General features: G+C 47.5%; 17 protein-coding genes across 23 annotated transcripts; 16 read left to right on the forward strand and 1 right to left on the reverse strand.

The window, feature by feature from the left end:
* The first annotated feature begins 15,244 nt into the window (after positions 1–15,244).
* Positions 15,245–75,403, forward strand: UBE2R2 (ubiquitin conjugating enzyme E2 R2). Its single transcript, XM_064437829.1, has 5 exons — positions 15,245–15,559; positions 61,287–61,373; positions 65,481–65,578; positions 70,657–70,791; positions 72,243–75,403. The coding sequence occupies exons 1-5, from the start codon at positions 15,383–15,385 to the stop codon at positions 72,460–72,462; spliced, it is 717 nt and encodes a 238-aa protein (XP_064293899.1). The 5' UTR covers positions 15,245–15,382; the 3' UTR covers positions 72,463–75,403.
* Positions 75,404–78,425: 3,022 nt separating this feature from the next.
* On the reverse strand, positions 78,426–236,641 carry UBAP2 (ubiquitin associated protein 2). 7 transcript variants are annotated; one of them, XM_064437758.1, is made up of 28 exons: positions 236,564–236,641; positions 209,739–209,878; positions 205,665–205,742; positions 203,924–204,034; positions 199,954–200,107; positions 198,046–198,123; positions 182,295–182,349; positions 181,004–181,107; positions 174,762–174,814; positions 169,463–169,530; positions 166,929–167,118; positions 166,035–166,248; positions 163,179–163,450; positions 161,896–162,068; positions 160,610–160,820; positions 159,375–159,414; positions 156,469–156,652; positions 151,541–151,607; positions 150,030–150,225; positions 148,659–148,750; positions 147,730–147,780; positions 85,880–85,958; positions 84,538–84,752; positions 83,067–83,166; positions 82,876–82,983; positions 81,328–81,395; positions 80,215–80,406; positions 78,426–78,648 (listed from the first exon to the last, which is right to left on the reverse strand). In XM_064437758.1, exons 2-28 carry the CDS (start codon positions 209,835–209,837, stop codon positions 78,553–78,555), a joined length of 3,348 nt encoding a protein of 1,115 aa, XP_064293828.1. In that variant the 5' UTR covers positions 209,838–209,878; positions 236,564–236,641; the 3' UTR covers positions 78,426–78,552. The 7 variants fall into 7 exon arrangements, with proteins under 7 accessions (XP_064293828.1, XP_064293825.1, XP_064293827.1 ...); XM_064437755.1 differs by having other exon boundaries at positions 236,527–236,607; XM_064437757.1 differs by lacking the exon at positions 236,564–236,641 and adding an exon at positions 236,317–236,447.
* LOC135310582 (interferon-like) lies at positions 95,469–96,212 on the forward strand. Its single transcript, XM_064438704.1, has one exon. It carries the CDS (start codon positions 95,469–95,471, stop codon positions 96,210–96,212), a length of 744 nt encoding a protein of 247 aa, XP_064294774.1.
* On the forward strand, positions 102,744–103,323 carry LOC135310583 (interferon-like). The gene is given in 2 exon segments (XM_064438706.1): positions 102,744–103,079; positions 103,081–103,323. Coding segments are annotated over 2 exon segments (579 nt in total).
* LOC104050721 (interferon) lies at positions 105,855–106,433 on the forward strand. The gene has a single exon (XM_009511634.2). The coding sequence runs from the start codon at positions 105,855–105,857 to the stop codon at positions 106,431–106,433; it is 579 nt and encodes a 192-aa protein (XP_009509929.2).
* Positions 109,062–109,640, forward strand: LOC135310584 (interferon-like). Its single transcript, XM_064438707.1, has one exon. The coding sequence runs from the start codon at positions 109,062–109,064 to the stop codon at positions 109,638–109,640; it is 579 nt and encodes a 192-aa protein (XP_064294777.1).
* LOC135310585 (interferon-like) lies at positions 112,179–112,757 on the forward strand. The gene has a single exon (XM_064438708.1). It carries the CDS (start codon positions 112,179–112,181, stop codon positions 112,755–112,757), a length of 579 nt encoding a protein of 192 aa, XP_064294778.1.
* On the forward strand, positions 115,350–115,928 carry LOC135310586 (interferon-like). Its single transcript, XM_064438709.1, has one exon. It carries the CDS (start codon positions 115,350–115,352, stop codon positions 115,926–115,928), a length of 579 nt encoding a protein of 192 aa, XP_064294779.1.
* On the forward strand, positions 118,497–119,075 carry LOC135310587 (interferon-like). The gene has a single exon (XM_064438710.1). The coding sequence runs from the start codon at positions 118,497–118,499 to the stop codon at positions 119,073–119,075; it is 579 nt and encodes a 192-aa protein (XP_064294780.1).
* On the forward strand, positions 121,674–122,252 carry LOC135310589 (interferon-like). Its single transcript, XM_064438713.1, has one exon. The coding sequence runs from the start codon at positions 121,674–121,676 to the stop codon at positions 122,250–122,252; it is 579 nt and encodes a 192-aa protein (XP_064294783.1).
* On the forward strand, positions 124,779–125,357 carry LOC135310590 (interferon-like). The gene has a single exon (XM_064438714.1). It carries the CDS (start codon positions 124,779–124,781, stop codon positions 125,355–125,357), a length of 579 nt encoding a protein of 192 aa, XP_064294784.1.
* Positions 127,914–128,492, forward strand: LOC135310591 (interferon-like). The gene has a single exon (XM_064438715.1). It carries the CDS (start codon positions 127,914–127,916, stop codon positions 128,490–128,492), a length of 579 nt encoding a protein of 192 aa, XP_064294785.1.
* Positions 131,019–131,597, forward strand: LOC135310592 (interferon-like). Its single transcript, XM_064438717.1, has one exon. The coding sequence runs from the start codon at positions 131,019–131,021 to the stop codon at positions 131,595–131,597; it is 579 nt and encodes a 192-aa protein (XP_064294787.1).
* On the forward strand, positions 134,154–134,732 carry LOC135310593 (interferon-like). The gene has a single exon (XM_064438718.1). The coding sequence runs from the start codon at positions 134,154–134,156 to the stop codon at positions 134,730–134,732; it is 579 nt and encodes a 192-aa protein (XP_064294788.1).
* LOC135310594 (interferon-like) lies at positions 137,265–137,843 on the forward strand. Its single transcript, XM_064438719.1, has one exon. It carries the CDS (start codon positions 137,265–137,267, stop codon positions 137,841–137,843), a length of 579 nt encoding a protein of 192 aa, XP_064294789.1.
* LOC135310596 (interferon-like) lies at positions 140,400–140,978 on the forward strand. Its single transcript, XM_064438720.1, has one exon. The coding sequence runs from the start codon at positions 140,400–140,402 to the stop codon at positions 140,976–140,978; it is 579 nt and encodes a 192-aa protein (XP_064294790.1).
* Positions 143,511–144,089, forward strand: LOC135310597 (interferon-like). The gene has a single exon (XM_064438721.1). It carries the CDS (start codon positions 143,511–143,513, stop codon positions 144,087–144,089), a length of 579 nt encoding a protein of 192 aa, XP_064294791.1.
* Positions 236,642–256,849: the final 20,208 nt, after the last annotated feature.

The raw sequence follows: 256,849 nt of genomic DNA on the forward strand, positions 1-256,849 counted from the left end.
GCAGTGAGCCTCGAAGTCCTCAGTCTCGCTCTGCAGCCATCTCCAATGTTAACAAAATGCTGCTGGCTGCATCACGCACCAGACACGCACAAAATACATAAGTGAGAAGCCTCTTGTTTTCTCCTGCCTTGCCAAGCCTTTGGAAATACCTCAGCGAATGAGAGCAGCCGTGAGTGTCACAGGTTATATGTATTTCCATGTCCTGTGTTCTGATAAAATATTACTTGAATGTTTTTTATTATTTATTAATCATCAGAATATTAAGAGTAACAGAAGCACATGTACAATGAAATGGTATTTCATTGTGCTATTTTATCAAATCCTTCAGCAGCTTTTGCAAATTTTTAGACAGCAAGTACATGTGAAAGAAGCATATATCTATGTATATTTCATGTATGTGAAAGAAGTGATGTTGCTGAGTGTAAACAAAAAGGAGTGTAGGGCAGCAGAATCAATGGGACAATATATTTACATATATGAGAACAAAACCAGGAGAACGTCCTATGATCAAGTCAAGCTGAACTGGAGACATCTCTGGAAGGAACAGCTTTACACTGTTAGAGGACGAGCTAGGCATGAAGTTACAAACCCTCCCTTCTAATTTCTTTTGCTCACAAGTGATCAGGTAAATGAAAATATGTCTCACTCTAGGGCAAAACTCTGCATTACTGAAGCTGAGCATGTGTTCTGCTGCCAAGGGAAGGATCTGAGCACCCTGGCAATGCTCACCAGCACTGTACTTAAAGAAAGAAAAAATAGAAATATATTAAAAATGCATGCTAAGAGAAGAACATGCTTGAGATGGAGAAAAGCTTTTTTCCAAGTTGTGTGGCCTTCACAGTATTTTGGCTGCTTCTTTGCAAAGGGAAGGATTTGCTCCCTGTAAGGTGCTTGCTACTTCCTCCAGTTTCCATTTCACAGCTCCTGCTTCATATATTTTCTCTGTTGAGAGGAATGATTTCAGGCCTCTACTCCATGGGGCTTCCCTGCTTTGCCCCGCTCGCTCGCCTTTCACACCAGAGGGGCAGCTGGAAGAGGGAAATAGCAAAAACTTGCCCTTTTTTGTCCTTCCTAACAGCCAGCAAGTACATTCAGCTTTTTTTCCTCCCCAGGGTGAGAGCAAGGAACAGTCCTTTGATTGTCTCAGAGATACAGAGCATGCAGACCAGACAGGACTAGGCTGCAGCCAGCTTACCCAGCTGGATGCCTGCAGCACCAGTGAATACGTTGCCCTTTCCCACCCATTTCCCACCCCGTACCAGAGACAATAACAAGACATTGACTTGTGTTGGCTTTTAAACTCCTTCCCTCCTACTCTTCCAGACCCTGAGGACGTCCATGCAAAGACAAAACAAAAGCATTTGGGATAAAATCCACAGTTGATAATTTGGGCAGCATCAGAGCCTTCTCCACCTTTATAATCGGGAATCTTCTGCAGGGGGTACTGGCCCTGATGCACACCCAGATGCAAGCATGCAGCCTGCCACTGGCTCCCTTTGCACTCTGCCAGCCCTTGTGTCAACAGCCAAGGTTCAGAGAAGAGGAAAAATCCATCTACAGGCCAAGCAGAGTATTCTGAGATGTGCTAAATGGCAAAAACATGGGATGTACCAAACCCACCATTCATTGAGAGGTTCAAGTTGGTGTGGCCAAGGGGTTTCCTGCAGGATGGAGAAGCATGTGGGTGATAAATGGAAATCTCTTGGCAGGTAAACAAGCCTGGAGGAGACTTACGTGGCCCTGCGGGCAGCTGTAGGTGGGGATCGAGATGGTGGCACAGCAAAGCACTGAGGAACAGCACCTGTAGGGCACAGCCACCCTCTGCCTCATCCACAGCTCCCCCAGGGACCCCATTGCAGGGCTGAGCCCTCCAGCCACAGCTACAAAAACTAGGAACAGACATACGGGGGTTGCCCCTAGGTCTGCAACAGGATGCCGGTGGAGCAAGGAGGACCTGCAAGGGCTGGAGGGAACATGGGTGCAGGGGAGCTGGTAGGGTCGAGGGGCTGACGTTCAACCTCCAGCTATTGCCTAGGTGCCCATCCCTCCACAAGCCTCTGTTCTCCATGACAGTGCATGAGCACTGCTCTCCCACATGGACAATGCTGGAGGCTTTCTGCCTTGTGAGATCAGACCAGTGGTTTTCTGGCTGTTTTTCCCAGACCCCTTAGAAGCTCTTCCCAGATTTCCATGGGATGGCAAGCCCTGGGGTAGAACTGACTGTGCTGCTCCATGCATTCTGGCCCAGGCAGTGAGGCTTCTCCAGACTTGTTCATGTCTGGGAAATTTGCATTAATTACCCTCCTGGTGATCCAGGCTCCCACAGAAAAGTTCAGCCTCCTCCTCACCACACTCAGGTACACAGGGCAGTCTGCAGGGCTGGTACAATGGTTCTCCACTCTATCCAGCCCAATGATGCTAAGCAGGGCTTCACACCCACCACAGTGTGGTTTCCAGAGCTCATAGCCTACCTGTGCATACAGAGGAGTGAGACACTGCATCTGCCACATGAGCTTTGCGAGCATTTTTGCAGAGGAACATCTCATTTTTAGGACACCCAAGATGGAGACTGTAAGGGAACGTCTCCCGCCCCAACCCCTCTCTGGACCTTCTCACCCAAGGGAGTCTCTCTGCCATGCAGCCACCGAAGCCCGTTGCCTGTGTCTGGCACTTGGTGCTTACACTGCAGTTTGGTTTCCTTCCTCTGAATCTGTCATATTTACTGTGGGAAGGGTCGTGAAAAGGCCAAATTCAGACTCAGCAAAACAAGGTCCAGCTCAACTCACTTGGCCCTCCCTCTGTTTCCTAATGGAAAATCTTCTTTGTGGTCAGTTTTCAAGGCCCTGGGCAGGACGTGAGCTCTGCATCTTCAGCTAATCCTAATTGGCCATGTATTTTAATTGAGCTACGGGGAGAAGATGACTGCATCGCTGCTGGAGACCAGACCACAGAGACCACCAGAGTTACAGCAGCAAGTAAGACCACTCGTAAGCTCAGCTAATAGTGGCTGATAATGTGCTGGAAGTGAAAGGTCTCAGCTCAGCACAGATCATGGTGTTGATGTGCACCCAGTCACTGAACCAGGAGCAATGTGAGACCCTGAGGAGCTTTCTCCTCCCCCTTGCTCTGCAAAATACTGTCACTTCTCACCATGGCTTCTGCCCAAATACAGGGAGCTGGCTGGTCTGAAGGTAAAACCAGGGTCTGATGGAGCCACTCAGGAGTGCACCAGGCAGCTGCTCTGTGGGCTGCAGATCCTTCACCCCGCTGCCAGTGCCTGCCTAACCCAGATGGCTCATCCCCAGGAATAGGAACAGCCAGGAGTCCCTGCTTGATGGTCACCCACTCTCAAGGGAAGGACAGTCCTGCAGAGCAGACAATGCAGCAGAGGTGAAGGTGAGAAGCTGTAGATGTCAGCTTAGGCTGGTGCCTCTCCCAGAGTGTACCCAGGGTCCTATGCCAGCTCATACCAGTGATGCTGATGACCACACCATCTCAGCCATGCCATAATGCTCAAGACGGGTGTCTTGTGCCGCAAGAATAACCTAAAACGCCAGTCCTCAAAACAGAAACTACGGCTGGGACCAAAGCATATGGATATCTCAGTTACATACCCATCAATAAAGCATTATGTCCCCCAGATCACTGCTTTGGAAGGTGACAACAGTCACTTCATGCTTCAACAGAAATCAGTTCAGGAGTCCCTGAGGACCATAGGCATTTACCACCACTGCTGTGTGCAGCCGGAGGCCTGTCCCCATAACTGGTAGGTTGAACAGGCTCAGATATTTCTGCTCACTGAGCCCAGAACAGGAGTTGTAAGATGACCTGAACAGTTGGTTACACAAACTGTTTGCAAACCACTGTCTGACAGGCATAAGGTCACAGCCGTCACATTCCCAGGCCCTGGAATCACACCTGAAATAGCACAGAGCCATAGAATGTCCTGAGTTGGAAGGGACCCACAGGGATCATCGAGTCCAACTCCTGTCCCTGCACAGGACAACCCCAAAATTCACACCATGTGTCTGAGGGCATTGTCCAAATTCTTCTTGAATATTGTCAGGCTTGGAGCCGTGACTGCCTCCTGAGGGAGCCTGTTCCAGTGCTCCACCCCACTCTGCGTGAAGAACCTTTTCCTAATATCCAGCCTAAACCTCCCTGGGCACATATTCCTGCCATTCCCTCAGGTCCTATCATCGGTCACCAGAGAGAAGAGATCAGCACCTCCCCTTGTGAGGAAGCTGCAGGCTGCGATGACATCTGCCCTCAGTATCCACTTCCCCAGGCTGAACAAACCAAGTGACTTTAGATGATCCTCATATGGCTTCCCCTCTAAACCCTTCACAAACTTCGTAGCCCTCCTCTGGACACTCTCTAGTAGCTTTGTATCCTCAGTGTACTGTGGCACACAAAACTGCACACAGCACTTGAGGTGAGGCCGCACCAGAGCAGAGCAGAGCGGGACAATCCCCTAGCTCCACCAGCTGCAATGCAGGGCTTGATGCACCCCAGGGCACGGTTGGCCCTCTTGGCTACCAGGGCACACTGTTGGCTCATGTTCAACTTGCCATTGACCAGAACCCCCAGGTCCCTCTCTGCAGAGCTGCTCTCCAGCTTCTTGCTCCCCAGTCTGTATGTACATCCAGGGTTGCCGTGCCCCAGGTGCAAAATCCGGCACTTGCCCTTACTAAACTTCATACGGTTGGTGATTGCCCCGCTCTCCAGTCTGTTCGGATCCCTCTGCATGGCCTCTCTGCCCTCGAGAGTGTCAACAGCTCCTCCCAGTTTTGTGTCATCAGCAAACTTAATTCCTATTCCTTCCAGTCCTGCCTCCAAGCCCTTTATGAAGACACTAAAGAATACCCGCCCCAAGATGGATCCCTGCAGAACCCTGCTAGTGACTGGCCACCAGCCCCATGTAACCCCATTTACTACGACCCGTTGAGCCCGGCCCATCAGCCAATTGCTCATCCACTGCGTCACGTGTTTATCCAGCTGTCTGCTGGACATTTTGTCCCACAGGATACTGTGAGAGACAGTATCAAAAGCTTTACTGAAATCCAAAAAGGTCACATTGACTGGCTTCCCTTGGTCAGCTAGGTGGGTGACCTTGTCATAGAAAGAAATTAAGTTTGTTAAACAGGACTTTCCCCTTGTAAACCCATGCCGACTGGGACCAATGACTGCGTTGTCTTTCAGGTGTTTTTCAAAAACCCCCAGATTAATCATCTTCATAATTCTGCCAGGCACAGAAGTGAGACTGATGGGCCTGTAGTTACCGGGGTCATCCATCTTGCCCTTCTTGAAGACTGGGACAACATTTGCCAGCTTCCAGTCAACTGGGACCTCTCCAGATTCCCAAGAGCATTGAAAGGTCATTGAGAGAGGTCTCACTATGACACCAGACAGCTCTTTAATTACCCTTGGATGAATCCCATCAGGCCCCAATGACTTACAGGGATCCAGCTGGAACAGCAGTCCTGCACAGGTTTGGGGTTTATTGGGAGTTTATCATTCCCACAGTCATGGTTCTCTAGCCCAGTGTTGAAGACGAAGGCGAAGAAGGTATTAAATGCCTCTGCTTTGTCTATGTTCCAGCTTGTGAGGCAACCATTCTTATCAAGCAATGGGCCAATGTTATTTCTGTCCTGCCTTTTGCCATCAATGTGTTTTTAAAAGCCCTTCTTATTGTCCTTCCTTCACAGTACTGGCCAGCTTCAACCCCAACTGAGCTTTAGCCACATGTATTTCCTCCCTACAGTGGTGAACAGCATGTCTGTAGTGCTTCCATGTCATCTGACCTTGTTCCCACTGGCCAAATACTTTCTTTTTTTGCCTTATTTGTAGAAGATCCCTGCACAGCCAAGCCAGCCTTCTTCCTTGCCTGCTTGACTTCCTACACTTTGGGATTGCCTGATCCTGTACTTTTAGGAGGTGGTACTTAAAAAATGACCAGCACTGATGGACTCCAGCACCTTCAGAAATGTTTCCCCAGGGGACCTTAATAACTAGTTCCCTAAGCCACCTGAAGACTGCTCTCCTCATATCCAGGGTCATGCTGGCAGTTTTCCTCCTGTTACAATAGATTTTAAACTTGACTGCTTCATGGTCCCTGTGGCCAAGTCAGCCACCAATCACCACTTCACCTATGAGACTCGCTCTGTTAATAAGGAAAAAATCGAGGAAGGCACCTTTCCTGGTCTGTTCCCTTAATACCTTTACCAAGAAGTGATCGTCCAGATGGCTTAAGAATCTTCTGGACCTGTTTGTCTCACCCGTGTGGTATTCCCAGTTGACATCTGCTAAGTTGAAGTCCCCCATAAGGACAAGGGCAGGTGTCTTAGAGGCATCCTTTAGTTCTTTAGAATAGCTGATCAGTATCATCATCCTGGCTGGGTGGCCTACAGTAGACTCCCATGTCAACACCTGCTTTATTTGTCTGTCCCTTAATCCTTACACAGAGGCTCTTAACTGCGCCACCACCAACTGCAAACTTGGTGCATTCCAGCTCCTCCGCTACATAAAATGCCACCCCACCACCTCACCTGCCCTGCCTGTCCCTCCTGAAAAGCCTGTAACCATCTATCATGGCACAACAGTCACAGGACTCATCCCGCCAGGTTTCACTTATGCCAGTGATGTCATATCTCTGGGACTGGGCCAAGGCTTCCAGCTCCTCTTGCTTGTTCCTCATGCTGCATGCATTTGTGCAGAAACACTTCAAGTGCAGTTCATTGTGCCCATCGCCACATGGAGCAGTCTGAAGAGTCTCACTAGCACGCAGCTCCACAAACTTTGGTGTGCACCCTGTTGCTCATCACTTACTGGCCTGGTATTTTCCCTTTCCCCCTTCCCGTCTAGTTTAAAGGTCTATCAATCAGCCCTGCTAGCTCCTGAGCAAAAAGCCCTTTCCCCTTCTGAGAAAGGTGCATCCCATTGGATGTCAGTAGACCTGGTGACAAATAGACCATCCCAAGAAAAAAACAAAGTTCTGCTGAACCACCAGCCTTGGAGTCACGTATTGATCAGCTGTGTCTGCCTGTTCCATTCAGTACTCTTCCCTGCTACTGAAAGGTTTGAAGAAAAAATCCTACCCAAGCACCTGATCCTTTAACCAACCACCCCAAGGCTCTGAAATCCCTTTTGATAGCCTTTGGGCTTCTCTTTGCTACCTTTCTCTTCTGACATGAAGAACCAATAGTGGGTAATAATCTGAGAACCTGACCAGAGTAGGGAGTTCCCTAGTGACATCTCTTACCTTGGCACCAGGGACGCAGCAGGCTTCCATGTGGGTTGGGTCCAGACCCTCTGTTCCCCTCAGAAGGGAGTCACCTATGACAACTAAACTTCTTTTTTTCTTAACATGAGTGGTTGTGATACAGGGGGTGGGCTGCCTAGACGACCGCTCCATCCCAGAAGGACCTTTGTCCACATCATCAGCTGTCTGTCCATCCAGTTGCAGGGCCTCATACCTGTTGTGTACAGGCACCTGGGAAGGCAAGGCCGGTCTCCTGGGTCCCCTCCTTCTGCCTGGTGGTGAGTGGGTAGGGGCCCTTCGTCTCTTGTGGCATGGTTGGATGGTGCATCTGTGTCAGGGATGGTAGAGTACCATTCCACCAGTCAATTTCCTTCTCTGACTGCCTGATACTCCTCAGCCTGGATACCTCCTCCTGAAGCTCTGCCACTGGGCTGAGCAGCAACTTTACCTGGGCACATCTCCCCCTCCAGGTGAGCTCAGCATTGCCATCAGATACTGACCTGAAACACAGGCACACCCTGCAGCCCAGGACCTGGATGGCTGCATATTCCCTTGAAAACTCTGTTTGGGTGGCTGCATCAGTTCTTGCAGCTGGAAGGGCCACAAGGGGTGCTGAGGGCACAGCTCTTGGCCAGGTGGGTACCATAGCTCCTGTTGTTCTCAGCTCCTTGCGAGTGTCTTGCAGCCTCCGTTTGAAGTGGTGGGGCCCTCCCTGCATGTCCTGCCTGTGTGAACTGCCACGCCACGCACTGGCTGATGCACCACACCCTGTTTGCCCATCCTGTTCACCACACTCCTGGTCGTGTGTTGTAACGTGCTTACAATTTATTCATCGGCTGAATGACAGCAGCAGGCAGCATTTTGATGGCACTCTTTTATCAAACCCCTGTGATGGACTTCATCCATTTTAAAAGAGCAAACTAGAGTAGAAAGGCAAACAAACAAAAAAGACTACTTTATTCCATTCAAATTTAAACAAGCAAAAAGGGCAAATCAAAATAAGGTTAAAAAATAACATTAAAGATACTTTTTTCTCTTCATTTTTCTTCTGCTTTGTCCTGAATCTTCCAAATTTTGCATTTCTCTGCTGGTGGCTACTTTGATGGAGTAGGCTTCCTGTAACCCAGATGCTGCCAAATGATGCTCAAAAGCATCTTTTCATCCCTGTGATGACTTCTGCCTGAGGATCACCTTGCCCATTTTTAGGTGAAAGAAAGCCAAAAGGTGAATTTTGGACAGGCCTTTTCCTCAGAAATTCACAGTCACTTTCCTTGAGCACTTGGATGCTCTGATCCCTAAATATAGGAACATGCATGGGTGCCAAAGTAAAGGCGAGAACTCTTGTACGCCCACTCTCTTTTTTGGGAGGTGAGGATAACCTTGTGCAGTATTGCTGCATTGACTGCTTGGGCAGCAGAGCAGTGAATTGCACTTTGATTTCCCTCACTGAATGCTTGGGGAGTTTTTCTGGGGAAATCCTTCCTTCCCAACAGGGTATTAGTGCCTGGGCTGAGATCCATCACCATGGTGGTTTTCTGCCCTCTGGTCTAGAACCGAGGTATCTTGTGTAAAAAAGAAGAGTCCCCTCATTCCTCTGTCACTGGTTCCTCCAGTTCTGAGAAACCAGCCTGCAAAGCTCCAAGTGGTGTTTCCCCTCAACCCACAGGCAGCATGTGCTGCTGCAGTGGGAACGATGCGCTGCCAACACCAGTTTGGCCTTGGCTGGAGATTTACATGCAGCATGGGCAATGGCTCTCCAGGAAGAAGATGGAGGAAATAATCCTGGCCCCTCTCTCTATCTTCCATATCCCCATAGTGGTCTAGACAAGAAGAAATGGGACGACATTTGGGCTGGGGATGCACCTAACAGCAATCTAACAGGGAGGTGAGCTGAGCCCAGAGACACTTTGACTTAGCAAATCTCTACTTTGGGCAGTTTGAAGGACAAATATTGAAGAACTACTTAGGCAAATATGCCTTGGGCTGCTTAGGACAAGCTGATACTGCCTTGGGGCAGGAGGGTGATGAGGTGGACCTCCAGATGTCCTGCTCTGCTTCAGTACAACCCAAGGAACAGCTGTCAGTGGTTTGAGTTACAGGGAGCTTTGGGTGGGGCTGTAAGCAGTATAGGAGAGCTGAGCAGGGTTCCTACCCCCTGCCTGATCTTCTCCATCACAGGAGCATCCATCTGACATGCCAGGGGTTGAGAGATGGTGTTAAAGTCCAGCACAGAGTCCCCTGGATCCCTGCTGATGCCTTGCCAGAGCAGAGGAGCAGGGAGGAGGCAACAGGAGAGGACATGGTCATGTCTTTTAGCCCAGGCTAGTCCAGTTTCCTAAAGAAAGGAGCAGATGTCTCACCCTTCGAGACACTCAGGAAAGAAATTGGATAAAGGACTGAAGAATATCATGTGAGATGATCCTGCCCTAAGAACAGAGTAGCAGAGGTGGGACCTGCCCCATCTTCCCACCTCTTGTCCCCTCTCTCTGGCAGGTCATGGGACAGTAACTCTAATGTGACACTGAGATGGCATTTGCATTTTCAAAGCTTCTGCTGTTGCTAAGCAGAGGAGTTAACTCTCAGTTTGTCATCCTTCATGAACATGGCTCTCAGGAAGGAGGAAAGAGAAGAGAAAGAGAGATATTAAAAATAGATGATGAGAACAAATCAGAAAGGACTGGAAGAGAAGGTTTCACCTCAGATTTACATAAGGCACTGGTGGCATCTTGAGGTCCAGTTTACAGTGACAAGTTCCACTGCTGTGGGCTTGATTAATGGCACATGTAGCCTTCTCCTCTCCTGGTGAGAATTTTCCTTCCTGGAGCCACACATTCCTACACCAGACGCTATTTCTCATTCTTTGAGCTGAAAGAACAAACTGATTCCTTCAGGTGAAAAAAAAATGGAGATGAAGAGGGAACAATATGGTTTGTGGCAGAGCACACCTGTTGTGGTTTAACCCCAGCTGGCAACTCAGCACTACACAGCTGCTACTCATTCCCTGCCCCGTGGGATGGGGGAGAGAATTGGAAGAGAAAGAGTGAGAAAACACAGGGGCTGAGATAAAGACAGTTTAATAGGTAAAGCAAAAGTAACACATGCAACCAAAGCAAAACAGGGGCAGGCAGGTGTTCAGCCATCTCCAGGAAAGCAGGGCTCCATCACACGTAACAGTTACTTGCGAAGACAAACACCATCACTCTGGACACCTCCCCTCTCCTTCCTTCTTCTTCCCCCAGCTTTATACGCTGAGCATGACATTTTATGGTATGGAATAGCCCTTTGGCCAGTTTGGATCAGCTGTCCCAGCTGTGTCCCCTTCCAGCTTCTTGTGCACCTGGCAGAGCACAGGAAGCTGAAAAAGCCCTTAACTAGTGAAAGCACTACTTAGTAACAACTGAAACATCTCCAAATTTCCAACACTGTTTTTAGCACAAGTCCAAAACATAGACCCCTACTATCTACTAAGAAGAAAATTAACTCTGTCCCAGCCAAAACTAGGACAAGACCCCACAGAGAGCCCTGCTTGCAAGCAGGCAGTGACCATCCATGGGAGAGCAGCTAAAGGAGGAAGAGGACAAGGCTTCATCCTTTTATTGCATTATATCAGCCCTGATTAGGGGGGAGAAATGCCATATGGTAAATCAAAAAGTTACATCAGCTGCAGGGCAGCGTGGGCTAGGGGAAGGGGACACCAGGCAGAGTAGCTGAGCCTCTCCAGTAGCATGGGTGGAAATGCAGGCGGGAGCCTCGTAGGGGGCAAAGTGCTCTGTTGCTTCAATGGTTTCTATTTTCTGTGAGCAGTGGATGTTTGGGGGGGGGGGGGGGGGGGGCGGGAAGTTGTGGGGGAAATGACCAATATTATCCCTAAAAGCAAGCCTGATGGAAAAATTTCAGCCAGCCCTATTCAATACACCAGGGCTTTCTTGCATGATTACCTCTTTCGTTAACATTTGAGACAGGCAGCAGGTGAAGATAAGTCCTGAATAGTTCCAAACTTTGCTTCTCCCATCTCTCCCAGCGTTAGGCTGGTTCAGGCAAAGCCTGCACTGGAGGCTAGCTGCAAGGAAAGGTGTTTAGATTACCATGGAGACAGGGGCGGCACAATCCCAAAAGGGCGCAGCTCCCACCTGTTGAATCAACCCAACATTTTCCTCTGAGCCTGGGCAAAGCCATGTATCACCAGTGAGATGGGATGCCACGTTAATGGAGCAGAGCAGGCAGGTCCCTGCTGGCTGGCATCGAAGAGGAAGGTCACAGCATGGCCCTCCATGTTGGATGTCTTATTAGACTCATTAGCAATGAAAATGGGGCACATGGAGGGGCAGCTGGAAGTGGGCACTGGGGCTGGGACATTTGGGAATGATGGTGGCCATGACATTAAACCTGGGTGTTTGGGAGGTGGGGATGGAGGTGTGAATGGGGCTGATAAGGCTTGCTGAGCAATGAAACGTGGGCAGCTGGGACTGGGCTCTTGGCAAGAATTGGGATGAAGCCAAAGACTAACTGCTGACCCCTGTTGTGGGGCTGGGCAGGACACGGTGGGCAGAGGTGGAGTGCTCTTTCTCTCCTGGAGGAAGTACTGCTGAAAGCATTGTGTCTGGAACCCTCCCAGATGTGGCCCAGATGTTGAGGTACTGAGAAGGGTGGCCGTACCCAACAGTGACATAAGAACCTGCCACCCAGGAAGCCTGGCACCAAAGCCAGACCTTGGCTCCCACCCACATGTCCTGGCAGTCAGCTTGATCCTGTATTGCTAAAACACCGTATCCGTCAACCCAAGTCATAAATAAGAAGAACATGGGTCTGAGCTCTGGCTAGAAAACACACTCAGCACGGTACAGCCCGGCTACCAAGAAGTTCTTCCAACAAACAACATTTTGGCCATGCAAGTGTTTGTGATCCAGCCCTCCAGTGCCCAGGCTGAGGATGTGAGAGCAGAATTAAGCAGCTTTCTGTAAGTCTGAGCTCACTGTAGGGTGGTAAGGAGTGAGCAACGGCAGCTGACCTGTGCCTGTATGTACAGGAACACATGCTTTTTTGCAGCACAGCCAGGCAAGCTGGCAATGGATGAGGGATATTCCTCCAGATTATTCACATCGCAGTGAATGAGAGCTCATCCCAGCTCACAGAAAACCCATACCAGTCTCCAAAATGACAGTTTCTGGGGTGAGGTGGGGTTTTGCCTGTGCCCCTGACATGTCAAGCTGGAGTATTTAGAGTCATAGAATCATTTAGGTTGGAAAGGACCTTTAAGATCATCCAAGTCCAACCAAGTACAGCCTGGAGGCAGTCACAAGCCCTGGAACTGGTACCAGTGCTGGTTCTGGAGCATCTTTGGAGGGGGTGATGGGGGCCTCCTTGGGGAGAGTCTAAGAGGCAGGAGGAGGGCAAGCAGACCAGTCGCAGGGATGAGCAGGAGGATGCCATGCTTACTGCCAGGCTGACACCAAATTTGTCCTGGTAACAGCTGGTGCTTGGGGAAAACTGTCTGCCTCCTGCTCTTCTCCCTGGGCAAGGCTCTGGAGAAGGAGCGGTGGCTGCCAAGTGCCAGGTAGAGACTTCACAGTCCATCTGCAGCACAGGCTGCCCCAGACACACAATTCCCCACTAATGGAAGGAGCCCCTCCTGTTGGTCCTGTGCCTTTAGGAAAGTCCATGGCTCTGGAAAAGGCAGATCAGTCTAACCAACCCAACCTTTGCCCACAGGGCTGTCCTTGGGATGTGAAAGCAGTGCGTGATGATGGAGGCACATGTCCTAGTTTTAGCTGGGATAAAGTTCATTTTCCTCCTAGTAGCTGGCACAGTGCTATGTTTTGGATTTAGTATGAGAATAATGCTGACAACAAACTGTTTTGGTTGTTGCTAAGTACTGCTTGTACTAGTCAAGGACTTTTCAGCTTTCCATGCTCTGCCGGGTGCACAAGAAGCAGGAAAGGAGGGGACACAGCTGGGACTGCTGACCCAAACTGGCCAAAGGGATATTCCATGCCACAGGACGTCCTGCTCGGTGTATAAACTGGGGGGAGTTGGCCGGGGGGCAGCAGTTGCTGCCTGGGGACAGGCTGGGCATCAGTCAGCTGGTGGTGAGCAATTTCATTGTGCATCACTTGCTTTGTTTATTATTATTATTATTATTATTATTATTATTATTATTATTGTTTACTACTGCTACTATTTTACTTTTTTTATGACAGCTGTGGTTTAACCCCAGTCAGCAACCAAGCCCCACACAGCCGCTCACTCCCTCCCCAAACAGTGGAATGGGGAAGAGAATTGGAAGAGTAAAAGTGAGAAAACTCATGGGTTGAGATAAGAACAGTTTAATAATTGAAATAAAGTAAAAAACGCACTTGGCAGAGCATGGGAAGCTGGAAAGTCCTTGACTAGTGCAAGCACTAGTTAGCAACAAGGGGCAACAAGGGGCAACAAGGGAGGGGGTCAAGGCTGCACAAGGGTGTAGGGATGATGGGACACATCCTCCAACCTGTTTGTCCAGGGAGCAGTGGACTAAGCCCTGCCATGTGCAGAAGGATGAAAGAAATGCCAGGAAGAAGTGGTTTAAGGTATCTTAAACAGGGGGTGCCCAGCGAATCCCATTCCTTTCTACGTCGTAACTGTGGCACTATTTTAGGGTCTACATAAATGTCCTGCCTCTCTGACTGTCGCTGAGTGGTTGGACAGAGTAGCACCAGGCAGCAGTGAGTCCCACAGTCTAACGAAGTTAAGTATTCCCTGTTATTAGTTCCTACTTTCTGGACAGTCCCTGTTGACTCTCCCCTTGTTCTTGCTGTCTGTGATCTCTTTGTTCATTTAATTAGTCTCTAAACACTCCTCAACCCCTCTCTATACAGCAGCACCTCAGGGTCTTTTCCCATTTCATTCCTGGACTCCATGTAATCCAATGCCACAGATTTGTGTTAACACCTTACACAATTTTTGTTTGACCACAAGTCCACAGACAGCAGAAATTTCTTTCAAGTAACTCTGACATTGTGGGGGAGACTTTACAATTAATTCAGAGCTCATCACTGCCGATTAGTTATTTAAATTATTCCTGTTAGAACCACATTAATTCTTTAATTCAAGGAATATACATCAGCTTTTCTGCCAGGACCATTACACCCTTATCGTTTCTCCTCTCCTGGCTGAGGTAAGATGCCCAGCTTGCAAGAGCATCCATGCTGGGGATTGCCCAAGCGGCTGGTGGTCCTGCGTGCTGACTGACGGGCAGGAGCATGCATTCGTTCGCTGACATGAAACCCAGATTTGCACCATCTGGGGCTGTGCTATGCTGTTTGTCCTCCTCCCGGATAATTGCTTTGCTATTTTTCTTACAAATAATATTTGTGTTACTCGTTACAGACTTGCTAAGGAGCAGGTGCTTGCTCACGTTCACAAGTCGATGTACCCTGCAAACATTTTTCCGACCTAACCAGGTCGGGGAACGGGAGGAGGGATTGAAACTGCCTGTAGCAGCTCGCACATCCACAGAGCCCGTGAAAATAACACCCGCGGGGGCGGTGTGTGAGGGGTAACCGCCTGTTCCTCTCCTAGCGCCGCTTGGGGGTTGCTGCGGGATTTTTAGGGGTCGCTGGGACGCAAGGTGGCTCCTCAAAACCCATCCTTTGTACAAAACCGGCTCTTTTTTGACCGTGGGTGCCGGTCAGCGCAGCGGCGTGGGCCGGCCGTGCCCCCGCCTCCCTCCGACCCACTCGCAACCCAGCACGTGGCCTCTCCCCCGCCCCACCGAAGGGCTGGCACGCTCCCGCCCCGCGCCGTGGCAACACCGCACTGACGACAGCGGACGCTGCCCTTTTAAGCGCTCCGGTAGGGGCGGGGCGTGCAGCGGGGAGGTCAGGCGGGGCGCGGGTGCGTGGGCGTGGCTTTCCGTGCGGCGGGGCGTGGCGCGGCGTGGCGCGCTGAGGTCAGCGGCGAGCGGGGCGCCGTCACAAAAGGAAGTGGCGGCGGCGGCGGCGGCGGCCGTCAGCGCGGGGAGGGGCGGGGGCCCGCGGGGCAGCGCGGCGGGACCGGGAGCGGCGGGACCGGGACGGGGAGCGGGAGTGGCGGGAGCGGGACCGGCACCGGGAGCGGCGGTGGCGGCGGGGGCCGCGCCGCGCCATGGCCCAGCAGCAGATGAGCAGCTCGCAGAAGGCGCTGATGCTGGAGCTGAAGTCGCTGCAGGAGGAGCCGGTGGAGGGCTTCCGCATCACCCTGGTGGACGAGTCCGACCTCTACAACTGGGAGGTGGCGATTTTCGGGCCCCCGAACACCCTCTACGAGGGCGGGTACTTCAAGGTACGGCCTTTCCCCGCTGGGCCGGGCCTCCCGCCGCCGCCGCGGTCCCGGGGAGCCGCCGTGGGGCCTGCGCCCCCCCACAGCCCCGTTCCCGGCCTGCCGGGCCTCTCCGCAGGCTCTGAGGGGCGCCGGCGGGCGCTGCCAGCCCCCGCCGGAGCGGGAGGGAGGAGTGGGGCTCGGCCCCGCGGGTGGTGCCCCGCGGCTGCCCCTTCTTCTCCCGCCGGGCCGGGCTGGGGCTGGCGGGGCCTAGCGGACCCCGCTCCCGGAGGAGAGGGGCTCTGGGGAGAGGGGCCGCCCCTCGTCGGTTGGCCCCGGCCCCGGGGAACGGCGGGTGCCCCGTGGCGCGGCGCAGATCCTGCCCTTCCGCCCCACGCCGTCCGCTCGCTCGGGTCTGTTGTAGGTTTAGCCCCACGTAAGGGGCTTCCCAGCCGTCCCTCGATCGCTTCCGTCGGCACACTGGAGCATCCTGAGTAGGATGACTAATTCAGGGTAAAGACTGTTTTCCTCAAAGCTGCTAGGTGTTTCAGGGCTGTTTTTCGCAGTTTCCTTCCCCACTCCCCATTTTCCTTTTCTTCTTCTCCAAACTTTTAGAGGGCATCCTTTAGAGGGCTACGGCAACGCTTAATTGTTGAAGGTAGATAAATTCTTTCAACTCCTCTCTCAACCTTCCTGTTAATCCAAAAAAACTTTTGTGGTTGTTATTTCCCCTCTTGTAAATACACTAAGTGACAAATCTAGTGCTGCTGTCCCAGAAAGGAACTGAAGGGAGCAGACTTAAATTCTCACAACAGCTGGAGGAGTAGGAGGAGGAGGCGTTGCACATTTTGCTTAAAAGAAGCAATTAAGAAAACCTTGGTGCCTGCAGAAGGTATGTCTCATTGGGCATATCCCTTAGCACTTGATGTCTGCTTTCTCTCTGGCAAAATATTGTCCCCTTTGGCTTGCTTCTCCCAGGAGTTAGCGTTTTAGTGGTGGCTCCTGCATCTCCCTCTTCATGCCCTTTGGCTTCTGTCAAACTGAAAAAAAATTTTGGATGATCTCTTTGCTTGGCTAACATGCATCTTCGGTGCCTTTTGGCCTCTCCAGGTCAAGGTTTAAGTGCTTTGTTCCACAAAATCAAAATAACCTGTAGCTTGGGGAGTAATAGATTTGAGTCACGTTCTGTTTGGCCTCATTGTTTTGAAGGAAGGGAAGGCTTTGGCACAAGGCTTGCCTTTTGTAATGAGTTGGCGAGCTTACTCATGTAGGTGTGATAGGTATATTCTTAGACTCACCTCCATTACTACTTATTCAGGAAGTTACTCTAGTCTTGGGTTGGTAACTGGGTCATTTTTACATCTGAATGGTTTGGTGACCTCTTCCTGCACTTACATTACTCATCCATTCTTTTTAAAGAAATCACAATGGGTCAAAATATTTTTTTGTTTGGTTGGGGAGCTCTCTGGACTGTATGTTTGTAATTGTTCCTCGAAATACGCTGAGGCAGCCTGTGAAATAATCTGGGGATGTGTGTTAACAAGTGTAGATTTGGGCAACCTTGCAAGCTGCCTTGCTTCTGTGTTATGAATCTTTTTTGGTATTTGATGTTCTTGAGCTGTTGTGTGTTCTAAATTCTTCTGAAAATCATGTGATACATTTTGAGCATGGGAGACTAGGGTTTCATGATGCCTTCACCCTTCCACAGCAGAGGGATTCCCTTCAAGCAGCATGGCTGGAGTCTGCCCTATGTAGCTTCTGTCTCCTCTTTTCCTCATGAGGAGCCATGCATAGTTTTTTTTTGTTTTGGTAGTGCTTGATTTTTGGTTATGTATCCTCAGTTCTCAGCTACTGGAATAAATCATCTTAGACCCTCATTCTATCCCAAGGGAGAAGGAGTCCTGTTGTCCTGAGGAGTGATGTTCTTGGCTTTCTTTGTATTGGACCTTCAGGCAAACCTTTAGATGGGTTAGACTTGGCTTACTGAATCATTTAGAGATAAGATTAATACCCCAAACTTTATTTGGTGGGATGACTTCTGTGATATATTCATAGTACATGTAAGGTGAGCTCTGGTTCAGAACAGGATCTGATCTATTTTTCAGGTTTATAGGCCTGATGAAATATCTAGCTTCAACTTGGTTTGTCTTTCTAGTTTCCTCCGATTAGGTAAGTGGGATTAGAAATATGCCATTACAGGATGGAACTTTTTAAAAAACATTGTGGTGATGAGAGTTTGGCAATTTTCTTTGACTTGAAGTGTGGTTTGAGGAGGAAAAGTACAAAGATTTCTAGTTAAGCTCAGGTATAAATATTTTGAGGAAAATGTGTGCTTAATGTGACCTTAATAAAGAAAGCATTAACGGTGTTTGTTTGGGAATACAAATGCTTGATTTGTGCTCATGGAGCTCTTGGAGCTGGTAACATCAGCTTTTGGCACTTTGTTTGTTCTTGGAGAAATATGACCCTTCTCTCTGGGCTGTTGAACTAGCTGAATAAACTGAAATGAGGAAACTGTTCTTTTTGCACCTCCGTGACAGGAGCTACTGCTGTTAAAAGCTGGTTCAACATTTCAGCAGATTCTGGTTTCAGTTGCTCATCCTGTAAGGCTAGCATTTGGTAAACTGAAGCAGAAAAAAAGGTCCCTCTGGATGTTTGTTTAAATGGTAGGTTATCAATACCTTAGTGCTGGCTATAATGAATTCAGGGACTTCTTAAAAATTCAAGCACAGCATCTAAGCATATTTTATCGACTGATATAACATGCACAGATCTGCTGCAGTACTTCACAGTTTTGGGCCTCCCAGCTAGATGGAAAGGGCAGTGGCCTTCAGAAGCAGCTGCTTTGTGAAGAGCAGCTTGAATCAGCGAGGGATAGGAGCAGTCCTGAACTGCAAGCCCCTGCTGTATGATCAGCTCAAGGTGCGCATCTGTAGTCGAGGTCATATCAACCTTCGCCTTAACTAGTGACTTTACACAGCTATGCAGTATGACCATGAATGATGTTTTGGGCAACTCTTCACTTAAGTTCCAGATAACGACCCTCAAGGAAGGACTTGAGCTATTCCATGTGCTCTTTATGTCTCATTCCTTGCTGGCAAGGCAAAAGTAGTTCAGGGTCAGTGCCGTTAAGTCCTCCAGAGAGGTCCAGTAATAAGAGCAGATGTTTGACCCTCAGCTGCTGCCAGCAAGAAATTGCCAGTTTGACTAAAGTTTCTGGCAGAATCTGCTGTGTTGGGCTACAGGTATTTGATTGCAATAGGTGAACTTCATTTTTGGTCCCTCATTCGGAGTTTAAGGGTGAAAGGCAGGTAGACCTTGTGTGTTTAAGATGTTGATTTGCTCACAGCTGGTTCAGTCAGTGAGGTTTTTTTGAGTGACAAAGGGAATATTTTTTCCTCAGAATGAAATGCGCCACGTCCCGGTCTTAGATAGTTCCAGTTGCTTCTTTCTTAGGTCAGCTGGGAAGGACATGGTGTGATAAGACAGGTCTTTAGATCTGACAACACTGGGCTGTGGGGTAGTTCTGAAGAGCTCTGGAAACAATGTGAACGTGTTGGGTTTTTTTCTGGTTTTGCAGGCAGTGCATGAGCAGTAGAGAATGAGATTGTGCTGTAACCTGCAGAACTACGTGCGAGCGGTTCATCGATGCCACCTTTATGCCATAGATATCTTCTGTTCAGCTGAGCGAGTTCTTCGCTACGTGGCAGGAGAACTTCACCTTTAATTTTGGCAGCTGATACTTACATGGGGATCACAGCAACAAAGGTTATTAAGTTGTAACCTGGTGATGATAGGTGCTAGTTGGGATAGATGTCAATGCCTGAGGGTTGTGCATGGTGAAACTTTGCCCATCTCAGTTGACTGTTGATTGGTCTCTCTGTCTGCCCTGAAATCCAGTGTCTTTACTTCGATGCTTGGGCCTTCAGAGCCTGGGTGTTGATAAACCTCTCCTGAATGCTTTGATCAAGTGATGTTTTCAGGATACTTGCAGAACTCTCAGGAAGTGTTTCCTGATGACTTAAAGCTCTGTGTGTTTGTTGCAATTGCACCTTAGTGTCACAGCTTTTGATGGTTTTTAAAAAAGGAATTTTTTCTCATTTTTATAGTTGAAGGGTATTCTTGTGCTGGGAGCCAACCTTTCAGGGAAGGTGAGAGTGAGAAATTATACAAATAACTCCATTATTAAACACATAGTGCTGCCCAGAAGCATGGTTTGACCAAGTATGCTGTGTCAAGAAGTGTATTTAATGTTGTGCAAAAGTCAATATTAAAACTCCTTCTGAGGTAGTTTAGGCTGGGTAGATAAAAACGGATACACCTAACATGAAAGGAAACAAGAAAAATTAACTGCATTGTTAGAGCTGTTATTTGATAGTTCTTAAGGCAACTTAATTTGTAAAGTATTTTGCTACTGAAGAAGCAAGTCTTGAGACATAAGGTGGGGGGGGGGAAGAAAAGCATTATGCTTAGTTTTCTCAAGTAATTTGGGGGCTAAATACTTGTCAAGGCATTGTTTTCCTTGCTTTTTGTAACTCATTAACCGTGTGCTGTTTAGGGCTCTGTATTACTGGATCTCAGCTTCTTCCAAGTGATTTGTTGTGATTTCAAAGCTATTTGCAGCATGTGGGAATAATTTTTTTTTTTCAGAGCAGGAAATCCATATGTTGCTTACTTGCAGGTAACTGATGGCAAGAATGAACCCCATGTTTAAAAGTTAGGTATTGTAGGCTACTTCCCAGAAAGCTTAAAATTAAGCAAATAGAAGTTTCTTAAGCACTTAGAATTATGTAACTGGTAGAACATTTAACTCCACAAAAATATTCCTTGATGTCAAAAGCTGCCTTCTGCAGGCCTCTGCGTTGCAAGGTGCTACAGAGCTTCTTTCTCAGTGTACTTAATCTTGTATTTTTTCTTGCCTTTAGGTATCATTGATGCTAATAAGCACAGGTTTGATGCTGCAAAGGGATATGGAACTGTGGGTGAATAGAGCCTGGAGTTGCTTGCTCTGGGTCTGAAGAGCTCCTGTTCAGAGCAGGCTATTTCCAAAGCAAAAGAGCTGCTAAGCTGTCTGCAGGCAGGGAAGCAAGAAACCTCTTCTGACGTTGGTTCACTGATCGTAAGCATGGTTATGCTCTCTGACTCGCAGGCCTGGGGACTACCTGACTGACCCTCGCTCTGCTGTTGCACATAGTTTTTTGGATGTCTACCTTTATGGGTCCCACAGAACCCCCCCAGACAACTCACCAAGCCTGTAGTCTGTTTTGGACAGCAGTCTGTCCTCAGGAGGAAATGGGCAAGGTACTGATGGTAGCCAACTCCCAGTCCTTTCCCTAGGGCTCCTCAGATCTTGTATGACACAGATTATGTTTGCTAAAAGCAGAGATAGTGTTTTTCAGTTCTGATACTGCCTGAAAATACAAGATCATGTGCAATTAGGTCCTGTTCTTGTATGGCAAGAGGAGAGCTGTAGCACAGCCCACCTGTGCCATTAGAATAAAAATGGAAAGCTTTCTACTTGGAAAGATTGAGCACAGTTGGCTTGCATAATTTTTCCATTGTTTGGCTCTATTTTCATGAGTTTGCACAGAATGAACCTTGGATAAGGTAAAATACAACATGCATTTTTTTCCTTGGGTAACAGTGCAAAGAGCTGTGGCTCCTGAAATGTCTTGCCGATCTAGTTCATATTATAGGAATCAGTGGAAGTTTTTTACTCTACAGTGTTGAAGGGTGTTGTTCTTTTTTTGTGTGTGTGTGTAAATCCTTAGGATCTTCAGTATTGTAGTGATGCTATGCCAGTTACTGAGCGTGGGATCACATCTGTAACTTTTCAAAAGCTCAAACATGTTTTTACCGCTCTGTTTCTGAAGTCATGCTTAGGCTGCCTGCTATTTTACATAGTGATTTATTCATACTGGGTATCTTCTCTTTAACAGCATTTTAGGTCTACTGTATGATGCTCGTTTTGCATCTAGAGGGTAGGAAATGCCAGAAAAATATACTTGCAGAACCATAACTCTGATCTTTGACTTGAAGCTTGGCTGTGCAGTTTATGGCCATCATCAAGTGTTCAGTAGTGAACAGTATGGACTAAATGGTGGACGTGATAGGTTGAAGTGTAGCTGAGTTAAAGTTGGAAATGTAGCAGTGTTACAGCTGGACTGCAGTGTGGATGGGTAGAGGTTATGTGACTCATAATACAGCAGGTCCTTGTACAACTTGGGCTGCACCTGATCAGACATGTGCATACACATGCATGTGCAAAAAATTAGCTTGCTGTTTCCAGAGTGCTACTGCATTTTTAAAACCTTAGTGTTTTATCCAGCATCATGAGTTAGAGGAATTGCAGTTAGTCTTACTAAGCTTTTACAGTAGCGACTTACAGAGAATGTCTCATCTCACTGGGCCAGTTTTATAGTAATAACTTTGGCATTGTTTACCCTCCTGTGAAGCACTAGTAGCCAAGATGACCCACCTGATTGATTGTCCATCTCCACACTTGCTGTAATATTTAAAATGCATAAATATTTGCCCAAAGTGGCCTACAAATAGGAGAAAAATTATAAAGCTGCTGAATTGGGGTACATGTAGGATATTCTGAAATCTTGCTTGACTTGAACAAATATAACCTTAAGACTTCCTGGGTGTTTGTCTTTTTTTAATGAAGGCTATCACCTGGAGAGCAAGAGGAACATAAAGGCACTGTCTGAAGTGGGTGAAACTCTCAGATATAATAGTATTAGTGATTAACCATGAGAAGGCTGCCTGGCAGGCAGGCTGTGTCTTACTCAAAGTTTTAGCACTAAAGCATGACATGATGTGATCCCATTGGTCTGTTTTGTTGCCTTAAAATTATGCAAGTAATATAGAAATTCAGGTAAAGAGCTTTTGCTTGGGAGATGAAACTTAAGATGATGGTAGTAGGGACATGTTTGCAATAGGTATGTGACTCTTCCCCAAGTTAAGGTATGTATCCTAGTTAAAGTATTTAAAACTTATCTTTTAATGTTCATTGTAGCAAAATATTTGGAGGGGTTGAGATGTACAACCCTTTGCCAGAGTGTAAGGACCAGTGTTTAGCCAGTTGTGCCACTGGGTTAATTCTTGTGCAATAGACACTTGTCCGTCGTGCTAAAATTCTTTATTTTAAATTAATCCTTAGACATCTCTGCAGCTAGAAATATTTTGCTGTCAGACCTAGGCAAAGGCTGAAATTATAATCTCTTTTGCAGCACCCTCTTTGTCCTTGTCGAAACAGAAGTCATACGATGGAGTAGCTTAAAATACGTACTGTGAAGAGGCATGTGTTCTTGCATGAAGTCTGCTTGTATAAGCCTCTAATTCATGGGTGTAAACTACACTGGTGTGCAAGTGTTTGCTTATATTGTCTGGAATAACTACCTCTAAAAGCACTCACCTTTGTTTAAAGAATGGGCTTCTTAACAACATATTGAAGAAAACTGAATTTCATCTCAGTGCTTCTCTTGCAGAACAGTAACTGTACCCACACTTAGTAGCTCAGTGCCTTTCAGTGGTGCAGTAAGCAGCATAACTTGGGAGGCTAGCGTCTCTTCTGTACCTTTTAAATCTCTTGTAGCTGTTATCTAAATCTCTTCTAACTTGTCATTCATGTGGTAACAAAATACCCATACCCAAGTGTTTCAGGTGAAGGTGTGTAGCACTTTTTGGTTAAGGTGACAGAAAAGGCCTGGTAATTCTTAATGATATTGCCACTTCGGTGGGATCTCTGCCTAATCTAATTTTTTGTTGTGGCCACATTACTCAAAAAGCTAAGCAAAAAAGGCACTGAGGCTCAACTCTTGTTGAAAACTTAGTGTTCAAATTCAGTGGATGATGGTAATGTTTCTTCTCTTGTATAAATCTATGTCAAGTGGCTCTTTCTTGAGACAACCACAGTCATGTTTAAACAATTCTCTGTAGAGGACCTGTTGTCACTTCTTTGTGTAAAGAACTTTTAAATGAAACTAGGCATTTTATATTGCTGTATGATCTCCATTGGAGCATATAAAAATGAAAGCTTTGAGACCAACATATGGAATGATTTCCATTTCTCAGTGTCTGCCAGAAACCTGAAAGCTTATGTGCTTCAAAACTTGACTAATATGCTTTCTGTGAAATTTAACTGATTTCTGTCCATACACACACACCCCCCTGCCCTGCCGCTGGTAGCAGTATTTGATTTGTGTGGAAGATGCTTGGCTGCCTTTGGCCTGAAATGCAGTAATAGCAGCACTTCTCAGGGAAGCTGGATAGGTGGGGTAGACTTCACTGAGGCTGTGAACATTTGGGCTTTTACATCTTCTAATTGGTTGGATTATTTTTGAAAATTTGTTAATACTGAAGTTTGTTTTGACCCTTGGAGGTTTATGGGCAGACTCCTCAGGAGCTGAAGACCAGCCTCAGCAGGGTCATTGTGACACGTCACTCTGGAGATCAGTTTTAAACGGCAATAACAGCTGAGTTCATGGTCTTGAACCCATTATCATCCATGGCTATTCTCCAGTTGGAAAGAGCTATATTGGCTGCTACTAAGGAGGGATGGGGTAAGAAGGTTGCTGGTCTTGGCCACTTTCTTCTAGATGTTATGGAGTAAGTCTTGCTTCTGGTTCTGTTAGAGGTGATACTCTGATTTCACTGATTTGAAGCAGTCCACTTAATGTTCAACTTGGACAAATCATTGTTAGTTTTAATCCAGTTGTCAGACTTATCCTTTGCCTACTAAGTATTTAGTTGTTCACTTTGGTTCATGTCTGGCATGAGTGATATGCTTATCCTGGGGCTCTTCAACTGGGAACTGTATTTTGTCTGCAAGGGACAACTACGTAACATGCTGGCAAACAACAAAAGCTGTGAAGAGCTGTGCTGCTTAATGGTAATGTCCATGGAGACCACAGTTGGCCTGGCGGCTCTAGGTATGTGGTTCCTACCTTATCCAGGGAGTTGCCTGCTGGGAGTTATAAGTATGTTGTGAAGTGGTCGATCACGTCAGATTGGGGTAAGGTTGTGAGTAACCATCCCAAAGCATGGCATTGCCAGTTTCACAGCCTCATGGGGGTGCAGCGACATGTCACATGGGGATATCTTCAGTAATCTTCATTATATGCACCATACATGAGATCTTACCTGCTGTCCAGGTAGGTAATGCTGCTGTGGAGTCAGCTCTCTGCAATGGCAGAGGCATGGAGGAAGGCTCTAGTATGCTTGGCCACAAAAGACCTGTCATTGTTATGCTACAAGGTCTGTTCATCTGTCTTGGGGTTTCTGGGAATCCCAGCCTGTCTCAGGTACATCTTTCTTCCTAGCCTGGACTGACTGTACTTTGGGTAATGAATGAGGGCTGACATAGGGTCACCACGTGTGACCTGACTAGAGCTCCTGGTGTCTTAGAGCCTTGTTCTGTTTCATCTTCCCCTCTGCAGCTATCAGCTTTGAGCACGTGGATGACTTTCACCTATTCCCAAGAGAACAGTGAAGTGTTTTTTGACCAGCCTACTCCTAACCAAAATTTCTAAGATGGCTATTTTCTGCTATTAAAACAAAAGTAAGCTTGCTAGGGAGGGCCTGTGAGTTATACTTCAGCAAAGCTCTGGATTGAGGTTAGTGGATACAAAGAAAGCCTTGAGCTGTTGGAAGGCTGCATCAGTTCTGTATCTTTAACTCTTTTATGCACCAATTTATTTGTGATCTCTTAGCTGTTTGTTCAGCATGCATTAGTTCATAGCTGGTGGTATAAGTTTTGGGGTTTCTCATCCCTTCTCTTGTTAAGGATAGAGCAGGCTTTCTACTCTAGAAAGAATAGGTGCAGTATGTTTCCTGGAACAAACTCTTCATAAACAGTGGGTTTTGCATTGTTTTCATCTAAACTCTATTGCAAATCTCTTTATAGTAAAAAAAAAATTTTTACTGTGAAGGAAGTGTATTATGGTAGATGAGCATGATAGCACTGGGAACGAGATTCCCTATTCTCAGAAGGGACTTCAGTTTTGTTAGACTGCTTTTATGTACACATAACTTGTGCAACTGCAGTAATGCAGGAAAACTGAGGATGACAGAATTTAGGCTGAGCCCAAAAACTACTATTAACACTTGGTTGGCGTGTTGAATTTGGATCTTAATTTGCAGATTAATAACTAGGTGATGTCAACTTGAAATAAGAGGGTTATGGGAAAACAGCATCTTCCTTCCAAGAAAGGTTTGTGTCTATTTGCCAGATGCTGATACAGTCAACCAAATTCTGTCTTCTGCTAGGTAGCAGCCAACAGGCTCTCTTTGGTACATGTTTAGTTGAGCTTAGTTTGGTAAAGCTGTTAAATATTGCTGCGTCACATTTACTCTGAACGTTAATTGCTATGATCTGATGTTAGACTGGGTGAAAGGGATGCACAATCCAGAATTCATCATCTGTTAGGCCCTTTGTGTGGGTGAAGCATGGCACTTGTCGAGAATAGTCTGTGGATGCTACGCAAACAGGATGAGAGTGCCAATGCAATGCTTTGTTCTAGATCTGTTGGTGAATGTAAGAGGTGCTCAGCTGAAGGACATAGGGCTAGGACTGGAAGAGTCATGTAGACATGTGGGGGCTTTGTACACCTTTGATTAAATGTAAGGTAGGGCCAAGATGTTCTTTGACAACAATAAAAGGCAGTATAATTTACTGAACAAGATAGGGACTAAAAGTCTTATCTGTAATGAGTTTGTATTCATCATCCTGGATTAACATTTTTATATAAAATGGGTATATCTTATAATAGCACTGTTGACTAAATCTGTAGGTAGAAAGCGTTTTGCTTTTTATAAATGGCACATGGGAAAGCTTTCTTCCAAAACAAATTCAACTTGTATGTTTACAAGTACAGTATTTAAATTTGGAATAGCTCAAGAAATTGTCAAGTGAATAGCTTTCAGGCTGCTTAAGCACAAAAGCAAAAAGATTTTTGGAATAAGAACTTCTGCTTATGCCTGATTTTCAAAAATAAAAACCTGAGCAGTTTCCTGAAGCACTCCAGCATAGATCCTGATGTACTGACAAGTCGCACTCCTCTGCACAGACTTTGTCCATGAGGCAGCTGCAGCAATTCTCTAAGAGCAAAAAATAAAGCTGGGGTTGTGTAACCTGGGGGAGGAGGGGGACATTCCTGGTGTTGAAGAGAAAGCCATCAAGTCAAGGCCTGGATATGTAGGCTTGCTGGGGGAGACATATGCTATGCAGACTTCACAAATAGTTCTCAGAAAGAGTGTATCAGGGACAATCTGAGTAAACTTGCTCATTGGAGGAGGCAAAGCTATGCCTTGGCTGCCTCGCTGTTTGAAATGTCAGAGGGATCTGCGCTGATTTCAGAGCTACCCAGCTTTTTTTACCTCCCACCTCTGGGATTTCTTTCTTGTACCATCTTAATTGCTCCAGCTCTTGTGCTCTTCTACTACAGCTACCACGGGTCTTCCCTCCTGTGCTTTGAAGATTAGGTTCAAAATAAAGCCTCTCAGCATAGTGAAACCAGCGTGCAGGATCTGATGTTAAGCATGGAAGTGTGGAATGGCTTGCAGCTCCGCAGCATGGCCAGGGAGAGAGCCTGGTGTAACGCTTCACGGAGCCAATGCGTTCGTAGGGCAAGATTTAGTTTTATTAAGTTAAGGTGAGGTTTAAAGTATATTACTGACATGCCTCTGAGTTCTGTTGTGCTTGTCACCTGAAGTGCCATTACCCAGGCTATGCCACAACACTGAGCTTAAAACACGTGGGCAGAAAGCCAAATTCTACACTTAGCAAGCACTTTAAATAGAAAACTACAGCACAACTGACCTGCAAGTACCTTTCCTTTTATAAGGGAAGCTGGTGTTCCTAACTGCCAGAGGCTTCTTTGCTTTCATTATAAGTGCATTGATAAATGCCATCATATAATGTTTATTTGCTAAAATGATGTTTGATCACAGCTTAATGTGATTGCCATTTAGAGTTTGAGTTTCAGGCAGAAAGTCTTTTCCTACCCTAGGTTTGCTAACCTTGTATTAATAAGAATGGTGAAAGGAATACTCAGGGCTTTCTCCCGTGACGCTGTGTCAACATGGCAAACCACCAAAGCTCGCAGTACTAAACTGTTGAGATCATTTTATAGTGTTTAGGTATGTATGCATCGCAGCAATGGCACATGCGACCTGTCTCAGGCACAGTAGTTGTCTGGTAGCAACAGCATGATATTTAACACCAGTTATGAATTGACCCAGCTTAGGAGTTGATTTTGCAGCCCATGCTTAATCCCACATTGCCATGGTTAGACCACTACCAGTAACTGTGCTAATGGATGCAAAGCTAGTACAGTTGCAGCTGTAAATCTGTGTGAGTCACGCTGTGAGGGCCGTGAAGACATGAACTTGGGAAGCTGCTCAAATGGCTTCAAATGCTGACGGTACAAAGACACTGGTAGCTTTGGTGGTGGTAGAATTTAATCAGACCTGGCTTAACTGTTATGTCTTATCCTGTATTCTATAAGATGTAAATTCTGATCAAACCTCCTGTTGTGATTGACGTTGTGATGCCTTCTTTTTTGGGTCTAAAATAGATGGATTGGGTGAAGGGGAGTGCTGTGCAGTGTCTTATTTTCCTACTTTTACTGTTGGATAACTCCTAGACTACTAGAAACTCGTTTTGTATCTTCTGAGAAGTTTCATTAAGGTTGGAAAAGACCTCTAGGATCAAGTCCAACCGTCAACCCAACACCACCATGTCTCCTAAACCATGACCTGAAGTGCCATGTCTACATGTTTTTTGAACACCTCCAGGGATGGTGACTCCACCACCTCTCTGGGCAGCCTGTTCCAATGCCTGACCACTCTTTCAGTGAAGAAATTTTTCCTAATATCCAATCTAAACCTCCCCTGATGTAACCTGAGGCCGTTTCCTCTCATTCTATTGCTTGTTATTTGGGAGAAGAGACCAACCCCCGCCTCGCTACAACCTCCTTTCAGGTAGTTGTAGAGAGCGATAAGGTCTCCCCTCAGCCTCCTCCAGGCTAAACAAACCCAGTTCCCTCAGCTGGCTGTTCCTCCTAAGATCTGCTCTCTAGACCCTTCACCAGCTTCATTGCCCTTCTCTGGACATGCTCCAGCACCTCGATGTCCTTCTTGTAGTGAGGGGCCCAAAACTGAACACAGTATTCAGGGTGCAGCCTCACCAGTGCCGAGTACAGGGCCACGACCACTGCCCTGCTTCTCCTGCCCACACTATTGCTGATACAAGCCAGGATGCTGTTGGCCTTCTTGGTCACCTGGGCACACTGCTGGCTCAAAGTTCAGCTGACTTCGCTGCTTGCAGAGCTCAGATGAATTGGCCACCAGGTTTCAAGGCTGCCATGGCAGGAGAGTCTGACAGCTTAATCCTCACTTAGTTAAAAACACGCATATAGTTATGTGGATTATCCACTTAATAGTTTGTGGGAGTTCTGTGATTTTTTTTTTTTAAAAGACACATATGGGTGTGCATTTCAAGGCCTAGCTGAGTTTGATAAATATTATAAGAAATATTGAGTCACTCTCTGCTTCTCTTGGTAACAGAAAACAAAATAGAAGGATGGTTCAGTGAGTTACTGAAAGCAACAGCATAGGCATGCATAAACCTGGTATGGATGTATATATCTGTGATTGCATCTTCCCCTTCATCACCTCACTGCCTTGGAATTTAAGCTATCGGACTTCTTCCAGCTTTACAGGAAGCCTTGCTTCTGAGGGTATAATTAAAACAAATCTGTTCCTATGAAAGCAACTTGAGATTCTCAGGACAGAAGATCTCAAAGGCTACTAAAAGTTTAAAAAAAGAGGAAAAAAAGGAAAAGCCAGATTTCAAAATTACTGTTTCTGGCAGCTGATTTCCTAGAAGTCATGGTGAACGGAAGGGAAGCCCAAGATAGATGAGCTGAGGTGCTGGTGTTGATGAAGCAGTTGTCTTGGCAACTGCAGGCACTTAAATATCTCTAGGAAAATAGCTAGCAAATGTTAAGATTGAGAAATGGCGACAGGTTGACAGAGAACCAGGAGCAGCGAGGAGCTTGTGGTTTACACAGGGAATTGATTTGACTACAATAGGAAGTTGCTGTTTTCAGTGGTGGGATTCTTGAGTGATGCAACCCTGATGGTTCTTCTCTTGTAATGACAGTGTGTCTGGCTGCCCTCTTGCTGCATGAAGCAAGATCCTTAGCAAGAAACACTGACCTCACAGAGTATATTCATTGCCAGAACAGTGGCAGATGAATGTGGTGTGAATTCAGGTACTACTGGAGCACTTCATTTTGCAGCCCTAGAGTTTGATAGAGTCATACAAATATTGCGGAAAAGCCAGTGCAGAATAAACCCTGCATGCAAGGAGATATACTTGTGAGGATTGTATTCATGTCAGAGCTAAACTGCAGAAGCTGCAACTGTGTCAGGGATTGTTTTGGGCCCTTGTAGCGCTTATGTGGTGAGAAATTGAGATGCATTACCGTGTGTGTTTTGCTAATCCTGAATGTGCATGCTGTTCTGTGGTTCTGTAGGTAAAACTATAAGTTTTAATCTTTTCCTTTTCTTATGGAGCACTTAATTCTCTTTCATGTTGGCACAAAAAGCAAACTCCAGAGAAAGCCTGACTGAATAAAATGAGCGGAGTTTGAGCCAATTGTTTCCTGCTGCCACAAGCATATTTGTAACTGCCAACTATGACAGGTATTTCTACAAGCACTGAATCTTAAGCAGAACACCAGGTGCTTGGAGAAGTTACGGAAAACTAACTGTTACGTTTTCTGCCTCTCATCTAATAGCTGGTTTCTGAGCTTCTTTTTGTGTAGTAACCTGTGAAAAGTTGTGGTCAGAAGCTTTGTTCAAATGCAAGTGGAAAACCCATAAGCTACTTCTTGCTGCAAAGGGCAGTAAGTGGTGAGAATTGGTGGTAGGATCAGTTTCCTATCACATTTTCCTCTTTTTTTCCTAGGAAGAATCCTAGTCTACATATAGAGGAACCGTACTATAGATACACATTTTTTTTTTACCTAAAGGTTTAAAAGGTAGCTGGCTCTACTGGTAGTGGTCAGGATGCTAGGCAGATTTGATGTTTCTGTGATGGAGACCCACTTTGGTACTTCAGTTATGTCATTCAAAGCTTCAGTCATTTGACCAGCTGTTTCTGCTTAGCCACTTGTTTTAGCACAGGCAAAAATCTTTTCTAACTTTCTGTACCAGCAATGTAAGCCAGTGTTACAATTAATAGTTGATTGGACTTCTGAAGCCTTGCCAAATTAGAGGGAAGTTTTGGTTGGCGAGTGACATCAGCTTCTGCAGTACTGAAATGTTAAAGTAAAAAACTGCGGTCCCTGGTGTAATGCAGATACTGATGGTGGGGTTTTCTGTATTTGTGAGTTGCTTTTGCCAAAGGAGCAATGACAAAAATAACTTTTTAGGTTTTTCCCCCTTTCTGTCTTATAAACTTTTACCTTGTCTCCCATCTACCTCTGACCCTTTAAGGTGTTCTTACACTGAAAGTTCTAATCTCATACAGGACTTCAGACTTCTTAAGGCTTCTGAAACTTCATCTGACACTGATCAGCAGACCAAGGTTCACAAATAATTTCTGGAAGTAGAGTGATACATTTTCAAAGTATTTCCTATCATGGGCAAAGAATATGTAATTACACAAGTGAGGGAGTATGGGATGAAACCTGGATCACCAGGTGTAAACTCTTCTGTACTTACAGTGGGCTGCTCTGCTGTTTGGATTTGCTGTTCTTTATCAGTATACTTTCAGTATTTTAACAGCAAAAAGTTCCAAAAAGGCCTGGTAAAATCAAAACCACCTTCTTGTCAAAATGAAGCTTGATATAGGGAGCTTTATAAAGCAGGCACATGAGTAGTCTGGGTTTTCTGAAGAGAACGTATGGTAGCTGACACTTCAGCGGGAGATGACTTGGTAATTACAGCTCCTTTGTCTGAATCCCTCTACCATTTCATGGGGCTAATGGCAAATTAAGCTGCTCTTTGTAGGAGCAAGGAAGGCATGCTGCTAAAAATATTTGGTTTCTGCACATTTTAAATACTCTATCAGACTTGCCCTGGGCCAAAAGCTTGGAGTCTAAGGTGTGAGGTGAAAGTGGTTGGTTAAACTCTTCTAAAATGAGTGAATAGTCCTACCACTGGTGACAGACGTCCTTCTGAATGGAGAAGGCTCTCGATTCTTTGGTTGATCTGGTTTAGGACAGAACAAGACAAGCCTGTTTTTAGAGACTTTTGGTTTTTATTTTTTTTTTCCCTCTAGCTTCAGGTAGTAGCTGGTTACTGATTTCAGCAGAGTTGCTTACTTAAGTATTTCATTGTGGTGGTCTGAGTGTTTCATTGTGATGATCGGTCTTTGAGGGTGTGTCACATCAATTTCTGTGACTTAAATGTCTCAATCCTAGTTTAATGTATTGCAAGCATTTGTAAATATAAATCAGCTAAAGTTTGGCTTGAGTTGCTTTATTCCAAGATAAATGTAATATATAGTTGAACAAACTCACTAGGGAAGCTTGAACCTGAGCAAGTGAAATCTAGTCTGATTTTGGTTTTTGTAGGTTGATCCTTGGTGCAATTTAGCTAACGGTTGCTAGAACAAGGGGCATGGTTTCCTCTGCTCTATGCTAAGCAAAACAATCAGAAAGAACAATTCATCTATGCGATAATGGCTGACTCATGCTACAAGGCTTGGTATTCCTTTAATCCTTTTATAAACTGTTTTATCCTAGGTAATGTAATTGTGGATGTTCTTATTGCCCATATAATGCCTAATCCCTTTTGAATTCTGATAAACTGTTGGCCTTAATGTTGCTTAGCAATAATTAGCAAAATACAGGTGGTTTGTGTATTGTTTAATTCTTGAGAAAACCTTTGAAATTTTGTTTGTGCTGACCTATTACGCTTTTATGGTGGTGATACTTCCACTGCTGAGCAGTGAGTGGGAACTCATTCAGATGAATACTTGCATCAGGCTGATTACCAGCCCCGAGCTTGCATCTTTTTCTTAAGCTTGTCTGCAAAACTCTGTGTTGTGTTCCCACTTGACATGGCAGGCTTGAAGAGTGCTTGATAGCCTCCTTCCCAAAGGATGGAGTATTTTGTAGACAGCTTCATATTCAAAGAAAACAAAGCATCTGTGTCCCTTTTTATGCAGATTTGTGAGTTGCAAGTTGTGGATCCCATTCTACTACTCTCAGTTTAACCATGCTCTTCTTACATTTGGCTATGATAAAGGAGGAATGGTAGTTAGCATTCAAACACTTCGGGTGTCTGATCTGGAGGTTGTTTAGCTTTGGTAAGATATGGGAGAGGCCTTCACTTTGTGATTTTGATTCCTTGTTCCTCCTTTCTCTGATGGATTTGTTCTAGGCAAATTTGGTTGTTCAAGGTCAAAGTTCTACTTAAGGAATAATATAGGCTTCTTAAATAAACCCTGCTGTGCTTCTGCTGCAATATTTTTATCCCATATGATATTGCCTTGTAACTCTGTCACAGTTCTAGAGCAATCTGTGGTAAGTAGGGTAAAGAGCTAAAATTGTGCAGAGGTGCCCGAAGTGTCAACAACTTCAGTACAGAAGAGTGGTGTTACGGGCAGCCCCAATTATTTTAAGTGTCCAGCTTTGTAGTGGTAGTTGGAGGGGTTCTGCAATGTCTTGTCCAGGGTCTTCCTCAGGGCCTTTGGCTTGTGCAAGAAGTTTAATATATGGCTTAGCCAAAAGTACTGGCCAGCCTCGTCTTAATGCTTGGAGATGGGTTAAGTTCCCTCTTTACCTTGAAGAGACTAAGCCCATATCTCCTGGGTTTTTTTTGTGGGTTTTTTTTGGGGGGGGGTGGTGGTGGGTGGTATTGTAGTCATCAGGCTATGAGTTTACTGAGGAATCCTCCTTTCCCTTGTTGAAACTTTTGCCTCCTGGGCTCTTGGCTGCATAGTGGGGTAGTGCCAAAACCCAGCCAGCAGCGAGGGAACATGCATCTGTAGGCTAAGGTGCTCAGCTGGAAGGAGGGATTGCTCCTGTTTATCAGCTCACTTTCCAGTGTGAAATATTTATAATCCTGACAGCTTTTTCCAAGCTCTGAGCTGTCAGCCTCCTTTTGTTTTCTGGCTTGGGCTTTTGCATTCCTGTCTGGGCAGTGGCCTGATGCCAAGGCGAAAGCTGGAGAGCACTGTGCTGAATGCCCTTTAGGGTATGGCATCCACCCAGAAGGTGGAGGATGCAAGTTAAAGTGTCTTTGGGCCAAATGTCCTAGTGCCAGATGACTGAATAAGGTGTCCCAATTTAGCTTTTTTTTTTTGAGGAAAATAGGAGAATCACTGAATGCATGGTAAGAGTGGTCATGTACAGGATTTCAGGCTCTGAATCAACCTCGTGCACATACCTGCACGTGACTTTGATTTCAGTATTAAATACCCAGAGTTCAAGACATGTCAAGGCATTTCCTTGTCAGTTCTGTTGGGTAGGTCACCAAGCTCTACTGAGAAGGAACATATGGAGAACACTGGGTTTAGACCTGGAGTTTCCCAGGGTGGGTCCCTAGTGAGCACTGGCTCCTGAGATGCACTTTGCAAGCACCAGACTTGTCATGCTCACCCATGCAATACTTACCATGTCGCTCCTGTTCTAGCAGAGTCTAGAAAATCAAAAGATAAACTACTTGTAAGTAGCTATTAATTAATCTCTTCTGGAGGGTGCAGGATCCTTTCTTCTTGTTTAAACTTCTGTTCTTATCTTTTTACAGGGCACTTCTGTTACGTATGGATTAAGGAGGTAGCCTCAACCCGTACCTGTTCTGTGCTCGGTGCCTAATCATGTATATATGGGAGAAAATCTTTCAGTGTAACAGGAAGATTACTTTAATCCCTCCTTATAAATGCTTGTCATTGGCTGACTCTTCTTTTGCATATTCTTAGGGGTTTTTCTGGTGAAATTTTCTCATTAGTTTGCTGTAGTCAGTTGTCTTTTGGATGAAGCTGTGATTTTTAAAGACATCATTTCACATTGGAAGCAACTGTAATGTGCTATGATAACACATACAAGAATGTCAGATCAGTCAGGGTTTAATTTGCAAATTAAAAATGTTGCTGTTGTGGCTTTTTGTGTTAAACTACTTGACTGTAAGGATAATGAACTAGTGATGCAGATCTCATTAATCCGATATTGCACTAGCTGTGTTTAAAGCTAACTGTTCACAGTAAAAAAGCAAATGAGCTATGTGTTACCTTAGATATAATTAGATATGCTGCCTTGTATGTTTATTTTGGAGATAGAGCAGAAGCATAAAAAACCCCCTACAATACAGGCTGCAGTGCCCAGTGCAGAAGGATTGCACAATGAATTCAAGCTCTGCAGCACATATGGCTTAGTGCACAGTATGGGTTACCCTGCTTTGGATTTACTGAGAAAATTTACTTTTTCTTTCCCTGCTGATAGGAGAATGACAGCCTTTTAATGCTGATGGCTGCAGCCACTAAGATGGCCCTATGTGAAACATGAAATCTGGTGTCCACAGATATAGTACCCTGAAAGGTTGGGCAGCATTGCAGCAGGCACGAAGGAGCCTGTGTTGTGTATGTCATTGCTTGGATATTCCTGAGGTCACTTCCCCAGCATCTGACTCCTCGATTTTCCCTCAGAGGAAGATCAGGACTGTTGAGCCTGAAATGCTGTCCCACTTGCTGTTGTTACAGGCTGTAAACAGCCACTGTCTTCAACCTTTGTAACTCTGCAGGCTTTCTGTCTTGAAAAATGACATGACTTCACTGAGCAACACTAAACAATTATGTAGATATCTTCCAGAGATTTGTTTTGAAACACTCTGAAGCCATAAAATATACTGTATCTGCAGCAAAGCTGCCAGAATATTTGCTTCTAGCATGACAGCTTTCTTGCCAGCAGAACTACTTTTGCCTACAAAGCCTAAATTGTCTCAAAGGGTTTTGGTTGGTTGTTTTTGGTGTGGTGTTTTAAAAGCACCTGAAACTGATGTTGTAGCCAGTGTTGTAGCTGTTTGTTTCAGCAATGATTCTTCTTTTTCTGTTTTCATATGTTGATATTTGCTTTGCGTGATGCCCTGTTGGGAAGAGGCTAACTGAAAATATTGCAGAGTAACTTGAGCAGCAAACAATCTGGTATCAAATAGGCTAGTCTATGCATGGTGAGAGTAGAGGAGCATACTTTGAAATTTGTCTCCTTTTGCAGAAGGCAATCAGTGCTGTTGGTGTGTTTTAGGGACAAGATATGTGTTACTGCTTGTGTCGTGTCCAGTACAATGAGGCTGCGACTTGCTAGGTGCTTGCAAATGTGCAAAGTGAGTGCAGCCCACAGGTGCAATAAGGGGTTTGTGGATACTAATGAGCTGCAAAAATGATGGGTACTGTACAGCTTGTGGCATGCAAACAGAAGTAAATTAGAGCTCTCTTGAAAGCCCAGCATACTCTGAAGGGTGGCAACAGGTGATTCCCCTCCCCCCCCCACTCCCCCCCCGCCCCGCTGTAACAAGGCTGTGTAAGAGCTAGTTTCTGGTGAATACTTGCTTCTTCTGCAGTCCCAAAGAGTTGAACATGGGACTTTAATGACATGGTCTGTAGAAGTACCTGTGCTGCTGAAGCTGTAATTTTAAAATCTACATTGTAAATCAGGTGATCACTAAGTCTGGTCAAAAATTGCTGGCTTGGCTATCTTTATTACAAAACAAGCAAGTAGGTCACTGATTTAACTTGCTTAGATTATTTGTCCCTGCTGCCATCCCCCTGTACTACAGCTGCCGAGATACTGCTTGGGCATTAGGATGGGAAAGGAAGGAAAACCCTAGCTGTGTATTTTTTCTTCCCAGAGTAGAGAAGTACTGATAGAGTATATGTATGCATGTATGTATGCAGTCTTCAGATTATCAGTAGATTATTAACACATTAACCCCCAATTGACAGAATATAAAATTGTCCTGCCGTCAGTTTTCTACTAGGAGAGGTATTTGTGCAGGATTTCAACAGTAGCCAAAGGCTCCTGGTTGGGATTTTTCCTGCATGTGCAATCCCACACTTACTGAAACAACCAAGTGGCTGCTTGGTCTAAGTGTGTCCTGCCTCAACTGTTGACGCTTAACGCCAGGAATAAAGGTCTAAGTGGTCACTTCTCCAAAGTAAAGCATTTAAGTTAAAAATTAGGGACTTTCTGGCTAGTTTGTTACCTGGCTGCACAAATGGTGCTATAGTGCCAGGAGGGGTGGGAAGAGGAACCTCTGCTGTGACTTGTGCTGGTTTGTTCTTTACTTCTTGCTTAGGGCTTATAGTGTTGGCATGCTGAGGCATTTCTTAAGCTATGATACTGAGGATTTATCAGACCCATAGTTCAGTGGTAGGAAACAAACAGTTTGTTTTTTTTTAGTTTTAGGGGGTTCAGATGCTAGTGACAATCAATACTTCTCACACTGTCATTATTCATCTGGTTCTTAGTAATCTGTTTGACATGGTAGTTCTGATTGCCACTTGTGTCCTAATGTGACAACACATTCACTGTGGTGCTTGACTGCGATCTGACCTGTCCTGCTCAGTGTCCAGCTGTTAGCTGCTCTTACAGTACCTGCTAGCCCTCACTTTTTTTAAAGGCTATAAATCTAACAAGCTCTTGGACTGTTTTGGCATTGAGCTTCCAGTGCTTTGCTGTTTCCCTTAGTGGTTGGTATACTGCAGCTGTTTGTGCATAAGCATAGCTGTACATGTGAGCATTGTAATAGCTGCTACTTCAAATGTCTGTAGCGGTGGAGAGAAGGCATGTCGATAATGAGCAAGCTTGATACTGAGAAGATACGTGATGTTGTTCAAAGATAGCTGGGGAGGGAGAGCATATTTATTAATGGGAAAATATAGACACAAGTTCATGTTTCTAGAGATATTTTGAACTTAGTTCAGTAGAACTTTATCAGATAGCGGTGTGGAGACTTTCTATCATCATTTCTCCTGGACAAACGTAACAAGGAAGCTTACAAGGGTGCTGCCTTCTCTTTGCAATACCTTGTTGGAATTGAAAAATCTCTCCAACTGAGCAGTCCAAGCCATATCTTTAATCTCCTTTTAAAACTAGTTTCCATCTGTGTCCACCATCCAGTACTCCTTGAGCTTCCTCAGTGCCTTAATGAGTTCACTGTAACGTTTTCGGTTACATTGAAATGCCTCCTTGCTGTTGACAGGCTCTTCATGCTACAGCACAGCGAAGGTGACTGGATGGAAAATCAGCCTGAAAGAATCTCCAAATCTGGTTTTGGCACTAATATGTGATTGCTTCCAAACAGCTCATATTTTAATCAAGCTCTTATATTTTAATGTTTGATCCTTCCCAGTACTGATTTATGGACTAAATCACAATTCATTATATCTGCTCAGTCCACTGTTTTGTCCCTTATACTGCCTGGTATGTTCTAATAAAAAACACTTAAGGCAGCTGGACTTGCATTGTGTATTTTGGTGGGGAGGAAGAGAGTGACAAAATAAAGGCTTTAAATAAGATTTGGTCATACCTTGTAAATGTTTATATGCAGTTGTGTGAACAACTACTTTCAGTACCTCATCTGCCTGTGCCGTTAATGTGTAGAGTGGCAGCCTGTTCCCCAAAGGTGTACACTGGAGGCTCGCCTGGGGTCTCTGCAGAGCATTTTGGTTGAGAATACCCAGTGCAACTTAGTACCTCTAATCTTTCCTGCTAGCAGGAAGATTATTCTCTGAATTTCTCACTTAATCTTGTAAATCTTATTCACCCACAGCCTTTTTTATTTTGCATTATAACAACTTGGTAAGTACCACTTGGACTGTGTAGCACATAGAAAAATAATGTTGTACTAAATACAGCTTTCTGAAAGCATCCTCTGAGAAGAATCCAGGAGTCTAAATGCTGACTTCTAGAGCGTGGGTAGTCTGTTTCGTGTCTTCTTTGCATCTTTCCTGTACAGATAAACACTTCAAGGCTATGAAGTGGCAGACTAAAACGTCACACATAGTACCTGAAATAATTTTGGATTTTAGACTATTCTAGACTATATAGACTATTCTAGAAGCCAATGATCTAATAGTTCAGTTGGAGGAGACCAGGGCTGTTAAGACATTGAAATTACAAACTAAACACTACCAGGTAGAAAACCTTCCAAGTGATGCTTTTTGATTACGTTTTAGGGAAGGGCTAAATGTGGTTAAGGAAGTTTTCTTGAGTTAGATGACAAGGAGTTGCTGGGGTCAGTTCCAAGGAAGGGAAACGAGTGATCATCTACCTTGTGATACCCTGGAATCCCAAGCTCCCTTACTTCATTCGGCAGCTCTGCAAGTGAGCTGGGTTTTATATTAATGTGTCTGCAAATCTCACGTAGTAAATGTCTGCTGACCTAACCAAAACATTTCTGAGAGGGGAGTGTCCTGACTCCCCAGACATACTGTGCTTCTGCATGTACAGTTCATGCTCCACATTTTATAGAGGAGCTGCTGCTCTGCTTCATAAACACTACTTAGCAGTTGTAGAAATGCTTGTTATTAGAGCTGGATTGCAGACATTTTTGCCATAGTACACAACTTGAACCAAGCAGCTGCAGCTGGTTTCCTGGGATACCCGAGAAGAAGCCATGAATGTATTAGATGTTGTTCCCCTTTTGCTCTTGGACTCATTGACTATGCTGTCCGTGTCTAATAAACTTACCTCGCAGGTTTGCTTGAAGTGTACAATATTTGGAAAGGATTAGCAAAATCATTATGATGTAGTTTATTTTGTAGCACGTGAAGGTGAAGGCTGGTGATGCAGTCAAAAGTAGGCATTGTTATCATTCACTCTGGTTTCTACAGTAGATACAGGTCATCTACTTGTGTAGCTCTCAAGTATCCTGTTAGGAAGGATTCCTGACAATGCTGTGTATTAGTGTAAATACTGTCTGTCTTAAAATGAGGTATGGGGGATAACTTGTTGAGCACTCTGATTTTTGTTTAATATTCAGATGAGTTCTATGAATTCAATACTGATGCTGAAATATAGCAGGCTTTGACCTGAGCACTTAAAATGTTGGAATATCAAAAGGTCTCTTGAAGAAAAGTGATCTTTTTTTAGAGCTTCTCTTTCCACATAGTGAATACTGAACAATAACCTTCAGAAAAAACTTCCATACTTTGTTACAGGTATTTGTAGGAAATCTCTTGCCGTTTGTATTCTGGTGAATTGCAAACTGTTTGATACAGACCCTTACCTTACTACTAAAACCTAATTTGGTTTGAACACATATACAATGTTGGTGATATTGATAATGGAGCAAGTGAAAAATACTCATGCCCAAGTCATCTCCATTTTACCAGTTGGAGAAAAATGGGCAGCCAATAACAGAAAAATAATGCAAATCAACTCTTGGCTGTGTGACTGGTGCTGTTGCAAGGGTTTTGGCCTTTATGGCAATGGGATATTCCCCAGAAACCATAGCCTGTTAGGGAGGAATCGAATCCACCTGTCTAGAAGGGGCAAGGCAATCTTTGTCAGCAGCTGGCCAACTTGGTGAAGTAGGCTTTAGACTGAAGGACTCGGGGGGGGGGGGGGGGCAGGGCCCAAAGTGGCAATGTTAATGCTGTCACATCCAATGGGGGAATAAGCCAGGCCAACCAGAGCAGTGACAAAGGTGTCTGAGCTGCCTCATGAGATGACAATCAGAAGACCAACCACCTCAAGGGTGTGCATGGCTATGGTGGATCCTTGTGCATCCTTCCAGGGAAACCTGTGTGCCCAAGTACCTCTCTGAAATGCCTGTACACCAATGCACGCAGCATGGGCAATCAACAGGAGGAACTAGAGATCTGTGTGTGGTCTCAGGGCCATGATCTGATTGCAGTTACAGAGGCATGGTGGGATAGCTCACATGACTGGAATGCTGTCATGCATGGGTACATACTTTTTAGAAAAGACAGGCCAGCAAGGCAAGGTGGGGCAGTTGCTCTTTATGTGGGGGAGCAACTGGAATGTATCGAGCTCTGCCTAGGGGTGAAGGAAGAATGAGTCAAGAGCTTATGGGTAAAAATTAAGGGGCAGGCAAACATGGATGATACTGTTGTGGGTGTTTGCTGCAGGCCACCTGATCAGGAAGAGGAAGTTTATGAGGCCTTCTACAGGCAGCTGGAAGTAGCCTCACAATCACAGGTCCTGGTCCTCATGGGGCACTTCAACCACCCTGATATCTGCTGGAAAAGCAACACAGCAAGGCATGCATAGTCCAGGAGGTTCCTGCAGAGCATCAGGGATAACTTTTTGACACAGGTGGTGGAGGAGCCAATGAGACAAGATGTGCTGCTGGGTCTTACTGATGACTCCTTGGCTCTCCAGTCGACAGATGAGCTCGTGGATGGGAATCAGGGAGTCTCTGTTGGTGTGATATTGCCGCACCACTGTTGTGGTGGCACCTGTTGTTCTTTGACCCTCAGCAACCCCACAACAGAAGGGTCCTTCAAGAGACTGGGCAAGGTAGACAGCTGTTTAATTTCCTCCATGTCCAAGGCAGCTACACCAAAAGCCCACCTGTACCCTTTTGGGTCCTTGAAATACCCTCTCCTGAGGCAGTCTATGCCAAGGATGCACGGAGCCTCTGGGCCAGTCACAATGGGGTGCTTTTGCCACTCATTCCCAGTTAGGTGCACTTCGGCCTCCAATACAGTTAGCTCTTGGGATCCCCCTGTCACTCCAGCAATGCTGACAGGTTCTGCCCCTATACAGTTTGATGGCATTAAGGTGCACTGTGCACCAGTGTCCACTAAAGCCTTGCACTCCTGTGGGTCAGACGTGCCAGGCCATTGGATCCACACAGTCCAGTAAACCTGGTTTTCCCTTTCCTCCACCTGGCTGGAGGCAGGGCCCCTGGAGTCCTGATCATAGTGTTCATCACTGACTTCCTGTAACTACGAATCACAAGTGTGTCTATTAAGATCAGAGAGGAACTCAGTGCTTCTGCTCCTCTGTCTGGGGACTTGCTCACTGGAAACTGGAGCAGCAGCTTTTCTGGAGAAACCCCCCGCAGTGATTGTTTTCCCTTGCAGTTCATGTACCCGTGCCTCTAGGGTCAAGGTAGGTTTTCCATCCCATTTCTTTGTCTTTTCTGTGGTCATGCAGGTAGTAACATAGGGTGGTTCATGGTGTGTATCCTTTCTTTTGAGCAAAGGGATGCTTACTCCTAATGGCTGAGATACTGGTCCATACTGGTGGGGAGTAGGACATATCTTCTTTGAGTTGCTGGAACTCTGGGACAGTTTGTCCACAGCAGAGACGAGCGAGGACGAGATATTTGCTTTGTACTCCTAGAGTTTATCAATCAACTCCACCACTGTTTGTGCCTCATCCTCTCTCCAGGACACTACTGCCAATGAGTTTGCATACGAGGATGGTGCAGTCTGTACAAACTTCTGCCACATGGGTTGTGTGCACTGGGTTTCATCTGTGTCTTTGGATGACCGTTGATCGTCCAGGTCACTATAAATCACCTCAAGCATGGCTAGTTCCCTCAGGTACTGGATACCTTTCTCCATGGTCGTCCATTTTCCTAGGTGATATACAATATCTTCTTTGAAGGGGTACCTTTCTCTCACATCTGACAGTAGTCACCTTCAGAGGCTGAGGTCTTGTGTGTCTTTTCCAATTGCTTTGTCAATGCCCCCTTCCCTAGAGTGGTATCCCAGTTGTTTGGCTTCCTTCCCCTCTAATTCCAGGCTACTGGCCCCATTATCCCAGCATTGGAGCAGCCATGTGGCAATGTGCTCACCTGAACGACAGCCAAAATCTTTTCATATATCCTGCAACTCAAGGATAGGGATCGGGTAGTTTCCATTTCTTGTACAAGTTTTTCCTCTTCCTCCTCCTCTTCTTGTGATGGCCTTGGTTCTTCCTCATCTCTTTCTAAATGAGTTCACTTTCTCTTCCAAGATTTCTTCTTGAGTATAGGGGAGACTGACACTGGCACGGGTTGGTCCTCTCATTTAGCTGCAACGCTTGTCACCAGGGTTTGAGTAGCTGCAGTGTCTGTCGTGGGGGTTTGAGTGGCTGCAGTGCTTGTCGCTTTCCTTGCCTCTGGATCTAAAAAGACAATGACCTTCTCTTCCCCTTGGGAGTACTGAATAGTGTTAAACAGGCCTCGATAGGCATGGGCCAGGCCCCAGCACATGGCAGTGATTTGTATCTCTCTGGAATTGCCTGGGTGACAGCATACTTCCTCCAAATAGTCTACTAATTTTTCAGGATTCTGCACTTGTTCAGGGGTGAAGTCCCACAACACTGAGGGTGCCCACTGTCTTTGGCATTTGCCCATACTATCGCACATACCCTGCCACGCATAGCTATCGAGCCTTGGGGCAGATCTCTGGATGATATTCTTAAAATCCTTATTAACCTTAGACAGAACTGAAACCATCTGCCAAAGCAATACCAACAGATGTATCTTAACTACCCAAGGACGTTCAAGATATTGAAAAGTTGTTGTAATGAAGGAGGAGACATTATATAACATGGGAGCTAAGGTGCCGTTCTGTATTTCCTCCATAAAAAAACCTCTCGGAGGAGGTAAAATTGCTAAATGTCTCCATGAGGTGGTAGCCGAACTACAGTAACAGCTTCCATGCAAGACCCAAATAACCAATAATGCTTAAGGCCAGGGTTTTAATAACAAATCTCCTAGGCAAAACATGTCTAATCACTGCAGAGCACAGCAAACTACAAAAACCAACAGCAATTTTTAACACGTACTTTATAATCAGCACCAGGACTGGACAAACTAATATTGAGAACAGATGAATCAATGCTGTGGCCAGCAACTGTTATTATCTCAGACCCTTTGTGCCCCACGTTGGGCGCCAAAATGGACTGCGGTGGCTCAGCCTCAGTTGGCAACTAAACACCTGTGGGACGTGGGGGAGAACTGGAAGAGCAAAAGCACAAAACACCAACAAACTTGTGGGTTGAGATAAGCAGAGTTTAATTACAATAAAAATAAAATAATGATTATGATAATAACAATAATGATAATATAATAAAATGGAACAGGGAAAAAAAAAAAACAACAAACACAAACAATACAACTGCTCACTAATGCTGCCTGTCCCTGACCTGCGATTGCTGCCTCCCTCCCCCGGCCAGCCCCTCCCAGTTAACATACTGGGCATGATGTTATGTGAAATGGCATATCCCTTTGGCCAGTTTGAATCTGCTCTTAGCTGTGCCCCTTCCCCTCCAGGCTTCTTGTGCACCAGGCAGTGCATGGGAAGTACTGCCCAGCAACAATGAAAACATCTGTGGGTTATCAACATTGTTTTCATACTAAGTCCAAAGCACAGCACTGTGCCAGCTGCACTGAAGAAAATTAACTCTATCTCAGCTAAAACCATGACATCTGGACTTCAGAAGAACTGCCTTTGGCCTCTTCAAAGATGTGCTTGGAGGAATCCCACGGGTTAGGGCTCTAGAAGGTGGGGGAGCCAAGAGAGCTAGTCAATATTTAAGTAACACTTTCTCCAAGATCAGTACATCCTTATGAGGAAGAAGTCAGGCAAAGGAGCCAGGAGACCTGCATGGATGAGCAAAGAGCTTCTAGAAAGAATGCTAGAAGGAGGTTTCCAGTATGTGGAAGAAGGGATTGGCCACTTGGTGAGGCATACAGGAACGTTGTCAGGGTATGCAGAGATGCAATGAGGAAGGCCAAGGCCCACTTGGAACTCAGTCTGGCAAGGGGTGTCAAGGATAACAAGAAGGGCTTCTTCAAATACATCAGTAGTGAAAGGAAGACTGGGGAAACTGTGGGCCCACTGCTGAATGTGATGGGTGCCCTAGTGAGGCAGGATGCAGAGGAGGCAAAATTACTGAATGCCTTCTTTGCCGTGGTCTTTACTGCTAAGGCTGGCCCTCAGGCGTCCCAGCCCCCAGAGGAGAGAGAGACAATCTGGAGAAAGGAAGACCTCCCTTTGAGGAAGATTGAGTTAGAGATCACTTAGGAAAACTGGATCTCCACAAAAATTCATGGGCCCTGATGGGATGCATCCACGAGTGCTGAAGGAGCTGGCAGATGCTGTGGCTAAGCCACTCTCCATCATCTTTGAAAGGTCATGGAGGACAGGAGAGGTGCCCAAGGACTGGAGGGTAGCCAATGTCACTCCAGTCATCAATAAGGGCAAGAAGGAGGACCTGGGAAATTATAGGCCAGTCAGCCTCACTTCCATCCCTGGAAAGGTGATGGAGCAGTTTATCCTGGAGGTCACTTCCAGGCATGTAGAGGAAAAGAAGGTTATGAGAAGTAGTCAACGTGGACTCAGCAAGGAGACATCATGCTTGACCAACTTGATAGCCTTCTATGACGGGGTGACTGGCTGGGTTGATGAAGAAAGAGCAGTGGATGTGGTTTCCCTTGACTTCAGCAAAGCCTTTGACACTGTCTCCCATAGCATCCTCATAGACAAGCTAAGGAAGAATGGGTTGGATGAGTGGACATTGAGGTGGATAGAGAACTGGCTCAATGACAGACTCAGAGGGTCGTGGTCAATGGAGCAGAGTCTGACTGGAGGCCCGTAACTAGCGGTGCTCCCCAGGGGTCTGTGCTGGGTCCAGTCCTGTTCAACATATTCATCAATGACCTGAACGAAGGGACAGAACATCCCCTCAGCAAGTTTGCTGATGATACCAAGCTGGGAGGAGTGGCTGATACACCAGCAGGCTGTGCTGCCATCCAGTGAGTCCTGGACAGGCTGGAGAGCTGGGCCAAGGGGAACCTAATGAAATTAAACAAGAGCAAGTGCAAGGTCCTGCACCTGGGGAGGAACAACCCCAGGCACCAGGACAGGTCGGGGGTGACCTGCTGGAAAACATCTGTTGATAAGGCCCCGGGAGTGCTGGTGGGCAGCAAGGTTACCATGAGCCAGTACTGCGACCTTGTGGCCAAAAAGGCCAATGGTGTCCTGGAGTGCATTAAAAGGAGTGTGTTCAGGAGGTGGAGCGAGGTTATCCTGCCCCTCTACTCTGCCCTGGTGAGGCCACATCTGTACTGTGTTCAGTTTTGGGCTCCCCAGTTTAAGAAGGACAGGGAACTGCTCGAGCAAGTCCAGCAGAGAGCTACTGAGATGATGAGGATCCTGGAGCATCTCCCTTATGAGGAAAGGCTGGGAGACCTGTGTTTGTCCCGCCTGGAGAAGAGAAGACGGAGGGGGGATCTTATCAATGCTTATAAATATCTGAAGGGTGGGTGTCAAGAGGATGGGGCTGGACTTTTTTCAGTGGTGCCCAATGATAGGACAAGGTACAATGGGCACAAGTTGGAACATGGGAAGTTCTACCTGAGTATGAGGGAAAAACTTCTTTCCTGTGCGGGTGCCAGAGCAGTGGCGCAGGCTGTCCAGGGAGGTTGTGATGTCTTTTGAATGGAGATGTTCAAACCCTACCTGGACACATTCCTGTGCCCCCTGCTCTGCGTGTACCTGCTCAAGCAGGGGGTTGGATGAGATGATTTCCAGAGGTCCCTTCCAACCCCTCCCATTCTGTGAGTCTGTGACTACAGTTAATACGCTATAAAGTCCTTCAGCAGCAGTGTGGCTGAGAGATGAGGAGACTGAACATTGAGAAATCAGTAGCTGAGGGTACCCTGTTTGGGAGAGGGAAATCCTTGTTGAGAAAACGTTTTTCACTTCCTCTGATTCTAAATCTGACTTGAATCAAAACCATATATAATTGATGTTTTAGATACTATGTGTGGATTCTGCTATTTCCTGGGATGGTAATGGCTTTCATTTCCCCTCCTCGATTCATATGACAGCGGTTAAGGGAGCTGTCTTGCTCTCTGGCAGATTTCAGAAAGCACCACCTTCTGCTGACCTAAATGATGCCAAAGATGATAATTAAGCTTTCTAAAAAGCTCTGAAGGCAGTCATATTAGAGTAGGTATTCATGGCTGTACTATGGGTGGGTGCAAAGTGGGAGTTAAAAGGGATTCTCTTATATTTGTGTGATTGCTTAGCTACTGTTACACAGTAGCTAACATCTCCCTTTAGTAAGGAGATGTTCATAATACAGGTGTTGGATCTGGGTGTGTTCAGGTGCATTAAAGTGGTGTTTTTGTTTGTTGTTTTTTTTTTTAAACCAGAGGATTGGAGGTTTTATTTTTTTACTCCAAGAATCTTGTCCACTTATAAGAGCAGCTTGAGGATTTTCTTTAACAAGTTCAAGATGGTAGTGCTTGTGTGAACATTAAAATGAATGCTGCTGGTGTTTCTTGTCCATGGGTTTGGTGCATAGGAAGAGATGCTGTGTTAACACGTGTCATTTTGTTGAACTGCTTTGTCCTCTAAAGGTCTGAGGGTTGTTGAGTTCAAGGTGCTTGGCATTAAAAAAAGTAACCTTGAGCTTGTTGGCTTTAAGGTTTGGGTAGCATGGTGTAAACTTCTGCTTCCAGTGGGACGGTTAAAGGCTAAGTAGTTTTGGACGTAGTGCAGGACATTCTGTATTGTACCAGCGCTAACAATGTTGGATATAAATCAGCATAATGCTGAGTAGGCATGAATAATTTTAATGGTCAGATATGCAGAAGTCTTCAGAGACAGTTGTGCTGCTTGCTGGAGCTCTTCATGTGCTTGATGCAGGAAATGAGCGTGGTGGCATGGCCAAGGTCACTGGCTGTTGATCCTTCTTTGCAAGGGGTGTGTAAGTGTATTTTGCACCTATCACCCAAACCCCTGCCTTGGTGTACTTTATAGGCATTGATGGGGCTGTTCCTAAGAGGTGCATAATTGTTTCACAGGACCTGTTCAGGGTTGGAGGGATATGGAGGCAAACTGTACTTTTCTGGGAAACATGTAACCCTTTTCGTACAGCAAGGGAGGCTCTTGGATCTGATACTCAACTTCCCAGACTGCCTTCAGTGCCAGCTAAGGTTACTGCTGTTGCAGTCTCTGATGGAGACCATTTTGCTCGGCTGAAAATGCTTTTTGTTAGAGGCTACGAAAACTGGAACAAGATGGGGGTAGGAGGGACTGAGCGATAGTTCTAGTGGATAATGCTGAATGTCCAAGAATGGGAACAAAGGGAACTTAGTGGGTAGGGTTTTTTTTCTGGGAAAGCGCTTGGAATCAGTTCCTGCAGTTGTCCCCCATGCCACCACACTTGTAGTGCAGGTACTTCCTCCACATGTTTCTTGAAACTCCTTGCAGTATGACAAGGTGCATAACCTGATGCGTTTTGGGTTTTTTTGAGCTGTTGTGTTCCATTATTGCCCCTTGTATGGCTAGATACTTTTAAAACTGAAAACATAGGTATAGCAGAAGGCTTTTCTTCCAGCATGTAGCTGCTCCTGTACAGAAACACAGCTGAGAACCGCAGAGTGAAGTAGCTAGAAGAAAGCAGTTGACTCCTGTTCGTCACCTTGCAGTGTTCTCCCATGTCAGTCAATACTGTGATCTCCCCCAAAATCTGCCAGGACCTAGAGAGCTCTTAAGTGCATGTCATTGCATGCTTGCTCCACAGTGGCATCTGGAGAACCCTGGGTTTTTTTTCAGGAAATCAATTCCATGCGGAAATATAATTGGAACCAGGTAAAATTATAGCTATTTAGGCTACAAAGGGGGGCAATAAATTGTGTTTGACTTCCAATCAATTTGTGCTAGAATTTTCATTCAGAGATCTAACAGAGCAGCATGGTTCATTACATTTATTTATAATTTAAATAATATTTGATGATGCTTAGCTTTTTATATATTATTTATTAGGCAGAGAATGCCTTAAGGTTATACTTCTTATTTTACTATACCCAGGTTTTCTAAAGCAAACCCTGACAAGTGGCAATTACTGTGAATGTACCTATCACGCATCGATGGCTTTTAAGTTAGTTTGCAAACAGCTGTATAATTTTTGGTAGTATCTGAACAAGAAATTCAACATCAATTCTGTTAATGATCTGATTTTGGGGAAATTTTACTCTGCATATGACATGGAGTCATAAGGAAGATAGAGACCTATAGTTGTCAGACAAATCTTAAAGCTGCTAAGAAACAAATCTCTTAAATACTTGACAGTGTCTAGTCTGCAATTGTTGCAAAGTACCAAAACATCATCGATTTTTTTCAGTGGCCGTATCTTTTAACTACCAATAAAAGCTGGTTGTTTTGTTCAGTACCTGATGCCAGATGAGCCTTTAACTCCTTCAGTTCTTTAAGGGGTCTTGCTGGAACCTAAATGGTATGTGTGTGGATGCAAGCAAATCACCAAATGTGGTGTTTCTTTGCTTTTCTCTTGTGCTAGGCTAAAGAAAGCATTACATCAGAATTAATACTTATCAAAAAGTGTAATGCTTCAGGACTTCCTGAAAGAGTGAAGCTAGCTTTCCAGTTTTTATGTGCCTCATTGGTGTGGCTGCAACAGGTTGCAAGATTGGAGAAACTGCATAGTTAATGATACCTGCTCTTGGGCTTGCCGAATGGAGTGCAAACATAACTACTTCCAGTTGATACTGTCAAACAATGCTCATGCTCTGCGGAAGTCCTTTTCCAGCAGCAGAATGTTCTCCAGTCTTGGTACCTATGGAGGATACTACTCTAATATTTGTGTAAGGTTGTTCAAAGGGTGTGTTTCTGCAGTGCGAATCTTAAATATCCTTGCTTTCTCCGTGCATAGACACAATTTATTTAAAAAGAGTGGTCTACCTGTGTCAGTATGTAACTTGGTGCATAAATCAGGTACAAACACTGCTCCCTGTTCTAGGAGGCTTTCAGAACTCTACTTGGTTTATGTACTAAATGTTATTACCCACAAGCTGAAGAGGGCAAGAAGCAAGCTGTTTTGTTCCATTATTTGAATCAAAGGAAGGTAAAACTTGTAGGTAGAGCACTATTTAAATTATCTTACTTGGTAAGTGTGTGTGTGTGGTTTTCAAAGGCTGATCACTGGTAACCTGACTAGGACTAATGCATCTGTAGGCTAGGGTGAATACCAGCAAGGCTGTTAGCCTATAGCTGAGCATTTGTTAATTCATAATCGCATCTACTTTATCACCACTAGAGGCTCCTCCAAGTCACACTTTGGGTACGTTTCTGTGTCAGGAAGCAGCTCATGCTTTAAGTAGCATCCAGATGTCTGATTCTGTCAGAGTAACACCTCTTTACAAACAATGAATTAATTTTTAAAATCAAAATAATCAGTTATCTTCTTGATGGTATAGTTAAATCTGAATCATCAATTTGAAATAGTTGCTGGTCATTAAAGGTTGGACTAGACGATCCCAGAGGTCCCTTCCAACCTGTGATTCTGTGATGTGGACGAGAAGCTTGTAGTGTTGCTTGCTAGTAACTGGAAAAAAACAAGCATGAAAATAGTTATAATAATGAGTGTGATATTTTATCCCAGCATAGATAAGGCTATAATTAGCAACACTTCCATGTATGTCTGGGGTGAGTTACCCATAACATGGCTGTTCTTATGCTTGTATTCTCAAAACACTGTCAACTTTGGCTGCAAACTGATTATTACTGCACTGTAAGATGCCTATACCCTATCAAATTACATAAGGTACAGTATGTCTGAAATACAGGTTCTGATCAAACAGCCTAACAACATTAAGGTGAAGCTTTCAAGAATTAAGGATTGATTAAGAATTAAGACAGGAACAAACATCATCATGGGATTGTGGCTAGCATACAAATAAGGATTCATTTTCTGTTCTTTGCCATTCCTGGGTTCTGGTAGCTTCATCTTATTCCATATACAAGCAAGCAGGCAAGTCCTGTGCTCAGGTCTTAGGTTTTTGCAGATGTGTGGGTATCATTTTTCTCCGAATGGACTAAGAGAGAATGCAGCTCCCAAACTGACCATGTGGATGCCACAATTTTTGAGCATGGTAGCGTGCTGCAGCACTGGACTGGAGTTATTGGAGACATAGTGTGCATTTTTGTAGATTAAGCATCAGTGATCTCTGTAGTCACAGATACTTATATGTGATGTTCCTATTATTTAGAAAGTGGGAGAGCTTTTAGATGAGTCTTTGCAGGAAAGCAACATGACTTGTTTCTGTGGAGGCTTCAAAATAAGAAAGTGCTGTGGCATACACATGAGGACCTACTGGAAGGTTATTTTTTACTATCTGTTTCTCCAGCATTCAGCTGGTGTTCTTAAACTTCAACACCTCAAAAAGGAAGGGCGAAGCTGAAAAATAGGTTATTCAAAATTCACCAGAGGATAGATACCGAAACGGTCTAAGTACAAAGTGATGTCTCACTGTAGAAAACTTGTTCTGTCTTGAAGTTCTGTACTTTTTTTCTTGAGATATCACCTGTTCCTACAAATCTCTGTAGCTATAGATGCAGCATGTCTTGCAAGAGTTCCTACTGTCAATCTGCTACGACAGTTTATCCTGTTGCTCAACTTAGACTGCTCTGGGTTTTTTTCCCACTGTTGTGTTTGGAGGCTTTTCATCCACATTCCAGTTCTCGCTAAAAGCAGACTGCCGATCTATCATAGATCTTGTCATCTCTTCCCTGGTATGCCACTAATGGGTGGTTGCTTAACTTTAGAAGAAACTTGTGTGACAGATAAGTCAGATATGCCACTTCAAGAGTAATACCTATGACATGCTTAAATATAGGAAGAAAAATGAAGTGAGTTTTAATTTCCCCCCAATTCGTTCTTCGCACTGGTAGGCAATACCACGTATTGCTAGAGCTATTGAAGGGTTGCTTTTAGTTGCACAGTTGTACACGTTTCCTCTGACTTTCCTACAAGATCCAGCTTTCTCTGTCCAAATTAGATCCCTTGCCTGTATTCTCATCTTACCTTGGTCTCATTAAATTTCTATCTTGACCTTGAAATCCTCTTGACCTGTGGTAGCCTGAAGTGGCTCTTCCTAACTACTGCTTTTATCCTGTAGGCCTTCAAACTTAATGTAAATGGCTACGATTAATTAGATACAAGCTTCAATTTCAAGGATTTTCATTCATGTACTGAGCTTGGCTTGTTTGCACTCATTCTGCTTTTATCAGAAATATAAAGTGTACCTTAAGTATCTGTGCTGCACTGCAGATGAATCAGCCTGCTTTGCACCCTTTTGCTGGCTCTTTCAGGAGTTATTTCAGCAAACTGAACATTCTGGTTTTATCTAGATGTCATATTGACATGCTGTGTAGTCATTGACATGGCAACTAGTTGGAACATAGGTAGAAATATCAATGCCAGCTTTCACTTCAGTGTTGTACTTTCTCTTGCATATCTATCTGGCCTGAAAGATGTCATTTTAAGTACCTGTTTATTAATGATGATCAGAAGCGACTATTTTGTAGGTGGTTCTAGTCTAGCCATGTCTAGCTTTTTAAATGGAGCATGGTTGTACAGCAGGGAGATGAGTTCCTGGTGATCTGCGGGAGATGAGGACTGTATGTGAAGGGACATGTTCTTCAGTAGCTGTTCCTTAGGGTCACGTTGGGAGTGTAAAGTCTATACGGCACCTAACGCAAGGCAACTTGAGATGCAGTTCAAACAACAGTAGTACTTCAGAGCCACTGAAGGCCAAAGCAGCTGAATATACTGTCCTTGTGGCTACAGCAGCAGTGCTGTCTGATCTACTTTTTTTTTTTTTTAAGCAGATGTTTAGTCTAAGAGTTAGTCTTCTTCCTGGTGTAATACAGCTGTTAAATGTGTTGGCAGGAGCTGGTACTGTGGCAAATTTGGGCTCTGCACTCACTGCCCAGCCCAGGCAAGAGTACTTTGTAGTGTGAGAGGTAGCAGCTTAGTACTTAGCAGGCCTCAGTGTTTCCATTTTTGACTTAAGGTGGGTGTCTCTGTTTTGAAGTCATTAAGTGAATTAAACATATCATTTGACGGGGCTCCCTTTCCTTAGTAGGCCAAAGCTCAAATCGAGACTTTAGCACTTCAATAATATTGCAGAATCTGGTGGGGGACACACACACGTTGTCTTATTCTGAAAAACTAAATCTGAGATCTGAGTTAGAATTCGTCTTTCTTTAATTTTGATCTCTTGCAGTGCAGTTTACAGGCAACCAAGTCATTGCTGTTCATGAGTAAAGCTACGCTGATTGTAATGCTGTGAGCTCCAAATCATCTAAAGCATGAGATGGGTGAAAAGAGGTAGAGAGTGACAGAATGCTAAATGTCTCTTGAATTTGGCTCCTCGCTAGCAAAAAAACACCCAAAACCTGTTATCGTAGAAACAATAACCTTAGGAGCAAGGATGGGTATATATCAGCTAATGCACTTATTCTAGCTTAAATTTTAAACTTGATTGGTTTGAAGCAGCCTGTGGTAATGGAGCTAACGATCATTATGCAATAATGTGAAAATATGCTTTTGTGCCTCAAATGTAGGCTTCTCACTAGCGAATATCTTCCAAAAGAGTGCTGGTTCCAGCAGTGAACTGGAGGACACTGGTCGGTGAGGCAGCTTGCATAGGTGTATCAGACCTCACTGGCTCACACAGGATTATAGACACTTGCACACTGGGACTGTGCATAATATACTGTGTCAGTATAGGATTATAAATCTAGGCTAATACAATGCTGATTGTGTCTCCACACTAGGAGATGGTGCCGCTGTACTTAGCAGTTTGGTTGCAAGCGGTACAGCCCAGCAGACTTGCTTATAACTGCTGAGTAAGTGTTACCCGTGTCTGCCTAGATTTACTGCCTGTGACCAGCTCCAAACAACAGGGCTCACAATCACCAATGCAGTGGCTGAAAAGTAAGTAGCAGGGCTGCATAGGTGCTTAGCTGGCTTCTGTGTGGCAGTCAGCGTAGGTGAGATTTCGACTGCACTTCCTAGGTGCCGCCGTTCAGTTTCTAGAAACCTATATTCCTTGCTTAAATAAAGGCTGTTATGCCAGCTTCAGAAGTCTTGTCAGAAGAACTGCTGCCTGCCGTGCTGAGAAAGGTGGAGTTGTGTAACACTGCAGCACAGTGCTATGGTTTACACTTACAATGCTATAAATATTCCTTTCCCCTTGCTGCTTATGAAAGAGGTGACTGCATCAAGACCTGCCCAGTGTTTTTAGCAGAACATGTGAGTGGCTGTCCCTTGAGGAGAGCTTTCCTCTTGCATCCTGCCTGGCTTGTACATGAAGAGAATCAAGGCAGTTAGTCATTCACTGACTCATGAATGGTGCTTGTTTAAAGAAGTGTCTAAAAATAGTTAAAACAGGCTGAGGCAAAGGGTGTTTGTATACTGAGCTAGCTTGGACATTTTTTTACTCAGCAGTTGCAAACAGTATGGGTTGCTTCACCGAACAGCGAAGCAATCTGCTGTGTTTTGGTGAGTATGCAAATGGGGGAATGAATAGGTGAGTTCACGGAAACTCTCTCAAGCTTGATGTAAAATGCTGTGAAGGTGGGATATGCTTTAGTTGTGTTCATTTGAATTTGAGCATACTATAAAAATGACCAGGATGAGTTTGAAGTATATCATATCATACACTCGCATGCTCTACCATTCCATAGACATGCCTGTATGTAAATCTGCTTCAAACATGTAAATTACTTACCCAGGAAATGAAAATTTGAAACATGAGACTGAATAGGATGCTGAAGGTGTCATAGGCTAATGGAGTTCTTAATAAAAGGGACAATCTTCTGGTCCCTGAAGCCTAGCAAGTGGAGGCAGGTGCCCAGAGTGTCAACCCCCATACACATGTAACTGGAGGACTTCCACACAGGCTACCAGAGATGCCAGTAATGTAGCATGATATTTTGAATAAGCAGCTTCAAATATTCCCAGCAAACCTGTTATTTTTGCAAATAGAAAGACTTGGAAATTGCTTCTTCTGAAGTGGTCGCAAACTGTTTCTAGAATAACTGCACTAGCATTGAGCTTTACCGCTTCAGGTACCAGCATCCTCAGCTATACCTGGAGGAGGACTACTTCAAGTGCCAGCTTCTCCTCTAAAGCAGAGACATAAGAGGAGATGTATGATTTGGAATAAACTTTAAGTGTAGTATCTCCAAGTATCTTTGGCTCCTTCAGCAAATATTGGACACTATAGGCAGATAAGTTTCACACGTTTGGAATGATTCGTCCTATTTTGCCCAAATGGGGAAGTCAGTGTGTTTGTACAGATATAAATAAGAACTGAGTCATCTCTGTTTCTGCCCGGAAAATAGTCACACAGACTAGCCTCTCTGCATAACACATACCCAGTGAGCCTGATTTCAAGCCATACAACTCATGTAGAGTCTGTGGGCAACCAGAAGCCATCAGATCCAAGAGCTCAATCTCAACATGAGGCATTCTGTGATGAAGCCTCCTCACATCTGGCCTGTCACGATCTCTAATATATTCAATCTTTATTTTTTTCTCTTAAAATCTGGCCTGATCCTGGAGTGAGGGTTGAGTCGGGGCAGAATCTAGTAATACTTCAGCATGGGAATTCCCAGGAAAATACAGAAACCTCAGTATGATGTTAGCTTTCTTGAATGGGAATCTGAAATTGCTTTAGTGCTTGGCTCCTGTGGAACTGGTGGGCTTACCATATGAAAGAGAACAGAGTAGTTCTGTTTGGTGTTAGGCCTTACACAGCTGCTGGTAGTTGCCTTTTCTGTGATGAGATGGCAGACAAATGCAAAAACTGAGTGAAAATGGACAGGTTATAGAAGAAACACTTGGATGGCTCAGGATGCCACTGTTTCCAATTCAGTATCTCTTGCTGGATAATACACCTCCTGCAGCTGTTGCAGTGATGTTTTCTGTAGCATCATGTAAAGTCAAACTGATGGTAAAAGTAATGGAAGTGAATCTGGCTGCTGTTGGCCTTATGTAGGTGAGTGGTCCTGTAATCTCCTCCTTCATGTGAGCTCTGGGGGCTTTGCCCTGCAGTTTTGGATAAAAAACAACCTACCCAGAACCCAATCCTTTTGTTTCTTTTGAGTAATAATGCTAGAGGGAAAGGTTTGGTTTCCAGGCACTGCTTGTTCTAATGTCATTTTTTCAGAGCAGTTTTATTTCTTCAGATCCCTTGAGAGATGGCCCAGGCAATAGGAAAGTGAATGTACAGGATAGCAGAAGCTTGGATGCAAACCAGCTTAACAGGGCAGTAGTGAATCCCCCCTTTTCATTCAGCCTAACCCTGGTTTCATGTCTGTTTTTAGTCCTGATTTCAAATCCAAGGAGCAAAGGTGTAATTTGTAACTTTGACCATTGTATTGCAGGCTTTCTGCTTCGGTCCAGGTTGGGTGATGTAGCAGCAGTCCCAGCTTTATGAGCCTAGCTATATGGACAGAAATATTTAATAACAATTTACTATTAAAAGAAGTTTTGGTAAAAGGAAACCTAGTTTATATCAGAGGAGTCTTCCATTGGAAATGACAGCTTTTAGTGATGCCCTAGATACCTAAATTAGGAAGTGTGTACAAGATATCATTTGGTGTGAAACAAGAATGGGCGCCTGCCTGTCAAACCAGTCTCTGATTTTTCTAAGTTAACCTCACTTCTTGACTCATCTTTGGCCTAATGGCTTGTGGCTGTATTTTCTTGCTTAGAATCTTCCTGTCCTTTTTATGAGATCTAGTTCACTCTTCACATTCAGGTCTTTGCAATTAAAATTCCTTATGAAACAGCGTAGGTAAAACAGAATATAAGGGGTTTGCTGCTGTTAGTATTCATATGGCCATTGCCGCAGCAAGGGATTGTTCAGGACTTGCATGAACTAATTTACCTGGTCACTCATCTTCTAACTTGGATCAGAGATGTGGCCCTAGTTCTCTCAAAGCAGAACAAATCTCAATAAGCATTGATATGTTGATGCTGGGAAATGAGGCCAGAACTGGGGCTAAATTACCAGGCTGGTGCCCAGCTCTGCTGCAAAAAATTACTTATATTCTAAGTCATAGTGTCTGGAGCTGAAACAGCAATGATGGTCCTGCATTAATTTTTACCTTGTCAAATAGCTGACAGTGCAGTGTGCTTTAGCTTGAATGCTGTCTTACAATTCTGAAGCTGGATGGTATCAAGGTGCTTTAAACCTCATTGGTGTGAGAAACAGGCTGCTAGTACTTACTGCTGACCTCTACTGAATGTGTTTTCCAGCACATAGTATTTAATTCTGCATATACTAATCCAGGCTTAATGTGGAAGAGGAGAATCCATTAGATGAATTGTATAAACGCTTGATGTGCTAGAAGCAGTAAAGGACTTGTGGGATTAGATAGTAACACTTAAGCCCCAGTAGTGGTCTGCAGTTCCTGTTCTTGTTGGCTTTCCTGTATGTTAAATGTACGGTGTTGTTAGCAGCACGATGGCAGGAGCCATTCATTAGGTGTGCAGCTACGAAAAATGATGATGTGCACAGCGAAGAGCCTGGTTATGCCTCTTTCTAAGAAAAATGAGGAGGCCTTGTGCTGTCTGCAAGTGCTGTAACTGTTACTGGGTCAGGGTGGGTGATCTGTAGGAGACCTTGGTGGTACCTGCACACTGAGTCAGTAGCAGCTTGTCTGTGGTCTGTCTGTAGCAGATAAATTACTTTATGCTTTTTTTTGTAATTAAAAACTTGACCACTTCCTTTGTATCTGATCTTAAATAATAGAGTTTGCACAGGATGCTTAGTTTCACTGATGCTGTTTTCATAGGGCTTGCATTAAGCTTGTGATGTTTTAAAATAGAAAGTACCTTTAACTGGCACTTCTAGAAACACCGAGCAGCTGCAGTTTGGCCACCATAAAAGCCGCCAGTGTTCCTGATTTCCCCAAATCAGGTCAGCTGTGATGCTGGTGGCTTTCTAGGAAATGTGTGCTCTTCCCCCATTGCCTTTCTGCAGTGGGCAGATAGGATGAATTCACCATTCCTACCCTTGCTGCCTAAAAATCAGGGATCTAGGTTTTGTTGGATTGAGAGGAGTAGAAGAAATCAGTGTCAGACTATAGAAGTACCGTATTCAGCTAGGCTGGAATAAATACTGAATTTCTAGACAGCTGAAGCTAGGAAGGAGTTCTGCTTGTGTTAGTGCTCCTCACTGAGAGGGAGATGATATTAATATGTAAGCATTGAGTCAAGTATATGGCAAGACCTCCAAAAACAAAGTTACTGTAGTAGTTATTCATAGCAACTGAGTCAGGACTTAATTCAGCAGTTGGTAGAAACATTAGGTTTGTATTTTGATAGCATGGTATTTAGTAAGACTTTATTTTTCTGGCTTACATATATTTCACTATGGCTTTGCCTTATCCAAACAGAAGAAAAATAACAAACGTGAAGTGCAGTCACTAATGAGGATGCCAGGGAGCAAGGCAGTAAACTAGGAAACAAATTGACCATACTAGTAGCAATATTCTTAAAATGTGTGATGGTGTAACTTAGTGATTGAAGTTCTTGTGCAATAGCTGTAAATTACTATAAGGGGCTGGATCTTCTGCCAGGCCGGTCTATTCAGTGTAACATCAGAGGAGTTTATACTTTTTTTAGGGACTATAAGTATGACTAGTTGTAAACTGGGGAAGGGGGGGAATGGGTTGTCTCCACCTTCCTGGCTGTGAGTACATTCAGTGGTGTCCAAGAGCCATGGTGAGCAGGCGGCTAAAATCAGGACACTGAAATATGATTGTTTCAGTTCAGTTCAAGCTCAGCTAAGCGAGTCAGACATATGGTGAATGCAGTAATGGTTGGGTGCTTGTAGGTGCTTGGGGGACTGAGCTGCATCTTTAGTCCACATAAATTTAGTTTAACAGCTAATTTAACAGTTTAGTTTAACAGTTAGTTTCGAGCTAACAACAAGCTGCCCTAACACTCTGCCACTCTCTAGCACCTAACAGTGCTTGGTTGAACTTACTAGGAATATGCTAAGATAACTGATTTGCCTTACATCAGTGAAATGGTAGGGGTGAAGCCTTTCTGAGCTACTGCTTCATTTAGAAAAGTTTATTGCCTAATTTGGTCTTTTTGTCTCTTAACATGTTTAGAATTGGCTTTTCTTGAAAACACTGACCTGTAATCATGGCTGTTGCTGCATCTTTGAAAGCAGTCTTGCAGTTTGTCTTTGGAAATTCTTGGCTTGCTTAATCCACTCAGAAACTTGAATAGCATTCAGTGAGAGCAGAGTGGGTTTACATAATTTCCTGTGATTTCTTTCACAGAAGAGATGCAGAGTAATTCTCTGGGACCTCTGTTTAATGCCCTGGAAGAGCATTTGGTTTCACTTCCAAATTCTGAATGATCTCAGCATAGAGACCTGAAAGTGATGCTTTTGTTTTTGTTTGGAAAAAACCCTGCCTGTAATGTGGGGTTTCCTAGTTTGGTGGCTTTTGGCTCTGAAATCGGTCTGTAGAGAGGCTTCGCTTGCTGTATGCTCCAGTACAGCACCTCCATGTGCTAAACACTAACAGGTTAGTTAGAAATGGCTTATCAACAAGTAATGTGGCTCTGATTTCTGTAAACATGTGACTGATTACAGGCAAGCTTGGGTCTCAGCTGCTCCCATGTGAGAAGAAAAAGTTTCTGTAATTTCTTTCCAGTTGCATTTCCTGACACTAGAGCTCAAGAAGCATCCTTCACGTGGCAAAACACCAGCTTTAATTCCCTAAGGATTGTTATTGCAGGCAGGTAGCCTTTTTCTATCAAAAGAGTTGTGGCTGCAAAAAAGGATTTAGAAGCCTGAAACAGGCTTCCAGGATCCTGCAGCTTCTGCATCAGAGACCATAACTGGTGCTCCAGGCTCAGCATTTGCGGTGGTCTTCCTGAGACTAAACTCTCAGGGTTAGACAACTTGAGAGCAGAGGGCTTTTACTGAGAGGAATGAGACCTGCTTCCTCAGCTCCTTGACCATGAATGTGGGATATAAACACGGTAGTGCTGGTACACTACTGGCATTATGGTTTTTTGACTGCCTAGAAACTATACCTGTGTAGAATACACAGGTTCTGCCAAGAAATCTTGTAGCTAGCTCAGCCCTGAGTTTTGTTGTCTCTTGCATTTTTAATCTCAGTCCTTGGGCTGTTTTGTGTCTTAGATCTTGTGAAACTGCACGTAAGCACAGGAATGGGCTTTCTTGGGAAAACCCCAGTGGTCCGGGGGAGTCTGCAGCTATGTGATGCAAGCACTTGAGCTGAAGTGAATCTGCTCTGCCCTGGGTAGACCTCTGCTCTGCTCCCAGTGCAGGGTGGCATGATGTAGAGCCACGCATGTCCTTGCTGCAGTAGCCGCTCTCTTCTGTGACACTGTGGTAACAAGAGGCATTTGCTTGCTCTTCTTGGAGCAGTGCTGTTCGTGTAACTGACCTTAAACCGTGGGTTAAGATTGTTGAAGAGGATCATAAATCTTCTGGTTGTGTGTGTGCCATGGCAAATGACTGTGGGATAAGGACTCGGTGCTGCTGTAATATCCCCACATACCGTCAGTAACATGAGTGGGCAAGTGCAGAACGTAAAGCCACATGAGATGCTGATTTTGTTTCACAAAGGTGAACAGAAGACCTTCTTTTCTTGGCTACCTGGCACTCTGGCCCCGTAAAATTTGGGTTGCAAGGCAAAGGCATATGCCAATCTATAAGTAAAACTGTAGCTAGTTACTTAATCACTCAGTAATCCAGTTTGTTTGGTTGCCTGCTTCTGTTTCTGGGAATAAAACTTCACATAGTCTGTCCTGTTGAATGAGGTCAGCACCCCATGTCCAAGTGTCATGGTCAGATGCTTAAGTGGAAGGGGGGGTGACCTGGGATTCTGCTGTCGCCATGTGCACCTTGCTTTTGGCATCTCTTCTTGCATTATCAGTCTCACACGAGCCCAGCGGTGGTGCAGGGGCCAGGAGATGACCCTCTGAGATCCCATGCTAGACTGGTGGTGGGACTTTCTCAGTGGGTCGGGCAACATCAAGGGAAGGGCTTGTGCTCTACAGTGCAGCAAGCAATGTGCGAGTCGCGCTGTTAGAGGGGAGTGTTTTGGTATTTAACCAGTCCAGATTCAGCCATCTTTCCTACTGGCTGGCCTTTCTGACTGCTGTGAATGGCAGGACAGTGCAGAGAAGTTAATAGCCAGTGCTGGGATCTCTGCAGTCTTCCCACAACTGACTCAGCTCTGAGAGTCTTGCCCCACAGCTGGCTGCTGATTTCCGAGGCACTGGAAGGAAATGTTTGCTGTCATTGCCCATTAATATTTGGTTCATCAAGTTGCACTGATGTATTAAACAGACACAGATGGTGTTCAGACTTAGGAAATGCTTGTGGTAGCAAGAAATGTAGTGTTAGTAACACAGGTAGATGGACCAGCTTATATCTTGCACAAGAGGGGCAAAAAACCTTCAGATTTCAGTAGAGCAAGTATCTAACAACTTTTTTTTTCTGCACAGAAAGAGTAATTTAAAATATTTGTACTGGCAAATGTAAACCAGATCTCTTCAAATTAGCAGGCATTTTTAGTGTGCTTCTGAACCCAGAAAGACAGCAGCGGTATCTTGAGTTCCAGCTTTTTAAATCTATTTTACCCTGTTTAACAACAGTTGTTGGATAGTGCTTCTAAAATTTGGATGCAGTAGATGCCTTTTGGTTTTCTGAGCATTACCATCCCAGGTCAGTCCTGGTGTTTAGATTTCTCTTGTTCTGTTAGTGTTTTGCTCTGAAGAAATTGTGTAGTGTTATACTGTGGTGCAACATGGGAACTGGTATGTAAAATGAACAATTTAATGGCTTTAATTGCAACAGTTTTTTTTCCAGTTTTTCACTGGAATGGTGGCTTGTTGATCTTTTTTTTTGTTCTGTTTCATAACTAAAATATTTTGCTTTCTTCCAGGCTCACATTAAATTTCCTATTGACTATCCATATTCACCACCTACCTTCAGATTCCTGACCAAAATGTGGCACCCCAACATTTATGAGGTAAGGTGTTTTTCAAATAATAATTTTCTCAGGCATGTGAGAAGGCTTTTTACTTCCTTAAACTTCTGGAAGTACTGAGGGTAGTGAATGTCTCTAGCCATAACTAAAGTGGTTAGCCCTTGATATTAAATACCAGCTTTATGGTTGAACAGTTAAATCTAAACATTGGCTCCATCCCTGCCTACAAGAACAGCATTTCCTACATCCTCCTCCCTGCAAGTGCAACAGGCAGCTCCAGCTGAAGTGCCATGCCATGAGTGTTGGCAATTTTAGGGTATTCCTGGATCAAGGCTAGTGGGGGTTGTGTCTCTTACCCTACTGTGATACTTGAGCAACTAGTCATTGTTTGTACACAGTTCAAGTACACTTTAATTTAATTTGAGTATATCCTACGAAATTGTGTGCTGAGACAAGAAATAATGGCAAACAGTCTTCTGCAGCAGTCAGCCTACAAATGAAGGGATTTGGACTTGGGGTGCTCTGCAGAAAGAACCAGAGCTGGGCTGGAGTCCAGCTTCAGGAGTTGTCACCCTGGGACAGAGTGAACAGATAACTCCAGACTTGATGTCTGTTAGCCAGTTTGAAGTAGCCTTTAGTTCAGTGTGTGTATGGGTCACATTCAGAGGGTAGTGCTCTGGGCTGTCAGGTCCATAACTGGGTCATAGTACAACTACATAACAAGTCCAGAAGGGGAATGGTTTTATATAGAAGCAATCTGTTCAAAATTACTAAATTTCATAGAGCTGTATTTGAAAGCTGAAGGCCTGTTTTGGCTCAAAACTTGACTTCTAGTGGAGGCCAGTCAAATCCTTGCTAAACTTCTAGATATCCTAGACAAGTGTCAGCCTGCTAGCATTAGTGGTTAAATAGTTTGAGGAGTGTAAAGACCTTTAAAAAGATTCCTGTTGGTGCAGCTTTGTCACCTTACAACAGGTCTTCCTGTGAGAGGCTCTGCAGGTTTCCTTTGGGCCCACTTCAAAACAGGAATATCACTTTTCTTCCTTGCTGTGAACGAACGATGGCTTCGGTTGATGCCTTGTGCTTGGGAGGCCCTTTTCTAATAAGTTGTTGCTCCTAAAGGTCCAGCCTGAAATGAGCGAGCTTCAAATGTCATGGTGAAAACCTGCACTGATGGCTTAGTAATAAATGGCCAAAAGCCTCTCCAAACTTCAGTGCAAAACAGGATGGTAATCAGCTTTAATTACTGGATACGCAGGAGGATTGTCCTAAGCTCAGGGACACCCTGAAATCAGTCATCTGGCAGTCTTCCGTCTTGAGTTTTGACTTCGCACAGCATCTTGCACATAGCCAAGGATGGTGTTTCTCTTTAAGGCTCTGTTTCAGTTACATAGGAGTTTGATCTATAAATAAAGACAACTTTGAGACCTGCAGGTTATTGCAGATCCATACTGTGGATGTTGATTCTGAATCCAGAAACTCTCATGCAGGAGGAGAGTGGGAAAAGGTTAGCAAAATGATATGTACAAAATGAGTCTTGGAAAGGATGTCTCCCAGTCCTGGTGGGAAAGATGAAAAATTGGCTATAGAAACAACTGAAGGTAGGAGGAGAAACTAGCACAAAACTTGATGGGTGTATTTTGGGGTTACTCTTCAAATACTCCAGCTCTCAGCTTTGTACTTTGTATTTGTAGCAGTATTTCTTGGAGCTGAGGGAATCTGAAGCAGCTTGCAGGCTGTTTTGGAAACAACACTCAAGCAATGAAGATGAGGCACTGGGATAACTCCAAACGAAACTGAGAATAAATCAGCAAAGGGCTTGAGGTTTGAGGGTTTGTCAGGAGGAGGGGAAAAAAAAAAGTCTTTCACTGTAAAGAAGATGAAAGAAAGTACCAGTCTACAGAATCTGCTGGTGGGACCAGATGGAGAGGTTGGGGCTGATGTTCCAGTTCTGAGCAACAAGACCTGAGTAACTTCTGTGTCTTCCACATCTCCAGCTTCCTTGGGTCATCTAATTGAATTTTGGTAAAACTGCATTCACTTGGGTTTTATTTTTATTACATAAGTTCCCAGTCCATATATATATAGCCTAATAGTATAGGTTGTTTCCCATTGGCAGATGAATGCTCCATCCTCCTTGTTTATATCTTTCAAAAATTATGTAGGGAAAGGCTCTCCCCTTGACTACACTGATCCCTAAAAGTTTGTGATGACCTCATCACACCCCATGACACCTTAACCCTTCCAGACTCTCTAATGCAGTGCTGCCCTGGTTGAATTTCCTAACATGTAACATTTACTGTTGCAAGAGGGAAGCTTCTCACATTCTTGCTTCCCTCTGTATTTTCTATTGCCAAGTACCTGCTCGTCCACACACTGCTGACCTGATCAGTCAACAAACTTCACCCAAGTGCTGTGGTGCTCTCTCCTGGCCACCAGCACTGCCTTCTCCCAGGAGATGTGTAAACTCCTGGAAATTACTAATAAAACCAGAATAGGCTGTGAACATTATCTAACATTAGTATGGTTAACTTCACCTTAAAATGATAAATTTCTATGGTGCACAAGCCTGTTGGAGTCCTAAAAAAGAAACTGCCTTGTTACGGCAAACTATTCCAGCAACATAAGTGCATGCTTTGGTATTCAGCGGCTCCAGGTGCTATGTTGTTGTGCGTAGTTGTGTTCTTGACAAAAGCCTGCTTCAGAATGATGAGGACTTGCTAGATTAGCATACCTGGCAGGGTTGATGAGCCGCTGAAATCTGGATACTGATCACAAGCCTCCAACATTGAAGTAGAATCTTGTTTGGCTATAAAACAAATGCCATTGTTAATCAAGGTGAGTTGAAATATTTGGGAGGCCCTTCGGGTGAGTTGCTGCTATCTGTAGCTGTGATCGCTGGCTCGGGCTCAAAGGCATGGATGGTATCGCTGTGAGCGGTGCTGCTTTATGCTCTGGCTCCTATATGTTTAGCAGAGTTGGAGGGTCCTCAGGATGCAGCTGAAACCAGGTGTGTGGGGAGCTGCCAGCCTGCAGTCTCAAACAAAAATGACCTGCTGCTCCTCTCTTGTTCCTATCATCAACCTGTACCTTGGATCAGGGTGACAAGGGGTAGTATGAGTGCTGGCCATCAGCTGTGGCTGTGCCACCTGAAGGTGTGCGGCTGCCTCAAGGAGGTTGTAAGTGATCCCAGCCGCCAGCTGCAAGAGGCAGCAAGCCAGCAGGGCCTGGAGAGGCCAGTATCTGCTGGCCAGCCTCAGGCCCCATCTGCACCTTCACCCCATCCTGCAGGAAGGCATTGGGACCCCACGAGTCCCTGGAGTCAACTTCAGTGGAGAATATCAGCTGTGCTGGGTACTGCTACAACATTCCTACAAAGCAATAATGTCAGAGTGCTGTTGCTGATGGAGAATTGGTTTTCCAGGCTTCTTAAAGTGTTTATAAATGGTAGGCATTATGGAACTTTAAATGTATATTCAGGCTGTAATGCTGGTGAGTAAAACACAGATTGAAGATTACATGGCTGTATGGCTTCCATATGCTGCCAAAATATTCTTCCTCTTGCATGCTGGAAGGGATTTTCAGTGAATCCTTCAGAGAGTATCTCCTGGTTTTTCACCTGATACTTTGAGCAGCTCTGTCCTAGGGGAGTGGCGTAAACCTGCCCTGCTCCATCTGTTCAGCCTGCTTGTGTCCCGGGAGAAGCATTGTTTTGATACCTGAGCTAGCAGAGTGTGCTAAACCCTTCAATTCAAACATTCCTGTAGCTAACTCAGCTACCACTGGGAACAAAACTTTTTTAACCTTACTTTGGGTCTCCTGTGACCAAAGCTCATTTCTGTCACTGTGACAGTACTTGCTATCGGGAGAGCCATTTAGTTCTGTGTGACTTTATTACTGTTTTTGCTTGCTTTGCTACATTCTTTAATCCTCTTGAGATTATTTTATACTAATATGCAGACTAACTCTGTTTAGCAAGGGAAACTTTCGAACATATACAAACAATTGAGAATGGTTTCCAGTTCTTGCATAGTTTTACTTGAGGTGTTCATATCAACAGGGTTGAACTACTCAGAACGTTAGCTAGATCAGTGGATTTGAGTTGTCAGACCTCTACTTCTATTCTCAGCTTTTGTTTCTGTCTTGCAGAATGGAGATGTATGTATTTCAATTCTTCACCCACCTGTAGATGACCCACAAAGTGGAGAGCTGCCATCCGAGAGGTGGAACCCTACCCAAAACGTCAGGTAACAGTGTGAATCCCTGATGCGCAACGGTGCCCTACAATGCCTGTTGTCTCTTTCAAAAACTAAGGCCTGTGTTGGGAGAGGTTTGGAAGGGAATTTAAGACTTTGAGGATTTTAGGGCTTCAGTCGAGTGGGAACCAGACTTATTAAGCTGCATAAAGCTACTGGAGTGCTGCGTGTCCTGATGCTGGGCTAACAATGTGGAGACTGACCTTATTCACAGGGTTTCATGTTCTTAAAGCAAATGTTCTCAAATGTTCTAGCATTTCCCAGTCCCTACTGTCCTACACCTTGGTTTTTCAAACTCCTCCAAGATACCACTAGTGGAAAAGAACGTTTTTGAGTATTCAGGCCCATTCAGGTAGGCATAATTCTACCTACTGCTTGCCTTCAGCAGTGTGCCAGGTGGCATTCTTCCTGCCAAAAAAATGGTTACTAACTGCCAGAGGCATTCAAGGCTAACGTCTCCACTTGTTGAAACACCAGCTGAAATTTCATTCTCATTACAAAACTCATCAAGTAGCAACTCACTCACGTATGCAGCTGGAGTAGTGAGTGACGTAGTGGAAAACCTTTAAAGTAAGGTGTTTCCTGTTCTAACTCCTTATTTGGATAATTAATCAGATTAAAGTTAAAGTAATTGCCTCTAGATTTTTAGCATATCATATGCGGATTATTGCTGCTTTCACAGTGGTTTATTAGATCTTGGTTCCCCAACTTGAAGTCTTAGTTATTTATTGATAAACGCAGTTAGGGATCTCAGCACACATAGAATCATAGAATGGTTAATGTTGGAAAAGACCCTTAAGATCATCGAGTCCAACTGCTAACCTATCACTGCCAAGTCCGCCACTAAACCATACCCTCAAGCACCACATCTACCCTTCTTTTAAATACCTCCAGGGATGAAGACTCCACCACCTCCCTGGGCAGCCTGTTCCAATGCCTGACAACCCTTTCTGTGAAGAAGTTTTTCCTAATATCCAACATAAACTTCCCCTGGCGCAGCTTGAGGCTGTTTCCTCTCGTCCTATCGCTTGGTACTTGGGAGAAGAGACCAACCCCCACCTCACTACACCCTCCTTACAGGTAGCTGTAGGGAGCGATAAGGTCTACCCTCAGCCTCCTCTTCTCCAGGCTAAACAACCTGGCTCTCTCAGCCGATCCTCATGAGGGAGTGCAGTGATTTAGAAAAGGTTGTCTGGTAGTTTGACTCGTCTGTCATCTAACTTGGCATCCTGAAATTAATTTGAAAAGGGCCTTTTGTCAAAGCAAAGACCTACAAGGGGGATTTACTGGATTCTTGACCCTTGGAATAGGATTGTAACACACACACTCTGCAAAGTGCGGAACTAGAGCTAACATGGCAGGAGACTAGGAATTGTAACAGTCAGCAAATTACAAGAAATGGTGTTCCTCCTGGAATGTGTGCTTCAAGGTTAAAAAGGCTCAAGAGATATGGTATGTCTTACCTGTGTGAGGTCATGAAGGGCTGGGAATCTGACCTTCTGAGCTTGAGGTACATGTTATCCAATCAATCTGAACCAAGTACAAGAGAGTGGGAAGCAATCTCTCAAAGTTCTAGTTCAGATTTTTTAAAAAATGAAAAAAGCTTAAATACTACTTTAAGCCATATATTGCTGAGTTATGTTCACCGGTCCCTATGCTGACATGGCTATTAAACTTTTTTTTCATACGTCTGATATGGTTAGGACTAGGTGACAAGCCTCAATAGTTAGGAAACAGCTGGAGGCATTAATTACTTACATCACACAGACATTTTGAATATTGCATTATATACAACTCTAAAGATTGACATGAAACTTCTCATGGTGCTAGGTCTCTGATTTCTGCTCTCCCTTACCACGGTGCAGTTTTTGGTGCTTACTCTCTTGGAACATGTTGGACTTAAGGGTGACATCTGGGGAGAAAACATTCCTCAGCTGTATCAGCAAACAGAAATAAAACTTGTCCTTAACTGGTAGCCTGCTACCAGCATCACCCGTTGGGCTAAGTGCCGATAGAAGCGCATCCTGCTGGGACCCCATCTGGCTTTGCAGGGCTCCAGAGTGTCGCATGGGAGGCGGCAGGGCTGAAGGTGTGGGAGGGGAGCATGCCTGTGATGAGCTGGACGTGTAACCTCGGGCTTCTCTTAGCTGCTGAATTTTGTAAATCCTGCTAAGTATTGACTGTTTACTACAGATGACTGTGGTTGATGTGTCTGAAGGGAGGAATGTCATTCTTCAACTTGGAGAGCAGCTGTGGTTCCAGCTCTAACAATGTCAAGCATGCTCATTAATTTTTTTAAACACTGTCAATATGGACTTTCCGATCACTCAGAGCTAGATGAGGCAGGCATAAGTAAATATGGCAGACATCCTGCGAGATGTGAAGGAATGCAGCTGTGACCTGTGTGGCAGAGAATACTGCTTTTCTTACATGTTGAGTCCCATAAAGCTGAGGAATTGGTGGTAGCACCCAGAGTTGAGGCTCTTTGATCATTTTACTTGCCCTTCTCCATATCTCCCATCTCCCTTCAGTCCTTCGAGGTGCACAGGCCAGAACTCTGCACAATATCCAAGATGTTGATACATCTGTATCTTGCAAAGATAGGTGATGCCCTGTCTCAATATTGCCTTGTTTCCTGAGGATGCCCATTTTTGTTGGCTTTTTTGGCTGCCTAAGGTCTGGACAGTTTCTGCAACCCGCTTAATGCGCTAACGTGACTGTCAGTACAGCCTAAGCCAAAACTTTTTACTTTATACTGGAGAGCAAAAATATCCTAGGACAAATGTATACCTACCTCTAAAGGTGGCTCTGGGAGGCTACAATATGGGTAGAAGCTGGAACAGAAAAAAAAACAACAAACCTTTTCCAACAAAGTATATAATAGGATGTGCTGGTTGGGAGCCCCAGCCAGCCTTCATAATGTCTGTTTTGGATGAAATACATCTGCGTCTGAGGCTTCTGTTAATACATGGAGAGAAAAAGGCACTTAACAGGTCTGCTTCCTTGAGCCTCTGCCAGCTGCCTCTCCCCTGCTGGTAGAGGGGTGTAGAGAGACTCACTCTGAAGGCAACAGTGCCGTGAACACTTAAAACAGCTCACTGTTCCCCAGAATGTAGTGGGGGATGTAAGAAAGCAGAGGGCAGACTTGAAATCCCCACTCTTCATGTAACCAACTCGCATGAAACAACATACTACAACAACCTTGCCTGAGAGAGAAACGCATCCCTGACAATATTGCAGAAGGTCAGTCTGTATCCAGTCCAGTGCAGTGAGGGTGTTTTCAGTCCCACGTAGTTCAACTTTTTGTGATTTTGGTCCCGCCAGAATGCTCGTGCTGAGATCCCTTCCTGTTACTGTACCTTGTCCACCTTGCTTACTCACAATAGCAGGGTTTAAGTCAGAGCAGGCTGTCCAGCTCTTAACACATTGGCAGTGATGGAGCTGATCTAACGTGCTGGTTGGGAATGAAGAGTGCACAGAGCCTCACCTCTAACAGACAGTTGCCTTTTGTGTTTAAGTAGCTTTGCAGTGACTTTGGAGTCTGGGTCACCACAGGGAAATCAGCTTCTCCTCACTTTGTTGATGGAAGTGTGGTAAAGTAGATGCTAAATCGAGACACAAATTCCTGTCCTTGACCTTCCCTAGACTTTGCTTGCTCTGACATAAAGCTGCTGCAATGATGCTGGAGCTGACATGCTGGCTTTGCAGCCTGTTTGCTGAGAATCAGAGGCTTTTAAATGAATTCTTGAGATGAAGTAGAAGACTGTCTCTCTTCTGCCCATCAATCCAGTCTGACCAGTGTTTTCCAAAGCTGCTGCTCTCTTTTCCTACTCAATTATATAATTTGAAAAATAAATTGTGTAAGACTGTCCTGATAGCTGAGCTGAACAGTCTGGCCAGACACAAGTGTTTAGTTTCAAAACCTTTCAAGAAACTGAACATCCAAATGACCAAGCACTTCCTGGAATTGTGTCCTAGATGTATGCTCTGGTAGATGTGCTCAGCATGCGCTGCCCTGAATGTGCCCCTAAATCAATACAAGAACAGCTGGGGCTGTAGTCTTCTTTAATCAAGTTCTGCAAAGCAGTTGCCATATACTGCTGTATTTCAAGACTTATTCCATGTCTCGTCTGATAGGACCAGGACCATCTCGGACATGTGAAGCTATGGTGGTGGTAGCTACAGCCAGGTGGCTGGGTGTGTAGAGCTGCCTGATGTGACGCGCTGTTGGGTTTTGTGCTGGTTGTGGGTCTGTGTGAGGAGCAAAGGGCTGAACCTCTGAAGCACAAAGGGTTGTAGGAAATGCAGAAGGGTCTGGGTGAGGAAGGTGGTATTTGCCCCTGGTAAATGCTAGCAGAGTGGGGCAGCGAGCAGCTCTGTGCTCCTGCTAGAAATCCAGGAAGGCCCTCTGTCTGCTGCAGGTTACATGACTGGCTCATGCTGGCTTTGCTGAATACCAGCAGCCGAATGCTGCTGGACCCTTGGCGCCTTGCCTGGGTTTTGAAAAACATCTGCACTGTCCTCCCCTTGCTGTGCTCATATACTGTTACAGCAGCCTTAGCTGTGCGTGGGCTGAGGGGAGACCCAGCCAGAGCTCTAACCTTCTAACAGCCAGCGGGGCAGGGAAGGCAGTGCAGCCTCATCTCATGGTCATGGGTCGTAGTGGTTGCCCTCCCTATGCAGGGGGCAGCCGGAGAACCTGGCTTTCTGCTGGGGTGTCAAATATCACCAGGAACAGGCTCACCATGCAGGTTTCCAGCCCTGCACCATCCGCAGACTGTGTGGACAAGCTGAATTCAGGTCTGATCTGAGCTTTAGCTGCCACCCCTTCACAAGCATGTGCGTGGTCAGATCAGATCCTTGATGTTTGTACTGTGCCACCTTCCCTATGCTGATGGCTGGGATCTGAAGTTCATTTAACCTGCTCTCAATTCAACTGTTATCCTTAGCTATCCTTAGCTTGTTTTGACTTTAAACAAGTTTCTGATGTATCACGTAAAGAAGCTGTCAGCATCCAGAACCTGTGAATGCGTTAGCTCTGACTCTGCTGTTGTGGTTACCTTTTTCAGGACTATCTTATTGAGCGTAATCTCTTTGCTTAATGAGCCCAACACATTCTCTCCTGCTAATGTGGATGCATCAGTCATGTTCAGGAAATGGAGGGACAGTAAAGGAAAAGACAAGGAGTACGCTGAAATCATAAGGTAAGTTTCATAATGTGTGATGCTGTGCTGCCAGCCTCCTGCTTTGAATCCTATAGAACAGGCTGCTTGCAGAATTCGCTGTAACCAGCTTCTCACTGTAGTTGCTTCTTTGGCAATGAATTTAACCATTTTATTCCAAGTCCACACTTTGGACCCTCTTCTTTTCAGCACACAGAAGCAGTGCAAACTTCTGGAGCATGAGGACTGGGCTGATCTGTCTTTAAATTGTTCTTTTTTCAGACTAATCTGGCATGATGTTCTGCAAAACCTATTGACTGCTAGTAAATCCCAGCTGAAGTCCCTGCTTGCCTTTCAGTGCTGCCTGCATTGCTTGGGATGTGATTGAAACTGACTGCATCCTACTAATTCTGTGCTTAATGCACTCACGAATCATAATCTTGTCCCTCCAATTCGGAGGAATATCAGCAGGATTTGGCAAGCATTTGCAAAGCTGGATTTGATTAGCTGGAAGCACGGTTCAATCTTGACTGTCCTTTGCTGAGAAGTTCATGGTTCATCAGGTGCTGTAGGGAGATGATGTAAACTTGAGCCAGGGTTGCTGCAGAGCAGTGGATGGGCAACCCATACTGCAGTGGGATTGCTGTCAGGCTTGGCTGGCGAAGGACCACATCTGCATTGACTCGGCTAGCTGCATGTGCAGGATATACCCCTGGTTGGAGCTACACAGGGTAGTCAGTCTGTCAAAGAGCCTCGCTGTGAGGTTATCTTAGTCCCCTCTGGCTCCCTTGGCCTCCGCGGAGCTGGATGTGCTCCATAAACAGAGTGTGGCAGACTGACAAGCAGGCGGGTGGGGGTGAAGGGGCAGGCTGCCATCTGCTCGCCTCCCGACAGGGAGGCAGCACAGGCCAACAGCAGTTCACAGCCTGCGTGCTGCTGAGAGGCAGCAGCCACAGCCTGTCTTGAGGTGGTGGGAAACACTTGTCTCCTGCCAGCCGCAGGCAGCCCTGGGGTTGTCGCTGTGTCTCAGGCTGCAGCCACGTGCTCCAACTGCTCTTACCCTCCAGTGGGAGCTCAGAGCCGCCAAATGTTTGTGGGAATTGCAGTTCTGAGCATGCTGGGGAAGAGTCATCCGTGGTGGAGTCAGTAAGTCATCTTAGGAAATCCCTGACCATCCCTTCTGCAGCAAATTTAATGATACTTGCTCTGAGCTCTGGCAGGGCTCTAATGTGCAGTCCTGTAGAACAACAGATTTCATATGTTGCTGAGAGCGTGTGTGCTGCTAACACTGTTGGAGTGCTCCCAAGCCTGGGGCTGCAGGAACTAAATCTGTTTCTAGTGCTGCTGTGGTGCTTCAGCCAAACGTCAGCTCTCCTGAGCCTGAGCTGCCAGGAGGGCTGGGCTGGGGCTGGGGCTGGCCAGGAGGTGGGACTTGAGCCACGCTGCTGCTGGCGCACGGCCCTGCTCACGCTGCTGTGTCCTCCTCCCTGCAGGAAACAGGTTCTGGCTACCAAAGCCGAGGCAGAGAAGGATGGTGTGAAGGTCCCCACTACGCTGGCAGAGTACTGCATCAAAACTAAAGTGCCTTCCAATGACAACAGTTCAGATTTGCTTTATGACGACTTGTACGACGACGACATTGATGATGAAGATGAGGAGGAGGAGGATGCCGACTGTTACGATGACGATGATTCTGGCAATGAGGAGTCGTGACCTGCTCCCTCTATGCCCCTGTACTGCCCTGCCGACTCAGGCCAGAAGGGAGCAGTGGTAACCTAGCAGCAGTCCAGCAAAAAAGTGTGGGGGGGGGATCAAAAAAAAACTTTTTGTCTCCTGCTGTCTCCTGTTGTATGGATCTGTTCGCTCCTTTTTTATGGACCTCTTAGAGACCCTCCACAGAATGTCTGAATTCTTGCATTCTTAACCCTTTCATCACTGTATTACGATTTCTTTTTAAAAAAGAAACTCCCCTTTTCACTTCTACGAAACGCTCACAGCGAAACAGGTTTGCTCGCGTTTAGATTCTTGAATTAAATACAGTCTTGCATTGAGGTGTTTATTGTATTTAAAGCTGGAACAAATCCATTGGAAGCTGGGTTTTCAGGAGCTCAAGTGCTGCATTTACTGGGAAGAAAAAAAATCCACACAAAGCAAATTGCCAAGGTTTAGCTGCTCCATTTAAAATAATAGCGTGTGTACATTCGTTTAGCTTTGTGGTGGTGGCTTTTCCTTTATAAGGTGTGGGGCGGAGAGTGTAAAGCTAATGTGTGTTGAGCTTGATGGGATGTTACTGAAAGGTACAGTATTCCTTTTCAGCCTACTCAAGTTAGGAAATAGCTGGCCCCTGGAGCCCCAGAGGGCACAGCTAGCTTTGTCGCTGAAAAAGGCTTGTGATATGAACCCTAAAATAAACACTTAACACTTCATGTCTGTACAACTGACCCCTGGGTTGCTATTTATTTTTTTTTTTTCAGACTAAGTTGAGGTTCAAAAAGTTCAGTTTAGCCATGCTGCTGAAATCTGCCGCATGCTGCCCCTCTCCAGCAGGCCAGCATTCCTCCTGAGCTGCTGTTTGGCAGTGGGAGAGTCCAATGGCCTCCTGCCCCAGTGCTCAATTCCTGCAGCCCAAATCCAGTACTGGCTTGAGCCCTCTTTCTGTTGGTTTTGTAGGTCACACACTGGTAAATGCAGCTCTGCTGCAGCCCTCTGGGCTCTGCAGGGTTGGCAAAAGTCAAAGCTGCCTTTGGTGCTTACCGGGGGTGGCCAGGCTGACCCTGTGCCCACAGTGGCTGCTGTGGCTGGGGCAGAGGGGGGATGTATGTGAGCCCTGCCTGGCTGGGGCATGGCTGAGTGTGTGCAGCCCCCCAGGAGGGGGGTACTCAGTGCTTTCAGGATGGCAGAGAAGGCCAGGGGCAAGGTTTGACAGGCTGTTGAGCAGCATGCTTCAGCCAGTGCACTGAGCTTACCCTCCTGCATGTTTTTGGCAGCTCTTGGCAGAGCTTAGGGCCTTCCCTTGTGGGCAGGGGGGATCCTGCATGCTTGTCTCTGCAGAACCTTCTTTCTCAGTCCCTCAGTACCCTCACCCTGTTGCAGTGTGCTCTTGTTCAGCTGTGGTGCAGTGGCCCAAATTCATCTTTCGCATGATCCCTTGATCAGCAGCCAGCCCAGCCCTCCTGTGCTGAGCCCTGGCACCTCCAACAGGAGCAGATCTGAGGCGCTGGCCCTGCTTGGGCAAGGCCCGCCCCTGCCAGAGGGTACAGAGGCAGTTACCCTGGAAAGAGCTGTGGGCTTGGGCATTTCTTCATGCCTCCCCTTCATATATCTCAGGGCTTTCAATGGTACGTCACCAGCTGTGGTCCCTTGAGGGGTACTTGGTGGGAGTAAAATTTGTTCTGTGATCAGGTCTGTGTCTGTGTCCTGGGGCGAGAAGTGGGATAAGACTGAGCAAGCTTGAACTGTGCTGCCTGGAGGGAGAGGAGGGGAAGGCAGCCCTTGGGACAGGGAGGAAGGCTGGTGGGGCTCTGAAGTGAGCAAGGCAGATGTGTTTTCAAAATGTTGCTTGGCTGGGATTTGCTGGAGCAGGGCCAATCCCTGCTCCTCTGCCCCAGGGTGTGCTGATGCTGCATCCCTCTGCCCCCGGCAGAGTAAAGGCAGCCCAAGTGGTGATACCTTGTCCCCCAGAGCTCCCTGCACTGGTCTGCCCTCCTGCTTGCATGTTACCTGGGGAGGCAGCTGGACCCCGCCTGAACTGTCCTGCATGGGCTGCTTCAGCTCGCCCTTCCAGCAAGGACTGACTCAGCCCCTGGCAGCGGGGCTCCCCTGCGCCTAGTGATGGCGTGGGGCACCCTGCAGCGTCACTCCAGCCCTGGGAGGGCAGTGCCCTAAGGTGGCACATGGGTCCCTGGGCCTGGGGCTGCGGGACTGGTCTTGGGGCTGCACCAGGACAAGGGCACCAACCCACAGCTTTCAGGGGGCTGTTGGGGGGCGGGGGCTTGAGGAGTAGCAACATGGCAATGCTGGCTGTGCTGATGAGTTGGTTTGAAACGAGGATACTGCATCTTTCAGGATTTCCCTTGTACTTTTGACCGTCTTCACTGTATACTCTCCAGTGACTTGTACTTTCAAGCTTGATGTTGTAAGATGCATTATCATGACTTTTCTGTTACCCTTTTTTAAAGACAAAAGCACCCTATTTTGAGAGCTCCTACAGTAACCAGACTAATTTCTCTTCCCCACTGTCCTGTGCAGTGTCATTGCTTGTTGACTTGCTGGTTTCCTTTTTTTTTTTGAGCTACAAACTGAAGGTATAAGGGTTTTTTGAAACTATTTAAGATATTGCAGGAAAATGTTTACCTGATCTGGGTATTCTGGATTTTTTTCTTAACCTTTTTCTCCTGTCTCAGCCAATATTAGCGTTTACATTTGCAACGACACACCCCCTTCCAATGCAGTTTTCAACCATTCTGAAACCAGCAGGGTACACTAGATTTCTTAGTAGTTTTCTTAGCTGAAATCCCAGATGTTTTCCTTTTTTTCTTCAGTATAATTTACCAGAAAGAATTAACTGATGCATTTTTGTGTTGTCTTCCCCTTCAGTAGTTATATTTTGTCTTTTCTGCACATCTGTCTACTAATAAAAAATGTGAAATGAAAATATCCCTGTACTGTTACTTCCCTGTTAATTGAGCTGCTTTATTTGCATGGGTTACTTAAAGCTTTGAATAACAGCTATTCACAACTTCTCCAGTATCATTGATGTAGCGGCACTAAGAATATTGGAACAGAAGGCTGCTGTTTGACAGCAGCCTGCGTGAACCCAAGACTAAAGCGTGAACTGATTTAGAGAAGTGCTTTGGCAAAAGGCTACAGGCTTTGCCGTTATAGTTAGTCTTCGTAACTGAGGAAGGGGGAGCTGGTGGGGGGCAAGGCGGTTCCTGGGCTCATGACCACAGCAGGGCTGCAGGACTTGGGCCAGAGCTGCTGCCACTGGGGGCTGGGGGTGCTGTGGGCGGCTGGTTCCCTGGCAGAGCACGAGCACAGCGCTCCTGAAATGGTCAGACAAGGCAGTGGGGGAGCTTGTGGGCTGCGGCAGGGGCTGTGCCCTCATGTGGAAGGCTGGCAGAGGAATTGAGGTCCTCACTGCCAAGCCGCCAGGGTGCTTGCCCTGTCCTGGCCCATGCTGTTCCCTGCAAGCGCAAGAGTGAAGTTTGTTTTTGCAGCGCTGCAGTCATGCTAAAATTAGCAGGACAAGTGTACAGGAGCTACATTTGGCATCGTTTGCAGCGCAGTGAACTGCTGAGTCAAATGTGGTTGTGGCCTCAATGCTTTGGCTTCGCAGCTGTGCTGGAGGAATGCTGACAGTATTTCAGAGCCGCTTTCCCAAAGCAGCCTCCATAGTGGGAGCTGGAGGGTTGGTGATGTTTGGGCCACCCGATGTGGATGAGGCGTGCTTATAGCTCCTGCCTGGCTCCTGCAGGCCCAGGCTGCCCAGAGCAGCTCATAGTGTTTCATCCAGCAGTGTGGTACCAACGGCAGGACAAATCTGCCAGCCTGTCCTGCACTGGATAAATGTTGTTGCCGCTTGTGCAGGATGTATGGTTTTTTGTTTACGCCCCCTCCCCCCTTGGAGGTGCTCTGCAACAAACAAAGGCTCGGGGCTGCTGTGTGCTGGCACCAATGCTCATGTGTTGCCTTTTGCCACTTCCAACTGCTTCTGGACCCAGACATGCAAGCCAGGACTAACCTACCCCTGTGGGGCAGCACTGGGTTTCTATAAACAAGGAACTCGATGTGTGAAGAGGGCTGTGGGGGAAGTTTCTTTTTCAAAGAATAGCTCCTGTGAGGCAGCAGCTCTGACAGCGGGCAAACGAGGGTCCCTTGCTGTGGGCTCAGCTGACTGGTGCAGCCCCTTTACAGGCAAGTCCCCAGCCTGCAGAAACATTTTTGCCTTCCTTGACCTACAGGCCCCAACGCCAGTGGCAGCAGGACAGCAGCTGCCAAGGGCTTGCAGCAGCAGCTGCTGAAGTCTGACCAGTATCAAAACTTGAGCTGGGGCAGAGGAGGGCCAGCACAGTTCATGTCATGCTGCCCAGAGGCAGGGGAAGGGCTGGGTCACACACTGACTTCTTCCAAGCCACCTGGGTCCCAAAGGACCTGAGAGCTGGTAAAAGTGTGACTCTAAGAAAAGTGGTTCTCATGGTAGAAACACGTATTTTTTTCTTGTGGGTCTTGAAGCAGAATTGGGAAGTACAAAAAAGGCCCTCACCTGCTGCATGGATGCAGATAGCTTCACTTTTACCCACCTCTTCTGCTGCTGAGGAGGATGAGGCTGGGGCAGGAGCCAGTACTCAGGACTGACCTTCCTCCTGGTGGAGGCCATGGCCCTCATGGGAAGAGCAGGGGAAGGCAGTGCTGCAGCTGTGCTCCCTCCTTACCTCTGCCAGCTGCTCTGCGGGGACCCAGACCGCAATGCCAGAGGAGACCAAAGGCAGATGTGATGCTTATGGCAGGAGGCAGGGTGCTGCCCTGGATCTCATCCCCACTGCACTGCTGTGCGCTCACCTTTGTCATGGTATTCAGCTTCCCCAGCAGACCCATCTGCCGCTTTTACCCTCCCAGCTGAGCTTTTGTTGCAGGAGCAGGTGGAAAGGGACAGGCTGTAAAAGCAAAATTCTCCTGGAGCCTTTGAAAATGCAGACAAACAGCAGTGATATGCTCAGATCTTTATTAGGTGGGGGGAAGGGCTAGTAAGAAATTAAACTCCTAAAACATTCACTGCACTGGTGCAGGACAAGAAGGGCCAGGAGTTGCCTTCAGGGTCTTTGTTTTAGAGTAAAGTTTAAATCCAGTAACTCTGGCTTTCCTGGGTAGGGTGGCTCAGGGCAAAAAGAGGTACAAGACACAGCTTATACTTTTATTTAAGAAACCGCTACATAGTTTTTGTCTCTAATGATGCAAAGGAGGTTCCAGGACACGCTGAGCCATCTGAAGTCTCTTGCGAGAGAAACATACAAAGAAAAACCAAACAAACCCCCCCAACCAAAAAAGAAAACCCTGTCTTTTAAAATTTTTTTTTATTGTTATTCAAAAATTAAAAAACAAAAAGGTGAGGCTGCAGCTCAGGCCCACAGTGACCAAACTGTCCACGAGAGTTCATCTTCTACAGCAAGAGGGAGGGGGGAGACAAAAGGGGAAGGCCCACAAAACATATTTTTTCCCCCTCTTTAAAGTAACAGCTATACTGGGGGATGGGGCAGAAATCAAACCAACAGAACACATCTTGATTCTTCTTTTTTTTTTTTTTTTGGGGGGGGGGAGGCCTCCTTATTTGCCTGAATTTAGAACTGCATTAAATAAATGGGCTCCAGCTCCAAAAAAAAAAAAAATGGTGCAGTTTGTCTTTGACAGAGTTATAAAGCCCACAGAGCTTAAAAAACAAAAAGGAAGGATGCCCTGGTGCAAATGGGAAATGATTAATTAGTTTTCCTAAAAAGAAAATAAAACAGGCTGCAAGATGCAGAAAACCACATTTAGGCTCTATTACATTTACAAATACATACATAAATATATTACATACAACAGCAACTCAAAGAGGAAGCGGGCGAGTCACACAGAGGATGGCTGGCTGGCTGCAGTTCTCCCCGCACAGACATTTGGCTGAGCAGTTACTTCTCCTAATAATTCCAAGAATGGGCTTTGTCTTTTCTTCTTTTTCTCTTTTCTTTGTTTCTTTTGGGTTTTGTTTGGTTTTTTTTTTGCCCTCCTCCTCTCCTTTCATTTTCTCCCCCCTCCCCAGTTTCGGATTTAGTTTGTCCAGTATGGAGAAGTGCCATAGGCGGTTTTGGTAGCCTGAGACTTTTGCTGCATGGCGCTGGGTTGGTTGCGTTGGCCAGATCCACCCTAGAAATCAGAAAGGAAGGAGACATGGGCATCAGCAGTCCCAGCAAGATGAGCCCACCTGAACATCATCAGTCCTGCTGCCCCCAGGGACAGCCCTGACACCCACCAACATAGCGATGCTCCCCCCTGAACGGATCTGTTTCTGCTCAGCAACGTTTCTGCACCTCACAACAAAGGATGAGCAGCCACAGAGACACCAAGCAGGGGCGTGGGGATGCACCATCCCACCGCCCCCCACCCAAGACAGGTTCAAGCGCAAGGAGGGAGAGGCTCAGGATTGGGGACAGCAAAGGAGTTCCCTCAAGGTAAACAGAGGTGGTGCACCAGCCAAGGATGTCACACATTTTGAGAAAGAAGACATTTTCTATTTCTGGACTTTTAAGGCAGAACACTGTTTTTTCACGGAATGTTTATAGCGAGGAAGGAAATGCATCAGCTGGTGACACCAAATCAGAAATTAGAGCCAACAAGCAACGTGCAAGGGGATCCTTGATTCTTCCCCCAGAGCTACAGTACAAGTGCTTACACCCTGCTCTCCCACTGCAGCCAGGGGACAGCACCTCCTGCCTTGGCTTCACACATCACAGACAATCTCTCCACACCCCCAACAGGATGGCCTCTTCCCAGAATCACAGGCTGGCCGAGGCTGGCAGTGACCTCTCAAGGTATCTTGTCCAACCTCTCTGCTCAAGCAAGGTCACCTAGAGCCAGCTGCCTAGGACTGTGTCCAGACAGCTCCAAGGATGGACACTCCACAGCTTCCCTGGGCCACCCGTGCCAGTTCTTGGTCACCATCCCAGTAAAAAAGTGTTTTCCTGATGTTTGGAGGGAACTTTGTGTTTCAGTCTGTGCCAATTGCCTCTGATCCTGTCACTGGGCCTCACTGCAAGGAGCCTGGCTCCGTCCTCCTTGCATCCCCCCTTCAGGTATTCATATACATTAATGAGCTCCCCTCTCAGTCTTCTCTTCTCCAGGCTGAACTGTCCTAGCTTTCTCAGCCCTTCCACACAGGAGAGCTGCTCCAGTCTCTTCATCATCCTTGTGGACCTCTGTTGGACCTTCCAGTACAATTATATCTCTCTTGTACTGGGGAGTCCAGAACTGGACACAGGACTTGAGCTGTCGCCTCACCAGTGCTGAGCAGAGGGGCAGGATCACCTCCCTTAACCTGCTGGCAGTACTTTGCTTAATGCGGACATGGGTAACACTGGCCGCCTTTTGCAGCAAGGCATTGTTGCAGCCTTGTTGGCTTATGGTCAGCTTGGTACCCACCAGGACCCCCAGGGCCTTTTCATCCAAGCTGCTTTGGTCCCCAGCATATATTGGTGCATGGGGTTGTTCCTCCCCAGGGGCAGGACTTTGCACGTTCCCTTCCTGAACTCCATATGGTTCCCTCCCCAAGCTGGTCAATGACATCAAGTCTGTCAGTCTGCAGTCCTGGTCAAGACCCTTTCCCAGTGAGCAAAGCAAAAACCAGAAGGAAGCAAAAGCCTCCAAGACCCTCCAAGTGTGAGAGTGAGCAATCTGCCCTCAGGCACACTGCAGAGGCAGAAGGGCCTAGCTCACCTGCCCATCCTGCTGGAGATGGTGATGCAGCATCTGGGAATGAGGCTGCTGATGCGCAGGCAGGATATGGAGAAACGGGGCTGGAGCATAACCTGGGGCAGCACCAGGGTTCAGGGGCCCAGTCGATCCAAGAGCAGAGGGCAGGCTGAAAGGAGGTGGTGTGCCAGCGTGGAATCCCTGCTTGTCAAATGTCTGCATGAAAGGTGAGGGGGACAGGATCAGGGACTGGTGTGAGCAGCCCCACAGTGACCAGACAAGAACAAGAGCAGCCCAAACACACATCACCAGAACATTTCACCAACCCCATGAGCAAACCAAGTCACATCTGCAAGCACTTCAGCAGATGAATTTCAGCTCCTGTTTTCACCCATATTTCTGCACTAATTCTCTGATGTTTTATTTCCACAGCTACTGTGTTCCTTTCTTCTCTGACCTGTTTTTATTCAGTGGGACATGGGATGGCAGCAGCTGCCTCAAGTCAGTCCATCACACATTGCAGGGCTCAGCCTGGAATTACTCAGCCTACCCAGGGTGGCCCAACCATAACGCAAGAAGAACTTGCAATAAGATTTTCCTGCCCATGGCCAAAGCTTGATCCCTAATGTTAAGCATGTGGCTGATAACCAGCTTCCTACCTGTAAGCATGGATCACAGCCAGACACTAATTGCCCCAGCTCAGGGTGCAAAGAGGAGAAAACAGGAGCTGGACACCAGCCCAGTGCACACCACAGCTTTTCAAAGCGCCTTCTGCTTCCGTGGAGGCTGTATGCTGAGCAACAGCTACAGGAGAGCATGGGATAGGGACCCTCAGGTGACTGGTCTCTCTGGTGAAGAGCAGCCAGCCTCTCAACTTACCTGCTTTGGGAGCTATTTTGACTAAAATCATCAGCTTGTGTGGAGCAGTGCAGGCAGCCCCAGCAGAGTAGGGTGCTGCACCTATGCCAGCAGCAGCCACCGGGAGCTGACATGGCAGAAATGGTGGGACAGAGGTCAAGACTCCACTCCAACAGCAAACAGAGCCAGTGTGAGAAACGCCACAGCCTCCTGACCCAAGGCTGACTGGCCATTGGCCTGATCTCAGGCCATGAAAGAGGAAGGTCCAGTGTTGCTCACCTGAGTCTTGTTATAGACTGAGCCACTGATATCAGGCACACCAGTGTTACTTGAGGTCACAGAAACACCTGGAAAACAAAAAAGCCACTGACAATGAGAAAGTCAATCACCACCCAGCATGAGCCCCATGCTTTGCCCCTGGCACCTCCAATGGCCTCAGTGGATGCACCTTTGTCTGCCGCTGCTGCACACACCACACACCCTGCTGCTGCTGCCTGCCAGCCCAGTGGGGTTCTCTGCGCTGTCAGACCCACAACACTGCCAGAAAAGACTCAATTCCCCAATCCTGCTGCAGGAAACAAGCCTACTGGGATAAATCACGCACATCCATGACCCAGTGGTTACTACTTGGATTCAAATGCACTTGACCAGGCAACAGCTGGCTGCACTGAACACTCATTTAAGCTCATGAAAAGCCAGCTTTCCCCTAGGATTAGGGACGCATTTGGCTCCATTGCAGCATTCAAGGGCTTTCCAACAGTGTACTGAGCAATGAGACTCAGCATCTGCTATACATTTAAGCCCTTGTCCTTTCACATCCTGCAGAAGGGTGAGCTCTGCAGTGCTCCTCTGCCCTGAGAGAATTAATACCATTGATTCAGGCTGGCTTCCATCTGGACCAGCTGGTGCCTCAACAGGCTCAGAAACACTCATTTACCAGTGAGGTGGCTCTCAAACCAGCCACTTATTCACCATCTTATAAAGACTGGCTCTAATAATTTCCCTTGGATGAGAGTAAAACCTTTGACCAGTGAATCAGAGGCTGGACTCAGAGGGTTTGCACTGCTCTAAGGTTGTACCTTTCCTAGGACATTGTTCCTTTTTGGATTGCTCCCCTGGAGAGGAGAGCGTGATCAGTTCTTGGCTGAAGCCAGTCCAGTTGGTGTTTCAAATGCACAGCAAATGCTTGGTATTTGCTTAAGCCCAAGAATGAACTAGTTAGTGCTAAGCAGTTCAGTCGATATTTCTCAGGTCTAACCAGCATGTACAGAATAAAGCTTTCATTATAAGCTGTATAAATTCTTCAGCCTTTACAGTCACAAAGGAAACATTTCCAGGCATGAAACAACGCAATGAGTTACAGGGTGTACAAAAGCAGCTGAAACAACAACCCAGAGATATGTGAACTGCCCTGCTTGCGCCTAGCACATGGCTATCTCACGTGCCTACCAAGAAAATCAATATCTTGCCAACTTTTGGCAGAGGACCATTTCACCAGCAGTATGCAACTACTTAGGCTTCAAAAACATGGCACTGCTGCAGGACCACTGTTCTTCAGCAAAGAAAACTTAGGCAGAGGAAACAGCTCACCATTTCTTCCATGTATAATTGTGGACGAAACTGCGCATCAGCCACACAAATCCTTATGCAAAGTTCAGCCATGAAGTTTAGAAGGAACACTTGGGCCATTAAAAAAGCATTTTGTATACGGGAGATGGAGAAACAGCTTGGATTGTGACCCTCTTTAGAGCTGGCTGCTGAGTTGACTGCACAGCAGTTTCCCCTACAAAATCGCACTCAAGAGCAACCTCAAGTCTCATGTGTTACCTTTCCCAGGTCCAGTGCCAGCAGATTTGTTTTGTGCTTGAGATGACCCACTGTAGCCTCCTTTGCTGTAATCTCCACCTGCCGTTCCCTGCGTTAAGTCATCATAGCCTGCCGGTGTGTACAAGACAAGGTGTTACAGTGTGCAAGCAGCTCTGCAGACGCTCACATGAAAAGCGCAGTGGCAAGCCTACCTCCTCCATAGCCGTGCTGCCCATAACCACTCGCTTGCTGGAAAGGAGTCGACGCGGTGTTCAGGTTGACTCCATGCTGTTTAGCAGATGCTGGAGGTACCTGGACAAAGGAAGGGAATGGAAGGCCTATTAACTAGGGAAGGACATAAAAAACCCAAGCTCCCTCTGCCATCTAGTGGGGAAGGCACCTTCACCTCACATGGGAAATTTAATCTGGAGTGGAGAGCACTGGGATGGCATAGGAAGTGACACTCACACTTACAGCAGTAACTTGCTGTAGTGGATTTGTGCAAGCCCCAGGTTTTCTGCTAGAGCCACCCCTCTGACTGCAGTACAGACTCTGTCAGACCAGCCTGTGTATTTCTTTCACACAGTGAATGTAAACTGCAAGTTCTTACCTACAAACCCAAGAAGGAGCAACCACAGTGCTCTCCCTCCAGAATAAAATAAAACATCAATTCCTGCCTGAGGCTGTTTCATAAACCACTGTCCTACAGGGCCCTAAAACAGACTCATCTACCCTTCTGCCTGGACTATCACCTCTTCCCAAATAACCTTCTTCCTCCTGAGACTACCAGCACTGCTCTCTACCTTAATGGGGTCTGCTCCATCCTCAGAAGGATTTTCTAGGCACTCTCAGCTCACTGGCTCAGCTTTGGGTCTCTCCTTGATTCTCCACCCACTGGTAAGGGCTTTCAGGAACACTGATTCCATGAGCTGCAGCTGCCTGCTATTTACAGTAACCTCTGCAAGAGTCCATGAGTTCTGGCCTTTTAAATTCCCTGTTTTCTTGGGAACAAAACTGCAGCTATTTTCTCATGCTTGCACATTGTTGGAGATCCCTTGCAGACTGGGGATAACTCTACTCTTCTCATGCGACCTGACCTGAGTCCAGCTCTGGAGTCCCCAGTATAAGAAACACATGGACCTGTTAGAGCAGGTCCAGATGAGGGCCATAAAAATGATCTGAGGGCTGGAGGACCTCTCCTATGAAGCTGAGAGAGTTGGGGTTTTTCAGCCTAGAGAAGAGAAGGTTGCAGGGAGACCTTACTGCTGCCTTTCAATACTTAAAAAGGGGCTTATAAGAAAGATGCAGAAAATCTTTTTACCAGGCCCTGTAGTGACAGGATAAAGGGCAATGGTTTTAAACTGAAAGAGGGTAGGTTTAGATTGGACATAAGGAAGAAATTTTTTATAATGAGGGTAGTGGAACACTGGAACAGGTTGCACAGAGTAGTTGTGAGCGCCCCATTACTGGAAGTGTTCAAGGGCAGGTGGGACAGGGCTTTGAGCACCCTGATCTAGTGAAGGTGTCCCTGCCCGTAACAGATGGGTTGGACTAGATGATCTACTAGAAGGTCCCTTCCAACCCAAACCATTCTATGATTCCCAGATGTAGAAACTTTGGGCTGAAGAGAGCAAAACCAGAGAGGCACGAAGGGAGGGTTACAGTTCAGGCTGTCACACTTACAAACATGGTTGGCCCATACTGGAATGCACTGGGTACGCCAGGCACACCAGCATAGTAAGGTAACCCAGTGTAGCTGTACCCTGGGGGCAGGGTCGGGTTGAGGAAGGGCTGCTGAGTTGTATGGTGAGTCTGTGTCTGGTTCTGCTGTGGCTGGGCAAGCGTGGTAGCAGGAGCAGGGGAGGCAGAATCCCCACGGCCAAATTTTGTTACATCACCTGCGGAAGAAAGAACTGATCAGAAAAAGCTATCAGAGCTACCCCAAAAGCGGAGGACTCAAAGGATTCAAATCCTCTGAATACAAGTAAACAACTACAGAAGAGAGCACACCCTACACTTGAAAGCCTGCAGTTGTTCATGGGAAGTGCTCTGCTGTTCTCTCTCTTCCTTGATGGCCACAGGGACATTACCTGATCATGGCACAGAACTCCATGCCTTGGCTAATCCATTGATAAAATGGATACCAGTACTTACCTATCTCACACAGTCTGAGGAGACTCATTACTATCAATCATTGCAATAAAATGTGCTAAAAGCAGAAGTATGGTAAATAGCCAAAGAGCAAATGGTTGTTGGGTTAAAGTGTGACTCCCCTGGAGGTTAAACTGATTAGCTAAGCTTCATGGGCAGAAAGCAAGTTAGGTTTTACAGGCAGCGATGGGTATATTTTTGTCAATGTCTGCTTATAATCAAGCATGACTAGTTAGATGTCTGGTTCCTCACACCACCAAAGTTCTGGAGGCAGTAGCTGAAGGCCAGGAAAGCAAGGCTTGCATCGTGGGCCACCTTATTGAAGAAGTAGGAAGGGAAATTTGGTTATTAACCCAAAAGCAGCCTCCGAGGAGAAGTGATTATGAAGCAGAAAACTCCTGAACACTTGCATTTTCTGGCAACCTACAGAGCATCATATTCACGTGTGTTTTAGGGAGGTGACATACATCAATCACATCTATCTCATTCCCAAGCAGTACTCCTTTTTGTTGGTTACCAATAAGTATGACAACACTTAATATCATCATTATAGGAATTATAACACCTATGGCTACAGTTTTAAGCTTTATTTGATGGCTGTGGGTGAAAAACACTGGCTGAAAATCCTGCATGGCATTCATGTCATCTTTGCACAAAGACAATGGCAGAGCAAGAGTAGGAATAAGGAAGGGCTTCTTAAACCACACGCTTTGGGAATGAAGACCATTAGATTTGGAAAGGGTGAGGGAGAGCTTGCCAGATGCAGCTCCTGCTGGGAACACACATGTGCAAAAATAGCAGTAACTAAGTATGGGAAGCTGCTCAGGGGGGTCTATTCTGGCACTTACCATCCTTGTCTTTAAATAGCACTCACCTGAGTACGGGTTGTTAGCAAGGCTCCCATCTCTGCCTGTCAAGGTTGCAGGAGCAGGGAATGTAATTCCATAGTAATCCTTGGAAAGAGACAACATTATTAATAGTTGAAACCATAACAGAGCTGGACAGCTCTTATGAATCTTGTATTATACGCATAAGAAAATTTAAAAAGAAGGAACTAAAGGAAGTTTGGGTTGGAACTGACGTTATAGCAGAGCTGAAGATTTACCTGGATCCTCAACTTCAGAATAAACCTACTTTATAGACATCTTTAATGCTATATACAACTACTTAATCCCTTAGTGGTAGGCTAAAGGCAACCACTAAATACCTTCCCTTCCCAGCCCTCAGCTCTGAGCTGTCATCTTCCAGTGAGACTGTACCTGGAAGATTAATACACCATTAGGGGCCGAAGACCTGGGGTCAGGCCAGGACTGTAAGCACAATGTGAATGTAGTCTAAAGGTTTTAACCCTTGTACCATGACTTGTTTTATAAAAGTGGAAACATTAGCTAAGAAAACAGCACAAACATTTTAAAAAAACCATGGAGACAAAGAGTTACTTTTGGATGACTGGAAAATGTATTTAAACTATGCTACAGGAGAGCTCAGATCAGTAGTCTCTAAAGTGGGGTGTGCAAGACAATCCATTGGGGTGCATGAAGAAAGTGGTTTTGGTACCATTAATAAATAAAATACACACAAAAAAGTTTTTGTTTAACCTTTCTCCCAATCTTTTCCAATTTTTATTTTTGTGAATGTTTTATAACATACCTATTACAACTACAGTAGTATATGTATATAAAATATATTGGAGGTGAGTCCTCACAAAATTTTTACTGACGGGGTGTGTGATCAAAAAGGGTGGACACCACTGCCACAGATAATTTTCTAGCTCCTCTAGAGGAAGGTAAGACATTCCTCACCCTGGAAAGCTTGCACTCTGAGACAACAGGACGTGCCAGCAAAACCAAAGCAGCATTTTGTGTTCAGTTTGGGAGACAAAGAGAAAAGTTTGACCTTCCCTATCTGGGTGAACCCCACATGTGGGGCTGGTACTCTGCTGTGCTGGTTTGGCTGAGAAGGGGTTAATTCTCCTCACTGTGGGGGTCGGCTACCTTTCCAGCTTCCCGCACTCTGCCGCGTGGTGCGGGGGCTGGGAGGGGCGGGGCCGTGGCGGGGGCGGCTGACCCCGACTGGCCAATGGCAGGTTCATTCCGTACCACGTGACACCGTGACCAGTATATTGGGGGGGGGGCAGTGGCAGTGTGGGAGTGGCGCGGTTCGTTTCGGCGGTTCGCTCCTCTCCCCCCCCCCCCCTCCCCCCGGGGCTTTGCGCCTCTTGTTGTTCTCCTTTACATTGCATTTCTGTTGTTGTTTCTCTTAATTTTAATTATTGAACTGTTCTTATCCCAACCCGCGAGCGTTACCCTTCGGATTCTCTCCCCCATCTACCGGTGGGAGAGGGAGCGAGCGGCTGTGTGGGGCTGAGCTGCCGCTAAACCACGACAGTCTTTGTGGCGCCCAACGTGGGGCTCAAGGGTTGGAGATAACAACAGCTGCTGGTCACAGCACCACGTTGTCCTTTTTGCAGTTGGTGTTAAAGATCAGTGCTGGTTTGTTGAGTCTGCTGTGTTCTGCTGTGATTAGTAATGTTTTGCCTACAAGATTTGTTATACAAACACTCGTTTTCAGCTTTATCTGGTATTTGGGGTTTTTGCTGAAACCGTTACTGTACTTCGGATACCACCTTGTTGAGGCAATCAGCAATTATACCTCCTCCTCGGAGAGACTTTATATGGCGGAAATACAGAATAGTACCTTTGCAACTTTGTTCTATGATGTCTGTGCCTTTGTTACAACAACCTTTTTGTATCTTGAACATCCTTGGGTGGGTAAGGTGCACTTATTGTTAGTTTTGGGGCATGTTGTTTTGGTTTTGACTAAGCAACTCAAGAATATCACCCAGAAACCTGCCCCGAGGCTTGACAGTTACGAGTGGCAGGGCATGTGGGATAGCACGGGCAAATACCTAGGGCAGTGGGCACCCCCAGTGTTTTGGAGCTTCACCCCTGAACAAGTGCAGAATCCTGAAAAACTAGTAGAATATTTGGAGAAAGTATGTTGTTACGCTGGGAACTCCAGAGAGACATAGATAACTGCAACCTGCTGGGGCCTGGCCCATGCATACCGAGCCCTGCTCAACAGTATTCAGTGCCCCAAAGTGGAATAGAGTGTCTCTGGATTGAAATGCAAAGTGACTGGCACTGTGGTCACTCCAGCCCTGACAACAGGCACTGCAGCCACACAGTCCCCCACAACAAGTACTGGAAATGGTTCAGGAAATAAACCTGTACCAGTTGCCCCCATACACAAGACGAAATATTGGAAACGGACGTCAACTCGTTTAGAACGAGACAATGAAAAGGCAGGGTCATCACAGGGAGAGGGGAAAGAAGTCATAAATGAAATAGATACCACCCAATCCTGTCCTTGAGCAAGTTGCGAGATATGCAAAAAGATTGTAGCCCTCGTTCAGGTGAGCACATTGTCACCTGCCTGCTCCGATGCTGGGATAATGGGGCCAGTAGCCTGGAACTAGAGGGAAAAGAAGCCAAACAATTGGGATCCCTTTCTGGGGAAGGGGGCACTGACAAACCGACTGGAAAAGGAACACAAGCCCTCAGCCTCTGGAGGCGACTCCTGTCTGGAGTGAAGGAAAGGTATCCCTTCAAAGAAGATGTTACATATCACCCAGGAAAATGGACAACTATGGAGAAAGGCATCCAGTATCTAAGGGAATTAGCTGTGCTTGAGGTGATTTATGGTGACCTGGACGATCAACGGTCATCCAAAGATACAGATGAAGCCGAGTGCACACGACCCATGTGGCGGAACTTTGTACAGAGCGCGCCATCTTCGCATGCAAACTCATTGGCAGTGATGTCCTGGAGAGAGGACGAGACACCAGCGGTGGCAGAGGTGATTGATAGACTCCGGGATTATGAAACAAATATCTCTTCCTCGCTCATCTCTGCTGTGGAGAAACTATCCCAAGAGGTCCAGCAACTCAAAGAAGATACGTCCTGCTCCCCACCTCGACAGAGTAGTGTCTCAGCTGTTAGGAATAAGCATCCTTTGGCTCAAAGGAGGGGATACACACCACGGGCCACCCTATGGTTCTACCTGCGTGACCACGGAGAGGACATGATGAGGTGGGATGGCAAGCCTACTTCGACCCTAGAGGCACAAGTACATGAACTGCAAGGAAGAACAGTTACTCAGGAAGGCTCTTCCAGGAAAGCTGCTGCTCCAGTTTCCAGCGAGCAAGTCCCCAGGCAGAGGAGCAGAAGCGCTGATTTGATTTCTAAGTGTAATAGAGGGACTCCTGATTCACATTTACAGGAAGTGAGTTGTGACTGCCATGATCAGGACTCCAGGGGCCCTGCCTCCAGCCAGGTGGAGGAAAGGGAAAACCAGGTTTACTGGACTGTGTGGATCCAATGGCCTGGCACATCTGACCCACAGGAGTGCAAGGCTTTAGTGGACACTGGTGCACAGTGCACCTTAATGCCATCAAACTATATAGGGGCAGAACCCATCAGCATTGCTGGAGTGACAGGGGGATCCCAAGAGCTAACTGCATTGGAGGCCGAAGTGAGCCTCACTGGGAATGAGTGGCAGAAGCACCTCATTGTGACTGGCCCAGAGGCTCCGTGCATCCTTGGCATAGACTGCCTCAGGAGAGGGTATTTCAAGGACCCAAAAGGGTACAGGTGGGCTTCTGGTGTAGCTGCCTTGGAGACGGAGGACACTAAACAGCTGTCTACCTTGCCCGGTCTCTTGAAGGACCCTTCTGTTGTGGGGTTGATGAAGGTCGAGGAACAACAGGTGCCAATCGCCACCACAACAGTGCGCCGGTGGCAATATCGCACCAACAGAGACTCCCTCATTCCCATCCATGAGCTCATTCACCAACTGAGGAGCCAAGGAGTCATCAGTAAGACCCACTCACCCTTTAACAGTCCCATATGGCCAGTGCAGAAATCTAATGGAGAGTGGAGGCTAACAGTAGACTATTGTGGCCTGAATGAAGTCACTCCACCGTTGAGTGCTGCTGTGCCAGACGTGCTAGAACTTCAATACGAACTGGAGTCAAAGACAGCCAAGCGGTATGCCACAACTGATATTGCTAATGCATTCTTCTCAATCCCTCTGGCAGCAGAGTGCAGGCCACAGTTTGCTTTCACTTGGAGGGGCGTCCAGTACACCTGGAATCGACTGCCCCAGGGGTGCAAACACAGCCCTACCATTTGCCACGGACTGATTCAGACTGTACTGGAACAGGGAGAAGCTCCAGAACACCTTCAATACATCAATGACATCATCGTGTGGGGCAACACAGCAGAAGAAGTTTTTGAGAAAGGAGAGAAAATAGTCCAAATCCTTCTGAAAGCTGGTTTTGCCATAAAACAAAGTAAGGCCAAGGGACCCACCACACAAGAGATCCAGTTCTTAAGAATCAAATGGCAAGATGGATGTCATCAGATCCCCATGGATGTGATCAACAAAATAGCAGCCATGTCTCCACCAACTAGCAAAAAGGAAACACAAGCTTTCTTGGGCGTTGTGGGTTTTGGGAGAATGCATATTCCACATTACAGTCTGATCGTAAGCCCTCTCTGTCAAGTGACCCAGAAAAAGAATGATTTCAAATGGGGCCCTCAGCAACGACAAGCCTTTGAACACATCAAACGAGAAATAGTTCATGCAGTAGCTCTTGGGCCAGTCTGGGCAGGACAAGATGTAAAAAATGTGCTCTACACTGCAGCTGGGGAGAATGGCCCTACCTGGAGCCTCTGGCAGAAAGCACATGGGGAGACCCGGGGTCGACCCCTAGGGTTTTGGAGTCGGGGATACAGAGGGTCCGAAGCCCGCTATACTCCAGCTGAAAAAGAGATATTGGCAGCATATGAAGGGGTTCGACCTGCTTCAGAAGTGGTTGGTGCTGAGGCACAGTTGCTCCTGGCACCCCGACTGCCAGTGCTGGGCTGGATGCTCAAAGGAAACATCCCCTCTACACACCATGCAGCTGATGCTACATGGAGTAAATGGGTTGCACTGATCACCCAGCAGGCTCGAGTAGGAAACCCCAGTCGCCCAGGAATCTTGGAAGTGATTATGGACTGGCCAGAAAGCAAAGACTTTGGATTATCACCAGAGGAGGTGACACGTGCTGAAGAAGCCCCACTCTATAACAAACTGCCAGAAGATGAGAAGCAATATGCCCTGTTCACTGATGGGTCCTGTCGCCTTGTGGGAAAGCACCAGAGGTGCAAGGCTGCTGTATGGAGTCCTACACGACAAGTCGCAGAAACCGCTGAAGGAGAAGGTGAATCGAGCCAGTTTGCAGAGGTAAAGGCCATCCAGCTGGCCTTAGACATCACTGAATGGGAAAAGCGGCCAGTGCTCTGTCTCTATACTGACTCCTGGATGGTAGCAAATGCCCTGTGGGGTTGGCTGCAGCAGTGGAAGCAAAGCAACTGGCAGCGCAGAGGCAAACCCATCTGGGCTGTCACATTGTGGCAAGATATTGCTGCCCAGGTAGAGAACCTGGTTGTAAAGGTACGGCATGTGGATGCTCACGTCCCCAAGAGTCGGGCCATTGAAGAACTTCGAAACAACCAGCAGGTAGATCAGGCTGCCAAGATTGAAGTGGCTGAGGTGGATCTGGACTGGCAGCATAGGGTGAACTATTTCTAGCTCAATGGGCCCATGACACCTCAGGCCATCAAGGGAGAGATGCAACATACAGGTGGGCTCGTGATCGAGGGGTGGACTTGACCATGGATGTTATTGCACAGGTTATCCACAAATGTGACACATGCGCTGCAATCAAGCAAGCGAAGCGGGTAAAGCCTCTGTGGTATGGGGGACGATGGCTGAAATATAAATATGGGGAGGCCTGGCAAATTGACTATATCACACTCCCACAGACCCGCCAAGGCAAGCGCCATGTGCTTACAATGGTAGAAACAACGACTGGCTGGCTGGAAACATACCCTGTCCCCCACGCCACTGCCCGGAACACTATCCTGGGTCTTGAGAAACAAGTCCTGTGGCGACACGGCACCCCAGGGAGAATTGAGTCAGACAACGGGACTCATTTCCGAAATAGCCTCATAAACACCTGGGCCAAAGAGCACGGCATTGAGTGGGTGTATCACATCCCCTATCACGTACCAGCCTCTGGGAAAATTGAACGGTACAATGGACTGTTAAAAACTACACAGAGCAATAGCGGGTGGGACATTCAAGCACTGGGATACACATTCAGCAACAGCCACGTGGTTAGTCAACACGAGGGGATCTGCCAACCAAGCTGGCCCTGCCCAGTCAGAAATCCTACATACTGTGGAAGGGGACAGAGTCCCTGTAGTGCACACAAAAAGCATGCTAGGCAAAACAGTCTGGGTTCTATCTGCCTCCGGCAAAGGCAAACCCATTCGTGGGATTGCTTTTGCTCGAGGACCTGGGCGCACTTGGTGGGTGATGCGGGAGGATGGAGAAATCCGATGTGTGCCTCAAGGGGATTTGATTTTGGGCGAAAACAGTCAATGAACTGAATGGCACAATGTGAACTGCTATATAATACTGTGTGTCACCTCTGTGTTGTATCAATGATATCAGAGTATGATCCTCCCAACCCATGGAAGATCAACTATGAAACAAGCCATGCAGCAGTGATGGAACGATGACTGACTTCGTATACAGCAACCCAACGCCACACACCATCTCTCCCACCCGGAAAGACTGATACGTCAGATGGAGCCCAGAGCCATGGACTGGGGAACTCAATGGACATTTTAATGGACATTTTACAGGGAAGGTCCATGAACTAAGGGAATGATGTCTGTGTGTTATGTTAAAGGATGGGAAGGGGAGGGGTGGTGGTTGGTACGGTTGTATTGCATCATATGGGACCTGGGCATGGTGTAAATGGTATGGAATAAGGGGTGGAGAATGTGCTGGTTTTGGCTGAGAAGGGGTTAATTCTCCTCACTGTGGGGGTCGGCTACCTTTCCAGCTTCCCGCGCTCTGCCGCGTGGTGCGGGGGCTGGGAGGGGCGGGGCCGTGGTGGGGGCGGCTGACCCTGATTGGCCAATGGCAGGTTCATTCCGTACCATGTGACACCGTGACCAGTATATTGAGGGGGGGCAGTGGCAGTGTGGGAGCGGCACGGCATCGGGTCGGCGGGCGGCGAGCAGCTGCAACGCGGCGGTGCGGTTCGTTTCGGCAGTTCGTTCCCCCTCTCCCCTCCCTTCCCCCCTCCCCCGGGGCTTTGTGCCTCTCGTTGTTCTCCTTTACACTGCATTTCTGTTGTTGTTTCTTTTAATTTTAAATATTAAACTGTTCTTATCCCAACCCACGAGCGTTACCCTTCTGATTCTCTCCCCCCATCTACCGGTGGGGGAGTGAGCGAGCGACTGTGTGGGGCTGAGCTGCCGGCTAAACCATGACATCTGCTAAGCATTTTTCCTCCTAATTCTCATGGTTTACTCCTCACCACTTCCAATCCGTGAAGAATTAATGCTTTAACCACTAACATATCCATTTCCACACACTCTCCGACAGTGGAAAAACATCATCCATACCCCTCTCTGCAAATTCCCCAGCATTTCAGATGCTTTCTCAGAGTTGATGGGACCTTCCCCCTTGCTGCATTTCTGCGCATCACCCTGCTGTTTCCTATACCCAGTCCTCCATCACTGAACATGAAATCATCCAGCAAAGACTGAGTATTACAGGTCCTTTCTGTAACTTGGAACAGTGCCATATTTCATCACCCTTTCCATCCCAGGTAATTCCACCTCATCAACTCTGGCACGAATCACTTAACAAAACACAACTGCATTCACATTAGAAGTCTTAGCAGGTTACTCAAAAGCAGTTCTCCTCTCTCCTTCTGAGGAAAATGCCACAAAAATCAGATTTGGAGAAGAGATCTCAACAGGATTCAGTGGATATGAACTGGAACTGACACACTTGCATTTTCCCCTAGACAAACTGAACAAAATAAAACTGAATTTGCAGAGGAACAGCAGCTGAGGATTGCAATTATTCCCACCGTCCCTCGGGAGGGGGAAAACCACATCAACACTGCATATCCCTATGCCATACACCTGTGCATACACACATTCAAAACAAAAAATCAAATACTCTTGTTCTTCAAACAACATGGGTATTTCCTGACCTACAGAAGGCATGCAAGAGAAGGTGCTTAAAGTCAAAACTGAAATATCAGGAACAGACTCAAAAAGTGACACAGAATATGACTGAAAAATGGTAAGTGATCTGACATAATAGATTTCAGCTACACCAAGCAGCTTGCTAGGCACCACGCACACCAGCTAAGGCATTTGTAAGATCTCTGCTACACAGGCAGCTTGCAACAGACTACAGAAAAGACAGCATATCCCGATGTAATACACACACCAAAAAAAAACCCACAGTGAGAATTTACAGCATCAATATGCACATTAATTCACTGAGTTAAACTAAAAAAGAACCCCCTCCCAAACCTCAGGAGAAAGCCCTATTCTTGCTGTCTCAGCAGCCACCGCTGCTTCTCGCTACTGGAAGCTTCCCAGGAAGCACTGACGTCTTGCACTTGGGACTCTGCCCACTTTCACTTTCTAGATGTAAGCAGACCAGCATGTCAAAGAAATATTCCAACCCACTACTGCCTCCCAAATACCCAATGTTGCCTAATTTCTACAACAAATTCAAAACACAACAAGAAAACCAAAATCTATAAATGACAATCATTACATGAAGAGTTGATGAAAAAGCCTTCATAACATTGATGCATTTATTTCTAAATATGAACACACCAAGGACAAATAACTTGGGAGGTGGGGGGTATGACAGATGACCCCAAAAATATTCTGCAAGATATTTGCAGAGGGATGAAAAACTCTTGCACAAAACTTGCAGATGTCACAAAGAGAAAAAAAAAAACAAACAACACACCACTAACTGACAAACTAAAAATATTTGTCAATAAGAAATAAAGGAAAACATACATTAGCTCATATACAAATAATATCAGAGCATGAAATAAGAAAAATAGATATTGGTAGGCAGAGAAACTTGAAAATAAAAACCAAGAAAGAAAACCCAAAAATGGACAAAATTAAAACTCTGAAATGCAACCCCAGCACAGCTGCCCAGAAACCTCTACCGCCACACTTTCACATCCCTCACTGGACCCTAACAGCACAGGAGCCGGGCTGCCCCTGACAGCAGCCCTGGGAAAGAACCAGCTCCGGTACCCTAGAGCAGGGCTATCTCCCGCTCACACTTAGACAAGCACAACAAAAACCCTCAGGAGAAAGTAAATGAAAAGCAAAACTGAAAATAGAAATAGGGAAATTCTGTCTAGATGATGATGATGAAAGGAAAGCCGCAGCACCACATAAAGCCGGCCGCCCGGCAGCACCCCAAGCACAGCGCCCACCCGCACCACCACCGAGCCTGAGCGGGCTCCTGCCCACCACCACCCACGCACCACCCGCAGCCCCGCCATGGCCGCGCCCGCAACCCCACAGCCCCGCCTGCGCCACGGTGCCGCGGTGCTCCTGATCCTCCGCACGGCTCTCGCCACCGCCCTCGCCTGCCACCACCTCCGTCCCCGCGACGCCACCTTCCCCTGGGACAGCACCCACCTCCTCCAGGCCATGGCTCCCAGCCCCGCACAGCCCTGCCACCACCTGCACGACCCCTTCCCCTTCCCCGACACCCTCCTCCACACCAACCACCCACAGCAAGCCGCCGCCGCCGCTCACCGCCTCCTCCAGCGCCTCTTCGACACCCTCAGCAGCCCGAACATCCCCCAACACTGGGACGCCCAGGCACGCCACCGCCTCCTCAACAGCCTCCAGCATTACAAACATGACTTGGAGCAATGCCTGACAGCCAGCAGCAAGCTCTTCCAAGGCCAAGGGCTCCGCAAGCTGCTGCTCAATGTCAACAAATACTTTGGGCGCATCCAGGACTTCCTCCGCACCCACGGCCACAGCGCCTGCGCCTGGGACCACGTCCGCCTGGAAGCTCGCCTCTGCTTCCAACGTGTGGACATACTCATACGGCAAATGAAGAGCCGAGCCGCTCCTGCCCTCCACCAAAGCCACCCGCACCAAATGCCCATCCTGGGCCAGCGCCGGCAGCCACCGATGCAGTGGAGGCAGCAGCAGCCGGGGGTGGGATTGCTCAGTGCTGCTCACACCTCTGCCCATCAGGAGCCTGTGCTGAGGGGGAAACGGGCATGACTGCAGCAAGGCTGGGGCCGGGCTGTGGCAGAACCTGCACACCCGCACCGCGGCCACAGCCTCATTGAGAAGTAAGGAGGAGGAATTTGCTTGCACGCTCGCAGACAGCTGTGAGGTGATGGGGAGAGGGCTGGTATTTATTACTCACAGCATTGTGTAGCCCATCAAGACCACAACCTCATCTGATGGAGGGGAAGGTCCCCATGGACACTGCAGGACTGTCACACCAACAACTATTTATCACACACTCTATTTATTTATTTATTTATTTATACAGCTAGTTGTTTCTATATTTCTGTATTTATTTATTTACTTGTTGGAAATAAAGACTTTTTGCAAAAAAAAAACAATAAGAAGAATAAAAGAAAAGAGGTCGTCATCATGCATATACCTGACAGGCAAGGACACGGCCTCTGTAGGCAGGCAGGGATGGGCCTCCCTCCTACAGCCCATCCCACCGATGCCTCCTGCCCCAGTTGAAGTGTTTGGAAAGCAGCCCACTCTCAGGGACCCACTATGGTCCTTCAAGCCTGTAGGCATCTCGCACTGATGCCAGACCCTCAGAGCACACACTCACCCAGACAACACGATGCCTGGCCTGCATGCTCCTCCTCTACCACCACCCAACCTTTCCCTTCCTAACCCGCTCCCACTGCCAAGACCTGAAAGCCACCTCCAAACAGCGCACATTGACCTAGCCCTTCTTCACCCCAACACATCATTAACAAACAATCATCCTACAAATACCACCACCCAACGTGGTCCAAATCAACCAGCACAGCCCCGCACAGCATACCCCATGAAGGAAACTGCCCGTGCACCACCAGCACCAGCTGCTCCTTCATCCTCCATCCAGCACCCCAAAAATATCTGCACTGGGTACTTCACCCTCCCCAGGTAAGCCCAAGCAAGACAATACAAATGTTCAACAGCCTCAGCCTCCCCCTGAACAGGACAAAGAGGTTGTCCTCCATTCTCAGTCACATCACCTCCACCAGCACATCGCTACAAAGACACTGCTCTGTGCAAACACAAATGAGGACTACTTCTGCAGCTGGAGAGCAAGAAAACAAGTGGGACCAAATATATTCAGGTACACAGCAGGATCCCTCAAGATGTAACGTGCAGGTTGTACTACTGTCCTCCTGATGTTCCTTCTAACCAGAAATGACCTGTAATGCCAAGCATGGAGGACCTCATAGAATCATAGAATGTCCTGAGTTGGAAGGGACCCGCAGGGATCATCGAGTCCAACTCCTGTCCCTGCACAGGACAACCCCAAAATTCACACCATGTGTCTGAGGGCATTGTCCAAATTCTTCTTGAATATTGTCAGGCTTGGAGCCGTGACTGCCTCCTGAGGGAGCCTGTTCCAGTGCTCCACCCCACTCTGCGTGAAGAACCTTTTCCTAATATCCAGCCTAAACCTCCCTGGGCACATATTCCTGCCATTCCCTCAGGTCCTATCATCGGTCACCAGAGAGAAGAGATCAGCACCTCCCCTTGTGAGGAAGCTGCAGGCTGCGATGACATCTGCCCTCAGTATCCACTTCCCCAGGCTGAACAAACCAAGTGACTTTAGATGATCCTCATATGGCTTCCCCTCTAAACCCTTCACAAACTTCGTAGCCCTCCTCTGGACACTCTCTAGTAGCTTTGTATCCTCAGTGTACTGTGGCACACAAAACTGCACACAGCACTTGAGGTGAGGCCGCACCAGAGCAGAGCAGAGCGGGACAATCCCCTAGCTCCACCAGCTGCAATGCAGGGCTTGATGCACCCCAGGGCACGGTTGGCCCTCTTGGCTACCAGGGCACACTGTTGGCTCATGTTCAACTTGCCATTGACCAGAACCCCCAGGTCCCTCTCTGCAGAGCTGCTCTCCAGCTTCTTGCTCCCCAGTCTGTACGTACATGCAGGGTTGCCGTGCCCCAGGTGCAAAATCCGGCACTTGCCCTTACTAAACTTCATACGGTTGGTGATTGCCCCGCTCTCCAGTCTGTTCAGATCCCTCTGCATGGCCTCTCTGCCCTCGAGAGTGTCAACAGCTCCTCCCAGTTTTGTGTCATCAGCAAACTTAATTCCTATTCCTTCCAGTCCTGCCTCCAAGCCCTTTATGAAGACACTAAAGAATACCCGCCCCAAGATGGATCCCTGCAGAACCCTGCTAGTGACTGGCCACCAGCCCCATGTAACCCCATTTACTACGACCCGTTGAGCCCGGCCCATCAGCCAATTGCTCACCCACTGCGTCACGTGTTTATCCAGCTGTCTGCTGGACATTTTGTCCCGCAGGATACTGTGAGAGACAGTATCAAAAGCTTTACTGAAATCCAAAAAGGTCACATTGACTGGCTTCCCTTGGTCAGCTAGGTGGGTGACCTTGTCATAGAAAGAAATTAAGTTTGTTAAACAGGACTTTCCCCTTGTAAACCCATGCCGACTGGGACCAATGATTGCCTTGTCTTTCAGGTGTTTTTCAAAAACCCCCAGATTAATCATCTTCATAATTCTGCCAGGCACAGAAGTGAGACTGATGGGCCTGTAGTTACCGGGGTCATCCATCTTGCCCTTCTTGAAGACTGGGACAACATTTGCCAGCTTCCAGTCAACTGGGACCTCTCCAGATTCCCAAGAGCATTGAAAGGTCATTGAGAGAGGTCTCACTATGACACCAGACAGCTCTTTAATTACCCTTGGATGAATCCCATCAGGCCCCAATGACTTACAGGGATCCAGCTGGAACAGCAGTCCTGCACAGGTTTGGGGTTTATTGGGAGTTTATCATTCCCACAGTCATGGTTCTCTAGCCCAGTGTTGAAGACGAAGGCGAAGAAGGTATTAAATGTCCCTGGCTTTGTCTATGTTCCTGCTTGTGAGGCAACCATTCTTATCAAGCAATGGGCCAATGTTATTTCTGTCCTGCCTTTTGCCATCAATGTGTTTTAAAAGCCCTTCTTATTGTCCTTCCTTCACAGTACTGGCCAGCTTCAACCCCAACTGAGCTTTAGCCACATGTATTTCCTCCCTACAATGGTGAGCAGCATCCCTATACCCTTCCATGTTGCCTGACCTTGTTCCCACTGGCCATACACTTTCTTTTTTTTGCCTTATTTCAAGAAGGATATCCCTGGTAAGTCAAGCCAGTATTTTGCCTTGCCTGCTTGACTTCCTTCTACACTTTGGAATTACCTGATTCTGTACTTTTAGGAGGTGGTACTTAAAAAGCAAACAGCACTGATGGACCCCAGCACCTTCGAAAGCTTTTTCCCAGGTTACCATGGGAAACCTCATTGGCTCAGTTTTCTCTGAGGTGGCTAAAGAAAGCAAATCCTCTTCAGACATCAACAGAGAAGGAGAGGTAATGACACATGCTAGAACACAGGGAATTAAAACATGAAAGAATAAACACATTGTTATTATCTTTACCATGAAGATGACACAACACCAGAAGAGAGATCAGGGAGGTTTGGAATGTCCATTCCTGGACACCACCTACCATCAGTACCAGACTGCACTTGAGACCTCCAGAGAAAAACAGACCATTGAAAAAAAGTTTTAAAAATTGAAAGAAATTATGCTTAAACAAAGATTAAAAAAAAAGGACAGGAACAAATCAGGAAGTTTCAGTACTTTGAGGGCATAACATAAGACACAACCATTTCACCAGGCAAGTAAGAGAATTGCAAACTGGAATTCTTTGTACAGGACCTTTTATTCTGCACAACACAATGAGAGAGTATTCACATAAAATATCCAAAAAGGCAAAAATAGCAAAAATCACTCTAGTAAAAAAAATTCTGGCTACATCTCCTTCATTATTCAATAACCACCAGTATAGAAAAGACTACTTATCCACCATCAGTATGAGGTTCAGACTAAGGAAAGAGAAGCAAAGGGATTGTACAACAGGAGTAAACAACAGTGCTGAAGCATATACACGCATTGTCACTTTGTTAAAGGACAGGGGGACTTAAAGAGCTCCTGAGAAATTAATAATATTACACATCTCCCATATTACATTAAAAAATCATATACTGATATTAAAACAAGATTAATAACATAATGAAACCAAAATATCCCAAAGCAATAATGGAGTACTACAAAATGAAAAGAGATTTGGGCACAAAGAGAAATTTAGAAGAAGAAAACAGACAAGAGCGGTAACCCGGGAGAAGAAGGAGAAATGAAAAAAAAAACCACAACAACCTGACAAGGACCAAATATATTCCTACCCCAAACGGGTATTACTTTCACATCCCACATTACACACAGAGAACTAACAACCTCCAGAGACACCCCTAGTCTAGGAACAAGGACTATCCATTGGGGGAGGAGGAATACATAGCCACTCAACACCCACTCCAAGCCCTGCTCCAAACGGGGCTCCGCGCGTCCCGTGCCCACGCTTCTCTTTGCCGCCTCCCCAGGGAGGCCCTTTCCTCAACCTATTCCCACAACCTCTGGCAGGGTGTAGCCGTCGCCATCAGGATCATCTCCTCGGCCCTGCTCTCATCATCTCCTCGGCCCTGCTCTCCTCAACATTTTCCACCTTCCGTCCCGCTTTAGACCCACCCCTCACCAGCCCCGGAGCCCTCACTACGAGGCCGACACGGACCTGTTGGCTGGAGCGCGTCCCGACGAGGGACACAAATACGAGCCCAGGGCTGCAACACCCCTCCCACGAGGGAAGGCTGAGAGAGTTGCGCCTGTTCAGCCTGCAGAAGAGAAGGCTCCGGGGAGACCTTCTTGCCGCCTTTCAATACTTTGCGCGGGCTTAGAAGAAAGATGGGGACAGGCTTGCTGGCAGGGCCTCTAGCCACGGGACAGGGCGTCGTGGTTTTAAACTCCAAGGCGCTACCATTCAGGCTAGATGCAAGGAAGACTTTTTTTACCCATGACGGGGGCCAAACACTGCAACACGTTGCCCACAGAGGTGCTCGATGCCCCGTCCCTGCAAACACTCACGGTCACGTTGGACGGGGCTCTGAGCCACCTCATCTAGTCCAAGATGCCCCTGCCCGTTCCCTGCGGGGGCTGGCCCAGGTCACCTTTGAAGGACAACCCAAACCATTCCATGATTCTACAGAGGAGAGGCACGGCACACATCCTCGCTCGGCTTAGGCTCAGCTCCGCTACTCTTGCCGCTACTTCAGGCATTCTTCACGACAACTCTCTCGGCGCGCTGCTTGAAAACACCTCGCAGCACCAACCATTCTAGGGCAACGGGGACAAGGTCCAGCCACGGACCTCCAACTGCCTCCTCCAGAGGCGGCACCTAGCTACGCCACATCATCGTGCACGTGCCAGCACCCCAACCACAGCGCCCACCAGCACAACGCTGACGGACAAGACCACGGCTCCCAGCCCGACACCGACACGCGCACCTTTCCCCCGCTCCAACAGCTTTCGGGAAACACGTGGCAGCATCTCTCACACAAGCAGAACGTGATCCTCGCTGCTGCAACGGACCCGAAAACCTCAGCGCGACTGCAACCTCCACCTCCTCCTCCTCCCACTCAGTGCTCTACGGCTGCAGCAGCTGGCTCAGCTCCACCGCCAGGCGACTCTTGGACACCCCTCCTCTAGGGCCGCAGGGGCTCACGCCAGCCCAAACGCAACACCCTGCGCTTACGGGGGACATCATCTGCTTTGCTCTCCAGGCACCTCAGGCGAGGAGCCACAGAAAACACAAGACGACCCCTGCCACAGGGCCACGCGCGTGGGACCGCAGCCAGGGACCCAGCGCAGCACCAGCACCAGCACCAGCACCAGCACCAGCACCAGCACGACGAGCAAAGCTCTTCCCTTCTTCCTCTTCCTTTTCCCTCAAGCCTTGCCGCCTGCCTTTCTTCCCCATTCTCATCAGCTTCTCACGCGGGAGCTGGGGCAGCTCCGTCCACCAACACACCCAATGCCCAAGTGCCCACACCCAGAGCCACCCCCAGGCCCTCGCTCCGGGAGGCGGCTCCCCAGGCTCTGCCAAGTGCCATCGCTTCACAACCCTTCTTCCCAACGCAAAAAGAAAAGACCAGCGGAGATGAAAACAAAGGCGAGCCACAAGCAAAAGGGAAACAGACCACAGCCAACACCACGGCACTACAGACGGAAAACACGCTTGGGCAGGAAGGGAAACTTCAGCTCCACAAAAGACGCACCACAGCTCACCCTGCAGCACCAACACGGAAACCCTCACACACCTCCCCGGCACAGCTGCCCCCAAGGGCTCTGCCCCAGCGCTTTCGCATCCCACAGCCAACCGCTCCCGCCAACCTCCCCCCAACACACCGCCGCCCTCCCCACGCACGGACACCCCACCAACGCGCTTCCCCAACACCACCACAGCCACCAGCCAAAACTGAAAGCCACAGCCGGAAACTCGCTGCGATCAGAAAGCGAGGAAGGGAAGGACGCGGCACCACATAAAGCCGGCCGCCCGGCAGCACCCCAAGCACAGCGCCCACCCGCACCACCACCGAGCCTGAGCGGGCTCCTGCCCACCACCACCCACGCACCACCCGCAGCCCCGCCATGGCCGCGCCCGCAACCCCACAGCCCCGCCTGCGCCACGGTGCCGCGGTGCTCCTGATCCTCCGCACGGCTCTCGCCACCGCCCTCGCCTGCCACCACCTCCGTCCCCGCGACGCCACCTTCCCCTGGGACAGCACCCACCTCCTCCAGGCCATGGCTCCCAGCCCCGCACCGCCCTGCCACCACCTGCACGACCCCTTCCCCTTCCCCGACACCCTCCTCCACACCAACCACCCACAGCAAGCCGCCGCCGCCGCTCACCGCCTCCTCCAGCGCCTCTTCGACACCCTCAGCAGCCCGACCGTCCCCCAACACTGGGACGCCCAGGCACGCCACCCGCCTCCTCAACAGCCTCCAGCACCACAGCCGGCAGCTACAGCGATGCCTGACAGACAGCGGCACGCTCCTCCAAGGCCAAGGGCTCCGCAAGCTGCTGCTCGACATCGAGATATACTTTGGGCGCATCCAGGACTTCCTCCGCACCCACAACCACAGCCCCTGCGCCTGGGACCACGTCCGCCTCGAAGCTCGCCTCTGCTTCCAACGCCTCCAAAACCTCACCCGCACCCTGCGCGGTTAGCCCAGGCACCCCCACCCACCCCCACGGCCCCACCACCACTTCTGCACCACCGCCCCATCCCCAACTCTCCTCTCCCGCCTCCCCGACCCATGGCAACAGCCGCCCTGCACCCCCAGCCTCCACTCACTGCTCCGCTATGTACACCGCTTACTCTATTTCTTGGGACAGCTATAGGACTTACTCTATTTATTGGGACAGCTATAGGACTTACTCTATTTATTGGGACAACTATGGGACTTACTCTATTTATTGGGACTACGCTGTCTATTTATTCACCTATTTATTCACCAGAAAATAAAGACCTGTTGCAAAAAGCTTGCCACTACCTCTTGTCTCCGAAGCACAGGAACCAGCCATTGGGGTGGGGGGAAGACACCTCCACTCAACACCCACTCCAAGCCCTGCTCCAAACGGGGCTCCGCGCGTCCCGTGCCCACGCTTCTCTTTGCCGCCTCCCCAGGGAGGCCCTTTCCTCAACCTATTCCCACAACCTCTGACAGGGTGTAGCCGTCGCCATCAGGATCATCTCCTCGGCCCTGCTCTCCTCAACATTTTCCACCTTCCGTCCCGCTTTAGACCCACCCCTCACCAGCCCCGGAGCCCTCACTACGAGGCCGACACGGACCTGTTGGCTGGAGCGCGTCCCGACGAGGGACACAAATACGAGCCCAGGGCTGCAACACCCCTCCCACGAGGGAAGGCTGAGAGAGTTGCGCCTGTTCAGCCTGCAGAAGAGAAGGCTCCGGGGAGACCTTCTTGCCGCCTTTCAATACTTTGCGCGGGCTTAGAAGAAAGATGGGGACAGGCTTGCTGGCAGGGCCTCTAGCCACGGGACAGGGCGTCGTGGTTTTAAACTCCAAGGCGCTACCATTCAGGCTAGATGCAAGGAAGACTTTTTTTACCCATGACGGGGGCCAAACACTGCAACACGTTGCCCACAGAGGTGCTCGATGCCCCGTCCCTGCAAACACTCACGGTCACGTTGGACGGGGCTCTGAGCCACCTCATCTAGTCCAAGATGCCCCTGCCCGTTCCCTGCGGGGGCTGGCCCAGGTCACCTTTGAAGGACAACCCAAACCATTCCATGATTCTACAGAGGAGAGGCACGGCACACATCCTCGCTCGGCTTAGGCTCAGCTCCGCTACTCTTGCCGCTACTTCAGGCATTCTTCACGACAACTCTCTCGGCGCGCTGCTTGAAAACACCTCGCAGCACCAACCATTCTAGGGCAACGGGGACAAGGTCCAGCCACGGACCTCCAACTGCCTCCTCCAGAGGCGGCACCTAGCTACGCCACATCATCGTGCACGTGCCAGCACCCCAACCACAGCGCCCACCAGCACAACGCTGACGGACAAGACCACGGCTCCCAGCCCGACACCGACACGCGCACCTTTCCCCCGCTCCAACAGCTTTCGGGAAACACGTGGCAGCATCTCTCACACAAGCAGAACGTGATCCTCGCTGCTGCAACGGACCCGAAAACCTCAGCGCGACTGCAACCTCCACCTCCTCCTCCTCCCACTCAGTGCTCTACGGCTGCAGCAGCTGGCTCAGCTCCACCGCCAGGCGACTCTTGGACACCCCTCCTCTAGGGCCGCAGGGGCTCACGCCAGCCCAAACGCAACACCCTGCGCTTACGGGGGACATCATCTGCTTTGCTCTCCAGGCACCTCAGGCGAGGAGCCACAGAAAACACAAGACGACCCCTGCCACAGGGCCACGCGCGTGGGACCGCAGCCAGGGACCCAGCGCAGCACCAGCACCAGCACCAGCACCAGCACCAGCACGACGAGCAAAGCTCTTCCCTTCTTCCTCTTCCTTTTCCCTCAAGCCTTGCCGCCTGCCTTTCTTCCCCATTCTCATCAGCTTCTCACGCGGGAGCTGGGGCAGCTCCGTCCACCAACACACCCAATGCCCAAGTGCCCACACCCAGAGCCACCCCCAGGCCCTCGCTCCGGGAGGCGGCTCCCCAGGCTCTGCCAAGTGCCATCGCTTCACAACCCTTCTTCCAACGCAAAAAGAAAAGACCAGCGGAGATGAAAACAAAGGCGAGCCACAAGCAAAAGGGAAACAGACCACAGCCAACACCACGGCACTACAGACGGAAAACACGCTTGGGCAGGAAGGGAAACTTCAGCTCCACAAAAGACGCACCACAGCTCACCCTGCAGCACCAACACGGAAACCCTCACACACCTCCCCGGCACAGCTGCCCCCAAGGGCTCTGCCCCAGCGCTTTTGCATCCCACAGCCAACCGCTCCCGCCAACCTCCCCCCAACACACCGCCGCCCTCCCCACGCACGGACACCCCACCAACGCGCTTCCCCAACACCACCACAGCCACCAGCCAAAACTGAAAGCCACAGCCGGAAACTCGCTGCGATCAGAAAGCGAGGAAGGGAAGGACGCGGCACCACATAAAGCCGGCCGCCCGGCAGCACCCCAAGCACAGCGCCCACCCGCACCACCACCGAGCCTGAGCGGGCTCCTGCCCACCACCACCCACGCACCACCCGCAGCCCCGCCATGGCCGCGCCCGCAACCCCACAGCCCCGCCTGCGCCACGGTGCCGCGGTGCTCCTGATCCTCCGCACGGCTCTCGCCACCGCCCTCGCCTGCCACCACCTCCGTCCCCGCGACGCCACCTTCCCCTGGGACAGCACCCACCTCCTCCAGGCCATGGCTCCCAGCCCCGCACCGCCCTGCCACCACCTGCACGACCCCTTCCCCTTCCCCGACACCCTCCTCCACACCAACCACCCACAGCAAGCCGCCGCCGCCGCTCACCGCCTCCTCCAGCGCCTCTTCGACACCCTCAGCAGCCCGACCGTCCCCCAACACTGGGACGCCCAGGCACGCCACCGCCTCCTCAACAGCCTCCAGCACCACAGCCGGCAGCTACAGCGATGCCTGACAGACAGCGGCACGCTCCTCCAAGGCCAAGGGCTCCGCAAGCTGCTGCTCGACATCGAGATATACTTTGGGCGCATCCAGGACTTCCTCCGCACCCACAACCACAGCCCCTGCGCCTGGGACCACGTCCGCCTCGAAGCTCGCCTCTGCTTCCAACGCCTCCAAAACCTCACCCGCACCCTGCGCGGTTAGCCCAGGCACCCCCACCCACCCCCACGGCCCCACCACCACTTCTGCACCACCGCCCCATCCCCAACTCTCCTCTCCCGCCTCCCCGACCCATGGCAACAGCCGCCCTGCACCCCCAGCCTCCACTCACTGCTCCGCTATGTACACCGCTTACTCTATTTCTTGGGACAGCTATAGGACTCACTCTATTTCTTGGGACAGCTATAGGACTTACTCTATTTATTGGGACAGCTATAGGACTTACTCTATTTATTGGGACAACTATAGGACTTACTCTATTTATTGGGACAACTATAGGACTTACTCTATTTATTGGGACAACTACGGGACTTACTCTATTTATTGGGACTACGCTGTCTATTTATTCACCTATTTATTCACCAGAAAATAAAGACCTGTTGCAAAAAGCTTGCCACTACCTCTTGTCTCCGAAGCACAGGAACCAGCCATTGGGGTGGGGGGAAGACACCTCCACTCAACACCCACTCCAAGCCCTGCTCCAAACGGGGCTCCGCGCGTCCCGTGCCCACGCTTCTCTTTGCCGCCTCCCCAGGGAGGCCCTTTCCTCAACCTATTCCCACAACCTCTGACAGGGTGTAGCCGTCGCCATCAGGATCATCTCCTCGGCCCTGCTCTCCTCAACATTTTCCACCTTCCGTCCCGCTTTAGACCCACCCCTCACCAGCCCCGGAGCCCTCACTACGAGGCCGACACGGACCTGTTGGCTGGAGCGCGTCCCGACGAGGGACACAAATACGAGCCCAGGGCTGCAACACCCCTCCCACGAGGGAAGGCTGAGAGAGTTGCGCCTGTTCAGCCTGCAGAAGAGAAGGCTCCGGGGAGACCTTCTTGCCGCCTTTCAATACTTTGCGCGGGCTTAGAAGAAAGATGGGGACAGGCTTGCTGGCAGGGCCTCTAGCCACGGGACAGGGCGTCGTGGTTTTAAACTCCAAGGCGCTACCATTCAGGCTAGATGCAAGGAAGACTTTTTTTACCCATGACGGGGGCCAAACACTGCAACACGTTGCCCACAGAGGTGCTCGATGCCCCGTCCCTGCAAACACTCACGGTCACGTTGGACGGGGCTCTGAGCCACCTCATCTAGTCCAAGATGCCCCTGCCCGTTCCCTGCGGGGGCTGGCCCAGGTCACCTTTGAAGGACAACCCAAACCATTCCATGATTCTACAGAGGAGAGGCACGGCACACATCCTCGCTCGGCTTAGGCTCAGCTCCGCTACTCTTGCCGCTACTTCAGGCATTCTTCACGACAACTCTCTCGGCGCGCTGCTTGAAAACACCTCGCAGCACCAACCATTCTAGGGCAACGGGGACAAGGTCCAGCCACGGACCTCCAACTGCCTCCTCCAGAGGCGGCACCTAGCTACGCCACATCATCGTGCACGTGCCAGCACCCCAACCACAGCGCCCACCAGCACAACGCTGACGGACAAGACCACGGCTCCCAGCCCGACACCGACACGCGCACCTTTCCCCCGCTCCAACAGCTTTCGGGAAACACGTGGCAGCATCTCTCACACAAGCAGAACGTGATCCTCGCTGCTGCAACGGACCCGAAAACCTCAGCGCGACTGCAACCTCCACCTCCTCCTCCTCCCACTCAGTGCTCTACGGCTGCAGCAGCTGGCTCAGCTCCACCGCCAGGCGACTCTTGGACACCCCTCCTCTAGGGCCGCAGGGGCTCACGCCAGCCCAAACGCAACACCCTGCGCTTACGGGGGACATCATCTGCTTTGCTCTCCAGGCACCTCAGGCGAGGAGCCACAGAAAACACAAGACGACCCCTGCCACAGGGCCACGCGCGTGGGACCGCAGCCAGGGACCCAGCGCAGCACCAGCACCAGCACCAGCACCAGCACCAGCACCAGCACGACGAGCAAAGCTCTTCCCTTCTTCCTCTTCCTTTTCCCTCAAGCCTTGCCGCCTGCCTTTCTTCCCCATTCTCATCAGCTTCTCACGCGGGAGCTGGGGCAGCTCCGTCCACCAACACACCCAATGCCCAAGTGCCCACACCCAGAGCCACCCCCAGGCCCTCGCTCCGGGAGGCGGCTCCCCAGGCTCTGCCAAGTGCCATCGCTTCACAACCCTTCTTCCCAACGCAAAAAGAAAAGACCAGCGGAGATGAAAACAAAGGCGAGCCACAAGCAAAAGGGAAACAGACCACAGCCAACACCACGGCACTACAGACGGAAAACACGCTTGGGCAGGAAGGGAAACTTCAGCTCCACAAAAGACGCACCACAGCTCACCCTGCAGCACCAACACGGAAACCCTCACACACCTCCCCGGCACAGCTGCCCCCAAGGGCTCTGCCCCAGCGCTTTCGCATCCCACAGCCAACCGCTCCCGCCAACCTCCCCCCAACACACCGCCGCCCTCCCCACGCACGGACACCCCACCAACGCGCTTCCCCAACACCACCACAGCCACCAGCCAAAACTGAAAGCCACAGCCGGAAACTCGCTGCGATCAGAAAGCGAGGAAGGGAAGGACGCGGCACCACATAAAGCCGGCCGCCCGGCAGCACCCCAAGCACAGCGCCCACCCGCACCACCACCGAGCCTGAGCGGGCTCCTGCCCACCACCACCCACGCACCACCCGCAGCCCCGCCATGGCCGCGCCCGCAACCCCACAGCCCCGCCTGCGCCACGGTGCCGCGGTGCTCCTGATCCTCCGCACGGCTCTCGCCACCGCCCTCGCCTGCCACCACCTCCGTCCCCGCGACGCCACCTTCCCCTGGGACAGCACCCACCTCCTCCAGGCCATGGCTCCCAGCCCCGCACCGCCCTGCCACCACCTGCACGACCCCTTCCCCTTCCCCGACACCCTCCTCCACACCAACCACCCACAGCAAGCCGCCGCCGCCGCTCACCGCCTCCTCCAGCGCCTCTTCGACACCCTCAGCAGCCCGACCGTCCCCCAACACTGGGACGCCCAGGCACGCCACCGCCTCCTCAACAGCCTCCAGCACCACAGCCGGCAGCTACAGCGATGCCTGACAGACAGCGGCACGCTCCTCCAAGGCCAAGGGCTCCGCAAGCTGCTGCTCGACATCGAGATATACTTTGGGCGCATCCAGGACTTCCTCCGCACCCACAACCACAGCCCCTGCGCCTGGGACCACGTCCGCCTCGAAGCTCGCCTCTGCTTCCAACGCCTCCAAAACCTCACCCGCACCCTGCGCGGTTAGCCCAGGCACCCCCACCCACCCCCACGGCCCCACCACCACTTCTGCACCACCGCCCCATCCCCAACTCTCCTCTCCCGCCTCCCCGACCCATGGCAACAGCCGCCCTGCACCCCCAGCCTCCACTCACTGCTCCGCTATGTACACCGCTTACTCTATTTCTTGGGACAGCTATAGGACTTACTCTATTTATTGGGACAACTATAGGACTTACTCTATTTATTGGGACAACTATGGGACTTACTCTATTTATTGGGACTACGCTGTCTATTTATTCACCTATTTATTCACCAGAAAATAAAGACCTGTTGCAAAAAGCTTGCCACTACCTCTTGTCTCCGAAGCACAGGAACCAGCCATTGGGGTGGGGGGAAGACACCTCCACTCAACACCCACTCCAAGCCCTGCTCCAAACGGGGCTCCGCGCGTCCCGTGCCCACGCTTCTCTTTGCCGCCTCCCCAGGGAGGCCCTTTCCTCAACCTATTCCCACAACCTCTGACAGGGTGTAGCCGTCGCCATCAGGATCATCTCCTCGGCCCTGCTCTCCTCAACATTTTCCACCTTCCGTCCCGCTTTAGACCCACCCCTCACCAGCCCCGGAGCCCTCACTACGAGGCCGACACGGACCTGTTGGCTGGAGCGCGTCCCGACGAGGGACACAAATACGAGCCCAGGGCTGCAACACCCCTCCCACGAGGGAAGGCTGAGAGAGTTGCGCCTGTTCAGCCTGCAGAAGAGAAGGCTCCGGGGAGACCTTCTTGCCGCCTTTCAATACTTTGCGCGGGCTTAGAAGAAAGATGGGGACAGGCTTGCTGGCAGGGCCTCTAGCCACGGGACAGGGCGTCGTGGTTTTAAACTCCAAGGCGCTACCATTCAGGCTAGATGCAAGGAAGACTTTTTTTACCCATGACGGGGGCCAAACACTGCAACACGTTGCCCACAGAGGTGCTCGATGCCCCGTCCCTGCAAACACTCACGGTCACGTTGGACGGGGCTCTGAGCCACCTCATCTAGTCCAAGATGCCCCTGCCCGTTCCCTGCGGGGGCTGGCCCAGGTCACCTTTGAAGGACAACCCAAACCATTCCATGATTCTACAGAGGAGAGGCACGGCACACATCCTCGCTCGGCTTAGGCTCAGCTCCGCTACTCTTGCCGCTACTTCAGGCATTCTTCACGACAACTCTCTCGGCGCGCTGCTTGAAAACACCTCGCAGCACCAACCATTCTAGGGCAACGGGGACAAGGTCCAGCCACGGACCTCCAACTGCCTCCTCCAGAGGCGGCACCTAGCTACGCCACATCATCGTGCACGTGCCAGCACCCCAACCACAGCGCCCACCAGCACAACGCTGACGGACAAGACCACGGCTCCCAGCCCGACACCGACACGCGCACCTTTCCCCCGCTCCAACAGCTTTCGGGAAACACGTGGCAGCATCTCTCACACAAGCAGAACGTGATCCTCGCTGCTGCAACGGACCCGAAAACCTCAGCGCGACTGCAACCTCCACCTCCTCCTCCTCCCACTCAGTGCTCTACGGCTGCAGCAGCTGGCTCAGCTCCACCGCCAGGCGACTCTTGGACACCCCTCCTCTAGGGCCGCAGGGGCTCACGCCAGCCCAAACGCAACACCCTGCGCTTACGGGGGACATCATCTGCTTTGCTCTCCAGGCACCTCAGGCGAGGAGCCACAGAAAACACAAGACGACCCCTGCCACAGGGCCACGCGCGTGGGACCGCAGCCAGGGACCCAGCGCAGCACCAGCACCAGCACCAGCACCAGCACCAGCACCAGCACGACGAGCAAAGCTCTTCCCTTCTTCCTCTTCCTTTTCCCTCAAGCCTTGCCGCCTGCCTTTCTTCCCCATTCTCATCAGCTTCTCACGCGGGAGCTGGGGCAGCTCCGTCCACCAACACACCCAATGCCCAAGTGCCCACACCCAGAGCCACCCCCAGGCCCTCGCTCCGGGAGGCGGCTCCCCAGGCTCTGCCAAGTGCCATCGCTTCACAACCCTTCTTCCCAACGCAAAAAGAAAAGACCAGCGGAGATGAAAACAAAGGCGAGCCACAAGCAAAAGGGAAACAGACCACAGCCAACACCACGGCACTACAGACGGAAAACACGCTTGGGCAGGAAGGGAAACTTCAGCTCCACAAAAGACGCACCACAGCTCACCCTGCAGCACCAACACGGAAACCCTCACACACCTCCCTGGCACAGCTGCCCCCAAGGGCTCTGCCCCAGCGCTTTCGCATCCCACAGCCAACCGCTCCCGCCAACCTCCCCCCAACACACCGCCGCCCTCCCCACGCACGGACACCCCACCAACGCGCTTCCCCAACACCACCACAGCCACCAGCCAAAACTGAAAGCCACAGCCGGAAACTCGCTGCGATCAGAAAGCGAGGAAGGGAAGGACGCGGCACCACATAAAGCCGGCCGCCCGGCAGCACCCCAAGCACAGCGCCCACCCGCACCACCACCGAGCCTGAGCGGGCTCCTGCCCACCACCACCCACGCACCACCCGCAGCCCCGCCATGGCCGCGCCCGCAACCCCACAGCCCCGCCTGCGCCACGGTGCCGCGGTGCTCCTGATCCTCCGCACGGCTCTCGCCACCGCCCTCGCCTGCCACCACCTCCGTCCCCGCGACGCCACCTTCCCCTGGGACAGCACCCACCTCCTCCAGGCCATGGCTCCCAGCCCCGCACCGCCCTGCCACCACCTGCACGACCCCTTCCCCTTCCCCGACACCCTCCTCCACACCAACCACCCACAGCAAGCCGCCGCCGCCGCTCACCGCCTCCTCCAGCGCCTCTTCGACACCCTCAGCAGCCCGACCGTCCCCCAACACTGGGACGCCCAGGCACGCCACCGCCTCCTCAACAGCCTCCAGCACCACAGCCGGCAGCTACAGCGATGCCTGACAGACAGCGGCACGCTCCTCCAAGGCCAAGGGCTCCGCAAGCTGCTGCTCGACATCGAGATATACTTTGGGCGCATCCAGGACTTCCTCCGCACCCACAACCACAGCCCCTGCGCCTGGGACCACGTCCGCCTCGAAGCTCGCCTCTGCTTCCAACGCCTCCAAAACCTCACCCGCACCCTGCGCGGTTAGCCCAGGCACCCCCACCCACCCCCACGGCCCCACCACCACTTCTGCACCACCGCCCCATCCCCAACTCTCCTCTCCCGCCTCCCCGACCCATGGCAACAGCCGCCCTGCACCCCCAGCCTCCACTCACTGCTCCGCTATGTACACCGCTTACTCTATTTCTTGGGACAGCTATAGGACTCACTCTATTTCTTGGGACAGCTATAGGACTTACTCTATTTATTGGGACAGCTATAGGACTTACTCTATTTATTGGGACAACTATAGGACTTACTCTATTTATTGGGACAACTACGGGACTTACTCTATTTATTGGGACTACGCTGTCTATTTATTCACCTATTTATTCACCAGAAAATAAAGACCTGTTGCAAAAAGCTTGCCACTACCTCTTGTCTCCGAAACACAGGAACCAGCCATTGGGGTGGGGGGAAGACACCTCCACTCAACACCCACTCCAAGCCCTGCTCCAAACGGGGCTCCGCGCGTCCCGTGCCCACGCTTCTCTTTGCCGCCTCCCCAGGGAGGCCCTTTCCTCAACCTATTCCCACAACCTCTGACAGGGTGTAGCCGTCGCCATCAGGATCATCTCCTCGGCCCTGCTCTCCTCAACATTTTCCACCTTCCGTCCCGCTTTAGACCCACCCCTCACCAGCCCCGGAGCCCTCACTACGAGGCCGACACGGACCTGTTGGCTGGAGCGCGTCCCGACGAGGGACACAAATACGAGCCCAGGGCTGCAACACCCCTCCCACGAGGGAAGGCTGAGAGAGTTGCGCCTGTTCAGCCTGCAGAAGAGAAGGCTCCGGGGAGACCTTCTTGCCGCCTTTCAATACTTTGCGCGGGCTTAGAAGAAAGATGGGGACAGGCTTGCTGGCAGGGCCTCTAGCCACGGGACAGGGCGTCGTGGTTTTAAACTCCAAGGCGCTACCATTCAGGCTAGATGCAAGGAAGACTTTTTTTACCCATGACGGGGGCCAAACACTGCAACACGTTGCCCACAGAGGTGCTCGATGCCCCGTCCCTGCAAACACTCACGGTCACGTTGGACGGGGCTCTGAGCCACCTCATCTAGTCCAAGATGCCCCTGCCCGTTCCCTGCGGGGGCTGGCCCAGGTCACCTTTGAAGGACAACCCAAACCATTCCATGATTCTACAGAGGAGAGGCACGGCACACATCCTCGCTCGGCTTAGGCTCAGCTCCGCTACTCTTGCCGCTACTTCAGGCATTCTTCACGACAACTCTCTCGGCGCGCTGCTTGAAAACACCTCGCAGCACCAACCATTCTAGGGCAACGGGGACAAGGTCCAGCCACGGACCTCCAACTGCCTCCTCCAGAGGCGGCACCTAGCTACGCCACATCATCGTGCACGTGCCAGCACCCCAACCACAGCGCCCACCAGCACAACGCTGACGGACAAGACCACGGCTCCCAGCCCGACACCGACACGCGCACCTTTCCCCCGCTCCAACAGCTTTCGGGAAACACGTGGCAGCATCTCTCACACAAGCAGAACGTGATCCTCGCTGCTGCAACGGACCCGAAAACCTCAGCGCGACTGCAGCCTCCACCTCCTCCTCCTCCCACTCAGTGCTCTACGGCTGCAGCAGCTGGCTCAGCTCCACCGCCAGGCGACTCTTGGACACCCCTCCTCTAGGGCCGCAGGGGCTCACGCCAGCCCAAACGCAACACCCTGCGCTTACGGGGGACATCATCTGCTTTGCTCTCCAGGCACCTCAGGCGAGGAGCCACAGAAAACACAAGACGACCCCTGCCACAGGGCCACGCGCGTGGGACCGCAGCCAGGGACCCAGCGCAGCACCAGCACCAGCACCAGCACCAGCACCAGCACGACGAGCAAAGCTCTTCCCTTCTTCCTCTTCCTTTTCCCTCAAGCCTTGCCGCCTGCCTTTCTTCCCCATTCTCATCAGCTTCTCACGCGGGAGCTGGGGCAGCTCCGTCCACCAACACACCCAATGCCCAAGTGCCCACACCCAGAGCCACCCCCAGGCCCTCGCTCCGGGAGGCGGCTCCCCAGGCTCTGCCAAGTGCCATCGCTTCACAACCCTTCTTCCCAACGCAAAAAGAAAAGACCAGCGGAGATGAAAACAAAGGCGAGCCACAAGCAAAAGGGAAACAGACCTCAGCCAACACCACGGCACTACAGACGGAAAACACGCTTGGGCAGGAAGGGAAACTTCAGCTCCACAAAAGACGCACCACAGCTCACCCTGCAGCACCAACACGGAAACCCTCACACACCTCCCCGGCACAGCTGCCCCCAAGGGCTCTGCCCCAGCGCTTTCGCATCCCACAGCCAACCGCTCCCGCCAACCTCCCCCCAACACACCGCCGCCCTCCCCACGCACGGACACCCCACCAACGCGCTTCCCCAACACCACCACAGCCACCAGCCAAAACTGAAAGCCACAGCCGGAAACTCGCTGCGATCAGAAAGCGAGGAAGGGAAGGACGCGGCACCACATAAAGCCGGCCGCCCGGCAGCACCCCAAGCACAGCGCCCACCCGCACCACCACCGAGCCTGAGCGGGCTCCTGCCCACCACCACCCACGCACCACCCGCAGCCCCGCCATGGCCGCGCCCGCAACCCCACAGCCCCGCCTGCGCCACGGTGCCGCGGTGCTCCTGATCCTCCGCACGGCTCTCGCCACCGCCCTCGCCTGCCACCACCTCCGTCCCCGCGACGCCACCTTCCCCTGGGACAGCACCCACCTCCTCCAGGCCATGGCTCCCAGCCCCGCACCGCCCTGCCACCACCTGCACGACCCCTTCCCCTTCCCCGACACCCTCCTCCACACCAACCACCCACAGCAAGCCGCCGCCGCCGCTCACCGCCTCCTCCAGCGCCTCTTCGACACCCTCAGCAGCCCGACCGTCCCCCAACACTGGGACGCCCAGGCACGCCACCGCCTCCTCAACAGCCTCCAGCACCACAGCCGGCAGCTACAGCGATGCCTGACAGACAGCGGCACGCTCCTCCAAGGCCAAGGGCTCCGCAAGCTGCTGCTCGACATCGAGATATACTTTGGGCGCATCCAGGACTTCCTCCGCACCCACAACCACAGCCCCTGCGCCTGGGACCACGTCCGCCTCGAAGCTCGCCTCTGCTTCCAACGCCTCCAAAACCTCACCTGCACCCTGCGCGGTTAGCCCAGGCACCCCCACCCACCCCCACGGCCCCACCACCACTTCTGCACCACCGCCCCATCCCCAACTCTCCTCTCCCGCCTCCCCGACCCATGGCAACAGCCGCCCTGCACCCCCAGCCTCCACTCACTGCTCCGCTATGTACACCGCTTACTCTATTTCTTGGGACAGCTATAGGACTTACTCTATTTATTGGGACAGCTATAGGACTTACTCTATTTATTGGGACAACTATAGGACTTACTCTATTTATTGGGACAACTACGGGACTTACTCTATTTATTGGGACTACGCTGTCTATTTATTCACCTATTTATTCACCAGAAAATAAAGACCTGTTGCAAAAAGCTTGCCACTACCTCTTGTCTCCGAAGCACAGGAACCAGCCATTGGGGTGGGGGGAAGACACCTCCACTCAACACCCACTCCAAGCCCTGCTCCAAACGGGGCTCCGCGCGTCCCGTGCCCACGCTTCTCTTTGCCGCCTCCCCAGGGAGGCCCTTTCCTCAACCTATTCCCACAACCTCTGACAGGGTGTAGCCGTCGCCATCAGGATCATCTCCTCGGCCCTGCTCTCCTCAACATTTTCCACCTTCCGTCCCGCTTTAGACCCACCCCTCACCAGCCCCGGAGCCCTCACTACGAGGCCGACACGGACCTGTTGGCTGGAGCGCGTCCCGACGAGGGACACAAATACGAGCCCAGGGCTGCAACACCCCTCCCACGAGGGAAGGCTGAGAGAGTTGCGCCTGTTCAGCCTGCAGAAGAGAAGGCTCCGGGGAGACCTTCTTGCCGCCTTTCAATACTTTGCGCGGGCTTAGAAGAAAGATGGGGACAGGCTTGCTGGCAGGGCCTCTAGCCACGGGACAGGGCGTCGTGGTTTTAAACTCCAAGGCGCTACCATTCAGGCTAGATGCAAGGAAGACTTTTTTTACCCATGACGGGGGCCAAACACTGCAACACGTTGCCCACAGAGGTGCTCGATGCCCCGTCCCTGCAAACACTCACGGTCACGTTGGACGGGGCTCTGAGCCACCTCATCTAGTCCAAGATGCCCCTGCCCGTTCCCTGCGGGGGCTGGCCCAGGTCACCTTTGAAGGTCAACCCAAACCATTCCATGATTCTACAGAGGAGAGGCACGGCACACATCCTCGCTCGGCTTAGGCTCAGCTCCGCTACTCTTGCCGCTACTTCAGGCATTCTTCACGACAACTCTCTCGGCGCGCTGCTTGAAAACACCTCGCAGCACCAACCATTCTAGGGCAACGGGGACAAGGTCCAGCCACGGACCTCCAACTGCCTCCTCCAGAGGCGGCACCTAGCTACGCCACATCATCGTGCACGTGCCAGCACCCCAACCACAGCGCCCACCAGCACAACGCTGACGGACAAGACCACGGCTCCCAGCCCGACACCGACACGCGCACCTTTCCCCCGCTCCAACAGCTTTCGGGAAACACGTGGCAGCATCTCTCACACAAGCAGAACGTGATCCTCGCTGCTGCAACGGACCCGAAAACCTCAGCGCGACTGCAGCCTCCACCTCCTCCTCCTCCCACTCAGTGCTCTACGGCTGCAGCAGCTGGCTCAGCTCCACCGCCAGGCGACTCTTGGACACCCCTCCTCTAGGGCCGCAGGGGCTCACGCCAGCCCAAACGCAACACCCTGCGCTTACGGGGGACATCATCTGCTTTGCTCTCCAGGCACCTCAGGCGAGGAGCCACAGAAAACACAAGACGACCCCTGCCACAGGGCCACGCGCGTGGGACCGCAGCCAGGGACCCAGCGCAGCACCAGCACCAGCACCAGCACCAGCACCAGCACCAGCACGACGAGCAAAGCTCTTCCCTTCTTCCTCTTCCTTTTCCCTCAAGCCTTGCCGCCTGCCTTTCTTCCCCATTCTCATCAGCTTCTCACGCGGGAGCTGGGGCAGCTCCGTCCACCAACACACCCAATGCCCAAGTGCCCACACCCAGAGCCACCCCCAGGCCCTCGCTCCGGGAGGCGGCTCCCCAGGCTCTGCCAAGTGCCATCGCTTCACAACCCTTCTTCCCAACGCAAAAAGAAAAGACCAGCGGAGATGAAAACAAAGGCGAGCCACAAGCAAAAGGGAAACAGACCACAGCCAACACCACGGCACTACAGACGGAAAACACGCTTGGGCAGGAAGGGAAACTTCAGCTCCACAAAAGACGCACCACAGCTCACCCTGCAGCACCAACACGGAAACCCTCACACACCTCCCCGGCACAGCTGCCCCCAAGGGCTCTGCCCCAGCGCTTTCGCATCCCACAGCCAACCGCTCCCGCCAACCTCCCCCCAACACACCGCCGCCCTCCCCACGCACGGACACCCCACCAACGCGCTTCCCCAACACCACCACAGCCACCAGCCAAAACTGAAAGCCACAGCCGGAAACTCGCTGCGATCAGAAAGCGAGGAAGGGAAGGACGCGGCACCACATAAAGCCGGCCGCCCGGCAGCACCCCAAGCACAGCGCCCACCCGCACCACCACCGAGCCTGAGCGGGCTCCTGCCCACCACCACCCACGCACCACCCGCAGCCCCGCCATGGCCGCGCCCGCAACCCCACAGCCCCGCCTGCGCCACGGTGCCGCGGTGCTCCTGATCCTCCGCACGGCTCTCGCCACCGCCCTCGCCTGCCACCACCTCCGTCCCCGCGACGCCACCTTCCCCTGGGACAGCACCCACCTCCTCCAGGCCATGGCTCCCAGCCCCGCACCGCCCTGCCACCACCTGCACGACCCCTTCCCCTTCCCCGACACCCTCCTCCACACCAACCACCCACAGCAAGCCGCCGCCGCCGCTCACCGCCTCCTCCAGCGCCTCTTCGACACCCTCAGCAGCCCGACCGTCCCCCAACACTGGGACGCCCAGGCACGCCACCGCCTCCTCAACAGCCTCCAGCACCACAGCCGGCAGCTACAGCGATGCCTGACAGACAGCGGCACGCTCCTCCAAGGCCAAGGGCTCCGCAAGCTGCTGCTCGACATCGAGATATACTTTGGGCGCATCCAGGACTTCCTCCGCACCCACAACCACAGCCCCTGCGCCTGGGACCACGTCCGCCTCGAAGCTCGCCTCTGCTTCCAACGCCTCCAAAACCTCACCCGCACCCTGCGCGGTTAGCCCAGGCACCCCCACCCACCCCCACGGCCCCACCACCACTTCTGCACCACCGCCCCATCCCCAACTCTCCTCTCCCGCCTCCCCGACCCATGGCAACAGCCGCCCTGCACCCCCAGCCTCCACTCACTGCTCCGCTATGTACACCGCTTACTCTATTTCTTGGGACAGCTATAGGACTCACTCTATTTCTTGGGACAGCTATAGGACTTACTCTATTTATTGGGACAGCTATAGGACTTACTCTATTTATTGGGACAACTATAGGACTTACTCTATTTATTGGGACAACTACGGGACTTACTCTATTTATTGGGACTACGCTGTCTATTTATTCACCTATTTATTCACCAGAAAATAAAGACCTGTTGCAAAAAGCTTGCCACTACCTCTTGTCTCCGAAGCACAGGAACCAGCCATTGGGGTGGGGGGAAGACACCTCCACTCAACACCCACTCCAAGCCCTGCTCCAAACGGGGCTCCGCGCGTCCCGTGCCCACGCTTCTCTTTGCCGCCTCCCCAGGGAGGCCCTTTCCTCAACCTATTCCCACAACCTCTGACAGGGTGTAGCCGTCGCCATCAGGATCATCTCCTCGGCCCTGCTCTCCTCAACATTTTCCACCTTCCGTCCCGCTTTAGACCCACCCCTCACCAGCCCCGGAGCCCTCACTACGAGGCCGACACGGACCTGTTGGCTGGAGCGCGTCCCGACGAGGGACACAAATACGAGCCCAGGGCTGCAACACCCCTCCCACGAGGGAAGGCTGAGAGAGTTGCGCCTGTTCAGCCTGCAGAAGAGAAGGCTCCGGGGAGACCTTCTTGCCGCCTTTCAATACTTTGCGCGGGCTTAGAAGAAAGATGGGGACAGGCTTGCTGGCAGGGCCTCTAGCCACGGGACAGGGCGTCGTGGTTTTAAACTCCAAGGCGCTACCATTCAGGCTAGATGCAAGGAAGACTTTTTTTACCCATGACGGGGGCCAAACACTGCAACACGTTGCCCACAGAGGTGCTCGATGCCCCGTCCCTGCAAACACTCACGGTCACGTTGGACGGGGCTCTGAGCCACCTCATCTAGTCCAAGATGCCCCTGCCCGTTCCCTGCGGGGGCTGGCCCAGGTCACCTTTGAAGGACAACCCAAACCATTCCATGATTCTACAGAGGAGAGGCACGGCACACATCCTCGCTCGGCTTAGGCTCAGCTCCGCTACTCTTGCCGCTACTTCAGGCATTCTTCACGACAACTCTCTCGGCGCGCTGCTTGAAAACACCTCGCAGCACCAACCATTCTAGGGCAACGGGGACAAGGTCCAGCCACGGACCTCCAACTGCCTCCTCCAGAGGCGGCACCTAGCTACGCCACATCATCGTGCACGTGCCAGCACCCCAACCACAGCGCCCACCAGCACAACGCTGACGGACAAGACCACGGCTCCCAGCCCGACACCGACACGCGCACCTTTCCCCCGCTCCAACAGCTTTCGGGAAACACGTGGCAGCATCTCTCACACAAGCAGAACGTGATCCTCGCTGCTGCAACGGACCCGAAAACCTCAGCGCGACTGCAGCCTCCACCTCCTCCTCCTCCCACTCAGTGCTCTACGGCTGCAGCAGCTGGCTCAGCTCCACCGCCAGGCGACTCTTGGACACCCCTCCTCTAGGGCCGCAGGGGCTCACGCCAGCCCAAACGCAACACCCTGCGCTTACGGGGGACATCATCTGCTTTGCTCTCCAGGCACCTCAGGCGAGGAGCCACAGAAAACACAAGACGACCCCTGCCACAGGGCCACGCGCGTGGGACCGCAGCCAGGGACCCAGCGCAGCACCAGCACCAGCACCAGCACCAGCACCAGCACCAGCACGACGAGCAAAGCTCTTCCCTTCTTCCTCTTCCTTTTCCCTCAAGCCTTGCCGCCTGCCTTTCTTCCCCATTCTCATCAGCTTCTCACGCGGGAGCTGGGGCAGCTCCGTCCACCAACACACCCAATGCCCAAGTGCCCACACCCAGAGCCACCCCCAGGCCCTCGCTCCGGGAGGCGGCTCCCCAGGCTCTGCCAAGTGCCATCGCTTCACAACCCTTCTTCCCAACGCAAAAAGAAAAGACCAGCGGAGATGAAAACAAAGGCGAGCCACAAGCAAAAGGGAAACAGACCACAGCCAACACCACGGCACTACAGACGGAAAACACGCTTGGGCAGGAAGGGAAACTTCAGCTCCACAAAAGACGCACCACAGCTCACCCTGCAGCACCAACACGGAAACCCTCACACACCTCCCCGGCACAGCTGCCCCCAAGGGCTCTGCCCCAGCGCTTTCGCATCCCACAGCCAACCGCTCCCGCCAACCTCCCCCCAACACACCGCCGCCCTCCCCACGCACGGACACCCCACCAACGCGCTTCCCCAACACCACCACAGCCACCAGCCAAAACTGAAAGCCACAGCCGGAAACTCGCTGCGATCAGAAAGCGAGGAAGGGAAGGACGCGGCACCACATAAAGCCGGCCGCCCGGCAGCACCCCAAGCACAGCGCCCACCCGCACCACCACCGAGCCTGAGCGGGCTCCTGCCCACCACCACCCACGCACCACCCGCAGCCCCGCCATGGCCGCGCCCGCAACCCCACAGCCCCGCCTGCGCCACGGTGCCGCGGTGCTCCTGATCCTCCGCACGGCTCTCGCCACCGCCCTCGCCTGCCACCACCTCCGTCCCCGCGACGCCACCTTCCCCTGGGACAGCACCCACCTCCTCCAGGCCATGGCTCCCAGCCCCGCACCGCCCTGCCACCACCTGCACGACCCCTTCCCCTTCCCCGACACCCTCCTCCACACCAACCACCCACAGCAAGCCGCCGCCGCCGCTCACCGCCTCCTCCAGCGCCTCTTCGACACCCTCAGCAGCCCGACCGTCCCCCAACACTGGGACGCCCAGGCACGCCACCGCCTCCTCAACAGCCTCCAGCACCACAGCCGGCAGCTACAGCGATGCCTGACAGACAGCGGCACGCTCCTCCAAGGCCAAGGGCTCCGCAAGCTGCTGCTCGACATCGAGATATACTTTGGGCGCATCCAGGACTTCCTCCGCACCCACAACCACAGCCCCTGCGCCTGGGACCACGTCCGCCTCGAAGCTCGCCTCTGCTTCCAACGCCTCCAAAACCTCACCCGCACCCTGCGCGGTTAGCCCAGGCACCCCCACCCACCCCCACGGCCCCACCACCACTTCTGCACCACCGCCCCATCCCCAACTCTCCTCTCCCGCCTCCCCGACCCATGGCAACAGCCGCCCTGCACCCCCAGCCTCCACTCACTGCTCCGCTATGTACACCGCTTACTCTATTTCTTGGGACAGCTATAGGACTTACTCTATTTATTGGGACAACTATAGGACTTACTCTATTTATTGGGACAACTACGGGACTTACTCTATTTATTGGGACTACGCTGTCTATTTATTCACCTATTTATTCACCAGAAAATAAAGACCTGTTGCAAAAAGCTTGCCACTACCTCTTGTCTCCGAAGCACAGGAACCAGCCATTGGGGTGGGGGGAAGACACCTCCACTCAACACCCACTCCAAGCCCTGCTCCAAACGGGGCTCCGCGCGTCCCGTGCCCACGCTTCTCTTTGCCGCCTCCCCAGGGAGGCCCTTTCCTCAACCTATTCCCACAACCTCTGACAGGGTGTAGCCGTCGCCATCAGGATCATCTCCTCGGCCCTGCTCTCCTCAACATTTTCCACCTTCCGTCCCGCTTTAGACCCACCCCTCACCAGCCCCGGAGCCCTCACTACGAGGCCGACACGGACCTGTTGGCTGGAGCGCGTCCCGACGAGGGACACAAATACGACCCCAGGGCTGCAACACCCCTCCCACGAGGGAAGGCTGAGAGAGTTGCGCCTGTTCAGCCTGCAGAAGAGAAGGCTCCGGGGAGACCTTCTTGCCGCCTTTCAATACTTTGCGCGGGCTTAGAAGAAAGATGGGGACAGGCTTGCTGGCAGGGCCTCTAGCCACGGGACAGGGCGTCGTGGTTTTAAACTTCACGGCGCTACCATTCAGGCTAGATGCAAGGAAGACTTTTTTTACCCATGACGGGGGCCAAACACTGCAACACGTTGCCCACAGAGGTGCTCGATGCCCCGTCCCTGCAAACACTCACGGTCACGTTGGACGGGGCTCTGAGCCACCTCATCTAGTCCAAGATGCCCCTGCCCGTTCCCTGCGGGGGCTGGCCCAGGTCACCTTTGAAGGACAACCCAAACCATTCCATGATTCTACAGAGGAGAGGCACGGCACACATCCTCGCTCGGCTTAGGCTCAGCTCCGCTACTCTTGCCGCTACTTCAGGCATTCTTCACGACAACTCTCTCGGCGCGCTGCTTGAAAACACCTCGCAGCACCAACCATTCTAGGGCAACGGGGACAAGGTCCAGCCACGGACCTCCAACTGCCTCCTCCAGAGGCGGCACCTAGCTACGCCACATCATCGTGCACGTGCCAGCACCCCAACCACAGCGCCCACCAGCACAACGCTGACGGACAAGACCACGGCTCCCAGCCCGACACCGACACGCGCACCTTTCCCCCGCTCCAACAGCTTTCGGGAAACACGTGGCAGCGTCTCTCACACAAGCAGAACGTGATCCTCGCTGCTGCAACGGACCCGAAAACCTCAGCGCGACTGCAGCCTCCGCCTCCTCCTCCTCCCACTCAGTGCTCTACGGCTGCAGCAGCTGGCTCAGCTCCACCGCCAGGCGACTCTTGGACACCCCTCCTCTAGGGCCGCAGGGGCTCACGCCAGCCCAAACGCAACACCCTGCGCTTACGGGGGACATCATCTGCTTTGCTCTCCAGGCACCTCAGGCGAGGAGCCACAGAAAACACAAGACGACCCCTGCCACAGGGCCACGCGCGTGGGACCGCAGCCAGGGACCCAGCGCAGCACCAGCACCAGCACCAGCACCAGCACGACGAGCAAAGCTCTTCCCTTCTTCCTCTTCCTTTTCCCTCAAGCCTTGCCGCCTGCCTTTCTTCCCCATTCTCATCAGCTTCTCACGCGGGAGCTGGGGCAGCTCCGTCCACCAACACACCCAATGCCCAAGTGCCCACACCCAGAGCCACCCCCAGGCCCTCGCTCCGGGAGGCGGCTCCCCAGGCTCTGCCAAGTGCCATCGCTTCACAACCCTTCTTCCCAACGCAAAAAGAAAAGACCAGCGGAGATGAAAACAAAGGCGAGCCACAAGCAAAAGGGAAACAGACCACAGCCAACACCACGGCACTACAGACGGAAAACACGCTTGGGCAGGAAGGGAAACTTCAGCTCCACAAAAGACGCACCACAGCTCACCCTGCAGCACCAACACGGAAACCCTCACACACCTCCCCGGCACAGCTGCCCCCAAGGGCTCTGCCCCAGCGCTTTCGCATCCCACAGCCAACCGCTCCCGCCAACCTCCCCCCAACACACCGCCGCCCTCCCCACGCACGGACACCCCACCAACGCGCTTCCCCAACACCACCACAGCCACCAGCCAAAACTGAAAGCCACAGCCGGAAACTCGCTGCGATCAGAAAGCGAGGAAGGGAAGGACGCGGCACCACATAAAGCCGGCCGCCCGGCAGCACCCCAAGCACAGCGCCCACCCGCACCACCACCGAGCCTGAGCGGGCTCCTGCCCACCACCACCCACGCACCACCCGCAGCCCCGCCATGGCCGCGCCCGCAACCCCACAGCCCCGCCTGCGCCACGGTGCCGCGGTGCTCCTGATCCTCCGCACGGCTCTCGCCACCGCCCTCGCCTGCCACCACCTCCGTCCCCGCGACGCCACCTTCCCCTGGGACAGCACCCACCTCCTCCAGGCCATGGCTCCCAGCCCCGCACCGCCCTGCCACCACCTGCACGACCCCTTCCCCTTCCCCGACACCCTCCTCCACACCAACCACCCACAGCAAGCCGCCGCCGCCGCTCACCGCCTCCTCCAGCGCCTCTTCGACACCCTCAGCAGCCCGACCGTCCCCCAACACTGGGACGCCCAGGCACGCCACCGCCTCCTCAACAGCCTCCAGCACCACAGCCGGCAGCTACAGCGATGCCTGACAGACAGCGGCACGCTCCTCCAAGGCCAAGGGCTCCGCAAGCTGCTGCTCGACATCGAGATATACTTTGGGCGCATCCAGGACTTCCTCCGCACCCACAACCACAGCCCCTGCGCCTGGGACCACGTCCGCCTCGAAGCTCGCCTCTGCTTCCAACGCCTCCAAAACCTCACCCGCACCCTGCGCGGTTAGCCCAGGCACCCCCACCCACCCCCACGGCCCCACCACCACTTCTGCACCACCGCCCCATCCCCAACTCTCCTCTCCCGCCTCCCCGACCCATGGCAACAGCCGCCCTGCACCCCCAGCCTCCACTCACTGCTCCGCTATGTACACCGCTTACTCTATTTCTTGGGACAGCTATAGGACTCACTCTATTTCTTGGGACAGCTATAGGACTTACTCTATTTATTGGGACAACTATAGGACTTACTCTATTTATTGGGACAACTACGGGACTTACTCTATTTATTGGGACTACGCTGTCTATTTATTCACCTATTTATTCACCAGAAAATAAAGACCTGTTGCAAAAAGCTTGCCACTACCTCTTGTCTCCGAAGCACAGGAACCAGCCATTGGGGTGGGGGGAAGACACCTCCACTCAACACCCACTCCAAGCCCTGCTCCAAACGGGGCTCCGCGCGTCCCGTGCCCACGCTTCTCTTTGCCGCCTCCCCAGGGAGGCCCTTTCCTCAACCTATTCCCACAACCTCTGACAGGGTGTAGCCGTCGCCATCAGGATCATCTCCTCGGCCCTGCTCTCCTCAACATTTTCCACCTTCCGTCCCGCTTTAGACCCACCCCTCACCAGCCCCGGAGCCCTCACTACGAGGCCGACACGGACCTGTTGGCTGGAGCGCGTCCCGACGAGGGACACAAATACGACCCCAGGGCTGCAACACCCCTCCCACGAGGGAAGGCTGAGAGAGTTGCGCCTGTTCAGCCTGCAGAAGAGAAGGCTCCGGGGAGACCTTCTTGCCGCCTTTCAATACTTTGCGCGGGCTTAGAAGAAAGATGGGGACAGGCTTGCTGGCAGGGCCTCTAGCCACGGGACAGGGTGTCGTGGTTTTAAACTCCAAGGCGCTACCATTCAGGCTAGATGCAAGGAAGACTTTTTTTACCCATGACGGGGGCCAAACACTGCAACACGTTGCCCACAGAGGTGCTCGATGCCCCGTCCCTGCAAACACTCACGGTCACGTTGGACGGGGCTCTGAGCCACCTCATCTAGTCCAAGATGCCCCTGCCCGTTCCCTGCGGGGGCTGGCCCAGGTCACCTTTGAAGGTCAACCCAAACCATTCCATGATTCTACAGAGGAGAGGCACGGCACACATCCTCGCTCGGCTTAGGCTCAGCTCCGCTACTCTTGCCGCTACTTCAGGCATTCTTCACGACAACTCTCTCGGCGCGCTGCTTGAAAACACCTCGCAGCACCAACCATTCTAGGGCAACGGGGACAAGGTCCAGCCACGGACCTCCAACTGCCTCCTCCAGAGGCGGCACCTAGCTACGCCACATCATCGTGCACGTGCCAGCACCCCAACCACAGCGCCCACCAGCACAACGCTGACGGACAAGACCACGGCTCCCAGCCCGACACCGACACGCGCACCTTTCCCCCGCTCCAACAGCTTTCGGGAAACACGTGGCAGCATCTCTCACACAAGCAGAACGTGATCCTCGCTGCTGCAACGGACCCGAAAACCTCAGCGCGACTGCAGCCTCCACCTCCTCCTCCTCCCACTCAGTGCTCTACGGCTGCAGCAGCTGGCTCAGCTCCACCGCCAGGCGACTCTTGGACACCCCTCCTCTAGGGCCGCAGGGGCTCACGCCAGCCCAAACGCAACACCCTGCGCTTACGGGGGACATCATCTGCTTTGCTCTCCAGGCACCTCAGGCGAGGAGCCACAGAAAACACAAGACGACCCCTGCCACAGGGCCACGCGCGTGGGACCGCAGCCAGGGACCCAGCGCAGCACCAGCACCAGCACCAGCACCAGCACGACGAGCAAAGCTCTTCCCTTCTTCCTCTTCCTTTTCCCTCAAGCCTTGCCGCCTGCCTTTCTTCCCCATTCTCATCAGCTTCTCACGCGGGAGCTGGGGCAGCTCCGTCCACCAACACACCCAATGCCCAAGTGCCCACACCCAGAGCCACCCCCAGGCCCTCGCTCCGGGAGGCGGCTCCCCAGGCTCTGCCAAGTGCCATCGCTTCACAACCCTTCTTCCCAACGCAAAAAGAAAAGACCAGCGGAGATGAAAACAAAGGCGAGCCACAAGCAAAAGGGAAACAGACCACAGCCAACACCACGGCACTACAGACGGAAAACACGCTTGGGCAGGAAGGGAAACTTCAGCTCCACAAAAGACGCACCACAGCTCACCCTGCAGCACCAACACGGAAACCCTCACACACCTCCCCGGCACAGCTGCCCCCAAGGGCTCTGCCCCAGCGCTTTCGCATCCCACAGCCAACCGCTCCCGCCAACCTCCCCCCAACACACCGCCGCCCTCCCCACGCACGGACACCCCACCAACGCGCTTCCCCAACACCACCACAGCCACCAGCCAAAACTGAAAGCCACAGCCGGAAACTCGCTGCGATCAGAAAGCGAGGAAGGGAAGGACGCGGCACCACATAAAGCCGGCCGCCCGGCAGCACCCCAAGCACAGCGCCCACCCGCACCACCACCGAGCCTGAGCGGGCTCCTGCCCACCACCACCCACGCACCACCCGCAGCCCCGCCATGGCCGCGCCCGCAACCCCACAGCCCCGCCTGCGCCACGGTGCCGCGGTGCTCCTGATCCTCCGCACGGCTCTCGCCACCGCCCTCGCCTGCCACCACCTCCGTCCCCGCGACGCCACCTTCCCCTGGGACAGCACCCACCTCCTCCAGGCCATGGCTCCCAGCCCCGCACCGCCCTGCCACCACCTGCACGACCCCTTCCCCTTCCCCGACACCCTCCTCCACACCAACCACCCACAGCAAGCCGCCGCCGCCGCTCACCGCCTCCTCCAGCGCCTCTTCGACACCCTCAGCAGCCCGACCGTCCCCCAACACTGGGACGCCCAGGCACGCCACCGCCTCCTCAACAGCCTCCAGCACCACAGCCGGCAGCTACAGCGATGCCTGACAGACAGCGGCACGCTCCTCCAAGGCCAAGGGCTCCGCAAGCTGCTGCTCGACATCGAGATATACTTTGGGCGCATCCAGGACTTCCTCCGCACCCACAACCACAGCCCCTGCGCCTGGGACCACGTCCGCCTCGAAGCTCGCCTCTGCTTCCAACGCCTCCAAAACCTCACCCGCACCCTGCGCGGTTAGCCCAGGCACCCCCACCCACCCCCACGGCCCCACCACCACTTCTGCACCACCGCCCCATCCCCAACTCTCCTCTCCCGCCTCCCCGACCCATGGCAACAGCCGCCCTGCACCCCCAGCCTCCACTCACTGCTCCGCTATGTACACCGCTTACTCTATTTCTTGGGACAGCTATAGGACTTACTCTATTTATTGGGACAACTATGGGACTTACTCTATTTATTGGGACAACTATGGGACTTACTCTATTTATTGGGACTACGCTGTCTATTTATTCACCTATTTATTCACCAGAAAATAAAGACCTGTTGCAAAAAGCTTGCCACTACCTCTTGTCTCCGAAGCACAGGAACCAGCCATTGGGGTGGGGGGAAGACACCTCCACTCAACACCCACTCCAAGCCCTGCTCCAAACGGGGCTCCGCGCGTCCCGTGCCCACGCTTCTCTTTGCCGCCTCCCCAGGGAGGCCCTTTCCTCAACCTATTCCCACAACCTCTGACAGGGTGTAGCCGTCGCCATCAGGATCATCTCCTCGGCCCTGCTCTCCTCAACATTTTCCACCTTCCGTCCCGCTTTAGACCCACCCCTCACCAGCCCCGGAGCCCTCACTACGAGGCCGACACGGACCTGTTGGCTGGAGCGCGTCCCGACGAGGGACACAAATACGAGCCCAGGGCTGCAACACCCCTCCCACGAGGGAAGGCTGAGAGAGTTGCGCCTGTTCAGCCTGCAGAAGAGAAGGCTCCGGGGAGACCTTCTTGCCGCCTTTCAATACTTTGCGCGGGCTTAGAAGAAAGATGGGGACAGGCTTGCTGGCAGGGCCTCTAGCCACGGGACAGGGCGTCGTGGTTTTAAACTTCACGGCGCTACCATTCAGGCTAGATGCAAGGAAGACTTTTTTTACCCATGACGGGGGCCAAACACTGCAACACGTTGCCCACAGAGGTGCTCGATGCCCCGTCCCTGCAAACACTCACGGTCACGTTGGACGGGGCTCTGAGCCACCTCATCTAGTCCAAGATGCCCCTGCCCGTTCCCTGCGGGGGCTGGCCCAGGTCACCTTTGAAGGACAACCCAAACCATTCCATGATTCTACAGAGGAGAGGCACGGCACACATCCTCGCTCGGCTTAGGCTCAGCTCCGCTACTCTTGCCGCTACTTCAGGCATTCTTCACGACAACTCTCTCGGCGCGCTGCTTGAAAACACCTCGCAGCACCAACCATTCTAGGGCAACGGGGACAAGGTCCAGCCACGGACCTCCAACTGCCTCCTCCAGAGGCGGCACCTAGCTACGCCACATCATCGTGCACGTGCCAGCACCCCAACCACAGCGCCCACCAGCACAACGCTGACGGACAAGACCACGGCTCCCAGCCCGACACCGACACGCGCACCTTTCCCCCGCTCCAACAGCTTTCGGGAAACACGTGGCAGCATCTCTCACACAAGCAGAACGTGATCCTCGCTGCTGCAACGGACCCGAAAACCTCAGCGCGACTGCAGCCTCCACCTCCTCCTCCTCCCACTCAGTGCTCTACGGCTGCAGCAGCTGGCTCAGCTCCACCGCCAGGCGACTCTTGGACACCCCTCCTCTAGGGCCGCAGGGGCTCACGCCAGCCCAAACGCAACACCCTGCGCTTACGGGGGACATCATCTGCTTTGCTCTCCAGGCACCTCAGGCGAGGAGCCACAGAAAACACAAGACGACCCCTGCCACAGGGCCACGCGCGTGGGACCGCAGCCAGGGACCCAGCGCAGCACCAGCACCAGCACCAGCACCAGCACGACGAGCAAAGCTCTTCCCTTCTTCCTCTTCCTTTTCCCTCAAGCCTTGCCGCCTGCCTTTCTTCCCCATTCTCATCAGCTTCTCACGCGGGAGCTGGGGCAGCTCCGTCCACCAACACACCCAATGCCCAAGTGCCCACACCCAGAGCCACCCCCAGGCCCTCGCTCCGGGAGGCGGCTCCCCAGGCTCTGCCAAGTGCCATCGCTTCACAACCCTTCTTCCCAACGCAAAAAGAAAAGACCAGCGGAGATGAAAACAAAGGCGAGCCACAAGCAAAAGGGAAACAGACCACAGCCAACACCACGGCACTACAGACGGAAAACACGCTTGGGCAGGAAGGGAAACTTCAGCTCCACAAAAGACGCACCACAGCTCACCCTGCAGCACCAACACGGAAACCCTCACACACCTCCCCGGCACAGCTGCCCCCAAGGGCTCTGCCCCAGCGCTTTCGCATCCCACAGCCAACCGCTCCCGCCAACCTCCCCCCAACACACCGCCGCCCTCCCCACGCACGGACACCCCACCAACGCGCTTCCCCAACACCACCACAGCCACCAGCCAAAACTGAAAGCCACAGCCGGAAACTCGCTGCGATCAGAAAGCGAGGAAGGGAAGGACGCGGCACCACATAAAGCCGGCCGCCCGGCAGCACCCCAAGCACAGCGCCCACCCGCACCACCACCGAGCCTGAGCGGGCTCCTGCCCACCACCACCCACGCACCACCCGCAGCCCCGCCATGGCCGCGCCCGCAACCCCACAGCCCCGCCTGCGCCACGGTGCCGCGGTGCTCCTGATCCTCCGCACGGCTCTCGCCACCGCCCTCGCCTGCCACCACCTCCGTCCCCGCGACGCCACCTTCCCCTGGGACAGCACCCACCTCCTCCAGGCCATGGCTCCCAGCCCCGCACCGCCCTGCCACCACCTGCACGACCCCTTCCCCTTCCCCGACACCCTCCTCCACACCAACCACCCACAGCAAGCCGCCGCCGCCGCTCACCGCCTCCTCCAGCGCCTCTTCGACACCCTCAGCAGCCCGACCGTCCCCCAACACTGGGACGCCCAGGCACGCCACCGCCTCCTCAACAGCCTCCAGCACCACAGCCGGCAGCTACAGCGATGCCTGACAGACAGCGGCACGCTCCTCCAAGGCCACGGGCTCCGCAAGCTGCTGCTCGACATCGAGATATACTTTGGGCGCATCCAGGACTTCCTCCGCACCCACAACCACAGCCCCTGCGCCTGGGACCACGTCCGCCTCGAAGCTCGCCTCTGCTTCCAACGCCTCCAAAACCTCACCCGCACCCTGCGCGGTTAGCCCAGGCACCCCCACCCACCCCCACGGCCCCACCACCACTTCTGCACCACCGCCCCATCCCCAACTCTCCTCTCCCGCCTCCCCGACCCATGGCAACAGCCGCCCTGCACCCCCAGCCTCCACTCACTGCTCCGCTATGTACACCGCTTACTCTATTTCTTGGGACAGCTATAGGACTCACTCTATTTCTTGGGACAGCTATAGGACTTACTCTATTTATTGGGACAACTATGGGACTTACTCTATTTATTGGGACAACTATGGGACTTACTCTATTTATTGGGACTACGCTGTCTATTTATTCACCTATTTATTCACCAGAAAATAAAGACCTGTTGCAAAAAGCTTGCCACTACCTCTTGTCTCCGAAGCACAGGAACCAGCCATTGGGGTGGGGGGAAGACACCTCCACTCAACACCCACTCCAAGCCCTGCTCCAAACGGGGCTCCGCGCGTCCCGTGCCCACGCTTCTCTTTGCCGCCTCCCCAGGGAGGCCCTTTCCTCAACCTATTCCCACAACCTCTGACAGGGTGTAGCCGTCGCCATCAGGATCATCTCCTCGGCCCTGCTCTCCTCAACATTTTCCACCTTCCGTCCCGCTTTAGACCCACCCCTCACCAGCCCCGGAGCCCTCACTACGAGGCCGACACGGACCTGTTGGCTGGAGCGCGTCCCGACGAGGGACACAAATACGACCCCAGGGCTGCAACACCCCTCCCACGAGGGAAGGCTGAGAGAGTTGCGCCTGTTCAGCCTGCAGAAGAGAAGGCTCCGGGGAGACCTTCTTGCCGCCTTTCAATACTTTGCGCGGGCTTAGAAGAAAGATGGGGACAGGCTTGCTGGCAGGGCCTCTAGCCACGGGACAGGGCGTCGTGGTTTTAAACTCCAAGGCGCTACCATTCAGGCTAGATGCAAGGAAGACTTTTTTTACCCATGACGGGGGCCAAACACTGCAACACGTTGCCCACAGAGGTGCTCGATGCCCCGTCCCTGCAAACACTCACGGTCACGTTGGACGGGGCTCTGAGCCACCTCATCTAGTCCAAGATGCCCCTGCCCGTTCCCTGCGGGGGCTGGCCCAGGTCACCTTTGAAGGTCAACCCAAACCATTCCATGATTCTACAGAGGAGAGGCACGGCACACATCCTCGCTCGGCTTAGGCTCAGCTCCGCTACTCTTGCCGCTACTTCAGGCATTCTTCACGACAACTCTCTCGGCGCGCTGCTTGAAAACACCTCGCAGCACCAACCATTCTAGGGCAACGGGGACAAGGTCCAGCCACGGACCTCCAACTGCCTCCTCCAGAGGCGGCACCTAGCTACGCCACATCATCGTGCACGTGCCAGCACCCCAACCACAGCGCCCACCAGCACAACGCTGACGGACAAGACCACGGCTCCCAGCCCGACACCGACACGCGCACCTTTCCCCCGCTCCAACAGCTTTCGGGAAACACGTGGCAGCATCTCTCACACAAGCAGAACGTGATCCTCGCTGCTGCAACGGACCCGAAAACCTCAGCGCGACTGCAGCCTCCACCTCCTCCTCCTCCCACTCAGTGCTCTACGGCTGCAGCAGCTGGCTCAGCTCCACCGCCAGGCGACTCTTGGACACCCCTCCTCTAGGGCCGCAGGGGCTCACGCCAGCCCAAACGCAACACCCTGCGCTTACGGGGGACATCATCTGCTTTGCTCTCCAGGCACCTCAGGCGAGGAGCCACAGAAAACACAAGACGGCCCCTGCCACAGGGCCACGCGCGTGGGACCGCAGCCAGGGACCCAGCGCAGCACCAGCACCAGCACCAGCACCAGCACGACGAGCAAAGCTCTTCCCTTCTTCCTCTTCCTTTTCCCTCAAGCCTTGCCGCCTGCCTTTCTTCCCCATTCTCATCAGCTTCTCACGCGGGAGCTGGGGCAGCTCCGTCCACCAACACACCCAATGCCCAAGTGCCCACACCCAGAGCCACCCCCAGGCCCTCGCTCCGGGAGGCGGCTCCCCAGGCTCTGCCAAGTGCCATCGCTTCACAACCCTTCTTCCCAACGCAAAAAGAAAAGACCAGCGGAGATGAAAACAAAGGCGAGCCACAAGCAAAAGGGAAACAGACCACAGCCAACACCACGGCACTACAGACGGAAAACACGCTTGGGCAGGAAGGGAAACTTCAGCTCCACAAAAGACGCACCACAGCTCACCCTGCAGCACCAACACGGAAACCCTCACACACCTCCCCGGCACAGCTGCCCCCAAGGGCTCTGCCCCAGCGCTTTTGCATCCCACAGCCAACCGCTCCCGCCAACCTCCCCCCAACACACCGCCGCCCTCCCCACGCACGGACACCCCACCAACGCGCTTCCCCAACACCACCACAGCCACCAGCCAAAACTGAAAGCCACAGCCGGAAACTCGCTGCGATCAGAAAGCGAGGAAGGGAAGGACGCGGCACCACATAAAGCCGGCCGCCCGGCAGCACCCCAAGCACAGCGCCCACCCGCACCACCACCGAGCCTGAGCGGGCTCCTGCCCACCACCACCCACGCACCACCCGCAGCCCCGCCATGGCCGCGCCCGCAACCCCACAGCCCCGCCTGCGCCACGGTGCCGCGGTGCTCCTGATCCTCCGCACGGCTCTCGCCACCGCCCTCGCCTGCCACCACCTCCGTCCCCGCGACGCCACCTTCCCCTGGGACAGCACCCACCTCCTCCAGGCCATGGCTCCCAGCCCCGCACCGCCCTGCCACCACCTGCACGACCCCTTCCCCTTCCCCGACACCCTCCTCCACACCAACCACCCACAGCAAGCCGCCGCCGCCGCTCACCGCCTCCTCCAGCGCCTCTTCGACACCCTCAGCAGCCCGACCGTCCCCCAACACTGGGACGCCCAGGCACGCCACCGCCTCCTCAACAGCCTCCAGCACCACAGCCGGCAGCTACAGCGATGCCTGACAGACAGCGGCACGCTCCTCCAAGGCCAAGGGCTCCGCAAGCTGCTGCTCGACATCGAGATATACTTTGGGCGCATCCAGGACTTCCTCCGCACCCACAACCACAGCCCCTGCGCCTGGGACCACGTCCGCCTCGAAGCTCGCCTCTGCTTCCAACGCCTCCAAAACCTCACCCGCACCCTGCGCGGTTAGCCCAGGCACCCCCACCCACCCCCACGGCCCCACCACCACTTCTGCACCCCCGCCCCATCCCCAACTCTCCTCTCCCGCCTCCCCGACCCATGGCAACAGCCGCCCTGCACCCCCAGCCTCCACTCACTGCTCCGCTATGTACACCGCTTACTCTATTTCTTGGGACAGCTATAGGACTTACTCTATTTATTGGGACAACTATGGGACTTACTCTATTTATTGGGACAACTATGGGACTTACTCTATTTATTGGGACTACGCTGTCTATTTATTCACCTATTTATTCACCAGAAAATAAAGACCTGTTGCAAAAAGCTTGCCACTACCTCTTGTCTCCGAAGCACAGGAACCAGCCATTGGGGTGGGGGGAAGACACCTCCACTCAACACCCACTCCAAGCCCTGCTCCAAACGGGGCTCCGCGCGTCCCGTGCCCACGCTTCTCTTTGCTGCCTCCCCAGGGAGGCCCTTTCCTCAACCTATTCCCACAACCTCTGACAGGGTGTAGCCGTCGCCATCAGGATCATCTCCTCGGCCCTGCTCTCCTCAACATTTTCCACCTTCCGTCCCGCTTTAGACCCACCCCTCACCAGCCCCGGAGCCCTCACTACGAGGCCGACACGGACCTGTTGGCTGGAGCGCGTCCCGACGAGGGACACAAATACGAGCCCAGGGCTGCAACACCCCTCCCACGAGGGAAGGCTGAGAGAGTTGCGCCTGTTCAGCCTGCAGAAGAGAAGGCTCCGGGGAGACCTTCTTGCCGCCTTTCAATACTTTGCGCGGGCTTAGAAGAAAGATGGGGACAGGCTTGCTGGCAGGGCCTCTAGCCACGGGACAGGGCGTCGTGGTTTTAAACTCCAAGGCGCTACCATTCAGGCTAGATGCAAGGAAGACTTTTTTTACCCATGACGGGGGCCAAACACTGCAACACGTTGCCCACAGAGGTGCTCGATGCCCCGTCCCTGCAAACACTCACGGTCACGTTGGACGGGGCTCTGAGCCACCTCATCTAGTCCAAGATGCCCCTGCCCGTTCCCTGCGGGGGCTGGCCCAGGTCACCTTTGAAGGTCAACCCAAACCATTCCATGATTCTACAGAGGAGAGGCACGGCACACATCCTCGCTCGGCTTAGGCTCAGCTCCGCTACTCTTGCCGCTACTTCAGGCATTCTTCACGACAACTCTCTCGGCGCGCTGCTTGAAAACACCTCGCAGCACCAACCATTCTAGGGCAACGGGGACAAGGTCCAGCCACGGACCTCCAACTGCCTCCTCCAGAGGCGGCACCTAGCTACGCCACATCATCGTGCACGTGCCAGCACCCCAACCACAGCGCCCACCAGCACAACGCTGACGGACAAGACCACGGCTCCCAGCCCGACACCGACACGCGCACCTTTCCCCCGCTCCAACAGCTTTCGGGAAACACGTGGCAGCATCTCTCACACAAGCAGAACGTGATCCTCGCTGCTGCAACGGACCCGAAAACCTCAGCGCGACTGCAACCTCCACCTCCTCCTCCTCCCACTCAGTGCTCTACGGCTGCAGCAGCTGGCTCAGCTCCACCGCCAGGCGACTCTTGGACACCCCTCCTCTAGGGCCGCAGGGGCTCACGCCAGCCCAAACGCAACACCCTGCGCTTACGGGGGACATCATCTGCTTTGCTCTCCAGGCACCTCAGGCGAGGAGCCACAGAAAACACAAGACGACCCCTGCCACAGGGCCACGCGCGTGGGACCGCAGCCAGGGACCCAGCGCAGCACCAGCACCAGCACCAGCACCAGCACCAGCACGACGAGCAAAGCTCTTCCCTTCTTCCTCTTCCTTTTCCCTCAAGCCTTGCCGCCTGCCTTTCTTCCCCATTCTCATCAGCTTCTCACGCGGGAGCTGGGGCAGCTCCGTCCACCAACACACCCAATGCCCAAGTGCCCACACCCAGAGCCACCCCCAGGCCCTCGCTCCGGGAGGCGGCTCCCCAGGCTCTGCCAAGTGCCATCGCTTCACAACCCTTCTTCCCAACGCAAAAAGAAAAGACCAGCGGAGATGAAAACAAAGGCGAGCCACAAGCAAAAGGGAAACAGACCACAGCCAACACCACGGCACTACAGACGGAAAACACGCTTGGGCAGGAAGGGAAACTTCAGCTCCACAAAAGACGCACCACAGCTCACCCTGCAGCACCAACACGGAAACCCTCACACACCTCCCCGGCACAGCTGCCCCCAAGGGCTCTGCCCCAGCGCTTTCGCATCCCACAGCCAACCGCTCCCGCCAACCTCCCCCCAACACACCGCCGCCCTCCCCACGCACGGACACCCCACCAACGCGCTTCCCCAACACCACCACAGCCACCAGCCAAAACTGAAAGCCACAGCCGGAAACTCGCTGCGATCAGAAAGCGAGGAAGGGAAGGACGCGGCACCACATAAAGCCGGCCGCCCGGCAGCACCCCAAGCACAGCGCCCACCCGCACCACCACCGAGCCTGAGCGGGCTCCTGCCCACCACCACCCACGCACCACCCGCAGCCCCGCCATGGCCGCGCCCACAACCCCACAGCCCCGCCTGCGCCACGGTGCCGCGGTGCTCCTGATCCTCCGCACGGCTCTCGCCACCGCCCTCGCCTGCCACCACCTCCGTCCCCGCGACGCCACCTTCCCCTGGGACAGCACCCACCTCCTCCAGGCCATGGCTCCCAGCCCCGCACCGCCCTGCCACCACCTGCACGACCCCTTCCCCTTCCCCGACACCCTCCTCCACACCAACCACCCACAGCAAGCCGCCGCCGCCGCTCACCGCCTCCTCCAGCGCCTCTTCGACACCCTCAGCAGCCCGACCGTCCCCCAACACTGGGACGCCCAGGCACGCCACCGCCTCCTCAACAGCCTCCAGCACCACAGCCGGCAGCTACAGCGATGCCTGACAGACAGCGGCACGCTCCTCCAAGGCCACGGGCTCCGCAAGCTGCTGCTCGACATCGAGATATACTTTGGGCGCATCCAGGACTTCCTCCGCACCCACAACCACAGCCCCTGCGCCTGGGACCACGTCCGCCTCGAAGCTCGCCTCTGCTTCCAACGCCTCCAAAACCTCACCCGCACCCTGCGCGGTTAGCCCAGGCACCCCCACCCACCCCCACGGCCCCACCACCACTTCTGCACCACCGCCCCATCCCCAACTCTCCTCTCCCGCCTCCCCGACCCATGGCAACAGCCGCCCTGCACCCCCAGCCTCCACTCACTGCTCCGCTATGTACACCGCTTACTCTATTTCTTGGGACAGCTATAGGACTCACTCTATTTCTTGGGACAGCTATAGGACTTACTCTATTTATTGGGACAACTATGGGACTTACTCTATTTATTGGGACAACTATGGGACTTACTCTATTTATTGGGACTACGCTGTCTATTTATTCACCTATTTATTCACCAGAAAATAAAGACCTGTTGCAAAAAGCTTGCCACTACCTCTTGTCTCCGAAGCACAGGAACCAGCCATTGGGGTGGGGGGAAGACACCTCCACTCAACACCCACTCCAAGCCCTGCTCCAAACGGGGCTCCGCGCGTCCCGTGCCCACGCTTCTCTTTGCCGCCTCCCCAGGGAGGCCCTTTCCTCAACCTATTCCCACAACCTCTGACAGGGTGTAGCCGTCGCCATCAGGATCATCTCCTCGGCCCTGCTCTCCTCAACATTTTCCACCTTCCGTCCCGCTTTAGACCCACCCCTCACCAGCCCCGGAGCCCTCACTACGAGGCCGACACGGACCTGTTGGCTGGAGCGCGTCCCGACGAGGGACACAAATACGAGCCCAGGGCTGCAACACCCCTCCCACGAGGGAAGGCTGAGAGAGTTGCGCCTGTTCAGCCTGCAGAAGAGAAGGCTCCGGGGAGACCTTCTTGCCGCCTTTCAATACTTTGCGCGGGCTTAGAAGAAAGATGGGGACAGGCTTGCTGGCAGGGCCTCTAGCCACGGGACAGGGCGTCGTGGTTTTAAACTCCAAGGCGCTACCATTCAGGCTAGATGCAAGGAAGACTTTTTTTACCCATGACGGGGGCCAAACACTGCAACACGTTGCCCACAGAGGTGCTCGATGCCCCGTCCCTGCAAACACTCACGGTCACGTTGGACGGGGCTCTGAGCCACCTCATCTAGTCCAAGATGCCCCTGCCCGTTCCCTGCGGGGGCTGGCCCAGGTCACCTTTGAAGGTCAACCCAAACCATTCCATGATTCTACAGAGGAGAGGCACGGCACACATCCTCGCTCGGCTTAGGCTCAGCTCCGCTACTCTTGCCGCTACTTCAGGCATTCTTCACGACAACTCTCTCGGCGCGCTGCTTGAAAACACCTCGCAGCACCAACCATTCTAGGGCAACGGGGACAAGGTCCAGCCACGGACCTCCAACTGCCTCCTCCAGAGGCGGCACCTAGCTACGCCACATCATCGTGCACGTGCCAGCACCCCAACCACAGCGCCCACCAGCACAACGCTGACGGACAAGACCACGGCTCCCAGCCCGACACCGACACGCGCACCTTTCCCCCGCTCCAACAGCTTTCGGGAAACACGTGGCAGCATCTCTCACACAAGCAGAACGTGATCCTCGCTGCTGCAACGGACCCGAAAACCTCAGCGCGACTGCAGCCTCCACCTCCTCCTCCTCCCACTCAGTGCTCTACGGCTGCAGCAGCTGGCTCAGCTCCACCGCCAGGCGACTCTTGGACACCCCTCCTCTAGGGCCGCAGGGGCTCACGCCAGCCCAAACGCAACACCCTGCGCTTACGGGGGACATCATCTGCTTTGCTCTCCAGGCACCTCAGGCGAGGAGCCACAGAAAACACAAGACGGCCCCTGCCACAGGGCCACGCGCGTGGGACCGCAGCCAGGGACCCAGCGCAGCACCAGCACCAGCACCAGCACCAGCACGACGAGCAAAGCTCTTCCCTTCTTCCTCTTCCTTTTCCCTCAAGCCTTGCCGCCTGCCTTTCTTCCCCATTCTCATCAGCTTCTCACGCGGGAGCTGGGGCAGCTCCGTCCACCAACACACCCAATGCCCAAGTGCCCACACCCAGAGCCACCCCCAGGCCCTCGCTCCGGGAGGCGGCTCCCCAGGCTCTGCCAAGTGCCATCGCTTCACAACCCTTCTTCCCAACGCAAAAAGAAAAGACCAGCGGAGATGAAAACAAAGGCGAGCCACAAGCAAAAGGGAAACAGACCACAGCCAACACCACGGCACTACAGACGGAAAACACGCTTGGGCAGGAAGGGAAACTTCAGCTCCACAAAAGACGCACCACAGCTCACCCTGCAGCACCAACACGGAAACCCTCACACACCTCCCCGGCACAGCTGCCCCCAAGGGCTCTGCCCCAGCGCTTTTGCATCCCACAGCCAACCGCTCCCGCCAACCTCCCCCCAACACACCGCCGCCCTCCCCACGCACGGACACCCCACCAACGCGCTTCCCCAACACCACCACAGCCACCAGCCAAAACTGAAAGCCACAGCCGGAAACTCGCTGCGATCAGAAAGCGAGGAAGGGAAGGACGCGGCACCACATAAAGCCGGCCGCCCGGCAGCACCCCAAGCACAGCGCCCACCCGCACCACCACCGAGCCTGAGCGGGCTCCTGCCCACCACCACCCACGCACCACCCGCAGCCCCGCCATGGCCGCGCCCGCAACCCCACAGCCCCGCCTGCGCCACGGTGCCGCGGTGCTCCTGATCCTCCGCACGGCTCTCGCCACCGCCCTCGCCTGCCACCACCTCCGTCCCCGCGACGCCACCTTCCCCTGGGACAGCACCCACCTCCTCCAGGCCATGGCTCCCAGCCCCGCACCGCCCTGCCACCACCTGCACGACCCCTTCCCCTTCCCCGACACCCTCCTCCACACCAACCACCCACAGCAAGCCGCCGCCGCCGCTCACCGCCTCCTCCAGCGCCTCTTCGACACCCTCAGCAGCCCGACCGTCCCCCAACACTGGGACGCCCAGGCACGCCACCGCCTCCTCAACAGCCTCCAGCACCACAGCCGGCAGCTACAGCGATGCCTGACAGACAGCGGCACGCTCCTCCAAGGCCAAGGGCTCCGCAAGCTGCTGCTCGACATCGAGATATACTTTGGGCGCATCCAGGACTTCCTCCGCACCCACAACCACAGCCCCTGCGCCTGGGACCACGTCCGCCTCGAAGCTCGCCTCTGCTTCCAACGCCTCCAAAACCTCACCCGCACCCTGCGCGGTTAGCCCAGGCACCCCCACCCACCCCCACGGCCCCACCACCACTTCTGCACCACCGCCCCATCCCCAACTCTCCTCTCCCGCCTCCCCGACCCATGGCAACAGCCGCCCTGCACCCCCAGCCTCCACTCACTGCTCCGCTATGTACACCGCTTACTCTATTTCTTGGGACAGCTATAGGACTTACTCTATTTATTGGGACAACTATGGGACTTACTCTATTTATTGGGACAACTATGGGACTTACTCTATTTATTGGGACTACGCTGTCTATTTATTCACCTATTTATTCACCAGAAAATAAAGACCTGTTGCAAAAAGCTTGCCACTACCTCTTGTCTCCGAAGCACAGGAACCAGCCATTGGGGTGGGGGGAAGACACCTCCACTCAACACCCACTCCAAGCCCTGCTCCAAACGGGGCTCCGCGCGTCCCGTGCCCACGCTTCTCTTTGCCGCCTCCCCAGGGAGGCCCTTTCCTCAACCTATTCCCACAACCTCTGACAGGGTGTAGCCGTCGCCATCAGGATCATCTCCTCGGCCCTGCTCTCCTCAACATTTTCCACCTTCCGTCCCGCTTTAGACCCACCCCTCACCAGCCCCGGAGCCCTCACTACGAGGCCGACACGGACCTGTTGGCTGGAGCGCGTCCCGACGAGGGACACAAATACGAGCCCAGGGCTGCAACACCCCTCCCACGAGGGAAGGCTGAGAGAGTTGCGCCTGTTCAGCCTGCAGAAGAGAAGGCTCCGGGGAGACCTTCTTGCCGCCTTTCAATACTTTGCGCGGGCTTAGAAGAAAGATGGGGACAGGCTTGCTGGCAGGGCCTCTAGCCACGGGACAGGGCGTCGTGGTTTTAAACTCCAAGGCGCTACCATTCAGGCTAGATGCAAGGAAGACTTTTTTTACCCATGACGGGGGCCAAACACTGCAACACGTTGCCCACAGAGGTGCTCGATGCCCCGTCCCTGCAAACACTCACGGTCACGTTGGACGGGGCTCTGAGCCACCTCATCTAGTCCAAGATGCCCCTGCCCGTTCCCTGCGGGGGCTGGCCCAGGTCACCTTTGAAGGTCAACCCAAACCATTCCATGATTCTACAGAGGAGAGGCACGGCACACATCCTCGCTCGGCTTAGGCTCAGCTCCGCTACTCTTGCCGCTACTTCAGGCATTCTTCACGACAACTCTCTCGGCGCGCTGCTTGAAAACACCTCGCAGCACCAACCATTCTAGGGCAACGGGGACAAGGTCCAGCCACGGACCTCCAACTGCCTCCTCCAGAGGCGGCACCTAGCTACGCCACATCATCGTGCACGTGCCAGCACCCCAACCACAGCGCCCACCAGCACAACGCTGACGGACAAGACCACGGCTCCCAGCCCGACACCGACACGCGCACCTTTCCCCCGCTCCAACAGCTTTCGGGAAACACGTGGCAGCATCTCTCACACAAGCAGAACGTGATCCTCGCTGCTGCAACGGACCCGAAAACCTCAGCGCGACTGCAACCTCCACCTCCTTCTCCTCCCACTCAGTGCTCTACGGCTGCAGCAGCTGGCTCAGCTCCACCGCCAGGCGACTCTTGGACACCCCTCCTCTAGGGCCGCAGGGGCTCACGCCAGCCCAAACGCAACACCCTGCGCTTACGGGGGACATCATCTGCTTTGCTCTCCAGGCACCTCAGGCGAGGAGCCACAGAAAACACAAGACGACCCCTGCCACAGGGCCACGCGCGTGGGACCGCAGCCAGGGACCCAGCGCAGCACCAGCACCAGCACCAGCACCAGCACCAGCACGACGAGCAAAGCTCTTCCCTTCTTCCTCTTCCTTTTCCCTCAAGCCTTGCCGCCTGCCTTTCTTCCCCATTCTCATCAGCTTCTCACGCGGGAGCTGGGGCAGCTCCGTCCACCAACACACCCAATGCCCAAGTGCCCACACCCAGAGCCACCCCCAGGCCCTCGCTCCGGGAGGCGGCTCCCCAGGCTCTGCCAAGTGCCATCGCTTCACAACCCTTCTTCCCAACGCAAAAAGAAAAGACCAGCGGAGATGAAAACAAAGGCGAGCCACAAGCAAAAGGGAAACAGACCACAGCCAACACCACGGCACTACAGACGGAAAACACGCTTGGGCAGGAAGGGAAACTTCAGCTCCACAAAAGACGCACCACAGCTCACCCTGCAGCACCAACACGGAAACCCTCACACACCTCCCCGGCACAGCTGCCCCCAAGGGCTCTGCCCCAGCGCTTTCGCATCCCACAGCCAACCGCTCCCGCCAACCTCCCCCCAACACACCGCCGCCCTCCCCACGCACGGACACCCCACCAACGCGCTTCCCCAACACCACCACAGCCACCAGCCAAAACTGAAAGCCACAGCCGGAAACTCGCTGCGATCAGAAAGCGAGGAAGGGAAGGACGCGGCACCACATAAAGCCGGCCGCCCGGCAGCACCCCAAGCACAGCGCCCACCCGCACCACCACCGAGCCTGAGCGGGCTCCTGCCCACCACCACCCACGCACCACCCGCAGCCCCGCCATGGCCGCGCCCGCAACCCCACAGCCCCGCCTGCGCCACGGTGCCGCGGTGCTCCTGATCCTCCGCACGGCTCTCGCCACCGCCCTCGCCTGCCACCACCTCCGTCCCCGCGACGCCACCTTCCCCTGGGACAGCACCCACCTCCTCCAGGCCATGGCTCCCAGCCCCGCACCGCCCTGCCACCACCTGCACGACCCCTTCCCCTTCCCCGACACCCTCCTCCACACCAACCACCCACAGCAAGCCGCCGCCGCCGCTCACCGCCTCCTCCAGCGCCTCTTCGACACCCTCAGCAGCCCGACCGTCCCCCAACACTGGGACGCCCAGGCACGCCACCGCCTCCTCAACAGCCTCCAGCACCACAGCCGGCAGCTACAGCGATGCCTGACAGACAGCGGCACGCTCCTCCAAGGCCACGGGCTCCGCAAGCTGCTGCTCGACATCGAGATATACTTTGGGCGCATCCAGGACTTCCTCCGCACCCACAACCACAGCCCCTGCGCCTGGGACCACGTCCGCCTCGAAGCTCGCCTCTGCTTCCAACGCCTCCAAAACCTCACCCGCACCCTGCGCGGTTAGCCCAGGCACCCCCACCCACCCCCACGGCCCCACCACCACTTCTGCACCACCGCCCCATCCCCAACTCTCCTCTCCCGCCTCCCCGACCCATGGCAACAGCCGCCCTGCACCCCCAGCCTCCACTCACTGCTCCGCTATGTACACCGCTTACTCTATTTCTTGGGACAGCTATAGGACTTACTCTATTTCTTGGGACAGCTATAGGACTTACTCTATTTATTGGGACAACTATGGGACTTACTCTATTTATTGGGACAACTATGGGACTTACTCTATTTATTGGGACTACGCTGTCTATTTATTCACCTATTTATTCACCAGAAAATAAAGACCTGTTGCAAAAAGCTTGCCACTACCTCTTGTCTCCGAAGCACAGGAACCAGCCATTGGGGTGGGGGGAAGACACCTCCACTCAACACCCACTCCAAGCCCTGCTCCAAACGGGGCTCCGCGCGTCCCGTGCCCACGCTTCTCTTTGCCGCCTCCCCAGGGAGGCCCTTTCCTCAACCTATTCCCACAACCTCTGACAGGGTGTAGCCGTCGCCATCAGGATCATCTCCTCGGCCCTGCTCTCCTCAACATTTTCCACCTTCCGTCCCGCTTTAGACCCACCCCTCACCAGCCCCGGAGCCCTCACTACGAGGCCGACACGGACCTGTTGGCTGGAGCGCGTCCCGACGAGGGACACAAATACGACCCCAGGGCTGCAACACCCCTCCCACGAGGGAAGGCTGAGAGAGTTGCGCCTGTTCAGCCTGCAGAAGAGAAGGCTCCGGGGAGACCTTCTTGCCGCCTTTCAATACTTTGCGCGGGCTTAGAAGAAAGATGGGGACAGGCTTGCTGGCAGGGCCTCTAGCCACGGGACAGGGCGTCGTGGTTTTAAACTCCAAGGCGCTACCATTCAGGCTAGATGCAAGGAAGACTTTTTTTACCCATGACGGGGGCCAAACACTGCAACACGTTGCCCACAGAGGTGCTCGATGCCCCGTCCCTGCAAACACTCACGGTCACGTTGGACGGGGCTCTGAGCCACCTCATCTAGTCCAAGATGCCCCTGCCCGTTCCCTGCGGGGGCTGGCCCAGGTCACCTTTGAAGGTCAACCCAAACCATTCCATGATTCTACAGAGGAGAGGCACGGCACACATCCTCGCTCGGCTTAGGCTCAGCTCCGCTACTCTTGCCGCTCCACAAAATACACAGTGTAGCCTCTCTACACACATCACATGAAGTTTTACATTTTGTCTTTTTCAGGCTTACCCTTAACGTATAGGATAATAAGTTTTTTTCTGCTGCGTGTTTTACTGTGATTAATTTTGAATAAATATTTCCTTTTTTTTCCATTTACTCTTTCTGAATTTATAATAATGTCAATAATTCTTAACTCATCTAACCTCAGAACCAGGTCTCCTCATCAACTGCCCTGCAGTTCCTGTGTGTGAATAACAGCTCTCCTGATTAGATAGCAGTAAAAAAAGTGAATGAACACTGGGAAGTAGCGCCTGATGAAAATGGAACTGTACTTCTAAAGAATAATAATCCCCCAGCAACTGTGTACTGGATTTTACGGAAGGGTTTTAGTAGTAGAGTATTGTGGATTTGGCTTTTGTGAGAAGCTGCTAGAAGCTTCCCCCATGTCCAACAGAGCCAGTGGCAGTAGCAGATGGGATAATGAGTTCAAGAAGGGGAAGAGTGGGAGGAACTGTTGTGGAGTAGCAGCTGCAAATGGGGAGTTAGAATATTTGAGAGAAACAACACTGCAGACACCCAGGTCAGTGAAGAAGGAGGAGGAGGTGGTTCTCCAGGTGCCAAAGCAGAGATTCCCCTGCAGCCTGTGAAGACAACCATGGTGAGGCAGGCTGTCCCCCTGTAGCCCATGGAGGTCCATGGTGGAGCAGATATCCACCTGCAGCCCATGGAGGACCTACACAAGAGCAGCTGGATGCACCAAGGAGGCTGTGACCCCATGGGAAGCCCGCACTGGAACAGGCTCCTTGCAGGACCTGCAGCCCCATGGAGAGAGGAGCCCACACTGGAGCAGGTTTGCTGGCAGGTCTTGTGACCCCGCAGGGCACCCACGCTGGAGCAGTCTCTTCCTGAGGAACTGCACCCTGCGGGAGTGACCCACGCTGGAGCAGTTCATGAAGAACTGCAGCCTTTGGGTAGGACCCATGTTGGAGAAGTTCATGGAGGACTGTCTCCCATAGAGGGCCCCCACCTGGAGCAGTGGAAGAGTGCGACGAATCCTCCCCCTGAGGAGGAAGGAGTGGCGAAGGCAGTGTGTGATGAACTGACAGCAACCCCTACTCACTGTCCCCCTGCGCCATTGGAGGGGAGGAGGTAGAGAAAATGAGGGGTGAAGTTGAGCCTGGGAAGAAGGGAGGGGTGGGGGGAAGGTGTTTTTAATATTTGTTTTTATTTCTCATTATCCTGCTGTGATTTGATTGGTAATAATATAAATTGATTTCTGCAAGTTGAGTCCATTTTACCCATGACAGTAATTGCGGAGTGATGTCCCTGTCCTTATATCTCGACCCAGAAGCCTGTCATTATATTTTTCTCCCCTGTCCATCTGAGGAGGAGAGGGATAGAGTGGCTTTGGTGGGCACCTGGTGTCCAGCCAGGGTCAACCTGCCACACCATGTCTCTCCTAGCCCCAAAACAGCAAATATTTTGTCATTTTGCTACTCTGAAAATAATTGCCTTCATATGAGTTGACAATTCTTACAAGGATCATGACTTTACCACGTAGTTACAATCTTCATTAATGTGCTCAACTTTTTAATTCAGGATGCACAGCTAGCCAGGATTTTGTTGGGCACATCCCTGTACTCATCTTTGACTATCTGACTCTGGATGTCTCCAGACTCTACATACAGGACCTGGTACTGACTTGGACCTTTATTAATGGCATTCATTCAGTGATACTTCTTTTCCAGATCACTGCTCATTGCTCCATTTCTGCCTCTATAGATACACTGGATCACTTAATCCTGAGACTTTTCTCAGTTACATACTAGCAAACCTCTGCAAGATCCTTATCCCAGTTTTCTGCAAACAAAATTCTTCATCTTCTTGCAATCTACGCTGAGGCTCTTTGTGAATCTGGCTGGAAACTCTAATCTCTCACAATGTCATTTACATTCTGGATCCAGGTAAAGAAAAAAACTTCATATCCTCTCCCTCCCGCAGCTCACCGTCATTTGTTGCCATGATGCATACACAAAGTTCTCTGCCTATGAGCACCTCCAAAACCTGTCAGATGCACCTACTGGCTGACAATTTGTGTACTTGCTGTTCAACCCTACCTCTTGGTAAAAGAAAACATTAATGCTCAAATTTCAACTAGATTTGACAAGATGTCATACCGTTGCTACAACAATTAACATTTCTCCACTCAAAAGCACAGAGCACACTTCCTTCAATTTACAGAATTTGCAGATGGACGAATGCATGATGCAACAGGTGCTCTGTATCAGTTTACACCACCTAAAGGAACTGTTTATGGATAGTTTAAAAATCAGATTATAGAACATAAGTATAAGCTCTTAATCACCATTAAATGAACAAATTTGTGCTGCACAAATGATCAACACTGAATAAAACTTGTTTAAAATTAAATAAACCAAGCCATTTACTTACCATTGGCAGCCTGGATTGAAGCATCTGGAGATCATCATAACCATAAATCTGCTTGAAGACAGATAAAAATACAACATCATTGTAACACTTTTCTCTGATGCCGACCAGTTTGGGGCTTTAAGCAGAATTTGATCTAGGCCCAGTCTATTTTTAAGGTATCAGCTATACGTCGCACCGTGCCATCATGGGGTACTGTAGCTTTTTAAGGCTAGTAGAGCTAAGCTTAAAACAGCTTGTCACTCTGATGTTGTTTCTTCATGACAGCAGTCCTCTGAGGAAAGTTCGACTGTCTTATCTTCAATACTGTTTTCTCAGATGCATCTTTCATCGGCTTGTGAAAAGTCTACAGGGCATTCAGACTTGGGAGTAAGAGCAACAACGTTCTTTGCTGCAATGATTACTTCTGAGAATAGCGGAACTTAAGATTTGATGACTAGACCACAGAGCAACCTATGGCATCCCCTCGCATAGAGTGTGATGCAAAAAGATTATTTTAATAAAGTTTCTGATCCCAAAACCAGATAACCAAAAATATGTTGATGCTGGTCAAACATGAAAAAGCTATCTGCAATCTTTCAAAGTATAGACAGACAGGACACATGACACATTTGAACCATTACTACAGTAACACAAATGTGAATGAGTAATTTTACTCGAAGGATCTAGAACCTGATATCACTGAAAACCACAGCAACATGCATGTTTAGCTTCAACAGCAGCCACATCAGGTCTGTACCAACAGTTCTGCCGTTTACTACCAACAATAAAACCCCACTGAATATATTTCATATATTCTTCAGCATTTGGAACAAGAATTCCAGGTGCAACATGTGCCAGCAGAAATGCCTTGGCATAGACAGCAGCAGGTCTGGAGGACCCACTTGCACCAAGAGTTAAGCAATAAGGACAGGAAGAATTAAATTGCTTACTGGGTAGGCAGGCAGAAGTCCTCCAGGTCCCACAATATACTGGTTATGCAACAAGGGTGGTACACCTTGGGGCAGGTTTGGGGGAGCTTTGCCTGTAGAACCAAAATACAGACAATTTAACAAGCCTTTAGAAAGGAAAAGGCTTCAGCATTGAGACAAGATAGCTCACAAACCCTGGTGGCTGCACTGCCATAGCTTATAAAGACTGCTCTTTATAGAGCAGTGCAGTACAGAGCTATGCAGAAAAATTTTGTGCTGGTGGATGAAAATGCTCAAAATAGCCGTAAGAGTTTAACCATGCTTCAAGGAAGGGAAAGCACAGGCTACTTAAGATGGAGAACAGTCTGCTTTTGTCATTTACTTTTCCATGAGGATTACAGGAATTACAGAAACTTCTCCTTTCCTCGGTCTTCTCCTGAAGGTAAAATTTAGGCATTGCTCTCAATCTGAGAGAGCAAATTCTCTCATTTCGTTTTCTGCTCTGTTAACACATTCCCCCTTATCATCAGCAATAGACTGGAAAGCACTAAACATTGCCAGCATACTTTTTTGAGTGATTTGTTGCAGCTGAGAATAGCTGAGAGAAGAAGACTGAAACCATTTCAGTTGCCTCCACAAAGCAGCACTGGGAAGTAGAAAAGTAAAAGAAAAAAAAAAGCACTTCAGCCAGTCATAAGACACTTCATTTAGAAGGTATGGGAATGAAAAATGAGAAATCCTTCTGAAAGTAAGTTTGATCTTAATATTTAAATCATTCACTTCCCTCCATAGGATTTCCTTTTAGCAGTTCAGGTTGATTAGAGAAGCAAGAGAGAATTTAGCATTGCTTCCACTTCAGTACAAGAAGCCTCCCCACCTTCTTTCTCTGAGGACCCTTTTTCTGAAGTGTTGTTTGCTGTGGAATGACCCAGACATCAGATGCTTTTTTTTGTTTCTGTAGATGTGGTAGTAGGGATGTGGCATATGATAGTGAGGACAATGCAGTATATTTTGATACTGCCAAATGAATTCAAGTCACAGAGAAGACTGAAAATAATGTGAACTCACAGCCCAGAGCTGATCACAAGCTGGAATACCAACTGGGTGAATCTCCTAGTCCAAAACTTCTTAAGTCAGAACTGTTCTGGTGTCTATTTATAAAGGACTTTGGGGATGGAATCTGCTGTGAAAATGCCACATGACACCCTAACAAATATTTCAAATAGAGAAAATCAGGCAACTTTATTTTATAAGCCAGGAAATAAAGCATGCTGAAAATGCTAGTGAAGAGTGTGGATTTCTTAACATAGTTATGGCTGATGAGATGTTCAACTGACAGCCCTGCTGACTGAAGTCCTCTTTCTATCCACATGATCTGTCAATATTGCGAACCTGAAGACACTAAAGGAGCTGCCCGTGTGGTAGCAGCTGGTATAGACACACTGGTAACGCTCAGGCCAAGGCTGTTTGTAGTGTTCATACTGCTTGCCATGCTGACAACCGAAGAGGTGGTGCTAGTGGCCGAGGTTGAAGCAGTTGAAAAGGTTGTTGAGGGCTGGAGCGAAGTTGTGTTCTCAACACTAGTGTGCTAGAAAGGAGACAAAAAGAACGACAATCACAGAGCAAATAAACCACAGTGGAAGATGCTGGGGAAAAAAAAAAACCTACTCCAACAATTTCTTAAGTAACAGCAGCACATGAAAAAGATACGCATTATCTACATACCAAGCAAGCAATTATGCTGCACACTTGTGATTTTTAAGTATTCAAAGAAAAGTATTATATGGAAGTTAAATTTAACCACTGTATCACCACAAAATTATACCACAGTAACTCAAATGTCACTCCACTGCATTATTTCTGGCCGTTACTTGTATACTCCCTTAAGCTAGTACTTGTTACGTTAAATAAACTACATTCTTCAAAAAGATAGTATTTGTTCTCAAAGTACAGGACACCGCAATTGTAATTTCCTCAATGCACTTGTGGAATTTAAAAGATTAAAACTGCAGTGCCCCACAACGAAGTCAATGTGGTAAACTCAAACACAGACCAGATGTATTACAGGAACACATGAGGATAAAGGAGTTCCTGGTTTGAAACCAGCACAATACAGTGCCTTAGCTCTAAGCTGGTCACACTTGCAAAACAGTGTCATCAACACACAGAAGCCAAAACAATTCTGACAACAGAAAATAAGGACATTTGGATAAGCATGAATTTTTAAGTTACATATTCAGTAGGGACAGAGCATTACAAACCAAACTACAGGTACAAAGAAAAGCAGTAATCTATCTGCACACCCCAACTGGAAATTGTACTAAAGTACCTCATCACAGAACAAGGCAGTATCTCTGACTTCTGTTTGTAAAACCTCATCTAGAGCACTGTCTACACTACCATCTGCCTTGTTATCTCAAATGCAGTAAGTACACAGGTGACAACAATGCCCCATGGTAAATTCTAAAATCATCTGTCATGAGGCATTTGTCATGACATGCATCATTCCACCAGTGTATTTTGCTAGCTAATCCCTCCAGTGGAGACTGCTAACAATCCATGTTTTGGAGCAGTTTCAGACAGCCCCTTCTAAATTTTTTTTAAAATACATTTGTTACAAGAAATTCTTTCTTTATGCCATTCCCCCTCGCTGACACAAAGATTTCCTCTGCAGTTGTGTGACTGGAAATTCTCTGTATTATCTATTCCTGACCTAGTACAAATCACAAGTGGTTAAGACTCTTTTTACCACTGGAGGGCTGGCAGTCCTTCTTCCCCGACATAAGGCTCATTTCAGTTCCTAGTGCACCAGGACACGATGAACTTTTAAGAAAAGGATCCTTCCTATCTTCAGATAAACTGACTATATACCAAACATCTGTTGAAATGCAAACAGGACTTACTGCATGTGATGTGCCTGAAGACAACACTGAGGCAGGGGAGAGGCTGCTTTGATGATTGGAAAGGGAGCTAGAAAGAAATTGCAAAGAATTAATGAAATGAACTTTTCCTAGAACTATTTTTAATATATGTAAGTATGTATATCTACACACACATATATACACATACATACAACCACAGAGCAGGTAGTAAGATATTAGTCAAAGAATAAAAATAATAACTATCTCTACACAAATACACAGAAGGATATTAGTTAAAGAAATTCTCTGTAGGGGTGTGTGCATGTGTATACGTGTATACACGCACATCCCTACAGGTGTTTTTCCTTTAATTAATAGCCAAATAACTTTTAATGAAAAAAACTGTAGTACAGAGACAACTACTACTAACAAGACACATTTAAAACATCATTCATTTGCATTTACCTATTTACTATATTTTTAGAAAAACAATAGCTGCTTCAGCAATTATGTAGCAACAACTCCAAGACAAAGTCCAAAACCAGAAGAAGGTTCACACAATACATGGCTTGTTTCTCATTCTTTTCCTGAACAACTGCTACTGCCTGCCACAGGACACAGGTATTAATTAGGTGAGGCAATACTTTGGTTTGACTCACTATGGTATTTCACACATTTCAACCTGCATAACATTAGTTCAAACACTTAGAACTGCAGGGTATTTGCCCCATAACTCTGCCAAAAGCCCCAACACACTCTGAAAAGACAGGGCTCAAAAAAAGCAGCAAATTAATCACAGAATCCCAGGTTGGAAGGGACCTCAGGGATCATCTAGTCCAACCTTTCTAGGAAGAGCACAGTCCAGACAAGATGGCCCAGCACCCTGTCCAGCCGAATCTTAAAAGTGTCCAATGTGGGCAGAGTCAACCACTTCCCTGGGCAGATTATTCCAATGGGTGACTGTCCTCACTGTGAAAATTTTCCCTCTGGTGTCCCGTCAGAATCTCCCCAAGAGCAATTTGTGTCCATTCCCCCTTGCCGTCTCCACGGCACTCCGTGTAAAAAAGGAATCTCCAACTACCCCTTAAGTACTGGTACGTGGTGATGAGATCCCCTCTAAGCCTCCTTTTCTCAAGGCTGAACAAACCCAGCTCGCCCAGCCTATCCTCGTATGGCAGCTTCCCAGTCCTCTGATCATCTTGGTGGCCATTCTCCGGACCCCTTCCAGCCTGGCCACATCCTTTTTGCATAGTGGGGACCAGAACTGGACACACTGCTCCAGGTGTGGCCTGACAAGCGCTGAGTAGAGCAGGATAATTACTTCTTTATCTCTGCTGGCGATGCCCTTTTTGATGCAACCCAGCCTCCTGTTGGCCTTCTTGGCCGCAGCAGCACACTGTTCGCTCATGTTGAGCTTTCTGTCCGCCAGAACCCCCAGGTCCCTTTCCATAGAGCTGCTCTCCAGCCAGGTGGATCCCAGTCTGTGCTGCACTCCTGGATTATGTTTTCCCAGGTGCATGATCTTACATTTCTCCTTGTTGAACTTCATAAGGTTCTTGCTGGCCCACTCTTCCAGCATATCCAGATCTCCCTGCAGAGCAGCTCTCCCTTCTGAAGTGCCTACTTCCCCACTCAATTTGGTGTCATCAGCAAACTTCATCAGGCTACACTTGATGCCCTTATCCAGATCACTTATAAAGATATTGAATAACATTGGGCCCAATATCGATCCCGGGGGGACTCCACTAGTGACAGGTTGCCACTTGGAAGAGGAGCTATTTACCACCACCCTTTGGGTGCGGCCTGTCAGCCAGTTCCCCACCCACTGCACAGACCACTTGTCTAGGCCATAACGCATTAATTTCTCCAGGAGGAGACTGTGGGGGACCATATCAAAGGCCTTGGAGAAGTCCAGGTAGACAATGTCCACTGCCTGCCCCATGTCAGCCAGGCAAGTCACTCTGTGATAGGAGGCCACCAGGTTTGTCAAGCACGATCTACCTTTAGTGAAACCATGTTGGCTTTTCCGAAGCACGTGCTTCATTTGACTTGTGATGTCCCCCAGTAGGATTTGTTCCATAACTTTCCCAGGGATTGAAGTGAGGCTAATGGGCCTATAGTTACCCAGATCCTCCCTCAAGCCTTTCTTGTAGATAGGGGCAACATATGCCTTCCTCCAGTCCTCTGGACATCCCTTGTTTTCCATGACTCCTCAAAGATTATGGAGAGTGGCCTTGCGATGATGTCAGCCAGCTCTCTCAACACCCTCCAGTGGATGGCATCAGGGCCCATTGATTTGTAGGGGTCAAGCTCCTGTAGTAATTCATGTGCTAACTCTTCCTTCACTGATGGTGGGTTGGTGTTTGGATCAACCAGCAGTTTTGTTCCCAAAGCCTGGGACCCAACAGTGCTGGTGAAGACAGAGGTGAAGAAAGTGTTAAGGACCTCCGCCTTTTTTGCATTGTTGGTGATTGACTCTCCTTTTCCATTTAACAGTGGGCCTATGTTTTCCTTCTTTTTCTGCTTGTGGTTGACATGTCTGAAGAAAACTTTCTTGGTATTTTTCACGTCTACAGACAGTTTCAATTCTAGCTGAGCTTTTGCTTTTCTAACTGCATCTCTGCACACTCTGGCAATGCCCTTGTAGTTCTCGACAGATAACCCTCCACTTCATCTCTGGTGTGCTTCCCTTTTGGATTTGAGTAGACCCAAGAGGTCATGGTTGAGCCAAGGGGGCCTCTTGCTCCGCTTAGTTCCCTTTCCTTTGTAGGGGATAAATTGGCTTTGTGCTCCCAGTAGAGAGTTCTTGAAGAACTCCCAGCACTCACTAGCTCCTTTGTCTTCTGTGGAAGCTTCCCATCGAATCCCTCCCGGCTGAGCCCTGAGTGAACTGAAGTTTGCTCTTCTAAAATCCAGAACCCTTGTCTTAGAGCTGACCTTCAGCACACTCAGCAGGATCCCGAACTCCACAATACTGTGGTCACTGCAGCCAAGGCTATCGCTAACCAAGATATTATAAAGCAGGTTTTCTCGGTTTGTGAATAGCAAGTCCAGCAGTGCCTCATTCCTGGTTGGCACATATCACATTTGTTTCAGGAAACAGTCCTCTATACATTCCAGGAACTTGGTGGATGATATGCGACCATCTGTGAAAGCCGTAAAAGTAACCATACAATTATAGAATCTGGTGATCTAATCAACGCTAGTTCATACCACTACACCCCACCAAAAGCCATTTACTCTTTGAGAAGATGAATCAGAACTATTAGTTTTGTTTTATACATATACTATAAAACATGAAAATTAAGTATCCCCTGCTAAAAATATCTGCAGATAACTTTCATTTTAGGAAGAAACTCTGCTTTAGTGCCACCTTTTTCCTCTAGGTGACCAGGCCTGTGAACTTTTGACAGTAACACTAGCACCAATATTCATCTGTAATCCAAAGATCTTTAAATGTCTCCCTGAAAGGTGACTGAAACTGGTTCTTAAACATTTACACTGACAGAAGTTATACCTTACATTGACAGTCAAGGGCATAACTTACACAGTGTGAACGCTGAATGAAGGCAAACAAAACAAAGCCATAAAAAATACATATGGTTTGGTGCTCAAAAAGCCCGTCCTCATGTGAAATCAGAAGCAAGAGAGATCCTAACCATAAAAAATTTCAGTATTCTGTAAAGAAATAGCCACAAGAAAACACAGCAATTTTCATAACAAAGCTTCAGGCTAAATTACATGTCCTAACTTAAGGCCAAACAATTCTAGCAGCTCTTCAATGTGTGGGAGCAGATTTAATCTTGGCCGTTAAACAGATCAATTTTGATTCTTTATAACTGTTCCTCATCTGCAGGAATTACAAACACCACCACTTCAGGTAGCAAGGAAAGAAATAGTTCAGTCCAACATACAGTTTTAAACCACTCCCTTGCCCACCCTCCCCAGCCCTTCTAATAAGCCTTAATTCACCATCTGACCCTATGGTAGAGACACAGACAAGAGCCACCAGCTCTTGTCAACCAAGTCAGACATGCTTGGAATTCAGACACTATCTTTTCACAGCACTTGGTATCTGCCCAGCAGCATCAACTCTCCAACTAAAATGTCTACCAATACACATAGCTTTTCAAACAAACATTGGCAGGTGATTCTAATGTGAATGGAATAATCCTTGTTATTTGACATAGTTACCATTTTATTCAACAGCAGACACTAGTGTATTAAAAGAGAATCAACCATGTCCTGTGAAACAGGAAATAAAACCTGATAACCCATCAAATTACTTTCTTACATTAACAAATACACTACAAAGGCAAGTATTAAAAATGTAACTTAACCAGAATAGCCTCAGGATGTCACCTGCTTGAGGATGTAGCTCAAGTAACAGGCACTGAGAAAATCAGACAGATAGTGCAAATGAGCAAAGCTGTGCTGAATGTACTTCCAGGAACACCAATCTGGTATTTCAAAGTGTCTCAAGGAAATATCTTGGAAAAAGAAAAAAACACACTTTCCCTGTGGAATTATTTCTGGTTTTTAATTGTAAGAAATACAGGTATAAATGAAACCTAAAATATTTCAAGATTAGCCAGGAAGTAAACTGTTACAGAATTATTTCAAACATACAACACTAAATAAACAGCAGACAATGTGGACAAAGTACAAAAAACAAACTGGGGGAATCAATTTAGCTAATTTCATTGGCATGACTGAAGAGCCCCTTGAAACACAAAGTTGTTTATGTGTGACAAAATCTTGAGGGCACCAGCCACTCTATCATTAAGAGGCAGCCCACAGCTCATACTCTGCAACCAGAAAGACCCTGTTCTCTTCTGAATACCTCTCCTAATTCCAGTTCATGTCAGAAAAGGGACCCTGGTGCCTGATAGCCCCCATACGCAATCACCCTATGTGTGCCCTTTCCCAAAAACTAAGCCCCTTTCAGTTTACCACAACTCCTACTGTACCTGCTTAATTGGGAAAGGGAGCTGCTGGCCAAATCACTGGGCTGAGCCAAGCTGGGCAATGTTGCCACGTGCTGCGATGCTGAAGGCAGAAGCGAAGCAGTGGTGGATACCACGTTAGGCAGAGAACCAGCAGAAGGTAGTGAGGGAGAAGGCTCTGTCTTAGGCGCTGGAACTGATGAAGTAGCTGCAACAAGTTAAAAAGAGGCATTCAAAGAAATTCCAGCATACCTGACATCCCAGCCTGGATTAAAGAACACAGTAGTACTCGCCCCTTGGTTTACAAAAACCTGACCATCAACAATGAGTAACAGTAACAAGAAATCTGGCTATTAAGGAAAATTCAAACAACAACAGAAATATAATTTTTCCCTTTAAGCTATTCACCTATAATAGATGTATAATGTTCACTGCTACATGTGTAGTGAACTACAGTCTTCTGCACTTCACTTCCCGCTATCTGGATTACTAGCTTTTGCTCAGAAGTCAATGCTAATTTTAAAATTCCTTGCAGTTGGTTCTGCAAACAAAAGTAATTTGTGCTTTTCAAGGCACTGTATAAATCTACTTTTACCTACAGCTCTGCTTCTTCATTCCAACCTACACAGCACCTCTGATGATCACAGCTGAGATTGCTGTAGTAGAAGGGCACATGTAACTTATCAGTTTGCAGTACTCAGTCAAATGTGTAATGCAGCAGAATAAAATAAGCTACCATGAAACACCACAACTGAGCACAGCATTAAGCATTTTTAATGGCTAAAGAGTTGTCAAATATTTACTTACTTTGACCTAGATAACAGTAAGTATTTAGCTTTAATATTACTTTTTAGGCTACACAGAGTAAAACTTTTTTACCACAGATGTGCCTCTTCAAAGGACCACTATACTGTAAGAAGAGACTGAACAACTCTACTGCCCAACTTAATTCCCAGCTATTCCTACACTTATCTCTGGTCCTGCAAAGATAATATAAAGAGTTAGAGGCAATCACCCACCAATCAAACTCAAAGAGAGCTGAGCCCTGCCTTCTGCTGGGCCATGCTTCCATACCACACTAAAGACCACCACCCAGAAGACCATCACTAACTTGCACAGTAGGTGAAGACAGTTTCAGAATGGTCACCAAACAAAAGTCAGATACACACTTGGAAGTTACGCATCACAGTTTGTTCATGTTATTGGTTTGGTTTCCTCACTAAATGACCCAAGTCAGGGTGCTGGATTGGGTGCTATGCAAACAGAATTCAAGAGGTCTTGGCCTTGGCAATGAGAATGAGGGTAAGCCACAACAGAGAAGGAAATTCAAGTGACAAACAGAAACGTAGTTATGAAGGTAGCAACTACATCACCTGAAACCTCCTGGCAAGATTCACAGAAAAGTAAGTAAATAGCATTTACAATTCTCAATACGCTTAGAGCAGGGTTCCCTTCTTGAAGTAAAAGTAGATGTCCTCAATACAGGGCACAGAATCACCATCTTCATTAAGAACCCCTACAATATGTCTGAACACACGTACAAGAAAAAGAAAACCAGGAGACAAGTAGGACATTCAGAATTATAACACACCAGCCATGCTCTGAACTAAGGGTTTAGGAAGCATGAGATCTGGATATTAGAGGACAACAGTAGTAAAGGTGAGGGATGAATAACAAAGAATATTATAAGCATGTACGGAAGGGGAAAGGTCAGTACTTTCAAAAGTTAAGAGAATTTCAAAATCGTTTGGATGTATGACATAGATACATGGAAGAAGACTGACCCCAGTTTATGGGCTTGAGATGCAAAAACCCCAGAAGTGTTCTCAAAACAGAACTGGCATAGAAAAAGGGACCAATAAAGCCTTATAGAATAATTACAAAAATACTAAGAATTCTCAGCTTTTTGTTTTCCATAGCAAAAAGACAAACCCTGCAGTGAATTTCATAAATTGTTTATTAATTCTGTACACAAAAGTTTTCTACTTGAAAAGTTTTCTTTATATATAATAATCTTTTAAGTGGTAACTTTTTGGACATATACACTCTTCCTGCTCATTTAAATTGAACTTGGCACCAACAAGACACTGTTTACAGGTCTGAACACTCAACTTCTTCCTACTCAGAAGTATAAAAAAAATAAAAAGGCTGCCCCACTAATGATCTAATTGAAGAAATATTTAAGAGGAGGATAGACCAAAAACTGAAGCGTTGGGTTTCCAAAAGATGTTAATTCACACTGTTGCCCTTGAAGACTTGCACAGAGGAGCACATAAAGGTCAGAAATGTGAATACTATAGTTATTTTAACTCCAGGAAGAGAGTTGTAGGGGTGCTACAAGTTCAGTACCACATGAGAACAGGACAAGATAAAGACAACAGTAACGCCTGCACCAGAGCCAGTACTGGGTTACTGTTACTCCACTGTAATGCAGCAAGCTACCCAGCAGAGGGAGCATGTTAGTCACCCTTATTCTCCACGGGTTTGTAACAGGGCACAGGTAGCACTACACCCAGCGACAGGTGCACTCAAAGAAGGTGACTGTTTTATAGCAGCTAAATGCTACTCGCAGCTTCCCAAGTGAGAATTGGAAGAATTGCTAAGAAAATTTATATTAATTTTTCATTTTATATTAAATAATTGTTGGCAGGTGAATTCAAAAGGAAAAGCAGCAGCAAAGCAGCTTCTCTAATTCTGCAAATGCTTAGGTTTGTAGATTTAATAGGGCTGCTTTCATACCTCACTTTTAGTCAAGAAGCAAGCAGCATATCCTATACAAGTACAAAATAAACTCAAATGGGTCAGCCAAAAATTAGTCAGGGAGAACAATATAAAACCTTAAACCAGATGTCACTGCTACAGTTGTGTGCACAGCAAGTAGTAAGGAAAGATCAGGAAGTCTTGTGCACAGCCAAGCTTTTTAAACTTACTGTCAAGAGTTGCCTGTGGTCTAACACCACTGTGCCCGTTCTGTAAACAAAGGAGAAATGAATGAATAAATCATCTTAGAGGTATACTAAATTTTCAGACTGAATCACACATTGAACATGCTTCATGCAAAATTCTACATTCATTCTAAATTGAAAGACAAAAAAGGCAGAAAATCAACTTTTTTACTGCCTTTAACAAAACCACATAAGAGTTGTCTTGAGTGCAAAGTGTCTTGAACACATAGAATCCCATACACTGCCCATACTACACCCATCAGCAGGTGACCTTCCCATGTACTGTATGTAACAAACTTCAGGTTCACACCGACATGAAAAAGAATTGCATTAACATACAGGAAATGGTTGTGCTTTTGATCTAATGCAACTCACAATTTTAACTATCCAAGTTACACAGAGACGCCAATTTTTTTCCATTGAAAGATAAGACTTGAGAAGCACCAGTTGTTTTTTGGATAACGCTGGAGTACAGAAGTGGATAGTCTATGCTTGATCCTCACCAGTACATACGAGCTAGTGCAGAAGACAAGTGTGACTGAGCCATTACATAACAAAGGCCAGAAGTAAACCAACTTACAAACTCTCACAATTTCCTTAAACATTTAATAAATTAAGTTCTCTTAAAACAAACATACATTCCACACACAAAGAGAGTAGGTGCTTTTGAATCTCCCAAGAGAGATCCTCTCTGTCCTAGATTCAACCTCTCCCTATGCTTTTTTTAAAATAAACATGAAACTAATTCCCACTGGTGTTTAAATCCAATAAAAGAGTAATGCTGGAGGGGCCACAAATAGTTGGGGATCCATTTGATAGGTGCCATATAAATTTAGTAAATAATACACCTTTGGATAGAAACTGTCAAGTTATGGCAAAACACCATGACTAACATTTACATACAGAGAGAGATCCTTTTTTAAATAGCTACGGTTCAGGAAAGGAAACTCAAGTAGAATGTTAAGCATTACTAAGAGAAAAGGTCAAACAGCAATTTAGGATGTCAAAACCCATGAAATCAGCAGCTCTTATACCCCAAATACAGTATGGCCAACAATGGCTGTACAATAGGAAAAGCAAAAACAAATAACAGTGTGGCCTTGGGAATCAAAAATACCACTTAGCTTGGTTAAAAGTATTAACATAGTAGAGTTATACAAGTCTAACATGGACAAGAATATTTCACCTTTTTCAAGGTCTTATTTCTGAAATTCACTCACCGTAGCTGCAACAGGTGTTGACTCAGATGGAGCCATGGAGCTTTGGTACGCTATCCTACTATGCACAGAAGTCTGGTCATAGGAGGAAGTTGTTGTTACTGGGCTAGTGCTCTGGGATGAGCAGGTCAGACTGGAAGAGGTGATGGCAGAGGTTGTGTAGGTGGACTCCTGTACTGTATTGGATATTGGCAAAGAGGTATTCAGAGGATCACTGGAAAAAGTAAAAACCATTTGTCATCTTGGTAAACAACATCTCAAACACCTTCAAGAAAATATCAGCTCCTATACAGTTAGCTAGAACTAACACACAGTCAGATATTAATTATTTATATTAGAAATCTAATTATGGAAAAATATAATTTTGCTTTAGTCCCTAGTAATCACTTCTTCAAAGCCAGCTGCATTAAACACCATTCACCTCCTTCCTGCCAGCCCAACCAAAACAAGAGTTTACACACAAGCACTTTTCAGTCATGTGATTTCCACCTTCTCAAAGGATAAATTAACGATCATAATCTCTCTTTTTTTAAACAACTAGGATCTATAAAGTCTGGTATACGATAAGAAACACCCAGTCTCTTTTTATAATAGAATTCTAATGTTACAGTAGTAGTCTAAAAGAATGAACTATGCAAAGAGGAAAAAAATAACACATGCAGGAATGTTTTACTTTCTAAACATCTAAATCATTTATAGAACTATAAATGAATGTGAAAGTTCATTTTCACTAGTATTTCTGAATTAAGCTCAAGAAGCTTTTTATTGAAGCCAATTTTTAAATGAATACAGAATTAAAAAATGAGTTACTAGTACGTTGGCATTTATCTTTGGCTATTTAGCATTTCAGTAAGAGCTTCTGCATACTCAAAGCCTGGCTTCTTTTCTCATCCTACATGAGCATCAGAGCTGTTTACCTGGTGCCAACCTACTAAGACACATACATGGTACAAGGGTCATCTCTCCTGGATCAAAAGCAGAAAAATTTGGACTGAGAGGAACAAACCCTCCAACAAATTTGAAAATCAGGACAATTAGACATGAGAAAGCAATTCTATAAAGGGTAGCTTATTATAAGGTTATTTACACTCATGCTATCTCCAGCTTCACACTGACACATCCAGGAAGATTTTGATTGTAATGAGAAAAGAAATTTCTCCTTTAAGATGCCTTACGAGCCAGCATATTTCCCCCTCCCATTACATGGTAACTGTGCCTTGGTATTTTTGGCACAAACCTGACCGCCTAAAGATGACATGTAAAAATGCACAAGGGGAACTCACACATACTTTATGGATTTTGAGTACAAGCTATTGTTGGTTGCCTGGCTGGTATTCTCACTGCTTGAAGTTGATCCAAAGTCTGGGAGTGCAGGCTCTGATCCAAACTCCAGAGCTCCGAACTGAACATTTAACCCTGTCACATCTGCTGTTCCAGGCATCTCCACTGCAGAGGCAGGAATCTTAAAGGAGGGAAAAAAGGACATAACTCCTTTCCAGACACCATCTCTATTAAAGATACCAGTAACTGACACTTTCTCCTCCCTTAACTACAGGCTTCTTCAGTTACTGCCTCAGCCTTTGCTGCTAACTATATCTGCAACAACCCCCCATTTACACCACATAAATTAACTACATTCTTGTAACATAAAATTAATTCATTGATTTTGTGCCCTGATCTGGAGCTGAAAGAGTAATACTATTCTATGCTATCTAAGTGTCATCCATGTCCATACCGCTTCAGCCATTCATCTTGTGGCTACTACAGAATCCAAAATCACCCAGGAACAGTCCTTTTCAACACAGAGTGATCAGATATGTGATTGGAAAAGACAATACCTAAAAAAACATCCAGCGTAGAACTTCCTGCTTTATAAACAAGTAGTATATCATGATCTTTGCTCTCCTTCTCTCTAGCAACCTATCCATAGAATAGAATCATAGAATCGTTTCACTTGGAAAAGACCTCTAAGGTCATTCTGTCCAACTGTTAACCCAGCACTGCCAAGTCCACCACTAAGCCATGTCCCTGAGCACCACATATACACATCTTTTAAACACCTCCAGGCATGGTGACTCCACCACCTCTCTGGGCAGCCTGTTCCAGTGCCTGACAACCCTTTCAGAGAAGAATTTTTTCCCAATATCCAATCCAAACCTCCCCTGGCGCAGCTGGAGGCCATTTCCTCTCGTCCTATCACTAGTGACTTGGGAGAAAAGACCGACCCCCACCTTGCTACAACCTCCTGTCAGGTAGTTGTAGAGAGCGATAAGGTCTCCCCTCAGACTCCTCCAGAGTAAACAAACCCAGTTCCCTCAGCTGCTCCTCACAGGACTTACTCTCCAGACTGTTCAACCAGCTTCATTGCCCTTCTCTGGACACACTCCAGCACCTCAATGTCCTTCTTGTAGTGAGCAGACCAACACTGAACACAGTATTCAAGGTGCGGCCTCACCGGTGGCAAGTACAGGGGCATGATCACTGCCCTGCTCCTGCTGGCCACACTATTTCTGGCTCAAGCTTTTGTATGTTTTCACATTTACTAAGGACAAGCCACCACTCAGTTACCCACCTTGGATGCTGGAGTTATCCTCCGTTTTGGCGGTTTTATCTGTTTCTGCTGGGTTTGATGGGCAGTCACTGCCTGGTTATCCACAGACAGGGAGGGGAGCTGTAACATTTTGCTAACAGCTGTAGAACTGTCTACTGGTGATGGCTCTCGGAGTTTTACCTGGGAGAAGGACTCTAGCCCAGGAGGAGGAACAGGGACTGCCTGCATTTGTTGTTGCTGTCGCTGGGTCAGCTGGCTCAGAACTGGGGATGGTTCAGGCTGGGATTTAAAGTCTGGTCAGCGTTGGGAAAAATAAATATCAAAATTAAAGCATTAAACTCTGCTCTTCACACTTCTACTCATTATGAAAGAATCTGTGTGACTTGACATACTCAACAGCTATGATTTTATAGCATGTGCAAGTCTCTTTCAGACACCATACAACTTCCACATTGAACATTACCACTGTAATAGTAAGGACAACATTTGATATTCTCTACTTAAAATAAACAGCTGTGGCAAGCATTATTGAGCTTCCTTCAAAAACATGAAGATAAACCTATCTATACAGTCACATATTATCATCACACATTAGTCCTCAAAAGCCGTTACAGATTATTTTAATCAAACACTGCAAGTTTCTCTGCAATTAACCGTGCCAATAAAATTTTATTACTTCCAGGGCATCTGGAGTTGCAATTTAGAGGTATTATGAGTTAGGATTTCCTGTCCCTACAAAAGAGAAAACTTTCAACACAAATAGGAAGTCATCTACCATCCCAATCCGGCTGAAAGCCAAGAGACACTGGACACTGACAGGCTTCTTTTACCCAAGTCTTCCCCTTTCATATTTTTCATATGCTGAAAGCCAGGTACTGGCCAGAGCACTGGTCAACCACCACCAGGCCCACAGCATCTGCTAATCGAAGGCTTTTTTATTCAGTTGGTAAAGGGCATTAATAAGTGACTTAAAATGTATGTAAAGATTTTTTTCAGAATTGCTGACAGAATCACAGAATCCCAGGTTGGAAGGGACCTCAGGGATCATCTAGTCCAACCTTTCTAGGAAGAGCACAGTCCAGACAAGATGGCCCAGCACCCTGTCCAGCCGAATCTTAAAAGTGTCCAATGTGGGCAGAGTCAACCACTTCCCTGGGCAGATTATTCCAATGGGTGACTGTCCTCACTGTGAAAATTTTCCCTCTGGTGTCCCGTCAGAATCTCCCCAAGAGCAATTTGTGTCCATTCCCCCTTGCCGTCTCCACGGCACTCCGTGTAAAAAAGGAATCTCCAACTACCCCTTAAGTACTGGTACATGGTGATGAGATCCCCTCTAAGCCTCCTTTTCTCAAGGCTGAACAAACCCAGCTCGCCCAGCCTATCCTCGTATGGCAGCTTCCCAGTCCTCTGATCATCTTGGTGGCCATTCTCCGGACCCCTTCCAGCCTGGCCACATCCTTTTTGCATAGTGGGGACCAGAACTGGACACACTGCTCCAGGTGTGGCCTGACAAGCGCTGAGTAGAGCAGGATAATTACTTCTTTATCTCTGCTGGCGATGCCCTTTTTGATGCAACCCAGCCTCCTGTTGGCCTTCTTGGCCGCAGCAGCACACTGTTCGCTCATGTTGAGCTTTCTGTCCGCCAGGACCCCCAGGTCCCTTTCCATAGAGCTGCTCTCCAGCCAGGGGGATCCCAGTCTGTGCTGCACTCCTGGATTATGTTTTCCCAGGTGCATGATCTTACATTTCTCCTTGTTGAACTTCATAAGGTTCTTGCTGGCCCACTCTTCCAGCATATCCAGATCTCCCTGCAGAGCAGCTCTCCCTTCTGAAGTGCCTACTTCCCCACTCAATTTGGTGTCATCAGCAAACTTCATCAGGCTACACTTGATGCCCTTATCCAGACCACTTATAAAGATGTTGAATAACATTGGGCCCAACATCGATCCCTGGGGGACTCCACTAGTGACAGGTTGCCACTTGGAAGAGGAGCTATTTACCACCACCCTTTGGGTGCGGCCTGTCAGCCAGTTCCCCACCCACTGCACAGACCACTTGTCTAGGCCATAACGCATTAATTTCTCCAGGAGGAGACTGTGGGGGACCATATCAAAGGCCTTGGAGAAGTCCAACTTTTGTGTTAAAGGTTGTAATGGCTGCCAGATTGGCTGCTTATCTATCTGGAAACATACACCTACACATGAGATAGATAGAAAAGCTATCATTCTTTCCAGTGAGAATACTGCTAGGGACTACAATCCAAAAACCAAGTTAGTGTCATTTTCACTGTTTCTACTAATTTTACTCAATTAAATGAAAAATCCATACAATTACGAATAGACAAACTGGGCAGCCTGCATCATTCTCAGCACACTAGAGAAAGAACACTGAGTTGTGATATACATTATGAAGAAACTATATAGTACTCATTCAAAATTCATGTAGTTGTTAGAAGAGAAAAAATTGGGGACAGAAGTATAAAATATGGTAAAACCTTATTCTCAGCTAAAAGCACCACAGGCACTATGAAAATAAGCATTTTCCAGGATTTTTTGAGAAAGTCCCATCGAAGTTCCACTTAGACGTTCAAGCACAGTAAATCAATGATGTCATTACATGAAGGTTCAACAACTTCTAAAGCTGCAATGACATTTATGTATAGGCTTAAGCCTATCAAAACTTAGTTGGTGATATACCCATAATGTCTATTACCAGCAAGTAAGTGTAACTCTTCAAATTTTGTAACCGATTTTTTTATCAGCATTACATTTTTTAGAAAAAGTCTTTTATTAAGGTCATTTTAAACTGTCACTGGCATTAAGAAATCTTACAGGCTAATAGAGAGAGAGAGAGAGAAAGATACGTCAAAGCACTTACCAAACTGGCTAAGGACTGAGGACTGAGTAATGGGTGGTTTTAGATCCCAGGATGATGTGGCAGCTGTGGTAGTGGTGGTAGAGCTACTGTTGTTTTGTTGAGAGGTAAACTGACCCAATCCTGGAGATTTCAACTGGTCCAAGATTTGGGATCCAGTAGAGTTGGCCAATTTAGAGGATCCAAGTTCTCCAAAGCCAGAACAAAGAACTGCAGACTACCGAAAGACAAAAAAAAAGAGGGGAAGGAGTGGAGTTAAGTATTTAATAAATAAGTTGAACATATCCATAGGGTCAATGCCTACAGCTACTATTTGGCAGCAACTAAAACCTATTCAGCCCTAGATTACCAACAAATAACCAACAAGAAATTCAGCAGTTGTAGCATATGGCCAGATCCTCTCTGATTATCACCAACACAACTTCCACCACTGTGACTGCAATTAGACTGGTTTACTTGAATCCATGCATCTCAAAAGAGCATAAGTTTACTAATAGCTGCACAGATTTTCAGAGCATAAATAGAAGTGCCCAATTTCAAGTCCTCACAATTGACTCAGAAATAGGCAAGCTTCCACAAAAAAGTTAGATATGTACTTGGAAATAACAAATCATAGTTTTCTGGCATAGAACTCTTGAACAAGAAATAGTAAATTGACCTGCTCTCTACTCAAAAATTAATACAAGTACTTCAGGTAAACCAAGAAACAACTACTTAGCAAAACCAGAAAAAAGTAGAGAGAGTGTGTGTGTGTGTGTGTGTGTGTGGAATCAAGAATTCCATTTCTGCATTTGCTACCTGAATTTCACAAATACTGAAATGATCAGTACTGGAAATGTTGTTTAACCTGAAATATTTACTCATGAACAATATTTAGAAAGCATAAGATAATTTTACCAGACTTTGAGGAGAGTAAGAGTTTACAGCACTGGAGCTGCCAGTTACTGATGCCATCTGGGTGCTGTGCTGAGAATTTGTGAAGACTAGAGCTTGGCCAAAGCTCTGCTGTTGGGGAGCCTCAAATGAGTTGCCTTCTGTCTCTTGGGCAGAAGCCACAGGCTTTTGAAGTAGCGTTACCAAATCAATGCTGTAAGAAAAAGCAAAGTTTGGCTGGAATAAACATGATGATTAAGCTGTTCTGAAACTGAAGAAAGCACTAACAATACTAAAGCTGCCATACCGGCAACAGAATTATTACTGATTAATGGTCTTTTCAAATGTTGCTTGTCTGCCATACAAAAAGAAGTAGAATAGAGGTCTTTGCCAGGAAGTCATATTCTGGTAACTGAAACCTTCCACTACAGTTAAAATATAAATTATCTTTCCACTCTTTTCAAACATTATCAAATTTATGACACCATGTATCACATAAATAACCTATACGATTAATGTGAGCTAGTAACTGGGGGCAAGTCATAAAGGATACATTATGTTTAAGTGGATCCTGCCTGCAAGCCCATTATATATATTAATAATCCACATTCTCTGTATATCACGCTTTAAAAAGAGCAAGGGATCAAAGTCCTACCTCTGTACAGGGTGTGTATGAGGACAGTAAAGAATCAAGTCACATATGCAGTGATTTAGTGAATATGTGAGACATGGTAGTCACAGGAGCAGCAAAAATATAAGTTTCTCAAATAGCAGGCACATATCCAAAATTACTCTACCGCACACAAGATGAGAAACATGAATTCTTCTATTTAACATGGCTTACTAACCCCTACCACACATTTAGCACAGATTTCTTCAAGGAAAAGTAAAGCATTCAGACAATAAAACAAATATAATCCAAAAATTCTGACTTAATTTTATCCTAAATATACTGCAGGCATCGGCTGAAGTGCTTCCAGCACTTTTATTAGCATAGATTTCTTAATGCCCAAACCTTTCTTATGGCAAGTAAAAAAAAAAACCAAACCACCACAATTTGAGCTGATGAACTAAAATACTTTCTGACATTATTTGAGGGACATCCATTGGAAGAATATTTGCATTAGAACAATGAACATGGGAGCATATCACCTTTAAAAGGAAAGGAGTATAAACTGTAGACTAACTGCTACCACACCTCCACCTGATCACATCCACATTATAAGGGAAAATTTTGCTGCAGTCTGGAGTACAGCAGTACAGCTGTATCAGGATGTTTGGGACCCTTAGGCCATCTAGTTTTCAGATCTCATGCTATCCAACTACTGAAGTCTTCACCATGCAACTTCAACCTGCCTTGCTGGGACCTACGGCTAATGCAGGCAACTGATTCCATAACATCATCAGCCAGGCATTTGGTGAAGACAAAGGCAAGCAAAAGGAAGGCAGCAACCGCCAAATTTTTGGTTCTCTATCTACACTCTGTATCATCAGTTAAGGCAAGTAATTGTGATGCTTACCAGGAAATTCACCTTCTTGCCAACACAACCTTTTCTGTTAATATATTTGTCAAAGCACTATATTCTGAATGCTTTCTGCATCTGCGGGGACAGGCTTTCCATCTCCTGGACAGCAAAGCCAGAGCTTTCTTTTCAACAGCAGAAAAATTTTCTTCCCAGCTACTTTTGTTTCTGCCTGTAAGCAGTCTTAGTGCAGAAGACAAGGTCTTCTCAGTACTATGCCTGTGGATTTGATACTTACGGCTCAGCTCCCGTAGTCAATCATAGGTAACACAGGAACCCAAAAAGCCAATTGTTTGCAAGCAAGGGTTTTGCAGTTTTGAAATTAGCTTGACCGATCTCTGACCTGTCTGAATCTTTGACCAATCGCTGCCCTGTGTCTTTATTCAACACTTCATATATGCAAGCTAACATTGTGTCATGGTTTATCCACTAATAGCAACAAAGCACCACAGAGCTGCTCACTCACCCTCCCCCACCAGTGGGATGGGGGAGAGAATCAGAAGAGTAAGTGAGAAAATTTGTGGGTTGAGATAAGAACAGTTCAATAACTAAATAGTAATAATAATAAGCTGAAATGAAGGAGCAGGCAGGGAGGAAAGAAGGAATGGGGAAGGAGAGAGAACCCAGGAAAAACAAGTGATGCAACTGCTCACCACCCGCTGACCGTCCCCAAGCAGCAAACACTACCCAACCCCTGGCCAACTCCCCCCAGTTTATACACTGAGCAGGACGTCCTGTGGCATGGAATATCCCTTTGGCCAGCTGGGGTCAGTGGTCCTGGCTGTGCCTCCTCCCGGCTTCTTGTGTACCCAGCGAGCACGGGAAGCTGAAAAGTCCTTCACTACTGCAAGCACGACTTAGCAACAACTAAAACATCAGTGTGTTACCAACATTATTCTCATACTAAATCCAAAACACAGCACTGTACCAGCTACTGGGAGGAAAATTAACTCTATCCTAGCTGAAACCAGGGCACATTGTGTCGCCAAGCAGAAGGTTTTTAAGATGTAGGGAAAACGTGGAAGAGCAGCCTACCTTTGCCCAGGAGTCACATGATTCTCAGCTGGAGCAGAGGAAGCGGTGAAGACTTTTGTTTCAGAAAGCTGAAAAAGAGATGGGGGAGGAAAAGGTATTTTAATCATACAGATGCTCACACTTGACTGATGAAACATCTGCAGAAATTCCATCTGGGTCATGCACTTTCAAGACAAAAGTCAGACTGCCATAATAACCAGTTATGCTGCAGCTCTGCTTAAAAAGACAAAAACATTTAGTCAAACTTCAGGAAAGTCTTCCTCACAGAATAAAGTACCAATTTAATTACAGTTTTAGAAAATCTGATCTACTGAAGACAAACAGTGGTATATGAATGTAAGTACATCAGCTTGGGCAATAGTTCAACTGAAAAATATACCAGTAGAAAGTAATTAATGTAACAGCTGGTATATCATCAGTGTAAAGATACCTTGTGCAGACATAATTTAGGACACTCCATAGAACAGCTCTGATAAATCTTGTTGCAGAAGTCTAACACACTGCATCGTTCCCACTCATTTCACGTATCCCTGTGTTTTACATTTCAGCTCATATCACCTGCAGAGGCAGGTTTGCGCTCAGGTACATACAGTGAACCACCATTCACAGTTCCTTTTTGGCATTTCTGCTAGGGGCAGCAATAACATCTTAAACTGATTGCTCTGCGAGCATGAGTCTGAAAGCAGCAATAGAGAGAACCATGTAATTTCTTATACTAGTATAACCAGTCAGACCATCCACAGCAGAAAGCTGTACTGCTTTAACCATGTTGTTATAGCAAAGATAGATACTTGCACGTGTAGCTGTGGGGGGAGAGCTGATTGGCTGGGGTTTTATGGGGAAAGGGGGTGATTTTGGTTTGTAGGGGGGTTGTTTCCTGTTTGGTTTTTTGGTCTTTTGCGGTTTTTTAAATGCTTTTATTTTTTAAAAAAAGTAGTAGTTAAACAGCTACATCTTCCTACGGATAATTCATTCGTATTGACTTGCAAATCAGAATAGGTCTTAAGCCAGTACAGGTTAGGTTTAACAAGATAGAGATATGCACATATAATAGTTACATTTTAAATTAAATTTGCACAAAATCACCCTTAACTACTTTGGTTTAGCTTTATATTTAAGCTAAAGAATAACTGACCTATTCAAATACTCACAAAGAATCCCTGTAGAATGTAACATTTGAATACAGCTCTTCCAGGAAAATATGCATTTTTAACTGCATACATTGCTAGCAACACGGTTTAAAGGACATCATGAACATGAGACATTTTAAACTGCCATCCCCCATGCAGCTCTACTGAAAGCACATATATTCCTGAACACCATCATCTGATTAGGATTCTCCTGTGAAACCCTGTTGATTTAAGCAGGACACAAAAGGGCTGACTGGGAGCAATCGCTTACCACTTGGAGGCAAAGTTTCCTAGCACCCATTTATGTGCAACACACTGTTTCATAAAAAAAATTAGTACCACCACAGTTCCTCCCTCCATTTCCTTCCCTACCCTTGCTGCCAACACAATGAACTTCAATCCCATCTTTCTGGAACAGAACTCTGTCCTACTCATAAAGCTGCGAGCCTGCAACTCTTATGTACTGACCAAAACGAAGAAAGAATATTCAGCTCAAGCACATTTGCAGTTTAAAATGCTGCTTCTCTATTGTTCAGCCCCTTCCCTGCTGTACGTGTTACTTTAGAACAACGTGTACTGTACTTTTTGTAGTGTTATGACACAGTGTTACATGGCACAAAAGCATCAGCTAATGGCACGAGCAGCACCCTATGACCTGCAATTCCTTGGTTAAAGATTAAGTTCTCTGCAATGTCAACAGTTTCTTATGTTCACATAATCCACAATAAGACTGTGGCCAAAACACTGATGAATCCTGAAAAGTAAACAAATCAAGGAGCCTGAGGATGTTTGCGACGACTCAAAAGCACGCTTGACATATGAGAGAAAACGTTCTCTTCAAGGGAACCAGTATGCGAGGTGAAAGTCTCTAGCTACCAGCTCAGCTATACTGAAGTTTACACTACACCCTGTGGCAAGCTAATTGCCACAAGCTCCAGTCAAGCACCTAATTCAGAAATCTGCTGGGATTACAGCATTTGTCAAAAAACATATATCACGCAGCAGCCACTGAAAAGTTTTATTACGCAGACTTATTTAGTATTTCTTAGAAGTAGTATTATTGGCTCCTAAGAAAGTTACTTATGGTCACCATACACTACACCCACAAATCATTCACTGAGGCTTTGGCATTATCCCAGAACTGAGTAAACGGTCTTGAACCATTTGCCTCCCACTGGCCTCATAAGGTATTTCCTCCACCTGCAGTGAAATCCCTGTGCTTTTCAGCTCCTATTCCTATTATAAGAATCATTCTTCAGCCACCAAACAAGACAATATATATTTAACAGCTAGCTACCAGCTCCTATGATCAGTTGATAGGTGAGGAGAACAGGAAAATACACTCTAGCATCCTCATAAAAACTCTGCATCAGCAAATCAGAAATAACAAAACCTTATTACTGTTTTAGTATGATGTACTGAAGTTAAAGACAATAAAGCAAGTTCTCATGCTGCTTCCTGGTAAAGGAAGCACTCCCACTAAAACACTTTTCTTCCTTTCCTTATATTTTTTGTTAAGTATTGCTATAGTTTCAAATGAAAACTACAACTACCAATATTGTAAAGATCATGTTTGCCTTCATCCACTTTCCAGCAATTTGTATGTATTCTATTTCTCCCCTTCTGATAGTTTCTGTAGTCAAACTTTATCTTCTTTAGCCAGAAGAACATGATCACAATTTGAACAGGAAACCCAGAGCCATCTACAGTACCTCAACATTTGTTTGGTGCTTCATTGTCCATGCCCTGCCGATCCCTTCAACAAAATACGACCTCCTATTTTCACTGCAAGTAGTTTCCACTTTAAGAGCACGCTGACAACCTACTATACTGGCACAATACTCACTACTAAAGACAAATACCAGACAGGACTATTAGATCACAAAAGTCTAATCTTTCTCAGGTCAAACAACAAAATTTCACTCACCTGCTCCTAACTTGTACCTGCCTAGAGAACACCACATTTAAATGAAAATATTCTTCAGAAAAACACCTGGTCTTTATCTGAAGACAGCAAATACATCAGCTTCCTTGGTCGTTTTAATCATTAATCAAGAATGATTAAGTGACAGGGAAGAGTGCCTACAGGCAAAAAGACTACAATAGAGTTTTTTTGCCACAGCATCAGCCCTTTAGGAGATCATGCTGAGACATTCTTTTTTCATAATCCACTATGATCCTGAAATTTTTTCAGTTGCTGCTTTCCAAAAAACAGTCCCTTGTACTGGAGGTGCGCCTTTATTCCTATAAAACCAATAGGCGCTTGGCTATATTAAAGCATTTTTCATTTGAACAAGTCAAGTCTGGCAGAGGTCCATATTTCTCCACATGACTGGCTTACTTTAATTGCCATTGCAATAATTTGGGGATTTCCCACACATTTTATTCAGCAGTGATTTTATTTTTACTTCCAAATCATTGATAAAGACACTAGATGGCATTTGGCCTGGGACTGGATTCCTTTATAGTCCTCCTAGAAATGCCCACGTTTAACAATAGTCCTCCTGCAAAAGATCTATTTGCCAAAATTTGCAATGCAGATTTTAATCCACTTAATGTGTTTTATGATAGCATCTAATTATTTTAAAACAAAAGAGGTAGATCAAATCTCTTACAAGGACATACTCTATCTTCACAGTTGGCTTGTAATTTACTTGAAGACCAAGATCAGGTTTATTCGAAATGGACATATTTCCATAAAATAACACTGAATGACACAAGCTGTACTCTTACACTTCTGTTATTTTTTTTTTAAATCAGATAAATCAAATTTTCCTGTATTATTTTTTCTCCAGGCATGTTTTGGGCTAATGTGTGTCTACAGCTTGCCATTTCATTCACTCTTTCTGAACATCAGAACATGAACAACTTTCTCCTGGGTTACACAGATCTTTCCAGGACTCTAAAATTAATAAAAATTAACAACAGGCTAGAGATTTCATCTGGTGCTCTTTCAAGATTCACGTCCAAATTACTCAGGTTAATTAAAAAAAATTCTATCCCTAGCTGGCATTGCTCAAGCCCCCCCCCCCCCCCCGCCCCATACTACAAATGCTGTATCGTACCAGCAGCAAACCAGGGTAAGAACAAGGCCAGAAATTTTCACTATCCTTAGCCCTTAGTTCACCTCTAGCGTCTAGTGCAGAAATAGAGTACAGGTTTAAAAAATATGCCAGCTTTTGATGGCAGTAACTGATACAGAAAACCTAGGAATTTTAGAGTTTCTTTTAATGTTCTCAAAAGAGACAGCCTTCTCATTAGGTAAGGACAGAAATATTCACACGTTTCTAGGGATAACACTGACATGCCACCCCACAGGATGAGGCAAAAGGGATGACTTCCAAGACACTCTCTTATTCCTCTGAAAATAAACTTCAAATAATGGATATTCCTATAAAAGATGAAAAACTTCTTAAAAGTTAAGTTTTCCTTTCCACAGTTCTTGATACCTCATTTGTTTTCTGAACTGCGTAAGGTTTAACACAGTAACTGAAAACTTAAAATCACAAACACGATTTTCACATGTGATGACCACAAATGCCAAATATTTTGCAGACATGAAGACATCTCTTGCCAGGTAAAGAATGAGAACCAAAACTGTTGTAGTACCTTAGACAACACATCACAATGAAACAACAGAAATGAAGCAATTATCTGCTAACTTTAGCATACTGCTAGCTCTCGTTTTTAACAGTATGAACAAGAAGTCAACTAAGTGGAAGCACGATGCTTTTTGTTTGAAATCTACATAAAACAGGGAGTCTAAAGTTGATAGTAAGCTTCAGCACTTAATTACATGAAAGTCTTGTGATAATATGGTTTTAAACCCCTACACAACAATAGGGGGAAGTATGCTATTAACTCCAACCAGCATTAAGCGGTGGAGAACTATAATTCACAAATACTTGATTTAGGATAAAACTTAAAATTTTATTATCTATGTATTGTCCACCCAGCAAAATAAATATTTCTTGATTCAATTTCTTTTAAAAATAAGCTTATGTAAATATATATATTTTTTAAACAGGAATTACAGCTAAAAACACAGTAAGAAATATCATTGCATGCATACAGCAAAATCTTACTTTGAACATTTAGTTTTCTAAGACAATACAGAAACACTGAAAAGGGTAAATAATCAATTGGTCTATCCAACAAGGTACACTTACATCTTCATTCCAGTCGTCTGCTGTCCATTCTTCTATGGAGTTTTTCCACGCCCCTATTGTAATTTGGGGAAGCAAAGAAAATGGTTACAAGCTAAAAGCACAGTGTTGTATTTCAACCCTTCTGCCTTATAAGCGAGGAGGTGGTGGTTGGAAACATAGGAAGTCCTCAAAAATTTGTCTGCAGATTTAAAATTTTGGGAGGGTTTGGTTTTTCCCCATTAATTTCTGATTTCAGGAATTTCTTAGCCACTATGGTACCAAACAATTTGCAGGAACACATTTCTGTAACCAGTGATTAATCCCAAACATTGGAAGAACCTCCTCCTATGTCCCCCCCAATGACAGAGTGAGAGGTTACTCCACCCTCCCATGGGATCTCCTACTTTCATGCAAATTCATACAGACCCTGAACCAAGCACAACCACAACACCTGCTCCAACACCCATAATCCTGCTTCCAACATACTCAAATTCCAGACCCAAGCTACGCCTCTGGAGGTTCCTTTCCAAACTGTTAACCTGCTCTTCAGAGCAGACCAACCTCAATCCCTTCCCCTGATAGAGGAATTTTATTTTAAAACATAGGTAATGTTTTAATATAATGGCAGCAGAAGAGTCAATAAGCTTCCACTGTAGCTGCAAAACACCTCCTCCTATAACTTGTGGCAGAGTTTATCTGGCAAACACTGCGGTACAGCACACAGTCCACAGCACACGGCAATGGGAAAGCTATAGGAAACGATCCTATAGATGCAACAACCTGATCCCTTCCATAGGAAGCAGCAGGCAGAGACACACAAGAGCAATAAATGGACTAAAGCCTTGCCCACCTGCGTAAGCATAGGAAAGGTTATCCCAGCAACAACCAGAGCTTTCATTTAAACTCATAACCATGACTGAAGAAAGCACCAGCAGTAAAGCTCCTGCTACCATCTCCTTTGACCAAGTACAAAAGTAAAAGAACTACTGCTTTATTCATTTCCTTTACTTAACCAGGCACGCTCTGAGACATATTCATCCAGAAACAAGCCCCGATGAGAACATCAAATTCAGTTTGTACTAATGATATCCTGAAGAAAATGGAATTTTCTGCTAATAACAATGAACCATGTAAGCCTGGCAAAACAAAATTTGGTGGTCAGAGAAGGGAGCTGAAAGAGAGGGGAAACATTTTTTTTACAACTGTATCCTTGAAGAACAATTGAGAGACTCAAAAAAGGAAACATTCTGCCTCAGAAGACACTGAAAGCTTGGTGATAAAGTATATAGTCAAGGAAGACAACTAATTGGGATGTTTATGTATGTTGATAAGAACTAAAACTAAGTGTACTTTAGGTGAACTATCCTCATTATAAGAGTAAAAATCATGCCCATAGGCCAGAAAACCCCCTACTCAAATAAGCCCTTCACTCTCTAAGCATGCATGGTAAATTTAAAGGGAGCTGTACATTTAAGATTAAATGAGAAAGAATCTAACCAATAATCAGCTGAGGGGCAGGCATATCAGCTGTGACTGATATTTAACTGTCTAAATACCTTGTAGTTTCTTGGGGCAGTGTGCTAGCCTTGTAGAGTTACCACCTAGCACCCATCTTTGCGCAAAAATGAAATTAATGAAACACCTCCACTCTGTGAGTATTTTGGTGTTTTGCACACCAGGTGAACGAACCCAGTTTTTTGGGAAAACACTAATGCCACCACTATGTTACTACATTCTTTTGTACACCTTTACAAAGCAATGTCTGGTCAGGGGAGGGTCGTATGGCACAAATCCAGTGAGTCAAAGAGGCCTACCACAAAGACATACACACCGTGGAAAGAAAACAGATGGGGTTTATACCTTGGAATCTAAATTACTTGTCAGGTCTTGAGCAAGGTAACAACCACTCTGTGTTTGCTCTCTGGAGGAATACAGAGTTGCCTGAAACATCTTGTGCTTACATGTTACCATACAGACCCTAACCAGGAGGTTTCTACATGCTGCAAAATACCAAGACACTTGAAAAATAACTAATAACCATATCCAAGCACAGCAGAATTACTACAATGCCTCAAATTTCTAGGCTAATCCACATATTTCCACAGAAATTTTGGAAAGGAAGAAAAGTCCAATGAGCAAAGCATTTTAGAGAAACAGTTGATTCTCTTTCCCTTCTCCTGACCAACACAGGATCCCTTCCTCTGATATTTCTTCTTTAAAGGAAAAGATCCTAGTAATTGCCCTGCTTATATTTATGTCCCATTAGTCAGAGCGAGGTCTGCCTCTGCAGAAGACAAACCTCATGTTGGTGCCAGAACTCTAACAACAGAGCTCAGAGTCTTCTAAAACAAACACAAAAAGAGCTCAGAGAAATCAGGCCCAACTCTTGAGCATCCCCCACCACCTTTGGGAGACCAAGCCTTTTGGAATAACACTTGGGTAATTTTCCTGACATTCAGTTTAAACATTTATCTGCTGCTCCTACTTATGACCATCGTTCTGCGCGTTTACTCTTTTTAAATACTGAACACAACCTTTCACCCTTTTATTAATTCACCCAAGCTGCTAAGTTTACTGTTGTTGCTTATTAACACTCTACCTTCCCAACTCAATCCTTCCGACCTCAGTTATTTCACTGCTTTTCTCTGCATTAAATCCATTTGCTAATGCCTTGCTCAGATTGATGGGATTCTAATTCTGGTCTTGTCACAAGTGCGCCAATTTCCTTTTAGTCCAAAATCCACCTTGGCATTACTGCAACTCCATATATCCTTTTCCAAACCTTTGCCCCCAAGCCTTGCAAAGCATCACAACTTAAAGAGTTCACTGTTTTCCAACAAAATTGTGCTTTCTGTTTTTAAAGATCCTTGCCACAGCAACTTCAACCTAGATGGCAGTGACTCTTTCCTGTTTTCCTTTGTACCACGTCTAGTTTTAGGAAGTTATAAAACCAATAAAACATATACTATACGTTTTTGATAAGTCTTCACCTATTTTCCTCCAATTCCTCACTTCCTGTCACTCTAGTTTTTTTCCTTTATCGAATAATCAGCCATAGATATTAGCCCCAGAATGATTTTATGTTGGCCTACCCTAGACTTATGTACTAATCTTTCTCTTCCAGATTACATTCGCATTCTAGAATGACCTGAAGAGATCTGAGTGTGCTTTCAGAGCGTGTATGGGGGCAACTACATTTTGGAAATAAATTGTGTATTTCTCTTTAATTGAAAATGTTGATCCTTTCCCAGCACTGGCTTAAAGAGGAAATACTTAGTAAATACTCAGAACTCTACAGAGTTTCTATTTGCATGATATCTTCAGAAAACATTCTGATACGCAAAACTAGTTTTGTTTCTCCAAGTAGTTGCCCACTTATCTCCTTTTTAATGTAACTGCAGCTGAAAGACACTTATTTTCCAAGTAGCTAGTATGAGCTAATTTTGTTTCCTTTCTTTTTAGACGAAAGAAGAAGTAGGTCTGGGTAATGAGGAATAACGAGAGGGATTTCCATCCTGCCCTTCCTCTGTGTATGCTCTTATTTGACATCCTTCACTAGCCCACTGCAGGCTTTATGGAATTCCATACATTTACATTCCCCTCATTCACATCTTTAGGAACTCCACATTGACAACTTAATACTGGGATTGTTGGTTTGTAACTAACATTACCAGCACTGTAAATTAAGGAAAAAAACACAACTGCATAATAATATTTGTGACTAACAATCCAACAGCTGAACTTTGTACAACCTGCTTCCAGTCCCACACCTTGCCTTCCCCTTCTTCCTACCCCTGCTCCCATCTAAATTCCCAGTGCTCTCTTTTCTGCTTTAAAATACTACCCCAGCTGCAGCCTCCTCTAATAACTCTCAAAATGCCTTCCATCACAAAGCTGAAAGTGTTTCCCACTTGGAGAAAATTAAGTGGTTCAGTTTTAAAGTCTACTCTTTTTAGAGAGATCTTTTTACCTCAGGGACTTACTTCAGACATTCCTATGCCTTGTCTAAAAAAGAAACACTGTAAAATAAAACACACTTCCTGTAGTCACATATATAGAGAGACATTTTTGTTTTGTCAGTTATGGTGCCTTTTCCATTTTAAATTAAATTAAGATTAACGGCGAAGAGGTACTGCACACACAAAAAGAACATTAACACTTAACTAGCTTACTTTAAATTTCCACCAAGCAAATGATTTTGCAGGATCTCAAAACACTGACACTCACTTATTCATAACCCTAAGAACCATTACCCTGATGAGGCACAGGAAAATTCCTAAATGCATTCTCTCACCTTCTTCCCCACACCATGCTCCCCAACCTCCCTTACATGCATTAGGTTGCATTACTGAAGTTCAGTGCAGTTCTCGGTGATATGAGCCTCACAACAAAAGCACATTTGGCATCCAAGAAGAAGTTCCACACATCAACTAGTACACTCTGAATTTCCACCAGTGTTTGCTCAGCAGAAAACCCCTCATGTAGACACGTTCACACTCTTAGGAGAATCTGTTTAGCCACAGCAAGCTACTCTTATTCCTAGGCAGAATTCTCCCATTACTGAAGACATGCCTACAAGAAGGATCAGAGGTTGCCATAGGGGAGGCACGCTAAGGCTACCCAGAGTCAGCAGGAAGGATCATAAAACATTTGAGCTCGCTTGGGAAATGGAGCACAAAAAGTAATTCGTAAGCCACGGCCTTACGGTTGCATTCATTAATAATTAACCAGTGAATTTTCTACCTCTGGTCCAGTCTCCTCGTGCCTTTCTTGTATTTCTTCTTTCTTTAGTTAGTTAACTTTATTGCTTCTGCAATACTTGCGACAACATACCCTGCCCTCTGCTACAATATAGAAAACAACAATATCAGTATTCCTAGGGGAATTTAAGTCATTAGGTGTCCTTCTAACTCATTATCTAATGACTCATTTGAAAAGCTAACATGAATGAAAGTAAAAGGTGCATTTCTGTGCTATAGCACCGAGTAATTTCAAAAGTAATTCCTTGGAAAGACGAAATATTTGGCAGAAGAGCTCCCTTTCAACCACCATTAATATACTCAGTGCCACTCTCCCATGCTGGACCAGAAGGCACTCAGAGTGGCAAGACAGCTACCTAATAAGCCCTCCTAAACTCAAAGCCTGTTTTTGTCTTCTCTGGTTAAGTGGAAAATGGCTTGTATGAAGTTCAGGAAGCTGCATCTCAAGAGGCTCACAGCAGAGCTCAACGGAGCACACCCTGGTCTCCAGTATCAGACTTTTCCTTCCACACTTGGCACAGGGGCTGATGAAAAAAATTATCTGAGGAGGCTTCAGAATGAACAGATCAGAAGAGTTACCCTTTGCTGGCATTAAAAAACAAAAATCTCTCCTACCACTCGGTGGTTCCCAAAGGTGGACAATAACATACGCAGATTTCTCCATCCTGACATAGGGTTTCCTTTGTGTTCATCTCCTGTCATGGAATATGGGAAGCAGCAAGGTATCCTGTCTTCACAATCACAGACGAGCAGGTCACATTCTTCATTTCTGAATCACCACAAGACCACTCTTAAGTGGCTCCTTTCCACACTATGTCTGTCTCTTGTCTTTAGCCAGGAGTGTACACTTCACACTTGAAACTTCATACAGAAACTGAGAGCTGCCTCTTTCTTCAGACTGACAGACTGCTCTTTTGGCTTCCGTTCAAGTGCCTACTTGTGCTTTAATTAATAATTCTTCTCTTCAAAGGTGGCAGATCTTGGAACTCTCCTCCACCCCAGAGACTCACATCCTTACATTCCTGTATTGCACAGGTGAGGCTTCCAAACCCATCCCAGAGTCACTGAGTGGATTCATATTTGTAATGAGTTTTTCTTTTCTTTTTCTTCTTCTACTTAGATATTCACACCCTAATGCCTAAAGCCTGCGGACCAATCACTTTTAGTAGGACATACTCCTTAACTACATTAGATGAGCTCTTAAGCAGTACTTAAGGTATCTAAACAGTTCTTCACACACCAGGTTCTTCCAATAACTCTTCAAATCCCTTTGTCTCTTAAGGGATGCTAGTACTAAAATAAAACACTCATTCTAACCAGAGTGTCACTGAGGCTACAGCATGTGCTCTGCACATTAGTAGCAGTTAAGCTATAAAAAGGAACTAATATCTGTGTAGTGAGATGTATTTTCAGAAGTTAACTGCACACTAACAGAATAGTTATTTTAACTGCAATTTGCTACAGGTCTTCATTCCAATCCTTCCACTTCTTGAAGCATCTTACCAGTTCCATCATCTGCATCATTCTGACCAGTCTCCCAAATCTCTGATTTTGTCCCAAAGCCATCAGTGGCAGAAGGCTCCGTATAGTCTGCAGGGTTAAATGTCCTAGAGTTTTAAAGTTAAGAAATGGAAGAGAACACATGGGTCATTCAATGAACACAAGTGTCATCGTTTTTAGCTGAAGCTGTATTAGATTTAACATCTCGATTTCCACATAATTTATCTTGATAGTTTTGGTTTTAAAAGACATTTTTCCTCCATGAGCAGACATAGATAAAAAGGGAGAAGAGAGAAAAGAACTAAGGAGAAAAAAGTGAGGAGACTGGAAAAAAAATTATTGTAGAGAAACTGAACAAAAACAATAATTCCTGAAAGAGCAGTTAACAGCATACCTCCTCGCCAGCCTTATAAAGCATTAGTTTATACACACAACAATAAGCCCCTCTCAGCTGATAGTTTCTCAGCAGGTGGCTGACTGATAAGAAACCAGTATCATATCCTTTCAGAGCACCAGACCTGCGCAGGACGGGAGTCGGATCATCAGTAAGATTATATCAGAACGCACTCCTGACAAAAGTGCCAAAACACACAGATACAGCTAAAAGGTGAAAAAGGATTGTTGAAGGAAAACCTCTTCTCCATTTATCATCTAGAAGTATGAACAAGCATTGTTAGAGAAGTAGAAGGAGCCTCATCATGACATCACTGATATTACATGAAATGTCATCAAAAGGCAAACACTGAGTGAAAGTAGTGGAGACTACACTTTTATGAAGCAGGTTATTCCAACAGAACTGAGAACAAGCTTTATAGCTGCTGAGTAACTTTAGTTTCTGTTTTAGGGTCCATGTATGTCCAAAGAGCTAAAGTAGGAAACATCAAAAACAGAAGAAAGTTTACAATCACTAGGCTTTCTGGGTTTATATACAACTTACACGTTCTACATTACACTGAAACAAATCTGTTTTTAAGTTGTCCTAGGACTCTACGCACCACACAGAACTTTCAGTCTCCAAGGCGCCATGTGGCTGCTACTGATAGGTACAAAAAGTTCTCCAAGTTGGAGATATTAACATTGAGTGAACTTACATTAGGTTTTATAGGTGTCTAGTTAGGAAAACTGGCTTAAGACAAAAATAATCCATTAATCATCTACCAGATTTGTGAATTTTTGCATCCATATTGGTTTATCAAACATACAGCAATATTAATACATACAGTGGCAATACTGTCAATTAATATTGCCACTGAGTTTGATCCTTGCCAAAATCTGTACTCTGCATGTTTCTTACCCCATGCCTTGGGCTGAAAACCTCCCCGCTCCTCTCCCTCTGCCACGTCCAAACCCTAGGAGAGAAAACACCATTTAACAGCAACAGCAGAGGAGCCGCCAATCACTAGTCTGTCACATTAGAAAATACTATGGTTTAAGAAGAAAACTACTGTAGTTAAAGTTAAATATAATTTACTTCCAAAATTTCCTCATAGGAGAATTTGTTTCGCTTATACACACAGTAAGCCACAGTTCATCTAAGACTACGTGTTTTAGTAGGACTTGCCGTTCTTTTGCTACCTTTTCTGTAGCTAAGGAAGTAGCTCCAGATGCCAAGGACTTACCTAAAGACCCATTCCACATGAGACTGCTATTGTGAAATCATCAGACATTGTTCTAAGTTTTGGCTCTACTTTCTCACTCCTGCCTAAGATGCTTTAGAATCCCTGCCTCCCTATGTACCCCGATCTCTCAAGAAATTCTCCTCACAGACAAGGAGTGACAGGGAAAGTTTAAATACTCCATTTGTTTCCTTCTCTTACTCAAGCCACCTGTTCACCCCTACCCTCCTGTGCTTCTGCCAACCTGCAACGACACATTCCTTCTGCTTTCCCCTTAATCAGTTACTGACATTGAAAATCACCCAGGTCAAATTACTTAACTTCCTTGTTATCACCCACAAAAAACCTCATTTCCATTTTAAGAACAAATATTTGTTGACTCCAATTTGGTTACCAGCCTCAGTTTACAAACTTCTTGATACAGTGAATGGCTTCATTTTAACACATTGCATAGTGCCAACAAGACACAAATGTTTGCATTACTGAACGACCCATAAAGTACATGTCTATGTAAACTGTTAGAAACTATTTCTTACATGAGGCGTATTTCTATATAGATTTTGCACGCGCCCCCCCCCCCTTTTTTTTTTTTACCTCAAAATCTGAGGCTTTTCCAGTTTGTTGGGGTTTTTTTGAGGACGACTATGAATATTATTTTATATTAAAAGAACAAGAGGAGGTCAAGAGCTGCAGACTGAGAACAAAGCAATGCTTATTTTAATAACAAAAGTATGTGGTAATTAAGTCACCAAGCAATTAGAAGTTTATCAAAGCACAGAAGTTATAAACCTAAGTCACCAAAACACTGGTTGACCAGACATCAGCATTACCCATCATAGGCTGCTCAAATTCGGATCAGAATTACCCATTATTTTCAGGGGACCATCTAAACTGAGTAAGAGCAGTAGCTCCAGGACACAGTAAAAGCAGTTTAGGAAGTTCTTATTTTAATGATTTTTCCTCTCCTCACCACTCGCTCTTCTCCCTGCCCTAATTCACTGTCCAAGTGTTAAAAGACATTTTTGACCTCTAAAATGTCTACTACGTACATTTTCAAGCACTTCTAAGAAGCATCAAAATAGAAGGATAGCTTTAGCCATATCTTGATGAAAGAGTTTACCGATATCCTATACAAGATGACAACTGCTAGCTACAGAGGAACCATGGAAACTAGCAGAGGAAGGATTCCCATCCAGCAATACACAGTATTTTGGTGGGACAAGAACAGGCCAGGCCTGCTATCTCTACACTTTCCCCTCTTCGCTCTTTTTTCACCATCAGTTGGAGAGAAGACAGACAGAGGTTAGGAAAGAGGCAACAACAGCTGCAACCCAGCAATTGCCATCCCTCTTCACCAAGCCCACGTGTGAAGCTCTGCTCTTTGCTCTGCATAAACAGTGCCCCACACGCAGCTGTACCCAACCGATTGTACACTCAGCCCCTGAACCTCTTTGCTCAACCTACCTATTCTGTTGCTTTTCTCTCCTTCAGCCACATAAAATCCCCAATCTGGGAAGCTAATCCATGCCACAATGCAGTCGCAGCTCTAGGATTCACAGAAGTCAGTGCACTATGGATTATCTTTCTATCCAGTAAATTTTTAAGAGTAGAAACAGCTAAACAAGTTTATATGGGGACACTGTAGGGGACATCTATGTAATGAATTTACTTCCTACACCTACCAATAGAGCATTAAACCCCATTTATTAATGATGCACAGAAGAGAAATCAGCAGTTTTTCAACTAGCTCAGCTACAAGACCCATTGGGACCTGTGAATGACAAAAACAAGTCAAGCAGAAGTATCTCTGAGTGAGGTGGACATCAGGTAAAGGGAGATGAGCTGGAATAGCTATCATGAAAGTACAAATAGATGTTAGAAGAGGAGGTAGGTCTCCCCAGTCTCCCAAGTGCAAAAGCCTGAATGAATAACCTTAGTATATTGAACAGAAGATGAAGTTTTAGCAAGTAAGGCACGTGTAGGATGCCTTACCAGCATCAGCACAGCAAACTACTAGCTAAAAACCTGCAGTAAGAGCCTCTAACAATTTTAGAAATTGCTAGAAAGAAATCGTGTTGTTCCTGAAGTTCCATGCACAGTTATAGACTGCTAGCCAGCAAGAGCTTTTTTTTTTTATAACAGGTCACTTTGAAAATTAATCCTGAACTTGAATTTCAAGTGGATTCCCTAACTTCATAAAGCTGTGTCTATCCTTTTTGTCAGAACTGAAATTAAGTTTAATCAACAAATGCAACTAAAAGCATTCTAATTAAGACAAAAGGGAAGTACCAAACCAGTGGGGTTACAGAAAGCACTAAATTCAAAGCTAGAAAAGACACCTACGAAGAACTAATTCAAAACATGGGACAGTAAGTAGTCACCACTGAAAGACCACCCTGATTCAGACACGGAATCTCATACATCATGGTCATTAATGCAGGACGCCAGTGGGAAGGGCTCATATTCTCTCTGGCACAACCAGATCACTAATATATTCTTAAATTCTCATGCTAAGGAAAGTACTTCTCTCAGCCACCAAAATTAAAACATGGCCTCAAAATAATTAGAAGGCACAGCCTTCTAACACAGCAAAGTTAGTCATGAAGCAACTATGAACACCCATCAGGTGTTTGCAAAGGTGCTTTTTAACAGTGACTAAAAGGTCAGTGAGCAAATGGGGCTTCACCCCACAATTCAGAGCAGGGACCCAAATCCTGAACCTCCAATCCCACAGTAGCTTAAACTCATTTAAATCAGAACTACTACAACCAAGGTCTTTCTCACCAGTGATCACAAGCTCTACCCTCTTTCCTGCACTGACAGTCTTGCACGTACCAGTGAGTAAGCACCAAACCACTACCAGAAAACAAAATTATTGGATCACTTTTGGATCAGCTCTCTGAACCAGTTTCCTGCTTGTTACCTGCCAAAAAACCTGTCACCTTTATACCAGGATAAGCCACAAAAAAACGCCTGTCCCCAGCTACGATGCTGCCAGCCCCCTTTTTTTCTTTTTTTTCTTTTTTTGCTTGGTTAGTTTTAAACTTAGATCAATCCTCTGATACAGTTCAAATGCACAGGAGACAAACAGGACCAATTCCTCCCAGCAGTCATGCCAGGTTAAGTTTGTAACATAGAAAGTATAGCTTTAACACTACTCTAAAAAGATGCATATATATTGTTTAGATCACAACAGTCAATATTTACAAAAAAAATTTCCTGTGGTAATTCACAATCAGCAATTCTCTAGCAACATTTTTATCTATGCACAAACAAGAACAAGTCGCTTGTCAGTAGTTCAGTATATCACCTAGCGAGTAAAGGAAAAGCTTTTCTTCCAATCAATCAGCATGGGGAGCACAAAAGCAGGTGACAGACATCAAGCAAAGAACAACATTACTGCCCTGCCTCATAAACCCTCATAACTCTCGTCACATTTCTTCATATTCCTTTACACTTGGATCTACAAACAACAGCCTAAAGTACCAAGGCAGCACTGCTTGCTCATTTCTGTTCCAGGAAACCAGACTGGGGAACTATGATTAAACTTCATTCTGATCAACATTCCCACCACCACCCCTATCATCATCTAAAATGATGAACTCTTTAAAACATGTTTTTGTTTCCTTTAACATTGTAAGTTTGCAACTGCGTATTTTTGGGGTCTTTTTTTCCTGCTCTCTCAGTTGACTAGGTTCACATTAGACATCACTTATACAATCTACATTTTTCTTTTCTGCAATGAATTCTAGATAAGTTAACACTTACATCCAGGCAGGTGGCAAGATTTTGTGTTTCCACTAAAACCCATTGGGAGTTCAATACATTCATAATCACACAATCAAGTTTTCACTCTGGTACCATACACGCATGGAAAAGATCGTTCATCTCATTCACACCATTTCTTACCCCAAAACAAACGCACACTGCGTGGGAGCATAAGACGAGTATGTAGTACCACAAATCAGATGGGCCTAGCCCATTAACTTAATAGCCTATTCTGTAGAAAATTCAGTTTGCTGAGCTTGCAGACCTAAAATCTTCCACTGCAACACAGGTGCTTTATTTCAGAACTCATTTTCACACTGACAAGTTTAAATTAAATGAAGACACTTTAAAGTTAAGAAAGAGACCTAAGAACAGCTGAAAGGAAAAGGAAATGCAGACTGCAAAGGCAGGCAACACCGTAGATTTGTGCTAATCACTGACTACACAGTAGCTGAACAGCCCTGGTCTCTGCTCTAGAAATGCAGAGCTAGCCGTCATGCCAGCAGACACAGAGGTGACAGAGGCTTAAGCCACACGAAGAGATAAGGAGGTGTCGTGGCTCACCGTCCGTTGGCAACTGAACACCATGCAGCCGCTCGCTCACTCACCTCACCCGTGAGAGAATCCAAACAGCAAAAGCATAAAAAAAAAACACCTTGTGGGTTGAGATAAGCACAGTTTAATAGTTACAATAAAAATACTTATAATAATGATCATAATAATAATGATACTATGTGCTGGTTTTGGCTGAGAAGGGGTTAATTCTCCTCACTGTGGGGGTTGCCTACCTTTCCAGCTTCCCGCACTCTGCCGCGTGGGGGGGAGGGGGGGCTGGGAGGGGCGGGGCCGTGGCGGGGGCGGCTGACCCTGACTGGCCAATGGCAGGTTCATTCCGTACCATGTGACACCGTGACCAGTATATTGAGGGGGGGCAGTTGCAGCTCGGGAGGGGCGCGGCATCGGGTCGGCAGGCGGCTGCATCGCATGTGGTTTGTTTTGGCTGTTCGTTCCCTTCCCCCCTCCCCCAGGGCTTTGCGCCTCTCGTCATTCTCCTTTACATTGCATTTCTGTTGTTGTTTCTTTTAATTTTAAATATTAAACTGTTCTTATCCCAACCCGCGAGCGTTACCCTTCTGATTCTCTCCCCCATCTACCGGTGGGAGAGGGAGCGAGCGGCTGTGTGGGGCTGAGCTGCCGCTAAACCGCGACAGTCTTTGTGGCGCCCAACGTGGGGCTCAAGGGTTGGAGATAACAACAGCTGCTGGTCACAGCACCACGTTGTCCTTTTTGCAGTTGGTGTTAAAGATTGGTGTTGGTTTGTTGAGTCTGCTGTGTTCTGCTGTGATTAGTAACCTTTTGCCTATAAGATCTGTTATACAAACACTCGTTTTCAGCTTTATCTGGGATTTGGGGTTTTTGCTGAAACCGTTACTGTACTTCGGATACCACCTTGTTGAGGCAATCAGCAATTATACCTCCTCCTCGGAGAGGTTTTATATGGCGGAAATACAGAATAGTACCTTTGCAACTTTGTTCTATGATGTCTGTGCCTTTGTTACAACAACCTTTTTGTATCTTGAACATCCTTGGGTGGGTAAGGTGCACTTATTGTTAGTTTTGGGGCATGTTGTTTTGGTTTTGACTAAGCAACTCAAGAATATCACCCAGAAACCTGCCCCGAGGCTTGACAGTTACGAGTGGCAGGGCATGTGGGATAGCATGGGCAAATACCTAGGGCAGTGGGCACCCCCAGTGTTTTGGAGCTTCACCCCTGAACAAGTGCAGAATCCTGAAAAACTAGTGGAATATTTGGACAAAGTATGTTGTTACGCTGAGAACTCCAGAGAGACATAGATAACTGCAACCTGCTGGGGCCTGGCCCATGCATACCGAGCCCTGCTCAACAGTATTCAGTGCCCCAAAGTGGAATAGAGTGTCTCTGGATTGAAATGCAAAGTGACTGGCACTGTGGTCACTCCAGCCCTGACAACAGGCACTGCAGCCACACAGTCCCCCACAACAAGTACTGGAAATGGTTCAGGAAATAAACCTGTACCAGTTGCCCCCATACACAAGACGAAATATTGGAAACGGACGTCAACTCGTTTAGAACGAGACAATGAAAAGGCAGGGTCATCACAGGGAGAGGGGAAAGAAGTCATAAATGAAATAGAGACCACCCAATCCTGTCCTTGAGCAAGTTGCGAGATATGCGAAAAGATTGTAGCCCTCGTTCAGGTGAGCACATTGTCACCTGGCTGCTCCGATGCTGGGATAATGGGGCCAGTAGCCTGGAACTAGAGGGAAAAGAAGCCAAACAATTGGGATCCCTTTCTGGGGAAGGGGGCACTGACAAACCGACTGGAAAAGGAACACAAGCCCTCAGCCTCTGGAGGCGACTCCTGTCTGGAGTGAAGGAAAGGTATCCCTTCAAAGAAGATGTTACATATCACCCAGGAAAATGGACAACTATGGAGAAAGGCATCCAGTATCTAAGGGAATTAGCTGTGCTTGAGGTGACTTATGGTGACCTGGACGATCAACGGTCATCCAAAGATACAGATGAAGCCGAGTGCACACGACCCATGTGGCGGAACTTTGTACAGAGCGCGCCATCTTCGCATGCAAACTCATTGGCAGTGATGTCCTGGAGAGAGGACGAGACACCAGCGGTGGCAGAGGTGATTGATAGACTCCGGGATTACGAAACAAATATCTCTTCCTCGCTCATCTCTGCTGTGGAGAAACTATCCCAAGAGGTCCAGCAACTCAAAGAAGATATGTCCTGCTCCCCACCTCGACAGAGTAGTGTCTCAGCTGTTAGGAATAAGCATCCTTTGGCTCAAAGGAGGGGATACACACCACGGGTCGCCCTATGGTTCTACCTGCGTGACCACGGAGAGGACATGAGGAGGTGGGATGGCAAGCCTACCTCAACCCTAGAGGCACATGAACTGCAAGGAAGAACAGTCACTCAGGAAGGCTCTTCCAGGAAAGCTGCTGCTCCAGTTTCCAGCGAGCAAGTCCCCAGACAGAGGAGCAGAAGCACTGATTTTATTTTTAAGTATAATAGAGGGACTCCTGGTTCACATTTACAGGAAGTGAGTTGTGACTGCCATGATCAGGACTAGAGGGGGCCCTGCCTCCAGCCAGGTGGAGGAAAGGGATAACCGGGCTTACTGGACTGTGTGGATCCGATGGCCTGGCACGTCTGACCCACAGGAGTGCAAGGCTTTAGTGGACACCGGCGCACAGTGCACCTTAATGCCATCAAACTGTATAGGGGCAGAACCCATCAGCATTGCTGGAGTGACAGGGGGATCCCAAGAGCTAACTGTATTGGAGGCCGAAGTGAGCCTCACTGGGAATGAGTGGCAGAAGCACCCCATTGTGACTGGCCCAGAGGCTCCGTGCATCCTTGGCATAGACTGCCTCAGGAGAGGGTATTTCAAGGACCCAAAATGGTACAGGTGGGCTTCTGGCGTAGCTGCCTTGGAGACGAAGGACACTAAACAGCTGTCTACCTTGCCCGGTCTCTTGAAGGACCCTTCTGTTGTGGGGTTGATGAGGGTCAAAGAACAACAGGTGCCAATCGCCACCACAACAGTGCGCCGGTGGCAATATCGCACCAACAGAGACTCCCTCATTCCCATCCATGAGCTCATTCACCAACTGAGGAGCCAAGGAGTCATCAGTAAGACCCACTCACCCTTTAACAGTCCCACATGGCCAGTGCAGAAATCTAATGGAGAGTGGAGGCTAACAGTAGACTATCGTGGCCTGAATGAAGTCACTCCACCGTTGAGTGCTGCTGTGCCAGACATGCTAGAACTTCAATACAAACTGGAGTCAAAGACAGCCAAGCGGTATGCCACAACTGATATTGCTAATGCATTCTTCTCAATCCCCCTGGCAGCAGAGTGCAGGCCACAGTTTGCTTTCACTTGGAGGGGTGTCCAGTACACCTGGAATCGACTGCCCCAGGGGTGCAAACACAGCCCTACCATTTGCCACGGACTGATTCAGACTGTACTGGAACAGGGAGAAGCTCCAGAACACCTTCAATACATCAATGACATCATCGTGTGGGGCAACACAGCAGAAGTAGTTTTTGAGAAAGGAGAGAAAATAGTCCAAATCCTCCTGAAAGCTGGTTTTGCCATAAAACAAAGTAAGGCCAAGGGACCCACCACACAAGAGATCCAGTTCTTAAGAATCAAATGGCAAGATGGATGTCATCAGATCCCCATGGATGTGATCAACAAAATAGCAGCCATGTCTCCACCAACTAGCAAAAAGGAAACACAAGCTTTCTTGGGCGTTGTGGGTTTTGGGAGAATGCATATTCCACATTACAGTCTGATCGTAAGCCCTCTCTGTCAAGTGACCCAGAAAAAGAATGATTTCAAATGGGGCCCTCAGCAACGACAAGCCTTTGAACACATCAAACGAGAAATAGTCCATGCAGTAGCTCTTGGGCCAGTCTGGGCAGGACAAGATGTAAAAAATGTGCTCTACACTGCAGCTGGGGAGAATGGCCCTACCTGGAGCCTCTGGCAGAAAGCACATGGGGAGACCCGGGGTCGACCCCTAGGGTTTTGGAGTTGGGGATACAGAGGGTCCGAAGCCCGCTATACTCCAGCTGAAAAAGAGATATTGGCAGCATATGAAGGGGTTCGACCTGCTTCAGAAGTGGTTGGTGCTGAGGCACAGTTGCTCCTGGCACCCCGACTGCCAGTGCTGGGCTGGATGCTCAAAGGAAACATCCCCTCTACACACCATGCAGCTGATGCTACATGGAGTAAATGGGTTGCACTGATCACCCAGCGGGCTCGAATAGGAAACCCCAGTCGCCCAGGAATCTTGGAAGTGATTATGGACTGGCCAGAAAGCAAAGACTTTGGATTATCACCAGAGGAGGTGACACGTGCTGAAGAAGCCCCACTCTATAACAAACTGCCAGAAGATGAGAAGCAATATGCCCTGTTCACTGATGGGTCCTGTCGCCTTGTGGGAAAGCACCAGAGGTGCAAGGCTGCTGTATGGAGTCCTACACGACAAGTCGCAGAAACCGCTGAAGGAGAAGGTGAATCGAGCCAGTTTGCAGAGGTAAAGGCCATCCAGCTGGCCTTAGACATCACTGAATGGGAAAAGCGGCCAGTGCTCTGTCTCTATACTGACTCCTGGATGGTGGCAAATGCCCTGTGGGGCTGGCTGCAGCAGTGGAAGCAAAGCAACTGGCAGCGCAGAGGCAAACCCATCTGGGCTGTCACATTGTGGCAAGATATTGCTGCCCGGGTAGAGAACCTGGTTGTAAAGGTACGTCATGTGGATGCTCACGTCCCCAAGAGTCGGGCCATTGAAGAACTTCGAAACAACCAGCAGGTAGATCAGGCTGCCAAGATTGAAGTGGCTGAGGTGGATCTGGACTGGCAGCATAGGGTGAACTATTTCTAGCTCAATGGGCCCATGACACCTCAGGCCATCAAGGGAGAGATACAACATACAGGTGGGCTCGTGATCGAGGGGTGGACTTGACCATGGATGTTATTGCACAGGTTATCCACAAATGTGACACATGCGCTGCAATCAAGCAAGCGAAGCGGGTAAAGCCTCTGTGGTATGGGGGACGATGGCTGAAATATAAATATGGGGAGGCCTGGCAAATTGACTATATCACACTCCCACAGACCCGCCAAGGCAAGCGCCATGTGCTTACAATGGTAGAAACAACGACTGGCTGGCTGGAAACATACCCTGTCCCCCACACCACTGCCCGGAACACTATCCTGGGTCTTGAGAAACAAGTCCTGTGGCGACACGGCACCCCAGGGAGAATTGAGTCAGACAACGGGACTCATTTCCGAAATAGCCTCATAAACACCTGGGCCAGAGAGCACGGCATTGAGTGGGTGTATCACATCCCCTATCATGTACCAGCCTCTGGGAAAATTGAACGGTACAATGGACTGTTAAAAACTACACAGAGCAATAGCGGGTGGGACATTCAAGCACTGGGATACACATTCAGCAAAAGCCATGTGGTTAGTCAACACAAGGGGATCTGCCAACCGAGCTGGCCCTGCCCAGTCAGAAATCCTACATACTGTGGAAGGGGACAGAGTCCCTGTAGTGCACACAAAAAGCATGCTAGGCAAAACAGTCTGGGTTCTTCCTGCCTCCGGCAAAGGCAAACCCATTCGTGGGACTGCTTTTGCTCGAGGACCTGGGCACACTTGGTGGGTGATGCAGGAGGATGGAGAAATCCGATGTGTGCCTCAAGGGGACTTGTTTCTGGGCGAAAACAGTCAATGAACTGAATGGCACAAAGCGAACTGCTATATAATACTGTGTGTCACCTCTGTGTTGTATCAATGATATCATAGTACAAACCTCCTAATCCATGGAAGATAAACTCTGATGAAACAAGCAAAATGCAGCAGTGATGGAACAATGACTGACTTCGTATACAGCAACCCAACGCCACACACCATCTCTCCCACCCGGAAAGACTGATATGGCAGATGGAGCCCAGAGCCATGGACTGGGGAACTCAATGGACATTTTAATGGACATTTTACAGGGAAGGTCTATAAACTAAGGGAATGATGTCTGCGTATTATGTCAAAGGATGGGAAGAAGAGGGGTGTTGGTTGGTAAGGGTATATTGGATGGTATGGGACCTGGGCACGGTGTAAATGGTATGGAATAATGGGTGAAGAATGTGCTGGTTTTGGCTGAGAAGGGGTTAATTCTCCTCACTGTGGGGGTCGCCTACCTTTCCAGCTTCCCGCGCTCTGCCATGTGCCGGGGGGGCTGGGAGGGGCAGGGCCATGGTGGGGGCGGCTGACCCCGACTGGCCAATGGCAGGTTCATTCCGTACCACGTGACACCATGACCAGTATATTGAGGGGGGGCAGTTTGCAGCTCGGGAACAGTGCGGCATCAGGTCGGCGGGCGGTGAGCGGCTGCATCACATGTCATGTGTTTCGGCTGTTCGTTCCCCTCCCGCCTCCCTTCCCCCCTCCCCCGGGGCTTTGCGCCTCTCATTGTTCTCGTTTACATTGCGTTTCTGTTGTTGTTTCTTTTAATTTTAATTATTAAACTGTTCTTATCCCAACCTAGGAGCGTTACCCTTCTGATTCTCTCCCCCATCTACCTGTGGGGAATGAGCGAGCGACTGTGTGGGGCTGAGCTGCCGGCTAAACCCGACATACTATAATAAAATGTAAAAGGAAAAAGGGAAAAAAAACCCAGAAACACGAACAATACAACCGCTCACCACCTGCCAACTGATGCTGCCCATCTCCGAGCCACAATTGCTGCATCCCTCCCCCAGCCACCTTCTCCCAGTTAACATACTGGGCATGACACTACATGATATGGAATATCCCTTTGGCCAGTTTGAATCTGCTCTCTCAGTTGTGCCCACTCACCTCCCGGCTTCTTGTGCACCAGGCAGAGCACAGGAAGCTAGAAAAGTCCTGGACTAGTACAAGGACTACCCAGCTGCAGTGAAGAAAATTAACTCTATCCCAGCTAAAACAATGACAGGAGGCTAAGTATAGAGTTTGTATTCTAGGTATTCCATGCTACCAAAACAAACACTGAAGTTATATTTAATAATTCAAATCACTTTTGTCTTCTTAGTCACCATAAAGCTAGAAGAATTGTATCAGTTTTATATACCATATGTACTCTAGTAACTGTTTTTAGAAGGATGTGCAGAAAGCTTTCAACTCTAAAGCTATGTTTATAAGAAAATAAATAACCTACATTAAAGCGAAGTTCTGGTTAACCTGAAAACCCAAAATTTTACATAACACACAGCTTTTTAACCAATGCAGAACCAACCACAGCAAATCTAAACAGACTTCAGATGGTGACCTCTACATTAGTGTTTTAGCAAAAAAACAACATCCTTACTAGTTTTGGCAAACGAAAACCAAAATATATCCTGTGCCAACTGAGCCAATCTTTTAAAACAAGAAAATGCTTAGACATGCAATTCTGGTTACAGAAGCTCAATTTTTTCAAGGATAGCATATTTCTAATTTTAAAAAGGTTGAAAAAAGATCAAGAACGCAAAGCTGGACTGTAGTCACATATTTACAAAAAGGGTAAGCTACTTCACTTGCTTACAGAGCCAAGAGAAAACAAACAAGAGTTTGGAAGGTTCCTTGTCATGCTCTTTAAGTCCAAAATTAAAACACAATTCTTCCCTTTTATTTTTATTTCTGTTTTGGTAGAAGAAAATTCCCTGTCAGCATTCACATTTATGGCATGCTCACGTTGCTCTGGAAGAATGAAGAGAATAGAGGAACAGAAGTAAAAGCGACGTTTTCCCTTTGCAAAACAGGAGAATTGCTACACGTGAATCAGTACCGATTGCTATGATGAGTCAGGTCCAAAAGTTCATCTACCTGCTATCCCATTACCAGCTATGGTCAATTAGATATCTAGGGAAGAGTATACAAACTGAAAACACAGTGCAGTTTCTCTGAACACTCCCCTCATCTTCAACCATTTGTAGTTCAGACTTCCTCATCCGAAGACAATTTACGTACATCAAAACCCTCAGTGGTTTTTCCTTTTCTTGCTGTCGTTCTTTTTTAGGGTGAAATTGTTAAGTCTCCCTCTATGTAAATTTTCAGCACGCACAACATCTTACTGAAAGGAGTTCCTCAAGTTAACTACATGTATGAAGAACAAGTCCCATAAGTTCATTTTCAACCTGTAACCTACTGATTTCATTTAATATTCCCTCATTTGCATAGTTGCTTGGAGTGATCGATTTCCCTAGAGAACCCTCTCCCCAGAAATTTTACAGATCTCTGCCATATACCCATTCCACCCCCTCTTTTCAGGCAGAGAAGTTGTGGTCTGCTTGCACCTCACACCCCATAAATGCCATCTTCATAGTACCTTCAAAAGCCTTTTCTAGGCTTTTCAGCGTGGGATGGAGAACAGTGGGAGAACCACTGCACTTAGAGTTGAAGATGTGCAAACGGTAAAAACAGCAGCATTAAACAAAATGTGCTTTTAAAGTTTATCAATTTGTATGTAACACTGCAGGTGATTAAAACACAAATAAGGACACATTTCTAGAGCTGACAATCCTAAAGACATAACCATCTTCCTCCATAATTCCTTCATGAAATTCCATTCCAGACAGTTACAAATCCTTGCAACACTGACACACAAATACAATTACTTTGATACAATTACTATTCATCACCATTATGGTAATTTTTACATCTAAATTAAGCTCATTCAAGAAATTCGGTTCTGAAAAGACAGACAGATGGGAAGGTGATCGCAAAAAAAGAACTTCCTTTACTCCTTTCCAAGCCAAAGTTTATACCCTCAGTTTAGCAAGCAAAAATTAAGGGCAGAGCAACTTCAGCTTCACTGTGTCCTGAAACAGATCCTGTGATGCATTTCGCTTTCTCTTAATCAGTCAATACTTCAAATCCCTGATCTCCTGCATACCAGCAACCAGTGGTGTTTGTACACTGTATACCTCCTACCCTATAAAGTTGCAAGGAATGTCACACAGTCATTAACAGAAGATCTACTGCACAAGGAAGCTAGTGCCTACAGCACCAAGGCTGAAATCCTCAGTATCATGGTTCTTCCCCTTCAATAAAGAGCACATTATCACCCCAGTGTCAATTCCATTTCTACTAATTTCAGTGCATATAATTTCTTAAAATTAGGTTATTCTACAGTGAAGCAGTAATATGATGGCCCAGCAAATCTTCCCCTAGAAAGCTGCCAGTAAGATAACCCCAGCCTGAGAAGGTAGCTTAAAATAGAGAATGCGTTGCTTAGATATTAGCTGACCCCTGATTTTGTATCCAATGCCTAGATTCCTACACACACAACCCTTGCATGGAACACTTCTAAAAAAGGGTTCTGTGGTGATTACCAGAAATCTGTTTACTTTCAGCTGAAGCACTTCATCCCACATTTGACTATTCTGTGTAACAGAAAGGAAGGCTACTGAATGAAATGGCATGAAGCTTGAAACTATTTCTGCTAATACCCAAAGAAAGAACGTCATGCATCCCTGAAATACTGAGAAGTGAATTACACAGCTTTATACAACTCCCTGCAGATTTCAAGGACTTGCATTACAAAATTAAATTAGGCACTTCCTGCCACAGAATACAGAGTCTTGAAATATAACGATCCTGAAGCTGTTCAACAGGTTTATCACAGACAGATGAGAACACTTCGTTAAGATACTCTGTTCACATAATGTACAGTCTAAACTATTTGGTAGAGAGATACAGTAATACTCTGTACCCCGAGCCAGGAACTTCAACCAATTTCTGTTTCCTATTTCTTCAATCCAATATGTCAGTTTGCTCTGATGATTAAGTGCTTTGGCTTGAGACATATGATATTCATCTAGAGAGCTACAGTGTTGACAACAGAAGCAGTGTATTGTTCATAAGGTTACAGAGCAAAAAATAGACTGCATTTGAAATTAACCTCTAAGTTTCACTCAATAATTTTTAAAAAATCCTGCCTTTATAATTTGAGTATAAAGGATTATTTTATAAAAATACTGGAAGACTTACATTCCACCTGTTAACAGTGCTATCATACCAAAAAACATACTGTGAACTATACCACACCCTCCTTTGCAAAGCTACCTCTCTGCACGCACCGTTTGATATTTGCTGATTCACAGGCAAAACCCAAGTCATTCTCGCAACCCTCTGAAGTTACATATATTTGCATCTTTCTACTCCTTCAGGATGCAGACCTGGAGACAATTTAGTTGGATGTGTCTGTCTTTGAATGCCTCATTACTGGATATTCCAAAAAGAAGGTAGTCCTTTGAAGGCAGAATTTTTTGCAAGCCAGACATCACTTAAGTACATTTCTGTTTTATCAGTTTAATTCATTTAGTACCCACTTGACTTGCCTACACAACCTGCACTGTACCTAGGTTTCTCATTTTCATTCCTCCTGTTTTAAGAAAACACAAGTCTCTTGCCACTTCAACCTGTGAAAACCCAAAACAACTACACATCCCTTATTCCACATCAAATCCATTGTCAAAATCTTTCCTATCTCTTCTATAGGATAGGATCAGAGACTAAGACTCCACAGTATTCTTTTTCCACAGTTCTCATCAGCTCTCCCAAGCCAACTTCCTTCTCATACCAAAAAGTCACTAAGGTGGCTCATACTTTCTCCTCTACGGAAAACAGAAGGCAAGCCTGACAACCAGATCCTCCCCAAAGAAACAGCAGAAGTAGGCATAAAATCCCTCCCCAAGAGCCCTACAGATGGAATCTTTTCCTCTCCTGCTGCCAAGGTACATTCTGAGGAGCCCAGTGCATTCCCACTCACAGGCAGCTGGCATGAGTTGAACTGGGTAAACAGCTCTCCACAGCCAGAGCACACCTGCCTGCTACACAGGAAATTACCATAAAGGTGATTTGTGTCAATTCTTTTAAGTTGTTCCGAGACCAAGACATGACAAGGGGTAAGGGAGGTAGACGTACCTAAATTAAAGGTAGCTGAAATGCTTTTGGAATCAAAGGATAACAAACAAGTGCTTAAAAAGACATGTTTAAAGAAATAAATGGGAGAGTTCCATTTCAGGACAGTGCCAGTCCCACACCAATGCCACCATCTCACCTCTCCCACGGCCACGTTTCCCACGCTCTGAAGGCCTGTCTCCTTGATTGTTCTCCACTCCATTCTCTTCAGCTCTAACTGTGGAGAGAGGACACTTAAGAGAAGTTTTAGAGACTCATACATGAGACAACATAGCCATCTGCTTAACCCGAACCCCAAAAGAAAAGGCAAGATTTTAAAGTGAGCTGGCCAACACATCTCAGTCACCTCTCTTCTTTGGGGGCCTAGCTGCAAGCAAGTTATATTTAATTTGCACCAGGCAGTTAGGAAGCAAAATATCTAATAAGAGGGAAATGTCCCTCAATATAAACACTTCTATTTTCTTTTTGGGTTTTGGTTTTAGTTTTTATGTTTGTTGGTTGGTTTGGGGGGTTTTGGTGTGGTTTGGTTTTTTTGAGGGGGGGGGCGGGGGGTGGTTTGGTGGGGAGGGGCAGGAAGTGCAGTGTTTTGCAGCCTACACTATTAAATTAATTATGGCCTCTTTAAGGAGGTAGGAAACACAGCCACCTCATACTATGCTTCCTTGATAATGCACTGGGTGGCTACAGTGAAAGAATAAGGGGTAACCAAGAACACCAGCTATTCTCCTGTCTGCCCATACCACATCCCTGTACAAACAGGGAAACTTAAATGAACTCTCCTCTGTATTTCAAGTCAGAGGGATGACAACTGGGTGATGGGGAGGCATTAGAAAAGCACTGCAACTTAATTATTTGTGGAAATGGAAAAATCCTGAGGAGGTACTCTGAAAGATGGCTGGCTCCTTGATTGGCCACTTAAAACACTGATAAGATTCTGCACTGCACGACTTCTCCTAATGGAAGCGCCAAAATCCTTACTGCTTGGACATAAAGCTGGGAAGAAAATATCAAGATTTGGTAACCATCTGAAAAATCTAATTCTAGTGTACAAAGAGAGACATGCAGCATCTGGCTCTGGCAAAAGTTTTGCCTCTCACTTTCATTGTGATGGATAAGATTTCAATTTGTTCTAAGCACAGCCACCAGTTTTTACTAATATTTTTTCCTATCTTGACATTACATTATTCCACAAAGATTCACGGTGTCGTCATTGGCACAATATTTGAATATGTACCAATAACAAATTAGGAGAGCTGGCTAATATTGTAAATATTTTCCCTGCCTTTAAGTGAAAAGGTGAACTTACTGTATTCCTTCTGGTTTCTCTGCTCATCTATCAGTGTTGTGTATGGCCCTTAGAGGCAATGTATACAGCTTTGATACTGCTGACAAAACTTGGAGAAAAAAGCAACATGTATCCAATGGTGATCTAACGTGATTCTACCTAACTTAGAAGCATCAGTTTGCTTTTGTACAATGTATTATTGCACCTGTATAAACTGTAGCAAGTTTTTAAATGTTTCAACTCACAAAGAATTTTCTCTATTGCAGAAACTCACCTCTGGTTGGCTTATGTGAGTAATATACACTAGAGATTACTACTTATCCCAGTCTTTTCACTCCCCTTATGAGAAGATGAGACCATCTTCAGGTTCTCCCACTCATAAAAGGAGATGGGAGTCAAAGCCGGATAATTTTTTCATTAAAAGAAACAAAAAAGTCTACCAGCTGTGCCGTGACATACTTGTCGTCAAGCAGTCTTACAAAGGCTCAAGTCTAAAACTTAAGAACAGAAATTTATACAAGATCAATTAGTCAAAAAGGACAGAAATTTAAGTTCAATTGAGTGCCTGTGAACAAGTGCAGACCATCCCAAAACCAAGTCACATAGACAGATCAAGTATACCTGTCACACAAACAAATTATGATCCCTTCAGCGCTGAGCTATAGCTCTAGACTTTACTCCATTAAGCATTTGTTCTGAACTCAGCCAGTTTCAGCTGCAAGAAAAGTGTCTGAATCTTTAAAAACAAACCCCTATACATACACTCTCGGCCACGGCTGCCTCCTCTTCCCCGTCTGTTGGAACTTCCCCGTCCACGACTCACTTCTCTGTCTCCTCGTTTTTCTCTGTTCTCTTTGTTTTCTGAACTTTCCTTTCCAAGGCTTTTCTTCTTTCCCCCTACAGTCTCCCAAGAAGTCTATTTGGGTAGAATAGATTTAGATACAAAAGTCAAAAAGAGAGAGCTCTGAATGCATACTTCCACCTCACACCCCTCCAGTTCATAATAAGACACAGGTATTTGCATAATGTCACATATGTAAAACCTTGCAAAACACATTGATACAAATGTAAACACAGGCTGTATTTTTGGGAAGAGATGAGAAAGAAGCAAGTTGTAGAAGTTAGATTGTTCTACAGAATGTGAGAATACCAAATATTTCTCGCTATAATGACTTTTACTAGTTACAGGAAGCCTAGATATGACTGCAACACAGAATCTGTGAAGTAAGCAACAGTTTCTCTCTCAGCTACCCCCATAAATCTAGCAAGGGAGCACACACAGAGCTATCCTTCTCCCAAGGAAATGAAAATATGCTTATAAGCATCATTGAACACAAGACTGATGAGAACAAGTACATGGCTTAAGGGAAAAAAAGAAAAGAAAAAACACCCTTTATCCAGACATATTAGAATTCAAGCACCAACAGACAGAATGGCAGAACAACAACTTGAGAAAGCTGGGGCCATGATAAACCAGAACATCCTCTCTTAACAGCTACACAGCTCATCGCACACAGAATTCAGGAAAAACAAGACAAAGGACCAGGGTCCAAATATCAGACTTCAGCTTCAATATTAAGCTTCATCTTTAAAATAAACTCAGGGATCATACTGGCTCCGTAGGAGCCTGTATGTATAGGAACTCTGTAGGAGTTGAAAATAAAATGACTAAAACACTTGCTAAGAATAGCACAGCACCTCATACATTATACAATCACATGGTTAGTCTATTGAGCCATAGTTGCAAAGTAAAGAAGGAAGTTATTATTTGCAAACCATTAAGATGGCAGATAGGTTTGTATATAGGTCCCCATCTCTAGGAGCTTATAGACTAGGTAAGGTATTTAAGCATGAAATTTGCATATGCAAATAAGGTGAAATCAACTGTGAAGCACTAATGACATAACCTCTGACAGGCACCTGCACCAAACACAACAGGTTGGTTATCAGTACTTCTAGGTTCTGTCTTATCTCTTCTCAATTCAGACAACAGCAGCTCCTAAGCCCTTGGGAGGCAATGACACTTGTCCAAGCTGCCCAGAACTGAGAAAACTAATGCTATTGAGAAAGCAGGTAATGAAGCAGTTTACAAGTATAAACTCAGTGTTTTAGTGTCTCCTTTGAGACAGCAAGTACTAAGAGAATGAATGGTTACTCTCTCATTCTTTGACACGGTATAGGTGAGAAAGAAGTCTGAATCACCTTCCCATTTCATCTCCAGTACACAAGACCACACTGCCATAAGCCAACCTAGGCCAAGTGCAGACAGTGCAGATTAAAAGTACAGAACTACATGTTTGAGCAAAACCATGTTAGTTGTGCAACAGAAAACTCTTCCCTCCAGTAACTATCAAATGGCATCACCTGACATACCCTGTGTAACTGCATTACACACTAGAACACTCCCATAGCTTTAGAGACGCTTCACAGGAAAAAAAAAAAACTGCACTGAGAACTGAAGAACCAAGCCTACATATGCACTACAATCTCACTGATGGGCATGGTGCCAAAAGACCTTGGACCGTTTTAAGAAATACCCAAAACTGGATGACCCTGCAAAGTTTAACAGTAAGCAGCCTCTCCTTAGTAAGGTTTTACATGACTTGGGAAGGATCGGTAAAAGGACGACTATGAAAGCATCAGATTAATGCTTTCCCACAAAATAATTCTGAGGAAAGCCTTGAGAAGTTTGGCATGTCCTTTGAGATAGAGGATGATGCTACCTCTGGGCTTGGGAATCCATTACAGACTATCTAAACTACCTGCTTTTGCAAGGGAGCTAACTGATTACAGTTTCAGCTGGAAATGCCTGAGGCAACTGAAATGACAGTTGTGGGCGTGACCTTCAAAAAACATGTAACAGAAGCCTTCTTGCAGGCCTGATCTTAGACAGAGAGAAGAATAATCTGAAAGGTCCCCTTTGTCCTATCTTCAGAGGTTTAGGAAGTAAAACGTGGTCAGGCATAAAATAGATCTTACGCCTGTAGGAAGTTAAATGAATAGAAGTCTTGGGCAACGAAATATGCCCTTCTCTACTCATCCAACAAGCTTCTGTCTATCAAAAGCCACTGTCACAACTGTTGCAAACAAGAAGTCTTCATAACAACTAAGTCACACAGCATAAAGCCTTAAAGAGCACAGCATTAGAAAAGGACAAAACTGACAGAGTACTGAAGAAATTATAAATGGACGTTCTAGCTATCGCTCCTTCCTCTTCTCATTCCTCCAATGGGATTAGACACATCTCCCAAATGAGGTAAAAAAAATTTCTAGGGCAAAGCAGAACAAAACTAGAAAAAGGGATTTGGTAATCGTCATTCAGAACTAGTAGTACCTCTTGCAACAAACCAACGGTTAAACTGTCCTAGAGCATAATGCCCTTAAAACAAAGCCTTCAAGTTGAAGGCTCATAATAAATTTCTTCATGCTCTAATGAAGACTCCTAACTAATACTCCTTCCTCTTTGAGCCCTTAAAGTTCTCTGTGTTTGAGCTGCATTTTGTTTACAGAGAGCTGTGAGTTCAAAGGGACTTGTCAAAAGAGCAGAACATAGACATATGTTGCTTCTAATCAATAAATGAGTTCAGAAAGTTTCTTCCGTGTCATAATCACTTATAAGAACTTGCTAAACTAGGAAAGCATTTAACATTCTGTATCAACCAGAAAACTATTTTCAACTAGAAAACAGCAAATACAAGTACAAGAGAACACAAACCCAGCACATTACCAAGAGATTTAATCAAGGTGAGATGCTCTCTTCTACTCCCAACTTGCCAGCTCACTCAGTATTATACTTGTGCATTTTAGATTACCTCAACTCTTACAAATGAATAGGGGATAGAAAAGAACAGTTTGTGCCCTAGATTTAGGGTGTGTGTGGGGGGGGGTGAGTTTCCTCATTAACAATAAGCCAGAGTAAGTATCCTGACAAATCACAGGAAATTCTGTATGTTCAGCATTAGGAAAGGAAATCCAGGTTTCTTTCCCAATTTAGATAACACAGAATCTAGTTTACTGTCTCAGTTAAACTGTAAGAAGTCCCTCCAGCAAAAACTTCAACCACAGCAAGACATATTTTGCCAGATATCTCCTGGGATAAAAATTGCTCCATGTAACATTATAAGCAACATTATTTGTTGTTACATGCAGATTGTTTAGCCCCCTCTTTCTGTTTTTCAATAAAGTCATGCAAGTAAGCAGCACAGTAAAATGAGCCACTACTTTTATTCTCTTCTGCCATTAGTAGCATTGTCAATGCAGCTTTCAGATGTGGAAACCTCTTCCAATTCAGTACTGGCAACGCAAACCTACAGAAGTTGCATGACTTAAAATACCTGTCTACCCTTTAGGTTTATAAAGATTGCCCTTTGTGGCAAACACTTAGGTCCCAGGGTTGTGGAGGTGCTACAGACAAACTACAAACATTGCAGCAAAAAACAGGCCTGGGTCTGACAGAGCACCGAGTTCTGCTGCAGAGTTAAAATTGCAGCATGTAAATGAAAGCCGGAAGACTCTGCAAGAGACCAGCTGAACACCCACAACATTTTCAAGGTTCAGCCTACTCTAAGGTATGCATGCAATAGAGAAGCTGCCCAGGTCTCCATCTCCTTCAAAAGAATTTGAATGGAAACATGGAAATCAAAAGCTCCCGAAACATGACTTTCCCAATCACTTTCGAAAGTAGAAAGACACAGCAAACAAAGAGTGGTTTAGTAAGAATGTAAAACCTTACCGTGTCTGAACTTCCTTCCAGCAGTATGTTGATTGCTCTGTTCACGTCCCCATTACAATCATGTAGTGCCACTATGCACTCATCCTGGTTCTTCCCCGTCACTTCCATAAGCTGGCAGTAAAAGTCAGACATGTTAAAATATCTAAATTATTTTAAGGAAGTAAGAGTTAGTACCACCACAGATTCCAAGAACGCACATAGCTACTGTGACAAAGCAAACTAAAGTCCTAAATAAAGGTATCTGCTTTTACAGATTTTACAGATCTGCTTGGGATTCAGACGAAAGACAGGATGAAACACAAATTAAATGGTAATCAAGAAAACACTCTTTCACACCTCTTTTTCCTTTTTGGTTGCAGCAAATGCTGTCACCCTAGAGACAGCAGTATAAGAGGCTCAAGACCAGGATAGCTCCAACATCTTCCTCTCTCCCTCCCCAACAAACATCCCCCTCTTAATCTCACTGTGTGAGAACAGACATGAGGTAAAGCCATGGCAGAGAACAGATCCATCTGGAAAAACATCCAGACTAAGAAAAAGGTTATTTTTCAGCCAGATCAGCTCCCTCAATCCATTTCAGCATAAGGCCACACAAAAGGCATAAGCGATGGCTGCTTAAGGAGACCCAGTACTAAATTATACTCCACGGACCTATGGTGTGCATCCTGAGGAGCATGGGATGGAAATAATCAGTTACTCATGGGATACCCAGCAACTTCCCTCCAAGAAAAAAAACACTACATGAGCTAGAAATATATATGCAGAGTGTAAAATATTGGAGATTTGCTATGCAGAGCTTAATACTTAATACTTATCCTTCCCACCAGCAGAGCTACAGGTACAATTGATGAGGGTCCATCAGGAAGTACAAGACTTCACTTCTGGCACACAACAGAACAAGTTTATAACAAGCACAAAAAGCACTTCATAATGCTTCAGAGGAGGTTTTACAAAGGAAAAGAAATCAAGAAATCTGCTCCTCTGCTGCATTAATGCTTTAATGCTATTTGTTCTCTCCTTCTGGGTGCACTCCTAGACTCTCTGTGAGTTGTGATGTGTTCACTAGGACAAAATCACTGAAACCCACAGCAGAACAGGGACACAGATTCTCGGTATTGCTCAAATTAATGATCTCAGCTATAAATGGGTGGCGGAAGCTTAAACATCTATACCCAAAAATCAGCACGGCAGAGGAAAAATGGTGTGAGATTTCATTTTCATTGTGTAATTCTATCATTTTAATGAATACACAGATCTGGGAGGTCAGATTTTTTTTTAAACAACACCTCAATTCACCTTTAAGCTATGATTAGATTTTTACTTTCCCTGAAGAAGAGCCAAGACACTAGCAAACCCAGTTTACACAGGTGACATTTTTCCCATGGGCATGTACATGTGGACAAGCTGAATGCACTCTTTATTCTGACAATCATTAAGCATCAGGACCACACTAGAGAGATACAGTCTGGAAGAGACACCAGCCCAGAGGAGTTCTGGCTTAAAGGCTTGTCTACAAAGGAAAATACACCGGTGTAACTATACAGCCAGAGCCAGATTGCCACACAATTTATTGTAAACAGACTTTACAGTGCAATAAGAGCACCTTTTCATAGCTAAACTTAAGTCCTTCTGAACAAGGTTTCACCTAAATCAGAAACAGATGCGCTAGCTTCAAAATGTAAGCCAGCTTGGGAGCACCTTATTGCAGGGCATAAAACACTCTGTACCATAGGAAACATACTTGTTTCACTTTATCTTCAAAATCTGCGTCGTTCTTATCGTAGATCATCTGAGCAAGGCGAATCTGTTCTGCTGTTGCCTAAAAAATGCAAACATCCAATAAAGTACACAAAAGGTAACAATCTGTTTTTTAAAAGTATCTCTATTGTCACCATATATTTTTTCTCCAGATTCTCAAAAAGAAAATACACAACAAGCACAGAGATGCTATGGGGAAGGGATTAACATCTCCAATATGCCTGTTTCACAGTTAAAAAGTTAACTGGGACAGAAGCAATTTCAATACGTCTAACTGTGGTTCAGACACATTCAAAGGTCACCACATAGACAAGACAACCATATAATAGAACAGAATTTAGCACAAAAGCCTACACTTTGATATTATTACTTCTACTTTTATTTAGTATCTACCACTCTAGAGTCAGAGTTTTATCCTAACACACTGGCAACAGTATTTCTAAATTAACCACATCTCTGATGATTCCTGCTCACATCACCTTCCACAACTCTCCCAACAACCCGACTCTAGTTCTATGAGCATTTAAAGAGAGAGTAAGTCATGCCTCAAGATTTTGCCCATGAACAGCTGCATTTATTTTCTTTATAAGTGAATACTGGTCTCTAAAAACTGCTAAAGGTTCTTGCTATTGATGAAATATTTGGTGCTTCTGTAATGTTTCTGGACCACAAATCCCTGCCGGCAACTTCAGTAAAAGCTGAAAGGCTGAAACAAATGGATGGAGTAAAATGCTGTAAATCTGAATAGGCTATGGCTTCCCCAGAAAGAAAGCAATTCAAGAACACGAATGTCACATCATACAGGTCACTCTTCGTAGTGTGGCATTTACAGTCTACTTGAACTGCACTCTCATTAAAATACTAAAGGTAGCTCTGTGCTACATGATCCTGGGCCTAATTTGATTTCTGCTCAAACAGAAGAGGCTTCCATCTCATGCAAGAGAAGGCTGATAATGAAGAGAGCCAGGACCCAAAATGCAAGTTGATGTGCAACAGAAGACTTCTTCATGATAAGGGGCACCACCTCAATCACTGATGTTCTTGAGGGAAAGGATTCATCCTAGGCAGCCGGTTGAATCTCACAGGATACCCACATGAAATTCTGTGCCTTATGAGTTCAGACTTAATCAGCATCAAACTTCTTCGCTTTTGGAGCTTACCACAAATACAAGCTCTAGGGGAGGTCACCAAGTGTAAATGCTGAGAAAAGTCTAAAAATTACTCTGCCATGCACTACCAGCTGCTTATTTTCTGTGAAGTTACTGCAGCTGTCCCAGTTCCTTGAGGGAAGTGACATTTGCTGTGCTCACACACAACGTTTCAAGACAATTAGTGTTTGTAATGGAGTTAAGTACTCTGCACTACTTCACATTTTCAAAGTGTCATGCTGACAGCTTCATACATCAGTCGGTACACAGATGAGAGCCTGCTCAAGAATTCCCCACACCAGCCCTGGTGCCACCCTCCACAAAAGCCTCCCAGTCAGTGCAGTGCTCTGTGTGAAGGAGCTTGCTCTTGGTGTCTGCCGAGAGCTTATCAGAGAGCAAAAACAGGTTTCAGGAATTAAGCCTTGCAGAGCCACCTTCTCACTCTGACTTCAGCCTTCTCAGCCCACTGCAACTTTTAAGCTAGTGAAGAGATTTGCTTTAATGATATCCAGAGTAAAAACATTCAGACAATGTAATTTCTGTAGACATGAGGGCATATTTGACCAGAAACAGGAACCCATTAAGATTCACTTTTTATGAAAACCAACTTTTTTCAAGTCCAAGTTAGAAGACAAAAATATACCAATTTTATAACTATTAAATGTGTGACAGTATCTTGCTTTCCTGTGTAAGCAGAGAGCTTAGAAACACAAGTAGGTGCAACATCACTAATATATATGCCAGAGGATTACATCCAGATAGAATTGAAGATTCAGAAGAAAAAAACAACAACAAAACCCCTAAGATGTGTTTACTAGACAAACACCAAATCACTGTCACAAAATTTTTTGATTTTTCCCAGCAAGTAGTCGTTCTTTATTTTTAAGGCACCATCATTACAAATAACACTGGGGTATCCTATAAAAGAGTATAATTAAGTTTTAATTGCGACTAAGAAAATAATAGTATCCCAAGACAGCTAAAACTTTACTCAACCTTACAAGATATTATATTTGCAGCATAACAGAGTGAAGGAAATTTTTAACTATAACTTCAAGCTACCAGAAAACAGAAGTGTGCAAAACACATAATTAAGTGACAGTAATAGGCCCAGATCTTATAATAAAATAGTATATTTTTCCCTCTAGAAGCAATGCAAAAGAACTGCAATGTTGTTTCTTAAATAACTTAAACTATGACCAATGTGACATTATGACAATGAAATCTCCATTTGGGAAAGCAACATTATCCTACACTCAGAAACGTCAGTCAGTGGTGATTAAACAGTAAAAATCCATGCATTTCTGTTGATGTGTAAAGCCTGACTAAGCAGGAAGCTCCATGTGATATCTAAACAATAAAAAAAATACGGTGCACTAAAACATAATTGCTGTATATTAAATAACCATCTTTTCCACTGAATTGACCAAACAAGTATCTATTATGCAAAAAGTAGAATAAGCAGACAAAATGCACGAAAAGGTCAGCAAGACTTAATTCTGAAAATCAATGAATCATGTGGGTTGGAAAGGTCCGCCAGTGGTACTCAGTGCAACCTCCCCCTGAAAGCATGTCCCATCAGAGGAGCTGCTTGGGCCCAGAGAGAGATTGCACAACCTCTCTCATCCATGGTAAACAATATTTTTCCTTTTAACAGCGGGAATTTCCAACCTGTGCCATTGTCTCTCTGAGAGGAGCCTGGCTTCACCTTTTCTGTACCCTCTCAAGGGGTATCTGAACAGAAGACACAACCCTTGCCTTGCCTTCTTAGGGCTAAACAAATCCAGTTCCCAGAGTCACCCCTCATTCACCCTGTGCTCCAGCCTCTCTTCGCAGCTCTTCACTGGACTTGCTCTCATCTGCCAATGTCCGTCTTGTGCCAGGGAACCCAAAACTGGGCAGAGTATTCCACTGCTGTCTTGCAAATACCAAAAAGGGGAAAATGCCACTTCAGTCAACCTGTTTGCTACACTCCTGCAGCCTTACTTGTTACAAAACAAAAACAAATTCAACTTTTGTTGAAAGTAACTTTCTAAAACCACACATCAGCATGAATCACAACTACGCAAAGCGCTGCAGCACAAGGAGATGATAAAGGCTTGAGCTCACATAATTAATAACACACAAAACAGAACAAAAGCCCCTCCATGTTAAAGATCAGTCTATAAAACAGTAAGACACAATTTCCCAGGTGAACACCTCCAGATTGATGCCCTCTCTGCCAGCAGAGAACCGAGGCAATTCTTGAATTGAGTCCAATCTGAGAAGTGCCCGACAAGAGAATAATGAGTTGCCAGGAGCAGAAACATTCTGCACTCTAACCCAGACAAGCACAAAACTACTCGGCTGCTGAGAATCAAGACAATGGGGTAAGAGCTTAATTTCAATCTCACAGGCACTCAAAACAGTTTTAGTCCGCTAGCAGGCAACTGTCTTCATTTCACTTTGTGAGGACACTGCACAAGAATTTTAGTATTTTGTGACTTGCAGATATGCTGAATCATGCTGCAGAACACAGCATGCATCTAATGAAGCTTTTCCCACCCACCCAAATTCCTCTACCAAGAAGAGATCTTCTAGCATCATGAGGTTGGCATATGGAAGAGCTGAGATGTGAAGACACTGAGGTCACAGGACAGAAATCCTGACACAGGCATAGGCATAGAATTCCTCACTGAAGGGAAATGTTGCTGAAGAACACAAAGCTCCTTTAGAGGTGAAAATACACGAACAACTTAATGCTGTGCTGGATTACTGAGCAATTAAAGTGAGATATCAAACATACTCTTCCAATATACACAGTGATTTTTTTCTCCCCATCTTTTCTCACTTTTTACTGACTTAGAAAAGAAATGCACATCATTACATGCCCACTTTCAACTCAAAGAAGATTACATAGTAGCACGTACCTGTACAACTTGTTTCTGTGGTTGTGTTGGCTGTGTGGTTGAAATTTGTGTTTTGTCCCGAGTGCCCCTGGTACGTTCACTGCCCACTGAAGTCATCATATACAGTATATACAAAACAACGTATGTACAAAATAGAAAATCTGAAAAGGGAAAAAAAGAGCATGAGTTAAATAAAGCAGGGTACTGATTCAATACCCAGATAATACACAAAAGTAGTAGCTCAAACTCTTCCTGCCTTTACTACTAACTCTATACAGAGACTCCTGAGAAAGCAGCTTTAATACACTATTATTGGATTTATTGCAATCTTTACAGTAAGGGGGAGAAATGCCGTGGATAAAAAGCATTTTTGTCAGCTGATTGGGATCTGTCTAGATCTGTATTTCTACACGATACCTAAATCTCATAGCTTTTTCCAGTTAACATACAGGCTTTTCTACATGCTACTGTGCTGAAACCTCTGCTCCAGCTGTATCATTCCTGAAATTTCTGTAATACCTGCTGTCTTGTTTTGGTGCCTGGAGTTTAACCACTCCAATACCCACTCAGAACACTAATGCAAAAGTCACATTCACACACTAGGCAGTTCCTCTCTTCCCTATCATCAAGCTGCTTTCCTGCACATATAAGGAAGTTGTGTCCAACGCCCACTCTCCTCCTCACCTCTCCTTTATAAGAAAAATGATGATGCTTGCCTTTAAGTCCAGCCATTGTAGCCAATATCTGTTTGTTCTCTCTCATACTTACAGATATTATTTACCAAACATGTATTACTCTGCTTTAAACATACCTTTGTTGTATGGCAATAAAGAAACCCAAAAGAAAACCCCAACCCTCCACACACATCAGTACTATCCCATTTGTGGCACTTGGCTTTCATTCTCATTCATCCTCTAGCATTAAAATTCCTCTGAAACAAGAAACTTATTCCCCCTGTGTTTGTACAGCATCGAACACAAGGCTAATTGATGAGTATGGGTTATAGTAGCTATGATAACTGGAAACAGATTTCTCAACTGGTTAGAATGGTCACAGTCAACCACCTGGTTTCTGTCCCCATGACACTGGGAAGTAAAACTGCAAATTTAGGGAACTAATGACAACCTGCACATGGTGCACCTGGGCAGGAGATGTGCAAACAAGCAGCAAAGCACTTTTTCTGCAGCCCCACTGTACGAACATGGCTCAGCATGCAACTTGTCATGGCAGCAGCTTTGGTGCAAGCTGGCTAACACAGAGTTTGATGCACAGTAACACTCAGATGAAAACTGAGCAAATTGCTGTGATTGCACAGATGAGGATGTGTTCAATACCTAACTACTCATTAGCATTCACAAGTAACGGGTACTCAACAATTAAAGTTGCAATGAGATGCTTCAGTTTAAACATCAATTCACAATGCTCAGGACCTTCATCTAAAATCCAAAAGAAAATTAACTCTTGTTATTATCTAAGTCTTTTCTTCACTTTAGAAATAAAATTTTGTTGGCCAAAATTGAACGCTGACATAGAATTTCTTTATGTGCTAGTTACAGCTGTTGTGGTTTAACCCCCACCAGCAACTCAGATCCACAGAAGGAGGCACTCGTTTCCCCCTCCCCAGTGGGATGGGTGGGAACTGGAAGAGTAAAAGTGAGAAGACTTGTGGGTTGAGATAAGACCAGTTTAATAATTGAAATAAAGTAAAATAGAAGTAGTAACAACAGGCAAAGCAACTGATGCACTATACAATTGCTCACCACCTGCTGACCAATGTCCGTCCCCAGGCAGCAATCACTACCCAACCCCCAGCCAGCTCCCCCCAGTTTATACACTGAGCAGGACGTCCTGTGGCATGGAATATCCCTTTGGCCAGCTGGGGTCAGTGGTCCTGGCTGTGCCCCCTCCCGGTTTCTTGTGCACCCCTCAGAGTATGGGAAAGCTGGAAAGTCCTTGTTTAGTGTAAGCACTACTTAGCAATAACTGAAACACCGGTGTGTTACCAACATTATTCTCATACTAAATCCACCGTATCACTGTACCAGCTATTGGAAGAAAATTAACTTTATCTCAGCCAAAACCAAGACAAAACACTCAAACTCTGAGGAGAAAGTATATTTCCATGAACTCTTACATATTTAACAAGAAAAGGCCTGTCTTTACCAGGAACTGATGACAGCATGAGCTGAACTGGAACACTGTGTTTCTCCAGATTTATGAATATATTCACAAAAGCCAGTCTGCCTCCCAGGCTCTTAAGGTAGTCTAAATTTGTGGTCTTCTAGGCCCAAGAACCCACAGGCCTTCAGAGCACTGCACCTGACACCCTAAAAGCTAGATACAGTCAGAACAGAGGTTATTCAAGCTCATGAAAACATGTTCTACGGAAAGCAAAATTTTCAGAGCATCTCCACATGTACTTAACAGCAAGTTCAACATGTATCACTGACTATCTGGTCATGGCTGTCCACTGATATTTTAAACATATTATGGACAGCCTTCAGTTGAGTTTGCAGTAGCAATTACTTCTGCTCTTTGTGTAAAAAACTGCTTTAAGCACCTTGCTGACTGGACTGCCAACATCTAAAAACCTAAATTTAATCAGACTAATAATGACCTTTGTGTTGTTTGGGGGGGGGGGGGGGGGGGTTGGTGGTTGGGTTTTTTTGTTTTAAAGTATTGGTCAGCTCATCACAATTTTAACATAGCACAGTGAGCAATGAAAAAAAGCACTGAACAGAGAACATGATAGATAGCACTAACCTCACTGAAAGACAAGCCAATAGTTTCAAATATGATTGTCTGAGGTTAGCCCACTGTGATTTAAGATACATTGAGAAATTATAAGTCCATTGGGTGTCAATTTGTTCATCATTTCTGAATTAACATCATGTTTACAGATTCCGGTACCTAGGAATTCTGACATATATTTCAATGCTATTTTCTCTAATTTCACCAAAGCTACTCAAAATGTTGTGATCCATATTTTGGACATGACAGCAGTACGCGCATTAAAACAGAGTTTTCCCTTTGATTATAAAGCACATGCTGAACTATAGCCTATACTTATGATAGCCGGGCAACTTATGGTACCTGAAGAGCATTTTATCTTTTCTCCTTCCCCTAATACATATTTTACAGTGTCTCTGTGCCACAGCTGTTTAAGCCATGTTTGTTTTTCAGGATGAAAGGACACTTTAAGGAAAAAGGCAGGCACACGAAAGTTTTCAACACTCCTGAAGGATGAAACAGCACAGCAAGATCCACCTGCTGGTGGGAACAGAGCCAAACAACCTCAACAGTGTAACGAGATCTTTAAAGAAGATCCTCCTCTTGCTGACCATGCAGCCCATGAGCAGCACAATTTGGCAACACGTCTGAAGCAGAAAACCAGCAAAGCTAAGAGCCTCTTCCTGGCAGCAGTATGGACTTACACTTGCTTCAGACAAGTGTGGACGCACGCTCTCAGTTTGACATTCCCCACAGAGCAAAGGCAGACACATTATAATCCATTTCAGACAGACACAATCCAGTCGTCTTAAAAGCACAATTGCCAGATTGATATAAAAAGAGCTTTCAGGAAGAAGCTATTTTATTTCCCCTTGGTTGGCACCCACTATCTACAGGCAGGGTCCAGACACAGCAGCCAGCCCAGCCGCAGCACGCATAAGGAGCAGCTGAAGGGCCCTGCTCCACTGCTGATGGTGCATGCGCTGACCAGGGAAACACCACACCTCCCTGGCACCCACCTGTCTTCCCTGGGTAGAGGCTTCACACCCTACCCCATGTACTCTTCAGTGTACCAAAGCAGGAGGCAGAAGGCAGGCAGGTAGCCACTGCCTTCAAATTATCAGAGTGGCTACAATTTTGAGCAGTCAGTGGGATATTATTAACTAATAAGATGGGGCTGAACACTTCTTTACCCGCAAAACAGCTTCTTATTCTCTCCAATTCCTCGTATTAAAGTCTGTTTGGCAGGCTGTTGTCATAGCAAAGAGTAGAATATCACAAACTGATGAACTTTTAACTGCAGATCAAATGAGGAAAGATTTGAGACTGGAAGACAACTCTTAATTAAAATCTGTTTAACGAAGATCAAAAAAAAATATCTTCAGACAAGCAGATGTTTCAGTTTCCATGTCAGGGTCTGGCTCAGTGCTGAAGTCCCTCACCAGCAGTTAATACTCAACCTTGTAGACACACTGCAACTCCAGAAAGCAGCCAAAATAGCTGTGTTTTGAAGAAACAGATACACACTAAGTGAAACAGACCACCATACCACCAGCAAAAAAGGAGGAGAAAGCATTAAAGAGACCGGACTCTCCAGAACTGTTGTGTAAAGGTGGTCATACTGCCACTCATACAATTAAAAAAAGGCACAAGACTGCTATAAACCATTTTTACACTGATGTAATCTAGTACCTCCAAAGGAATATTGTCTGTATTTCTAGCTTAAAAATGAACAAAAAAAAAAAGAAAAGAAACTAAACAAATCACCTTGGTCAGTAGCTAAGAAAATTGTTCACTTCAAGGAAGTTTAGCTTCTCAGACACTGAAATTCAAATTTCAGCACTTCCTTATAGCAAATAAATGCCCTTATTTTCTATTTTTAAGTCTAGTTAAGAGTAAAATAATCCCTCATCTTGATGTTCTGCTTGTTTTAGTATTTCTGTCTGCACAGCAATATTAGTCCAGGGACCTACACTACAACAACATATACAGCATTGTATAATAAGCAGTCACCAGACTGGTGATGAAACTGCAACAATTATTCTAGTTTTCAAAAACAGTACCTAAATATTGGTATCTCCACACCTAGCTTTCCTAAACAGACCAAATCCCACCCGCTCCCGAAGCCTCCATGTGTTACGTCTTACTCCACACATTTAGCTGGATTTTTGCTCTGGATTTTAGAAGGAAAAGAGGAAGAGAAAGAATCAAAGAGTAAACGAATGCGTATCAACACAAAAAACAGGTTGTTAAAGCTATCATGCTACCTTCTTTTATCTTTTGTTCAACTTTTCTTCAGTAAGAAATCTAGTCCATTTAGACTCAAAGAAGTCAGAAAAGCTGGAGATGCACAGAATACAAATTGGCTTGACAGGGTGTCAAGCCTTGCAAGACACAGCAAATCTATTGCTGATCTTCGAGCGGCAGACCATGCACTGCAATACCATCTGACTTTCAGGAATCTTTCTGAAGTATTCACTTCCACCAGCTGAACAAAACATTTGCAGTTTTAATTCTTTCCCCGAGGCAGTCTCAAGAAAGTTATTTTCTTGACTCTCTGGACAAGGAGCTGTGATAGAGAACATCGTGAGAAATCTCTGTAGACACCTTAAAAACGTGCTTGCTTTTTTGTACTGGAATCACAAAGCTACTCAGTCAAGGATTTCTCACAATGACAAGGCAGGGAAAAGGCTGCAGGACACTGTCTTACAATGGCATGACTACTGTACATGTACAATGAGTCTAGATCTTACTGCCACAGCAGTAGCATGAGCATGAGGAAAAAGAGCAGAAGAAAACACTTATGTATTTCCCTCAAGTGCTGTTGTCTAAAGAATCTCACTACCTTTACTGCTGCTTGAAAGGGGAAAGGAGTTTGCAGGAGTCAGATGTTCCTCAGGAACAGTGCTGATTACTCAGAGTGTGTACTGCTCCAAACCAACAGTACTGAACCTGAACTTATGGATCCTGGGGGATTCCCGTCTCATCTTACAGTCTTCTGGAGTAAATAGGAAGAATATTGACGGCAAGGAATAGACCTGCATCACTGGTAGAACACCACAGGAGACATAAGTTCTACTGTCTGCATGCTCCCATGTTTTACCAAGAAAAGAGGATGGCTGGGAGTGGCCAGAGTACCAGCACAAACATATAAACTAACATACACACTTCCAGTTGTGTTAGCAAAATGTACCAAATAAAAAAATTAGCACTCTTCCCATCTTTCTTAAAACCCACTGAGTTATTTGAAATTATCATTCTGCCAATCTGTGTCATTACATCAATCTGTAATTAGCTAAGAACACAGCCCAGTGTAGAAATATCAGTAATCTCTCATTACCACAAAAAGTAAAGTTAATTTCAAGGACTGGTAATCCTAAACTAATGTTAGACAAAGGAATACAAAGAAATACACAAATAGGTCTTACAAATGAAAGAAAATACAGCATTGTTTTGGAAGAGAAAGAACTGCTCATCTTCAAAAGATCAGAGTTAGGCAATGGCTGGCCACATACCCAGAGCCCCTCTCAAGAGCATGTTGTGGAAGGGGGACTGAACAGTGCATGTTTTCCACTAGTAGAGTGGGTTTCCATCACAAAAGTTAAGCAATATCATTGTCGTGGTTTTAGCTGGGATAGAGTTAATTTTCTTCACTCTAGCTGGTATAGTGCTGTGCTTTGAACTTAGCATGGAAAAAAAAAACCTGTTGAGATAACACACAGATGTTTTGGCTGATGCTGGGTAGCGCTTGTACTAGTCAAGGACATGTCTAGCCTCCCATGCTCTGCTGGGTGCACAAGAAGCTGGGAGGGGAGGGGACACAGCTAAGAGAGCAGATTCAAACTGGCCAAAGGGATATTCCATATCATGTAACATCATGCCCAGTATGTTAACTAGCAGGAGCTGGCTGGGGGAGAGAGGCAGCAATCGCGGGTCAGGGACAGGCAGCGTCGGTCGGCGGGAGGTGAGCGGTTGCATCGTTCGTGTTTCTGTGGGTTTTTTTCCTGTTTTCCCTTTCCCTTCCTTTTCCCTTTTATTATATTAACATTATTGTCATTATTATCATAATCATTTATCATTATCATTTTATTGTAATCATTAAACTGTACTTATCTCAACCCACAAATTCTTTTGCTCGTCCGATTCTCTTCCCCATCCCACAGGGGTGGGGGGGGGTGAGCAAGCGGCTGCGTGGTGTTCAGTTGCCAGCTGAGGCTGAACCACGACATTGTTTTTAAAAAAAAACTTCTAATCTTACAATATCCATCTTTGCTCTTATCCCAGTGTCTCTGCTTAACAGACATGTTTTACATTTTAGTATATTCTCGTGGTTATCCTAGCTTTAATCAAAATCTGCCAGCTACACCTAATAAACATTGGTCAGACTTGCCCTCATCATTTTGAAAGGACTAAACCCCTGACAGTCCCCGACTCAGACCTTATTGTATACATCCTTGTCCTCTAGTGGTTTCCTCCTTTGCAAAAGATAGTGTCAGGTATTTGAAGAATGCAACTTGGTGCCTGATAGGATTAAAGAGACTTGAATAAGCTTGTAAATTCATTGATAACATAGACTCAGGACATCAGTGCCGAGATAAGGACTGGAGGAACTAGTTTAAATCAGCCTCTTGTGAGGTCCAAGGCCAAAGGACTGATTAACTAATTCAATGACTATACTATAGGCAAAGGAAACCCAAAATTCAACCATCGGACAGGTGACGAAGACCATCGAGACCACTGGAGGACCCCCGAAGACCACTAAAAAGACAACTATGCATGCAGATTGAACTTTTACATATGTTAATGAATCCTTGGGAACCTTATGACTATGTATGACTTTATAGCATATAATCTTTGGAAGTTTACCAAATCACTGGAGCACTCATGGTGGAGCAATCCCCAGTGCTGCCCAGTGCCGTAATAAAGGATGCCTGCTTGATAGTGACTTTGTTGCTATTGAGTTTTATTTTGGGAACTTTCTGGATACTCCGCTTCCTCTTACGGGGAGGTTTGGACTTTGAAGGATAGTATCCATGAATTTTTGTATCAATTTCTTTATTCAAACTTCAGAGGCAATGAGTGCCCTTATTCGCACAGGAATTTCTCAAGGAGGAATCTAAATTTCCCCAGATTCACTGCGTGGAAATATCCACTGGTATTAACAACCAAATGAAAACAGAGGAAAAAAAATTGCACTAAAATTAGAGAATCCTAACTGACTTCCACCTAAGGCTTTATCTGTCACACAACTAAGGCAATGTTCAGACTGCTGAAAACCTGGCTAGCAAAATCCACCCAGCTCTGCTGCTATCAAAAGACAACACTCCTGAGTGATTCTGGACAATCAAAAGGCAGTGAATGTTCTAGAAGATTCAGAGAACCTGATGTTTCAGACATCAGTATCTACAAAGACACTATTCTCATCTTTTGCTGCCTTTCTGCAAGAACAATGCCATTTTAGATAGCAACCAGCTGGACTCCCACATGCAAAAAATAAAGTCCTGTTCCCTGTCCTAAATATTATAAGCCCAATGTCTGCAAAGACATGCAAAACACACTTGTTACCAGCACTTATTGACCGTAATGATACTTCAAGTAACTGACATCCAGTTAGAAAATAACATGCAATTAGTCTAAGCACCAGTCTCAGAACTATCAGAACTACATGATCTTACCAGACTATAATGCAGACCAGACTACAGTCAGTCTGTAGTCTAGAGAAAAAAACATGAACTAGACAAAAACTAAAGGCTGCACTGGTCCACACAGAAATACAATATACAGAAAATAGGCATTCTCTTTGAGAAGCAGCAATCATGGGGATCCTGTGAGGAATATCTGAAGAAAAACTCTGGCCTGTCCTGACATTCTAAGACCTGAAGGAAAAAAAGAAATGTGTTCCTGTCACCTTTGATAGAGAGCAAGAAATGAGGTCCTTCCATCATAGGAAAGGCTTTTCTGATGTGAACCCTCTCTAAAAGCTGTCAAAGTAAAATAGATAATGTATTCCCATCAATGGCCACACCATATGCTGTCCCAAACTGACAACTGACTCAGTAGCTCGGCTTAAGAAGCATATGGAGACCACAGTGGCTCAGAGGTGGTTCCTGGTGTTTTCACAGCCATGCACACACTCCACTTCCTCTTGCTATGGGAGGAAAGAAGCACCTCCATTTCCAAGTCCTCTGCACTCACATTTTCTAGCCTAAGGAAAAAAAGAAAATACTAGCTAAGTCAGTATACAGTGTACATGGTATTTATTCTATCACACCCATTCTTCACCACTTCAGTGGTAAAGAACCATCAGTATTGCAAATCTCTTCATGCCTGCTGCTCTGGATTTGTCCCCTACCAGAAAAATTGAACAACCAATGAAGAAAAACAGAAAAAGTAAAGCCCTCAGTGTTTTCCCTCCTAAGGTTTCCTGAGCAGCATCCACTGAAAGGACACTACAGTGTCTACAACTTCCAACAGAGCAGCAGCTAGCAGAAGTAGAGCCTAGTCACCCCCTGCAACAAATACTCAGATTGAATTATGCACTGCATTGACTAGGAGGCTTGTGAAAAAACATTAACTAATACTTCACAAAAGAAGAGGTTTACTGCATCTGAGGAAAAAGTGAACTAGCAGGTTTTTCAGGGTTGAATATCATTACCTTCTTCAGGCAAAACTAACACAGCCTTCCTGAAGTCATGCACAAGTGGAGGACAGCTGAGCAGAGTTTGAGACCAAAAAAAACATGACTAGGGTTTCAGTTCCCATTTGGGACCTGGTTGTATATTCATTCAAACTTCAATCCACAGCACAGGTAGGACCCAAACAGTCTATTCCACTAAAATCAAGTTTCAGCTCACATGTAATACCACACAGCTATGACCTGTCACCAGAAACAGCATTCCTGCTCCCCTACTCCTTAACCACATAATATTGCTACTTCCCTTCAATCAGACTAACAATCCATCAGCTGCAGAGGAGTTGGTTCAGTGAGCTGACACAAGAGCAAACTAAACCCTCTGAAACAAAACAGTGAGTTTAATAAGCTTATCCAGTGGAAAACTATCTGACTATACAACTGCTGAATCTGACATGAGGAACAGGGATCAAGTTCACACGGAAAAGGGGAATGAACTTGCATTTCAGCAGCCATGCACCATTATAACATAGGTAAAACATGAGGTTTCACGTTCTATTTTGCTGGGATCCAGTATAGCAAGACTTGATTCTGGTCAGGCCCTCTGCATGCAACAACAACAAACAAAAAAAATCTTATAGGTATTAAAATAAAAAAAACCTCCCAAGAAGGGACTCTGCCAGCAAAGTGATCTTGAATGTATCACTATCTTACACCATATATATTCTTTTGATCATGAATGGGAAAATAGAGACTTGTTTCATCTTTACTGAAGAACACTCCTTAATGCCCAGCCTCTTGGATACATGTCAGCATTCAGTAACTTGCAGTGAAGAACACACTTAGAAAAAATTGGAGGTGCTCCTATCCAAACAAGAGGATGCTATAATCAACCAACATTAGGACAGCCTGACTAACACAGCTTATGGTAATCTTCAATACAGTCCTTCTCCCCAGCCACAGAAGTCAACTGTCTACATTCAGTTTCAAGCATTAAACTAGACTCAAACTACCCTAAAGCAATTTATCCACCAAAAGCAATCTTTAATGATTTTGTACACACAAACAAATATTGACGCTTTTGCTGGTCATCTTTGAATTTCACTTTCACAGGAATAATACGGTTAAACATCCACCCTTTTCCCATCAAAAGCCCTGCCTTGAGAAGGCTTGCTCCCTCCTAGCTAATTAAAACTCACAGCAGTCCCTCTGAGGGGGACAGGAGGAAATCCAGACTGGCTCGTCTGGGAAGACAAGGCTGGGTAACCTGGAAATTCTTCAGGTGACTCTCTCCACCCAAAAAAAAAAAAAAAAAAATCACAAGGCAAAGCTTCTGCAGACTGTAATAATTTGCACAGCTTTCCAGTCTATCCAAGATCAACTCAGGGGTCATCTAGAAACCCAGATGAGCTCAGGGCACAACAACACACACACTCATATATATAAGTGAGGAAACAGCTGCAGAATATGAACTCAACAAGTTACAGATGTTCGCTTCAAAGAATATATGGAAGGACATATAATCTCAGGTCACACTCTGGGTAAGCTATCAATACTACAAGGAAAAAAAATATTTAAGCAGCCAAAGTATCCCAGATAAGGCTGAAGTACACCACTAAAGCTGCACAAGGCATATGACTTTCCCATATTAACTGTGACCGACTTGTCTCAAAACCGCTATTCCTCACATCTCTAGCGACAACGTCAGCACGACACTTTCAAAACAATTTAAGCATGGGCTAAGTCAGTACATACAACACAAGCTACAAGCATACATCACGGACACTTCGGGCTTGTAGTCTGTCAATAGTACCAACCATAAGACAACAGTTAAAAAGAAAAACCAAATCTTCAGTGGGTCAGCCCCCTATAAATCATTACCATTACATTCAACAGCTAGCTGTACCCACAAGATGAGTAATTCATACCACACACAAAAAAAAGATTTAAAAAGCTGTTAAACAACAAACAAAAAAACTTTTTTAAAAAGTTATCAGGAAAGCTAATCCACATTTCCGGATTAAACCAGTACCAGAACAAAAAAAGAGATACTGAAATGTAACAGGAACCAGGAAAAAGACAAGTATTGGGAACTGTCAGCTTTGGCCATTAAACTGTAGAAAAGCACATTTCAGCTATTGGCTCTGATGCAATGCCCCATATCTAAACAGTCCCTAAAACTAATTACTGTTTACACAGAAAAACAAACCCAGTAAGAAGAATCAAGTTGAAATCCAGGTATTCCAAGTGACAGAAATAAATAGCTAGCACAAGCTGTGAGCCATGCAGCCAGACAATACCCAAAAAGGGGAACTCGCTTTGAGTGGGGTTCTTGTGAACAAGGTGGCACACAGGAAGCAGCACTCAACATCGGACTTCTCACTGCCAGATCACAAACATGCTCGGCGTTTGTGCTCTCCCTGCCCCCTCCAGCTCCTTCCTGCGTCACCAAACCGCGCTCTCCTGGAACAGCTTCCAAAGGAATTCTTTGAATAGAAACAGATACAAGGAACAGGACTAAAAATAGCCGAGCAAGAGTGGAGACTTTTCTTACATTCTCACACTGGCGGAAACACACTCAACTGCATCAAAAGTAAAGGGGCATCTAGTTAATTCCGACTAGAATTGACAACAAGGAACAAAGCAGAAAGCGCCACCATAAAAGAAAGTATTGGAAGGGAGGATTAATTCAGACTTGCAACGCTCATCAGATCACATTACAACTCTCAACAAAAAGCAATGGTTACATTACAAGCCACATGATATAAAAGCAAATGCACTAAGTAATCTGTAAAGCCATACCTATAAAGTGTGGTAAAAACCTTGTGATATCAGATTTTTTATTCTAGCTTCAGTGTTTTGGTAGCAACACCAAAAAGCTCAACTATCATTCCTGCACCTGTACAGAGCCCCCAACTCCTTGAACTAGATACTGAGGGAAGACCACCAGTACAGATCACTGCTTGTGATCCGCTCACATATTTAAAAAAGACATAGAAAACCAGCAGTCTTACTGAAGAAAACACCTCTTAAATGAAGCAAGATGTTCTAGAATATCTTTCTATAATTACCCCCAGATGAAGACATTTCTCAAGGCTCATCTTAGGCAAGAGGAGAATCCACCAAAATAAAAAGCTATATTTTTTTCACAGTGACATATATGACTCTGAATATAAAGTTCCAGAAGAAGGAAAAGAAACAATAGTTTCTAAGGCAGTATTAAAGATTTCCTTCCTTCATAATCTTACGCTTTTACTGTGCATAAAATCTTGTTAAGACTCTCAGCCATTTGGGTCAGTTTAGCTTTCCAAAGTGAAACAGTGTAAGAAGCTGAGTCCTTTTTCAAACTTATTGTCAGGAGCTCACAGACAAGCAGCCGCAGAAACTGCACCAAGAACTGAAAGCCATAAGAGATCACTTTTATGCCTCTGCCAACTCTGGATTGCTCCTTCTATGGTCATGACTGTTGTTAGCATTTTGTCTAGCTTTAAACAAGGTGGGGTTTATTAGTTTCCTTTGATACTAATCCCCATCTTGACCTCCTTCTGTCAGAAAGCTTGGTTCTACCCCAAGCTTTCCCACTTGAACGTGAGCATTATTTTCCTCATGATAACAACTTCTCAACTTGTGTCACGTATAAATTCACTTACTCTTGTTCCATCATTCCAGAAGTTTACAGGAAGTCAGCACCAAAATGATACCAAACTACCCAAAGAGATGAAGGATTAACAATCTTTACAACTTCAGATATACAACACGCTAGAAAAGAGGGGGTAAATCAAGAATTCACAGAGAATTCAAACCTAAAAGCAGGAATAAAGTAATCCAGGCTGTTGTTGTGTGTTTAACGTTAAAAAAGCAAAATTAAATTCACCTCCCACTTCTTAGTTAGTTTCTTAACCTTTTTGAAGAAGATACCAAAGAGACAAGCTGCTCACATATGATGTGAAATTGCCCAAAGTTTTACTGCACTTAATTCAGTATTTACTTTCTTTCCAACGTACGTCGGGGGAACCAGACACAGGCTTCTTCTGAGACTCACAGTCGCTGTTCCAGCTCCCCATCTTTACCTTTTTCTGCAAGTCTGGACTAACATAAGTGGCTTTTTGGCTGCCATGCATTTTTTATCTCCAGTAGGAGGTTCTCACTCTCCTCCACAACTTCTTTCCAAGCCAGGCTAGCTTATATCAAAATTGATGAAAAGTGCGAAGAATCTTTTTTTTTAAAAGTTCACGAAATCTGAATAAGCATATTAATGAGTTTTTCTTCAAAACCCCCTTCCTGTTGATGAACTGTTAAGAAATTCCTCTTCATGGAAATTTATTCACATATTTTCTTAAAGTTTATGTTCCCTTTTAAACATATTTTTGTATTCTGCTGGGTTATTCATTACTATGCTGTACTCACCCAACAGCCCCTGATGCCACAGAGGCATGGCCAGGTTTATATACCATGCAAGTCAATATTAAAATGCCTAAGTGGAAAACCTGTTTTCTAAAACATCCCAAGAAGACATTAGTCACCTGTCTATTTCACCATCAGTCTGAAAGACCAAGCACTCCACTGCCGAAGTTACTCACATTTGAAAGAAAAGGGACTTGCACTCTTCACATCTTAAGTGTCTGAAACAGTTACCTTATTTATATTAACTGCATCACCTCACCCTCCATATGCATGTGATTCTGAGATTACACCTGGAATACACATTTTGCCAACGGTGGCGTTCAACTCTAGCAACAGCATTGAAAGTTTACTGGTATTAGCTTTAGAGATCATACCATACTACAAAAACTTCACTGAACAAACAGCTTGGCAAGGACAATCTTTAAAACCATTTCAGCAGATAGGCTGCAAACATCAATTTTCTCCAAGCAAACCAAAACACTGTATCCACACACAAGTCAAGCAAAGGATGAACACAAAGTATAACCAATATGAAATATTACAAGTTCTAGAAATTGCATTACAAACTTAAGTACACCTTTTTAATCACAATAATACTTTTCAGTCATTTACAGAATGTTATGTAAAAATTCTAGCACAACAGGGGACTGTTAAGCACACTTGCTGTAAAAGCCAAGATGACACTGTAAATAAACTGAGAACTGAGGCAAGTTTAAAATGCAGAACAGTGTGACATTTTATATGTTCTCAATTTAACACACAAAGACTGTTTTTCCAAGTTCAATGAGTACTCTGCCCAAAACACAGCCTTTAGAAAATTAGTGAGAACAACCTAATTCACTAGAACAAGGTGAAAATAAAAATCATAAAAGATAAAATGCAACTTGTCATCCCACACACTTCCTCCAATAAGAGCTAAGTGTCCAAGATACACAGTTAAGAAAGCAGCACTCCCCAAAGCTGTAATCAGCAGAAGGTAAACTGCTAAAAGGCTGCTGTCTCACCTTCAGGAGTTTTTAGTGGTTTCTTGAAAGCATACACGCCTCATATAAATAGATATTGCCCTTTTGTCCCCCCATTTTCCCACATCTAAAAGCTGAAAAATTTTTCTTACTAACCCTCATGCTGTGCTCTGAAAACTCTAAGGCAGAAGGCATTAGTTTGACCTTATTTTTGATATCCCAAAAGAAACTTGCCACAAAATCTTAGTGTTTGAGATTTATTTTCAAGTAAGTTACTGTGAGATCACTATTACATCAGAAGAATTTCTTTGCAGGATCAAATGCAAGAGACTGATAGAATGGGATATAAAACAGCTCTCAATACACTGCATTTAAACATCACTAAGTATACATGCAACTGGTGAGGACAGCAGCTCTAAGACATAGAATTTTTGCTTCCACTTATTCATGAAAGTCCACTTGAAGAGTTACAAATATATCTAAGTACAACATTTTGTGCCTTTTCCAGAATTTTTTTTGCCAGAGAAAGAAGAAAGGGAAGGAAAAAGCGTAAAGCATATTTAAATAGATTATCTTATTCCCAAAGCCAGAGACATAACTTCCCTTAAAACCATTTTAAGTTCCCAAATGTTAAATACACAATGAATAAAACACAGAAATTCCTAGAACACAAAGCACCAAGAGTAAAGGCTTCCCTATCAGACATGATCAGTTAGACTTTAATGTATATTCTAATACACAAGCACATGTGAGAACAAAAAACTTCGCTTAACTGAATTATCAGAACTCCTACCAAATCAAAAAAAGGAATACAACAAAGAGCCCAAGGAACACAGTGACATTAAGTGAGAAGAAAAACTTTGATTAAAATTGGAAGTAAAAAAATAATAATAATCAACCTTATACACTAATGTAGATCACAAAAGGCTGTTACTTCAGAGGCAACTAAAGATACATAACTGTTGATCTGGAACTCACTTGTCTGTAGAGGCTTTAACATGACTGAAAAGCAAGTTGTTGTTTAAAGGTTAGAAGTGCACTGTCAATCTAAAACTCCTATACTGCAAATAAGTACTTCTTTGGCTGAACTCTTCCAGAGCTTTTGTTAGATATCCAATTGCTGTGAAGAATCGATCACACACACACTCCCACACTCCCGCGCACACTCACACCCACACACCCCCTCACGCTCACACCCACACACCCCCTCACGCTCACACCCACACACCCCCTCACGCTCACACCCCCACACAGCCCCACACACCCCCACACACCCCCACACACCCCCACACACCCCCACACACCCCCACACCCCCACCCGCACACACCCCCACACCCCCACCCCCCCCCACACCCACCCACCCCCCCCCACACCCACCCACCCCCCCCCACACCCACCCTCACACACACACACCCACCCTCACACACACACACCCACCCCCACACCCACACACCCACACCCCCACACCCACACACCCACACCCCCACACCCACCCCCACACCCCCACCCCCACACCCCCACCCCCACACCCCCACCCACACCCCCCCACCCACACCCCCACCCCCCCACCCCCCCACCCCCCCACCCCCCCACCCCCCCACCCCCACACACCCCCCCACCCCCACACACCCCCCCACCCCCACACACCCCCCCACCCCCACACACCCCCCCACCCCCACACACCCCCCCACCCCCACACACACCCCCACCCCCTCACACACCCCCACCCCCTCACACACCCCCACCCCCTCACACACCCCCACCCCCTCACACACCCCCACCCCCTCACACACCCCCACCCCCACACACACACTCACACACACACACACTCACACACACACACACTCACACACACACACACTCACACACACACACTCACACACACACACTCACACACACACACTCACACACACACACACACTCACACACACACACTCACACACACACACTCACACACACACACTCACACACACACACTCACACACACACACTCACACACACACACTCACACACACACACTCACACACACACACTCACTCACACACACTCACTCACACACACTCACTCACACACACTCACTCACACACACTCACTCACACACACTCACTCACACACACTCACTCACACACTCACTCACACACTCACTCACACACTCACTCACACACTCACTCACACACTCACTCACACACACACTCACACACACACACTCACACACACACACTCACACACACACACTCACACACACACACTCACACACACACACTCACACACACACACTCACACACACACACTCACACACACACACTCACACACACACACTCACACACACACACTCACACACACACACACACTCACACACACACTCACACACACACTCACACACACACTCACACACACACACTCACACACACACACTCTCACACACACACTCTCACACACACACTCTCACACACACACTCACACACACACTCACACACACACTCACACACACACTCACACACACACTCACACACACACTCACACACACACTCACACACACACTCACACACACACTCACACACACACTCACACACACACTCACACACACACTCACACACACACTCACACACACACTCACACACACACTCACACTCACACACACACTCACACACACACTCACACACTCACACACACACACACACACAATCATTAAGGTTGGAAAAGACCCTTAATATCATCAAGTCCAACCGCTAACCTATCACTGCCAAGTCCGCCACTAAACCATACCCTCAAGCACCACATCTACCCTTCTTTTAAATGCCTCCAGGGATGGAGACTCAACTACCTCCCTGGGCAGCCTGTTCCAATGCCTGACAACCCTTTCGGTGAAGAAGTTTTTCCTAATATCCAACATGAAAAACATGTAACGATGTTTTGGTTAACCTTTAGGTTCCTGGAGCTGTGATGTTTTGGGTTTAACTAAAACTGGAAAATATTCAAAACGTGTTCTTTAAGACGAGCTTTTGGGGAGCTTTTTTTCTCTTTAATTGGTCTGGAGCTTAAAAAAATCTTAATTTGATACAGTTTTTGTAAAAGCAAATTGAGGGCGTCACTCCACTTTTTTCTTTAATTAGAAATTCAGGTCATTTTAAAGATACACACATCTTCTGAAATAGAGGAGTGGAGACTGAATACCATAGGTGGGTATTTCAACAAGCTTTGATGCATCCCAGAAGGTGAAATCCTTGGAAAGCCAATTCACAACAAGCCCTGGAAGAGCTAAGCATGCCACTTCTTCCAAGATTTCAAGAAAGCAGAGCTCCACACCTCTCTAGCTATAAAGATCATACTATTATAATATATAATAGAGTCATAATAACACAAATGTACATTTGGATAAACCTAGTTTAAAGCTTTATTTTTAGTCTCCTATGTGCTGTCTTCAGCTGAATGCTTTTAGGCTTTAGCTATAATAAAATCAGTAGAGTTCAGATATACATTTTAGCAAAATTTAGCACAGTGTTTGAGCTATGCTTATGTGACATCCTCTTACCAGGTAGAGAAACTGAGAAGTCTGAAGTTGATTTTTCAGGAAATGTGAGAGGTGGTAACAGTCTCATTTTATACTTAGTCCTTTTGTTGGATATCTCTAAACAGAGCTAACTTTCCCCACCATTACACTGCCAGAAGAGAGAGCTTATCCCCTTTCCCTTCAACATTTCTCCCTTAAAAGAGAACATAAAGATTATCTTAAAAAAAAACTTTCACAGTATTTCACAGCATGTCTGTTTATATATAAACTCCTCGGGAAAAATGCAATTCGTCAATACACATGCCCATAAACACAAAACAAAAATGTGTGATAGGAATACCAGGAGAAGTAAGATGCAAAACTCACAGCTTTCCAGATTGCCTTTACATTAACAATACAGCACCAGTTTTAAAAGATTGGAATACATTCACAGTGCCTAAAATTCACGAGCAGATTTAATAGCCAAATAGGATGCAGAAAAGAGACCCCTTCCCAAGTACTTCAACAGGGCTCATCATTCCTAGTGTTATTTCATTACCTACTTTCCGTGCCACTCATCAAAGCAGGAATTTTGTTTGTTTGTTTGCAAAGACACACCTAAGGTTCCCCAGCCTTAATGCCTTCGTTTCTGCTGCTATAAGCCAGTCTCTGGAAAATGTGAACAAACAAATCAAACTAGCAACCCATCATATCAGTGATCAAGAATATCCAACTCTTTCCCCCCTTCTTCCCCCACACCAAAGCTGTCTTGTAACTGCCCCCAAGCCACATCCTCCTCCTGCTCCTCCACGGGCAACTCATTCCATCCCTCTCCCTCTACATACTGCGTTAGGACCTGCCTGCTGAGTCAAGGAGAGAACGTACCACTAAAAGCACATGCTAACAACTGATCCTAACTTTTCTGCAACACCACAAAGCAACTGGAAGGGGAGGAAGAGTTGCATGCCAGCTTTTCAGTCAGGGTCTCTTGATAAAGGGAACCTACAGCCATAAAACAAGTTCCTGGCCACCCACCACTCCTTAGTAAAGTGCTGGTAAGGAAAACAATGCAAACTCCAGTTGCTAAACTCTCTCATTCATTCTCCCCCACATTCAGCTCTAATCACAAAGAGCTACCTGTTTTTTGGTAGGTAGAAAAAGGTCTTAGTTACCACAGTCTGACTCAAATGTTCAAAACCTGCTTGTTCTGGCCTGCAAGGTAAGTTGCGCCACTCAATATGTTTTTGTGCCCAATTTTTCCTTAGACATTGGTCAACTGGAATGGGATGGTTCTGTGGTCTCTCACCCGTTGTTTTATCTTATTTTGTAATAGGTAGGTCATTTCATAACTAGTGGAACACTTAGGATGACTTCTGTTAATCAGGTATTTTAATGGATTCGTTTATTGAGAAGAAATACAAGTTATACATTTTTGCTTCCCTCTCTCCCATGACTGAAGTACTCAAAAGCATTCCTTAGCTGTCAACAGAATCAGCAAGGGAGGTAAGTCATATAAATATTTGAGGTAGGTTTCCCAGCAGAAACTAAACCTCACTGATGTTTCATTTCAGAGGACTGTACTAACAGAGCCATCCCAGCACTTCTCAGATTCAGTATCCCTAACTATGAAGTAATTTTAACAACCTAACTTTATTTTAACCTGTTTGCAGTTGTGGGGGTCCTGGTGATTTGCGGGCAGAAGGCTGGATCTGCAAGAATAAGAAAAATACGCTGTGTAATTCTGCGAAGTTTTGGCTTTAGTCTCATAAAAAGGACTTTTAAAAATAATTTTGATGCACATAGCTTCATAAGATCAACTGCTCAATATGCAGAAGTACAGTAAGCATTCTGCATCACCTCTCCTAAATACTGTATGTACATTAAACCATCATTTACAATCCACATAATTCCTAGACAGAACGTACACAGGACATGGGCAACTATCACTGTCATACAAATGTTTGACCCGTTTCTTGCGTCACAACACTGCTGAACTACAGTATTCAGTTCAGCTAGAGCTGCGACAGCCAATTACTCCTTATCTGAAAGCACCAAAACTATATGGATTTGAAATACGCATCTTGTTGCATTTTCACAGCACTTGTTCTGAACATGTACCACACACACACCCACCTCTCCACCTATCAAGATCCACGAATTACTGTTACCACCACCCCTACACTAAATTCAGTCCTTAATCAACCTCCTTCTCAAAGGCATGTAAGAACATATGGACTTGAGTTTGCCTGAAGGACTACAGATGTGACAATGTCAAGTAGTTTAGCCTAGAGAATTTTTTTTTTCCCTCTGGGGGTGGGGGGCAGGGAAAGCTGTCCCCTCAATGTATATAAATACCTGAAAGGAAGGTGCACAGAAAGAGCCACTCTTTTAAGCAGTGTCCAGTGTCAGGAGCAGAGGCAACAGGGACAGAGTGGAACACAGGAGGCTCCATTTGAATATTAGGTAACACTTTTCTACTGTGATGGTGACTGAGCACTGGCAAAGGCTGCCCAGGGAGGTAGTGGACTGTGGTTGCTTGGAGTTTTTCAAAAGATGGCCAGACACAGTCCTGGGCAACCAGCTGTAGGTGGCCCTGCTAGAGCACAGGGAGACGAGATGACCTCCAGAGGTCCCTGCCAACCTCAGCCAGTCTGTGATTACATGAAGTAAAAAGGCGATGAAGTCTTATAACAGAAAAGCTGCTATCAAAAATACCCCATAAGCTTCATTAGGGACAACTCTCAAGCTGTAGCATTTCTGCCCAATCAAAAAGAAAAATCTTCAATTAAATCAGGTAGCACAAAAGTCACTGGAACTTTAAATCTAGCAACATAGACTACTACATCAACAGAAAAATGAAAACTGGAGTACAGGCATAAAGTTGCAAGGAGTTTTGTACTTGCAGTCATAACCGTTTGAGAAGGATAATAAGCATCTTTTCCTAAGACGCACAGAAAAGTTCCTGGGTTGTAGTGAGGTGGGTGTTGGTCTCATCTCCCAAGTTAGTAGCAATAGGACAAGAGGAAACAGCCTAAAGCTGCGTTAGGGAAGATTTAAATAGGATATTAGGAAAAATGTCTTCACTGAAAGAGTGGTCAGGCATTGGAACAGGCTGCCCAGATTGGTGGTGGAGTCACCAGCCCTGGGAGTCTTCAAAAAACATATAGATGTGCTACTTCACGACATGGTTTAGGAGACATGGTAGTGCTGGGCTGATGGTTGGACTTGGATGGTCCTAGAGGTTTTTTCCAACCTTAACAGTTCTATGATTCTGTGGCTGCCATCCGGACATCAAGAAGCAGCAAAGAAACCCAACAGGTTGAGGACAGGTATTAGAAGCCACAAGGTTTTCTCAAACACTAAGAAAAACCCCATACTTGTGCATACTCATTCACTTGCCTTCACCAGGCTCATAACACTATTTCAACCCTTCTCTAAACAGACTTTCAGACAGCTCCCCCTTGGCACTCACCCCATGTTCAAAACATACAGAAATTCATTCAATGGCTAATAAAATAAAGTGAAGCACAACACCGGGAAGTGCAGTACTGCTCCCCTCATTTAATCACCCAAGGTTAACATCAGTAACTTAGGTCCCTCTCACGTCAGTCTCAAAATGGATCACAAGTCAGTGATCTGAAGAACGTGTGAGTGAAAGCTGAAATAAAAGCCCAGGAACAGAAGATATCTGCCCCTTGGGGTACAACCCATCAAAAGCATGGACCAGATTTTCTCAGATACAGCGTATTATGTACAGCCCAACAGCAGAGCCAGGTTTGGCACCAGGATTCCTTTCAGATTCACGTTATTGAAACTCCATCTAAGACAACATGCAAATGTGAAAATCAAGGAAGAACATAAATGAAAAATGAAAAAATAAAATACAAGTGATAGCCTTCAAATACTGGCAAATATGGACAGTGTGGTAATATGAGATATCGGTCAAGCGTTTACCATAAGATAGCCATGATTCAGTTAACGTCAAAACCAAATAGAAAGAGGAAACAAAAACGCTTTCAGAAGCCATATGCTTCGTTCTATATTATTATGTCCACCATCCCCAAAACACTTAACAAAACAAATACAGTAGAAAAAGAAGTTACTTTTCTTTGCTCAAAAGCAATCTCAATATGGTCTCTAAAGCATCAACCTACTTCCAGGAACATTATTTTAATCATAAGAAACACGACTGATGCATTCTAGATGAAACTTACACCACACACAGTAAAACTGCAAAAAGACTTCCTCACTCTCCAGCTAACCATTAAAAGCATTTAGAAGGATGACCATAGCTACTGATCTCAAATTTTACACCTCCAACCACAGGGCTGCCTAACAGACTAAGACAGACTTCCCCCCCTACTTCTTTAAGCCAGGTTAAAAAAAGCACAACCTGATCATTCAAATCTGGAGGTTATGACAGTATTTGCGTTTTCTTCATTTAACTTTGGATTCAAATACTAAATGATTCCGTAACACAAATTATGTTGACCCTGCATCTTTTGCAGATCTGGAACAAACTGTGTTTCCTGTATGATAAAGCAAAAAACCAAAACCATAAAGTTCACCATAGGAGTACTACTTGGGGCAAACTTTAAGTGTCAAGAAAGATCAAAGCTTTCTCAGTATGGGAAACCTTTCATTGTTTTTAATGCAACGTACTACACTGAGCCAGATTAAGGACTCCTCCAAGCTCATCTGTTGGCAGACTGATGTAAGAAGCTGGGGATGGAGAGGGGAAAAAAGCTTGACAAGTTAACCTCCAAAAGAAGCCATAGTATCTTGCAGCTTTCACAAAGACAGCTGAACAAAAAAAAAAAGATAATTTCAAGATAGAGTAGAAACAACTCCATTCAGGCAAGAGTGCAAAGCTGTTCACATAACCTATCTTACAAATTGTTTTACCAGAGAACACAAAACAATATGCTCAGCAAAACAGTTATGATGTAGTAAAAGCAAGCTGATCAAGCCATGAGACCTCAGGCATCAGACTGTATCACCTCTAAACTACCTGTCTTTAGTCACTGTTTACTCTTCGCAGCATTGAGAAGTAGCAGGGGGAAAAGTGCTGAAGGTACCTCACCTGTGACAGGGACCACTGGAGCCCCAGGTGGGCAGGGAGTTCAGACAAAATGCCAGCATTGATAGCCAAAATTAAAGAGCATGGGCTTTCATGTTAGAGCACAACAGACAAACCCTTTGTGCTATTTTTTGTAAAACATGAAATGTAAGCAATTCCAAAGGAGGTTCTCCACAACCTTTATCCTGCTCTCACTTTAATGAGCACAACCTGTTTAGGTAAGTTCTATGAAAAACAGTACAAGTCCAAACCAGGTCTTCTCCGAAAAGCAAAGAGAATGCAACGGTCCTCAAGTGAAGAGAGTGTACCGGAAGAAAACTAAATTCAACAAAAAGCTCCAGCAGAACAACAACACTGAAGTGGATGCTACTTGTATTTCCTCTAGCACCTTCCATTCAATACTTTTGAAGTATACAATTACAACACAGTTTCTGTAATGTACCATTTTATAAAGGGGACAAGTACTTGGCTTCTCTTTTACCAAGGTGATACAAGGCTGTTGACAACTGAAACATAGGTCTTCAGACTCCTGCTCATGCGCTTTAACTGAATAAGAGACAAAAATAAAGATTAATAAAAGATATAAAGTTGCATTCCTACTCTTTCATGAAGAACCTATTTCAACTGCCGGTGCTTAACAGTACTGAAATTGCAAGTAAAGACTACTATTAATAGTTAATATTGATAGTGTTGTAATTAACAGATTTAGCAGTCTATGATACATACATTTCTCAAGCATAATTAATCAGCATACTATTCTGCTGTGATCAGTATCACTATGGGGACACCAGCAACAAATATAAAATTAGCAAAAAATGGCATTCTACAGGGAAAGCCTGACATAAAATAGAAGTCCATGGAAGAAATATAGAACATCAAAAATCTGCTTCTAAGTTCCAAAACAGTAGCTTAAAAATTGGAAAATTAAGAGGAAAAAAATAAAAGCTTCTGGTAACAGAAAAGATTTTTTTTGTTGTTGTGTTTTCTCTTAGCTTCCTTAGATTTTAGTGGGGAGCCTGTAACTCCGAAGTCCCCCTGAGTGGTCACAACTTTTTGCAACTCAGGGCACCAGCAGCTTTTTTGAGGACTGGCTAAAACAATGCAAGTTACAGCCTAAATTTCTGAATTTCCATGCCTTTGTTTTTTATTACTATAAACACTTTTTTCAATCAATACGCTGATAAAACTGCAACTAGAACGAAGCAGGATAGAGCTTGCATGATTCCCACTCCTCCCTCCCTCAAGTTACCAAGATTCTTGAGGTTATAAACACAAAAGCTGGCTCATTTTCCAGACTCTGCATCAAAATTGGTTTACACCAGTTAATCCAGTTTCTACATGTAACCTTCCAGGAGTCCCAAAACATCATTAATGCTGCAAACTGATTTAGCTTTTCTTGCTTTCAAGTTAACCTAGTGTAAGGTTAAAAATAAATTCTTTAAAGAAGTTAGGTCAAACCACCACAGAGAGATTGGGCCCAGGTATAAATATTGAGTCAACCAGGAGGGAATCCAAACCCAGATTCCACTAGAGAAGGTGATATAACCAAGGGAATTGCTAGAAGGGCCTGGTAAATATTAAAAAAGCAAAGCCTCAGAAGGCTGAGCCACTGCCATTTGTTGTGAAGGGCTCCGTTTCAATGGCAAGCTCTGCTCCTCCAGGCCTGCACATCCTCCCCCCTCCCTTCCCTTCACACACATCCAGCTCCAATTTCTCTACTTGAAAAAAAACAGCTGCTCTCACACCAGGACGGCCCCTCCATTTCACCAGCCACCACTGCCCCAGAGGCTATCGCCTTGATCTGCCACTGTATTATGAGCATTCAGCATCTACTCAAATTGGGATGAACAGGGACCGATTGCTGCTCGGTAGCTAGAGACTGGCTCTCACAAGCCTCCCCTTACATAGCTCCACAGCAAACCTGAAGTTTCGGTTCCACAACACTGCATGGTCCTTTGAACACAACCAAGAGGGCTCTGCATGTCATGCTCCTGATGTTAACACATCTGTGAGAGAGAAGCTTCAAACATGCTCACCCTGAGCAGCTCCCAGGTGGCATTTAACAGCACTGCAGACATTTCGCATGTATTTTTAAATCTACTTCACATCACAGAGTTCAGACCCTTGCCATCACACTCAAAGGTGCACTGTGTCCCTTTCCACATGCAGTTTCTTGCAGAAGGGTTTCTACCAGTTCACCTTCCTGCTGTGATTTTTTTTCCTCAGCAACAAGAGCAAACACACAAGAGCTTTCTTTTTTGTTGTTGTTTTTAAATGAAACTTAAGCCAGACCAATAGCAAAGCCCTGCCCTGATTTCCAGTTCTCAGCAACCACACACAACTGGGGGTGAGGAAGGATTAGGTAGAGAAGGTTAACAGAAAGAACGGTTCATTCATCACCATGTCCTCACATAACCTGCTGTTGCTGCCAGATGTGACTGTCAGTGAACTCTGTAGCTGTGACTGTGACACGGCTGTCCTACCCACCCCTCCACCACTAGTGAGGAAGCATCTGGGAAGGAGATGGGGAAAAACAACATGGAAGTAAAGCCCTACACAAGGCACAGATCAATAGTTATTCACCCACATGTTCTCTTCCTGTGCAGCCAGTCCTCCTTTGGTCCGACTCGAGATTGGGAAGGGGCCCAGAGGCACGTCCCCCTCCACCCGCCCGGCTTCTCCTCTGGGGGGGGTCCAGCACCCTCCCTCACACCCTGCGCCCGCAGAGCCAGGAGACGCACAAACCCGTCAGGGCAGATCCCGCCAGCTCCAAGATGCGAAACAAGGAAAACGGGGCGCAGGACCGACACACACAGAACAGCAGGGGCCGGAGAACTAACCCATCTCCCGCAGCATACACCGGGGGCCAGATGGGCTCCCCCTCCCGAGGCGAGCCGGGGCTGGAGCCTGCTCCGCGGCACCGGCCCGCGCCCGAGGAGGGGATGGGAAGGGGGGCGCCAATCTAGGGCAGGGCGACGCTGGCTCCGGGCGGCCGCCGAGAAAAGTAGGGCAGAGCCGCCACCTCCCCCCGCCGCCGCCACCACAGCCCCTCGGCGGGCGGGAACGACCGGCCCTGGCGGGCAGAACCTCCCACAGGGACGGGGACACGGCGACGGGCCCGTCCCGGGGCCTCGGGCCTCTGAGGGACCAACGGCCGCCCCCGGACCGCTGGGCGCGAGAGGGCTCCCCCACACCCATATCTGCGCGCGGGGTGGGCGGTGGAGGAGGGGGAGGCGCCCCCCCCCCCCCCGTCACCCTGCGGGCGCGCGCCAGGCCTCCCAACCCCCCCCGCGCGCGGTACCTGCCCAATGTGCTCACAAAGCAGCAACGGCGGCGCCCACCACCGTCACGTGACCGCCCCGCGTCTCGCTCCCTCCTCTTCCTCCCTCCTGCTCTTCCTCCACGCGCGCGCGCAAGGCCGCTCCCCCACGACGTGACGTGACCGCCCCGCGCTCGCGCTCGCCCCCTCACCCTCACCCCCAGCCCCGCGCGCCTCGACCCCCTCACACACCGCCAGCGCGCGCCCATCCACCGGCCCTTCCGCCTACCGCGGCACCACGTGAGCAGGGGCGGTGTGGGGGAAGCCGGTCTCTTCCCCTCCGTGTGACCGGGGCTCCGCCCCGCCCTTTCCGCCGCGCGCGCCCCGGGCGGGGCGGTCCCGCCCAGCGCCCCGCTGAGGGGAGCGGAGGGGAGGCGGGACGCTCCCCTCCCTGAGGGGCGGCGGCGGCGGCCGCGGGGCGCTTTTTGTGTTTTTTGGGTTTTTTTTTTTTTTTTATTGCTTTAGTTCTTATTCCAAGGCAGCGTTTATTTTCCGCCCTGCTGGGTTTTGGCAGGACTGACCGGTGGTGGTTTGTGTCACAGATCAAAGCCCGTTCGTGTCCCCTGGTCACGTTCGTTACCCTTGCTGCCCCAGTCCCAGACGTTCAAGTTGGGCCGACACAAGTTCTGGGCTTTGTAGAGCTCCCTTGACCCTTCTGTACTTAATGCTCTCCTGGGGCTGCATCCCAGACCTCTCTGATAGCCCAATCAACCAGCGTGACTAGAGAAGCAAAGGCTCCTTCATCTCGTCTCTCCACAGCTGCTGACACCAATGCCTGAGCTGTCAGGAGATCGGAACCAATTCTGCACCAACATTAATTTAAGCGTTACCCTTTTGCTGGGCTGGGCACAGGGAGGCTCCCACTGTATGGGGGACAGCTGTGCCGCAGTAAGAAGGGGGCAAAAAGGGTGTGCTAGGGACTGATGGGGAAAGGCAAAAGGGTGGCACAGCCTCTGCTGTGCTGCGTGCTGCAGCACTCGGCGCGACTTCTGGCAGCCCACACTGAACACTGGCAGGACAGGTAGCAAGAGTGGAAGGTTGCTTGACCCCCCAAGAAGCGGAGTTTCAGGTTATGAGCCAGGAAACAATAAAAAAATAACTTTTTTCCTTTAGGCTTTTTCCTGCTGTGCATTTTTCCCGTTCCATACAGCACCTCTGGTTGCCCAAAATGTAGCAGTTGTACCCTTCTGGCATCCCTTCTCCGTAAGGCTTGTCATTTTAAGGCAGGGCTCACTTAGCCTATGTGGAAACTGGTCCCTGCTTGGAGCTCTGCTGAGGTGGCAGGGTTGGTGAAGGCGATGGGGCAGCAGATAGTAGGCTGTTTGTTCATGGCCTTACTGCCTTTACTGCTGTCTGCTCATCCTCTGTCCCTTGAGCCCATACTCTCCACATGAGTAGAGAGGGCATCCAATTTCATTCTATCATAAGCAATAACTGAAAATTATTCAGTGTTGTTCATGCTTCTGTCTTCTCTACTTAGACAGAGTAGATGGATTTAAGCATTCTGTGTCCTGCACTGACCTTAATATTGATTACATAGATGGGCCAGAGCTAGGACAGTTCCTACTGCTCGGAAGCAGCAAGACCTCCCTATTCCCATATTCTCACAGAACCACAGAATGGTAGGGGTTAGAAGAGATCTCCGGAGATCATCTCGTCCAACCCCCCTGCCTGAGCAGGCACACCCAGGCGGATTTTGAATGTCTGCAGGGAAGGGACTCCGCAACCTCCCTGGGCAGCCTGTGCCGCTGCTCTGGCACCCGCCCAGGAAAGAAGTTTTTCCTCATGTTTAAGTGGAACTTCCCATGTTCCAACTTGTGCCCGTTGCCCCTTGGCCTGTCGCTGGGCACCACTGAAAAGAGTCTGGCCCCATCCTCCTGACACCCACCCTTCAGATATTTATAAGCATTGATAAGATCCCCCCTCAGTCGTCTTTTCTCCAGGCTGGACAAACCAGGTGTCTCAGCCTTTCCTCATAAGGGAGATGCTCCAGGACCCTCATCATCTTGGTAGCTCTCTGCTGGACTTGCTCGAGCACTTCCCTGTCCTTCTTAAACTGGGGAGCAAAACTGGACGCAGCACTCCAGATGTGGCCTCACTAGGGCAGAGTAGAGGGGCAGGATAACCTCCCTCCACTTGCTGGCCACACTCCTTTCAATGCAGCCCAAGATACCGTTGGCCTTCTTGGCCACAAGGGCACAGTACTGGCTCATGGTCACCTTGCTGTCCACCAGCACTCCCAGGTCCTTCTCAGCAAAGCCACTTTCCAGCAGGTCACCCCCAACCTGTGCTGGTGCCTGGGGTTGTTCCTCCCCAGGTGCAGGACCTTGCACTTGCTTTTGTTGAATTTCATGTTGTTCCCCTCGGCCCAGCTCTCCAGCCTGTCCAGGACTCACTGGATGGCAGCATAGCCTGCTGGTGTCTCAGCCACTCCTCCCAGTTTTGCATCATCAGCGAACTTGCTGAGGTTACACTCTGTCCCTTCGTCCAGGTCATTATTGAATATGTTGAACAGGACTGGACCCAGAACAGACCCCTGGGGAGCACCGCTAGTTACGGGCCTTCAACCAGACTCTGACTAGTTGATCCCAACCCTCTGAGCCAGTTCTCTGTCCACCTCACTGTCTTCTCATCTGACCCACACTTCCTAAGCTTGTCCATGAGGAAGTTATGGGAGACAGTATCAAATGCCTTGCTGAAGTCAAGGCAAACCAATCCACTGCTCTCCCTTCACCCACCCAGCCAGTCATGCCGTCATAGAAGGCTGTCAGGTTCGTCAAGCATGATCAATAAGGCCCTTTAGAGCTAAATTGAAATTCAGACCAAACAGTGCACAGGTAGTGCACAGGCAGCTGTTGATATTTTAGTTTATTACTACTGTGGGGAGGGAATTCATTACAGCTCTCAACAAAGTTTCACAAGCTTTATGACAAATATGTCTGTGGCTCCATAATCTGTGCAGATTTAATCAGTATTATTAGCATTCTTTCATCATGACTGGGCATTCCTTTGCTAATCAAGATGGGTATTTGATGTGCAGCAAGCAACAACAAAGGCTGAGAGCTCTGGGGATGCTATAGTCAGATGGTGTGGTGCCAGCTGGGATGTGTCTCCGAGTATCACACAGAATCCAGCCCAGAAGCATTTGGAATAGGAGAAAATTAAGGAAGGATACCAGGACAAAAGCATTGTAAACTCCTCTCTGCTGTACATGGAGTAAATATGAGAAAATGGCATATTTCACTGCCAAAGCTTCCAGAGGAGAGCTAATGGAATAAACTGATGGAGGCTCAGGGACACAGACCCTCGCTCCAAGCACTCAGTACATCAGGCTTGGAGAAGAGACCCTGCACTAAACACAGCAAAGGTTTGACCAGACCTGGCAGGCAAATTCTACCCAACACCCGTGTCAAGACTTTGTCTGCTGTTACAAGGATTTGCAACTTTTTTGGTTTTCCAACTACTGAAGAACAGTCCAGTGCAGGTGCAAATGCTGCCGGACTCTGTGCTTAACTTACTTCAGGATTGCTTTTTCTCAGTCACCTACTACAAATTTCTTCAACAGCCTGCAGCCCACGTACCACAGGTGGAAACCACCGTTCTGGTGCTTTGGCATTCTACTCCTCCGTCACTTCTGGGAGTGGGGGGAAGCCATTTGTGTTAAGAGCATCACCCTGTTCCTGGTTTGGAAATCTGCTCTGCTTCTGTGTAACAGACAAAAAATGAAAACTACTTATTCCCCACAGGCTCGGGCTGCAGTATGTCTTCCCTCCTCTTGCTAACACTCTCTTCTACTTTCCAGGCTACCAACCCTTGCCCTCAGACTCATTGGACCATTAATCTGACTGAGCTGAAGTTCAGAGCAGTTTTTTCAATATTTAGTCTGAAGTTTGTATTTTCTTTCTGCATGTTTTTTTCTCCAGTTACATCACTTGGTCTAACAAAAATGCTGCACTTCTCTGCAAACTGTTCTTACAGACTTAACCCACGACACGTGCACCAACCTTTCTCCAAAACACACTCCAGTAGCCTCAGAGAGACAACGTAATCCAGTTGTACCCAGACTCTGAAAGGGAGAGGCTCCAAATGAAGAAACTAAGCTTGACTTTCAGGTATGAGTTGAGTTTGCAGGGAATTAGGAATTATCTCTAGTTACAGTGGAACAACTAAATATCTAGGATGCAAAGTAGGGTTGTCTAGAGAGATGTTGCCCTTGGGCATACAAGGGAATGCTGCTGCATTTAGACTTGGGGTGAAACTCATAAAGATGCTGTCTAGAAACAGGATCCAATGCATTAGCTTGCATTAATATGCATGCAGAAGAAAGGCTTCAGAAACGTTCATACTTGAAAGGGTTGCCATTTCAGTTGTGGAAGCAAGCCCTTCTGGTAGAGATGCCATTCATTGGTTCACGGCATTGAAGGCAGGACAGGTGATGATATTGATGGTATCATTGTGTCTACCCCTCATGCAGCCCAGGCCATTAAAATTCCTAACATCTACAAGCTGCATTAGTCTTTTATGTCTCAGCATCACCCTGAGAATTCATGTTGGACTGTTGGATCATCCTTGAGCATCGGTGCGTGCCTGGAGACAGACCTTCTTTTGTAGGTGACCCCTGCAGACCTTGGTCCAAGTTTTCACACCTCGTAATTTGGCTGTACAAAAAAGGTGATGCATTTTCACATGACCAGAATCTGAAATTGCTACATATAACCACCTTAACCCCATTGTTATTTTTCATTCCTCCCACCTTTTTGACAAAACATTTTATCTGTGGTCACTTTGTACATACTTCCAGATTGCTGAGACGGTTCAACACATCTGAGCCTAATACTGATCCTGCAGAACCTCATTATAAACACCTGTTTTGGGGAGAGGATGCTGGCAGCTGTTAATCTGTGTAGCATGTGCTCTGCTAATGGTGAGTGCTGAGTTTGTTCTGTTGTACTCCCCGATTTGATTCTGTGCTATACCCACTGTTACCTTTATCAGCTAAACAATCTCTAAGAAATAAATAGACTTTTGTTAAACAGACTTATTTTCCATGCAACCCTGGTGCCTGGCATTAACAGTATATCTAGCCGTGAATACTCTATTAATCAAGTCCCTTATCAGTTTTCCATTATTTTACCTGTGACATCAGGGAAAGTAGTCCACAGGTATCTGGTCACCCCTCTGTGCCCTGCTCAAACAGTGACATGCTTCCAGCCTCTTAAAATTTCCAAAGATTAAAATTATCTCCATGAAGCCAGAAGTTTCCCTGGCCAGCTCTTAAAGAACTTGGGCAGAGGGGGGCAAGCTGGACTAGATGATCATTAAAGGTCCCTTTCAACCCACGGGTCCCTTCCAACCTAAACCATGCCATGCTTCTACAAACTCGTGGGTGTAGACACCTCAGGGCTGGTGACAGAAAACCATTTCTGACTGTCAAACGTTACTTTGCGCTCGTCAGTCCATAAACTAACAACCAGCTATTTCTTCTGTCCCACTGTAGCACTACTAAAGCATCCTGCTTCTTAGTGGAACAAGAAGCAGGTATTTTTGCAACACTTCTATAAGTGCTTTTAAAGCTATCTACAAGTGGGACAATACAATTGCTAGGAATTGCTCTTTAAGAGGTTGGAAGTTCTTAGAAACAAAAAAATTCTTCTGTTGGTATATGCCAGCTTATACCAGAATAAATGTAGAGAAATTTTATTTGTTCCTTTCCTAATTTAAGTTACAGGCACCTCAAATTTTATCAGCCAGAGACACCAGTTGTTTACATGCAGAGCTAGTTCGTTCTGGGATGGATGATTAGCTCAGCTGCAGTGTCCTGTAAATGCAAAGCTAATCCAGTTACTGGGCTGCCTCAACATTCTCATGCCCTGCTAGAGACTTTTAAACATCCTTGCACCATGCTGCACAGTGCCTCCTGCAGTGCTTACAGAGCATCTGCCTTTATCAGTTGGATATTAATTGGCCTAGTGGAATCTCAATGCTCCCTTACTCCAGATGATGTAAATGTTCCTGTAATTGACTGGTAATAAACTAATAGTGTTGTAAAGTGCAAGCTGGACGTCACACCATTTGATGTTTACCCCCAGACTTCATCTTAAGATAAATTACAAGCATTCTTACCCTCTGATATATTTTAGGAGAATGTTTTGTGTAGCATGTTGAAGAATATTTACCAACTGTGGTTAAATGCCAGTCATCTGCTTTAAATTTTAAAAGGGCCATTTGTAGATACAGCAACTGGCAATGCCAGGACCAAATCAGTGACCTTGAGAGATTCTGGGGAACTACAGGTTGGTCAGCCTCCCTCCAGTCCTCTCCAAGGTGATAGAGCAAATAGTACTGAAAGCCATTTCCAAACATATTAAGGACAAGAAGGTGATTGGGAATAGTCAGCATGGATTTGCACTGGGGAAGTCAGGTCTGACCAACCCGATCACCTTCTGTCATGAAAAGACTGCCTTAGCAGATGAGGGGAAAGTATGTTTTGAGTTTAGCAAGGCTTTCAACAGCGTTCTCTGGAACAGCCCTACAGACAAATCAATGAAGGACAGACCAGGTATATGGACATTGAGGTGGACTGAAAACTGGCTGAACTGCTGGATTCAAGGGGCTGGGATTGGTGGCACAAAGTCTAGCTGGAGACCAGTTGCTGATGGTGTGCTCTAGGTCCTGGGGCCAGTGCTGTTGAATGTCTTCATTAACAACTTGGACAGCGGGGCAGAGTGCTGCCTCAAAGTTCACTGATGGCAAAACTGGGGGGAGCACCTGAAGCAGCAGATGGTTGTGGTGACCCTCAGAGGGACCTCAACAGGCTGGAGAAATGGGCCAACAGGGATCTCATGAAGTTCAGCAAAGGGAAATGTGAAGTTATGCAGCTGTGAAGGAACAACCCCATATGCCGGTGTGGGCTGGGGCTAACCATCTGGAAAGTGGCTCAGCAGAGAAGGACCTGGAAGTCCCGGTGGACAAGTGGAACACAAGCCAGTCACATGCCCTTGCAGCAAAAGCCAACAACATCCTGGGCTACATTAGGAAGAGCACTGCCATCAGATACAGGAGGTGATCCTTCCCCTCCTCTCACCAGTTTGGCACTGGTGAGACTTATCTGGACTGCCATGTCCACTTCTGGTCTCCACAACAGAAGAAAGACATGGGCATACTGGAGGGAGTCCAGTGAAGGGCTGCAGAGATGACTGAGGGGATGAAGCACCTGACATACAGGTACAGGCTTGAGAGAGCTGGGATTGTTTAGCCTGGAGAAAAGAAGGCTCATGGGGATCTTATCAGGCCCTTACCTCATGGGAGTGACTAAAGAAGATAAAGCCAGACTTCTCAGTGGTGCCCGGTGACAACGCACAAATGGAAAAACAGAAAATTCCATTTAAACATGAAACTTTTCTTTACTGTGAGGGAGGTCCAACACCAGGACAGGTTGCCCAGAGAGATCATGCAGTCTCTATCCTTGCAGATATTCAAAACCTGACTGGATATGGTCCTGGGCAGCCTGCCCTAGCTGACCCTGCTTTGACCAGGGGTGTAGATGAGGTGATCTCCAAAGGTCCCTTCCACCCTCAGCTATTCTGTCATTCAAGGGTACAGGAACCCTGCCTTCAGGGATATGACTTGATCTCCCTGACATCTTATTCCAAGAGTGTGTTAGTAAGTTGAGAAAGAAAGGTGACAGGGAAATCCATGTCATATGGGCCAGACTTTTCCCTGTAGTCACTTTCAGTTGCTCTTGCAGAACATTCAAGCGCTGGATGTTTCCCTTCCCCATAAGCAGAGTTGAGCAGCCCAGAGCGCAGGACTAAGAGCTTTCCCCAAAACCAAATGCATTCAAAGTACAACAGCAGCAGCCTACTGTATATATATCAAGATAACGGGGGCAATAATTTTTTTTTAGTCAAAACCTGTTTATACAGGTAAAAAGCTAAAGTTGGCTTCCTGTGATGAACAGGAAAGAGGTGCTCCTATAAATGCACACGATAATCCATCATTACTCCTATTACTACTATTTCTTTCCTGGAGAAGTCTCTGTGAAGTGGTTTCATCAGAGAATGAGAAGTCATTATAGCTCAATAGCTCTCTCCTGGCACCCTCACTGGCCCATCTGCTGTGTGGTGTCCAGCAGCCCTCAGCAGCAGGAAACAGGCTGCCACCATGGCAAGTGAGGAAACGGACTGTGCTTTTCCGGGTGGTTTTCTCAGTGCTGACCTTCCGTTCCTCACCCTCCTGGCTCCAAGACCTCTTTTAGGACTCAAACCCATGGAGAAATTAGCCAGCACTGTTCCCTAGGTGAATACTTACCTAGAATACAGCAGCTATATGGGGAGGCATTTTACAGCAGCAGTGCCAGCCTGTCTCTCCCCAAAGGCAACTGTAAATCTAGTCACATCCTTTCCAGTTGCTAGAAGCTGTGAAATTTCTATTGTAGATGAGTCTGTGTGCTTAACATCCAACACACACCAGGCACTGCAGTGGGTCTGTGGAGAGAAGAAACCCCTGGAACAGGGAAACTTTTGACAACACAGGAAAAAAACACAGGCAGCAATTACAGGGGCTACAAGTCTTTCTGCTGAGACTTCAGCATCCCTGGAACATGACCCTCACTCTGTTTATGTCTTTGGCACAAACAGTCCAAGCAACTGTCTAGCTGACCTTTTGACCACAGCTCTACACTTAGGGCCCGTGGCTTCTCTCTCAACTCTCCCAGCTCATGGTGCACCGTAATGAAGAAGGAAAGGTAAGACCCTCCATGCTGGGCGGTACTTTGGAGCAGCTGATCGGTAGCTCCCAAATGCCATGTTGTCCACATGGTTCCTTGAGCCTTGCAGGGGGCTGAAGCCATCCTGACATTTGTTCTTCCATATGAGCAGGCTTGGGGAGCACTGAGGAAGTTGGCAGACAAAGCACAGGGGTTCTTATTTTCTAATACACTGTGAACTTGCTCACTTTCAGTCTCTGACAGAACATGCTGCCCTTGCCCAACGAACAGTTCAAGTGCTGCATTCCGGGCATCTCCTAATTTATTAGTCCATTTACTGGACCTTGAAAGCACCTTGCCCTGGAAAAGACTATCCTGGTCCTCCATTCAGAAGCCGATTGAATGAGAACAACTATGGCTAGGAAGAACTAACAGAACCAGTATGAAACTATTCTCACTGTGCTGCCTTTGTTTGGCTTCCTTGTTCTGCAGCAGCGGTGCCACCAGCTGGCAAGAACCAAGATCCCAAGACACAAAGCAGAAACCAAATACACCCAAGAAGGGAAGTGATGACAGCCAAACAAACCTGCAGCAGCTGGGCTGGGAGCTGGAGGCAAGCAGCAGATTGAGTGTTGAAAGGGACAAAGTGCACTGCCACCATGTTTGTAGTGCATCGTAAAAGCACAGTTGATAGCAGCGTAGACCTGCTGCAGGCTCCAGGCTAAGAAGTGCAATGGATCTCATCTTGGGTCCATAGCCAGAAATCGCGATATCCACACACACACAGGCCAAGTACAGCCAGTGAGAAAGCGCTGAGGGAACCGTGACTGTTCAGTATGAGGAGTGAAGGCCGTGGCCATGAAACAGTTAAAAATATCCCATCCAACAAAAAGAGATGAGCTGCCCCACAGAAGGGAACAGTCTGCTTCATTCTGCACAGTGAACAAGAAAGCAAAGTGACCTGCAAGACAGACGATGGGACAAAATAAGTGAGTGCTAGAATTAGTTGCTGGGGGAGGATTTGGACTTTTTATTGCTGAGATTTAAGTTGGACACACATCCTGGAGGACCTTGATGTGTACCGAATTCTTGGTACTTCCTGCAGCCCTCAGCCAGCCCCAATCCTTTTTGGTCCTGCACATCACCTGACAGGTCCCACACCATCTGGATGCTGTACTTGATGGAGCATCCGATGCAGCTGGGAACTTAGTAACTCTCATTGCCAGAGCCCTTTCTATAGCTTAAATTAACTGTCCCTTCACCCTTCTCTCACTTTCTTATGAGGCCTAGGGATAGAAACAAAAGCATCAGCCTGGCAGGGGACCTGTTCTGTGTTAAGGACGAGTAGCAGCTGGCATAACCATCTAAGAAGAGTACAGCTCACAAGTAGTTCAGCTCCAGCTTCCACAGAGTGGCTGGCACAAGCTCATCCAGGAGCCACAGGTTGTACTGCTACCAATGGCTCTACCCTCGTCCCACCGGTCCCCTAACCCATCGACTCCTGCATGTCTCCAAGACCAGGGATTTTGGTTTTTTTTTCCCACCTCTCAGCTCTCAAATAGTTTTGGTATAAGGATCAGCAGGATGACAGCATAGTATTCCCATGCCTTTTAGACTCTCCTTCTCCTCTTTTGGCATCCACAAGCATCAGTGATGCCTACTGCAGCACTACAGGGAGCAGACAATGCAAGCTGCTCTCCCATAGCTTGCATACAAAGCTGCAGTTTGTCCACAATCACAGAAACTAGAACCTCAGGTTGAAGCCAAGTGCGAACAAGATGGGGATGCAGGAGCTGCTTTTAGGCACATGATTTCAACATACAACATAAAGCTTCGATCTCTTAAGGACATTCCTCCTCTCCAAAAAAACACCTTTCCAATTCTAGGCAGGGAAGAAGAGGCTGGGACATAGGACAGGTGGACAGAGGCCTCATTCTCCTGTGCAATGAAAACAAGATGGAAGATTTAGAGCTACAGATGCAGTTTTAGTCCATAAGGTCTTCCTGAAACCCTTAGGCCTATACCTAATGTCTACCTATAGGTATCTGTGCTGTCCAACACTTCTAAGAGGTATTACCTTCTCAGAAGAATTAAGTGGTTGAAAGGAAACTCTTGCCTCAGAACAGATGAGGTACCAGAAAAAGAGAACAGGAAGAGGATGCTTTTAGGAGTGTAACAGTCGCAACTCTACTATTAGATACATTTCCTATGGAAGCGAGGAGTGTTACTGTACAGAGAACAGGACTGATGTCTAAGCTATGGAAAACAGGAATAAGCTGAGAACCTGCCCTTGGGATATCAATCCACTCAGTGGTGAAGGAAAAACAACAGTTCACTTTATGTCCTTTGAATCAGTCACATCACCACAGAGGCTGGACTGTTACAGAGGGGAATCCAAGCCCACTTGCTCTCAAACTGCCCTGGATTTGCCTGCAGTAGGGTGACTGGCAAATAAAGGAAGCCATCAGCCAAGCCAACACACTATACAAATACATTTTATTTAGAGATACGCATAGTAAGATGCACAAATGCTTTTTGTTCACCAGTTTTCAGATCACACAACCTCAAGTAGTGGAAAAAACAAACTGCAGTTAATTACAATTTTCTATATAACAGGGCAGTAGTAAAAGATCCATTTGTCAGACTACAGCATGGTTAACGATACTCAGGTGGGAATGTACAGATCTAGGTATTTAAAAAGTGCACAGGTCATTGCCATATGCACTAACATGCTTTTTCAAAGAGCAACATCTTCTGGCATGTGAACACAGTAGCCCGGTTAATGCAAGATGGCAAATTAGGCTCTTAATCTGATCTGGAAATGTATCTGTTAACAGTTCTCCTCCAAACGGCAAACTAAGAGTTATTTCTGACTGACACATGGAAAGCAATCTGTAAAAACTACCGTTACATCGTACATGTAGTCAAGCAACACGCAGATCACCTAAAATGATCACTTCCAGCCTACACCTTCACAGCTCTTCTACCACAGTCCTCTTAAGAAGAGTCCAGAGTACTTGATTGCATTTAGCAAGCTGGCAGAAGAGCTGTAATCCAAGATCCATGCTCTTGTTCCCACACCGAGTTCTTCCACAAGAGAAATCTCAATCCTCAAATTTGAAAAACCCCATGCTCCACCTGCAAGCACACCAACTGGATCATCTATTGCTGTGTTTACTTTTAAATTCCCATCTAAATGGCGTGGAAGGTAGGAAGTGGTGCTGATCAGAGAGAGTAGCTGCATTGGTTTAAAGTTGTATTTAAAACACACGGAACCTGGATTCTTCTCTCCAGTCTCTCTCTCAAACCAGGAAAGTTCAGCAGGTTCCATTGCTCAGTGCAATCCCCATTTTGCTTTTAAACAGGGAAATCACTGTATGGTGCTTGGGAAAGACTGGCAAGGACTGTTATGTGTATGATTACACATAAGAGCAAGAAACACATTAAATCAGTCTTCAGTCAAACATTGCAAACAGAGAGACAGAGACTGACTTTTGCATTATAGTTGAGAGGCACATTTTGCATTGATTAACAGAAAACCCCAGTTTACATTGCAACTTTCTGTGGATTTGAGCACAGACAAACCTGTTAAAGCAATTTTTAAAAAAAGAAACCAAAAAACTCACTGTTCTTCTATCTAAAATTCTTAAACTGCTCCCTCACCTATTCTACCCAGAGACACCTCTCCACTTGTGTGTATGCAGCTGCTTTTCCTCCCTAAAACTTGTTTGTGTAAAAGATCCTTGATTATGTGCACCTTGGAAGCAGACAAATAACTCTGAGGCCTCACAGGGTGGGCTTTTGACGACATTCAGGAGAGCTGATAAAGTCAGTAGGATTTTGTACATATGCAGTGAACCCCAGAATAAATGAGAAAAATAAAAGCCACCAAACTGAGATAGCCAGCAGTAGAGGAATCAGCTCCTTCATGGAGCAGGAATGAGTTTGGAGCAAAGCCATTCAGGCTGTAAGGGTGATACCAGTCCAGGGCTGAGTCTAATGAATAGGGAGACTGTGAGCAAGGCCCCAGTCCAGCAAGCTATAGCCTAAGCCAGTAAACTGCCGTAGGGCTTAAACAGGTGCTCCCAACCTTTGCAGAACTGGTCCCTGAACTAGTAAGCTGATAGAGGACAGGGAATTTGCTCAAGTCCTGAGGAACAGAGGGTGGCAAGAGGGAGTGAGGCTGGAATGAGAGGCTGAGAATGGTTACACAGCATTTTGAAAGACAGTGACAGAGCCCGTTGGAAGTTACTTATCCACACCTTTTTGTAATGGTCCCACCATTGCACCTCCACTGTGACAGAAGCCCAGAGGAGCCAGATGAAGCTGTAAATCCCAGCTGGCTGGTCACACCCCTGCACATACAGCTTCCGCTGATTCAACCACCAACCAGGCGGAGGCAGCTGCAGACAAGGCCCATTCACTCCATCTTCCCAGCAGGAAGCATACAGAGGTGGCTGGTGGCAGCTGTAAAGCACACTAGTCATAGTCAATCATGAGAACACTGGTAACCTTGACTGATGAGGGGGTAGAGTGAGTGATCACTGAGGAAACTGGTTCTTCCCCATGCCACCTTCACATCCCATTGGAAGAGGGATGACCAAGAGTTTCGCAAGCTCTGAGAGCAACTAATCTGTAGTCATATAAGCATAAGGCATGATGGAGCAAACCCTCAAGGCTTCCATTGCTCAGATGCTCCATTACCAGCTCATCTCCAAAAGTGGCCAGCCTTTGGCATTAATGCTGGCCAAAGCTCGTTATAACTTTTGCTTTTTGAGCACAGGGTTACAGTTTACCTCAGAGCACTTCCATAGCAGTTTCTTCGTAATACACCAAAAACACACAAAAGAAGTGGAGAAAGCCTTTAGATGGGATCAAGTCAGCAGAAAGTCAGTGATGCACCCTTCTGTTTTCACCCTCAGTGAAATCTTTAGTTATGGCATTGAGTAGCAGCCAAAGATGCCAGTTCCCTGGTTGATTAAACCACCACTGATCAGTTTAACAAACACACTGGGTGCAGACACAGGGCACCTCCATGTCCTGATCTGCTGACATCCATGCAAGAGAATTTCAGCTTCTGTAGACTGTGCAGGAGTGGAGTCTCCACTTCCCAGACAGCCAGTCAGCCACTGAAGTTTATGGTAGAAGCACAGAGTGATGTTTCTACAGTGGGCTACAGGTTTTCTTTTTATTATGACTCAATATTTTTCAGACTAGGCAAGCAGCTTTGAACTGATCGTTAAAGGTGAACTAGGAAGAAATGGTACGAGAAGAAGGTGCTAATGATGACAAAACAAAGTTAAAACAATCTGTTCTACTCTGATAAGTGAATAAGTGACCATGATAAAAACAGGACCTTACTGAACGTGAAGAAACACTGAAGTTAGCAAGAACTAAAAACACAACTCCAGATGAAGTCTGCACTGGGGTACAAAGAGAACAGATACAGTTAGCACACGAAAGACACGTACATTAGAGCTCCTTGACCATGTATTAATGTCAATACACTGATGACTAATCGTGCTCATTCTAAAAGCAAAGATAGCCTCATGGATCAACAGAATGCAGTACTGTACTTCAGTTAATTATGGATATGCATGCCCATTGAAGTCTATGGCAAGTGAAGAAGTGTTCCTGCTTCCATGCTCTTATGTTCAAGTTAACCTTACAGCTGGGAGTGGACATCTTGTATCAGTCACACAATCCTCTGCTATCTGCACAGAGACAGAAACTCAGCCCAAATTCCAGATTTCAGTTTGAGTTTAAGAACAAAGATACCCTTTGCCAATTCAGACAACAAAGCCAAATGTTTAATGGCCTGGGGACGTGGGGTGGGGAAAGAATCACTTTTCAGAGAGGAGAAACAATTTACAAGGTTACTGAACACTGAACCCCATGTGCAGACAGGCTGGTTTCACATACTGTCTGCAATTTCCCATGGTAACATTTGCAAGCTGTATCAATAATTTTGAACAGTTTTACCTTACAGTTAAAAATGTGCACTGTAACATTTAAAGAGAGCTGTTACTACTTCACTTGACAGCTTCTGTGGTAGTTCAGGATCCAGTGCTGTTTCTGACACAGCTCAGTACAGAAACAGTAAGCTGAGAACGGCTCTGTTAAATGTGTAGAATTGCGAGAGCTGTTAACAAATGTCAGACCCTGGATTCAGAACGAAAGCAAGTATCAACAAGTCTTGTTTTGGTTTGTGTGGTTTGTTCCCCCCCCCCCCCCAAGCTTTAGATCTTATTAAATATATTTGGAAAAAACCCTTAAGAAAGTTCACTGCAGGGCATCCTACCCTCAGGCAACAAGTTGTGATTGCTGCACATTTTAAAACACCTTGTGTAGTTTGTGCATCATATACAAGTACACCATAGGCAATGGAGAAGATCCAGCATTTGTGTACACATTAACATACAAGCACTGATAGATGTCTTCTAACAAGACATCTTGTTAATCTTCTAACAAGACATCTTACAAAACAAGTAAGACTGAACCCAAGACAAACCAGTGCATTGAATTGTGTCTACATCACATCCTAAAATAAATGGAACAAGTCACAAGTAACAGTACAAACCCGTTGCAACTTCAACATGTACATCTTAGAAAAAGACAATGCATGTACCCAGCCCTAAGACAGTGATGAGTTTGTGAGATAACTTTACAAAGATCAAGGTACCAGAAGAGGAAGGCACATTAACCTCTGGTTGGTCCGTTTCGGTATTATTTGGATGAGTCATAGTGATTTATATACCCTGAGACTGTGGGAGGCCTTACAAGGAAAGGAGATTAGGTGAATGGGCAAATGAAAAGTACAAGTTTAATGAGATTTTAAGATTCAGCACCTGAATTTTCCCTTTTAATCAGGGAATCTAGAAAGCAATACCTAAGAAAACAACATATTGACTCCTAGATTTTTGTTCTGATGTCAAATAATCAAAATCTAAGACTACTGACACATTGTACTATATTGCAAGGGTTTTTTTTACACACCCTTTCAGTATCAGTCTAATGACCACGATTTGTATACAATCAAGTGTTTTACTTGGTGGTTCTTCTGGGCACAGAAATGGTCCAGCCACCCATGTCTTCTCAACTCTGCCAATCGTGGCACCCTGTTCTAGATCTGTGTGTACCTTCTTAGACCATACAGCTTCCAGCAGGATACTAGAGGGAAAGGCTGTTAGAAAATGGCACTTAATATTTAACTGGGAAGATTCCTGTCAAGAGCATTCTTTTAATTAGCCAAGTACTTTAACAAGTTTTGATAAAGGAACCCAGCACCACAAGCAAAAAGATACTTCCTAATTTCAATCCTTGAAAATTAACATGGAGAAACAAAAATGACTGGGATATCTACTTGACCTCTCTGCAAATGTTTCAAATTAAGCCCTTTCACAAGTACCTCCTGAGCAGTGAATAAGTATCCCCTCTATGTTTTTAAATTCCTCAGGAGTCTTGAGAGCAATGCCAAACATTGGTGGGCTTTCATCTTTTCTCTTGTGCCCCTTGCCCATCCTCACCACACACCAAAGCGCCCGCTTGCAGAGGTGAGGGAGAGCATATGCAGCAGATCCCTTCAGACAAGATGTGGCTGTATTCTTCCTACCCTCCTTGTCTGCCACATGGACAAATTCCCAGTATCTGTGCTTCAGAGACTTTCAAATAAGTTACTGAAGGCACTGCAACACTCAGAAATGCATTTTACATTGAGGTCACCCCAGGCTGTGGCTGTGGCGTGCCAGTGGCGCATTCTGAGACTTTCATTTGGCTTTAAGCTAGAAAGCGTGTGCCTGGCCACTATAGGAGTCCAGAGCTCAGGACAGGATGGCCAGAGGATCAGTTCCACCTGCATCACACACTGCTCTGCAACAGTGTTCGTAGGAACGAGCTGTACCCCAGTTCAGTAATTTAGTTATAACAGCAATTGCAAGAGAAGCTAATTAAGAACTTCTCAGACACCTTGGAAAAGGGGGTTTATGGAAAATAAGGGTATCAGACCACCACAAACAAATCTCAGAGCTCCCACCTGGCTGCTGAAAGATGCTGCTGTTTTGCCAAGATGCACTAACTGACAGACCATCTATTCTCGGTTTCTTGCAAAGAAAGAGAACAGCTGACCTCCATGAAGGGTTTAGGCAAGCCTGCCTTATTTCACATCTGCACCAGGTAAGGGGCATTTGTTCACAAGGTCAGTAAGTGCGTCTCAGCTGATGGACAGAAATTAATATACCAAACCACTACTCAGCATAGCTGGATCATAACTTTTATTTATTAACTCTGCAGCTGCAACCTATATACAAAGCAAATGCTAAGGTGAAGGGAGAGAATGAAATTCTGGAGAAGAATAACTGATATATAAATATCTTAATCCTTAAAATACAAAAAGCTGCCAAAGACCTGAAATGGAGGCAGCAAATACATCCCCATAATGAAGTTCAGGAGTCCTCCTCATTAAGGGCATTACATGAGTGACCCACAGCATGAACGTAACCTTTGTGGACAGACTAAGACCAGTAAGATCTCTGGCACTCTTGCAATGAATCTTAAAAATGGATCTATATGGAAACTGAACAACTGAGACTAGGAACAAACGCTTACTAACTATTCTTTGGTAATTCACTTTGGACTAACACCAGCAGCTCTGATGAGGGAACCAAACAAATGGACTCACTTCTTCACTGCAATCCCAGAAAGCGCCCAAGGAGAGCACTAGCAATTCTCCCTGGCTGATTTGACAGTACAAGGGAGAAAGCTGGAGGAATTACCAGGAATAAGGTGTCTGGTGAAGACGGTGAGCACCACCCTCATTGCTGTGCTCAAGCCAACACTGCAAAGTAGCTTCTGCTTCCTTAGGAATGTCCCAGTTGTTACTGAGGAGTTGCTACCCAGTACTTACAAGGTTTTATCAAACCCATAATTAAGTCATTAGTTTGATTACCTGTGATTATGAATACTGAAAATGTAATACCCAAAAAATACCCAAATTAACATTGTAATTTACTGAAAAGATCTGAGCAGTAAAATTAAATGCTTCCTACACCCACCAGCAGCACAAAAGATCCACCACAACTGAAGAGTCAAGAGCAGGAAGAAAAGCCTGAAGGTCTGTTACGATTAGATTTCTTTTCTCTCCTTCAAGTGCCTAATGCGAGACAAACCAGAGCCTGTTGCCCCAGGAACAGACGTTTACCATGTAATCCCAACAGTCAAATATGTTCAAGGGCAACTGCCCAGTTCTACAGCCTGAGCCAGCTTCAAAGGTCAACCCAGTTTAAAGCAGAGCAAACTGAAGGTCCCCAGCATGGCTTGACAAAACGCCAGCAAGCCCATTTCTGCTCAACAGAGGCCACCTCTGCAAGGACAATATTGCTACAGTAAAGGCTGGGATGATTTGGGGTGGAGGAGGCAACCTCAAAGAGACCATTCAGAAGGGCAAGAGAGTGCAAGGGAGGGAAATCATTAAGAAACACTGTAAAAGATAGGACTGAAAATGTGCACGCCACTGTCTCTCAGCAGAGCCCAGTGCGCCGTTCAAGAAGCTACTGAAGTGCAGTCTGGTGACTGCACTGCATCTATCATGGGGCTGTATCTGCCACTTGAACACCAGGGTGTACCCAGCTCACCTCCACACGGAGTCCAGACATTCCTGGAAAATGAAAAGGGCACCCACACTACCAGGCTCTAGGACCACACATGGGGGTACCTGGGGAGATCAGTCGGCAGAGAGGGACACCTTCTAAGGGTGCCTCTTCAGTAACCTAGAGACTCTGCTGACTCTGCAGAACAATCAGCCTTTGTGTTTGGAGGCTGAAGCTCAGTCCATACAAATACCCTTTTGCCCTCACCCAAACCTGGAATATGCTTCAATGATTAGATCAACACCAGACCTAGGACTTCCAGACCCGGCGTTTTCCTTTGGCACTGGTGACATGAAGTGCCTAACTAGTAGCTGTTGTTCCAGCAGAACTAAAGGACACTCAAGTAGCCTCAAGCGTCTAGTTTATTAAAAAAAAAAAAAAGAAAAAAAGCAGCACCTCAAACCAAGCCCACATAAAAAGCTAAGCAAAATATGTTTTCTGTGACAGACTGATCTTACAGTAGCTGGAAAAGTCATCCTAGAAACACATTCTGCTATGCTTCACCAAGACTTGTTTTTCTCTGTATAATTCTATTTTCAAAACCCCTAAAATAACCAAAGCAGTATGCTGCAATCACATAACAATGCAGACACCATGAAGATCTTTAGAAAAAAATGAACAACTCTAAGCAAAATTTGAGAGCTCCTTCATTACCCTGTGGTATAAAATTTGCCCCTTTTCAGAGAAAAGCCCAAATAGCCACACATGCAGCGCTGTGAACAGATTCAGTTTAAGCAACCAACCCACATGGAAAGTGGAATTATAAAACATCACAAGATCTGTTTGTGAAGCATCCATGACAGTGCTCAGCATGAGTAAATTATACTTCTGGGACAGGTGCACATCTGGAAGAGCTCTTCTCTTGCCATGATTTCCACCCGGATGGGAAAGAACTGCATTCCTTGCAGTAAGTATTTCCATCCAAGCCTCCACTAAGAAGTGGAAAGTAAGCCTGAGGCTCACTGCTTGGTGGTGTTGATGAAGATACTGAGTACAAAGATGAGAGGCACTACAAGGACACACGCAGAGTAGCTTTAGGCAGTAAGGGACTAGAGCAACTCTGCAGTGGTGGCTGTGATCTCCAACAGAGACCAGAGAACAGAGCATGTCCCAGCCTTGTCTGTCTTCTCAGCTTCAACTAACTGCCCATTTGGCACCAAAGCAGTGAGGTACAGGCACACTCTGCTTTGCTAGTGACAGGCAGGGGGAAGGCTTTCACCACAGCAGAGGACAGAGGCATCAGTAACAAGCCAAGAGTTTGATACCTGACAAAAGGCTAGAAGAGCACCCTGGAGTCCTGCATTTTAGCTGAGTATTAGGTAAGACCATCACCTTGGAACACACATGATTCACAGCTGGTCCTGAAGGGCACTGGACCTATTCTCCCCACCAAGCCCCACACAGAGTTCAAGAGAGTCTGAGTGCAGAGGGCAGCAGTGGACATGGGGATAGACTGAGCCCCTCCTATAGCAAGCAAGATGACAGCAGATGCTAGTGCAACATGAGCCAACAGCAAGATATCTTTCTACATGGAAAGCTTCTAGCTTGTGTTAGTCAAGTCTGAGATGCACTCTTTAACCTTGGAGAGAAAAACAGTTTTTTTATTCCACTGGCTTATTAGAGGAGATGGCCAACCAGAACAACTAAAGTGGGAAAAGTTTCCACAGCCTGGGACAAAAAAAGTCCTGGACTTTAGGCAGTTTATGAAGAACTCATGAGCTACTGCAGCAGCATACTCAGAAACCTTGGCTCATCTGGAAAATGGATAAATTTAGTTCATTTTGGGTGACAAAGCATTCACGCACCTAGCCCCCATTTCTTCTCAGCAGCTCTGTGGGCCTGCAATGTAATGTCACCCTGAAGTAGCCACGCTGCAGAACAGCCTACACAAACCCCAGTTAGGCAAGCTAATACCTGGGACAGGCAGAGAAGGAACAGGAGATCAGTTTTTGCTCCTGGCACTGCTGAAAACTACTATACAAATGTACTTTTAAGAACTCCCGCACTTCTGCAGTTTGGGCTTAATGGGCAATACCCCTGGGGAATCCACCCCTGGGCTCCAATAAGTACAACTTAAAATTACCATATTCCCCTATGTATAAACAGTGTCATTAGACTTGTACTTTTAAAAAATAAGATCAACCCAGGCCAGGGCCAGGCTCTG

The sequence above is a fragment of the Phalacrocorax carbo genome, chromosome Z (assembly GCF_963921805.1).
Source record: "Phalacrocorax carbo chromosome Z, bPhaCar2.1, whole genome shotgun sequence".
Lineage (NCBI taxonomy): Eukaryota > Metazoa > Chordata > Aves > Suliformes > Phalacrocoracidae > Phalacrocorax > Phalacrocorax carbo.

Excerpts from the sequence above, each read along its gene's own strand:
- LOC104050721 (XM_009511634.2), top strand. The coding sequence starts at position 105,855 with ATGGCCGCGCCCGCAACCCCACAGCCCCGCCTGCGCCACGGTGCCGCG.
- UBAP2 (XM_064437758.1), bottom strand. The coding sequence starts at position 209,837 with ATGATGACTTCAGTGGGCAGTGAACGTACCAGGGGCACTCGGGACAAA. Across the intron at positions 200,108-203,923 it reads TGGAAGGAAGTTCAGACACG|ACTTCTTGGGAGACTGTAGG; the intron begins GTAAGGTTTTAC and ends CTACCCAAATAG. Across the intron at positions 150,226-151,540 it reads CTTCAGGCACATCACATGCA|CACACTAGTGTTGAGAACAC; the intron begins GTAAGTCCTGTT and ends TCTCCTTTCTAG.
- LOC135310586 (XM_064438709.1), top strand. The coding sequence starts at position 115,350 with ATGGCCGCGCCCGCAACCCCACAGCCCCGCCTGCGCCACGGTGCCGCG.
- LOC135310582 (XM_064438704.1), top strand. The coding sequence starts at position 95,469 with ATGGCCGCGCCCGCAACCCCACAGCCCCGCCTGCGCCACGGTGCCGCG.
- LOC135310584 (XM_064438707.1), top strand. The coding sequence starts at position 109,062 with ATGGCCGCGCCCGCAACCCCACAGCCCCGCCTGCGCCACGGTGCCGCG.
- LOC135310590 (XM_064438714.1), top strand. The coding sequence starts at position 124,779 with ATGGCCGCGCCCGCAACCCCACAGCCCCGCCTGCGCCACGGTGCCGCG.
- LOC135310587 (XM_064438710.1), top strand. The coding sequence starts at position 118,497 with ATGGCCGCGCCCGCAACCCCACAGCCCCGCCTGCGCCACGGTGCCGCG.
- UBE2R2 (XM_064437829.1), top strand. The coding sequence starts at position 15,383 with ATGGCCCAGCAGCAGATGAGCAGCTCGCAGAAGGCGCTGATGCTGGAG. Across the intron at positions 15,560-61,286 it reads ACGAGGGCGGGTACTTCAAG|GCTCACATTAAATTTCCTAT; the intron begins GTACGGCCTTTC and ends GCTTTCTTCCAG. Across the intron at positions 65,579-70,656 it reads AACCCTACCCAAAACGTCAG|GACTATCTTATTGAGCGTAA; the intron begins GTAACAGTGTGA and ends TACCTTTTTCAG.
- LOC135310585 (XM_064438708.1), top strand. The coding sequence starts at position 112,179 with ATGGCCGCGCCCGCAACCCCACAGCCCCGCCTGCGCCACGGTGCCGCG.
- LOC135310592 (XM_064438717.1), top strand. The coding sequence starts at position 131,019 with ATGGCCGCGCCCGCAACCCCACAGCCCCGCCTGCGCCACGGTGCCGCG.
- LOC135310596 (XM_064438720.1), top strand. The coding sequence starts at position 140,400 with ATGGCCGCGCCCGCAACCCCACAGCCCCGCCTGCGCCACGGTGCCGCG.
- LOC135310594 (XM_064438719.1), top strand. The coding sequence starts at position 137,265 with ATGGCCGCGCCCACAACCCCACAGCCCCGCCTGCGCCACGGTGCCGCG.
- LOC135310593 (XM_064438718.1), top strand. The coding sequence starts at position 134,154 with ATGGCCGCGCCCGCAACCCCACAGCCCCGCCTGCGCCACGGTGCCGCG.
- LOC135310591 (XM_064438715.1), top strand. The coding sequence starts at position 127,914 with ATGGCCGCGCCCGCAACCCCACAGCCCCGCCTGCGCCACGGTGCCGCG.
- LOC135310597 (XM_064438721.1), top strand. The coding sequence starts at position 143,511 with ATGGCCGCGCCCGCAACCCCACAGCCCCGCCTGCGCCACGGTGCCGCG.
- LOC135310589 (XM_064438713.1), top strand. The coding sequence starts at position 121,674 with ATGGCCGCGCCCGCAACCCCACAGCCCCGCCTGCGCCACGGTGCCGCG.